Here is a 210235-nt window from a genome sequence, read left to right on the forward strand (position 1 = left end):
GAAAGGATGAGCGAGCTTTTCTTTACATGTTTGTAGTTTGTCTGTTTCATCCATCATGAACAGTCTAAAAATAAAAGTTTTAACTATCATATCTACTGTTACTATATCTTGAAGAACATATTGTTACAGTGTGCTGATCAGTAAGCTTTAACAGTGTTGGTAGGTGGGCTGTCAGGTCTTGGTGCTAATCTAAGCCAACAGCCTTCTCCCTCCATCTTCATATTTATTGTACAGCCATGAGGAGATTGTCAAACTATTCTTTTACAAGTACAAAAACAAAATAATTACAATCGAACGCATCCCAAGGTCTTTACAGACTGAGCATGTAATATTCAGGACATCTTTTTTGTTTACCATGGCTCGAGGCAGCGGGAGAATCTCACAAACAGACCTGTTCTTGTGCGAATAAGAAGCACAAATACACTCCAGACAGCCTCCATAGCACAGTGAACCAGCAGGGAAGTGATACGCCGTTCTTATGAGCGATTTCATACAAACACCCTGAAGCTTACAAACAGTATGCCATAGAAAACATTAGAAGAAGAATCAGGTAAAACATAAAATAACCTTTTTTTAAACAGCTGACCAAATACTGATTTCTCCTTAGGTCTTAGAAGTCGAGATTAAAATCCAGAAGCAGCATAAATGGGCTAAAAATGCACCAAATACTGTTTGTACACACCATGGAAGATCTCCTGATATGGTTTTAACAGCAGTAACTGTTATTTATCAGACCTACACGGCGATAACACTGTGTTCAATAGCATGTCGAATGTCCAGGCTGGGGTTAAAGATTCCTTTTGAGGATTAACTGTCACACTTCTTTGACTAAAGGTTTACTGGTCAGGGTCACATGTATTCTTACCTTTGGTTCAAGGGGTTTGATAAAGCATGGGGGAGTGGCCAAACATCTGTTAAACACCAATGCAACCAACATGACTGTAAAGGGAAAGCTTCAACGCCTAAATTGGTATTACTGACATCAGTAGCGTCACCACATGTTTTGCACTGATAAGGCTTGTATTGATGGGGAACTCCAGAAAATGTTCCTAAAAGTAGCTGAAAACTGACTAGTTAGCTGAATTTGCTGGCCAAATCAGCAAACACTGAAGATGTGAGCCATGTGATCGGCCATATTCCACTGCAGTAACTCCTCTCCTGAGCCTGATGTATCTCTGCATATAAAGGTGCCAACATTGGCTGTCAATACAGCTACAGTCACACATCAAGACTTCTTTTAGCTTTTGTCTGATCCTCCAAAAATCCAAAAACACCACTGCTATCAAACCGGACAAACGCTCTACGAAACGCTGTAAAATATGAATCCTAGTTATTTCAACATGAGAATGTGAGTGAGCAATGCCTTCAAGTTTTAGATGAACTGAACTGGTACTTGTAAAATGTGTTTATTAGTATAAAGTGAAACACAGAGACACAACTGAACTACAACAAAACTTAAAGCTGAACTAAGCTGAGCAGAGCTGCTGTAAGCATGGTTTCCAGTTCCGCTCATTTTTAAAAAGCTGTTTAGCACAGGACACCTTCTGTTATGAACAAAACTGACTCTGGTAGCTCACCATTGTGCCATAAATGTAAACTTACAAATGGAACATATATACACTGCTTTTGGAGCTGTCCAAGAATATCAAATTTCCGGTCTTGTGTATCTAAGGAGATGAGCGCAATATTCAAACGCAGGATATGTAAAGATCCGGGCCAGTTTCTTTTGGGGCTGCCGCCTACAAACCAGGTTATGGACGTTAAGAGATCCAGGCTGCTGAACAAACTCTTATTTCTGGCTAGAAAATGTATATTATTTAATTGGATTAATGAGAAACTCCCAATGTAACTCAGTGGTATAAGGAAATTTTTAGTTCTCCTTATGGAGAGAATAAGTGCTGAGTTAAAGGGAAATGATGACATTTTTCTGGAAATACAGCAGCCTCTGATGGATTACTTGCCTAAAGATCTATGTGAAACTATCCAGAGGGGTAAGGGCACGCTGGGATTAGATGACCCCAGGTTAAGTCAAAAAGCACCAAGATATATTATTTAACGTGCAAAGGTGTATATAATTTGATTTGATACTATTGTTGTCTTTTCTCTGTTTGTTTATGGATTTTGGTTTATGCCCCCCCCCCCCCTTTTTTTTTCATTGATCCTATTTTTATGTATTTTATCTCCCCCCAGCTCAGACCAACATTCTTCAATGTATATTTTCATGTATTATTGAATTGTACATTTTGGAAATGAAATTAAATCTGATTATCAAAAAAAGCTTTGAAGTCTGTTCACTCACGGACAATGTTGCCTAATAATTACAGCCGATGCTGAAATGTTTGTCACATCGGGATCTGATCCTGGTATTAATGCGACCAGCCAGAGCTGAGTTCAGACCAAACCCAGGAGAGATGTACACAAACTGTACAACGTTCCACCCAGACAGAAACTCATCACTGGACCTTCTGCACAACCGCAACTTTGTGTTCAATGCTTTGATTTATACTTGCAACTGGACATTAAATGCCCCGGTTCTGTTTTGAAAAAGGAGTATTTGTTGTGATTTTGGCCTCTGTGCTATTGTACTGTGCTATGTATCACTGACAGACCAGAGAAACTTTTTGACTTTTCAAAGACCTGAGACTTGACTTTGCTCCAAAAACAATTCTGCTCTGTGTGACTGTCTTTGCAGTAGGGTCTAAGTATCTAACTGTGTTGTAAGTGTCTGTAAATTTGAATATTTCTTTATTCCTACATCTTCCCCTCCTGCCTTGATCTAGAACAGTAAGTCCAAGTCTAGAGCTTCGACTGCTGGGACTAAATAGGAGCTTATTAGTGAGAATATGAGTCAGGCCTCATTCTGCCCCTCTTACAACACAGACTACAGTACCTTGGCTTGAATAATACTCGCCATATGTTTGCTTGCATGGAGATAGGCTTTAATTGGTTCTTGGGAGCCCTGAAATCAAACCCTTAATCCTTACGGTATTAACCCCACACACACTGCAGCCGTTTGTGGCTGGATTAGGCCGACGACTTGCTAGCAGTTGTGACATTATATCCCATAACGTATGACCACATTACAGCAACTGAAAGACACATTTACAGTAAGTTTGAGATACAGCAGCTCTGCTGGATCTCAGCTTTGAATGTTTAGATTGTCATGAACAATTCAGCTAAAACAGGACGCATGTCTTAACAGTCCAGCTCTCACAGGTGGTTGTGCTGCAGCGCTGCGATGCCTGTCTAGACTGGTTTAGATTAAATTTAAGTCCCCATCTCATGGGGTGGGATTTGGACCCATGTGTCCTCAAGAACTGTGTGATTTTGTAGTAATAAGCATTGGACCCTTGGACAACTGGTGCACTGTACAGCATGTTAGCCTGGACAAACTGGCCACAAGGGTCTCAATGTTTCCTGCAAGTGCGACTCTGACAAGCAGACCCTACACCCTTCAACTTCAAAAGCATTTGAACATGAATTATTCCTGTAATTCTAACTGTGAAATAAAACATTTGAATGAAAAATCATTTTTGTTGTTGTTGCATTGTGTATAAATTAGAGCTGTAAGTCGATTAAAATATTTAATCACAATTAATCTCATGAATGTCATAGTTAACTCGCAATTAATCGCAAATTAATCGCACATTTTTATCTATTCTAAATGTCCCTTGAATTTACCATGGCTTAAACTTTCCTTTCTTAAGTTTCCTTTGAACATAACAGCATCCATACGCCTCTGTCGAAAGCATCCATTGTCGCCTGGTTTTGACAAGGAGGCGGCAGAGAATTCGCATTCGCCGTGTGTTTGGCCATCAAGTGGTATTTCAGACTGGATGGGCTACAGTGATAACTCAGTTCACACCGACAATACACACAGATAACTTTGGTCTTGTCAGTCGACCCATCTGGCAACTTTTTGAAACTAAACTTTCCATTCAGAATCTTGTTCGCATCCATTTCGGCGTTTCGCGCTTCACATCCACACAAACCGCTAGCCTATTTTTTACAGCTAGCGAGCAGGCAAGACCAAACATGTGCGTGGGGCGTGTCTATTATTTTGCTTCCGGTTTACAACCCGGATCCTGTAGTTTTTCTTACGTTACTAGCAGTGGCCACAGCTTATAAAAAAACTACAAGGTCACTAGGTCACAAAGAGCGTTAATCTTGCGATAAAAAAAAAATGACGGCGTTAAAATTGATTTGCGTTAATAACGGGATATTTTTGACAGCACCAGTATAAATTACAGTTGTTACTCTCATGTCCATCATTCTGCACTTGGAAAGCATCAAGATGGCCAAGATCTACAAAAAATGAACGGAATGTGCCTTTAAATTTGCATGAACACACAGGTGCCATGATATCGCCACATAATGAAGCTGCTCGCTTAGGTTACACGTCTAGCACGCAGGCATCATCAGCATTCATTTAGTGTGGTGTTTCTGGTCACCTGGCAAACACCAGCCCTATAATCACTCACAATTTGGGTTCTGTTTTGGTCTCCACCAGCTCCAGAGAAACATTTCAGACTCTTTAGCTACTATCTGTCAGCCAGCCGCTAACTGTGAACACTGTGTGGAGTAGCTGTGAAACCACAGCTGAATCAAAAGAGGCTAAAAGGCTGTATAGAGCTGCACAGCGGGGTGATAATCTTTGTGTGTGTGTGCAGAAGTGATACATATTCCATATGACCATAGTCTTTTACTTATCTTAAATACGATCTATGATCACAGATAAAATAATAAACAGCTTTATAGAGTGTAGTTCTGTAGATCTGTACAGTGCTTTCCCAAACCTGCTGAAGGCTTGACTTGAATCATCCTACAGCTCACATTTTGGTTTTTTCAGGCCAACCTTTAGCTAATCCTTGGACATACTGGAGCTCAACTTCTCATCTGACAGCAGCCCATCTGGTCAGCCAGTGGCCCTCGACTCCCTGGTGTATTTTTGTCTTGCTGCTTCTCCCCCCTGGGCTGATATGTGCAGTGACACCCCCATATAAGTCAACCACTCATTCCAGGAAGTGACAGCTTGTGCAATGCCTTGTTTTTTTTCCCCCCCATGGACATCATGGTACAGATGAGTAGGAAACAGCAACATGAAACAGTCTAAGATTAACATCTTGATGATTGGCTGCACAGCAGAAGGAAGTGAGGATCAAGGCATAGACGGAAAAAAACAGAAGATATTCCACAAACAATTGTTCCAATATTCAGTTCAGTTGTGATATGCAAACACAAAGGAAGCGTCCACTGAGGCCTCAAACATTACAACGAAGATGATGACTGACAAACTGAGGCACCACTCAAACACCAACAAGGGGCAAAGTTGGTGAAAAGGCAGTCATTACTATATAAAATAAAATAAAATAAAATAAAATAAAATAAAATAAAATAAAATAAAATAAAATAAAATAAAATAAAATAAAAGACAAACTAGGACTCTAATTAACTTAGTGCCATCTGTGAACAGTCAGTATTGTTTTTTTTTTTACCTGTGATTCTGCAGCAGGTTGCATTTTCAAAGGTTATTCATCTCATAGGTGTCTGCTTCCTGCCAGGAATGATACGACACCAGCCCAGAGATGAATCCAGTGCTTAAATCCTTAGATTTCCACAGACTGTGCTGAGTTTTGACCATTAGTAGCACTACAGAGCAATGTTTGAGTGGATCCCTGTTTTCTTTGCAGCATGATACACAACCTGCCATTGGTTTCATGCTATTTCAGGGACAGACGGTGGAGGTGGTGGTAACCCTCAGCTCAATGATTTCATGTTGGAGGTTGTCAGGCACATCAACTGGTTCCACATTAAGCAGCAGAGCAAATATGTTCACTTCCTTCTATTTACTTTTCATGTCCTGAAACCTCTCACCAGATGCCTGAAGGAGTTTACCACCATTTTTTCACAATCCTCCTTCTGAATTAAGTTCTGAGCACCACAAAACCTGCCTGTATAACACTGTCTCTGTCAGAATGTGGTCTGTGAAAGCTGCTTGTTGGACATCCAGACTCCACTGAGGGGTGTTAACTTTATCCAGTCGCATTTGTCTTTGCAGCTCTTCCAGTTTAGCGTGTTTCAAGCTGGAATTACTCTTAAGATTGGTCTTTTTCATCACTGCGAGCTCATTCCCATGAACTAGCTATATAAAAACATATTTTACTTGTGTAGTTCTTGGCAGTAGGAGAGTGTTAAAGTGCAAATGATTTAATCAGCAGTGATGGTGTAAAAACAGCATCAACAAGGGAACACAAGCCTTTATTTTCAGCAATTAACCCCATTTAAAACCACCATTTAACAAGGATTTGTCCAAGTCCTGGACCTCTGACCCCTTAGCCCTTTATGCTGACCAAGCTGCTTCTCACCAACACTCATGTTCACCAACTTTAAGCTACTTGCAACAACAACTGCAATCCATAATCCATAAAAACACATTCACTGAGTGCCTGAGCAGCGGATGCCCGGTTCTGTGTCCGTCAGACAAACAGCAGTCACCAGCCTTTAGTTCTGACTTCTGCACTGCTCTGCAGGGTCATGAACATCCAGTTCAGCTGCAGATTTAGTTCTAATGAAGAATAATCCATTATATTACTCAAGTGGAAATTGAGTGAAAGTTTATCTGACTACTGAAACATCAGCCCACAGCATCCGCGGGCTCTAAGGTGAGACGCAGCCGTCTTGCCTGACTGGATTTCAGGTCTCGGAGGACGTGAAACCACCTGCTGCACGCAGGAATTAACTGGAAGATGAGAGGATGGACACACTCGTATCGCAATATGAAACAAGATTGGACCATGAGGCATTAAACTCTGAAAATGAGGCTTTCTATATCATCAGCTCCTCTTTGATGTCCTTCTTTCTGCCTTTGCAGCCTGATAACTGGCTTTAAATAAGCAACTAGTGTCCACTGTGGGATGAAATCAAGATAAGATGACAAAAGACTTTATTGATTATAAATCATAATCAATCTTTTTACGCTCTTCCATGGTAATAAAGTGCAGGCAAAATCAAGGGAACCTTATTTCATGCTTCCCTGTTATCTGTGGATTGGAGTGTGAACATCATCTGACAATCAAGTATTTATAGTAAAGTCCACAGCACACCCAGTAACTACTCTCTACATTGATGGCAGTAAGTTACAGCAGGTTCAGATCTGATTGCCTCATTTTCATCAATAGAAAACTGCTTTTGTGAACAATTGATCACTGAACCTTTGTTTGGGGCCTTCCCACGTCACCTGTTGCACCTCTGCCATCTCAAAAGTCACAGCAAAGGAAAAACAAGACAACAGCAGCAAAGTCCCATAACAGCGAGCCCCAAACAAGCATTACACACGGAAAAAAAATAAATGAAATAAAAAAAAAATATCCTCAGCAGTGTGAGTTTAATGTCACATATGAACGATTTCAAAATAAAATTCCTGATTATCGCTAAATCGCGCACTCGCGCTCACAGAGTAAAACGCGGCTGTCAGCTACTTACAGCGGAGAGTCCATGAGAGACAAAGCGTCCCGCTGCAGTCCTCCGGGTTAAATTCACAGAGTGTCCGAAACTGTCCTCACAGCTCGGCTTACACCTTCATGTCGGAGCTGCGGTTCCCTCCGGCGACCTGATTCTCACATGATAGCAGCCGTGTGTTTGCCGACCCCCGTGTTGTAGACTGACGTCAAGTCAGACTTCTGGACAGAGAGGAAACTTCCGGTTATTAACTTTAAAGAATAAAACACTTCCTAACGACCAACTTATTGCTATTTTTAATTCTGCTCACAGTCACCAGATAGCTAATTAGCTTTTTGCCATCCAGACCTTTTGAAGAACACATATATTACTAAACCAATTCTGATATTTCTAGAATACAGTAAGACATTAATATGTCATGAATGCTGAAGTTTACAACACTTTGTAGCCTCATTGTAACTACAAGCTTAAAGCTCAAATCATCAAACATTTATCTGATTTGCAAGACACAATTTAATACAATTCTTCCAAATAACCAACCACAACTATAATGTAATAAAATACGCTGCTTGATGGCAGCAGTCACAACTGTACATTGAGCCGGTTTTATTCAGGTTTAAGGCTTTATTTTGAAAGTACATTTGCCCCTTGTCCGGTACTGTTTTGTCTATCTGTGGCTAGCTTGACACCAATGGTGCAGAACTAGAAGGAGCTGCGCTCACCAGCCTGCCTAACACACATCCAGCAGGAACCTCAGCGATTAACTTGGGTTGGTGTAAATTACAGCTATTAAGAGGACTGAGTCACAGACGACACCAACAGCAAAGCAAACACAGACCGTGTCATTATATTTGTAAGAGGACTTACGTGTCTCATATTACATGTCTAAAATTGCTGGTGACAAAGTCCACTGTAAGCAAAACGGTTAAACCTATAAGAAAGTTAAAAGCTGTCTGTATGTCACCAGGACTTCACAAATAAATATGTATGCCTGCTTGACACAAGTGGACTTTTATGTATTTTAGCAATTCAGTAGTTCAACATTTCCAAACATTTACAACAGCATCCTCTTGAACTCAATAACAGACACGTCTGTGCTTCTGTTGATGCTGATTGTTCTCAGTTGCATCTCTCCAGATGGGCCATAGCAGGTGGCAGAACTTAGTGAAGTGAGTCCAGAGACCATTCTTCACCTGAAGGGCTCGAGGTCACATCTCAGTATCGGATCTGAGCAGTGCACCCTGGGCTTAGCAGCTCAGAGTATGCTCCTCCTGGGCCGACCTCTGACCTTTCTACGGTGGAGAAACTGAGAAAAGAGCTTTCCAACACACGCTGAGCTGTGCTGTATGTTGTTTGGTTCAGTTTTGTAAGGGTGCGGTGATGTCAAGGAGAGAAGCATGGGTTGAACATGTAATACAAAAAGAGCGACAAGCACTTTCTAAATATTTTAAATGCCACCCTCCCTGCCCCCCAACGCCCCGCCCCACCAGCTGAGCTGCAGGGAGGTAGAACTTTTTATTGCTAGGTGACAGCTGAACTCTGAAGGCAGAGGAAAAGCACATTTATCCTGAATGATGCTGCAGAGCCACATCACTTCTGCAACAGTTACTCATTTTTTAAATTCAGAATAGCGCTGCCGCATGTGGCCTTTGTGCTTTTGGAAAGACGAGGTGAATCATTTTATCAGTAGATATCTCAGAACCTGGCACAACAAAGCCAGAATTAACTGTATGGTCAGCGAACACAAGATAAGTGAGGAAATATGGGATTTACTGGAACCAAGCCTTTAACATTACGACTGCATGGACCCCATGAGCTTTTAGAAATGACTTCCTAGCATTACTAACTGCCACGTAGTTTACAGTTTATACTAAAAAGTGTGCCTTTTGGTAAAGAACTACTATGACTGTACATCTGAATGTGCAGAATGGGGTGCCTTCAGATAATGAGAAATATGCAGGCAGCACACATGCAAGTGTGTATGTATGCATACTAAAAAGACATGAACTTATACTGAATTTGTCATTTTCAACTTGCCAGTTCTGACTGTGTCCTTGACATGTTTTATCCTGCACTGCCATCAGGTGGTGGAGGACTGCTACGACATCACACAGGAGTACAGTGTTTTTTTTATCCAGAGAGAGGTCTGGATTACACAAAATAACAGCCAAGGATTGTCTGGGAACAAAATAACATGTAAGTGAATTGACTAATTAATCAGTTAATTATTTATTTGTATTATATGTATTTATCTGGATGCTTCAAGTACGACGCTTATTTTGACCTAGGGATGGGGTTCTTGTTCAAAGCTGGATGACCCACTGCTCAGGGGCACCAAGCAATCAGCATCCTCATATGTCACACCTGTCAGGTGGATGGATTGTCTTGGCAAACCAGAATTGCTCACTATCATGGATTTTAACAGATTTGTGCTCAAAATTTGAATGAAATTAGCTTTTTGTGCACAGAAAACATCTTAGATGTTTTACTTTAACTCGTGAAAAATGGGAGTGTAAACAAAAGTGCTGCATTTGTATTTTTGTGAACTGCAAAATGTTGGTTTCCTGACTGTAAAACTATGAAGACAAAATAGGGATGAGGACTGTAGCTGTGCATCAGCGTGTCTGAATATGTGAAAGCATTTCGTATGAATACATTCCAAAGTGTGAGTGTGTAAAAAGGTTTTGATCAAATGAATTCAAATGTTTGAATGTGTTAAAAGCATCTGTACAAACCTCTAACTTTAAAGTCCATTTGGAGATCTGATGCAAATGATGGTTCCAGGTTTATGACAGAGCAGACACAAGCAGCATGTCAGTGTGAAAGGCATCTTCACACCAACAGAAAATAAAACTTGTGCTTTATGTACTGAAATGACGCTGTAGTCCTTGATTTGTTTGGGAAACCAATATGGATTTAAGATCTGTGGGCAGCTTGCACCAGCTATAGGCAAGTTCTTCCTTAAGTCAGGCACAAACTCCAGACTAATTAAAAAAATAGCTGTCTCGACATTTGGATGCAAAGCAGAGGCCGAACATCATCTCAACTACTCAGAAAGTCCAAACTAACCAAAACATTGTCACAGAAAGTGATTGTCACTTTCTGTGGCCAATCAGTGAAAAGCACTATTCTAAAAGGAGTGTTTATCTTGTCTGTCTGCCCAATCGTCTTTGAGCACATTGCGATGCACTAGCAAACAGGCAAACGGCTAAAAAAAAAAAGGGCTAAATACAAATTATATTCAATGATTATTAGCATTATTATTCTGATTATTATTAGGAGTCATTGGCAGAGCTGTATTGTGCTTGTACTTGTTTCTTGCAATTGCTTTTTTTTTTTTTTTTTTTTTGACAAAATGGTGAAAATTTTACTGTGAGCTACAAACATGGATGTCAGCCCCACAACTGGAAATTAACCATGTTTCATACAGTCTATGTTCTCTACCAGAGGTGGAGGGTCATTTACAGAGACTACACATGGTGCATTGTGTGTGTGTGTGTGTGTGTGTGTGTGTGTGTGTGTGTGTGTGTGTGTGTGTGTGTGTGTGTGTGTGTGTGAATGTAAATTCTTAATACTTACATACACAGTAGTAACAGTAACACAGCTTTTTAATGGTGGTTGCTTATCAAACGTATTTTGTCATATTCTTCTAAGGAGGACTCCAGCATTACAAACCGCACCGCTGCCGGAGGACTGTGAACTAAGAGAACACTACACTGCATGTTTTCACTTCACCAGCAACCTTTTCTATCTTCCATCCTTCATAACTGTTATTTCATAAAGTATGGCTTTTGCAGTACATCACCAGAGTTTTAAGCTACAATTTGAGTCAGGGGCGAGTTATCTTCTACCTGTCAGTTACAAATACAACAAACCAGCTCTTTACGAAATCTTCCCTGCTGTTGCAACTGTTATAAACATTTGTCTCTCATAAAAGTCTTCAAATACAAACATTCATAATACTTCATTACTACAACCACTTGACATAAAAATAGCACCTTTTTCTTCTCTGTAGAACCTGTGGTACTCTGCATAAGTCTGACAGTTTCACAAAAATAAAACGAGTGTAGTCTAATTGAGGCTCAAATCCAAACTGAAGAGTTACTAAAACCAATCTTGTCAGCATTCGTAGTTATGTATTCACACTAGCTTAAGAAGAAATCAAGCTGAAAAACAATAGCAAAAACAGCACAACTGGTCTAGTTAAGACCTGCTGGGGAGGAGTACACTACATTTTGGAAAGGCAAGGTCCCCTGTTAGGCAGAGTGTGTGCAAAGGATAAAACCCATCTTTATCTGAACAACATGTTGTTGGTTGTGTCACGGATGAAGCAGCAGATGAGTCTTCACAGAGCTTTCTGGATCAATCTGACCACTGACCAACTCCAAGTGTTATTATATGTGAACTCTCATCCATGACCTTGCAAATACTATAGAAAAGTCTGAGTGTAGTAAAAAAAAAAAAAATGCATGTGACTCAACACCTACTCCTGCGTTCTCAACAATCTATGTGCCTTGAAAAGAACATTTGTCCAACTTGATGAACAGTAATGTGTGTTGTTTGAAAAAAAATAGTGCAGCAGTCTGTGACATGTTACTCTGCATGATAAAATTGGTGTAACTTTCCTATGTTTAGTGTAAAACTTCTGTTTGCTTGGCACTTAAATCTCTGACTAGAGAGCTACAGTAACTGCTACAGCAGCTTCTTTACAAAAAAAGACAAAAGATGCCCCCATGAAGCTTCTTCTACTACCAGTTAAGGGCTATTCAAGCTGCTGTGAGATGAAGTGACGCGATCCGCTCGTCCTACTCTAGAGGCCAGCCTTCCTGCTGGAACACCAGCTCCACCGCCTCCTTTACATCCTGCACCACGAAGGACGGCTGCGTGAGGCTGGGGTCAAAGCGGAAGTCCCTGTGACCGTGGAAGATGTGCTGCTCCGTGACCGTGTGCGTTGGGTCTGAGGGCAGGTCCTGCTGGTCCCTGCTGTACACTCCTGTGCACACCAGGATAGAGCTGCACCCCTTGGGGAGGTCCTGCTCTGCCCCGTACACACTTGATGTGCCACTTTGTTCTGTTGATGTCATTTTAGAGGCATCAACAGTTTCTGCCAAGGGGTCTGCACCTCCTCTGCCACTCTTGGCCTGCATCTGGGCCTTGGTACGCCGAGAAGCCTGGAGGTAGCGGTTGTAGAGGTTGGCGCCATATATGTCAGCCATGGGGTTATCACTGTAACAAGAGAGCGTGACAACCCATTCAAAGGCTTTAACCTCCCAATAAAGACTTTGTGCTTGAGAAAATACTAAACATTACGATTCTTAAGTGTTAAATGTGGGCGTAAAGTCGAGATGACGAGTCACTCACCCTATAGCATACAGCGTCTTCACAGGTGTGGTCCAGCCCAGTCTCTCAGCCTGCTGTCTAACCAGCAGCTCAGCATAGTTATAAGTCACCACGCTGGGTTTACCAATCAGAGCCTCGTATTTCAGGTCGTACCCTGTGACCTTCTTGTAAAGGCTCTCTAAGCACACAAGGAACATACCGTGTCCAAACCTATGAGACAGGGACATTCAGTGTAATAACACCGTAGTGACATTCGCATCTTTTAATAATACATTTCCTGACACACACCTGGGATTCTTGGCCTCGGCCATCCACAGCAGGTCCATGTTACAGGCCATGACCGGGATGTGAGGGTACTGCATTGAACTCCAGGCATTGCCCGGGTTCCCATTTGTCAGGAGCACATCGACGATCAGCTGGAGGTTGGTCTCCCATCTGATTGGCTCACCAAATAAGATGACAGCTGTTGGAACAAAAAGGCGAAGAAGGAAATTACACATGCGGCAGGCACATTTCTGTTCATGTTCATGTTCCAACTACAAGGCTGACTGTGTGTGGAAACGTACCATCTATTGGCTGCAAGCCTTTGGAGGGTGGAATCTGTAAGACATTATGCATGTTAGTAATATGTCTGAGTCATCCTTAACTGGACATAAACCAGCTTCAGCATGAATACTCACACTGTCTTTGGGCCTTCTGTTGTGATCTACGACATCCAGAAGAGGATACGCCTCTCTGAGCATATCTATAGTAACAACATCCTGAAAGCCCAAGCTGAAGTTTGGTGGTTAAAGTTAAACACAAGTGAGCCACAAAACACACATGAAGGAAATACTTTGAACAAAAGATCACAGATATCACCTGCAATGTCTCTGCTCATCTGTAATGTGTTTCCTGAGGTATAGCTTACTATACATAAGGAAGGTATTAAGGCATTAAGACTTGTTGACAAAAGAAAGTGAGATTCAAATCCACACCCTCACACGACAAACCCCACATAAAAAAAGCAAGAAATCCATGAAAGGGCTTCACTGAGACAGTCAGGCTGCAAAGGGAACAAAGGGTTCAAAGACTAAACCCTGATAACAAAGTGGAACATGACCAAAAATGCCCTGAATAAACAGAACATGCACACTTTCGAGGTCAACTTCCAGCAGAAGCGCACAAAGCAGAGTCCCTGATTTAATGCAGGATACTTGTGGGCGACCTCCTCCACAGGACCCTGTCCCGACACCAGCACGCGCATTTTGTGGAACTGGGTAAACATTCGCAGAGGACTGTGGGACAGCATTACCTGGTCTGGAGAGACCTGAGAGAACAGAGAAAACACTGATGTCAGAGACGAAGAAAAAACACACGAGCAAACAAACTGAAAACACTTAAAATGATCTAAATGTTCAGTTTACCTCCACCTCAAGCAGATGTGACAGATGCTCAGCTTTGGTCTGCCTCATGCAGTTCCCAGCGTTGGTGACAAACACCACGGGCACCTTGTATTTCCCATTGCGGTCCACCAGGTTCCTGAAGCACTGCTTGGCTGCAGGGATGGGCGTCCTGCCCCGCACCAGCACCCCATCGATGTCAAAGAGGAGCCCAAAGGACCCGGGGCCCTGAGGAGGGAGCTGTGTGAAAACACGAGGTTAGCCATTAACTCGCTGAAAATCATCATGCTCTTCGTCACTTCAAACACAGAGAACTGCAGGAAACTTTATATAACACTGTATATAAATGACACACCACAGTTTTACAGGGGAAGATAACTCACTGATGAGTGAACTGGATAACTGAGATAGTAATAACAGGATATAAATGTGTGGTGTGTCATGCACCTTATTAATCTCTCATGTGTGTGTGATTAGCTGTTCAGTGTGTTTCTTTACCTCTTTGCCCTTCAGCACAATCATGAGGGATACACAAAGTACAACAGGCAGTGGTTATAAGGCGAAAAGTAGATCTTAATTTAACACCAATTAAGTTTGAATAAAGCATCCACTTACACGGCTGTAATTTCGTGAGGTCGAAGACGAGGCGTTAACTTGTTTTGATGCTCCCTCGCAACTTGCTTTCAGCAGCTGCCAGCCAGTTTTCAGAGTCCGTATTCTCTGCATTTCTCCAGGCACTTGTGTGTAAACACCGGCGAATAAACAAGAGTCAACAACAGACCGAGCTGAGCTAGCTTTAGCTGAGCTTTCACTAACTGCCTACTTAGCAGACCTGACGACTCAAGAACTGGGTCATGGTAAGTCAGCCTGTGAGGGTCAATACTGTGCGCTATCTCCTCCTGCACTTCATGTTGCTGCCATCATTCAACACACGCAGCAGAGCCGCACTCTAATAACAGCGAGTGCGCATGCGCAGAAACAATATTTCTAGACACAATACACGTCACGGCAAGATGCGTTGGACTCTGCCTCTGATAGGTTGTCTTGATTGATTGTTTCGGCGCGTTGTTAGGTTCAGGCATAAGAAAATCAACGTAAGCCAATCAGAGGCACAGTAGGGCGGGGCTACCAGTATAAGCAGCGGGAATGTCGTTTTACCGGAAGCACTGACCAGCAAGTTGCACTTCTGGAGAAATGAAACTGAAACACTCAATTGTCTCCTTTACAGCAAAGTGATCGTAAAATTTAACTTTCAATTGTAATGATTTCAACATTTTAGAAACATTCTTAGACTTTCTGTTGTGACGCTATAATACAGTAAAACTTGAATCTGATGTAGTAGTAGTTGTTATAATTTGCATCCCTGACTTTCTTCCAGCAGCAGATCATCACAGTGTTCTTGAAGATCTTGATGATGAAAACCCAAATACCCAAATTGCATTATTACACTTTCATTTTATTTTTTTAATTTACATAAATGGAAAATGATCCTCTTGTGGGATTAGATTTTCAAAAAGTTTACATTATCATTTTAATCAAGTCCCCCATGGCGGGAAAGTAACTTCTTCTGAAAATAAGAGTAGGAGTAACTCTTCAGAGCCATTTCTATGTGATCACATGCTCAGAGTAGCCACTTCGAGCATTACTGTTCATTGTTTGAAAAAAAAAAAAAAAAAAAAAAATCTGCAAAACGTATATAATTTAAGAAGTATTAGAGTATTTTTACGGTGTAATTTTTGATAAACAGCTTTTATTCTGAAATTTACAAGTAGTAAAATTTAAGGATTTTTACTTCTATCATTAACTTAAGTCCAGCATTTAACAGTTTAATATTGTATATATATTTTTTTCCTCTCTCACTTAACAACATGATCTCTCTGCAGGTCTCATGTCTTCTGCAGTGCCAACTGCCAAACACATCAGTCCTTCTTGAGTAGGGTTGGACCAGGCTACTGTGCTATCAGAGAGGAGGAGAGTCCCTTCATTTTGGGGAGGCCAAGTAGAAGGACTGGGTCTTGGGTTTTAGGTGAGCTCTCATGGTGGCCAGCGACAGGCTGCAGTCGACACACACCTCCATGGTGACCCAGTCCTTACATAAGATCAGGGGTAGAGTCAAATCTGTTGAAAAACAGGCTCAGTTCATTTGCCCATTCCCGGTCTCCAGATTCTGGGCCCGTCCCGCTATCACTGTTGTGGTCTGAGATGGTTTTCAGGCCCCTCCAAACCTCTCTGGCGTTGTCCTCCAGCTTCCTCCTGTCTGTCTTTGCCTCTCCCCTGTTTCTGCACCCTCTTCAGCTCATCTTTGTCCACTGATCTAAAGACCCTCTTCTTCTCATTCAGTAGGGCTTTCAGTTCCAGGGACACCCAAGGTTTGTTGTTTGGAAAACACCGTGCCTTTTTAGTTGGCACTGTAGTGTAGTCTGTGATGCAGGTTGTCAAACTGTCAATGTCCTCCCCGTGTGGACTGCACAACACTTCCCAGTCAGTGGGTCCAAAGCAGTCTCTCAGTACCATACTGGACTCTCCTGACCATCTTCTCACATACCTGATGGTTGGTTATTCATCACAGGTATGTAGAGTGGTGTCGCTAGGGTCTCTTGGGGTTCCAAGCAAGAAATCCCTGGGGCCTCTCACTGCAAAAATTTGTTTTTTGCACACATAAATGCACAATTTCTGGGACATTTGAGATAAATACAGAAAAAATAGATTAGTGGTTGTCAAAGTGAGGTCCAGGGACCAACAGAGCTCCCTGAAAGCCCAGGCCTAACAATAATCGTTGTAAATAAGTGGCCGGGCCCCCCCTAGTGGCCGGGGGCTCCAAGCAACTGCCTGGCTTGCCTGTCCCCAAGCCCGCCCCTGCCATTTACAAAGTTTGTTCCTGACCACCTATTTATACCATGCACAGTTTGAACAATTAATCAATTAAAACAAACTCTAATTACAAAATCAACACCAATAATAGTGAAGTTCCTCTATGGACTTCCATACTCCTGTTACCTGTTTAAGCTGCATCTGTGTCAGCGTAGCTAACACCATCTTAATGTCACACTAGGAAAATCACAGGTGTAAATACATTTAATAATGACTGAATTCCATTTAGCTGCTTTAATTTCAGGGCTCTGGTATTGTGCACACTGGCTGTCTGTCACACTGTGATGTCACACACAGCTTTTGTGACACCTGTACTCTGTAAAAAATGTGGATGCTCATAAATTTAAAATCATTGTAGCAAATCATCTTTATTAGTCCAAAATACAAAATTGAAATAACATTCACTCTAAGTTTCAGAGATAAACACAGTAGCACAAACATACTTGACTGGAATAAACCTCACACAGATCGTCTCTGCAGGCAAACACCAGGCATCACAGTCCAGTCCTCAGCTGAATCTCAGCTCATTTTCCAGTCCATAGATCTTCGCCTTTAGCGCCATCAGCTCACCCTGAACCTTCTTGGTCCTGGTGTTGGTCTGACGTACCTCATGCAGAATGGCTAAGTCCTGGTTGGGCCCAATATTCAGAGTAACCTGTAGCAGTGGATACACGTAAAGCAGGTTAAACAGTTCAAAGTTAACTACGATATCAGCAGCGTGGACGACTGGAAGGGACAACTGAGAAATGATCTCAACAAGGTAATAATTCATTTATGATCGAGGGACGTCAATTTTTTGTATTCATGACAAAAGAAGAGCTCAAAACACACTTACGTTTAAATAATGAAAATAAATGATTTTTCTTTTATGCCTTTATTCGTCCCGCAAGGGGAGATTCCAAATAATTAATAAATAAATAAATAAATAAATAAATAAATAAATAAGACAATGATTAAAGTACAGAGCCCCTAAAGTGCCACAAAGAAAAAAAACTGCGCTCGTTTTAGCATCTCGTACACACGTTTTAGTATCATGCACTATATAGTTTTTTTATTTTTTCTTTGTGGCACTTCAGGGGCTCCGTATTAAAGACACTAGTTGGTTATTCAGAAAGTATTTTCACCTTCAGGAGTTGTTTTTCTACATCTTTGAATTTCTGTCTCAGGTGCTTCAGGTCCGTCTTGAAGCCCTCCACCTCCATGGCCCTCCTCTTCTCCAGCGCCTCATAACGCTGAGTCATCAGCTGAAGACGCCTGGCCATTTTGTCTGAACGCTCCTGCACAGGTAAAGACTTAGTAAGTCAACCTACAGAATGCTAGAAAACACATAACAATCAACCAGAGACGTGTGCGAGGGCTTCACAGACACTAGTCCAACAGTCCAACCATTGTACCTTAAACATTTCCCTGCCCACATCCCCCTGCTCTCTGATCTGGGCCAGTTCTGTCTCCAGAGTAATACACTGCTCCCTGTACATGTCTGCCAGACGGTGGGCTTGCTTCAGATCCTCCTGCATTGCCTGATGAAATACATTCATTTAAATATGGTCAATAAAAAACTGCATGCAACATCCAAAGGCAAAAAGAGCTCTGATATTCTACATTAAGGGAAAAGGTTATTTAGATTTTACGAAGTTGATATAACAGCAGGAGAGATTACTTTAGGCCTACAGTCAACTTTTAGAATGGAAAAAGAAAAGTTTGACCTTTATCTCCTCCTTGTGTGTCTGCTCAGATACAGGCTCAGGCTTGGAGAGGACCTGGGCGGTGCTGCTGCTGCTGCTGCTGGGATGCCACGTTCGACCCGGCTCTGCACCGGCAGACCCAGCCCTCCTCAGACGGTTGTGGCAAGAGTCCAGGTCCCTCAGCAGCCGGTCCTTCTCCACCATCCAGCTCTTCTCATGAGCCCGTGTGTCAAACTTCATCTGTAAGAAGTCTTTAGTGCTCTGGTACAACAGGTTCTGGGTTTGCTGGAGCCTGTGGTGTCAAACGGGAGAGGAGCTGAGAGTTATATATTGAAGTCAGGCAGAAGAATGCATTCATCATCATCATTCAAAGTGAACTCTAAAGAGAAGAAAAACAAAAACAGATCTGTCGTTCACATGTGACAAATGTGGAAAAAGTAGTAGTGACCAATGAAAATGCAGACCCACTTGTCAGTCAGAGCTGTGATTCGCTCCTGATCCCTGTGACACTGTGCCTGCGCCTCCTCTGTTTTAATCCGCCGATCCTCCAGCAGAGATTCTACCTGCTCTTTGGCCAGACGGGTTTGTTCCTCCATTTGAGCATGCAGAGCCTCCACCTGGTAACACAAAAATAAACGCTCGGTCCACTCATCACCAAAGTCATGGAGACAGGAGCGAGAGACATGAGAGCACAGAAGTCCATTTATCTGCATTCAGAAAGCGGACACCTCGACATACCTGCAGTAACAACGTCTGGTTATCGTTCTTGTATTGCTCCAGGCTTTGTTCATTCACCCCCTCTGCAGATTTTGTTCTCCGGCTACTCTCTGCTTAATCAGGCATGAAATTCAAATTATTCATCATTTTGCTTAACAGCAAAGAGCTCACAGCAAAGCTTCTGTGTTTGAGTTTCACTACACAGAAAATATTACCAGATCACACGCTTCTTTCAACACAGTAACTGATGTCTTAATAAATACATAAAGTTTTCAGACCTTTCCTGGTCACAGTTGGTCTTAACTTTGTTGGCCTGAGGTTGAGATTTTCCTCTGATCTGCACTCAGCGTTCCTCTGTGTTACAGTGACCTGAAATATATGTCATATAAATTCAAAGCTTATTCAACCCCATTCATTTTCGTTTTTCATTGTTTGCCAGACCAAATTACGTCATTTGTGTTTGTTGTATCTTCTGTGAGAAAGTCTCTAACAAACCTTGTGAGGAGGCTCGCGGTGGAAATACGTGATCTCTCCTGCATCAGGACCCACCAGGGCAAGAAGGTGCTGGATTTTCTTCCTGTCCTCCAACTCTCTGCAGTGAACAGATGGTTGGATGGTTTCATGTGAACATTTGCTTGGGAAGAATAACAGCAATACACACTAACAGTAGCAACAACGCTGAAGACAGATTTTAAAGGCCCTGCACATCCACACGTGTTTTTTAACCTTACTCAGTCAATCAAGAACAGTCTGCACATGATCTTACGGTCTCACTGATGGAGCACTGACCTGATCTTCAGTCTGTCATTTTCTGCATAAAGTCGCAGAGACTGCTCTCTCTCTTGGAAAAGGTAGACTTGCATGTCGCTCAGAGCATTCTGCAGTTCCACAATCTCTCCCTCCCGCTGCCGTACCTCCCTCTGTAGCTTATGCTGGGAGGATATCGGGAACAGAGAGGAGATCAGTTAAAACAGGCGCACCGGAGGAGCAATCTGACATGCAAAGCAATCACATACGAGCTGGCTCTCACCTGGTCTCCTGTGATGCTTCTGTACTTCTCCAGCATCTGCAGCAGCTCCTCGTGCTCACCGTCAAACTGGGCAATCTTCTGTCTGTAGAACTCCAGCAGCTCCCTGGAGGGACGCAGGTAAGCCAGCCGCTCATGGATGGGGGGCAGTGGGGAGTCAGGTTCTCGACCAGGCGTACGAACGTTGGTTCTGAAGGGGGAAAAACCCTTTATAAGCCAGTATGGAAGAGGATACTTCTGCATACCAATCCACACAGACATTACACACATGGGTAATAAATGTCCAGTACTGACCATGTCTGTCAAAGCAATGTAAAGAGAAACTTTCTGATTTTCAACCAGCTTTGGATCATGATTTAGGTAGTGTATCAAATGAGCAATCGCATTTGCAATTGCACTGCTTTGTTACTAACACAGCAACGTTACAGTGTGAAATCAGGCAATAAAATGTTTCTATGAGGCCAGTTCACATAAGACTGGAGTGCTGTAGTCAGAAATTTGAATTTTTTTACTTTGGAAAGAGTTTGATGACAGACCCTGGAGATGCTGAGTTCCTGTTTTTCACACCTCTCACACACTCTCTCGCAAGATATCAAATGTTTGTTTTATGCCAGTGTTATCATCGCAGTAATTAACAAATGTGTCATCCTAATGCAGGAGGTGTCATCCAAAAAGTACTTCATTTTGTAATCGATGTCACCTCTATTTGCAAAAGCTTTGCTGTGTCTCTTCATCTGTTGCAAAACTGTTCAAAAATCAGGCTGGAAATGTGCCAGTGAGGATACTGTAATCTGAATCAGTGAAATCAATAAGAATTATTGCACATTACTGCAGAGTCCACCCTCGCACACACAACCTAAATGACTGAAAACAAATCTGCATAGACACCCTTTAGCTATACGGCTTGAAGCACCTTCTAGCATGCTAAGATACAACATCACATCTGCACTGCACAAAGAGTACATGTCTGCAGCACATTTTATGAACAGCATAATGAACCATTACACAGGCAATTAAATCCACTTAAAGAGCAAGACTAAATCCATGAGGGATGAGACTTAAACAGTGGGGGGCAAGCCTGGCAAAATAAACCCAGGGACCACTCAGGGAGATTGCAGTTAAAAGCAGGGGCATTCAGTGACAATTCAAAGAGGTTCAGCTGGAGAAAATTTCCTCAAGCAAAAGTTTGGAAAATCCAAATGTCTAACTTGCCTTGTGATTCAGAGCCATCTACACTGAAGTGGCCTGGTAGCTGTAACTCAAAGTACTCCAACATTAAAAATCTTTCAGGTTTTTCATGTTTTAAGGCCACCGTAGGTCCTCCTACATGCTTGTTAAGCGAGGCTGAGAGAGTCAGTTGGTTGCAATCGGCAACCTCACTGCTAGATGCCACTAAATCTCACATAGTGGTCCTTTCCTTAGCATGCTGTTGGCCAGTGAATGAATGTGTTCCTGTGGCTCGATCATACAGGGTTCTCAGATTGTTCGCCTTCACTTAAGATTTGTTCGCCTTCACTTAAGATTTGAGTGGATTTTCTCACACAATGCTAAAAGAGAAACACTCCAGACTGCTGTCCGCAGATTAACAACCTCTGGTGAAAAGCATAACATCCTCTCACAATGGACACTCTCAGCGCTACAGAGGGTTGTCTCTATCAGAGACCACAAACACGTCTGTCCTCCTATGTCTTACCTGTGTGCTGATGCATCTTTCGTTGGAGATCCCATCCCAGCACAAAACACTGAAAACAAAGGTAAGAAATTGGAGGCTGTCATCAACACTGCAAAAAACATTGGTTCATTGTTGCAGGTGCAACATTCACATACTGTCTGCAGTCAATTCAGTAACAAAAGGCAACACAGAGCTTCACAAATCAGGTCAGGGGGTCAGCAGTGAGGAGTCATCATGAGCTGAATGTCAAGACGTTTACAACGAAAGCTCCGTTCAAGACCATCTTTCAATACACTTTATGGTTATTATCTGCTTTTATCTCAGGAATTTTCTTTGTTTCTCACTGAAAGAGTCTATTTCACCTTACTCAAATACAAACAAGTCGATAATGTGTAGTCTTCATTGGCTTGAACAGAGGCAGTAACAGGTAGTTTCATGTAAACGTGTGATGCGTTAACTCCACCGTGTATCTCCGTTAGCACGGTCTGGGCGCCAGGGGGAGCGGGACATATGAAAACAGTCTGCTGTCGCCAGAAGTGACATTAACACTCATTTTCAACACTTTGAACGTATATTTAGCTGATAGATAACTCAAATCAGTGGAGCAGGCTGAAATTATAACGTCACCTTATCAAACTAAATGAGCATGTCCTTCCCCGCTGCGAAGCATATAACGTTTGTGTTTCCTAAAAGCTCCGTTAACGTTAACAGTGCGACTACAGACTTAGCGAAAATAAAACCAGCACATAAAATAAAAGCATATTAAAATCTATATCTGACGTTAATGGCTGACATACATTTTACACACAGTCAGCCTCTGAAGACTCACAGCTCCCCGGTCTGCACACCAGTGTTGTTCGTTGATACCAAGCGTTTAAATCCCGGAAGTTTACGCCACACCGTCTTCTTCGTGGGAAACTGAGAGAAGCTTGATATTATTTCGCCTACTAGCGGCATACGGTGGTACTGAACTGAAAAACACACAACTGTCCCCACAGGGCTATGTACACTTGGAATGACATTTGCAGACTACATAACGGGCAATTGACAACTATATGATAGCATGAAATACAGCAAATTACAGCTGAATGCAAGAGAATGTTTTTGTTGATGTTGGTCAGAGTTATCAAACGGGCGTTTTGTGAGTCGTTTGCGTGTTCCAGCTGTGTGTCACGCCTGTCATACGTCACGTGAAGGATCTAGGAGCCTGTGCACGCTCTCTCACCGGTAAGCCTCCCCTCTCCTCACTCCTATGTCCCGCCCTCAAGCAGTGAAATTCGGTGTTGGTTAAATATGGGTTAAATATCCATTAACGCGCCATTTTTTGTGTGCAACCGTCAGGCATTGCGGTCCTGGTCATGTGTGCTCACGAGGAGTCACAGATAAGCAGAGCGTCCCTGTCATCATCGTAACATTGTAACGATAGGCCCAATAAACATTGATGAGGATTACGTAAAGCAGGTACGTCTGTCAGTAACATCTGTGTGGTCATGAAAGCGGGTGTTTCCTCGTGCACAGCTGCTCATGTTTCGATGAAATGGACTGTAGATGACACTTAACGTTAGCCTCTGACTTATGATGCTTTCTGATGCAATCAGGTGTGCTGCACGCGGGTGTCTGTAGATCAGATGACTGTCACAGTATGCAGTGTATGGACCATATTCAGTCCTCTGTCTTCAGTTTTAATGTGTATGTCAGTGTCTGAGGTGATTTTTGTAAACTGGTTTGTGAAGCAAACACAAATATATTCCAGCTGTTTAACTGCCTGTATTTTCCTGATGTCTTATTCTAAATTAAGCAGCGTATTGTTACAGTTTCGTGTCATGTCTCCTTAAATTCTGTTGGATCCACAGTATGTGTCATCGACTTGATGATGTCATGAAGCTGTGCTGTGAGTTATCTGCCAATACACAAATCCAGACCACGGTGAAAGGCTCAGGCAAGGGAGCAGCGGCGGCTGGGGGACTGGCCTTCGCCGGAGGGTTGGTCGGCGGTCCTCTTGGAATAGCAGTCGGTGAGTAGAAAAATCACACACCTGGACTGTTTTGTACGGTATGGAGGCCAAAAATGGCTGTGATAATGTCTCATAAGAAAACACTGCTTCCAGAACACCATCTGTGTGTGCTGGCATGGCACACCTGATCTGTGATGACCTTTGCTTTCTGTCTTTAACAGGTCGATTGTCTCGTTATCTCAACATGAACCTTGTTTCAACATAACAAAATAATTAACTTGTGTTTTCCTGATGAGCAACATTTAGAAAGACTGACTTGGCCGATCTCAGCTTCCATACGTTAGTCACTACTGGCACGCTTCATGCGTGTATAATGTGCAGTATTTACAGAAGCAAATGCTTCACTGCAAACAGTTATGGTTTTTCAGACCAGTGTTGCTAAATTTCACACGTTCGAACCCCTCCTCCCCTGCAGGCGGTGCTGTCGGAGGCCTTCTGGGCTGCTGGCTGACCAGTGGACAGTTCAAACCACTGCCGCAGATCATAATGGAGCTCAGTCCTCAGCAGCAGCAGAAGCTTTATCATGACCTTATGGCCATCCTGGGAGACATTCAGTGGACAGATTTGGCTCAGCTGACCGCTCTAGTGATGGGCAACGCCAGCCTGAAGCAACAGCTAACAGGCGCCCTCCTCGGGTATATCACCAAGGAGCTCCAGGCAGAGGTGCACTATGTGGATTAGCTTCTGTGGAAAAGCTGGGATGACCTGACTTAGGGGCCCACATGCTCAGGAGTCTTTGATAAGAATATGAACTGTGAAGCTGGAGAGATGTGAAATCACATATTGTATAATGGCTCAGACACCGTCACACTCCTGGTAACAGAACCACTGGTTAATAAGAGCTGAGCACATTACTGTGAATTACAACAGCTGTGTAACAGAGTTAATTTATTATTGGAAGGGCACTGGAAAGAATTATTTATTCATTAAGCCTTGCCTGCCACTGATAATCATGTTTTCCTTAAGTTACTCTGAATTAAGCTCTGACTGAGTGCTTCAGCTACGATGAAGTAGCAGTTCTTAAATAGAAACCACGATGCATTGAGTGAGTGCCAACTGTACAGTGGGAAACATTTTGATTTGATGTAACTTCACCAGGTTTAACAGGAATCTACCAGCATCTGTGCACAGTGTGTTGTTTTGCCGACGCTGAGTCAGTTGAATCTCTATTGCTTTAAATGATTTCATCAATTAAAAATAAATGTGTCTGAAATTGTCAGTGGCTTTTCTTGCTCATCCCATCCAGATCATTGTGCTCCTCAGGGTTCCCATGCCTCATGTGATTCATAGGTGTCTGCTGAGCACTCAGAAGTCTAATAACCTTATATAAGCATGAAACAGGCTCCTTTGGAAAAGCTACTGTCCCCTCCAGCCAATCTTAAAAAACACCTTCCATGCATTTATTCTGTTTGCATGTATTACCCACATGCTAGCTTGTTTTGAGGCTCTGACCCCACTACATCTTTAGTAGCCTCTTAATGTAGCTCTATAACCTCCAGGATTGTGCTTCTGGTTGGCTTTGCTGTCAAAAGCAGTAGAGGTCCTCCGTACAGAGCAGAACTCAGGCTGGTGACTTCTTTTTGAAGTGAAGCCTTTTTAAAATGTCGTTCCATTCCCCTTTTGCAGTTGTGGATCCATGCTGCATTTTTGGCTCTGCCTTTCACATAGTTTTCATTTTAGCATCTTCTGCCTTCAGCTCTTGGCTGACATTAGTTCTGTTTTGCTTCATTTTCATGTTCAACACTCTGTAACTGACCCTTTTTGTGTCATGTTATTTACAAAATACTAAAAGTAGTGCAGATTGAGAGAAACCCATTGAGATACAGTGCTTTGCAATCAATCAATGACATCAAGCTCAAAAGTTAATGCTTTGCAGAACCACCTTTGCTGCAAGCTGTCTCTACCAGCTTTGTACATATAAACTGCAATTTTGGCACATTCTTCTCAGCAAAATAGATTAAACTCGCTCACATTGGAAGACAAACACCTGAACAGCACTTTCCAGTCAGACTGGGCTTTGACTGGGCCATTGTAACACATTGACATCCTTTGCCTTCCTGTATATCTCTGGCTGTAAGCTTTGTCCTGCTGGAAGGTAAACCTCCACCCCAGTCTCAAGTAGACTGAAACAGGTTTTCTTAAACAGTTTCATTTAATTCTTGTACTTGGCTCCATCCATCTCACCCTCAGTCCTGACCAGTTTCCCAGTACCTGCTGATGAAAAGCATCCCAGCTTCATGCTGCCACCACTGTTTCACCTCAGGGATGCTGTGCTCAGGGATGCTGTGCTCAGGGATGCTGTGCTCAGGGATGCTGTGCTCAGGGATGCTGTGCTCGGGGTGATGTGCAGCGTAGCATCACATTTTGCAACAGAGCCACAAAGTCCAATTTTGGTTTCATCTGATCAGAGTACCTTCTGCAACGTGTCTCCACATGACAAACTGCAAACAGGATTTCTTCATGGCTTTCTTCGCGCCACTCTTCCACAGAGCTCAGATTTGTGGAGTGCATGATTGGCAGTTGTTCTGTGGACAGATTCTTCAACCTGAGCTGTGGATCTTTCCAGCTCGAGAGCAGTGTTTCCCAACCAATGTGTGTGTCTTTCTTCAATTCCTGCAAGAATATCAGCTTTGTGTTCAACTGAACAGGCCCAGGTTACACTAAGTAAATTGACGCCAGATTTTCAGTGTATTTCAATAAATATACTTTTTGTGACATTTATGTTTGGTGGTGCGCCTTCTGATTTTTCTAAAACCTCTAAAAGGTTGGAAAATGCTGCTCTAGAGTTACCATTGGCCTCTTGGTTGCTTCTCTGATTAACGCTCTCCTTGTCCATCAGTTTAGGTCGACAGCCTTCTCTTAGTAGATCTGCTGTTGTGCCACAGTCTTTCCATTTTGTAATGACGGATTTAATGGTGCTCTGTGAGATAGTCAAAGCTTGGGATACTGTTTTTATAACCTAATTCTGCTTTGTACTTCTCCACAACTTTAACTCCAACCTGTTTGATGAGCTCCTTGGTCTCTGTGATGCTATTTGTTTGGTAATGTTCTCGAAGAAGGTCTGAAACCTTTACAGAACAGGTGTATTTACAGTAAGATTAAAATGCACACAGGTGGACTAATTATGTGACTAAAATATAAATAAAATCCATAATTTGTAGTTGAAACATGACAAAATGTAGAAAGGTCCAAGAGGGAATACTTATACACATCAGTGTAACTCAGTCATGGAGGTGGAGATATTTATTTATTAGTGAATAAATAAACTTTTTGCCACTTCAAACTCTAAAGCCATCTAAAAATACATATTACAGAGAGGAACAGAGACGGACCTCCAGGGTTTATCCCACCACGACCGTTTCGTCATCAGGGAACTCATAGTAGGGAACCTCCAGGTTCAGAGGAGCAGGTCCCTTTCTTATTCTTCCTGAAGCGTCATAGTGGGAGCCATGGCAGGGACAGTAGTAGCCTCCGAAGTCTCCGGCGTTAGCGATGGGCACACATCCCAGATGGGTGCACACACCAAGGACGATGACCCAGCTGGGGTTAATCACTCTGTCCTTGTCATGTTGGGGGTCACGCAGCTCCCCGATATTCACGGACGCCTCTGTGGCGATTTCTTTCTCTGTGCGGTGACGGACAAACAAGGGCTTTCCTCTCCACTTGAAGGTCATGTTTTTGCCTTCAGGGATGTCAGCCAGCTTGATCTCAATCTTGGATAAAGCCAGGACATCTGCTGATGCACTCATTGAGGAGACAAACTGGGAGACCACTGTCTTCGCTGCATAGATGCCAACCACAGTGGTGGCTCCAGTGACAAGGTAAGAGAACAACCTTCTCCCCTCACTGCTGCCCTGGGAGGACTTGTTCGGGTCGATGACCTCTGGCCAACGGTAATCCGTGAAGTCAGGAATCTTAATATCTGTGTGGGCAAGGCGGATTCCTCCAGGAGCTGGAAATGAGACATATGATGCAGATTTTAAAGTCCAAAGCAGCTGATGAACAAACTGATTGTAAATTACAGAGTATCCTAGAAAAACATTTCAAAGAATGCTGTTCATGCCTCATAGTCCGTGTCATAAATGGATGGTTTCATATATGAAGTAATGTTGACTATTACCACAGTTAACAATGTTTTACGGCAGTGAGGCTGTACGGTAAAAAACACGTATGTTTTGGCGGTGTGAAGAGACCCTACGGCTTGCTGTATGTTGAGATGTGTTGGTGAGAGTTGAGAATAAAGCTGATAAAACGGAGAAAGCCTTCCCTCGATCATTCTACATGGTGTCAGAAGTGTTTCGACGCACGGAGAAGCAAGAATAAAAGACGTGCAAGGGTATGGCGAAGTTTAATCCCCCAGCAAACTTTCCCTTTGATAAGCCGACGGAGTGGTTGGACTGGAAGCAGCGCTTCGAGTGGTACAGACTCGCTACTAAGCTGAATAAAGATGAAGGTGAAGTGCAGGTGAGCTGTCTGATCTACGCGATGGGCAGTGAGGCAGAGAATATTTACAAGTCGTTCGCATTCACTGAAGATGAGGACTGTAATGACTTTGCCGTAGTGATGGGGAAGTTTGACGACTACTTTTTCCCGCGGAGGAATATTATCCATGAGCGGGCATGTTTTCATCAGCGAGTCCAGCGGCCAGGGGAAAAGGCAGAGTGTTTTATCCGGGCCCTGTATGATTTATCAGAGTACTGTGAGTTTGGTGCCACCAGAGAGGAGAATATCCGCGACCCCATTGTTGTCGGGATACTAGACAGAGAGCTCTCCCGCAAGCTGCAGCTGATGGAGAACTTGACGCTGGCGCTGACAGTACAGACGGTCAGGCAATCGGAGGAGGTCGCAGCGCAAGTGAGTCTGCAGGGGGACACTGTCGGGGCGGTACAGGAGGTACAATTTAAGCGGAAAAACACACACTGGAAAGCACAACACCAACAAAAAGGCAAGTCTAAAGATAGAAAATGGGGAGGAAAAGATAAGAAATGTGGATGGTGTGGCAAAGCACAACATAACAAAGATGAAAAGTGTCCTGCAGAGAGAGCTACATGCCATAACTGTCATAAAGTTGGACACTGGGCTAGAGCATGCCGCAGCAGTAGATCAGTGAATGAGGTGTCAGAGACTGTGGGGGCCGGGCAGACATCTTACTTTCTGGGCTCAGTGAGTAATGCTGATGAGACTAATGAACAGTGGACTGTGCAGCTACAGGTGGATTCCATTCCCGTGCAGTTTAAAATTGACACAGCAGCGGATGTCACTGTCATAAGTGAAGACACATTCCACACATTCTCTCCTGAGAGGACGCTAGCGCCACCCAACATCCCTCTGGACAGCCCTGGAGGAGAACTGGTGTGTCTGGGCCGTTTTGAATCTACAATCAGGCACAAAGAAAAAGATTACCCCTTCACAGCCTATGTGGTACGTGGACGCAGAGTCAACAACCTACTCAGCCGGAGCCTATCAGTAAGGATGAATCTGGTGAGGCGAGTGGATGAAGTGAGGCCCGACACCAGTCACCTACAAGCCTACGGTGAGCATGGCACATTAAAAACTGAACCAGTCAAAATTGAGTTAAGAGACGATGCTGTACTGTATGCTGTGCATGCTGCACGCCGTGTGCCCTTTCCCATGCTTCATAAAGTAAAAGACGAACTGAAAAGGATGGAGGACAACGGGATCATCGAGCGGGTGACCCAACCCACTGAATGGTGTGCACCCATGGTCCCGGTTTTGAAAAAGAACACAGGCAAAGCCAGGATATGTGTGGATCTGACAAAACTGAATAAGTCAGTTAAAAGGGAGCACTACATCCTGCCAGTCCCAGATGAGATAACAGCCAAGTTGAGCGGTGCAACAGTGTTTTCTTCCCTGGACGCTGCCAGTGGATTTTGGCAGATTCCACTGCATCCAGACAGCTGCAAACTGACAACATTTATTACGCCGTTTGGCAGGTACTGTTTTAAAAGACTGCCTTTCGGCATAACCAGTGCACCAGAGATCTTCCAGCGGAAGATGCTCGAGACTCTTGAAGGACTGGAAGGTGTGGAAGTCTTCATGGACGACATCTTAGTGTATGGGACTTCAATGGAGCAACATGATGCGCGGCTCGAGAAGGTGCTCCAGCGCGTCGAGTCAGCGGGTTTGAAACTCAACAGAGAGAAATGCTCCCTCAGACAGAGCCAACTACGCTTCCTGGGTCATCTTATTGACCAATCAGGGGTCAGGCCCGACCCCGACAAAGTTGAGGCCATACGCCAGCTACCCCCACCTGAAAATGTGCAGGACCTCAAAAGAGTCCTGGGTATGGTGAACTACCTTGGGAGGTTCGTCCCAGCTCTTGCGACAGTAGGCCGACCACTGTACGAGCTCCTGAAGAGCAAGAACGTCTGGTCCTGGGGCCACTCACAGCAATCAGCTTTTGAGGACATTAAAATGATGCTGACACAGGCTCCAGTTCTCGCCTTTTATGATGTCACGCGGCCCACAGCTGTGTCTGCCGACGCCAGCAGTTTCGGACTGGGAGCTGTACTGCTCCAACTCCATGGAGAAGAGTGGAAGCCGATAGCTTACTGCTCCAGGCGTTTATCTGAGGCTGAGACATGCTATGCCCAGATAGAGAAGGAGTGCCTAGCTGGCGTGTGGGCGTGTGAAAAGTTCGACAAGTATCTATGTGGCCTGGATGAGTTCAAACTCGAGACTGATCACAAGCCGTTAGTGCCACTTATCAATAACCGGGGTCTTGACAATGTCCCTTTAAGATGTCAACGCCTTTTAATGCGGCTCATGAGGTACAAACCAAAGGCTGAATACGTGCCAGGAAAAACCCTCCTCATAGCAGATACTCTTTCCCGAAGCCCACAGACATACACAAAAGAAGTGACAGATACACACAGTGACGTGGAGTGTCATGTGGCCACAGTGATACAGGGCACACCAGCATCGCCGAGCAGAATGGAGAGCATCAAAATGGCCACTGCAGCTGATCGTGAACTACAGTCAGTCATCGAACATGTTAGAAGAGGATGGCCGGAATACAGCGGAAATGTGCCACAGGAGGTCAGAGCATACATGACAGTCAAAAGTGAACTCTCAGAGGCTGATGGGTTGCTCATACGTGGGAACAGGATCATCATTCCACAGTCGCTGAGAACGGACATCTTAAAGAGAATACATGATGGACATCAGGGGCTAATAAAGTGTAGAGACAGGGCAAATTCATCAGTCTGGTGGCCAGGACTTTCTGCAGAACTGAAAAACACAGTGATGTCGTGTCACACATGCCAATGACAAAAGCGAACGCAGGAGAAAGAGCCACTCATCTCAACACCTCTGCCTGATCGTCCATGGAGACGAATAGCCCTCGACCTCTGTGAACACAAAAAAAACAATTACCTTGTCGTATCAGACTACTACTCACAGTTCCTGGAGGTGCTGCACCTGCCATCCACTACCAGCACTCAGGTTATTCAGAGACTTAAAGCAACCTTTGCTAGGTTTGGAATCCCGGACGAAGTTGTGAGCGACAATGGTCCCCAATTCTCCAGTGCAGAATTCCAAGAGCTGGCAAGAGAGCTGGACTTCAGACACATCACGTCGAGTCCTCACCATCCTCAAGGGAACGGCCATGCGGAGAGAGCAGTACAGACTGCCAAGAGAATCCTCAGCCAGTAGGACACGCTACTAGCCCTAATGTGCTATAGATCTACTCCCTGTACCACCACAGGAGTCAGCCCAGCAGAACTCTTAATGGGGAGAAAGATCCGAACGACACTCCCCACACTTGAGAAGAATCTTCGGCCTAAATGGCCTAGCAAAAAGACTGTTGAACAGAAAGACGCTGGTGAGAAAGCGAGACAGGCTTTCTATTTCAACCGCCGCCACGGTGCCAGACCTCTCCCACCACTTCAACTGGGAGATGCGGTTTTCACTAAGCTGGATCAGGAAAAGGCCTGGGTGACACCAGCGGTCGTTTCTAAGGAAAGTTTTACTCCAAGGTCTTACCTCATCAAAACACCACAAGGGGCAGTGTTTCGGCGGAATCGTCGCCATCTTCGGGCAGCTATATACTCACCACCTGCGCAGGACACCCCGCCTACACCAGCCGTGAGTGCAGGAGAGACCTCTGACTCAGTTGTCACCCCAGAGACCTTTTCTCCTACCTCGAGTGAAGTCATGACCCTTGCACACACCCCTACACGGGCACCAGGACAGTTTTGCACCAGGGCTGGACGAGTGTGCAAACCTGTCGACAGACTGGATCTGTAGACAGACCTTTTTTTTCTTATTGAACCTTTGGGGGTGAATTGGGACAGAGAAAAAAAAGGGGGGGGGGGGAGTGTTGTCCTGAGTTGACTGTGAAAAAAAAAGAGGAAAGAAATGAAAGTGACATCACAAATATTGCAGTGTCCTTGTTGAATTTAAGTGTGACACTAATGCTCATGTTACATTGTTTGATGAAGTAGGAGCCAGGAAATTGCATTTTGAGTTTGGGAAGATGTTATTGCAGCCAATTACACTTTTAAGTTGTTTACAGACCTATTACGGTTATGGGAGAAATGTTTAAAAGGTGAATATGTTTGCTAGAGAGGTAACGTTACTAAGCTAAGATGCACTTTATGTTTATGAAAGAGAGGCTAATTTTCTGACTGAGAAATTGTTGTCGAGGTTTGTCGACTGCCATTGCACATGTTGTGTTATTAGAAATAACATAAAAAAAAGGGGGAGATGTCATAAATGGATGGTTTCATATATGAAGTAATGTTGACTATTACCACAGTTAACAATGTTTTACGGCAGTGAGGCTGTATGGTAAAAAACACGTATGTTTTGGCGGTGTGAAGAGACCCTACGGCTTGCTGTATGTTGAGATGTGTTGGTGAGAGTTGAGAATAAAGCTGATAAAACGGAGAAAGCCTTCCCTCGATCATTCTACAGTCCGCATTTAGAACATTCAGTTTCTCCTTCAAAATGCTGGAATCCATTTGTGGATTTTCAGCATAGTCTTTGCAGATGATGCTGCTGTTGCAGGACTCTCAGATTGAATTATTTTGCAACTCCTGGAATCTATTGGACTTAATGAAATATCGTGTAATTTGTTTAAAATGATCTCAGTGGTAGTACACAGGCTGGTATGGCTGATGGCTTTCAGTCCAGTTTGTTGGCAGACTCCTTGAGTACCTGTCATGTCTTCTGAACTATAAATGAAGTTCACACTGCACTGGGTCCAGGGCTATGTCCTTGGACTGTCTGTTTTAACCCCTGTTGATTTCATGTCATCCATTGTTTATTTGGCAGGAACAGTGCACAATACATGCACTATATTTCAGAATTTCTCGATTTCTGGGACAATGATATCCTACTAGCCACACCAAATTGTTAGCAGTTGTGCTAATGTACACTAAATTAAGTGTAAGTGAAGAACACTAGATTATAACCACACACCAAATTTACACGTTGTCTAACAAGGAAGCATTAAATAGTCAGAAAGATGTCAATACGTTATGTTTTATGTTACATCATTAGGGCTGCGACGATTAGTCGACGTTGTCGACAAAAATCGATAACAGAAATAGTCGACAATGAATTCCATTATCGACTATTGTCGCTAGACGCATTTTTCCAACAGAGTGAGGCATCTTACTTGATTATAATTTCTGCCGAGAGTCGCAATAGCGTCTCTGTCTCTGAGCGGTAATATACATGTACGGAAATGGCGGTGTCAACAGGTACGCGTACCAAAACTTCTAAAGTTAGGGAGCAGTTTAGCCTGGATACGGCGAATAAAAAGACTACTCGCAAGGATTGCAAACCAGACCTTGCGTATCATGGCAATACCTCGGTGATGCCCGAACATTTAAAGAGAAAGCACGTCGGGCAGTTGAACGAAACGGACTCTGACTCGCCTCGGTAAGATTCAAGTAACATTCAAGCCAATACGGTTTTTATCCGCTCCCAGAAGAGAGCAAGTCTCACACGAGACCATGTTGATATGCTGACTTTTCTTAGTATGAATAAACTGAACGACATAGCCTAAGCCTAATGTTGATTTTAAACCTGGTCTGTCCACCATGACAGGTTTGTGTCCAGGTTATATCACACAGTCCATGTTTACAACTTGAATATGGACAACTCTGAATGCTTATTTTCAGCCGTGTATCTACAAACGTCAGTTGTTAAAACCGTTAGATTTCAGACTGTTGAGAAAGAAATGTAAAGTTCTTTTGCAACAGACTGTGCAGTTGACCACTGAATGTACTTCACAAAATGCACATAATATTTGTTTTATTTACTGTTCTACTGCTGCTAATGAGCCTGTTCTTGGTTTACAGGAAAAAAAAAAAAAAAAGTTTACTTGATTTTAATTTATTATTTATTTATTTGCCTGTCCCTAAAAACAGACAAAAAAAAGACAGAGGTTTATTTATTTATGGATTTATGTCTACTGACTGAGCACTGTGCCTAATTGGTTTTAGACAGGACATTTTTATTTAATTTTTGTACGAATCCGCAGTATGTTCAATAAAAGATGTATTTTTCATTGTACCCATCTTTCTTGTGTTTATTATCATTTGCCACATAATTAAATCAACTTCATGCTAAATTTAAGAAAAAATTAATAATTATCCGATTAGTCGACTAATCGTTTCAATAGTCGGTGACTAGTCGACTATTAAAATAGTCGTTAGTTGCAGCCCTAGATGACACTTAACGTTGGCCTCTGACTTATGATGCTTTCTGATGCAATCAGGTGTGCTGCACGCGGGTGTCTGTAGATCAGATGACTGTTTGTCACAGTATGCAGTGTATGGACCATATTCAGTCCTCTGTCTTCAGTTTTAATGTGTATGTCAGTGTCTGAGGTGATTTTTGTAAACTGGTTTGTGAAGCAAACACAAATATATTCCAGCTGTTTAACTGCCTGTATTTTCCTGATGTCTTATTCTAAATTAAGCAGCGTATTGTTACAGTTTTGTGTCATGCCTCCTTAAATTCTGTTGGATCCACAGTATGTGTCATCGACTTGATGATGTCATGAAGCTGTGCTGTGAGTTATTTGCCAATACACAAATCCAGACCACGGTGAAAGGCTCAGGCAAGGGAGCAGCGGCGGCTGGGGGACTGGCCTTCGCCGGAGGGTTGGTCGGCGGTCCTCTTGGAATAGCAGTCGGTGAGTAGAAAAATCAAACACCTGGACTGTTTTGTACGGTATGGAGGCCAAAAATGGCTGTGATAATGTCTCATAAGAAAACACTGCTTCCAGAACACCATCTGTGTGTGCTGGCATGGCACACCTGATCTGTGATGACCTTTGCTTTCTGTCTTTAACAGGTCGATTGTCTCGTTATCTCAACATGAACCTTGTTTCAACATAACAAAATAATTAACTTGTGTTCTCCAGATGAGCAACATTTAGAAAGACTGACTTGGCCGATCTCAGCTTCCATACGTTAGTCACTACTGGCACGCTTCATGCGTGTATAATGTGCAGTATTTACAGAAGCAAATGCTTCACTGCAAACAGTTATGGTTTTTCAGACCAGTGTTGCTAAATTTCACACGTTCGAACCCCTCCTCCCCTGCAGGCGGTGCTGTCGGAGGCCTTCTGGGCTACTGGCTGACCCGTGGACAGTTCAAACCACTGCCGCAGATCATAATGGAGCTCAGTCCTCAGCAGCGGCTGAAGCTTTATCATGACCTTATGGCCATCCTGGGAGACATTCAGTGGACAGATTTGGCTCAGCTGACCGCTCTAGTGATGGGCAACGCCAGCCTGAAGCAGCAGCTAACAGGCGCCCTCCTCGGGTATATCACCAAGGAGCTCCAGGCAGAGGTGCACTATGTGGATTAGCTTCTGTGGAAAAGCTGGGATGACCTGACTTAGGGACCCACATGCTCAGGAGTCTTTGATAAGAATATGAACTGTGAAGCTGGAGAGATGTGAAATCACATATTGTATAATGGCTCAGACACCGTCACACTCCTGGTAACAGAACCACTGGTTAATAAGAGCTGAGCACATTACTGTGAATTACAACAGCTGTGTAACAGAGTTAATTTATTATTGGAAGGGCACTGGAAAGAATTATTTATTCATTAAGCCTCGCCTGCCACTGATAATCATGTTTTCCTTAAGTTACTCTGAATTAAGCTCTGACTGAGTGCTTCAGCTACGATGAAGTAGCAGTTCTTAAATAAAAACCATGATGCATTGAGTGAGTGCCAACTGTACAGTGGGAAACATTTTGATTTGATGTAACTTCACCAGGTTTATCAGGAATCTACCAGCATCTGTGCACAGTGTGTTGTTTTGCCGACGCTGAGTCAGTTGAATCTCTATTGCTTTAAATGATTTCATCAATTAAAAATAAATGTGTCTGAAATTGTCAGTGGCTTTTCTTGCTCATCCCATCCAGATCATTGTGCTCCTCAGGGTTCCCATGCCTCATGTGATTCATAGGTGTCTGCTGAGCACTCAGAAGTCTAATAACCTTATATAAGCATGAAACAGGCTCCTTTGGAAAAGCTACTGTCCCCTCCAGCCAATCTTAAAAAACACCTTCCATGCATTTATTCTGTTTGCATGTATTACCCACATGCTAGCTTGTTTTGAGGCTCTGACCCCACTACATCTTTAGTAGCCTCTTAATGTAGCTCTATAACCTCCAGGATTGTGCTTCTGGTTGGCTTTGCTGTCAAAAGCAGTAGAGGTCCTCCGTACAGAGCAGAACTCAGGCTGGTGACTTCTTTTTGAAGTGAAGCCTTTTTAAAATGTCGTTCCATTCCCCTTTTGCAGTTGTGGATCCATGCTGCATTTTTGGCTCTGCCTTTCACATAGTTTTCATTTTAGCATCTTCTGCCTTCAGCTCTTGGCTGACATTAGTTCTGTTTTGCTTCATTTTCATGTCCAGCACTCTGTAACTGACCCTTTTTGTGTCATGTTATTTACAAAATACTAAAAGTAGTGCAGATTGAGAGAAACCCATTGAGATACAGTGCTTTGCAATGAATCAGTGACATCAAGCTCAAAACTCAAAAGTTAATGCTTTGCAGAACCACCTTTGCTGCAAGCTGTCTCTACCAGCTTTGTACATATAAACTGCAATTTTGGCACATTCTTCTCAGCAAAATAGATTAAACTCGCTCACATTGGAAGACAAACACCTGAACAGCACTTTCCAGTCAGACTGGGCTTTGACTGGGCCATTGTAACACATTGACATCCTTTGCCTTCCTGTATATCTCTGGCTGTAAGCTTTGTCCTGCTGGAAGGTAAACCTCCACCCCAGTCTCAAGTAGACTGAAACAGGTTTTCTTAAACAGTTTCATTTAATTCTTGTACTTGGCTCCATCCATCTCACCCTCAGTCCTGACCAGTTTCCCAGTACCTGCTGATGAAAAGCATCCCTGCTTCATGCTGCCACCACTGTTTCACCTCAGGGATGCTGTGCTCAGGGATGCTGTGCTTGGGGTGATGTGCAGCGTAGCATCACATTTTGCAACAGAGCCACAAAGTCCAATTTTGGTTTCATCTGATCAGAGTACCTTCTGCAACGTGTCTCCACATGACAAACTGCAAACAGGATTTCTTCATGGCTTTCTTCGCGCCACTCTTCCACAGAGCTCAGATTTGTGGAGTGCATGATTGGCAGTTGTTCTGTGGACAGATTCTTCAACCTGAGCTGTGGATCTTTCCAGCTCGAGAGCAGTGTTTCCCAACCACTGTGTGTGTCTTTCTTCAATTCCTGCAAGAATATCAGCTTTGTGTTCAACTGAACAGGCCCAGGTTACACTAAGTAAATTGACGCCAGATTTTCAGTGTATTTCAATAAATATACTTTTTGTGACATTTATGTTTGGTGGTGCACCTTCTGATTTTTCTAAAACCTCTAAAAGGTTGGAAAACGCTGCTCTAGAGTTACCATTGGCCTCTTGGTTGCTTCTCTGATTAACGCTCTCCTTGTCCATCAGTTTAGGTCGACAGCCTTCTCTTAGTAGATCTGCTGTTGTGCCACAGTCTTTCCATTTTGTAATGACGGATTTAATGGTGCTCTGTGAGACAGTCAAAGCTTGGGATACTGTTTTTATAACCTAATTCTGCTTTGTACTTCTCCACAACTTTAACTCCAACCTGTTTGATGAGCTCCTTGGTCTCTGTGATGCTATTTGTTTGGTAATGTTCTCGAAGAAGGTCTGAAACCTTTACAGAACAGGTGTATTTATAGTGAAATTAAACTGCACACAGGTGGACTAATTATGTGACTAAAATAAAAAGAAAATCCATAATTTGTAGTTGAAACATGACAAAATGTAGAAAGGTCCAAGAGGGAATACTTATACACATCAGTTTAACTCGGTCATGGAGGTGGAGATATTTATTTATTAGTGAATAAATAAACTTTTTGCCACTTCAAACTCTAAAGCCGTCTAAAAATACATATTACAGAGAGGAACAGAGACGGACCTCCAGGGTTTATCCCACCACGACCGTTTCGTCATCAGGGAACTCATAGTAGGGAACCTCCAGGTTCAGAGGAGCAGGTCCCTTTCTTATTCTTCCTGAAGCGTCATAGTGGGAGCCATGGCAGGGACAGTAGTAGCCTCCGAAGTCTCCGGCGTTAGCGATGGGCACACATCCCAGATGGGTGCACACACCAAGGACGATGACCCAGCTGGGGTTAATCACTCTGTCCTTGTCATGTTGGGGGTCACGCAGCTCCCCGATATTCACGGACGCCTCTGTGGCGATTTCTTTCTCTGTGCGGTGACGGACAAACAAGGGCTTTCCTCTCCACTTGAAGGTCATGTTTTTGCCTTCAGGGATGTCAGCCAGCTTGATCTCAATCTTGGATAAAGCCAGGACATCTGCTGATGCACTCATTGAGGAGACAAACTGGGAGACCACTGTCTTCGCTGCATAGACGCCAACCACAGTGGTGGCTCCAGTGACAAGGTAAGAGAACAACCTTCTCCCCTCACTGCTGCCCTGGGAGGACTTGTTCGGGTCGATGACCTCTTGCCGACGGTAATCCGTGAAGTCAGGAATCTTAATATCTGTGTGGGCAAGGCGGATTCCTCCAGGAGCTGGAAATGAGACATATGATGCAGATTTTAAAGTCCAAAGCAGCTGATGAACAAACTGATTGTAAATTACAGAGTATCCTAGAAAAACATTTCAAAGGATGCTGTTCATGCTTCATAGTCCGCATTTAGAACATTTAGTTTCTCCTTCAAAATGCTGGAATCCATTTGTGGATTTTCAGCATAGTCTTTGCAGATGATGCTGCTGTTGCAGGACTCTCAGATTGAATTATTTTGCAACTCCTGGAATCTATTGGACTTAATGAAATATCGCGTAATTTGTTTAAAATGATCTCAGTGGTAGTACACAGGCTGGTATGGCTGATGGCTTTCAGTCCAGTTTGTTGGCAGACTCCTTGAGTACCTGTCATGTCTTTTGAACTATAAATGAAGTTCACACTGCACTGGGTCCAGGGCTATGTCCTTGGACTGTCTGTTTTAACCCCTGTTGATTTTATGTCATCCGTTGTTTATTTGGCAGGAACAGTGCACAATACATGCACTATATTTCAGAATTTCTCGATTTCCGGGACAATGATATCCTACTAGCCACAACAAGTTGTTAGCAGTTGTGCTAATTTACACTAAATTAAGTGTAAATGAAGAATACTAAATTAAAACCACACACCAAATTTACACGTTGTCTAACAAGGAAGTGTTAAATAGTCAGAAAGATGTCAATACGTTATGTTTTATGTTACATCATGCAGCTCAACCGCTTCGTTACCGACTCCGGCCACGTCAGTCCTCGGCCTTACCAGCAGCGGACAACAGCTCCTTCGCTTCAACGAACACCAGCTTTTTAGCTGTGTGTCTTGTCGCCTGTAGGTACGGGGAAAAAGCCCCGGTTCGAGTGACTATGGACATCATTTTTGCCCAAAATAGTACACCTCCACCCGCCGCTGCGGACACGACCTTCGGCACGGTAACAAAGCTGCCGTTCGTCCCTGTAAGCGGCTTCACCAGAAACCGGCTCCTGCTCTACAACGTTCCGCATTACGTGAGTCTGACCACCGCAGTGTCCCTTTCGTTTTTTCTAATATGTTGCCTTATTGTTGTGTTTTACAGATAGTAATCAATATCACAATTACACTTACTGTATTTCGTGTTGAAATTTGATGAGACTTTGATCCAAAGTGGTAGAAACCACATATAAATTTAAAATGACGGCTGATTTGGTACAGGCATTTGTCTTAGCCAACTGTATTCCGGGGTCCTCGCGTGTAAACAAGGGTCCTATGAGCTACACAATGGTAACCTGAGAGAAAGAAAGAAAAAAAAAGAAAAAAAAAAGAAAAATGAAAATACCAAAAAGAAAACTTTTCCCTCTAATTATCTTTGTGTATGTGGCATTTTCACTCTACGCTGCGTACAATGTCTTCTTCAGTCCAGTCTTTTTGTCTTTAGCCCAGGTGGGACGCTTCTGACGCCGTCTCTTGTTCAAGAGTGGCTTGACACAAGGAATGCGACAGCTGAAACCCATGTCTTGCATACGTCTGTGAGTGGTGGTTCTTGAAGCACTGACTCCAGCTGCAGTCCACTCTTTGTGAATCTCCCCCGCAGTTTTGAATGGATTTTGTCTCACTATCCTCTCCAGGGTGCGGTTATCCCTATTGCTTGTACACCTTTTTCTACATCTTTTCCTTCCCTTTGCCTTTCTACTAATGTGCTTGGACACAGAGCTCTGTGAACATCCAGCCTCTTTAGCAATGACCTTTTGGGACTTGCCCTCCTTGTGCAAGGTGTCAATGATCGTCTTTTGGACAACTGTCAGGTCAGCAGTCTTCCCCATGATTGTGTAGCTTACAGAACTAGACTGAGAGACCATTTAAAGGCCTTTGCAGGTGTTTTGAGTTAATTAGCTGATTAGAGTGTGGCATCATTTTTGCCCAAAATAGTACACCTCCACCCGCCGCTGCGGACACGACCTTCGGCACGGTAACAAAGCTGCCGTTCGTCCCTGAAAGCGGCTTCACCAGAAACCGGCTCGTCTTCTTCTTCTCTCGGATTTTTGGCGAATCGTAAACAGCTGAAAGGTGCATACCGCCACCTACTGTACAAGCAGAAACCGGCTCCTGCCCTACAACGTTCCGCATTACCGAAGTGTCCCTTTCGTTTTTTCTAATATGTTGCCTTATTGATGTGTTTTACGGATAGTAATCAATATCACAATTACACTTACTGTATTTCGTGTTGAAATTTGATGAGACTTTGATCCAAAGTGGTAGAAACCACATATAAATTTAAAATGACGGCTGATTTGGTACAGGCATTTGTCTTAGCCAGCTGTATTCCGGGGTCCTCGCGTGTAAACAAGGGTCCTCTTACAAAATATGGAGACTAGCTACACAATGGTAACCTGAGAGAAAGAAAAAAAAAAAGATAAGAAAAATGAAAATACCAAAAAGAAAACTTTTCCTTCTAATTATCTTTGCGTATGTGGCATTTTCACTCTACGCTGCGTACAATGTCTTCTTCAGCACCAAAGTAATCTCTCGCGTTCACAGGGTGGTGAAGAAAGAGACAGGAGCACCCTCGGGTAATTTCACTTAAACACCGCCGTTATCGAGGTTCTTTTACATACAAGCTGCTGCTTAAATTCTGTAAAATTGGCAGTTTTTCCTTTTTATGGTACTTAAAGAAAATCCATGCCCGTAAGACGAATGCAAATTCTGTGTGATCTTTGCAGGCGGTGTCAGAGATGGCGGTGCTGCTCCATTTCTCGCAGATGATTGGAATCCGTGGGAGGATGAGCAGGTGGAGTACAACTCTGCTCTCAATAAGAGGAGAGAGGCCTTCAAACAGCACCTGGGTCGAATTGACAAGAACAACCCCAAAAGATACAGGGTCCAAATATGGGGGAAGGCTGCCATAGGTAAGGCATGGTAGTATGAGATGTCATTAAGCTTTCACGGGTCTGTGTTGTGGTTTGAGCATTAAATGTCAATACTGTGACTCTGCAGTGACAAGTTTTCATCTGCACATGCGCATTCACGTGTATGTAAAAAATATTCTCTCATAAGGGGATACTGAAATAGATCAAATTAGAAGCTGTTATTACATTTTTCTAAGCTTTTGAGTTCATGTGGTTGTCATGTGTACATATAGAACTCTACAAGTGAACACAATATTATTCATCTGATATACTGTAAAAGCTTTATAACTAACAGCCTGAGGAAAAACACTATGTTAGTAGCCCCTGCAGTGGGGACATGCAATATTAAACCTTACGGAACTCAGATGATGGGAAAAAAACCCCAAATACTTTTCAAATTCTGATATGTGTGTGGTGAGGATGTGGAGAAGTTGAATATACATTAAAAAGTAATGTATGAATAATTAGATTTGTTAAATGAATGTGTCAAATATAGCTAGCTGTGTAATTACAGATGGCAGGAAGATACTGCACTTTGGTGATGAAGGTGAACAATGATTACACTGGCAAAACTGTATTTTACAAGAGCTTTCAACAATAGAATAGATCTTAAAAAAACATAATAAAAATGATATAGTCAGTGTTAATAAGAAAGTGTTTGAGTGTCAACCAATTTTAAAGAAGTCGAAGATTGGTCATATTGATGTAAAATAATAAAGTCAACCAGATTATAAGTGCAAATAACAGAAGAATAAACATCAAGTGGAACTGTATTTCAAACAAGTTTTGATGGGTTTAAGTAATCTTAACTCATGATTCCTCCTTTATTTGAAGCAAAATCACCAAGTATTCAACCTTAACAGGCCCTGTGAGAAAATAATCTAATTATATTTATCAGTAGTATTTAGCAGTGTAAACATTTCTTAGTCCAAAACAATTATGCTTAGCTTTAGATTGATTTTTTTTTTTTTTTTTTTCCACCTCCACTTTGCTGCCTATTTAGTTTATACATTAGATTACAAAGTGAGGCCCAGCTGGACGTATACTGTATATACACTTTAAATACCAGCAGGAGTTCCCACATACATAGATGTAGATACAAACTACATAAGACTGATTTGTGCTCTGCTGTGGAAGTCTGGCAATAGTGCAACATAATGGCACTGCACATGTTGACATTTTAACTCCGGTAGCAAACTGCATTGAACCCCTGTTTTCTCCTCAGGGCTTTACCTTTGGGAACATATTTTAGAAGGACCCCTCAATCCCACTGACAAGGTAGCACAATGGAGAGAGGGGGAGCTGCAGTCAGGAAAGATTGATTTCAGGTAACAATTCAGTGACAGAAGAGGTAAACACTGCCAAAGCCATACATGTATTCTGCTCCTGGGAGTCACCACCTCATTTAATAACCACTTAACAAGACAGAACCATTAAACTGAGCTGTTGTCTCCCCTTCCTCCCTCTCCATCTTTAGTTTCTACACAGGTCCTGCTGTGGTCCAGGGTCACGTCCCTCTGGATATGAACAGCCTGGTTCTGGTCCTGAACGGCCGTGAGCAGCAGAAGGTCTCTTACTCCACACGGTGGCTGGAGCATGTCCAAGCTATGGTGCAGTCCCACACAGTGTCACATGTGGCTGTGGTCCTGCTGGGCAATGAGCACTGCAACAACGACTGGATCGGCCCCTACTTAAAGAGAAACGGTGGCTTTGTGGAGCTGCTGTTTGTGGTGTACGACAGCCCCTGGGTCAACGACAAGGATGTCTTCCAGTGGCCTCTTGGTGTCGCCACGTATGTCTTTCCTTAGTAGTCCTACATGTGTACATCATGAGCACTCAATATCAGCACATTTAACTGTTTTTTAAATGAATAACATTGTCTAACACGTTGCTCTGTTTTCCCTGTCTGTGTACAGATACAGGCAGTTTCCTATGATCAGACCCAATGCCCAGCTGATCACCTCCAACAGACCATACCTCTGCAATTTCCTCGGAACTGTTTACAAAAATTCATCCAGAGAAACTCTGATGCAGGTGCTGAAACATTCTGGCCTGGATAAGGAATGCATCACCACTGCCAGGGAGAAGTGAGTCATTATTCAGTTGCTGAGCCTTTATTTTCTTTTAGTGACTGCCTTGTTTTATAAAGAAAGAGTGATATTGGGAATATTATATGTCAAGAGTCTCTTACTGAGACATTGGAAAAGAAGAAGAGTTGAGCCCTTTTGTTATTAAGAAGGCTAATAAATAAACAGCTGTTCTATCTACATAAACATTCATCACTTGGTTTTTATGTTTGTGATGTTCTTGGAGGCCTTGAAACAGCTGAGGCATGGGAATGATTTTAGGTGCTCCATATGAACATGGAAAAAAGTAAAGTTAAGGCTATACAATCCATTTAAGACCTTATTACGTAAACTGTCTAATATCTCCAAGGCCCGTGAGAAGCTGGACATTTTTTTAATGTCTATAAAATGTCTTTAAGCATGTAAGCAGTTTGCGAAATTTACCTGCACATCATTGCATTCAAGGGCTGCTTCTCACACAGAAGGCTTCTTTGACCAGGTTTCACCTCCTGCATGTGGTGTGTACTGTAGTGCAGCCTGTGAGTGTTTCCTGTATCTATGTCATGGTGTACCACAGTGTTTCTCAATTCCGGTCCTCGGGCCCACTGCCCTGCATGTTTTAGATGTTTCCCTCCTCCTCCACACCTGATTCAAATGAGCAGCTCATCATCGAGCTCTGCAGTGGCCTGATAACGAGCCACTCATTTGAATCAGGTGTGTAGGAGCAGGAAACATCTAACCCTGCGTTTACACGTAGCAGGGTATTTTGGAAAACGGATATTTTAGCCCCTCCGTTTTTAAAAATGACATCGTGCACAAAACATCGTTTTCAAAAATGTTGTCGTTTACATGAACCCGGCTAAATACGCTGTCGGGCGCATCATAACTATGCCAAACCTATGGATGCGAGTGTAAACATAGGTCGCTCACATGACGTTAAGTTTTCATTCGCATGTTGTGACGTTCTGGAACCTAAAACGCTCTTTAACCCAGTTTACACGCCAACAAATAACCGGCATTTTCAGAAATCTCCACTATGGCCGGCGTTATTAAAAATTATCATTTTCTGTGAAAAAAACTCTGTTTGCGTGTAAACGAGAGGCCAAACCGCATGAAAACATATGTTTTTTCCCGAAGTTTAAATAGGGTCTGATACTCCATGTACTCTGGGTGCACTGTGTCTTCTTGGTCTGGGGAACATTATCTCAACACACACAGACCGTAAAATCTGGGGTTTATCCAAAGACGTTGACTCGGGCTCTGACTTCACTGAGGCCATAAATTGTTCCTGTGAGCTTTTGCACCCAATTGACGCATATACTCTCGTGTAGCTAGGGGATGCAACTATGTTATCATGGCAGGTGCATTGCGCAGGACACAAGAGCTCCTGAGCTGTGTCCAGTGTGAAGTAGTTTAGATGAATGGTTCTCCAGAAAGCTGCAATCAGAACAGGCCCATTTTAGATGGGCACTGCAGTAGTTAAACTCTAAACAGAGTTGAGGTGAGATATTTACAACATGAACTGCCTCATTGGAACAGTAGTGGAATATATCTTGTGTATTTATTACAGCAGCTTAAACTGTTGGCCTCAGCATCCTTTCCTCCCTCCTTGCCTCAGGTGGCTCCCTCAGGAGACAGCAGACAGTCTGGGACGCTATCAGACAGCTTTGGCCCAGAGTGAGCTCACTCTCTGCCCAGTCGGAATCAACACGGAGTGCTACCGCATCTACGAGGCCTGCTCTTACGGCTCCGTGCCGGTGGTGGAAGACGCACTGACACCTGGGAGCTGTGCGGCCGGGCCCAGCTCCCCCCTGCGTCTCCTCAAAGCTGCAGGTGCACCCTTCATCTTCATCAGCGACTGGAAAGAACTGCCGGCCATCTTGGAGAGGGAGAGAGGCATGAGCCAGGAGCAGAGGGTGGACAGGAGGAGGAGGCTGCTGGAGTGGTACGCCAGCTTCCGTCAGCAGATGAAGGAGAGGTTCACCGAGGTCATCGAGGAAACCTTCTTCAGAAGCGGCTGACCGTGGCGCTTAATGAACAAACCTTTAAAAGACGAACAGGGGCCCATGTTCCATATTGATTTAATTTATTTTGTGGAGAAATGTGACATGCTACTGGTGTAGTGATCCTGATTATGTTCAGTGTAATATTCCTGTGCAGTTTATTCTAAAATTATTTATATGTGTAGTAAAGTATTAAAGCTGCCATAACTAGTCAGTAAAGGGCCCCATGACATTGCTGTATATTAATCATTTTAATGTTTACAATGGTGGAATGTCCAGGTGTTTTAGGAATACTACATGATACAGGTAACTGCCTTTCCATATATTATATTATTTCAACTGTGTTTTATATCTCTGTTGTTTGCACTTAATGTGATTTTTAGGAAACACTAACAGTAGGTGTAGAACGAGACTGTGATTTTAGGGCTTGTTTGAAAATGGTACGTCGAGCTGGTTTGTACTGAAAGTGGATGTTGTTGCTGTGGCATGTGTTGCTTTTCTGATCAAAACATTTTTCTTCTTCTTCTCTTCTTTTTCCTCTGCTTCAGTGATGTGCTGCATGGATTTTTAAAGAAAGTGCAATAAAGTAAATTGCAGTGTTGCCCTGAAGAGAAATCAGTGGATATACGTGTCCTGTGCTATTATTGGCCCAGCAGATGGCGCTGTGGGCCAGTTGTCTCTGATGAGGAAAAAATAAAGCGGAAAAACTTTTGACTTTCCCAAACCAACACAGATGATGTATTATAATTGAGCAAAAGCATGGTGCTAACTTTTTTTTTCTTTAAACTTTTAATTGTGTACATGGAATATTCAACTAACTTCATAACAATAAAATCTATGTATGATCTTATATCTTATTCCCTATTCCCTTTCAGGACAGACACTATTCATTATCACAGATATGAGTGCATGGGTGCAGCTAATAAATATGGGGCCCCTGGGGGTCTTTGAACTGGACACTTTCTACATGCCTTGTGCCACACTGTGTTTCTGTATGTTTGAGGGCAAAAAGTAAAAGTAAAGCAAATCCAAATGTCTTAATGTTGTGTGAATTTATTTGGAATACCACAGTTAAGACAGAGTATGATGAAAACACCGGACGTTATATTCTCTTCTAACAGCTGACTACTACGGACAAATTAAAAAAACAAAAAAACAAAAAACCTTCAGATTTGGGAGTGTCAGTCCTCTGGTGTCCACTAGCTCTATCTGTGTGTATCTGCGCGCGCGCGCGTCTGTGCGTGTGTGTGTGTGCGTGCGCGCTGATCCCTCCCTCGCCTCTCCCTGCTTGCCTCCAGCTGCTGTGTGCTGCAGTCAGCCTGCCCTGTCTGCTTCTGAGCCTGCTGGGAGTTGGAGGGAGAAACCGTCGAGGGGGGAAGTGTGTGAGTGTGTGTGAGAGTGTGTGTGTGTGTGCGCGCGCGCGGCTCCCAAACTGAAAACCACTACCGAAAAAGCACACACTCTCGCGATTCAGGCGGACTTCAAAAGGCCTCCGGACGGGTTGTTGGCACTACTTTCCAGGGAGCGGTTAAAAGCCGCCGCGGAGACCCCGAAACTTGCGTGATTGTTTTTTTTTTTTTTCCTTCTTCTTCTTCTTCTTCTGTGGTGGCAGCAGCGCTGTTGCGCCGCGCGGACTGCTGAGCTACTTGAGTGGATTCATTGGTCGGAGCAGGATTACGCATCGGCTCTGCTGCTGCTGTGCTGTGTATCCACCGCTCATCCAGAGGGGAGAAACCATGAAGAACTAAACCTTTCGTCTTCTTGAGTTAAATCTAACTGTCATTTTGTCTCTTCTTCGCCGCTTCTCCTTCGCGTTCATTTTCTCGCGCCGTGTGGGATGCGTCGGCTGCTCTAGGATCCCGCTGACAAACAGTTTTTCCAAGAAGTTTACAACAAGCTTCGGACACAAGAAGACGCAATGTCGACGCCGAGGTTCAAAAAGGATAAAGAAATCATCGCGGAGTACGAGAGTCAAGTCAAAGGTAAGGGAGAGCGAGTGTTTGGCTCGGAAATGTGCTCGTCGGAGCCGCTGGAGGAGTAATTGAGACCAGGCTAACGTTAGTTCATCACAACCTGCACATGAGTCATGGCCGGTGATGTGGTGTGTTCAATGAAAGAAAAAAAAGTTACTCAGATATGACCTCCTGTTGGTGTTTACTGCTCAGCAAACAATCACGTGTTAAACCAGAACATACAATCTTCATCTAAGTCGGATTTCTGTAAAATGACTCCCAGGCCTGGTGCAGTTTAATGGTGTTTATGTCAGAATTACGAGGGGTTGAACTTAATTAGCGAGAGAAAAAGATTGGACGGCCTTGCAGCCTTTTGTTTTGCAGTTCTGCATGTGAAAGCCGAGGAAAGTGCTCAGCAGCTTCACCACTGAAGAGACCACTATCTGCCCATCCCGTGATTTCTTCAGGTTGTGAGCTATTTGCTGGAACACATTTAGCTTTTACTTCTTGGTCTGCTGTTTATTTTATCGTGATGCGTTCAACAACCTGTTACTGTTGCGGGTGAGTGACTGAGGTCTTGTTGCTGTGCAGAGTTGCTGTGACACTTGATAGTCACTGCATTGTCCCCACAGCACTACAGCATGATAATGGACCTGAAGGTGGGAGTGCACAGGTTTGGGCTGCACACCTGTATTACAATTCAATGTGTTGCTCAGAGGCACTTCAGAAGAGCTGCTCTTGGGTCCTTTTAATGCCACAAGCCCACACACTCACCTCAAAGCGTAGATCTGCCTTTCCCCTGATTTAGGAGAGTGATTTAAAGGGGTGCAAGACACCAGAATGATGCCACCCTAACTTACCGTGTCTCCTCTGTCTCCTTCAAGCCCCCCCATGCATGCAGAGCAGAAGTAGTTTATTCCCAGACAGACCAGCATAGGAAAGAGGCAGTTGCTGCTCCAGGGTAACCATGGGGATTTGGCCCCCAGCCAACCAGCTCTGTACTTCAGCGCCAAGCATGCTGAAATACCACCTATTCACATCCTTGTATCCAACCTTAAATCCAGAGAAAGTGGGGGGGGAGGTTAGCGGGGGTGGGGGTGCAGAGTAGAGAAGGGACCAGTGCTGCTTGAGGAATTACAACATTGCATGAGGTTGGGCACAAGCCCTCATTTGCAAGGAATGCTCAGCACCCTTTCTTCTCCCTGCGAGGATGACTAAGGGCTTTCAGCCTATAATAGAGGATGATGCACGGTCATAGGGGACGCAGAACAAGAGATGAGGAAGCCTCCCATTTGTCATGCAGAACCCAGTGGGGTAATAACAACAACCTGATGCTACCGCTGAGAATAGCTGTTGCTGGATAGGACCACCGGAGCCTCGGTGGATTGATGTTAAGGTGTATGGTTTTGTTGAAGATGCAGAATTCAGTTCTGAGGGTAATGCTCTGAGGCTCGTCATGCATTGTAAATATTCTTGTGAGGATATTTTTTTTATCCTTATAAGAACATCTCAGGTAGTGCATAGCTATTTGCATAAAGTACTGTACTTGATCCGGTTGCATAGCAAACAGCCTGCAGCTTCAGTCTGAGAGTTTATTTCTTATTATTCAAATGTCTTTTTTGGACAAATTGAACGCATATTGACAGTATACCTCACTCTTTCTGTTTTTATGCAAATTCCACTCCACTGCAGTTAACCCTGGAGAGACTTCATGTTACTTATTTTCCTGCCCAACATATTCAGACATGCTGTATCATCTCTGCAAAATGTATATGTTTATGCTTTTCGTCAAGCATAGCATTGAGAGTGTTCTGTAGGTCAGATGACTCCTGCAAATGCAGCCCTCTGTTTGTATTGGAATAATAGCTGCCAGGCTCGTAGTTAGTAGTGGAAGAAAATGCATTCAGGCAACACGAAGTATTATGTTTGAGAGCAGCTCCTGATTTTGCATCTGTAAAGCGTTTTATGAGTTAAGAGTTTGCGGTGATTATGAGTGGGATCACATCTGCAGTGTGGCTGTGATGGCCGGAGGCAGATTCTGGTGAACAGACATTGATTACTCAAGAAGTAGAACAACAAGCAGCTCAGAAAACAGCCGGAGCCGATGTTTGATCTTTCGGTCTGCATCCTCTCTGTCTCGCACTCAAAAAATTGTTGCAATTCTCACAATATTTTGACAAGTATCTGGCGGCCGGTTTTGCCTCATCTTATGTAACCACATTGATCCGTCGCCTGAAGCTCTCTATGCCGATTTTGACAAGTGACGTGCGTGTGGTCGTCTGCCATCATCCAATTACCCAGCAGTTATGCAGATTTACATCAGCAGTTACCTCTTTTTTTCTCAGAGAAGCATCATTTTTATGTCCTTACATTTTTAGTATTTTTCAACAGTGTGCTGAAGAGTGGCGTTGTGATTCAAGGTCGCAGATGTTTGGTATTCAATGTAGTTTTCTGTGCTGACTGTCTGTCTGAAAGGCCAAATATGAAGGCTGACACTACTGTTCTCAGGTCTGCCTTGTCATTCAGCTGACATTCACTTCTTAAGTACTCAGCAGCAGCCTTTTTTTTTTACCATCTGACGGATGAAAAAGAAATGGAAGTCATTTTGGCAATTCAAGGAAATTGGCCTTTTATTGAAAAAGCTCTTTAGCGCGGGGATTTAATTCTTGCTAATTGCTGAAACCAGCATCTACATCAAGACTCGGCTCGAAAAACAAAAACATTAGTTGGGTTAGGACGGCAGAGCCTGTTTGTGCTTTCGAGCGAACATCAGTCGCAGCCGATTTAAGGTTGTGGGTACGTTGGCATTCTCTGTGGGCCTCTGTTTCTGTCGGCGAGTGGATCAGGACAAAGCAACACAGCTGTGTTTTCTCTTGGGCAAAGTGTGGGTTTGATGTCAGACTGTGGCTTGGTGTTTGTGGCCTGGGGGTCGTGACTCTGATTGCAGGACCCCTTGAGCCTCTGTCAGGGTCCTCTCCCAGATCATCATAAAGGCTGCCCTCTGACCCGCCTCCACTGCTGTTAGAAATCAGAGCCGTGCCCCTCTGCACGCTCAAAGAGAGAGGTGTGCCCATGTTTGTATGCAGAGAGATTAAAGGCAGGAAGCTGCTCTGAGGTGGCACGGTCTTGGTTATCTTTCAAATAATAGGATTTGTCTTGTGGTTAAAAGTCAACAGTCTATTTACATTAGTAATAGGGAGCTATTGTTGTCCAATAGCGTGGCAGAGGATGAGCGTGTACGTGTTGATTGCTGTCTGTTGCACAATCCAGATGTCACACATATGTCACATCTGGATCGTGCAGAGTTAAAACTGTAATTTTTCTTTAAATCGGTCCCTCGTGGTTTTTACTGAAATAAATCCACCGTGTCACCAGACTTGAGCTTGTGATGATGTGGAGAGTGCGGTGTGCCTTCTCTTATTTAGAAAGGTTCATCTTGCTTAAAAAAAGAAACTATGCCAAATCATAAAACAGTGGGAATGCTTGAGAGTACTTAAGCAAATAGTCTCTTCAGGGTGCGTTCACAGACAGCAGAACCCGAAACACGGCCTTGATTCTTTTATTCACAGCAACATTACAGTCAATATTTTATATAACAGCCAAATACAACAGCCTGTAGTCACTTCAGTAACGATATCTTGATGTTCACCACAAATACCTCTTTGTAATTTTTTTAATCTTTTGTTTTTAGTATTGATCATTTTGCCAATTATTGCTTGGATTAACTCATTTAAAATTAGAGCAGCTGTCAGGCTCCCGTGCCGTCACGCCACCTTTGCCCTTACGTGATTAGGGATATATTGTCGGTGGTGAGTTTGGGAGCGTGAGTGGATCTGAAGCCAGCTGTCACTATAACCTGACCTTTTTGTCCCATTAACACCACGCTGGGGCCTGTGAAGCAGCGACGGAGCCTCTCTCTGCATGTGAAGTCATCCAGAAATCTGTTAGGAAAACAAGAGACCTGAGGGTGAAAGGCAGCCTGCTATTGAAACGTGCGTCTTAAGAAACAGAAAAGTCTTTAATGTACCTTGTCTTTCCTGCACTTCTCTCGCTGTCTTCTCTTTCTGGCCTTTAATGAATCTAAGTAGCTTTAATATGGGATTTCAGCGAGCAGATGTTGCCACTTTCAACACTGAAACAAACTATTGTGCTCTTCAGCAGCAGTTTAGTTTTAGCTAATGCGGCACCGGTGGGCCCGTGCTGCTCCGTCTTAACGGCTTCTCAGAGGTGTTGATGGAGGGTAGACTTTGAAAGACTAACGGAATCACTCCCTGGAGCACCTCACCACAATATCACACACCCATCCACACATACCATCTGTTTTTACTACCCCCCCACCCCCACCCTCCCCTTCTGTAGCTGTGTGTCTACCCAGTGGTATGGCATTGGGTGTGGCATTGGTGTGTGTTTTGTGCATGGGCTTGCGTTTGCATGGGTGGGTGAATGGTTATTGACAGCACCATCTGTGGCCACTCACCCTTTTTGCAGTTTTAATAAACTCTGCTGAGCGCAAGCAAGGCTTTACTCTCCCTGCTGTGCTTTTCATTGTGGCCATAAAGGCCACCGGGACATCAGTGAACCCCCCCCCCGACCCCTCACCCCTGTTAAAATACAACCCAACCCCTATCCATGCCCCTGTATCCTAAGCCAAACAGAGAGGATGCAATTCAGGTGGTGCTGTTGCAAATGAAGACAAAACAAGAAGCCTGCTATACCGTCTCTAACTGTAACCGACTCGGGTTAATTCCAGGACAGGATCCCGTCAAACCGTGTCATGTTCTGCTGCTCGTTGCCCCCTCTCTGTTGACGGTGTTTGGGCACAGAGGAGAATCTCTGTGTGGGACTGGAGTGCCGGGTAATGAGCTGGATGACATTCACTGCATTGCCGTGCTGCATTAGCTAATAGGAAGCACAGGGTGTTAATGGAATTGGACCACGCTTAGAGAAAGTGAAACAGGAATTAAAACTCAGGGGGGAAAAGTGAAATAAAAGGGAGAGTTGAAGGGGGGGGATTTGCAAAGATTTTGGCAACTTTCTGGATAACTTTAATTCCTTTGAACCACTGCTGGGGTCCAGCAGATGGACAGACAGGAAGGCAGACAGACACAGTTTGACCATCAGGCCCGGCTGCTGTCTGCCACCCAGTAGGGCTGGATTAAAGGGGAAGGAGACTGGGGGATGGGACGGAACGGTACGAGGTCAGTGCAGGAATAAGTGAAGTCATAAGCTCTGCCTTGGTTGACTTCTTTTAATCTGCGTATGTGTGTGTTCAGCCGATTCATCTTCTGAGCATAAGCCGTTTATGTGTTTAGTGGTGGCGAAAGCTTTTTAAGACGTGTGCAAACATGTGACAAGTGAAGTGTCTTGTTCCTGCGTTCACTTAAACAATGTGACATCTGCCACTTTGGCGTCTTCGTTTTTGTGTCAAAGCTTTGACTGGCCATGACAATCTGTTCACAAGCTGTGGCTCGCTGCTTGGCTCAGGCACCTCGGTCTCAGCAACCCTCTGGGAACTGAAGCTGAGCTATACAGTCCTCCATCCACTCCCAATGACCAAGCCTCGCTGTGCCCTAAGTGGTACCTCAGCTGGCTGCTCCTGATTATATTTACTTTGGAGTTTTGAAGTTTTTCCTGGAACTCTCAACAAGCTGCCGCGCTGATTCGTAAAGGGCTTCATTTCTTTGTGATGTAAACGAGTGAGTCATTAAGTCATCAGATAAAGTACTCATGCTCAGAGAGGAGTGTCATCAGTGGATGTCACACTGCCTCTGCAGCCGCTCCACGAGTTTGATTATAAGGCAAATCTCTGGTGATTGCAACAGGCATGACAACACTTTAATCAGGTTATCCCACTCACATTACTAACTAGAATAATAAAATGAACGAGTGCCTTACTTATCAGTCCTTTGAATTACTGGCATGAGCACAGTGTAATCTGGTGTGCAGGAGTAGGCGTATCAAAGCAGATGTAATTTCATGTTAATGGTACATATCACAATACAGTAATTGTTTGTAAATTCAGTTAAGAAATTGCCCTATGATACTGATTACATTATTTGCTGATTCAGGACATGGTGTGACTCCGTCAGTACCACCCGTTTGTCTAAAATGAGACACGGTCCTGTGTAATATTTTGACTGCATTAAAGCAGGACATACAAACAATTCAAAACCCAATGTGTGAGAAATTCCTGATTTAAATCTAAAAGATGTTTCGCCTCTTATTATCTGATCCCAGGAGTTCACTTGTGCCTGTATATCTCTCTGCATTTGACTGCCTTCAGCTGGCGGGCTTCCCAGCTTTCTGGAATAATGCAATTCAAAACAATCAAATGTTTGGCAGAAGTGACAGCCAAGCGGCTTTTATTGTGCTGACATGTCAAGCCTCGTCTGCGTTCATCAAACGGTTCATCATATTTCCTGCACCTGACAAAGACCAGCCAAGTTACATTAATGACTTGCAGCGTTGTAGGAAAAAATATGCGTTCCTCCCTCTGTAGGCTTAAGTCAGTATATAGTAAATCTACGTCATGCAGTGTCAGATTTTGCTCACCAGTGTTTGTACAACAAGAGTTCACATCGGAGGAACACTCCTTAAAATGAATTGTTCAGTCAGTGCTGTTTTCTGCACAGATAATCCAACTCTGAGCCAAAGTTATGAGCACCTGATGTTTTTTTAGGTGGCACGGTGGAACAGTGGTAACACTGGCGCCTCACAGCTAGAAGGTCCCGGTTTTGATTCCTGCCTGGGGCGCTACGGACGCTGGGGGGGGGGGGGGGGGGCGTGTCCTCCATCATGCCCTCGGTGCCTGCTGCCCTTGAGGAAAATGGGGCCTTTCTGTGTGGAGTTTGCATGTTCTCCCCGTGTTCACCTGGGGTATCCTCCATTAAAAAAAACCCCACTAAAAACATGCAAGAAGATCATCACCTGACCAATGGTGACAAAAGGAACTGGGTCCCCGGGCAAGGCTGTCGGCTGGCAGCCCACCACTTCTGGTCAAATGCGAAGGAAGAATTTCACCAAAGAAGCATGGCATGTGCATGTAGTGTGTTGCTTCACCGAAGCATGTGCATGTTGTGTGGTGATAAAATAAAGTCTTATGTCAGCAATCCAACTCCTTTACAGACATGTTTTGTCCGGCAGGACTTTATCTCCCCATGTGTTGTCTTCTTGGCCACACTTAATGTCCAGGCAGTGCGTGACCCCCAACAAGTTCCCTTTACTCTTAACAAATTTATAAGATGATCTGTAAAGTCACCTTTTTTTTTACCTTAATAATCACAAACAGTAAGAAAAAAAACCCCTCAAAGATTCTTTTGGACCGTTTAAGCAGAGACACACATGCAGTGTCCATGAAGCGTAAAGTTACGCACAGTGTCTCCCTCCACCCTCTGTCTTTCCCATCCACCCATAACACTGACGAACAGAAGTTTAATTTACTGAGCACACGACTCCTCCTGGCCCCCTTCCCCCCTTTTCTTTTCTTCTTCCTCAACCTCGTGACCTGAGGGAAGGAGGCTTCAAGCTGGCCGCCCTCCTTATCAATAGCTAGAGACCACCCTCGAGGCACTGCCGCCATGTTGGCCAAGTTTCAGAGGGAAATAATGTTAGAAAAAGAAGTGGTCAATGAAATGTCAACTGAAGGTTTCATCCCCTTTGTCTCTGCGAGCCTGATTGATTATAGCTCAAAGCAAAGAAGCCAGCCCTGTCTTTTATTTGAAAGTATAATGCCGTCTCGCTGCTGTGGACACCCCAGAATGTCTCCACTGCTTTATGTGGTCGCTTCTCCCTCTGTCTCTGCTTCCCTCAATGCACTCAGTCTGTTTTTAGCAGTGCAGAGAGGAGCTGGAAAGAGTTTCCCATGGTCTCAGCGCTTAGCTTATCAGCCGCACAATAAAGGCTCGTTGTGGGTTGCAGCAGGAGGAGGCCCGAGCTGAGTGTGCACCCGCGGCTGGTGCCTGAGCAGCCCCCGGGCAGGTCTGGTGTGCTTTGGCCTGAACTCTTTCTCCGCCCTCCCCCGAGATGGAAACCGGAGCCATAGCTGCGGTTCCAGCCACAGATGTGTGGGGTAAAAAAAGAGCCATTTACGGATAAAGATCTGTCCACTGCCAGTGGTCACACATAGAGAAAGTCACAGTCCTCCTTTGGCTGTGCTCTGTCCCTTCAGACTCGCTCAGTTTCCAAGAGTTTCTCCACGGCTGACAGCTAATGTTCAGGAGCAAAGTAAACTGAAGTTGACTTAGTGTATTTATAGTTCTTTTATAATGCTGGTCATCCGTTTCCATAAATAACACAATTATTTTATTGTCATGAGACCTCGTGTCATGCGGTTATTATGCAATAGATGCAGCAGCTGATAGTTCTTTGTGTCTTCCTCTTGCCTGTGGTTTACAGTCAGATGAAAGAAAATAATCCGAGTCATCAACTATTTGTAGCCCGCTTTTACACACACAGCAGACTAATTAATCTGTCGAGAGGTAACGTCTGATTTCCATTGCCTGTTTATCCTGCCCTTTGTCCCCGTCCTCTCGCTGACCCCCTGCTGGCAGCCCTCCGTCCAGGACACCTTGACCCTCCGGTCACCAGACCTCTGACCTCTGCTCCTGGACCTGAATCACATTGCAGCTCTGCCAGCTCCGTTCTGGATGCCTGTCGTAGTGACGGCAGGGATCATGGACGCTTGTTGGCCTTTCAAATGAAAAAATAGCTCAGTTGAGTTTAGAGATTTATACTGTTTTGTGCAATTTAACCTCAAAGTAACGAGTAACTGCAAGCCTGTTCCTGGAAGTTTTTAACCAAATTTTTCCAGGAAGTGTGCAGCCCCCCGGAACTAAACAAGAAACTGAATTCCCCTTTGCACATTCCAGTTTGTTTCCACCACATCTTAAGAACCGTGGAAGTCTGACAAATTAGCCTGAAAACACTGACAGTCGTGTAGCTCTTAGTATTTACTGCGGCACAGCTCTGTTTGGATGAACGTAATGAAGAGAAACAAATTCAGTTCTGTTTCTTCTGTTTACTGGTTCGCTCTCTAGATCGCTGCTCCCTCTCTCCACTTCGTGCGTGCTCTCATCTCATTTGCAAATGCACTTTTTTTCTTCAGAAAGCTTACAACATGATTGTTTTTAACATCAATAATTAGAAGTCTGTTCCCCGTCCTAGTATTGATACCAGTGCCACCCAAAACTAATTGCAGTCCCTGGTCTCACCGCTCAAAATGAAGACAATGTTCCCGACTTTCTAATGATCCCTGGGCGACTGCAGAAGTTCCTAAAGTGGCTGTCATTGTTTTTCCACAGCAGAGTGAGAGATTGACCTTAACAAAGTCATTTAAAGATTCTTCTACCGCATTTCCAATTGTTTTAATGATGTCCATGTGAGGAAATCCTGCGCAGCCGGCCTGGCAGAGTTAGGTAGCACCACAAATAGCTGCAACTCAATTCTTGGAAATCTTTGTCGTGTCATTGCTTTTTTTTCTGCTGGATTTTTTTTAGGTTAGGATTAAGTGGAGCACACTGCTCTCTGCAAGAAGTCCCTGCAGACTACTGACATCCCATTTTATTATAGTTTAATAGGAGTGGCATGAGCTGTAAAGCAAAGTTAGTTTTTTAGATCACACTGGTCTGGAAATGGAACAAGTGTGGTACTGTCCCGGTTTGCCCCCTTTCTCGTAAGCCCCAGTCTGCCTGACACCAGTGGTCATGAAGAAAATAGTATGGAGGACACTTTTTATCTCCTCCTTGATTATAGACAGTCATCTGCTCGTGGAGCAGGGTGAGAGAAATTGCTGAAGCACTTTTATAGCAGGGGGAATAAAATTGTTTATAACAATTCAAAAGTGTCAGCACGGTCTGAGGGTTTGTGCCTGTGTGTGTCTGCTGCCCAGGCACCGCGGCCTCATATATCTTCCTTTTTAATCAGGCGGGATGGAGGAAGCTACCATCTCCCCTGGGGTCCTGTGATTTGTCCTGGTTAATGGCGTGTCACAGGGGTGTGATACATGGCAACCTGGCTGTGTGTGTGACACATACATGACTAGGCTGTGGTCGCTCTCTCTCTCAAACACACTGACCCACGAAAGGCTCAGCGGGAGACAGAAAAGAGAAAGCTCCAGTCTTGCTCGCTGCAGTGTGGAGAAACAAAGAGCAGTGAAAGCTGATCTGTCTGTTCTTTTCTTCTTCCTCCCTCTTTGTCCCTCGCTCTCGCACTCCGAGCAGCCGCCCTAAGGTCAATCACATTCACTGGCCGCGCTCGGCTCAGATCTCATGTGGTAATCCGAAAGCGTTGGGCGGATCTGTGTGGTGTTGCCCCCTGCAGGCAAAACTGGCGTCGAATTTCACCTGTCCGGCCTTGTCAAGTTTGTGTTCTCGCTGGGAAGATGACAAAAGCTTTTAATGAGATATTCTGATGGACATTTTTTCAGTGGAAGACATGTCATCTCAGCGCCTGAGAGCCAGACTGAGAGCTTGCTCTCAGAGTCAGCCACTGGTACTTAGAAAAGTGGGAGAGGATTGTCAGTTAAAGCCTCCCTGAGGGTAGGTCGGAGGAGATAACAGCACGTAACTCTCTGTCACTTCCTCCATATTGGCTTCCACTATAATTATCTGGAAATGAGGTCCTTGTGAAGCCTCCTCATTCTCTCTCTCTCTCTCTCTCTCTCTCTCTCTCTCGTGTGGGGGGTGGGGGGGTGGGGTCACATATTGTGGACTTCCTCATTCTCCTTGGCTTGGCTTTCACTGCAGTTGCTATGTGAGAAATCAATCCCCGCTGGCTGTTACTGAGACTGTGACAAGGGGACTGATTGGGCCTCAGGCTGCTGTGTGGGACGGGGTGAGGGCGCTCAGTCTGAAACCTGAGCGAGGGGAAAGATTAGGATGTGATTTGAAGTATGATCTGAACTACAGCTACGTCTTTTCCAGGAATGCTGTAGACAGGAAAGCCATAAAAGTGAGCACAGATTAAAGAAAATACAGGATGTTTAGATGTAGGGATGTAATGATATCAAGAGCTCTCGGTAGGATAATACCTCGATATTAAGGACATGATGCAATATCTATTGCAATATTAAAAAAAAATGAATACTTGAAAAAAATATGCCATCAAGGGATTGCCAAATCCAGCCTTTGGGGAACATGAATGCTGGCCCAGCCAACATTGCCATTCCTGGAACCATGGTGCTCACATGGCTAGAAATGTGTAGTATTTGAACAGGCACCCAGTCACTCCTGTTGCAAGGTGTGATCATAAGTTTTGGGGAAAAAACTAAACCCCCATTTCATCAAATATTGGTGCAGCCGAGAGTTTATCTTAAGAAATTTGCTCCGTTGTTTGTGTGTTTCAGCGTTCCGTCCCCATTCCAACATAAGCATGTAATAATGGTTAGGTGGAACGGTGGTAACACTGTCACCTCACAGCCAGAAGGTCCCGGGTCAATTCCCGCTATGAGTGCCGGAGGGTGTCTCCTACACCATGCCTTTGGTGCCTGCTGCTCGAGGAAAGGGGCCTTTCTGTGTGGAGTTTGCATGTTCTACCCGTGTTCACCTGGGCTATCCTCCATAAAAATACCCCCACTAAAAACATGCGAGAAGATCACCACCTGACCAATGGTGACAAAAGGAACTGGATCCCCGGGCGCCGCTGTCACCTGGTCCGTTCCTGGTCTGCCGCGGAGGAAGGACTTACCAGGATGGGTTAAAAGCAGAGAAAATAATTTCACTTAAACATGGCGTGTGCAGTTTCCCCTGTAACTCTGCATGTTGTGGTGTGATTAATAAAGGGAAGGGAACCCCCCCCCCCCCCCCCCCCCAGGTGAGGATCTCTGTCGTAAGGTTTGAGAAACGGAATGTGGAGCAAATATTTATCCGTGCCTCAGTTCAAACCACCAAACTCGACTGCACTGCAGCAAGCAGCCTCATTATTATGCCCTCGCAGTGCCGCTTTGGCCTTACAGATGTTGTTGCATCAGACTGAGAGCAAAAAAAAAAAAAAAAAATCAGATCCTCCCGTACAGCATTAAATTCCCCCTCTTTTAAAGTTTGCTTTGAGCTGTCAGTTTGGTTAGTCGCAGCTCAAGAAACACGGGATTCTGCTTAATATTTTTGTTGGATTCTTGGAACCTTTGAACTCTGCATGATAATGAAATTGTGATGATTGTAGACTTAAGATGGTCCCTCTTTCTTGGGCACTGATGATTCATTCATTCCCTTAAACAGCCATTAAAAATGCATGTGTGCATATTTGGTTGAAGCTCTGAAGTGTATCATATCAGCATAATTATATCTCTTTGATTTTAGATTATGCTGTTGCTTTGAAGTTTGGCTCTTGGCAAAATTTCAGTGGTTTCCTGTGGCGGTAGGAGAAGGCCCCCTCCACAGATGTCTGTGTGCTGGTGGAAATCAGCTTAAATACACATTTTTACTACTTTCCTCACTTTTCACTTAATGTCCACATGGACTCGACTAATTAGAGTGTTTTAAAATGAACAAAATATCTGTGCATTGTCTTGTGAAGCAGTGTTTGTCTGTAATATCACTAGATATTATCAGTTAATCAGATTTGGCCTTCTGCACAGGTGGATTCATGTCAGGGTAGTTATTTCCTCTTGTGTATGTGAAATGATTCTTCCTCCAGCTTGTAAGCAAAGTCCCCCCGCTGTCCTCCACCTGCCCTTAATTCCCTACCCTCAATCTTCAATTCCAGCTTTATCCACCCATCCATGCACCTCATTACTCGAACCCCCCAACTCGTCCCTCTTACAGCCGCAGCCCCTGTGCCCTCAATCCCCAACTTGTGACCAGCCAGAGTGAAGGTCAAAGTCATATTGATGCTCTAATTTGACATTCAGGCTGCTGCTCTCCAAACAGTAAGCAGTAGATTGTTACAACAGCCTGAAAATTCATGATAAGCAGTTGACTACCAGCAACCGGCCAATAGGAAGCAATGCCAAAGAGGCAAAGAGTCAAACCAAGTCAAAGTAAGCCAGCACGTGTATGGAAATGAGCTACAGCTCTCCCATTGTCCTCACGGGACAGCAGCTGTCCAGATACGTCAGGTCTCTCATCTGCATGTGGTCCTCGTGTGGTGAACTCGTCTGCTGTCCGCAGAGATGACCATGTAACTCATGACTTAAGTAACCTCACTGGGACCTGATGTAACAACACTTTTTTAGTTTAGTTAGTGCTTCAGCTTGTTGAGCTGGCTTCTGATGGCCAGCATTCTCTGTTATATTCAGCAGGTGTTGTTAGCCATGACATTTACCTAACAGCCTAATAAACCGAGGCTTCTGAAGCTGACTGGACATCAGCATGCAGGCCGACTCGAACCTTGAGATAACGTGAAATCCATTTTGATACATCTCTTGTTTTTTTTCAGTGAATTAATGCTGATTTGTGGCAATTTACTTCCTTATAACCACAATGAGAAAATCCATTCAGATGAAAACACAGGAGTTTAATGGAGAGTTTATTTTGGTACAGTTGAAAGATGGCTCTTTTATCACTCTAGCCTTCCTGCCAAAGATCAGACTCCACATTCCCCGATGTGAATATGTTTACAGGAGGCTGAAGCTGTCTCGAAGAGTGGATTATTTCAGCTGTCACAGCTCAGAGCACCAGGTGGGGAAAGATGAACTGTTTCCCTCGGAGGAGTTTGAGGGAAGTTTTTGCTTCTTGTACAATGTTTTCAGCCAGTCAAGGCTACAGAAAAGTTTGAAGTAGGAGGATGACTACCTCTTGGCTGTGAATGCTTCAGTGTTTTTTCCCCCTCTCCCAGAGCTGCTAGCTTGCTACAGTTTCATCTTTATACCATCTCTTTGGAATATCTTTGAGGTCAGCTACCCATAAAATATGACTGCAAAGCCAACTGTTTGCTTAATTTTGGCTGCTGTCCATGTCGTAATTTCATGAAATGTGTTTTCCCAGAGTGAATTGATGCCATTATGCTGTATTTTTCTCTAGTAGTTTGCTACTAATTTATGATTGTACATTTAATTTTATGGGAAGCAAATTGATGGAATACAACCCATTATGTGATAAATGAATACATGTATCTTTCAGTCAAAAGGGACTACACAGATGGAGAAGACTGACAAATGGCACACAGACAGAGCACATCATTAAACAAACATTAATGCATCTTATTAACACTCATGAGGCCATACAAGGACGCTGTGTTTAATTTAAAGGCATTGCCGTTGTGATCAATACTCCCTGTGTGTCGCCACAGTGGTGTTTGTAAAAGTAGTTTTAGAGACGGCTCAATGGACATGTGTATCCGTGCGGGGGGTGTACATATAGCGATTGTGACAGCACAAACTTAGCTGTACTTTGTCTCAGCCAGCTGCTCCTTTACAGATAAGACGTCTTATCCATCTTTGTTGACCTTGAAAGTAGCCTCCTCTCTTCAAACTTGTCCCAAGGCACTCTGAATAGGGAACTCGAGCAGATTACGAGTTTTGAAAGTCGTCTTCGTGGGATCCATCTTTGTGTTTAATTTGAAAATGTATAGCTTGAATTGAATTTGGGGAGATTTTTCCAAAAGAGAGAAACAGATGGAAGCGTTTGTGTACAACGGAGTAAAGACTCCACTGTTTGCTGTCTGCATCGACATGTGCAGCCCTTCTAACTTTCTATTGAACCTTTTCCCACCAGTGAAACTTTGTGTCCATTGAAAACCTCTCTGCATGATGTTTCATTTTATTTGCATTGTCCTTATTGTTGGTGTACAGACTGCAAGGGTCATTTATTTTAGTCAGTTTAATTAAAATAGGTATGGAAGAAGTCACTTTAAGTGTTAGTCTTACTGTAAGGTTTCTCTTATTCGGCCTGCAGCTTCCACAACAAACAAAGAGCCTTCCCTCATCATCCGTCTTCTCCAACACATTTTCAGCCACTAACTGGCCCCCTACCGTTACCGCCCTTTCTCTATTTCTATTGCTTCTTCCTTCTCCCCATTGGGCTCCCAGCACATGTCTTTGCCTCTGGAATTACAGGCCTGGTCTTGAATAGTAGGGTTGTTCCTCCTCTGACCCTCCAGCAGCTCTGCTGCCTTAACCCTATCAAAGGCCAAGAAACCACACATCCTGCGACGTGCTGTTTTTTGTGGTGGGATGAGGGGAGGGGCACAGCGAGTAAAGAGGAAAAAAAACACATGAGAGGAGGATGATGTTTTTCTTTGCTGTTTGGTGGATACAGTACAAATCGTGGAGGAATGGCTGCTGTTTCCCTCGTGGGGTTTTGCTCTGAACTTGGGGTTTTTGTGCACCCTTCTAATGTTGGCTCTAATTTACGTTGCTGTGAAAGTTTGAGGTTGACTGTTGTTCTTTCTGTCTCTGGCACACGTGGTGGATGGCCATTTGCTCTCCTGAAGGTATTATCAATCACTGATCCAACCACAGGAAGAAATGAGGACGAATCAAATAACATGAGTGATGAATCTTTTCCCTTCATGCTGTTGGAAAATAAGCTCATATACTTTGTATCTGTCAGCGATTTACTTTTCATTCACTATACATTAGCTGTTTGGGACAGATGACCTTTAGAAAAAAAAGCTCCATATGTTAACTGTCCTGCATTATTATCTGAAGCAGCAGATGCAAAATTGTAGTGTTGACTAATTCGGAGGTATCCATTTTCATAAGCCATGGCAGCGTGGCTCTGGGGATGGTAGTGTTGGTCCGTCTCTCAGCCTGTCCTTCCACCGCTTTGGTTCAGAGGAACATAACATTTATCAGATGGATTGCCATGAAATTTGGCACATGGCGCCCAGAGGGTGGATTTTACTGACTTTGGTGGTCTCCAGACCTTTAATCTGTTGCCACCAGCAGATCAAAAGTTTCACTTATCTAAAGAAATCTGTGAACCTCTGTGTTGGGTTAGCACAGCATTTGGCACAGTCCATTTGTGGAAATAGGACAGTGTATCCTCATGATAATGGAGATCCCCTGGCTTTTCCTTCAGTGCCACCATCACATTAACATTTGTGAAATGTCTCAACTACTATTGGATGGATTACCATGAAGTTTGATACGTACCGTCTTGTTACTCTTACAATGAACTGTAGTAACTTCAGTGGTCCTCTCATGTTTCATACAGTGTCATCTTAAGGCAAAATTTTCAATTCTTCCAATACATTGGTAAAAAAACTAATGACTCTCCCCTCAGCCTCAGCGGCCCTTTGATTCGAGTTGTAAGTTGCTGTTGACTTTTCTTTCCATTGACTAATTGTTTTGCCTTGTAACATTATACCTGCTAAAATTCAGAATGCTAGCATTGTCATTACGAACCACTTAGCCTGGGGACATTAGTATGTAGCAGAGCTGTGCTGTAGACTTTTATTCCTCTTCTTACATTTTTATTTATTCAGACCTGAAAGAGAGTTTCACCACTTGCCTGCAACATTTGGAAATACTGTTTTCATCCAGATGAATCCAGCCTTTTGGTAACAGTGCAGTCTGTGACTGCAGGACAAACCTTGATTAAAGCTCAGACCAGTGGAAGCTTGTTCATTTTTTTATTGCTATCTTGTGTTGTTTGTGTTTGTGTTCTTAAAGCCCAGGTTTGAACTCGCTCCTACATTAACATATTTTTGAAGTTCCCAGCCTCCCCTCATCTACTGATCTTTTCTTGGAGTCATTAAAAGATGGATTAAGCTAATCACAGGCCAGGGTTTTTGCTGGTATTTGTTTTCATTAAGTTGAAAGATGAAATATTGGAGCATGAGAAGGAGAATGAAAAATAGCCTCTAGGTGTGTTTCCCCTTCCTCTGCGGCAGTAATACATAGAATTCATTTCAGAGAGCCATCCGCTACGATTGCATTTTGAACCTCAGTGTTTCTGAAGAGTCTGAAGACACACACACACACACACACACACACACACACACACACACACACACACACACACACACACACACACACACAGACAGACAGGTGTTTATGGAGATGGAGTGTGTAATAAGGGGGACTGGGAGGCTTTAGCAGAGATCTCTGTGAGACTGGGACTAGTTCTCCGAGCTTTACTGTTTTTTGTGCTTTGCTTTAAGCAAAATTAGATGGCTCAGACTAAACATGGAACTTGTAACTGAGGGTGCTCCTTGGCTTGAATGATGGGATGCATTTCAATGCATCAAAATTCATAGGAAGTTGAATGCACACATACCCAACATGCTGCAAAAAATGTGTTATCATGCATGGCAACGTAATTTAAAGCTTGCTACGTCAAATTAAGAAATTCCTCATGGCTCCTTGATTGGCCTTTTTTTTGGGTTGTAAGTTGGCCCGGTGGTTCGGCTTTGTCAGCAACACCTCAGCTGTAGCCGTGTACAGTCATCTCCTCTTTCCCCACTATACTTTGCTCTGGCCCAACGGTGCCACAGTGTCCCGACTGTGGGAACACGTTGTCAACTCAACCTGGCAGCGGCTCCAGCTGGCTCCAGGCCAGGGATCCTGGTGTCCCTGCCCAGCTCTGGTGTCTCCTGGCTGCTGTGTGGGAAGACAGACAAAAGAAAAGGCCTTTAAAATAGAGATGTAGATACTGTGAAGGAAGGCAGATGTACAAATACTTTGGAACAGACAGCTGAACAGAGACACAGACAGGTGGCATAGGAAAGCAACTATGCAGACTGTTTGGATAGAGACAAACGGATGGACAACAGGAAGGCTTACAGGGTGAAGACTAACGGTCATGCAATCAGGGAGCATCAACATGTCGGCATTTGGTTTATTTGCATAAGTAAGTTCTGCATTAAAGTACATAAATCTATGTTCTAAAAGGTTTTTTTTGCATGTGGTTTGTAATGTTTCAACACTGACTGCAATAGCAAGGCTACATTTTAGTCATAAAAAGGAGATTATGAATTGATTGGTCATTGAACAGCATTTTTTTCTTAACAGAGTGGCAGTTGATTTATTATTTAAGTCATTTTGCAAGAAAAAATGGCAGCAAAGAGATTCACTGCTTTCAGCTTAAAGCTCTCTTTTGTATCAGTAAGTGAATATTTTTGTGTTTTAGTGGTTTTTAAGTGAACGTAGATGCTTAACACACAAAATTGTTAACTTAATTTTAAAGAGAAGTTTAGATAATTTAGTTATTTCTAATGGTCCGATCTGAAGAGGAAAAGAAACCGAATGTGTGATATTTCTCTACCAGAGAGAAGCTGAAGAGAATCTTTTAGTGAAAGCCTCATCTCATCTGAATCCAGTGGAGGTACATGCAGTGTAACGCGGACACCAGCAAACACACTAACCACCTTACGCACAGAAATGAGCAGAGTTGGAGGGCACGCCTTGGCAGCTCTGAGCGTCATCAGAGGCCGTCGACAAACCTGACCTGAGACCAGGCTGTTCGGTGTGCAGTGGAGGGGGACGGGTGGAGGACAGAGGTCAGCATGGGAGGGTTGGGAGCTGAAGGCAGGGAGCTTGTTGGTGACAGGGCTGTCAGATGGATTCACCTCCCCCACTGGAAACGTCTCAGCCGTCTGGTCTGCATACCTGCACTGTAATGTACTCAGGCCCCACACAGGTGCACATGCTCCCCCTCTACCTGTTGTGTGTGTGCTGATAGTGTATGCAGGTGCGTGGATGAGGAGCCACATTGTGGCTGTTCATTTATATGCTCTTTCTCTCCTTTCTGCCACCTTGGGGCCCATGAGGAGGGTATATACCCATTCAACCCTCCTTCAAACGCTTATCACTGCATACCATAGAACTGCTCTGCCATTCTTTAGGTTCACCTTTCAGAGTCTGTGTCATTCAAGTCTCTGCCAGCATGCTTCATTTTCCACTTGTTTACTGCGAGGGGAAGTAAATATTCTTGTAGATGAAAGCTTGTGGGCCTCCGCTCCAGATGTTTCTTGTGTGACACCGTATTTAAAGGCATTTATCTCTTCAGCTGTCCGGCCGCAGAATTTTCATAGTATTGTTACCCAAACAAACATCCCAACGCTATGAGCTGTAGGCCTGCCCAGCCAAGTCTTTTGCCTGAGGTTAGCTTTGTTGACAATGAGAGGCTTACTAGCTGCCTTGACATATGAGCTTTAGCTCCTTTATCTCTCCCATCACAGAGATCCTCAAACAAAAGGACAAAGGAAGGCCAGATGCAAGGCAAGGTGTCATTTTTCATTTGGAAAAATAGACAAATTCAGTACATCTGAGGTGCAGATAATGTTTGTCCACTGTTGTCTGACTGCCCTTTAAATTAGAGCAGGCTGGGGGCCTTTGCCTGGGCTGGGCTTCAGTATACAGATAATCTACATTTGTTGTCTTTTCTTTCTTTGACACACAAGCAGCCACAGAGCTTCCTTTAGGGCAGAGCAGCTGGGAATGGTCGAGAAATGAATGCAGGCTTGAAAGGTGTCTCTGCAAAGTTTGCAGCTTGCTTCTTTGCGGAGGCCTGCAGCTGGTGTTGGCTTTGATTCTCAGAAATTACAAAAGGATTCCACTGGTGACCCAGAGTTACAGTGCAAAAAAAAAAAAAAACAGGTCCACAAAAACCTTTCAAACAGCCTCTGTGGTATAAAGGCCTTGCCACACCATTCGCTCATGCAGTACATATTTCATGTTAAATTCAACTTATGTGACGTTTGAACTGTGACCCTAAAGTCGTAACTGCAAGCTCATGAGCCCAGAGAACCCTTTTCCCCCCTCAGCACCTCTTGATTGAAAGAAATGGTGTCGAGTTGTGAGAGCAGATGGCCAGGCAGGAGTAGCTTGTCAGCATTGCTAAAAGTCAGCTCACTACAGTAGTACAGCTAGTTGCCCTGAGAGTTGTTCCTATGTCACCAAGCTTTCAGGACCACATATTTTGGAAAGATGTGTGGTTGAGTTTCACTCTGCCTCTTTCTGGTTTGAACAGGCTCTGATCCATTGCTCTGTCTTTGATCCACTGGCTCAGTGTGTTCCCAACAATCTTACTTAATACTTAACATATGGATCAAAAGCAGAGAAGTAGATTATCCGGCAGCAGTGATGTGACAAGTCCGTGTGGATGTTTTGAGATACTTTCATACTTCTTTTTGGCATGACTCTGGGTCTCTGTTGCAGTCCATTGTCGCTCCTGTGTTCATGTGTAGACCTGTAGTGTAGACACATAAGCATGCATGCATATATCACTGCCCGGACTCATGGATGCGAACCTTCACATGCTCAGACACACAAGCACACATCCAGCAACACAAATCCTGGCCGGTCCATCTGACGGACCAAACACACATCAGACTGGTGTCCAGATCAAACACAATGTGTGGATGTTAAGCAGCAGCTGAACAAACAGCTCTGCCTCTCAAGCGTCCTTACTTCTCCCAGCAATCGGCTCCTCGCTCTTATTTTGTTTGGATGAAAAGATGGTCCTTACAGGCCACCATCATGTCAGCAGTGATTGATCTCCCTCCTGCTTGCTGCAGGCCTCACTCTGTGGGGGCGTTGCCTTAGCAACCATAGCTTTTTGGCTCATATACCATTTGGCAGAGCTGAACCTAATTGGCAGAGTTTATTACATTTCACTTATCGAAATCACACTTTTAAATATTACCTTGTTGAGTGGAGTTGACACAGATTTAAGTGTTTATTCCGCTCAGCAGAATCGTCTCGTCTGACATCTGTTTTTTGACTGCTGGAGTGTATTGAACAGTAAGCGCACTTAGCTGTCACTGCTGAGCTGTTTCTGAATCAGACTATAAAAACCAGAGCGCAGGAAGGAACCTGTGCTCTTTGGGTCAGCCGCCCACAATGCGCCTGGGCCCAAGAGAGAAGACAACAACTCATATCACAGCCACTGCTGCATTTCCTGTGTGTGTGTGTGCTGGAATTGTTGAGAGACGTGGTGTTTATGTGCGTGTCTGTGTCAGAGGAAATCATAATTTACGTGAGCTAATAGCAGCATATGCTTCTTCTCTCCAGCAATATGGAAACAGTAACCAACAAAGAAAGCTGCTGGTGCAGGTGAGCTGTTCAAGCGCACCTCTTGTAAGTCACTTCACATGAGCAGCACCGTACTCCTGTTGGATCAGAAAATATCCCAAAGGACATTGGTTCAGCTCACAGTGTTTGAAAGAAGCGGAGGATTGTTGGCCAGGCTCTTTTCCACTCTGATTTAACAGCCATTCTCTGGATCACAGTAGCCTACAGTGCCTCCATTGGAACTCTCTGTGGTTTTGGAAGCTGCAAACATCTCAGTCAGATGTTGTAATGGGGCCCACACTGCCAGCTCTGGAATATTTAGAGATAATATGCTTAAGTAAAGCTGCAGCACGCTGCGTGTAGCTTGGCCGTGCTTTATGTGATGTGATGTTCAGCCTTGTTGGCAAGTCTGTTTCACTTCAGACACGTCGGACGTTTCCTCGAGTTGTAACAGCGTCCTTGACAGCTTTATTTTCAACCCAGAGTGGGATTTGATCAACGGATATGACTAAATATTACTAAACTAATATTACTAAATAGAAGGATATTTGGATGTCTGTAATTTAATCTCAGCAGTGATGTAATCTCAGATAGAAACCACACATGAATCAGTGACACATTCCCGCAGTCATGCCCAGATGTAAGGCAGAGGGGGTGGTAGGGTCCAACAATGTCTGGCATACCAAGCACATGATGAATTTCTTACTGATCCCACCAACAAAATGAAGTCATTACATAAGTCCCCCTTCACAGGGGCATCGTGGGATCTCTAGCTTTAGTCACTGCACAGTGTTTTTTACAAGTGTTTTGAGTGTGAGTCTGTGGGCTGTGACTTATCGGCCTGAATGCTCAGGATGTCAAATGTAGAAACTTCTCCCCTCTGAAAGACTCTTGAGGAAGCTACAGCAAGCCTGATACAGTAAAGTGACCAGTGGGGTGATGAGGGTCTGTACTCAGTGTTTCCTTTGAGTTCTGTAAAAAGTGATCGTAATGTTTAAAATCTGTTTAAAATAAATGTAGAAAACTTACGTTTGTTGTCTTTGTACTGCAGTATCAGTGTGCTTGGTCTACACCTCCTTTATTATTGTCGCTAATGGGGATGTAATGATATCAAAAACTCACAGCAGGGTAATACCTCGATATTAGGGCCACGATACGAGATGTATTGTGATCTTTTTAAAAAAAGAAAGACTACTTGAGTTAATAAATTAGTGCACACAGCTTTTCTTATTCATTTGACATTTGTCGTTCATTTGAAGTGTTTCTGCTTTCCTTCTTGCTTAATATACAATAAAAGTAGCCAGCCATGACCTAAGCATGTGCTAAAAATGGTCCTGAATTGTCTTTGGCAATGAATGATTGAACCATGTACAGTTTCAAAACAGAAAAATGCAGCAGTCAGCAGTAATCTTTTTATAAAATGATTCAAAGAGCTGTTCCGTCAGGCGAGCTCATCCAGGATCAGGTTATGTACTGGCAGGTTTAACAGTCTCTGTTTGGTGGTAGGCTCGGCTGTGGCAGTTGAACTACACGCCTCACTCGACTAAGCAGACAGCCGGCGCGGCCGATGTTCAAACCTGCTGGTTCAGGTTTAAAGTGTGTGAAGAGCACTTTATGTGTGGGGACAGTCTGGCCTCTCTCACAGCTGCATCTGTATTTCTCGCATCGTCTGTAACGACAGCAACGCCGTGATGATTGCTGTTGTTATTCTTCATGTGGAGCTCCCTCTCCTGAAACAGCAGATTTCAAAACCTCCGCTACGTTCAGTCCAGCGTGTGGTTGGAAAAGAGGCATCTGTAGGACAAAACTTATCATTTCCCATTCGCTGGTCATAACATGAGCGGTGACTGTAATCTAGCTCTGAGGAGCTCATGAAGATCACTCATCTGTGCTTATTGAGATGCTCTCTGATTCTTTGAGGCTCTGTGTCACTTTAGCCTTTGTCTCTTGGTACAGAGCTCCTATCACTGTATGACTAAAAAATGGCCTTGATGTTACTTTGGCTCCAGTGTGTCTATTAACTAATAACGCACTTCTGAAGGCACCAAATACAACCATTTGTGGACACGGCACTGTGAGCCTCATGTAACATGTAGCCTACCTAAAAGCCATCTCCTACGTCTATTGGTCACAAGATGGTCTTGTCGGTGCTCGTTGTACCAGTCCCTCAAGCGTCTCCCCGTCTGGCCCAGGGCCTAGCATGCCATGTGCTGGTGATAAAACACAGCATGGTAGCCCAGTGGAATGATGCCGGTAAAGAGTCAGTCACCCTGTGGGCCACATCCATCTGCTGTTCGTTAATGGGATGGAGAGGAAGGACCTAGAGAGCTTCAGGTGGAGAGAGAAGTCAAGAGAGGGATGGACAGTCGTGTATTTTACATCTGGTTTAAACATCCAACCTAAAGAGAACGAGCCTCATCAGCTTTTAGTCAGTGAGAATGTCTTAAATGCAGGGACTACGTGGATTGTGCTGGTAGCTTCATTGGCACAGGTGTGTGCCATATGTCCAAACCCACATTCCTATCTATAATCATTCCTGCATGATCCTTGTGTTTAATATCGGATCTAAAAATGGCCTTGTCACATGGTTTGCATTTATTATTCAAAGCTGAGATCTTGTGTAACGGCCCGCAAATGTATTAACAGGAAGGCATCCTTCACAGGTATGAATGCAAATGAGTGTATAGTCCAGTGTTTGGAAAAAAAAAAAAGCTCTGAATAAAATGTGTAAACCGGATCAAACAACAGACCCCTGGTTACCACAAGACACATCATAAAAAGTAACTGGATGTTGAGTCATGCTCAGTGGAAATGAACAGCATGGTAGGGACATCTTTTACCAGTCCAACCGCTTTTTGTATTGCCACATGGTATGCATTTATCAAAGCGGCAAGAACATAAATGATAGCCCCACTGTAATTAAGTATGGCAGTAGAGCCTTGTTGGATCACCAGAATATTCAAAGATGTCAGAAGAAGAAGTACTGTAGATACTCAGCTCTTTCTGGCATGTGATCCCTCTCCAGCTGTAATTGAAAGCTTGTGCTCCGTTAAAAACTGATCAGCCATTTCGCAATTACCTTTGATGGTATTTATCCTGTTTTGTATCCAGCCTCCAACTCCCCCAGCCCCGAACCCCAGATCTGAAGCAGATGGTGGGGCTGAGTACCCTCCTGTACCATCCCTCCGTAGGCCTCTGCTGCTATTTCAGGTGTGGCTGATGAGCCACTTTGCATGTGGAAATGCAGCTCTGGGACTGATGTGGTACAGCATGTCCCAGATAGCTGCTGGTGGAGACTGTAATCAACTAAGAGAAACTGTAGAAGCTCTGAGAGTTTGTAGTCTTTTATGTTGCTGCATTCAGCAAAAGTAGCAGATGCTTTTTAGACAGATTGATTCATAGCAAGGTTAATTGGGAGCATCAGGGGAAAGGATATTGTATGGTTCACGGGAGAAAGAAAAAACTTATCTCTGTGGCCCTTTGACAGTGGGTGAGTTGTTTTTACTGATGCCCAGTTTCTCTCTGCGGAGGTCAGCTGTGTGGGTCAGTACCCATCCTGCTTACAAGGCAGTTTCTTTGACAATAGAACAGGCCTATCTGGCAAATCAGAAGCCATTCTGAACTGCAACTTTGGACATATTTGTCGCCATGAATGGGGTTATGGGAAGTATGTGATGTGGCCTCCAAAGGAGCACTTGGATAACGTCCAGTTCAGAAACAAAAGGGCTTTGGTCCAAACTGATCACCACAAAGACCAAACAGCGCTCTATCATTGTCCATATGGACATCATGTGCATTCTGGGCCACATTGACTGGATGTCCATCAGTCAGCTGGAATTGTTGCTGACAAATTTATAGGTCCTGCTTTAATTCTGCAAGCCGCCATCCACTCATGTCAACATGTACGTGAATATGGTTAGAAAAGCCTGTGGAGCATTGGCAGGTTGTTTGCTCGCTCGATAGATTGGGAGAGAGAAACAGAGTGACAGTTATTATCTCTCTGCAGCATTACACTGTTGGTTCTTTCTGTTTCCTGGATTGTCATTTCTGAACACAGTCCACAGGTGCTCTTGTCTCCCCTCAGCTCCCCAGTTTGAAAGGGATCACAGAGAGCTTTGATGCACTCTCTCCACACCCAAATCCCTCAGCACAGAGGCCTCTGCACGTGTTTACCATACAGATGACCTCAGAACGACAGGAATGCACCATGTAATAGTAGAGGAACACTCGCGGTGACAGTAAGATGAATTTACCGAGTGGTGAGTGCGAGATCCCACGCACCAGTCCGCTGGTCATATTGGTTTTGTAAGAAACCTTTCAGAGAGCTGATGTCGCCTGCAGCAGCAGATTGATATGAAGCACCATTACGATCAAAGGGAGCTGCTTGGCTGTCCTCAAACACTCTGGCGACGTTCACACGAATATCAACTTGTTCGATGCACATTTCCACACAACATATTGTTGATATGTGCACATCAGCTCCTATGTGACCTCTCTGCAGGTTAAACTTCTACTGATACTTCATTTGTTTTATTAGAGTCAGGCAGTTCATTCACACAATTTAGCTGTCGCACATGATGTGGACCGCATTGTTTTCAAAATAGAGCGAGTGAAAGGATCGGCTCTCTGGAACTTTTTCAAACTGTCTCAGCCTACAAACTCGATGGCTACTTGCAATACCTGCGCAGTAAATGTTTCGCGGGGCGGTGGTAAAACGGCAAGTTATAACACGACCAACTTAATCAAGCACCTACAGAGATTTCACACCAGGGAGCACGCTGAGTTCATTGAACTGATAAAACAAAAAGGAGGTGGTATAACGCAGCTAACTTTACAGGAGATGAAGGAAAGAGGTGAAAAATTTAAACAAAAATCACGGAGAGGGCTGGATGAGAGTTAAGTGCCACACAGTGCAATGCTCAATGCTACTAACCTCCTTGGGTCACAAACCAGTGACGCGATCGCAGCTACCCTGAAAGAAATGTTTGGCGTACGCTGAGTTAGTCCACGTGATTCTGAGGGACAACGCCAGCAACATGCAAAAGGCAATGGACAACATGAGAGTGCATAGTTTAGGCTGCATTGCACATACAATGCAGCTGGTTGTCAACGAGGGACAGTGCGATGTGAGTGATGCCGTTGCAAGTGGGAAACAGATTGTTGCACACTTTATATTCCTTTTATATTCCTAATTGCGCTACCTGAACCAGTTACACTTTTACATGTTGTTTAACCAAGCTGGAGAAGCTATTGGCTTAAGGTTATTATGCTGGTGCATAGTTATTAAATAAATAACTCCGTACATTGATATGTTTGTTTTTATAAAAAAAAAAAAAACAGCAAAGAAATGTTTAAGTCAAGTCTGATGCACAAAAGAATGATCCCAGTCTTTTCCACACAATGAAACATATCATTTGTTAGCTAATTCAGCGCTGTTTTTCTGGATCGGTATCGGCTGATTACAAAACCTTAGATATCGGTATTGGAGGTGGAAAAAGCAGATCAGTGCATCCCTATTTTCCACTATCTGTAATTCAACAAGTAGAAATTTGATCACGGTTCATGAATGCTGCTCAAATCCCTCTTTGATGTTTGCAGATTCCTCTGAAAACAGTAACAGAAAACAGACAAATGACAGCAGCTGTGTTGTGTGCTATACTGGAAGTTAAAATCAGCAATCGCAGGGAGAGTTGTAGGCGGCACATTGTTGCCTTCCTAACATGTGGGTTCAGGCATATGGAAAGCAGTTATAAAAAGCATTGATATGGGGCTGAAAAACACCAGTTTACTGTGGATGGTAGGCCACAGTGGAGAGGAAAGATGCTTTTTCAAATATATCTGCATTGCTGTGGTTATGGACCTGGTTTGACTCTGTTGTCACAGCTGATTTTTAAAAAAGTATTTTTTCGGGCCTTTTTAGCCCTTATTAGACATGACAGGGTGGAAAAGCGGGAGAAAGAGAGGGGATGACATGCAGCACAGGGCCACAGGTTGGTACTGAGCCTGGGCTCAGCCTTAGTGCATGGTGCACACACTCTACCAGGTGAGCTACCTGGGCACCCCGGCAGCTGAATTCTTTTAAAGTAGAAAGTGACTAGTTTCAGGACATGCCATACATGTAATTTCCTCTGACAGGTGGTTGCTTTTTAACATTAACTCCTCTACACTCAGCTTGGTACTACAGCTTCAGTGGCCAACGTTTGATTTGGAAAATGAATGATTTAATGAGTTTCCCTGTGCAGTCATGAATGTAATTGTGTTAAATGATCCAGTGCGCTCCTTTGTGTCAGTGCCATGGCAGCTTTGTTTTAATCCCCACATCCTCAGGAGATGGAAGCAATTGCAAGCTTTACCTATTCATCAAAAAGGCCGGGCGGACTTTAATGCAGTCACATTTAAAAGCAGCCTCCCTCTCAGTGCTTATTGGTGGTCTCCTGGTTTTGTCAGTGGCCTGGTGCTCTTGAGGTTGAAGTTTTGAGTTCTTGATTGCAGTCAAGCCTCTGCTTTGCTGTTGAAAACCCTTTGTCCATGTTAATGATGTTTGTGGTTGAGTAACTGCTGAGATAAGCATTCAGATTTAGTATTGTTGAAAGCCTCTCTTGTGTCCATCTGTCTCCCTCTAAGTGGTTTATTTCCTTGTGAGTGCCTTAAGAAAGGTGCTGCTAGTTAAGTCAATCCACTGGGTCTTCATTTCCTGGTGCGGAGTGTGGGGACGGTGGGAGTAGATGAAGGCTTCTGTGTCGGTTCTTGACACCAAAAACAGATAAATTGGTGTGCATTGCTTGTAATGTTACCTTCCACATCTTGTTTCTGGAGTCATCGTCACAGTGAGAAAGATGGTAGTTGGTGGACGAAACTCTAGCTCTATGAGTATGTGCACAGAGCTGTACCTGCATGTTATAGTAGCCACAGTAAAAGCACATTATTTTTAATGTGGTAAAACATTTAGCACGATAATGGAAGTATTGCTGTATCGATGTCCTGGCAGAACGACGGTGGGTATATCACACACCCCCAGTGAAAATACAAAAACATATTCAACAGTTTCGGATAGACCCAATGTAAGCTGTAAATTTATCAAGATTGTGAGGAGATTACTGCAATGAGGACACACACCCACACACACCAATGCTGCTCTCACCCCTCTTTAACTGGAAGCTTTTTAATTGACTCAGCACTTGTTGAGTAGCCATTAAGGAGCTCGATGAACTGAACTATTGATGGTGTACCATAAAGACTCTTAGTTATCCTTTGGCTTTTTTGCAGAGGCATTTGTTGCTGTCTCATTGTCTTGTCTGATTGCCCAGATTCAAACTCTGATTTAGTTTAGTCTCCAGTTCAAGCGATGTTGACTGCAACAGCTGAGCTTCTCATGGAAATAAACAAAGGGAATTTTTCCTTTTATCTTTACGGCTCATTAGGCGAGCGAGTGCCGTTGCTACAAACAGGGAGGCAGACAATTACAAGAGCAACAACACAAACTGAATTTTTAGCTAAGTAAATCACTGCCACACAAGCAGCTTACATGCAGAAAGTTGGAGAGCGTTTGCTGGAAGCAGCATGTGTCAGCAGCAGTGACACAGATCTTACAAAGTCATCAAGGGATGCAAAATAGTCAGTGCCCAAATTGTGTACTGGCTACTGAAACAACCAAATGATTTTCTGTGGCAAAGTCGCCAGTCGAACCTCCTGCCAGAGACCGATGGACACTCAACAGGACAGGTTTTTAACTATGACTCACAAAAAGCAAAGCAGATCCATTCTAACGTGCAGAAAACTGGTCATTAAGGCAGAGCTGCTATTCAGGACTGGCCTACATATGAAACTGTGCAGAACTACATAACTGACTCAGTGTTTCCTCTAGAATTTTTTTCAGCAGCGGGGGCAGGCTCTCCGGGGAGCCGTGGCAGCATAAACAAATGACACTTGACTGTAGATTTTACTTTTACAACCTATTTTTTGAATGGCCATTTGAAAATTACTTTTTAAAGGCTGATTGTGTGTGTGTGTGTGTGTGTGTGTGTGTGTGTGTGTGTGTGTGTGTGTGTGTGTGTGTGTGTGTGTGTGTGTGTGTGTGTGTGTGTGTGTGTGTGTGTGTGTGTGTGTGTGTGTGTGTGTGTGTGTGTGTGTGTGTGTGTGTGCGTGCGCTGTGTCTGTAACCCCCGCTCCTCCCCCTCCTGCTCAGTGCGTACACACTGAAGCCATCACACATCATGTAGTTGACCAATCACGTGCGGCTTGAACGGAAAAGAAGTTGAGAAAAAACAAAAAAAAAAACAAAGCGGCTCTCGGTCCGGCTAGCAGACAGGAGCCGGCTCCGATCATTCACTTCAAAGAGCAGCTCTAAGAGCTGTTTCGTTTGCAACCGACACATCACTACTGACTAGCATCATCTTCATCAGCTCATGAACAAGCTCATCTGAAAATGCAGTCAGCAGTTACATCATGGCGTGCAGATATTAGCTTAATGCTATCAATTAGTTCACTCACGTTAGCGACACTGAGTCGGCACCGGGCCCAATTAACTTAAGCTACTGATATGTTACGTAACGTTAGCTGGCCATCAGTATTTTGCAAATGTCTATTTAACTTGTAAAATCTATTATGAGCTCTAAGTCTACCTTTTCTTTCTAATAAATCTACCTTTTCTCTGGTAAGTCGCTGCCCTATTTTCCAAAACGACACTCCTCTGACTCTCTGACCTGGTGCCTGGGTGCTTGATGTGATGTCACTTTCGAGTAATTAACATTGGACTCTGCTGTGAAGGTGGAGACATGCAGCGGTGGTGTATTTGCGACAATAAAAAAAAAAAGAAAGAAATTTGAAGGAGCAGCGGCTAGGATTTAGGAATGGCGGCCCGCCACTCCTAAATGAACGTAGAGGAAACACTGTCTACTGTAAGGAAGAAAAAAAAACTTTGCAATATAAAAAGACGATTTAATGAGTAGAACTTGTTCACATGGACCAAATTCATATTAGCATAGAATTTGAAGCACAGACAACATTCTGATGAATTAGTACTTTATTGTTTGGATTTTCAAAATACTTTTGAAAGCATGAGAAAGACATGGTGATACCACCTTTGAATACAGTGTTGCAATCATGTCTCTAAAGCCCTACCATTAATTTTATTAAATAATCCTTTAACAGATAAAACACTGTAATATTCCTGCTGTATTTAATTACTTGTACTGGCATGTTACAATCTGTGTATGTATTTTACGCATGGCCAAACATGTAGCGCTCCAGTCACAGTTTATATTCCCGCCTTTGTGCAGAAAATAGCAAAACAAACAAATGGAAAATTGCTGATATTAACTAGGAAGTAAAGATGGCCAAGAATACTGCGTATCATCGTGACATCATGGTGGCTAATGAACTTGTGATCCAGGCCGCTGGGATCAGAATAACACAGATTTATAATTCATTAGCTCTGCAGTGTACAGTCTCTCTGTGTCTCCGAGTGCAGATATAAATGTGCTTACTTCAACCCATACTAGACGCTACAATTATCCCCGCCAGGCGTAAGCCTGGAGGGGGTCGTGCATTCAGTTGTGTGTGTGCGTACATGTCTGTGTGTGTATCCGTCCACAGCTAATCTTGCATACTGTTTAACCCATCAGTTTAACACTTTTTGTGCATGTTAATGACTGAACGCTCAAGCACCTCTCTTGGTTGCAGTGGTTCAGAAGTTTTGAAAAGCCTGTTATACTTTTACTCTGCCTTTGACTGCTCACTCCTCTCAAACGGCTGGTTGGGGCTGCAAGTGATCAGCTGCTTCAGTTTGGAATCTTATTCCTGCAAAGGACAGCATGCGCGGTGGTCATGTTAGTTTTGCGTTCTTTTGTTGGTGCTTTCACACAGGACACACAGCCTGCCCTCCAGACTCACCTCTGCTGACTGCACTCTTGTGTATTCACATAAAGTTGATTCATCTAGTCTCTTTATGTTTTGCGACACTTTTATTGGCAGCTCCTTCTCCCAGTGTTTTGTATAACAGACAGGAAACGGGTACATATATGTGATGGTGCAGCCGCTGGTCTGTTCCCTTATTACAGGACGACAGCACTACACCAAGACCAAGAGCGGCCTCATAAACAGTGGATCAAACACTTCATGGCCTAAGAATCACCACATTTTTGGCTTTGCTTCTTGAATGATGTGAACGTGACTCCACTCCACTCAACATATTTTAGAACGCATTGAGGTTTAAAGCTTTGCTCAAAGGGTGGCAGTACCCTCTGTTGAGTACTTGATCTTCATATAATAGTGTTTGCATCATCACTACCATGTCAACTGTAAGCGCAGACAGTGTGATGCATATTAAACTTTGCTTTAAAACAGTTATCTTGGCCCTGTTTAGCTGGTCTTATTACTGTATTTTCCATATTTTGTTGTGCTAACAGACAGCTGCTGTGACCATGCAAGCTGGCACCTTTTATAATGACACCCAGTCCAGTGAGCTGTGCAGATAATTTGTAAAGGCATGTTGCAGCCTTAGTGTTTTTTCGCCTTTTAATATGAGGGATCACTCCGTGCTCTTCTCTACTTGTGTCTGCATGGCTCTAAATCACCTCATTAATCTGTTTCCTCTGCTGAAGATGTCTGGCCCAGGCTACCTTCCATTAGGAGAAATCCATTATACTCAGCCCTGGCCAGAGAGGACACAGAGGAAACAATTTGTGTGTGGCAGTGTGGATGTGTGCGTGAATTTGTGTGTGTGCGTGTGTTAGATCCCAGTTGTCCTGTTGAGGATGTAAAATTTAAATGAGGAGCACTCTGACAGGCATGAATCCTTAGAAAGGGCCTCAGAGGGTAATTTACCTGCACATACAAGTTGTTTAAGTGAGGCCTGCTGTCGCGCTTCTGCTTTCTGAAGTGGCTTGGGTTTTCAGGCACTGATGAGGGCGTGTGTGTGTGTGTGCGCGCGTGTGTGTGGCCTACACTGTGCCGTAACTCTGGGTGTAATAGGAGTCAGGTTCCATTCATCCTGGAGTTACTTTCTGCCTTAATGAAACACCTGAGACCCGTTTTGCCAGCCTCACATCTCTACAAGCATCAAGGAGGTCCATAACTAAAGGATGCATTGGGCTGCTCTGTAGCGCTGATGTGCACATGTGCTGTTCTGTGACTACACAGTTGCTGATTCTTTGTCATTGTCAAACCAATCGATGGATTTTAAATGTATAATGTTTACATGCTGATGTGTAATTGTGAGCTGTGCGCCTTAATGGTTGATGCTCTTTAAAGGTCTTAAGATTAATGTCACGACTTAGCCATATTAAAACACGAAAGTCATGTTTGTATTTGTGTGCCAGTGTCTTTACTACAGTGCTTGTGTATAAACCTCAGCCTTCAGGCTCTGGCTCCATCCTAATCTATTTGTTCTCCTTCTGGCTCTCCTCAGAGATTCGGGCCCAGCTGGTGGAGCAGCAGAAATGTCTGGACCAGCAGACGGAGATGAGGGTCCAGCTCCTGCAGGATCTGCAGGACTTCTTCAGGAAGAAGGCAGAGATTGAGATGGAATACTCCAGAAACCTGGAGAAGCTGGCCGAGCGCTTCATGGCGAAGACTCGTAGCACCAAGGATCACCAGCAGTACAAGTGAGGAGACGCCGTCTTAGTGTTTGTCTGGCTTCTGTTTGTTTACAGCGTCATCAGTCTTCATTTATGGACTGATAAAACTCTTTAAGAATGAGGGTTGTCATTCATAGGTTGCTGCTCTAATTTATTTCTATAAAAGCTGGTTTATGTGGCAGCCAGATGGAAGTCTTACTGGATCTCAGTGGAATGTTGAAAGGATCAGTCTTCATTTCACATTCAAATGAAGAGTGAAAAGCGTCACAGTAGTGGTGGTTTTAGCTTCATTTCTGTCATTTATCCCTCAATCCTTCTCGAATTTCTTTCCTGCAAATATTATGCCCTCTCATACTGTAGAGCTAGACTGTCTTAATCCCTCCAGCATAAGAAAGTCATCTAGACAAAGCTATTGCTTGATGTTTTAAAAAAGTTTTTCTCATTTACAACAAACTAAGATTGACCATTTGCGCTGTATACAGTGTCTTTGTTTTAAATTCAGACTTGGATATTTATTCTAATGCTTGTTTTTTGTCCCACCACACTGGATAGCTTTATGAATAATCCATTTTGACTTTCCGTTTTATAGTATGTGCTTGTTTTTATATTGTACGGTGTTACAGTGCAGTAGGTTTTTCGTGGAGATTGTAGGCTTTCTGTGACTTTTTGACGCACACTAAGGTATGCAATCGACAGGTATGAATGATAAGGTGTTAAATATGTCAAAGACCAACATGAGGAGCTGTATTGAAGGTCACAAAATTTCAGTACCAACACTGAAACAACACCTTTCTCACTCTGATTTGAATTCACAACATATTTATTTTACCAACCAAAGCCGGCTGGCCGGCCATCGGTCCCATTCTCTGTCAGTTGTCTGTCGTTAACGCTAACCTACCGCAGCCGCATCTTCTAAATAACGCTGCGAGCGGGCCGTGACGTTGCCTGTGACTGCGCAGTGCGACCTGATGCAGCCCCTGAATTGAGACACAGGAAACAGAAATACTGCAAAATGAACAACGTGACTGAACGAGACGAAATGAAGAGACATTTTAGCAGAGCTTTTATTTTGTAAACCACATTTGGTCTCGTTTTTATTCGTCAACAATATCGCATGCATATATGATGCAATATTGTTGACGAATTAAAACGATTTAATTGTAGTTATTGTCACATGACCAGCATTTACGTTGCATCTCGTCTCGTTGTCGTCACGTGATAAAGCTTCGTTGACGATGATATTTATAACGAATTTTTGTTGACGAAAGCAACACAAGGCGTCAGTGTGTAGCACAAGCAGCTATAACAGAACTAAAGAAAAATACAGTCTAAAATGAACAAAGTTTGGATTCAAGTCATTAAAGATATGATAAGTAAAACTAAGAATATGAACAAGAATTTGATGCAAGCTTTTGAAACTTGACAGTTTCGGTACTTTAATATCCGTGCATTACGTATAGTGTGGGATGGTGCTGGATGAGTATGTAGGGTTGATACTTGGTCCTACTTGTGGCACCTTGACTGTCATGAAAAAGTGTAGAAGAAGAAACGACACCTTTCCTGTGTCTTAACCTTGCTGTGGAGGTACCTACATATGAAAAAAGATCTAATGAAATGAGGCTCTTTATCAGACTGTTTAGAAGACGTCTGCGTGTCTCTTTTTCATCCCTCCGCCCGCCGCCCCCCCTCACTTCTCTCGTTTGACTCGGAGACTTTTTGACGATCCTGACACAGTTAAGCGTGCTGTCGTATTTGGCCTCATTACACTGCAGCAGTCTGCTCATGGAAAAAGCAGACATTAGCATATTGTTTGAACTTGCGGTGGGAGCAAAAATAAAACGTATGTTTGTCCTCGCTGTCCGCAAATATCCCGCGCTCTCTGTCTGAAGTTCCAATGGCTCTAGCAGCTGTGTGTGCCCATGTGTGGAGCTGGTGAAGGAGCTGTGGAATGACTCTCTGCGGTTTTCATCGCGTGATTTTCAGTCTGGTCACTTCATTCACAGGTTAAACAGTTGGCAAGTGCCTAGGAGCATATTTCTTAAGTAAATACGGGACGCCTGAATAACATTAAAAACCTTTCGGAGGATTTTAAATCATGTGGCCTGTATTTTTGTATTCGCACAAATAACACACATACAGTAAGGCTTCTGTGTTCTCCATATTCTCCATGTTGTTTTCATTGGAGAGACTTGTCTGTGGTGTGAAAAAGTGCGTTTTTATCCTGCCTGTAGCCTGAAGCCACTATTCAGGTCAGCTTGGCAGAGCCACAAAACCCTAAAGTTGCAATAAAAGGAGCAGCTAAATATGTGGGTGATTAGTCTAGACGAGCTGCATTCAAAAGGAGGCCAGTGCTGCAGCTGTCAGCGGAGTTTTGAACCTGGTTTACTTAACTGGTGTTGAGACAAATTGATAAGATGTCATTCTGACAGTCAAGAGTGCATTAATATATGCTGTGTGTGACATGTTTGATGTGAAGGACACTTTCCCCCTTGTTTCCCCTTTTCTCATATTCCAGACATCAGCTCCAGACATTGTCCAGAGTCGCCCTTTCACACTTGTAGCATGCATCAGGAGATTGACTGTGTCAGGCGAGTTTTCACCTACTGGAAATACATTTGGTTTAAGCAAGCGGTGGCCTCTGGGTGGAGTGTGCAGGAGGAGGAGGACTCATCTGTAATAATGGTTGATTTTGCATTTATTAATTAGGGATGTTTCCCTGAGCCAGCTAGTCTAAAAATAAGAAAGCACTCAGCAAACAGTCAAAATTGAGAACACTTTAATCTATAAAGTTAAACATTTAATATTGGATATGAGGGTGGCATGGTGGTGCAGCAGGTAGTGCGCGTGCATCACAGCGAGAAGGTCGCCGGTTCAATCCCCAGGTCGGGCAGGGCCCTTCTGTGTGAAGCTTGCATGTTCTTCCCGTGCATGCGTGGGTTCTCTCCAGGCACTCCGGCTTCCTCCCACAGACCAAAAAACATGCTCATTAGGTTAATTGGTGACTCTAAAATTGTCCTTAGGTGTGAGTGTGAGCGTGAATGGTTGTATGTTTGTATATGTTGCCCTGCGGGTGACTGGTTCACCCATTGACAGCTGGGATAGGCTCCAGCCCATTTGTGTGTTGGTATTCATTACCAAGCTGCAGGTATCGCAGTCACCAGCGTGTTCTGTCTTACGCAGGCCGAAATCTGTTGCTCTCATGTTCCTCTTGGCTAGGAAAAAAGTTTTGCACAGTTCGAGTCTAGTCCAGAATCCTCTACTGGAGTGAGATAAAGTTAGTGTTTGTCAGAAAGCACAGACTTCATGATACCTGAGGGAGTATTGCAGCAGCTCAGAGCTGGAGAGGAAGCCACCTTGCTTCAGGGGAAATGCCCTGTGTCGAGCTCTGCTGCTGTGTCTCAGTCTGACAGAGGACAGCAGAGGAAGATGAATGGTAAAATGGATGTTTTAAAAACACAGACATCGTGTCTGACTTAAAGATTTGGGGGAATGGAACTACAACACAAAATGACATGCAATTATCAAGAAATCACATTTACATTCATATTCTTATTTTATTTTATTACACCGCTTTAAGGGGACAAATCAAGAGCAGATTAACACCTGAGTTCAGTATGTCATGCAGAATGTTTTTTTCTTTTCTTATTGCCATTGTTGCCTATGATCGTGTACCCAGTCGAAACATACGAGTGTCTTTGCCCCATTCAGCAGCCGCAGCTACTTGTTAACTATTTAAACAGCTGCAAAAACACTCTGCTTCCTGGACAAACACGCTCCTTCCTTAACATGTGTTAACCTGTGCAACACTATAGACTACAATCGCACTTAAATCAAACACCAAAAGTTCTTTGCTCCTGAATATAAAGAGACTTTTGTTCTTCCTCTTCCTCACCACCAGAGGTAAATGCAGTGTGCAGTAATGGAAAAAAAAAACTGCAAAGAGTCCCAGTTAAACGTGATAATTAAGTGTTGTCAATTTGAGTTAGGAAACTTTACAGAGCCCATGCTGTTCAACACGATGTATTGTGATCTGTTGACAGTCGCATCTTGAAAGCATTTGGAGCTCAGAGCTTCCAGGATGTCAGGCTCCGCTGCCTGCAGCAGAAAAGGCAGTGACCGCTAGTGATTGTATCAGATGCATCCGCGGGTTTAGACATTAAATGGTCATTAATGACCACAAGGCAGAAGTTCAGTACCGCTAGTGTCTTCCTTTTCTTCCCTGTGAGAAAGCAAAGCTACAGACCCACATCCTAGCAACAGTCTACGGGAGAGCCGTTGAGTCCCGTCTGCCCAGTCGGTTTGTGTCTCAGTGGCTGTTTGCAGAACACACAAACACACACAAATGAACAAATATGGGCAAACACTCTCCTCTGTCTCTCCCTCTCTGTCTTAAACACACACATGCACAAACCAGATACTGTATTATGCACGGTTTGCTCAGGGAGGGACCTGGAAATGGCGAGCAGAGGAATCATTGAATTATTTATAATGCCAAAGCCACAGCTGGGATCATCTTAAATAGGCTGCTTTTATCCAGAATTAAGTTTCTGGTTAAGGGACTTCCTCTCTTTGTCTGTGTGGATAAAAAGAAGGTGTAGAACACGCTGCGGCTGCATACCACTGCCAGGCATTACATTACTTATTCACAGGAGGAGTTCAAAGTCGAATTATTCGTTCAGCTTTTGCATCCTGTTGCATGCTTTTAAATTTCAAACTTTAACCTTTGGCCTGTGATAGGTTTGGTCCGAATCTGACTTGCAGTGATCACTTCCCCTTGGTAGCAGCTCTACACCTACATAGCCGGTGAACACCAGTCATTGTGCTGCAGCTATAACGTCTGCGGCTCATGAATGAAAGATGTTATCGATATGACACCAAAGGACTTTGCCATTATGTCCCTGACGCTGATAAGGGCTGTTTCAACACCCTTTATTTGTCAACAACCTGCCACTGTATAAGAGTGCAAGCATGTTGACATTGACTCAGTGAATCCTGGACAGAACATGCACATATCAATGGGAGGCAGCAGTTTGCTAATGAGTTCTCTTTTCCCTCGCTTCCTTTCCTGCCTCTCCTGGACATCAGTTTCCCCTTTCATACCTGTGTTTTCGCCCCTCGGGGGCCCGTCTCGCTGCCTGTGAGTCTGTCTGACCCAGTTCCTGCCACGGCTGAGGGGGAAATGATGACATTGAGAGATTTTCCTGCCATTATGTGTGGTAAGCAACTCCCAGAGGTTATTTTGTCATCGCGGTCTGTGTCAGTACCCCCCCTTGTTTTCTCACTGCAGGCCTCCAATTTGATTTAGTAGGTCAGCCCATTAATAAACATGCGAGGTACTTTCAGAACTGTTGTGTTTGTGGGAACTCCTGGCCATGTCAGTGCTGTGAGTTCTGTTATTTTCCCTCTACTCTGACACAGTTTAGCTTTTATTCTCTGACTGATTTGTGATGAGTTCTGGGTCATACCCTTGTTGGATGTAGCCTTCGATTTGAAGAAAATGGTCTTCATGTGAAAGAATAGTGCTGCTTTTGTTGGCCGTCTATTGTGCAACCTGCTCAATTTTTCTAAAGCCTGTGCATGTACTGATGCTGAATCAGGTCAGACTTTTCACAGTGAAGAGCAGTCAGGTGGGATAAAGCAAAGAACAGAGCAGGTCGGGCTATTGAAGTCCTGACTGAAAATCCTCTGGATAATTGTGCTAATAGACTGCTTTCACTTGAGCCGCCTTGCATCTTCAATCAAATTGCCCTCATTTTTTTCACAACTTGGACAGAGCGATCCTGGATGGACAGAGAGTCGGCGAGCAACAGGAAATGACTGCTTAAACAAATCTAGGACTTTCTATACTTCTGCAGAAGCCCATGATGCACCACGTCCAGTTTCATGTCAGTGGCCACCTGTACATTATGCATCCGCACATGCCAAAGTCAGCATGAATTAATAAACACACGCACACGCCACACACACACACGTGCCGTCCTCGCATATCTATATTCAGTCCCGTGGAGTGGAAGTATTGCGCTCTGCTGATGCATAATTCAGAAAAGATTTATGGTAATTGCTCTCTGACAGTGTTTCTGTGTGTGACGCTGTCCAGCAGTCCTGCTGCTGTAGCTCTGGGACTGTTTAACTTATTTTTCTCTTTTTCTAGCGCTCCCCTTCCTTTGCATGTGGCCTGTAGCCTGGGCATATGGCACCAGCGCCAGTACGTCACGCAGCTTTTTAGCGAAAGCAGTTTTCCCGGCATCTTTGAAAAGCGACCGCGCTCTTGATGCTTCATGCTCAGATCTTTTTCATGTCAACACGTTTGCCTCTGCTTTTATCAAATATTGTTTGCTTCTTGTTTTTGAAATGCTTCGTTTTTGCTCTTGCAGCAGATGTTGTGCTGGCTCAAGGCTAGTTCAGGGTTGGGTCACTCGTTGAGTGCAGAGTTTCACCTGTTGTGTTGACAAGGGTTGCCTGTCTATGCAAACTAGCTTTGTGAGGGAAGAGCAGAGGCGAGTCTCCATATGGTTCCTGCAAGACTTGACCCAGACCAACCATAACACCTCTCCTAAACACACACACTCGTATTCTGTGCTGCTGTTAGCAGGCAGGAGGAATGTTAGAGATTAACCCAGAGGAAGTCAGCCTGCAAGCTAGTGCTTACACAGGGCCTCAGCTTGCTCTGGCCTGGACAATGTCCTACAGTTAGCTTGGAAGCAGCCAGCACACGGCACAGGAAACAGCTCGCAGGCTCCGCTACTTTACGCCTTAGCTTTTTTTGCACTCTGCTCTCGATCTTTTCCTCTTTGTCTGTCTTCTGCTGTCACAGTTCATAAGTAATTCTACTTTTCAACTTTGCTTAAAATACATCCATGGCTTCTCCAACTTCATTCCACTAAGTGTATTTAAAGCCTGTGGCTGACTCTTCCCTGGTTGTAGGAAGTCAGCTTGGCTTGCAGCATTGCAAGAGCTCTGCCCCAGAAATGTCACTGATACAAAGTATTTCCAACCTAACTCTGCAGTCCATGTTAGATACAGAGCTTTTCAGGTCCACAGCCAGAAGTATATAGGACATTTAACACCAAGGGAGGTCGATGACGCATCAGTCTTCCACTTCTATAACGGGCCCTGGTGCACTTGAGGTGTTTGTAGACAGCCTGCTAATCGAGGAAGTGCCACAATCTCACTGTGAAAATGACACATACTGTCTAAAGAAATTAGGGCTGAGACATTGACATGGACTCAGACACGCAAGCGAATGTTGAAATGTTCTGATGCAAACCACTGACACATACAGGTAACACTGCCTAACTGTGGAGTGGGTGTTTAAGTCTGTGACCACGTGTGTTGTGTTTATTAATGAGTAACACGTGACTTAACAGACAGGTTCTCTCAGAAAATGCTGAGTCATTAAACCATCCTACACAACCACTTCTGATGCATCTGCTAATTCTTATGAGTAAAGTAGTAAATGAGACGGGAGGGAGTTTTCCACATGGATCTTTGGCAGCTGATCTGACATCTGCCTGTTTCCCTGCTTTGCTTAGGAAAGACCAGAACCTGCTGTCCCCCGTCAACTGTTGGTACCTGCTGCTGAACCAGGTGAGGAGGGAGAGCAAGGACCACGCCACACTGAGCGACATCTACCTCAACAACGTCATCATGAGGTTCATGCAGATCAGCGAGGACTCCACACGACTCCTCAAGAAGGTGAGGGCGGAAAGCGCACGTAGACTTTGATCACACTAAAGCTAAATATGATGTCTGGGTGCTTCTAAACAGACTGCTTGTACACACCTGACCCACATTTTGGTCATAAAGTAGAGCGACAACGGCATTGCACAACTGAAGCGACTGCTGGTTTTAATGGTGATTCTTCCTTATGGCCACCAGAGCTACAATTTGTCTGTCACAGCAGGTTTGGTGTATTGTTCGAGTCCTTTCCCAGTATGGTTGAAAACATAAGTTTACCATGCTGAAAAGAAATCAAATGATATTTGAAATAAGCAACAACAGACTTCCACAGAAAGCCATGAAAGATTTAAGATGTAAAATAGAGATTAGAAGAAGGTAAACGCGTCCTTTGGGCTAAATTACATGTGGCTCGTACATCTTTGAACCGTATATACCTATTGAAACACTTAGCTCCAATGCGTAGTGTGTTAAACACAACTTCACACTCATTACTGAAAACACTTTCCAGGTCCAAGCACAGCCTGTGAACGTAGCCTGCTGCCATTATTATTCCTCAATCTCTCTGTTTCCTTGTCTCTTTTACAGCCTTGAAAACCTTTTCTGACTCCTCCACTGTACCGATGTTTGACCCCGACTAGAAGAGGTCACACGTGATTTTCTTTAATCAACAAAAACAGAAGTTTGACCTCACCGCTAACACAATCCAGATTTCTCATAGCAGTCAGATTGGGCTGCAGAGGCTCCACTCACTCATGTTACACAAACAGTCTCTCACTTTCGCTTAAACTTCGTTTGACAACGACGTGTTTAGTTGCATGATGTGCGTGATGTATACAGTACGTGCTCAGATCTGCGTTCGGTAGGAGCAAACTCAGCTGGGCTCCGGAGGTTTAGTTTTGTGAATTAGAGCAGAGGAACTTTGGTCACCACGGTTTCAAATCAGTATGCCTTTACTCTCCCGTCTGAAGACTGCGGCTTCATGGCTGAAACCGGGCCTCTGCTGCCTTTTCCACCACAAACACGACAACTCCCTAGAAGATTATGAGCTCCTATGCTGCAGGAGACACATGAACTCACCACAGGACTAAATTACAAAGTGGCTTTTCTTCAGAGGAGCGCCTTTGTGTCAGTTCAGCTTGTGACTTTTTCTCAGATTCTCTGCTTTCTTTTTTTTGCTCTGCGTTACTGCAACCCTAACCCCACTCAAAAAGTAAAAGTAAGGCCCTTTTATTCATTCTCACAGTACTTAACATCTCTTAATGGTTGTGGGTTATCTGATTGTGTGGGGGCGTGGTCTTTAAATACTCACCCGAACCCCCGTCACACAAACAGGAAGCTGCAGCAGTCATTTCCTTCTGATAGTGTTTAAAAGCTCATGGTTGTACTAATGAGGCCAGATGTGAAACAGACAGTCATGTTTCACATGTTACTGTCCCTGCCGCCACACTTTGATGCTCGTAATGATAGACTCCCTTAAATGCTGATTTAAACATTTTGTCGTGTAACTCTGAGGACACAAATCCTGAAAATCTGCAGCGTCGGATCAGGTGTGCAGACAAACGGCAGACTAGTGGGAGGTCCCGGTTCATAGGCGACCTGAAGCACCGCTCGCCCTCTAATTAAAGCTCCCCCGACCCTTTGATCTCAGCAGAGCATCAGCAACGAGGCTCAAACACCAGAGAAGTCCCCCACGTTACGTGGGCTCCCTCGCAGCTCTGAAGAGACAGCTGTGCCGTTGTCATCCCTCCAGCACATCAAAGACCTGTGTTTTTATTTCCTTGTATGTTCAGGTTGCATGCTGTGAGGTGGAACGGCAGAGGAGGGCCCCAGAGTAGCCCTGTTGTCTCTGTCAACATCCTCTGACCTGTTTGCTGTTTGGCATGTGCGTTTATTTCTTCAGTGCTGCAACAATACTGCCACAACTTTTCTTTTTTTAGCAAACACCCCATTCTGACATTTTTTGTTCGCATACAAGAGTCAAGTAGTGGCCCTCTCTTTCTTTCTTTATGCTTGGACAGATCTTATCACATGTATTCACTTTTCATTATTCATACAACTGGCTCTTTGTTTTACTCTGCCCTGTTTTATTCATGGGAGTCACGTTCTGTGGCTGCGGCTACGAGGTGGGTTTCTCAGAGGTTGAGGCAGTTTTGAACCTTTCAGAAATCAGAAAAAGCTTCATTGCCAAGTACGATTTTACACATACGAGGAATTTGCTTCGGTTAGGTTGGTCCATGACACATCTACTAAAAATAAGCTATTAAAAAGTAAAAAATATAACAATATAAATATAGATACACAAGTCTGTTTTTTCAGAAAGAAGTTCAAGCTGAGCGTTAATGTAACGCACAGAGTTAGAGTCAGTGTGACAAGTAGGCACCAACACACCGAGGCAGCCGCCTGTGGCGCCATCTTGGAACAACCCATGGTTTCCACAGACAAAGCATGATCCGGGTTGTGTTTACTTTATAAGCATTCTTACAAAAATCATCGTCACGTTTCATAGTAGGAAAAGAACAGATGTAAATAAGGACATGAATGGTGGCTGAATTCCATTTAGCTGCTTCAGCTTTAGGGTCCTGGTATTGTACCTGCTGTCACGCTGTCATCACATAACCAGGTGTGAGGATGAGACGTGATGGTCCAGCGTATCTTTAAGGAACAGTTCAACATTTTAAGTGTGATTTTGTGCCGACCTCAGGCCAGGATCAGTGAAGCCCAGCTTAGCATTAGAACTGGAAGTGGGAGAAATGGCTCTAATGCTTTTTAAGTCAATTTAACCTGCATATGAACAGATGGATAATGTCAGTCTGTGGTTTCACAGGGAGTTTGTGGTGGAATTGCTTCTTTGCAGTCAGCAGCGCAGCAATAAAGTGCACAACCTTCAAAGTGTTTTTGTCACAGTGAGGTTGCCAAGTTTGGCACCATTATACCTGATGTTGTAACCTGTGCTCATATCTGGCAACCTGTACCACAGCCAGGTTTGAACATTTCTGTCCATGTGCATTTTAAAGCCGCAAGATGCACTGTAAAGAAGACAGTTCTATGCTCAGTGAGCTGACTCCAGCTCTGCACAAATATGCAGACTGATAACACTCTTCTCATCGCACTCTTGTAAATTAAACAAATAATAGTATTTCCCAAAATGTTAAACTATTCTTTTGACATTCAGTAAAAGACTTACATATCTGTGTCACTCTGTCAAAATTTGTTTTTGCAAAATACATCAGCTAAGACCTCATCAGGCTTTCTACTGTGTGTGTGCTTTAGTGACAAGGCACTCACATCTATGCTGAGCGCCACACACACACACACACACACACACACACACACACGCCCCTGGAGGGTACACAACTGCCATCTCTGTACCATGATTAATGTCAGTGGCAATATGAAACCCACCACTCCCCAAAGGCTGACTTGGTTTCTCCTCTCTGAGGTTGTTTCATCTTTCTAATGTGGTCGGAATACAGATGGTATGATCTTAAAAGGGGAAACCCATTTGTAGGATCTTTTTAATGAATTTAGACCAAATTGGGAACCCCCCCCCCCCCTTTCCAGCTGAGATGCCTTTCAAATGACAGGGGGTAACTGCACAAATTAAATCAGCAACACCAGTTGCACAACGCCGCATTTAGACGCAACCCTTATGGGTTGTAATTTGAGGTATGCAGCGTCTGTGTTGGATTGAGTTTGAAAGCAGGGATTATTTCAAAGAGTTCTTAAAGGCATTGTGTTAGGTGTAGCTTTTCTGATGAAAGCGCCCTCATCATGTCTTGAATGCAATGCCCCTTTACTTTCATCTCTGCCTTTGCTCCGCTCACACGCACACACTCGCACCGCTCATGCTCGCCCTGAGAAGGCTTTTCATTGAGCTCTGGATCGCTTCCCAGCCTTCTCAATGGAGAAGAGCTAACGAGTGTTAGATCTGACAGATAGTCAAAGGTTCTGTCCTCTGAACTGACAGCTGCTAATGGGTTTTCCCACAGGAGAAGGCTCACGTCTTTATGATCTTTCTAATATGTAAGAATTTGTAGGCAGTTTACCTCAAATGTGGCGCTGTCATCTTTTCTAAGATACAATTACAGATCTGCTATGAGCTGAAGGACCAGATCATCCTGTAATTTTCCTCAATTATAAATCTAATTTAGCTCTAGACCTTTCGTTGCTCCCTTATCTGCGCTTCATTCTCAAACATGCCTGAGTTTGACTCTCGCCAAGTATTGTGCGTCTAAAGCTCTGGTTATCCAGGCTTACAGGCCCTCCTATTAGGTAAGAGCTTCAAATCAGGGAACTGGCGGACAAAGCGTTGGTTGAGAAGGTGTTGCCAATCAGCCAGGTGACACAGCACGACACTCTTCTTTCACCAGCATGGCAGCCAGTAACTGTGCGTAATCCTCTTTGCCGTCTGTGCACATGCTTGGACATTGTGCGTCTTTACCTGTGAGCGCCTCCTGAAGAACAAGAGTGAGAGAGGATGTGTGTGCAGTTTTCACGAGATGGCTCCCGTATGGGTCTGCAGAGTCCATGTTTGTAAACTCACCAGGATCAGCGAGGTGTGTGAACTCAATGGAGCCTCTCATCAGTCGCCAACACCCACACGAGTCCACACGTGTGCAAAGCGTATGTGACTCATCGAATCTCAAGTCAGGAAATCCCAGCCGCTGTTCAGCGTTGGGATATCAGCGCCACGGCCTCTGTTTCAGGATGTCCAATGTTACAAAGAAATGTGTTGAAGTGGTGATTATTCAGTCCTGCTGCTGTCTTCAGCTTGCCCGTGCGTGCTCTGGACCCGGCAGCTGATCGCAGCAGATCAACTGATCCCAGATTGTGGTTGTTATCAATTCAAGTAGACAAAGCTTTAAAACATGGCTCAGATAATCCTCACAAGTCCTGTTGGATGCATGTTTTGCAGAGCCCTGTTGGGTTTTTTTTGTAAACAAACAAACAAAAGTAATGTTTACATGCAGTGAAGAAGAAGAAGAAGACATCCTTTTATTAATCACAACACGACATGCAGAGCTAGAGGGGAAACTGCACACGTCATGCTTAAGTGAAATTATTTTCTCCGCTCTTAACCCATCCCGGCAAGCCCTTCCTCCGCGGCAGACCAGGAGCGGTGGGCTGCCAGCCGACAGCGGCGCCCAGGGACCCAGTTCCTTTTGTCACCATTGGTCAGGTGGTGATCTTCTTGCATGTTTTTTATGGAGGATACCTCAGGTGAACACGGGAAGAACATGCAAACTCCACACAGAAAAGCCCCTTTCCTCCAGCAGCAGGCACCGGAGGCATGGTGTAGGACACGCCCCCCTGGTGCCCAGAGCGTACCAGGTGGGAATCGAACCCAGGACCTTTTGGCTGTGAGGTGACAGTGTTTCCACCGTGCCACCTTTTTAGTATTTGCATTTATTATATCCCACAAAAAATGCATTGTATAACAAATGTGCTGTATGCATTTCCTTCCTCCTAAAACGTTTACAAAGCCAACTTTTTCATATTTTTTGTCGTTTTTTTTCCTCTTTGCTAGCTTACAGTTCCACCTCTTCCTTCTCGCCTTTGCTTGGGTTGTGCTTCGTCTCTTAGTGTGTTCTCACCACCAGCTGGCCATAAGCTCAATACCTTGAAACCAGCGCCTTTTTGCACACGTGCGTGATAACATGAGGAGGATAAAGACATCACTCTGTACAGCGATGTGCCTTCAATAATGACTCACTGCAGTCGTAGCTTTTATTTTTTTAACGCCGTTGCCCTTTGAAAAATCTTTAGTGTGCTCTGCTCTTGACCAGAAGTAGCTCAGCACTCCATGCCTCTGCACGCGGTGCTTCAGTGCCCTTTAAGAAGCCTCTTACAGCCTTTTGCTGGGAGTGGCTCCCAGAATGAGATTTGTCTGAGAATAATTGGGTTAAAGAAAGACCTGGAGTGCAATCGAAGGCTGTAACTTCACCCAGGTAGCAGCGCGTGGTATCAGCGTGAGGAGAGAGACCAGGAATATACTGTCATGACTCATAATCTCATAAACATGTGATACAGTATATGAGTGAGTGTGAAAAAATATGGGAGCTCCACAGTTAAATTAATAGTGAAAGCGCCTCTAAATCCATCATGGCGTCACTCTTAAACTGTAACCCACGTCCATGAGATGCATTAATGTGTGTGTGTGTGTGTGTGTGTGTGTGTGTGATAGTATTACTGAGTCAGCCTTGTGGCATGGCTGATTGAGTTAACATATTTGGGAAAAATCTTTCACATTGAGTTGGAGAAGCCAGATAATGTGTTGAGCATGTGGACGCTGAAACTCGAGCTGCGTTGGACGATTTGAGTGGAAAAGCCATTGTGACACTGATACGGCTTTCGCACAGAAACCCTGTGTTTGACGCTGCGTTTGATAAATCCGAGGCTCCATTTTGTGTGTTTGTACCGTTCAGACCTTCAGTCGGTGTCTGATGAGCATTTGATAAACAGACTTGTCAAGTTTCAGTTCAGTAAAAGTAACTGCTGCTGTGTTTCTAATTGAAATTCAGCTTGAGAGACAGCATGAAAATGGTGCCACTGTGTCAATTTGTATTACCTGTGATTTCTGTTTGGGAAAACTAATTTTGTGTAATTCATCGTGTCAAATGTCTGATTTGTTGTAATGATCTCATTGTGGTTTTCCTCTGTGCTTCTTTTCCAGAGCAAGGAAATAGCCTTTCAGCTCCAGGAAGACTTAATGAAGGTCCTAAATGAGCTATACACAGTAAGTAGTAATGACTACCCTCTTTTTAACAAATGCACTTAAGTACATTGGCTTTGCTGTGGTTGAGTGTGGTTATAGCACTAAGCTAACTAGCTTCTAACTGTTTATAACAGCTTGAAGTCTTTAGCCCTGCAGCTCAAAGATGTCTAAGGGATCAAATATTAAACAGTCAAGCAAACAGACGACTACCAAAAAATTGCTCAAGCATCTCTTGCACGGCCTGAACTGGCTATTCAAACTGTGAAGTATCAACTTAATGTTTGCGTGACTCATTAGACTTAACGTTCTCTGTTTTAATCGCTCTTATCAGCTGTCTTTTCTCACTCTTCAAAACAATTTCATGCAAAGCCACACCGGGGGGGTTAGAGCCAAATAGCAACTCACTCGCCTTTTCTTTCATTTTGTTTTTTAAGATGGTTTATTTTCGGCATGTTGAGTTTATTCGGCGGTTGACAGCAGAGACAGAATGGAAGTCTGGGAAGAGAGCGAGAGGGGTTACATGCAACTGAGATTCCCAGTTGGAAATGAATCACAGATGTTGCGATTACCTGCTTTGCACCTTTGACAAGTAGCGTGCGAGGACACCCGCCATATATACATACAGAGAGACAGAGAGAGAGTGGGACAGGGCCCCGGGACATTTCACTATATCTACAGTATGGTTTCTCTAAAAAGGCCATTTCATCTCATCTCTTCAATGACATTGCTGTAAGTAGTTTGTCTGCGTGTTGCTCCGACCTTGGTCGAGAAGGGTACTTAAATCATGAATCAATAGCTAATTCCACTGCCTTAATTGCCCCAGTCAGCCCTGCTGGCCTGCTTGCTTAGTTGAATGCCTTCTGTTGTTGGACAATTAGATGCTGGTGTATTCTTAGACAGGATGTCTGGATGGCTCCGTGGCTAGATTTTATTGCACATTGTGTAACTCATAAGCCGTATTTATAGTTTTATGTATGTATCTGTTGATCATCACTGTAACTTGGGATGTACAGAGATGGAGATGCAAGTCGAGGTGGTTGTTGTTCCCAAAATGGCTTGGCGTGAAAAGCATTTCACTTTGCTTGAATGGTCTCCAGTTATAGAGGATGACGGTGGTTACACGTCCGATGGCAGCGCTGCTCCAAACAAAACAACGTGTTACTCCAAACTCAATGTGTTTCACTCTCACCACGGTCCACACTCCAGATCTGACCTGGTTTAGTCCCCGTGGGATGACGCACACACACACACACACACACACACACACACACACACACACACACACACTGGGCAGCTATTGCATCAGACAGACACAGTCCCGATGTCGGCCTCCGCCAATGAAATAACAGGTCTGCTCCGTCTCTAAATATGTCCCTCGAAGAGAAACACCAAAGTAAACACAGCAGAGGCAGATTCCAGACCAGTAAGTGAGGAGTGCAGGGCCCAAGGTCAGTCACCCATCTCTAAACTGGTTCCAGTTGGGCCAAACCCCACCAAAGGCAGAGAGCTCCAGACAAACCAGGCTTTGCTCTGTTGTTCCACTCACACCGAAATAACTCAGTTTGGGAGAAAGATGTTTAGATTTTGAGGTGGGTGAGTCTTCGTGTGTACTGAAGTTGAGGTTTTGTGCAGACAAGTGTATTGCATACGCAGGTTGTGGAGCTGTAATTTGCTGGAGTTGGTTCTGGTGCTCTGTGTCGCCGCCTTCTCGTGGGAGTTTGAATATATTTTCTGCGTTTGTTCCCAGTTCAGTACATTCGGCCTGCTGCCAGGAACCCCGGCTTAGCTTGACAGCAGAGAGATTTAATGTTAGAAAAAGTTTGAGAGACTCACACCAGGTCATGTGTTTGCAGTTTTGAACAAATGAAATTCCAAAAAAAAAAAGCAAAGATTACTAAACAAGCATCGAAAGAAGAAATGAGGAATAACACTGTAAATTGTTAATTACCATGAATCTGTGAGGGTGAGTGAGTTCACTCATTGATGACTCCACGTTAGCGTCTGGACTTCGGCCTTGATGTTTCTCCCACAGCCACTGATTCATCTGCGCTGCCCTGAGATCAGCCGTGATTTCAGTGTTAATATGACTTTTATAATCTCTGCGCTCTCTTGACATACTCATTGTTTGTGCTTGGCGGTCTACCTGCTGCTTCACCATTGAGTCACTGCTAAATGGATCCATGTAGTATATATGAGTAACGCTCACACTCCAACCTCTTCTGATGATGGTGACTCAGACTTCAGGAAGCAGTGCTAATCAGCTGTTCCCCATCAATGCCATCCATTTCCCTTGCACCGAATTGCTCCAGCGTGATGACACAATGGGCGTAAGGGTTCAACTTATTCGTCATTAAAGCCTTCACAAAAGTAAAAATTTCTGTTTAGACACAAGAAGCATATGCTACATGTTAGCCTTCAATTCCCAGAAGTCCTTGTGGTTTTGACCCATGTGGCTCTATTTGCTCTCCAAAAACGAAGCCGAGCTTTAATGCCATCTGAATACAACCTTTAACCAATTAACCAACCTCCCTCTTAACCTCATGTCAAAATCAGGACAAACCCAAATCTTCTTTCTCACTGTATTTTTTGGTTTTTCTTTCAAACTGCACAACGAAGGCCGCATGTTAGATTTAGCTGCAGTGATTGGTGGTAGCTGTGGTCGTATGAGAGCCTCGTATAAAAAGCCTGGAGAGAATCTGTCTTCGGTTTGTGGTCCAGGGAGAGACCGACTGCCTGCTGTGAGATGAGTTGAATCGATTTGTAATGAATGAGCGGGTCAAAGGATGGAAACCTTAGTTGTGGGTTCTAAAAGGTCAGATGCGATTATGAAGATGGATTATTCTGACCTCTGACCTCACAGAAACTGACCTGAAACACAACATTTTTAACCACCACTGCACGCTTTCAGGATCTTGCTCTTTGCCAATCATTAAAAAAAAAAGGAAATAATGACAACGAGGCCTTTAAGATGCTTTCCCTTTCAGCTTATTGGTACTGTTTGTCTCCAGGTGATGAAGACCTACCACATGTACCACTCGGAGAGCATCAGCGCCGAGAGCAAGCTGAAGGAGGCTGAGAAGCAGGAGGAGAAGCAGATTGGCAGGGGAGATCCAGTCTTCAGTATCCGAATGGAGGACAAATACCAGAGACGCAGCTCAGTGAAGAAGATCGAGAAGATGAAAGAGAAGGTAGAGAGCCAGGGTTTCACGACGCTTAACAAATTTAATCCAATTTGTGACATTGGCATTTCAACTAGTAGTCACGCCACCGCCTTTAGTAGTTGCCTAAAAAGTAGGGATGTCCCGATCATGTTTTTTTGCCCCCGAGTCCGAGTCATTTGATTTGGAGTATCTGCCGATACCAGGTCCCAATGTGATACTTCTATAAAACATTATGAAACAAACTAAGAGCAAAGAATAACATCCAGGATGTCCCTTATTTTTATTTTTTATTTTTTTTTACCAATGGCTCTTATATTAACATGTAACACTTATGCACAATTGTGCATGCATGCAGTGCAGCGTATTGTAAACTTCTATGAGGTAGCTTGAATTACAGTCTCAAGTCAGAACAGAACACAGAAATAAAATAACATTTTTCTTCACATTAGGAATAGTGCAACATTAAGTAAGGGATAATGCCCGACGAGGTGTCCATTATCAGAAATTAATGGACGACGCGGAGACGTGAACCGTTCGACACGAAGCGTTCGACGCGAATGAATGGACTTCGCTTTCATTTCTGATAATGGACACCTCGAAGGGCATTATCCTGCTTATACCATGGTCACTTACGAAAGAAACAAATATTAAATCAATTATTAATACATTAATGTTGTTTTTTTCCATTAAAACCTGCAGCTCAGTCGGCCGCAGCTGTTATATTAGGCCTAATCAGTGGAGGGAAGTGAGATGATTGCTTAACGTTATGTTACGTGATACAAAGTATCATTTCAGAGGGCAAGTGCACCTCTTACCGCTTGTGTGTGTCCTCTGCTGTCTTGCCGTTGTGATAAATAAACTGTGAAACAACGTATGTTTTGAGTTTCTGTTGCCACGGTTACCAACCAGCGTTTGAGCCAGCACAATTGTGATCGATCACGTGATCGGCCCCGATTTCCGATCACGTGATTGGATCGGGACAGCCCTGCTAAAAAGGCAGGAAAAGTTCTTGATTTAGGCCCCAGCATGGCTTCTTCTCAGAGGTCCCGCTGACGTGAGCACAGGAACACACAGTGTGTCAAAGAACAGGCTTTGTGCTCTCAGAACAGGCCTGTTTTCTGTTACAACTCTGTGACAAATGATTAAACGGCCCTTTAACGTGACTCTTCCTGGAACGCGTTCGGGAAGTGTTAAAATATGGATGATTTGGAAGTGTGTGAGTCAGAGCCCGTGGGTCAGTGTGTGGTGACTAACTAGCAGATTGTATTTGTCTGGTAGAGAGGAAGTGTAGGACAAAGACAGATGGCTCAGACTGAGACACTCTGGTTGAAGCGAAGGACACGGGCCGTTTTTAGTTTAGCTTTTCTTCTCTCCGTCTTGTTCCCTTTTTCTATTTTAAACAGAATTTAGCTCATTTCTTCTCTAATGTTTATCGAAGCCGTTGTTTTGCCAGTAATCCAGTCTCAGTTCCAGGACGCGCGGTGCGTACAGAGACATAAAAGCACAATCACTTGTCAGAAAGGCAATTCTCAGCTCATTAAATTCATCCTCCCTCCTTTGCTCTGTTATTGTCTATTTCTCATTCTCGCTTGTAATTCTCTCATCAGCGTCAAGCCAAGTACTCCGAGAACAAGCTGAAGTCGATCAAAGCGCGGAACGAGTACCTGCTGACACTGGAGGCGTCAAACTCCTCCGTTTTCAAATACTACATCCATGACTTGTCGGACTTAATTGATGTAAGTATATGAAACCGCATGCTTCTGTCAGTGCTCTTCTGAGACAGCTTCATCTTTAGCACAAGCATGTTTGTCTCCAGTGAGACTGCTGGGGAAAGTTTTTTGCTGAGGACACTGTTCCATAAACAGAAGACACACTCTGAGGTCCTTTCCTCATGCAGAAGACCCATTACTGTTCAGGGGTGATTTCACAGAAGAGATTTAAAACCATGCTCAGATGGCTTCAGCAGCTGGGCCTGATATAAAAGAGATGTTAGGGCACCAGACCATGGGATGGAAATTACAGGGCAGGACAGAATTAAAGCAGCTTATTAGCTTTTGTGCTAAAAACTGTTCTTCTTCTCTTCAGGTTATTATTGAAAACCCTCAGTTCTGCTGTGTGTTCCTCACATTTTGTCGCAGTGTTGAAGTGTTTCAACGTCTTTCTGACTGTCTGGATAGAGAGTGGGAGTAGCCGTGCACCTGAAGCCTTGTTGCTGTCGCTGTTGTTGTTGTTTCCGTCATTTCCAGCTGTGGGTCATCGCTCTGTTCACTGCAGCGCCCACGTCTCTCTACTCTGCCTTGAAAGCACATTGTTTGACCTTTTTGCTTCCATACTGATAAATGACTTATTTATGGTACGCCTCCCCTTGGTTGTTATGATTTAGGTAGAGAAATAAACGTACTGCGCCATTTTCTGTGGCGTTTCTGAGGAAGAGGGAGAAGGCTGGGTTTTCTGAGGCTCTGAGGTTTTATATTCCAGATAAGACTGGAAGAGAAGAGAAATGCAACCTCTATTCAGCGGCATGCTGTGCGCTGAAATTACCCCTCTCCCCGCTTTGCTCACAAGCCTTCACATCTCACCAGGGTGTGTGTGTGTCTGAGTGTGTCTGCGTGTGTGTGTGTGGGATGCACTCTGTGTGAGTTGTATGTGCAGTCTGACACATTTGTTTATTGATGAAGGAGACTTTTTATAGTAGAAAACAAAGTATACAAGCTGGCCGAAGTGGTGTCCTGTTTGACTGTCATCATTGTTTTACCTTATACCAGTCAACTCCAGATCTGTTTGCACAAATAATTTAAGACTTTAAGAAATAAGTTTTCTGATTGATCACATGAAATTATTGGCTTGTTTTTCTACTGTTTACTAAAATCACTGCTCTAAACGAACCTTAAACAGCTTAAAAAAACATTGATAACTTTGATTCAGCTGTTGACTGGTGCAGAGAAATGGTAACGTTATTTGCAGAATATTATTTGGTTACAATTTTAGTCACTTTTTAAGCAAAAATGTGAAGTTTTGCTGTTTTCATGCTGTCTTATGAGATATACAGAACATCAGTCTTTGGGGTTTTGGCGCAGTTGTCCAGACAAAGCAAGCTGCTTGAAGACCTCAGCTTGGGCTTTAGGGAATTGTAGCAGGCATTTTTTACCATTTTCATCAAATCATTAAGAAAATAATCAGCAGGTTGTTCGTGAAAATAGAGAAAAGAGTCATCAGTCGCTGCCTGGTGTTAGTTCATGTATTATGAGATGGGTAGTGTTGCTGTCGTGGTGGGTTTCTGCCAGTGTTCAGTGCTCAGATCCTTTTGTTTTTATGGGTTCTGCCTTTTCCACTTTTAATCTTTTACCTTTCAAGTTTATAAAAGCAACTTGTCCTCCTGATTTTCCACCTGACGTCGATCCTCTTCTTTCCTCTCTTCCAGTGCTGCGATTTGGGGTATCACGCCAGCCTGAACCGGGCCCTGCGGACCTACCTGTCAGCAGAATACAACCTGGAGACGTCACGCCACGAGGGTCTGGACATCATAGAGAATGCCGTGGACAGTCTGGACCCACGGAGTGACAGACAGAGGTTCATGGAGATGTACCCCACAGCCTTCTGCCCACCAGCCAAATTTGAGTTCCAGCCTCATATGGGAGACGAGGCACGTAGTTCAGTCAACAGCAGAATCTGTGATAATAGAAATAGCTCTGTGTTTGTCATCTGATAGAAGTGGAAATGGAGAAAACAACTGCGAAAAGAAACCATACTTGTATCATGAGTTTTATGAGGCTTTGTTTCCAGGACACCGAACAACATGGAAGTGAATTTGGAGTTGATTAAAAAGTCTCAGACTTAATGAGGTCTGATTTTCAGGGGCTTAAGCGCTGCGTTTTACTGCATCTGGGCTGCCGCATCAGGTTTTATGGGGCACTGAATTTGACAAATCATGTGTTAATTCTACCCCTGCAGTCATGTAGCTCAACATGCGTTGTGAGTTTTACTGCTTGGCTGGCACCGCCGACGCTGATATCACGTCCGTTTACTCGCTGCTGTTGTGTGGCCGTCTGCGTTCAGTTGGCAGAAATCACTGTGGGTTTCTCTGCAGTTGAAGAATTTGGATGCCTGCATCCTGTTTAATCCAGAGGTTATGTGGCCTTCTTTTTCCTGCAGTAGGTTGTAATTTCAAGTTCTTGATCACTGACAAAGCATTTCCTCTTTTCTCTTCCCAGGTGTGTCAGATCTCAGTGCAGCCGCCGGTGAACGGAGAGCTCATCCTGAGGTTCCAGCAGCTCCAGTCTCGCCTGGCTACTCTGAAGATCGAGAACGAAGAGGTAAACTGGCGCAAATAAATTCAACTCTTTGTGCAGGTATCCGTAGTGTGTGGGGGTTTAGATATGTCAAACATGTCAAAACTGTTCTCTGCCGCTGCGGTTTTGTCGTCTGCAAGTTCAGTTACGCTGCTATTTGTTGGTTGCAAGATGCTGACAGTTGCAGAGCGTTAAAGCTACAGAGGAAAGTTAACTTTTGCCAGAAGTCATCCAAGGTGAGAAACAGAATAGTTTCTGATGATCTCTGAAGAATCAAAGATTTTGTTGCAAATACACACCACACGCAGACACACACATGCGCACGCTCTCTCATGCCCTGCAGGTAGCCATCAAACCCTCTCTGTGAAGCCTCCATTTTTGCTCCCACAGGTAGAATTCACTGTCTCTGTCTTTTATTTGCACAAACCTGTCCTGCTCTGCTCTGCTTTGACATTGGAGGTGCATCTCTGCTGCTCAGGCTGTGCTGTTTTAATCTCTCTGCAGCACGTCGGTAACTCTGCATTTTCGAAAGCCAATGGGAGCAAAATACGATGACTTCCACAGATTCAGAGAGCTCAATCACGTCCATCAGGCTGGATTGTGGATCACGTCTGACCTGCTTCCTCTCTAAGAGCTCTCGCTGCCTCCTGTCTTTTCCCTCTCCCTCCCTCCACACCGGTGCACTTTCTTTCTTTTATCCCAGAATCACACAAGCTTGTCGCTCAGCTTCCTCTGTATCCGCTGGGACAGATTCCTTTTCATCATACCGTCGACACTTACATAAAATTGCTGAGCATGCATCTCTCTGATGATAGGATAGCTGCGGTTTTATTTGAGTGTGCAAATTATCTGTTTAGTTATGTAATCAAGCAAAAATGGCAAATATTCGATAGTTCTGTGCTTTATATCAATCTAAATTGAATCTGTATGCTATTTTTGACATTTTATAGACTTAATGATTAATCCGTTATTAGAAAAAAATAATTATTTATTTCCTTACTTAGCCCTGGTTGCAGCCCTCTATGCAGTATCGTTCATGCCCAGTGCCTTGTTGTGTGCTGTGCATCAGGGCTGGTCAGAGCCCTGCTGGGGTCATCACATTGCCTGCAGTATGTACAATATTTTGGCAACTTGGCACATACACATGCACCCGTGTGTGTCTGTGTGTGCGTGTGTGTGCGAGGTATGATGACAAGCCCTGGTTGCTCCATGTCCCTTTCCGCCTGCCTCGACGAAGCGGATGTCCTGGTGGGTCAGAATTGGAGGGTGCTGCTGCTTTGTGTTAGGATCACCAGATGGCCTCTCCACCCGGGCACAGTGTGCCAGATACATCCTTGAAAAATGAACTTTCAAAGCGCAGTGAACGCCCTACAAGCACGGCTGTCAAATGTACAAGAGAGAAAAGAGAGTCTGTCTTTATCCGTCCAGGAAGGGCTGCAGGGCAGTGCTTAGGAGAAGTGCAGCTGTTTCCTCAAACCTCTTTGACTCCCGTGAAACGGCGAAAGAAAACATTGCTGAATAATTTACTCTGCGTCAGAGGCGGGTGGGATGCGACGTGAGGAGAAAACTCTGGATCTGACTCTTACTGAGGGGTAGGGGTTAACACAGCCCGGCTGGGTGCCTCCTGCACTGCAGAAAATACAAGAGAATTATTTTCATTAAAAAAGTCTGCCCTCCGAGGACATCGTTCATTTCAGCTCCTCCGTCGGGCAGCGTGGTTCATCTCTTTTCAGATGGAATAATCTGGCCATTTAGATCTTGTTTGCCTCCGTATGAACCGGAGCTGACACAGCCTGATTTCCCTCCTCTGCTCTCTTTCATAATCTACAGACATTTAACACTAAACTCTGGCAATCGAATAGCATCTCCTTTCACAGGGAGTGTTTGTTTTCCCTTGGATAAATCTCCGGGAGGCACTTCAAAGCCTGTGTGGGTATGTGTGTGCACGCTCACAGTGGGATGATCAGCAGATAACGCACTTACTACACAGTCTGTTGGAAGCTCCAGACAGAGTTCTGCCTCTTGAACTGCGATGATAGTTGTTGAAATAATGCTTAGTGATATTGTACTGCTGCCCTGCAGAAGAGCACTGATTTTACAGCGCGGCGAGTGGAATCATTTTGGATTTTGACGCTGCAGAACTTATTTTCAGCCCAGTGAATGTAAGTAAGTAAGCGAGGCGGATTGTTAGCTGCTCATAGTGGTGGGCCACAGCGCCATAGGAAATACCTGAGTCATAGTTCTTTATTAAAAAAAACAAACTCAATTCAGTCCAGGGACTTCTCTGCAGGTCTGTTATGCAGCTCCAGGGACTAATGGGCAAACCCAGCGAGTCTCACTCAGAGCTCTGTTGTAATTGAGCCCCGCGGTGAACACTGGTAACTATTCGTCTGCTGAATAATGGACAAAGTCAACAGCTTTTTTTTCACTTGGAGCGATTCTCTCGCATGCATGGGTCCTGTCTTCATGATGACAGCTGGGCCTCTCGCCTCCACGGGGGCCACCATGGACGAGACAGCCAGTCACACGGGGACAGAGACAGACCAAACACAGAGCGTGTAGCCAAAACGCGGTGCTATAAGTTCCCTATCTTGGTCCCCTGCTGTGGATAAAACAGCGCAGTCACTGGTGTAATTGTGGATCTGTTTGTGTTTTCTCTGGAATGGAGGTACCAGGCTCTTCATCTTTCTCGTGCAGAAAGTCACTCCTTTGATCACCAAACGACAATCCCTGACTGTTGTCACGAGACAGGATGATGTTTTTACCAAGTTTTCTGATCGCAGAGCCATTTCCTCTTCCACGCTGTCATTAGCCGTGTTCCAACTTGCAGTATGTTTTTGCTTCACGATGGGATGGATGATACTGTAACGACATCCACATTATGTGTTCTGAGCACGTGTGTCAGCACTGTAATCCGTCAGTGTAGCCCGCCTTGCTTTTCAGGGTTTTTTCTTCCTGTTTTGAAGGCCAAAGAGTTGCAGGTCAAGCTGTTTAAATAACAGTAATCCACTGTTGTCTCTGCGTGCACACCAGGAATCCACCTTGTTCTTTCATTAGCATTGAGCTCCGACCCACTTAATAACTAAGAAATGGGGTCACTACCTTTGAGTGGGGGCCCAGACCATTAAGAATAATTAGCAGGAATTCCAGCTGCGTCTTACTCAGGGCCCTGTTGACCTGTGGTGCCCCCACCTTTTAAAAACACTCAAATGAGCTCTGATGGTCCCAGCACTTCACCCTCCCCAGAGTGTCTCCGCTGAATGAAGAGGAGCGTTTTGCTGAAAGTTTCCTGAGAGGTGGTTGTTGATGTTTCTGCATCAGCATGGCCTCTTTCCCTCTGCAGCTTTTCCACATCAGTGAGTCATGCTCACACTTTACAGCCTCTAGACTCTTCCTCCTTGTCTGTTTGTCTCTTTTATCTTTCTTCTCTCTCTTCCTCTTCATCGCTGATCTGCAAATGCCCTTAGCCTATATGGCTCAATATTGATTATTTTAGGAAGCTGGGTGGTTAATTAATGATTTGGAAGATTAAACATCAGGCAGAATTGTCAGTGTCACTTGTGACTGACCCCTAATTTGAATACATCTATTACATCATAGATCAGAGGTACAATCACCAATGAAAGAATTGGGCTTGTTTATGTAGATCGTTATCATATCAGAGCAGGTACCAGGGCCACTGTTAGGTCAGAAACGAAGCAGAGACTTTGAGAATGAAGTTGCATATAATGACTCTGTAGCCATGCTAGCACGCGGCTCTGGGGATGGCAGTGTCAGATGATTGGATATCTGACTGATATTAGAAATATCTATAATAACACATATAGGATGGATTGCCATGACATTTGGTACAGACAAATTTTGTCTTCCCCTCTGGGTTAATTAATAACTTTGGTGATCTCCTGAGTTAAGGTCATTATTGGGTCACAGTTTGAATTTGCTCAAAATACCTCCAAATACCAGCCTCAGCTGTACTTTAGTGCGAATAACCAAACGTTAGCATGCTAACATGCTATACTATGATGGTATACCTGCTAAACATCAGCATGTTAGTATTTTCAGTGTCACTGTGAGCTTGATAGCATGATTTAACATTTAGCTCAAAGCATGTCTGTGCTTAAACTGGCAAGTTTTTTTTGCTTTGGCTTATCTTTGTGAAGTAAATGATGACACAACATAATGGCTAATAATGACAGAGATTAGATTGGCTCCCTGTAAGCATTGCTTTCACAATGCCAAATTGAAGGCTGACTGATGATCCAGTGTAACTGATTTGGTTGCTTAAATGTTTATGGAACTGTTACAAACTTATTTACCCACCCACTCGTTTGTCACATCCTCTGTCATCATATACCAGACACGATCACAGCCTGCAGCACTTGCATTTGCTGAACATCTTTCGTAGTAAGTGGCGGGAATTCAGACCTCTGGCAGGTCGTCTCCTGATGACAGGCAACGGAAAGTTATTGAAATGAGTCTTAAAAGCCTGTGAGTGAATGTACCATGTCCAGCAGGCGCTGCTTGACCCTGGCCCCTCTGAGTGCCTGCAAATTGATTGCTTTGACTGGGAGTGAAGTTCAAGGGCGGATTTTTATGAACATGCTCAGAAAACACCTGAATTTTTCAGTGTCACAGGATAGCGAGATGCTTTTAGGGAGTGTGATAATAGAAGCCACCGAGTATGCTGTGATGGTAACACCATTAAGAGATGACATCAAGCTTTTAAGCCGCTCCCACAACTCTTCCTCTACAGATCAAAAAAACCTCGGAGGCCACCCTGACCACCATCCAGGACATGGTGACCATTGAAGACTACGACGTGTCCGAGTGTTTCCACCACAGCCGATCCACCGAGTCGGTCAAGTCCACCGTGTCAGAGACGTACCTCAGCAAGCCCAGCATTGCCAAGAGGAGGGCCAACCAGCAGGAGACGGAGCAGTTCTACTTCATGGTGAGGGGAGATGTGGGAGGATGCTGGCGTATACGAGCGAGCAAGCAGAAACCGCTTCAGAGCCGTCTTTTATGTCTATTAAGTGAAGATGCCAGATTTTTCTTGTCTGATTGTCTCTGTACTTTTTATGAGCTGCTGCAAAAATCTCTAAAATGAATCTGAAAATGTGAATTCAGAGCTTCTAGCCTGACGTTAAAATGCTTTAATCCGTGCATGTAAATGTTAAATCTCCATGCACTTATGCACCGAGCCACTTTGAAATCTCTGATCAGTTGGCAGAGGGGCTTCTCTCCCAAAATATTTCCATTCTGTAAGGCTAGCTGCTATCCTGTTCCAGTCTGAAGATGGACATGCTCTGATAACGGCTTTAAAAAGGCTCTCAGCGTGTCCTTTGCCCTTGGCTTTCTTATCGTAGATTGCTGTCTTAAGAGCGGGCGCTCCGGCTGGCACTCGGGGCCGCCGTGTAATTACTCTCAATTCTCCACAGAAATTCCGGGAGTTTCTGGAGGGCAGTAATCTCATCTCCAAACTGCAGGCCAAACATGACTTGCTGAAGAGGACACTTGGTGAAGGTACAGTCATGATCCCTTTATTTTTATATTCTGCCTTTATAGCTCCCACTGTTCCTCTTACTCTGTGATGAGCGTGTGCTCTTGATTGTCTCTCAATGTCAAATCCACTTTCTCCGGTTTGTGTGTAGCATCCAAAATGAGGATGTATTTTAAGGATAATCAGACTCCAAACATCCAACATAACTAATAACTGGCTGCTGGATTTTGTCTTTTCATTTTCTGCAGTCCCTCAGCTTTTTCCATGGCGTACTTCCCATTGTTTGCCTGCCTTTTCCACTAGTCAGAGCTCCTGGATGGTAATCTGGGTTTTATCCAGGCGAGCCAGAGCTGAGGGGGATTGCGAATTTGTATTATCCGTCTTAGTGATTGATTTGCACCCAACTTAATGGACTGCCGTGCATTAGAGGGGCGGCGGTCATTATCGGCACTCTCTCTTTGTTCTGCATTGGTGGGATCTCCTCGAGGCCTCGAGCTAATCTACTGTCAACCCAGAGAGCGTCTGTCAATCATGGTTCTAACCGGCAGTCCTGGTGGTCTCAGTCAAACTGTCCGCTTAATGACTCATGAAACCGTGCACTAATGAGAGAGAGAAAAGCGCTCTGCTTCTCCCACGTGCTCCTTAATCATATTGTTGTCAATGAGCTGGAGTACAGTACGGGCCTCTCAGGCACACAGACAGGTCAGATCCTGTAACAGGAACAGATGGCTGCACACTTCAACCTCCTCCTGTTCTCCAAAACCGTTCGGAAGCTATTTTGTGCTTAACCTGAACTTCGCCTGTGCAGACTTGCAGCCCTGTGTATTACTGTAATGATTAGTGTGTCTGTTTGTCTGCGTCAGTTATAAACTTACAACTGTGAGCCTGGCAGATGTTTGTACTGTAATTGTAATGCCGCTAAAGTGTTGCATGAAGTGCAAGCTCTGTGTGTGTGTGTGTGTGTGTGTGTGGGTTTTGTTTGTGCTGCTCAAGAGGCCAGCGGTTGCGGACAGATGGCAGGTTTCAAGTGCTTCACCAGGCGTATGCAAAATGCACCGCAGGGACCTCAGAAACAGGTCCTGACATGTCCACACATCTAACTTCCCCTCACGTCTCTTCTCTTTTCTGTCTTCGCCTGCAGGCCACAGAGCTGACTACATGACCACAAGGTAAAGCACACGCTCACACTTAAGGACCTGTGCATATTCAAGATGCACATCCAGTCCTGTTTCCTTTCAGCAGCGACAGAAACGATCGTGACATGTTGCAGCTCACCAAGGCGAGGACAGTTTGCCTTAGGAAATTCTCAGGAAGTGCGCTGTGACCATGAAAGCAGGAGTCAGTAGGTAGACTCAGGAACAAAAAAAAAGCCTCTGCTGAACACTGAGCAGATGTGTCGGCCTCCATATTTTCAAAGCTCAACCTGGTATCCTGTTTGCAGGTGACGGTACTTCTGTATGTCAGGACTTTAACAATATGTGATGGGATCTGGGAAAACCAATCACATGTCCAAATTTTACCTTTTGGAGATTTTAATATCACCTAGAAGCTTATTCCAAGCTCTTTTCAAATCTGTTCTCATTATTTTTATGTCTGGTTTGTATCAAGTGTTATGATCACTCAAAGTCAGCTGATCAGTAGGATTTTTTTGGAGCAGAATTTTGAAAAAAAAAAAAGAAAAAGAAAAAAAAAGCAGGTTTAAAGACGAGGAAGGACAGGAAGTCAGAACACGACCAGCTTCCTCAAACTCTCTGCGTCTCTGAAGCTTTGACGTCTCTCTGTATCTCGTAGCGTCTGACTGAGGTGTCAAAATAATGTTTTGATGCGCAGCTCACATAAGAATGCGCATTAATATGACTTCATCCTCATGTTATGTGGTTTACTATGATTAGGGTGACCAGGGACAGTCACGCATTTCCATTACTTTTCACACATCCTGCAAATCGTGACGTTGCAAATTGTTAGCGACACTGTCAATAACAATTAGTGACAACGTCACCGTCTTTGTAGGCTATGTAAACTAACAAGTTAGGGGTGGATTTCATGCGTTGTTCGTTTTTCATTCGTAGGAGATAACGACAAACAGAGTGCCTGATTTAAATAACGTATTTAACATATTAAACAAGCGAAATATAATGCGATATTTTCAGGAATGATAGTCAAGATGTTGTAAAATAATAATTTAATGAAAAGCCAATTTCATCAATATTTTTGACACGTTTTCCTGGAAAAGTGGCAGCGCGACATCCGACGGGTTTTCTTAGATTCCATCGCATTTTATAAAACTTTCTAAAATCAGATTTTCAGTTCGACCTGACTGTAAACTAAACCGTAGTCAGTCAGCGAAGAAGGTAACATTAATTATACTTTGTTTAGTTTTACATTGCTTCATATTTTGTGTTATTTTTATAATCAAAACAGTCAAGGTTGAGGTTTATTTTGCCCTGATAGAACTGCAGAGGAAAGGTCACATTGTCTGAATTTTCCTTCTCCACTTTAAAAAATTCCCTACTTCAAATCCTCAGTTGTGACGATTTGCTGCTTTTCTCTGTTTTATATCCTTATAAGCTGAATATAGTTTGGCTTTGGACTTTTGATCAGACAAAACAAGAAATCTGAAGACATTAAGTTGAGTTCTGTGAACACTATTTTCAGACGTTTTGTACACTGAAAAAAAATCACGGGCAGATTAATCGATGATGAAAATAAGTGTTAGTTAGAGTAGAAAATAACACCAGTATTTGTCATCAAGTAAAATGCAGCAAAGTAACTGTGCTTTTACATCAGTAGGACATTTGCTGACTCCCTCTGGACTCTGAAAAACTGTCTCTAAGTAAAGACAGCATGTTTCTCAATGGACATTATTCACTAGAATCACACATGTTCATATCATGATAACCAAAAAATACACTTAATACCTTAAATTCCTCGAAGTCTTCTCTACAAATGTGATGTAAGTCTGGACACACACAGATGTAAATGCTACTACTAGGTGGTAATTGCATGATCAGATATTTAAAACATCTTTGGGTCTTTCAAGCAGAATCATTCTGTTACTGTGATTGAGCCGCAAAAGAAACTCTGTTAATCTCAGTCCTACAGGTGTCACACACACACACACACACACACACACACACACACACACACACACACACACACACACACACACACACACACACATCCACACAAACCAAGAGAGGCAAATCCCCCGCAGGGCCTGTCAGGAGGTAGATGCTGACACATACAATGCTCCCAGCGGGTCTGATGTTTCCCTGGCCTGCGGTATCTGGTGGAGAGAGAAGAGGCAGGATTATAAAGAAAAAGTTCATTCACGAGTTTCTGCAGTGTCCGAAAATGCCTGTCCGTCATCTCCAGGCGGGTTTTTAAAGATTAGTCTGCTTCATCTTGGGTTTAGGAGTTTGTGAAGGACATAAAGGTTATTGAGAATAGATAAACCGCTCTGAAAGAAAAGCTGCATTGTTTACTTATTCTGATGCATTCTTTGTATTCTAGACATCCCAATGGGCCACTCAAAACCCACACTGGCACCCGGCGGACTAGACCCCGCTCTGTTTTTAATGTTAGGTTATTTAATGGCAATTTGGAGTCATTCATCAAGGTACTGATCACCAGTCTGCCCGCTCGACGTTGCTCCTCCTCCTGTCTATCTTCTGTCTTGCTCTGGCTTTCTGGCCATTTTGGTGGGTTCCCCCAAAGCATCTTAGCTTTGATTCATCTTCTATGCCCAAAGAAAAAAACACAAGTGTGCTAAGATGGATTCTGGAAACCTTCCTCATGAGTCAGTGAGCGCTGGCGATCTGCGTCTTGACATGTAAACGGTGGCACTGATAGAGCTGGAGGGCTGCAGGAGGAGCAGTCGGAGGGATAAATGTTTGCCTCCATCAGCTCCCCTGACTCACTGCTGACCTGGCATCACTGAGCTGCTCTGGCAGAGATACCCTCTCCTCCTCCTCCTCCTCCTCCTCCCCCTCCCTCAGCGCGAGAGCAGAGGCCAGTGAAAAACAGCAGTGTAAATGGCGGTCAGGGAGTGGATGCCAGACTGATAAGGTGTTGCTGCCTCCCTGCTCCGGGCCTCTTCGCTGCCTCTCACCGGTGGCTGTGTCCACTTCTTCCTGTGGTTTACGTTTCGGGTGTGATGTCAGCACAGAGTGGAATGACGGTGCGCTCTTGGTGAAAGCTTTGGTGGGCAGCTCCTGTGGTCCTAATCTGGGTCTTGCCTTTTCTCTCTCTTTCTGTCTCTCTGTGCTCATCTCTGGCACTTGCGACATTTGTCTGTAGCCGTGGACGACGGAACTCACACGCTCGACATCAGGTAGACACCTTGAAGCATCTTGGGGGGGCCCATGCTGCTTGCCTGTGCTCATTTCCTTTACCTGTCCTGCCTTAACAGCATTTTCACCCCGTGTTGTGTTTGTCTGAATCTCATATTTGTTACCTGACTTCACTGAGTCGCCTGAGACAGACTGAGTCGAATGTTCTCTACTTAAACAGAGCAAATTATCTTTAGTTTCACTTGTGAAATTCTCAGTGTAAACCATTCCCTACCTCAGAATTGGTATTGAATTTACATGATATAAAGCAGTCATCCCCAGTCTCACATATCCAAAGGGATAATATTACATAATCCTGCTGCACCAGACCTGTGCCTCAATCCTCACGGCTCCGCTCCAACGATAGATTGTCGATTTTGGCACAGTCGCTGTGTTTGGGCCGTGTGTATACCCCTGAGGGCTGTAAACAGATCCAGTGTATCATTAAAAGCATGCACTGAGTCCCTGTCCAGCACTGAGCCGCAGGAGCAGCTGGCACCGTGGTGCAACAAGAGTGCAGTCCACGTCTAAGTGCGTGAGAGGAATGTGTTTTCACTCCTGCCCTCAGCTCCACATCCAGAGTGCGCCTCTTCAGATAAGTTCTCAGTCATTTAAACATAGGGTGCACTTGATTGCAGGCATAACAAGACATAAAGTATATTTAGCACCACTGGAGGCCAATCAAAGCGTGTTGGACAGCAGGTTTGCACATGCTTGCTGCCGTCATATTTCATAATCAGTGAGTGATTACGGGACACTGGGCATGAAATCAAACAGCTGCTGAAGTGAACTCGGTCTGTCTCAGGAAGATCTCCCTCACATTGTGTCTAAACCTACGACCTTCACTTACGCTGGGTGTGCATGTTTGTGTACGTTTAACATCACCAGTTTCTGTTAGAGCCCGACCGATATACCAGCAGGCCGACCTCACCGGTCTGCATCAGGACGTCACAGCTGTGCTTCCATCGAGCAACGTGTTTCCAGATGTGCAGAAAGAAATGGCAAAGAAGTAAACTGTCATAATAAATGTAGAATTTATAATGCACATTTCTTTTTGTAGTTACTTCAAATCATCATTAGTTTGAAGTTTCATTACATTTACTCAGCATTTACTGTCATATTTACTCTAATATACGTCTTTATTGCAAATATATTTCATAAATTTTGATGAAAAAAGAGACTATAAGCAAATATTAGAGTTTTATGAGTCTTAATTATTAATATTGACAGCATTATCAAAATTCCAGTATCTGTCGGGCTCTAGCTCTTGTTGATGTGATTAAAAACTGCACATTATACCTGATTTGACACCTGGATGTTTTGATTATGTTGCCTTCAAAGGACTCTGGACAGGCGATCCCCCGTGTGGTTGAGAGCTGCATTCGCTACATCAATTTGTATGGTGAGTTGGTTGTTGTACAGCGTGGAGACATTTTGTCACTTCAGTGAAGCGATCATAAGTCGATGACACCATTTAGATGTTCTTTCATGAATTCTTTTCACATAACGACTACAGCGTGCTTCCTCTTCCAAGCCTGTCTGACTTTGGTGAAAAGTGACACTTGAGCGATTCCCAGGCGCTAATCGTTTGGGTGTGCACGCAGTTTTTCATGTCGGGGTTTCAGCTGCAGTCATGGGAAAATACAGATTCCATCCTGTTTACAGCAGCTCAGCCTTTTCCACCCAGCTTCACAAACACACCGTGAGTGCCTGGCCTGGCACGGTGAGGACTTACGAATCTGGTTTGAAAGCAGATTGACGAAGACGCTCTGAATGAATGTTTAAGACGTGGCAGCAGTGAGATGGTCTGCAGGCTCGTCTCTGATGATGCGCGAAGAGAAATCTAAAAGACAAACAGCGGACTAATCATGCTTCCCCCTGACCCTTGACCGCTCCTCTTATTAAGTCCTAATCCCAGCTGGAAGACACTTTAGTGAAGCTTAGTTGCGACCTCCCTGACTCATTAATTATCCTTAATAGGAAAAGTGAAGGGGCTTAATGAACAGGATGTGCCTGTCTGGTCCAACTTTTGCTGAGTGTCTATGAGTAGATTTCTGAGCATGTTGAGTGTGCCTGCTCGTCCTTTACGTCGTGTTCCTCCTGCCTTACGTTGCCTCTTTGTCTTTCTCTGTGCAGGCCTCCAACATCAAGGAATATTTCGTGTGTCTGGATCCCAGCTGGAAGTCAATGACATCAAGAACTCATTTGAAAGAGGTACACGATGCCTGTAAAGATAGATTTACTACAGATCATCTACACAATTCTGAACTATTCATCCCACATTACACGGACCTTATTTAGCCAGTGGGTTTTTTGAGTTTTTAATTAGTCATATTTTCCATAAAATCACGTGCTTTTGTAATGATTAAGGAGCAGGTCCAGCTAACCTGCTCGCTTGTCTGTGTCTCAGGAAACGACCCCCTGACAGATGATGAGAATAATCATGACATCAACTCGGTGGCTGGCGTTCTCAAACTTTACTTCCGTGGTCTGGAGAATCCTCTTTTCCCCAAAGAGAGGTTCAACGATCTGCTGGCCTGCATCAGTAAGAACACACACACATATCAGGTGGAGTGCATCTCTCTGTGGTTCATCGTGGCTCAACAGCTCAGTGTTTTTCTGTTGAGTCTTTCTGCTGGGCAAGTTAACCTCACCCAAATTGTGTCCTCGTACCTTAAAGTTACACACAGTCAGTGCTCACAGCCCCTGTGTGCACGCTGTGGGACTGCAGCTGGCTGTGGTCGGGAACAGTGTGAGGCTGTTTCTATTGAAAATGTGTAGGTGAACGCGGACATTTTCATGCCTCAATGCTTCAGTTATGTGTGTCTTTTCTTATGTCTCAAGTCTTTTCACCAGATCTGTAGTATCTATAGTAGTCGCGCACAGTGTGTATTTCTCACCAGACGCATCCCTCAGATGAAAAGGTACCATGAAACGTCTGTAGTGTTTCATCAGCTGAATGGCTCTGCCTTCTGCTTTCTCTTTGTGGTATCCAGTTGAGCACAGACAAGGATTGTTATGTGTCCTAAGCGGCACAAAGCTGAACCGTGCTCACAGCACTGTGATGGAATGTGAAACGTCCGCAGCATTTCAATCCAGAGCCGAATCTACGCTGAAGTCCTCATAAGAATAGTCACATTGTCAGTTTGCTGCGAGACACTTCACAGATCAGCCTGTGTGGCTTCTTCTGATCTTTAAAGGCATTACACGGAGGGCTTTTAAGCTCTGTTAAAAAACAGTTGAACATGCACAGACTAGTCACATGCACACAACTTGTGCTGTAATGCCTTGTGCTGCTTTGTGCGTCTTTGAATGTTCATGCAGGCTTTTGTGTAGTCGCCAGTGTGTGAAGTGTGTCTGGTGTGTTTCCTTGGTGTACTTTTACACATTTGTGCAGGATGAGTGATGGGGATTCCCTGTTTACATTCCCCAGCTCAACATGCCAGTGATTGCAGTGTGGGCTGAACGCCCAGCAGGCTCCATATTAAAAACCCTCTGCTTATTCCATATGGGGCAGCTCAGACCAGCTCCAAGATCCCTTTTCCATTTAACTGCTCCCTGTTTTTTTCTCTCCACTGCAGCGACTGCTATCTTTCATTTTGGCGGCAGGGTGTTTTGTGTGGGTGTGCTCACGTGTGTGTTTGCAGGTGATGTATAAGCGTACATTGAAGCAGATCTTTAAATAGTAGCGTCTGAAGCTTCTGAAGGAGTCTTGCAGAATTCTAGTTTGGTATTCATGAAAAATGAAATACATCACAACCATCCCAGAAGCCCCAATCCCAGATGGCACAAAGTGGCTGGAGGGTGACAAGGCTATTTTTAGCAGGCAGCAGAGCCCCAGCTTAGCCAAATAAAGTAGGCTGCTTCAAGTGTCACAGCAGAACAAACGAGATAGTAACGAAAGACAAAAAGGTTGCCGTTCTCCAGCATGTTGATGTCGCACAGAGAAAGATTCTAAAGTTATCATTATGTTCCTTCAATAGATGTGTTTAAGGGAAAGTTGCTCCTTTGTTGGTGAAAAAAGTAAATAATTGAGAACTTGACAAATGGTTTTAGAGCGGTGCTGTTTTCATTTAGAGGAGAAAAATGACTCGGCGTGTTCGTTGTCGGGTACCATCGAAGAGTGCTGTCCAAAGTCTTTATTAATTTAACAGTATTTTCTCTTCTTGTAGTTCAACATTTTACCATATTAACATCATACCCTCTCTGTCCTTTTGTTGTCTAGGAATAGAGAACCTGTATGAGCGAGCGCTGTACATCCGTAAGATCCTCCTGACCATTCCCAGATCAGTCCTCATCGTCATGCGCTACCTCTTCGCCTTCCTCAACCAGTACGTTTATACACATTAACCACTTTGTGAGGACTGTCCCTACACTTCTTAAAGTGTTAAAAGTCTGAATTACTGTCCATATCTCTCTTTTCCTACCCTCCTCTCCAGCCTGTCCCAGTACAGCGATGAGAACATGATGGACCCGTACAACCTGGCTATATGCTTCGGCCCCACACTCATGCCCACACCGGACAGCCAGGACCAGGTCTCCTGCCAGGCTCATGTCAACGAGATCATCAAGACCATCATCATCCACCACGAGACCATCTTTCCCGATGCCAAAGAACTGGATGGGCCCATCTATGAGAAGTGTATGGCTGGAGGAGACTACTGGTGAGGAATGACGCATGAAGTTGGCGTCGCAGTTTTTAATTATCCAGACATTAAGTCAGGCTTCAGAGGCTTTTTGCAAATGCTGTTTCAGCTTCTGATCTTTGGGTTACAAGACACACACAGTCTCGCTCCAAGGCCACCCCGTCACTGTGACTGAAGGTCAAGTTGTTTTAGATGATGATGGAAAGCCTCCCGGTGAGGTCACTTCATGCTGTTGCACAGATTAACACAAGGAAATGTCAGTTTGAGAGTCTGATAGACGTTCTCTTATTTGTTTTTTTTAAATCTTGTTTTATATATATTTATTTTTTTTTACTGGGGATGGAGCAAAGGCATGCAGCCAAATCACCAAACCTCCTTCCTTAGGGACTCACTCAGCACGCAGGAATGCGTGCACGCTCAGCTCTGCAGCTGTGTCAGTAGTATGTCAGTGGAGTTGATATGAGCAATTACACACTCCAATTAGGTGTCTGTGGTTAAGAAACATGGCAAGGTAGAAGCATGCTTCAGTGCTGACTTTACACACAGTGGACTCTTTTCTAGGTGAGACAGGCTGAAACAATCACGTTAATTACCACGATCACAGCAGGAGGAAAGAGAAAGGTCACCTGGCAGGGAAAGGATGATTAGATGAATTGCAGCACATAGTCAGACAGATCAAACCTGAGGCTCTCTGCCAGCTCCACATCTGTAAGCACTGCGTATCACTTCTTTCTCCCTCTCTGTATCTGTCTCTATGTCTCCCTCTCTATGCCCCCACATCACCACAGGCTGACAGGGATTTATCCCTGGCTCGAGCTAATCAGCTGTCTCAGCACGACCATGTCCCCCCGACAGGGCACATGAAGCCCCGGGGAGATTTGTTGTCTTGGCTGCCTCCAGAAGAGGAGGCGGCTGGTGACATGTTAGCATGGGAGGAGACAGTTCAGTTCCTGGCAGGGGTACTCTGTGAAGTGTGTGTGTGCGTGTACTGCCAGCTCTCTCAGCACGATGCCAGAAGAAGACCATTTAGAAAAAAGAGGCCCCAACCACAGATAGAGGATCTAAGCCTCTCATAGAATGACCGCTGTTTGAACTTCCTCTAGGTCTTGTTAATAGTAGAAGAAAAACCTCCCTCTCCTTGTCATCTTCGCTGAAATGAGATTTAACTGTTGAGATTTAAGCAGAAGTCTGAATTAGAAGATAAAGTGTCTTCAAACTTCTTGCACTTCCTGAAAGAAAAAGCAGTGAAGGAAAAAAAACTACACAAGAGGAAGTAATTTGGACTTTTTTGTCAGTTTTGAACCTGTTCGTCGACCCCTGACCTCTGACCCTGCCTTGGCTGAGACCCTGACGGTTTGCATGTTTTGCCCCACAGTGAGAGCCCCTACAGTGAGCATGGAGCACTGGAGGAAGTCGAGAACGAGGGAGGGACGGAGACACACACCAGCGAGGATGGTGAGTGCCAGTGATCACACTTGTTAGATGATTTGATCTTTTGTTTCTTTATGTTTTTTCACCAAACTGCATTTCAAACAGCAGTAATTAATTTTAATGGTCACACCACAGCATCTACCCTCACTTGGACAATTCTGCACTGTCCCATCCCTTTACTGCGTGTGTCCGAATTGAAGCTTTCCTTCGTGTCCTTGGCGCTGCGGGGGTTAAACTCAGCTCTCTGCAGCAAATCCTGCCTTTCAGCCTGTTAACGCAGTAACCTTGAAGGGCCAGGGAACTAGGCTCACACTGAGGGGTGGCCATTCATATTCTAATGGTTGTGCTTCTCCCTAGGGGCCTCGGAACACTTCCACATCCCCCTTTTACAAATTCCATGGTGGTCTGCACCCACCGGACCCCTTGGGAGAGGGGTCTGTTTCCCATGGGTCATGGCCTTGGCTTAAATCATTTCAATTCAATTCCCTTGATTTTTTTTTTTTATTACCTTGTGAAAATAGTGATTTGTAAAAGCAAAGCAAATGTTTGGAGTGTGCGTCGACAGTGTCAGGTTTTAATAGCTTTTCAGAAACGAGGGCCTCTATGTTTAACATTGTTCATTTCCATGTGTCCAAGAGAAATATGAAGAAATTAAAAAAAAACACCAGGCTCATACAGACACTTGAGGATACAAGACTTCTCGCAGACACGGCGGGATGTGGTGGATTTGTGTGCTCGTGGATGTGGTCCTTTGTTTGAGTGAAATGGAAACCAGTCGGTCTGGTTCAAATCAAACGGCGAGCGAGCGAGCGAGCTGACAGCAAAATATCAGCATGTCCAGCAAAAAGCAGGAAAAGACAATAAAACCTCCAGCTCATTAAAAAGTGATGAATATCTGGGACGGAGAGCTGACCAGATGGAGACAATGTGAACAAAAAGGAGTTTCCTGCACTCCATGTAAGTCTTCATGTCTTACCTTAGTAACAGACTTCCCTAAACCTGTTTCCATGGTGACGACAGCAGCCCCGATCCTCAGCTCTTCACACCCAGAGACGATTTTTAGGGGCTCCTTGTCCCCATTCATCATCCGTCTCCATAGGCGGAGTTTGGAAATATATATGAATTTCCCTCATTACTCCAGCTGTTAATCACTCCGCTTCCAAATTAAAGTCATCATCTGGATGTCCTTACAAACTGAAAAGGACATCTGATGAGACGGGGAAACTTCAGTGTGTGTGGATTCCCACTGTTCAACACAGATGGCAGCTATCAACTCTTTGAGTAATTAATGGAAGATTATGTTTTCAGAAATCCCTCGCTGCCTTGGTTTTGTTCCAAAAGCTTCTCCGAGCGGACTGGGAGGATGTCCTCACTGACTCCAGTCCCTCCCTGTGGAAGCTTGACCTGTGGTCAAGTTATTGTCATCGGTTATTTTTAAGTCCCCATGACCTCATTTGGATTTGAGGCACAAGAGCAAACCTCTTTTCCTGTTTGGTTTACTAGCATTTGACTGAAAACGTTTTAAAATGTTCATTTCTTTCTTTTTGCCCTCAAAGTCAGTGAACACTGGACAGACAGACAGACAGACAGACAGACAGACAGACAGACAGACAGACAGACAGACAGACAGACAGACAGACAGACAGACAGACAGACAGAGGCTTCCATCAGGTGTTAGTGGAAAAAAGGTGGTGGTGTCACGTGAGGTGTTTTCTAAAGCCTTTCCGCGGCACAATAAAAACACATTTAACTCTTATCTGCAAAACTAATGACATTCCCAAATGTGAGCATGCTGATATACTAAACTAAGATGGTGAACATGCTAAACATTACAGCTGCAAAACATCACCATATTAGCTTTAGCATTGTGAGCATGTTAGCATGCTGATGTTAGCATTTAGCTCAACACAAGTGCAGCCTTACGGAGGAGCTAGCATGGCTGTGGACTCTCAATACTGTTAAAGGATCACCACATATACTGGATATATTTCAGAAAACTGGATGCTTAAAAACTGAGAAGCATAAACCATCAGCCAGCCTTCATCATCATTATCTTTATTTTGAAAATCAGTTCATCCTCACAGTTGTGTGGGCTGTTTTTAAACAGTTTCCAGACTGGTTTTAGAGCACTTCATAGCACCGAGACAGTTCTCGTTAAGGTTACTAATGACCTGCTGCTAACTGCAGACAGCTGACTGTTCAATTTTAGTTCTTTTAGGCTTAAGTGCTGCCTTTGACAGTTGATCACAGTATGCTTGTGCATCGTTTGGAGACGTGGGTAGGCGTCAGGGGCTCAGCTGTTAGCTAATTGCGCACATTTCTCTCCACCTTGGAAAGATTATTCAAAATAATGATGTGTTTTACCAGTTTTATACTGATGACACTCCGTTATACTGCCTCTCTAATATCAAATCCTGGATGTCCCAAAACTTCCTTAAATTTCCTGATGATAAGTCCCTCAATGTCCATCAGATTTTTTGGTGGTCTCTCATCTAATACTGCGCACACTGTCTGGAATTTAGGGGTAACATTTGATGCTAAGCTCTGTTTTAACGATCAAGTCAAAACTGTTGCTCAGTCGTGTTTCTTCCAGCTCAAGTTAATCTCTAAAATTAGCTAATTTCTATCAATTGCTGATCTGCAGAAAGTTCTTCATGCTTTCATCAGTTCTCAGTTTGATTACTGCAGTGCACTTTACTCTGGTATCAGTCTGGGCTCCCTGCTGCTCGACCCGCGGCCGGAACAAAGAGGCATGATCGCGTCACCCCTGTGCCTGCCTCCCGTTCATCTGCTCCCTGTTACAGTTCAAATTGATTTTAAAATTTTATCGCTTACTTTTAAGGGCTTAAATGGCTTCACTCCTAAATACTTTTTTGATCCATTGACCTGGTTTGTGCCCTCTCAGCCATTAAAATCCACGGATGGAGCCCTGCTGGTTTTTTCCAGGTCTTGCTTTATGACTAAAGGTGATCAGGCTTTTGCTATCAAAGCCCCCACGCTATGGAGCCCTCTGCCTGCTGAGCACAGACACACAAAGTCCCTTTTCTTTTGTGAAAGCTTTGGGAAATGTTTGATATACATGTTTTATTCCTATTTATTCGATCTCATTCAGTTCATCTTATTGTCGTCACTTCCTCCTCCTTCTCATTTCATCTGGCTTATTTGTGTTTCTGTATATCTGCTCATGGCTGTCATACCTGGAGATTAATTGTCTGTTTTTAGAGTGACACATCTCACGCACACTCACATACATTGATGTGATCTGCTGGTAAATTCACTACAAGGTCAAAGGTGAACTAACTGGCATTGATTATATATCACTTTGCAGCAGTAGAGTAGGGTGTCCTTGTTGTCAAGTGCCCCAGAAGGCATACTGTATATTGGATTGCACATGTTAGCGGGCAGTGTGTTTGACTGTACTACAAGGCTCGTCCTTTCTCCCATCACAAAGGGCTGTGTGTACGTCCAGCATGAAGTCTCGTGCTCTGAGATTAATCATTTTCTTCCGAGAAAAGGGTGGAGAGAAGAGAAAACTAGTTTTATCTCCTCCTTCCTTCTATCGTATTGATCCGAACCGGATTCCTGCTCCCATATTTCTATGTATGAACATGGATGTAGGGCAGCATCCCCACTGACTCCGCTCCACTGGCTTGTGTAAGACATCTGACAGTTTGTATCTCTAACACCGCGGGCCTCCAGCTCTCACGGTTCAACATCTCTTTAACTTCAGTTGCAGCGTGAGCGAGCGTCTGTGTGTGTGTAACCTCGGGGGGTGGTTGGGTCTGAAGCCATTCTCAGTTATAATTGCACGACGTGACAGAGGGGATCCTTTACCGCACTGAGATTTGAGTTTACAGCCTGCTGCTTTCAGCCGCAGCCACGTCACTGCGCTGTTGGTGTGCATGTGTACCTTGGATAAACATTTGCAGATGGCCTGATAGGTGGGTGGACGGGATGAAATGAGAAAAAGAGATGGAGGAGAAATCCCCTGCACCAGTCAACTTTCTTAACAACCTCGTCCGCTGCAGTGCTGCTCAATTAATTCAGGCAGTAAATTCCTGCTTGTCACTTCTCATCGGAGCCACGTCACATCCACCCTGTCAGTGTGAAGTGAGGCGAGGAAGGGAAAGGTGGAGAATAAATATAATAGAAATAAATGAGGTTGAATAGAGCGCAGAGAGGAGTAGGAATCCTCCGCTCTGCTCAGAAACCTCTCTCTCGAGGCCTCTGTGCTCATCTGGGAATTACATCCCAGCTCCTGTGAAAGACATACCATGATGGCTTTTCACGGCCAATACAAGCTTCAGCCATTTATATGGAGAGCCTGTGGAAAGGTGAGGCTTCGCCTGTCCAGGGACCCCCTGTCTGACTTGAAGTGAGAAAGTGAGATGGGAGCGGGGCAGAGGTAGGAATGAGGGAGGAATAAAGAAGCTATTTTTAGACCTGTGTTGCTGGAGTGCATATATTGGCTTGGAGATGTGTGTGTTTTGAATGGGAGAGGGAGCAGAACGTAGCTGTTGTTGAAATCCAGATGCTTTCCTCAGGATACACATCAATTCAAGACAAATTCTTAGTGATTTAGAAAATACTGCACTAGGAGAGAGCAATCAGCACAAATGAATTAAAGCGTCATCTACTACTAGTTGATACTGTCTGTCATGACTTTTGCTGGTCTTTCCCATGCTCATTTCCTGTGTTACTGGCTCTACTTGTACAATTATTGAGTAGATATCAACCCAGTCTAATGATCCCTGCAGTGAGTGACATGCCCTGGAGTCATATAGATCTCCTCTCACCAGCTTCTATAATTATCCTGCTAAAGTTCCTCAGGCGCTGTTGTGGCCCCAGCCTGCCATTGTCGAGCCCAGTTACTATTGACTACAACTGAAATAACCAACTGGCTCAGCACACTTGAACCGCATGTGCACAAACAGGCCAGCATTAGACCTGATGCAAAACTGTCCTGCATCAGAGCCAGCAGTGCATGTGTTGCCTGTCTGGATTAAGATTTGTGTTTCAGACTGCACCACTTGCATCACTCACTTCTGCACTTGTGATAATAGCCACCTGTATGTGATGTCATCGCCCTGTCTGACATACCTAACCTGTGTAATCCTCTCTCCATTGACAGAGGGTGAACCCATTGAAGCCATTGCCAAGTTTGACTATGTTGGGCGCTCGTCCCGAGAGCTGTCCTTCAAGAAGGGCGCCTCGCTGCTGCTGTATCAGCGGGCGTCTGAGGACTGGTGGGAGGGACGACACAACGGCATCGATGGCCTGGTGCCACACCAGTATATTGTGGTCCAAGACATGTAAGTGTTGTTGTTTTCTGTGAGGATAATGTTGGATATGACTGAGTAAAGGCATGCAAAGATCAGATGTAGTCAGATGACAAAGTCTCTTGACGTTATAGATCAGTACATGACTTTTGACATAAACTGTGAGAGTGCTGTAGCCTCAGCCCTTCATGCATGGCGTCCACTACACTGGACAGTCATTTGGAAGCCATTTTGAACCATTTAGGTTGTAGTACCATGTCCCAGCCACCCAGTGGTGCACCCAAAAGTGTTCTCTACAATTCCATTTGATATTATCATTGTATGTCTTTGTTGTTTTGAGATGTGGCATCATAAATTAAAAATGACGGACAGAAAAGGAGATGCACTAAGTACCTCAAGAATAACTGTTAAATCCTTTTAATCTCAGAAAACCAGGCGGATAAAAAGAAGATGTATATTTTTCAACTGAATAAGATGTGAGAAATGCAGATTTCAATATTTTTAATGTGCAATTTACACTTGAATAGTTCTGTATTATAGTATATTTATAGTAGTAAATAGTCTCCAGATTTAACGGATTTATTTGTTAGAATTTATTTCAGTGCTTACGGTCTATCTGTGTTGGTTCATATGACAGTGTAAGTGTCAGGTGTGTGTGTTCATGACTACAATGGAGTGTGTTATAGGAGGGTGTGAGTTTGTGCTCACCTGTGCATGAAGAATAGCACCTTCAAAGCCCCTGATTTACCTATAGTGCCCCCAGCAGGTTGCTGTTGGTGTGGTTTAAAGTGAAATGTCGCACTAAAATCAGGTCAAACTTTGAATTTGTCTGATACTTTTATGACCGTTACTTGCAAAATATTCTCATCAGTCTCAGCTGGTAAACGTTAAACATGGTAAACATTATACCGCTAAACATCAGCAGACTAATATTGTCACTGTGAGTGTGCTAACATGCTGATTTTAGCGTTTAGCTCAAAGCACCGCTGTGCCTGAGTGTAGCCTCACAGAGCATGGCTGTCTTAGTCTTGTTGTCACATAATTTTTGAAATTCCTCCATAGACATGTTCCTTTCTGTTTAAAGTATGACCAGCTCCACTGAGAGCCTTAGAGCCGTGGTTTAAAGTATAATCTTCCAGCTCTCCCTGATGACATCCCTGTGGGTAAAACAACACACTTGTCCTCGTTGACTTCGCTCTAAAGAGGCCGTCAGTTGACTGTAGGGTCGAGCATACTGGACCTACAGCCTCGTTTGTTCTGCTGTCGTCCCTGCTCAGCCGCAGAACATTCTCCATCTCCAGGGTCCTCAACCAGCCCTTCTGTCACTGTCTCCCGCTCTCACACTAACAAGCACACACTCTGCCATAGCCGCTGTTGGTGCCTAATGGACTGGATTCACTGTCTTGTTAGGACGGGAACAGAGTCACTCCAATCACTTAGTAGCTGGCTGACAGAATGGCCATTTAGAATGCCTTCCCCTCTTTCCTCTTCTCTTTCCTGCTGCTGCCCTGCCAGTGTGGCTCTATCAATAATTCACCAGGAGTGGCACTGCTGATGGGGTGTCTTAGTTAATGAAAGAGCAGGGGAATTTACAGCTGGACGGGCTGTCCCCGAGCTCAGTAACATCCTAGCCTCTACTTAAACAGAGCAGGCCGAGGAGGGTAGAGCACACAGGGTTGCGATCTTCACTTGTCTCATAAAAGAGCCCAGAATAAAGCACGCCGAGAGACGTCTGACAGACAGCTTTAGCACAGGATGTCTCTCTCAAGACTCGACAGCGAGGGGGGGCTCGAACTCTCTCTTGTCTGTAAAGTTTGTTTACTGCCTCCCCTGCTTTGGAGAAATCCTCGTCCTTGCTCTGTCTCTGTCTGTGCACCCGTGTGGATACGCTGAATAAGTGGCTGTGTTTTATATCGGCTAATACACATCATCAGAGGCAGCAGTGCAGCCCAGCAGCTCAGATTACTGCCACCTGACAGGCACCAACTGTACCCACTATCCAGTCACACACCTCACTGAAACCCATACAACTGGCTTGTGTGTGTGGGTGTGTGTCACCACCACAATGCTCCACCAGAATACTGAGCGGCCCAGGAATATGACTCATCTGACTCTCTGGACCTTGGGGGGAGAGAGGGAGACGTGCTGACTCGCATGAAAGCTGATATCAAATACTGTCATTGAAGAGTGACGCAAATACGAAAGATCGACTGATTTGCTGATTTCTCCTTTTTCTTCTGTCGGTTTTTCTATCGTTTCCTCTCTTTCCTCTGTCTGTGTTTCAATGTCATTCTGTCTCTGTGTCCCAGAGATGACAACTTCTCAGACACCCTGAGTCAGAAGGCTGACAGCGAGGCCAGCAGTGGCCATGCTGGAGAGGATAAATGCTCAGGAAAAGACATCGGCTCACCCACGGACAGCAGGATCTCTGAGGCCTACGTTAGCAGGTTGGTTTGCTTGGTCGCAGTATTGAAGCCTCTGGTCTATTGAACAGTATGGCACAGCTGCAGCAGTGATGCATTTGAAAAGGGATTGTTACCATGAGAAGTGATAAACACCCTCTTCAGGATGTCACTTAATAACCTGAAAAACCTAAAAGGAAAGGTGTCACATGACCAGAAACAGCCAAGATTTGACCGAAGGATCTTGCAGTATTTTGAAATAAAGAATAAGAAGGTTATACTTATTCCACTCAACAATGAAATAGACATAAAGACACATTTCTTTCAAAGTTAACAAGCATCACACGGTGGTGTTTAGTGTCAGTGTGACTAACGTATGAGCACAACACGTCTTGGACTTCACATCGGCTTTATCTAATGAGAGATGGCCAATCCAATAACGACTTACAGTCTCACAGCAGCGTGTCTGCAGCACGCTCGCTGTTGCATCATCCAAGAGGCTTAAACAGCTTCAGGTGTGAATACCAACACACACACACACACACGCACACACAAATGCAAGACGCTTGAGAAACTTGCTCAGGGTGATTAAGACGTAAATAATCCTTCTTTTCAACCTCTTTCTTCAACGCAAGCTTGCATCGACAGCGGTGTAACAGCATGTATCTGATTTGCTTGTTCCATGAGCAACACTAAAGGAGAGACCAGTGCACCCAGTCAAACTCATTCCTGCTAACCAGACAGTTCCAGTTGTAAATGCTGAGTTTTAAATACCCAGTTCACAGTGGTGGTTAGTCATCAGCTGGTCTCGCTGGAGCATGCACATGCAGAGGGAGTGATGGCACACAGAGAGCACCCTCACAGTCTCACCTCAGCTTCCCTGGCAGCGTCTGCTGGTCGCATGCCAGTCTCTCGCCTCCTGCTTCTCTCTCCATTGCTGCGTTTCTGGTTGTTTTGGACTGAGCGACCTTGAAACGTCTGCTGCCGGCTCTTGCCAAACACATGAACAAACGCTATTTTATTCACAGCCACACTCGCTCCCTCGACTTTACTGTTGAAATGTTGATGATTCATCCCAGAGGCAATATTTACACCAGCTGCAGGTATTTGTATGCGAGTGGAGAATACATCTGAATGAGTCGTCAGCCTTAATCAGCCTTGATGAAGCTCCTCTCGCTCTCCATGGCCGCGTCTACAACACTGTTTCTGTCACCAGCTCCCAGGTGACCCCCACCTCTCTCTCCTCATCTCCTGCCCGCTCACTTTTCTGCTCCTCCATTCAGACAGCCCTCATGAGCGTTGAATCATTTATATCCAGAGCTTTATTTAGAGATTTTCCTCTCCCGGTGTTCTTAGTCAACAGCATGTTCACCATACGGGTTCTCTGGTAGAGTTTGGCATCACAGCTAGAGCAAAACAGTTACGCGTCTTTTAGTGGCGAAGATGCACGTCGATGGGATCGCATCCCGTATTCCAGTCGCTCTGCTTTCTGTTTTGAGGTAAAGAAAGTCACGGCATGCCTTGTGATGTGCATTATTATTAGCCAAGACCACAATAAACAAAGGGTGAGCTGTCAGTGTGGTGACAGCTTGCAGAGTGAGTTTCAGTGCTTGTTGTTGTACTCTGTCCCAGAGGGGGACTGCTGTTATGAATGTAGACTGCTCCCCCTGCAGGTTGTCAGTGGTTCCTGCAGTTGTTTACTATTCCAGATTTCTCACTGCAGTCAGAAAAATATATATATATATTTTTTTTTTTTTTTCTCTCACTCACCAGCCACACCAGCCAGCACTGTTCCACCAATGACTGTTTATTTTTCCATGTCTAAACTATCAGAAGCTGTTAGTTTAGTTGAAGCTTTTGTGCACGTTAATTCCTGTTTTTGCATTTTGCTCACACTCCAGTGGCAGTTCTTCCGCGAGGACGCACAGTTGTTGGATTGGCCTGAGACTTCCTAGTTCTCATAAACCAGCCGTTTTCTGTGATGAAATGACTCAACTGGGGAGATGCCAGGCTGCAGTCGCATTCTCCGAGGGCCTCGCGGTCCCTCATATCCGCGCTCATTATTGCTTTTTGTTTAGCGCGGTGATGAAGCTGCCTGTTAAACTTAATGAGAATGATGAGACAGCATTGATGAGGCAGACATAAACTCTCAAATGAAGCCATTTGCCTCAGAGAAGTGATTAAAGGATGAGTAATTCACTGCTTCTTCATCATCACGAAGAACCAATAATGCAGACAGGAGACTAATTAAAATATTTAATCTGTCATTTTCCACATATTTAATATTTCATGTTGACACCATTGTGGAAAAAGTGACTGAGTATTAATAAAATAATACTGTTAGCTTCTTTCTGACCTCAAGACGTCATGTTCAGAAAAATCTGGTAACTGTATATTCTGGTTCCAGTCATCCAGCTGCGAGACAGAAAGTGATGATAGCTGCTTTGATTAAACATTACAGCTCTTGACTCAGGCTGTCTGTAGCTACTGTAGTGCTGGTAGTCATAAATATGCAGGAGGATGTGCTGCTCTAATAGAACTGCTTCGAGGGAGTAGATGTTAATGTGGAGAAACATCACGCGGAAGTGAGCAAGCATGCGTCTGCGCGAGCATGAAGGAGCGCGTGTCCAACCAGACAAACGCATTCACGTCGAGCTCGGCCACTCTGTGATGTCAGAGGTGATGAGGTGTACGTGGTGCTGTGCTGGTCCGGGTTCAGACAGAGAACAGGCACCCTGCTGAAGCTGTTAGAAGAGGAGGAAGAAGAAACAGTAGTTGCACACTACACGCCATGCTTCTGTGAAGTTACTTTTCTCCATGTTTAACCCATCCTTGGTCCATCCCTCCTCCGCGGCAGACCAGGAGTGGTGGGTTGCCAGCCGACAGTGGCGCCCGGGGACCCAACTCTCTGTCGTCACAAGCAACACTAGATCAGGTGGTGATCTTCTTGCATGTTTTTAGTGGGGGTTATTTAAGGAGGAAACCCCAGGTGAACACGGGGAGAACATCCAAACTCCACACAGAAAGGCCCCCTTTTTCCTCGAGCAGCAGGCACTGAAGGCATGGTGGAGGACACGCCACCAGTGCCCACAGCGGGATTCGAACCAGGACCTTCTAGCTGTGAGGCGACAGCGTTACCACTTGTTCCACCGTGCCACCCAGACTTTCTGTTTTGGTGCTTTGATGATCCACAGGCTCCCCTCTTCTGGCTGATAGCCCACTCTACCTGCTCTCCCAATAAGCTTGTCAGAGCTATTAGGCATTTACAACTCTGATGATTGACACTTCAGCATGCCCACCTTACTATGTATATATAACCTTGTGGATCCTGAGATCCAAAGGAAGCCCTTTAATAAATTCAAGATTTAAGGCAAAGCTGTTAATCCAATAACAAGTTGGAGAGTTTACATTTGGGAGGTGGCACAATAGCTGTAATTAAAAAAATAAAAGTTTAACTCAAAGTGCAATGTCTGGGCATGGGGTATGTGGTAAAATGCTAAAAGATAAAAGCTTTAACGCAGTAAATAAATATTTCACTTTGTTGTCCCCCCCCCCCCCCTGATCTCAGCAGGCACAAGAAAAGATCAGAACCGCCATCTCGGCGACCCCCTGCTCGCCCCAGCGATGTTCACTGCATGGTGCATCCCTCCCAGCACGGCCATGGAGGACATGGAGGTACCCCAGAGATGGGCTCTCCAGTTCTAGGCCACTTCAGCCCCCGGGACATGCTGCGGAGTCGCAACCACTTGGCCATGGACAGCCCCGAACGTCGGCGCCGAACCGGCCACGGCAGCCTAACCAACATCAGCCGCCACGAGTCGCTGAAGAAGATGGAGAGCCCCCCGATCCGCCGCTCCACCTCTTCCGGCCAGTACACAGGCTTTACTGACGCCCACCACCACCACGGCGGCAAGCCATTGGACCCGGAGACCATCGCACAGGTCAGCGCGGGACGAGCGGCGACCCGACCGCAGCTCCCTCCACCATCAAAGCCCTGCCCCGCCCTGTAAAAACATAGTCAGTCCCTGTCTTCTGCTTCCTGTGTCCGTGTGCTAAATACACGTAAAAGACTAGCTTCACAGGCAGCAGACAGCAGGGAGCGTAGCTCAACACTGGAGCTCATCACAGGAGGTTCACTGTAGTGTTGCTTGTGAGCGTACTCAGCGACCAGCTGGCTCTAATTTCTATTCAAGCAGATGTCCATGTTTGCATCAGTGCTGATCCAAAGGTGGTGGCTCTAATTTGACTGTTGTCTTATACTTGTGAGTAGTAAAGCCATAAAGGACGTTTGTGGAGAGCCTCAGTTAGAAAGCACAGGCCACAGAGAGCACTTTACCTGTGCTGGGCTGTCTGTCTGCCTGCTGGGAGCATGCTCACATGAACAGATCTTCATGTCTGCATCTCCGTTGCTATCCAAAGTCATTAGCATGCAGAGGGAGGGTTGTTGAAGTAATACTCTCTACTAACTCTCTGCATGTATAATGCATGCTTGGTGTTTTCTTGAAAACTGTCATTGTGGTCGTCTGTTAACATCCTTCTTTTCTGTTTCCTACCACACCGTGCTCCACCTTCAACGTCTCCGCTGTTCATATCACCACTCATTTCTTCACTCTTCTGCCTTCTCTTTTAGTTTCTCTCACAGCCCTCCTGTCTCTCACTCGTCTCTCTCACCAGTGTCATTATCATCCTTCCATAGCCTCGCTCCTCTCTCACACACACACACTCTGTCTGTCTCCTGCAGGACATAGAAGAAACGATGAACACTGCTCTGAATGAGCTGCGCGAGCTGGAGCGCCAGAGCTCAGCCAAGCACGCCCCCGACGTGGTGCTGGACACCCTGGAGCAGCGGCAGACCTCTGGCAGCAGCGGCGGCGGGGGTCCCACGCCAGCCAGCTCCAGCGAGTCCCTCAGCCCCATCCACGGTGTCATGCTGAGGTCCACTGCCAACACTGAGCCACCCATCCGCCGCAGCACCAGCTCCTCCAGCGATACCATGAGCACCTTCAAGCCCGTGGTAGCGCCCCGCATGGGCGTGCAGCTCAAACCCCCTGCCTTGAGACCCAAGCCCATGGTCCTGCCCAAGTCCAGCCAGGCCTCACAGCCTCCAGCTCCTCAGGACCCTCTGGACAAGTCCTGCACTATGTGAGCTCCGGGACAAGAACCACAGATGTAAAACAAACACTCACAATCATCTTCCAGGGGGCTGCAAAATGCTCCCAGCGTCTAGACTTCAAAGACAACAACAAATAATCTCTACGAGCGTGTAAAATACATGGACCTGGGCAGGAAAGGATGCGTCCTCGTGGTGAAAAGAAAGGACTCTGTCAGGGAGAGCGATGGAGGAGTTACAGTGTAGATCTGTCAGTCGGACTAATCTTTTGTCTCAATAACACGTGCACAGTTATGTGTTGATGTGCTTCGGTTAATATTATCTAACAAATGTCTTTTTGTTTTTCGAAGAATAAACTCAAACAACAAATCACAAAGGCTTCCTACGAGGTTGTAGAACATGTACACTAGTTAGTTTAGTTTACAGACATTCATGAACAAACCGTGCTGCATGTACAGTAGCTCCTCTGTTTACCACTGAACCTGATCCTGGACCTGGAGCTTGATGAGGACTGCAGTGACCAGAGTGGCAATTTCACACGTAGAACAAGACAATGTCACTTTTTTTTTTTTTTTGCTCTTACAACAAGGGACAGGGGGTGGGTGGGGGGGCCTTGAAGGTGTTGTGAACTGGTTCAAAGGCCTTACTGACGTTCATATGTTAAATCTTCTAAAGGTGCTGTGACTGCCTGAAGAGACATGGTTTGAAGGTTGGACTGATTCCGGGCCTGAAGAGCCCTTCACTAACGGTACTCTGTTCATAGATATAGTACTAATAGCAGTATGCTTTTTTCACTAGCGTGTAAACTCTGCACCTTTGTTTGGAAAGGCGTGCCATCTGTTGTGTGTCAGAATTGTACAAAGATCACCTCTGTGCTGGATTCGCTCAAATTGATTCGAACATATTTCCACATTGCCTGGAACGACATATGACTATTGGATAAAACCACTACTTCATTGCGAACTTTGAGCATTTTCACACATTCTTGAACTCCTGCATCAAACGCTCGTGATGCAGGGGGGTGAGATATGCCTGGCAGTGTATGCCTTTGCGTCTGTGTCATCTACGGGGAGCAGTGTGACAAATTGTGTGGATAAATCATCTCCTAACAGTACATATAACACATATGCTATTATACAATGTGGAACACACGCCATAGCTCCTTTTATGCCTTGCTTGGCTCTATCTACCCAAAGACACGACTGTGCAAGTTAAAGCATGGATGTTGACCCTCCATATATGATGTAGGTATTCATACTGACTGGTGTGTATAGACTCATGGCAGCGCCCTGTGGGAGTGCTGCCGGTAGCCATGGACCTAATGACTGTTAGTGTAAAAGCCTCCTAATATGTTCACCCTGCTTCAACGTCTCTGAAAACAGCAGCTTGATTTGTCTCCCTCTAATCTGTTTTATGTTCACGAAATAATATTTTTTATTCTCTGACACTAGCGTTCTCTGCGAACTGTGCATTTGTCGACGCCTTCAGATGCCCGACGTGTGGCAGAGAACAGCACGCGTGGAGTCTCACGATCGCTGATGAAGAGCTCGTGTCAGTCAGCCCATGTGTGTCCAGGTCGAGCCCCAGCTGCGTGACCGCACCCCCGTGTGTCTCTTTCAGAATAACCGCTGTACTGTAGAAATAACAGGAGTGGATGCATGTCCAGGATTACTTGGCGAGCATAATAACACAAAGACTTGGTTTGCAATGAATAAACAGTGCTCTCTAACAGCAGGTTTACACTCTTTGACTTGACGGATATTGTGTGTATAATCAAAATTTTCTGACTTACTAACTTTCATGATTTTTGTAATCGGTTTTGTTATGTTTCTGGGTAGAAATGACGTAGAACAAACTGTGTAGACTAAATATCCAGAGATACAAGTGTCCCACCCACAGTGTGAAGCCAGTTGTAAAAAGTGTGCTTTTGTCACCATGTTAACATCATCAGTAGGACTCAGTTGTGCCGTCTGTAGGCTTTAAGCTACTCTGTGGTGTTCTGTACATCTGCAGTATGAACTTGTGAAAGTGCCTTTGAAAATGTTTTAGATGAACTTCAGACATTCTGTACTTTTGCATTTTCTTGTCAGATATTTTTGAGAAAATGCAGTGCAGGAAGGAAACAAGTGAATAAGTAACAATGCCATTTTCCAAACAGTTATATGACAGAATGAATAATAAATAAATAGCTTACCCATTGTGACATTGCACTTTTCTGTATATAATTGTATATATGGCATGTAACATCATAACATTTAGAGTTCTTTGAGGGTTTATACCTCCAAGGATTTCTTTCTAATAAAGGAAATAGTTTGCCGAGCGTGAGGTGGATTTTTTCCCCTGCTTTTTATACCAAGTAACTTCACTGAGTAACATCGACAGTGCAAAAACACTACAAGTAAAATCCCTTATATGTTGGGTGATTCAGTCTACAACAATCTATAATGTTTTATTACACTGTCTGTAGAATGTAAAGCTGCACCTGCAGTAAAATGTGAAGTATTTGTCTTTGAAATCTGGTGGAGCAGAAGTACACAGCAGCATAAAATGGTAATATTTAAATACAGGAGTACATGTATGCTACACCGTCATCAATAGTTCGACACCACCCGAGGAGTCCCTGCACACTCTGCAGTTTAACAAACGCACACAGTCCACAAAGGCAGAATCCCAATCAGTTAAAAACATCATGAGAAAAGATGAAACGACAATGCCAGAAAAGAGATGATTAATCATTATAAGACATCTGAGAGTTTGTCTGTCAGTGAAACCATGAGGAACCAGAGCAGAGAAAAAGAAGAGTTTTAAGCCTGCGTGTAAAAACAGTGACAGAGCTCACCTCCTGAAGTTACAGTGAGAGTTCAGCCAGCATCAGGAGGCTGGAAATGACCCAGTAAGATGGTATAGTAATCAATAAAGTGTAGGGAATGCAACTATTTTTTATTATTCAATATAATTCAGTATGCAAAGATTTCATGGTGAATAAGGCTTGATGGAGCAAAGCAAGGTTTTACATTTACAGAATATCTACTGAACATTTCATTCTTCATATTGGTGCACAGTAAAAATCTTCCAAGGACACATAATGAGTGACAAAAGGCAGGGATTAAAGCTTCATTGTTTTCTCTGCTTTTCCCCAAAAAGTTTTCTATTTATTCTATTTTATTTTTCAATGAATTGAGTTGGTTTTCCTGTTTCTCTATGTGTTGTGCTCTGCTATGTACGGGAGCTTCACTGCGATTTGGTGTTCCCCAGCCTCGGCACTGTATGCATGAGCAAAAGTGGTTCTCCGTGTCTTCCAGGCCTGAGTCTTCAAGGCCATCTGATGAAAACAGGAAAGAAAGAGGCCATTGTTAAGGACGCTATCACACAACAGCTCCTCCAGCTGGAAGCACATCTCCCATTTTCACAGAGGTGACCCACAATTCAGCAGAGAGCCGGCTGTATTTGGGGAGAGAAAATAAAACATGGGTTACCTGAGCAATCCTGACCTTCCTCTCCCAGGTGTGAATGCGCTGCTGCAGCTTCCTGTGTCTGTCCTTAACATGCATGTATTCACTGATATCAGGAGCCTGATAGTCTGTAATCTGGCGGTGCAGGTGTTGGTTGAGAGCCTCGGCCTTCAAACGCTCCTGAAGACAGAGGAAAGCATGTAGATGGGATGGGAATTAGTTTAAAGAGCAGGAGGGTAAAATTAAAGATTAAGGAAGTAGTAAGTAGGTAGTAGTAGTTAAGTAGTAACCAATTCATGTGTTTCTTGAATGAATGAATGAATGAATGAATGAATGACTACGTTTGACTTCCGTGGGCTTAAATCTGGCTCCTTAAAGTTTCACTCAGTTGTGGACTCATGACAAACCTCCTCAGCATGCTGTATCTCCTCCTCAATTTTTGCCAGCATCTGTTTCCGGTTGCTGATGTCATTGCTCAGTTCGGTGGACTCCCATGTTGCACTCTGCAGCCTCTCCTGTTGACACACACACACACACACACACACACACACACACACACACACACACACACACACACACACACACTCTGGAGCAAAGGTTTCATGCATCTAAAGAAATTACAAATCCTCTCTCTCTCTCTCCCACACATGTCTGATTAGTGACCTTGTGTGAACTGAGGACACGCTGCACTTTCAAATTGTTGACTTGAAGTTCTTCCAGGTTTTTCTCCATTATCTGCTCGCTGTGCTCCGGGAAAATTTCCTGGAAACAACACACAGCAGCATGCCTTATTACATTAACTACATTCATTTACCAGCAAAAAAAACAGTATGCAGGCTATGATTCACTGCTCTCTTGCATCAAAGTCCAACTCATAAACCACACAATCCACTGACACAATGAAACTCTCTCCCCCGCTGTCTCAGCCTCTCTGGACATACCCTCACACTGTCATTCTCTACCTCATACTCAGTCTTTGCCATCTCTCTTCTCTGCTGAAGCTGCTGCTGGAGCTTCCTCTCATGGAGCTTCAGTGCCTGGTTCTTCAGATTAAACTTCTCCAACTGGGTGACCTGTTTGAGTTTGTGAGCAGAAGATGAGGAGAAAGGAAGGACGATGATGAATACCAGTAGGGGTCGTGACAGTAGCTGAGAAAGCAGATGACACCTGTCAAAAAATGCATAATTATCATGTGATATTTGTCCACACCGAACATCTTCTGGTGAGTTTTTACCTTCGACTTGTCTTCAATGTACTGGAGCACCTTCTCAGGCTCCTTCCCTTCCAACCTGTTGTCCTTCAGAGGTCTGAGCAGCCTCCGTTCAAACTCGCTCTTTGCCTTCCTGATTTCTGCAAGTCGCATTTCTGCTTCTTTCAGAGACGCCTGGAAAGATAAAATGTGCTGTAAAGGTGCATTTTTTGTTTCATTGCTTCTGACTTGTTTTTCTGTGCGAGGGTGTGTTGTAACCTTGTAGTTGTCCTGAAGTCTCTCATATCTTTGTTTGAGTTTCTCCTGATCTTGTCTTGTCTCTGTTACTTCTCTCTGTGCCACATGAAGTTTTTGTTCCAAGGTCAGCTGATGAAGACGATTTGATATGTTGGACCGGGACCTCCCCCTCTTTCCATGACCCTGGCAAGGTACACAGACACAAAAGGATGTGTCAGGATTGTCTCTCAGATTGTGGCAGACCATATAAATGTTTCTGAGACCTGGAGCGAATATAATCCTCTAATCCTGAGAGAGTGTTGCTCTCAATCTGCAGACTGTATGTCTGTGTGCAGTGTTCATTTTCAATGGGAAACTACAATCACAACAGATACTGCACAGGGCTTACCCCACCCTCCAGCTGGGGGGCTCCTGCTGTCCCCACATCGTCTCCCCCAGACTGGGACACCAGGTCCTGAAGATCCACGCGGCCGATGAAGCGCTCCAACGTGTCATTCTCTGCCAGGAGGGCTGCATTAGAACATCTTGGGTGGAGGTGAAAAAGGATTCAAAGTGTTAACAACTTAACTAGCTGTCAGTTGTTATGTATTCACTCACCTCTAATACTCTCTCAAGGAAAATATTTCATGTGGTGAGCCATAATGTAAGTTTAATTATATGGTACCAATGCTAACCATCTATACTGGCGAGTTAGTTTTTGGAGTACCAATAACTGCTATAGCAACACGGCTAAAAAAAAAACACTAGCTTAGCATTAGCGGTCAACGTTAGCAGGCTGCACGCAGTAGAAAAGCTAATAAATTCATCTTTACGTTAACAAACTCCGCGTTGAGGGTGTTCTTGGATATTCATTTGAATTACTTTATGTCTTTTACTCGGTTGTAGAGGAGTTCTTTCTGTTCTTCTGTGACCTCTTTGCCTTTTCCTTCCACCACCGAAAGCTCATCCTCCATGGTTGCTATGGTACGCTGAACCCCCTGCAGTGGTTGCTAGGGCTCGTGCTGCCTTCAAGTGCTTGCGTAAAAAAACACGAATTAATTAATCCGTAAACTTTGCAGCGAGCAAAGATAGAAAAGAAAGCGTGGTTTAAATTGTCGACTGTTATTCAACCGAGGACTACATTTCCGTTGTTTTAGAAGAGAATTTGATTTTAATAATCCACTGGAGACCTTGTCGTCCTGTCCGTATTAGCTAATTTGTAAAGTTAGAAAAATGGGCTCGTCAGTTTGCTTTCTTCTGATTTCCTCCTCACCTCATTCACACCCTCATAACTCATCACGCCACTTCGTTTAGAGGTTGGTCTACCACTGATTTGTTTTTTTCCTTTCTTTCCTTTGGTAAGTTTCGGTTTCCTTTCCGTGTAACCGGACGTCGCTGAAACTGTGGGAAGCTACCTAACATTAGCTCAGCTCTAACAACAGTGTAGCAGTGACTTGGCTTTAGACGTTTCAAGATGACCACAGTCGTCTCCAAGTTCATCCTCAAGACCCTGTGCGACCATCAGGGCTGCCTGGACTTCAAGCGCCTGGATGAGAGGATCACGCAGACTTTCACTGTTGCTGAACCGGTGCTGCGAGGTGTCTTGTTCGACGACGGTAAAATAGCCATCCAAAGAGGCACGAAGAAGGCTGTCGGCAGACAAATCATCAGCCCGGATAGTCTCATAGTCGCTAAAACCAGTCTGCGGCTCTGTCGGAGAAAACCCGGAGAGTGTCCTCAGTGCGAGGGGTTGCACCTGTGCAGGTATCTTGTTTGCGGGGATTGCACGTTCGGGTAAGTTCCTCTGCCTGCTGCTGTGTTTCACATGAGTTTGAAACCTGTTTTTTGTCAAGCAGTAGTCACAATTACAGCTGTATGGTGTTATTATGGTCTTTATGAAAAAAAGGGGAAATGATCAAGTTTGACGGCAGTAACTTGCTGACACACCCATGAATCCAGGATGACTTATGAACTGAACATCAGTAACACAGCTGCAGTAACAGTGCAGGTAAAGAAAGGATTATTTTACCTGATGCATGTCGGTCCACAGCTTTATTTAACTTTGCTGAAAGCAGAAAAACAATTGAAGAAAGCGTCAGTCGGTTTTCCAGCTGGACCTCTGTGAAAAGCAAACCTAAGACCTCAGTCCAACAAAGCATGCTCACTGTGGGTCCTCTGTTTAACCAGAGGATGGCAGCAAGAACTGTGCACTGTACACACTGTAAGACATGACAAAGCATGATGTCCACACTCACAGCAAGCCTGTCCTCACTGGTCCGATCAGTCAAGATGACAGCCTTCCCTGAAATGATTCACTTTATCTTTCAGACTCAAGTGTAAAAATCCCCACAGTCTGACTTCTGCACACAACGAAGAGCTTTTGAAGAAGAACAATCTCCAGGATTTGTCAGAGAAGCAGCTGTTCCAGCTGTTGCTGCAGAACGATCCGTATCTGCTTCCTGAGGTAGGTTTACGTGGGAAGTGAGAGTCCGTGTTGTGTAGAGAAGAATGTACATTTCTGAATGAACGGTCGTGTGTCATCTCCCCCTCCTCTGTACGCCCCTCTAGATTTGCCCACATTACAACAAGGGCAATGGTTTGCACGGCTCCTGCAGGTTCACCACCTCCTGCACCAAGCTTCACATCTGCATGCACTACCTCCAGGGCGACTGCAAGTTCGGCTCTTCGTGTAAGAGAACCCATGATGTCGATGCGCAGGGAGTGAAGCTCTTCAAAGGGTTCAGTCAGGAGAATATTAGAAACATTCAAGTGATCTACAGGAACAAATTAATCATCATGGGACAACAGGAGCATGGAGCTGCTGCTGTTCCTGGTAAAGGATAACAACTTTCATAGAAAACTTTCTCAACTTTTGAACTGGAGAATAGATTTTTCTACAGTATGTGTGTGTCTCCTGCAGCGCTGCCTCAGGTGAGAATCCCCACTCAGCAGCCTTCCCACACCAACCCTGCATCCCTGACTAGCTCTGCGTGTCCATCTAAAGCCTTGAGTGATGCTGACAGGAATGAAATCTGCCTCTTCTTCATTCGCAGACATTGCAGCTTCAAAGGTAACACTGAAAGCAGTCACACCCACGGTCAGTCCTTAATGCGTGTGTGTGGGAAGAGAGGATGTCTGTATGTGTCCACCGTCCAATGAGTGTCTTGTGACACTGGTCTTTGACAGAGAAGTGTGCTCGTGTCCACTGGCACCTCCCGTACAGATGGCAGGTTTTAGACGGTGATGGTGTGTCCTGGAAGGACCTGCCCAATATGGAGGACATCGAGAAGGCTTACTGTGATCCACAACATGACACAAGCTGCGTGGATCCACCATCGCCCACCGGAGGGATTTTCCGATTTCTGTCTTTTCAAAGGTGCGTGAACGGAGTAGTCAAGTCAATTTTATTTCTGTAGCACATTTACAGACGGCTGAGCCGCACCAAAGTGCTTCACGTGAAAGTGCTTAAAGTGCAATAATCACAGGAAAGAACTAGGGCAAAAGGAAAAGGGTTCAAAGACGTTGACTACAAGAGTTAAAATAAAGCAAAAACGACAACAAAAAAAAGATCATTTACAGGTAACTGAGAGATTACTAGGGAACATAATCACTAGCATTTGAAAAAGCAGACAGTAATCAAAGTGAAAAGAGGGGGGTCTTCAAATGGGAAATATTCAGAGTCTGAGCTGCATAGATGTGGAGGGGGAGGCAGTTCCAGAGTCTGGGGGCTGCTACTGCAAAGGCTCTGTCCCACCTGGTTTTTAACCTGGACCTGGGCACCTCCAACAGCAGCTGGTCAGCTGACCGTAGTGCTCTGGAGGGGGCGTGGTGGCGTAAAAGATCAGACAGGTAAGTGGGGGCCAGACCATGGAGAGATTTGGAAACAGTCAGTAGATGATTAAAATCAATGCTTTAGCAGATGGGGAGCCAGTGGAGCGATGGGAGGACCGGGGTGACGTGCTCGCACTTTTTTGTGCAGGTGAGGAGTCTGGCGGCTGAGTTCTGAACCAACTGCAAGTGGCGAAGCTGTGACTGATCGATGCCGGTGTGTAGAGCGTTGCAATGGTCCAGTTGTGATGTTATGAAGGCCTGAGTGACTCTCTCTGGGTCACTCTGAGGCGGGTAGGCCTTGGTCTTAGCTAGGGCTCTCAGATGGGAAAAGCTTTTCCGAACTACTGCGCTAAGCCGCTGCTCAAACTCGAGGGCACTGTCAGAAATCACGCCAAGGTTTCTGACAGAAGGCCAGACGTTGGAGGCGAGAGGGCGTAGGGCGTCGGTGGAGAAGGCCGGAGAGGTTCTGCCAAAAAATGATAATCTGTGTCTTGCTCTCATTAAGGTTGAGGAGTACACGCATGTAACAGATGTCTTCACAAACGTCGCCTGTCAAGTCATTGTTGGTTTACGCTCACTGCTTGCTTTCAGCTCTGCATCCCTCCCTGTGCAGTCAGTTGACTTCATGACGATGACATATGGAGGGTCTCCAGTTCGTCGCCTGTCCACTGCCTCCTCTGTGTCAAAGCCCCCCCACTTCGTTCTTACTACAGAGTGGCTTTGGTACTGGAAGGATGACGACAGGAAGTGGCTGGAGTTTGGACAGGTCAGTGTGTCTTTTTCCTTATCCTTCACAGCAGTGCTTCCCAACCACTGTGCCGCGGCACATAAGTGTGCTGTGAGGAATCATCAGGTGTGCAGGGGAAGATTATCAGATTTCACCTGATTGGCCCACGGACCAGTACCAGTCAGTGGGCCATTTGGTGCCGGGCCACACAGAGACTGAACAAAAAATATTTATTGATCATCAGAGTCTGAAAGAAGTTTTATTTTGAAAACCAGGTGCATCCGGTCACGTGATACGGTAGTAAAAAATTAAGCCCACAAGCAAAATAAGTAAAAAACAAACGTCTTTGGAGAGCTTCTTCGGAAGGGGAAAAGGCCAAATGATGAGACAGAAGAAGAGCCGACAACTGCCAAGAGAAAGAAAGCTGCATTTAAGAGACAATATCAGCAGTCCTACTTAAAATACGGGTTTATCGCTTTATCGCCAGGTGATCTTCACACACCAAGCCTCGCAAGTGAGGCAGTGAAGCCTTCTCGTTGAAGAGAAACAAGCGCAGGGCTCCCACTGATTACAGCTGCATTCAGGGTAATACTGAGTTGTATTTTTGATCATTTGTTTTTATTTGTTTCTGTGCCGGTCCGGCAAATTATTGCTTTACGTGAAACCGGTCTGTGGCGCAAAAAAGGTTGAGGGCCGCTGGCTCAGAGCACCAATCAGGAGAAATCTTCCTGTGTGTCTTTCTTCAGTTCCTGCAAGAATATCAGCTTTGTGTTCAACTAAACAGGCCCAGGTTTGACACTGAGTAAACTGAGACTAGATTTTCATTATATTCCAATAAATATACTTTTTGTGACATTACTGCTGCTGTGAAATTCGGAATTTCCCCTCGAGGGACGAATAAAGGAATATTGAATATTGAATTGAATTTTTGTCCTTGTGATTTTTCTAATGTAAAATATGTGCCATGGCTCAAAAAGGTTGGGAAACACGGCATCCCCCTCCCCGTTTCTCTCATTTCATCGCTGACAAACGCTGATGGATTGCTGCCTGTCTTTCTCCGCTCAGGGTGATAGCGACACACCAGCCTCTGTCACCTCTCAGACTCTGGAGAATGTGTACCTGGCAGATAGAGAAACAGAGATTTCTTTCGGTGCAGGAAAGCAGCAGTATATCCTGCACTTCAAAAGTGCGCCGGGAAGCCAGCAAATGTATCAGCAGAATGTAAAATACAAAACCAAGAGGGAGGTCAGGAGGAGGCCTCGCTTTGTGTCTGCTCACGACGTGGAGGTGAAGCTCAAGAGGTATTTTTATTTCCAGTTATTAATCGTGTTATCTGTGTAATTCTAACATTGCTGCTTTGAATCAAGTGTCTTCATTAGTCAGATTTCTCCTCTGTAGTGCATCACCAGTCAGCTCCAGCTCCTCCACAGCTGAAAGTTTCCCACCCCACTGGGACAAGAACGCCCTCCCAGACATTGGATACAAGGTATCTCTCTGGCATGTATTACTGTCCTAATATCTCTGTTTTCACTGTGTTGTTCCTTCTTGAACATCAAAGGTGTATTTGTACCCTTCATTACTCTGCACTGTACTCTTACCTTTCAGCTTGCACCCCTCTCCAAATCTGCGAAAGAGTATAGTATGATTGAGAAGCTGTTTAAGCGCACACTGCCCCAGAGTAGCATTCAGAGCATCCAGAGGATCCAGAACCCCTATCTGTGGAAAGTCTTTCAATGGTAAGTCACAGACCTGACTTTTTAGGCTGGAAGCATCTGTAGTTGATTATTTTGATGACAACAGTGTGTGTGACAACGTGAGAAGAGTCACTTGCCACGTAGTGATGAACCTACAGGGAATGATCAGCTGTGGTTTGGGCTTTATGGAGCTTTATATTAGTTTCAGCTCACTGCTCTCATAGCTTCATTTCTGTCAGAGAAAAAGCTCTAAAACAGCAGAAGTTGCAGTTGAACGCAGTGGAGAACTTAGCATCTAAAGAACCAGATTTCCAGTTTTCTCAGGAGTTGGCAGAGACCAGAAACAGCTGATAAAAGCAGTGAATCAACTACTGAGCGTGTGTGTTTTCTATATTGTGTGCTCAGGCAGAAAGAGCAGATGAAGAAGAGGAACGGAGGGAAAGCTGTGAACGAGCAGTACTTGTTCCACGGGACGGACGAATCCCTGATTGAGGCCATCTGCGAGCAAAACTTTGACTGGAGGATGTGCGGTGTCCACGGCACGGCGTACGGCAAAGGTGCGGTGAGGCGGCTCCAGCAGCCGCTCCACTATTATGAATATACAGCATAAGAGTGACGAAGAGCATAAGAGCACAAAGCAAACGTCTTTTCTTTAGGCAAGGCAAATTAGCACAATTCATACACCAGGCAGTTCAGTGCTTTACAGAAGCATAAAAATACATTAAAATCATACATTTCAAAGAAAGAAAGAAATTAGAAGAGAATAGAAAAATAAAAAAATATATTTAAAGGAAAATTAAAAAGGGCTGCACGGTGGTGCAGCAGGTAGTGCGCGTGCCTCACAGCAAGAAGGTTGCCGGTTCGATCCCCGGGTCAGGCGGGGCCTTTCTGTGTGAAGTTTGCATGTTCTTCCCGTGCATGCGTGGGTTCTCTCCGGGTACTCCGGCTTCCTCCCACAGACCAAAAACATGCTCATTAGGTTAATTGATGACTCGAAATTGTCCGTAGGTGTGAGTGTGAATGTTTGTTTGTCCTTTCATGTGGCCCTGCAATCGGCTGGCGACCGGTTCAGGGTGTACCCCGCCTCTCGCCCATTGTAGCTGGGATAGGCTCCAGCCCCCCGCAACCCCGAAAGGGATAGGCGGTATAGATAATGGATGGATGGATGGAAAATTAAAAACAGAAGCCAGTAAAAGACATTAATTCAGCATTTAGAATGATTGAAATCATTCAGCAGATATATTTACTTAAAGTAAAAGCTGTAGCAAATAATAATGTTTTCAAGCCTGATTTAAATGAGCTGACGGTTGGTGCAGACCTCAGGTGTGCAGGGAGGATGCTCGGCAGGTGAGGAGCATAATAACTGAAAGCTGCTTCACACAATAGACCTGTCCCTGATGACCTGAGGGGTCTGGATGCTTCATATGGGGTTAATAAATCTAGAATATATTTTGATCCTGTTGCAGCACGGTGGCACAGCAGGTAGTGTGGTTGCCTCACAGCAAGAATGTCGCTGGTTCGATCCCCGGGTCGGGCAGGGCCTTCCCGTGCATGCGTGGGTTCTCTCCGGCTTCCTCCCACAGACCAAAAACATGCTCATTAGGTTAATTGCTGACTCTAAATTGTCCTTAGGTGTGAGTGTGAGCGTGAATGGTTTGTATATGTTATATTTTAAAGTCTATTCTTGGACTCACAGGAAGCCAGTGTAGCGATCTGAGGACTGGTGTGATCTGGTCCATTTTTCTGGCGTTTGTAAGGACTCGTGCAGCAGCATTTTGGATCAGCTGTAGTTGCCTAATTGTTTTTTTGTTTAGGCCAGTAAAGACTCCATTGCAATAGTCCAACCTACTGAAAATGAATGCATGAACAAGTGTTTCCATGTCTTCTTTGGACAGACATCCCTTAATTCTGGTTTTATTTTTCAGGTGGTAGTAGGCTGATTGTTAAAATTCAGGTCAGAATCAATAATTACACCAGTATTTCTGGCTTTATCTGTTGTTGTCAGTGAGGTGGAGTTAAGGTGAGACTTTAGACTTACTGTGCTGCAGCAGACGTCGCCGTGGCAGCAGAGCAGCACCGTCACCCCTCTGGACTGTCAGCAGTAACGCTTCCTTTTTTTTTTTAGGGAGCTACTTTGCCAGAGATGCGTCTTACTCACACAGATACGCCAGCGCCAAACAAAGCCACAACAAGACCATGTTTGTCACTCTGGTCCTGGTGGGGGAGTACACCAGGGGAAGCAGCAGCTATGTCCGGCCCCCGGCAAAAGGAAGCAGCAGCACCCTCTACGACAGCTGTGTGGACAATGAGCTCGCCCCCAGCATCTACGTTATCTTTGACAAACAGCAGATTTACCCAGAGTATCTTATCAGGTACTCGTAAGTCTTTTTCTGAGGGTATAAACTATATTATGGGATGCTCTTTGCTTTGACTAGAAGCAGCAAATGGCTTTGTTAAAGGTTTGTGGAGAATTACAGTAGCAGAGGGTTAATTTAGGTCCTTTGCTTAAATAAAAGTAGTAATACTAGTTAATAGTACTGCGTTCAAAATCTTGAGTAAAAGTCCAGAAGTCCAAAGTGTACTTACTGGATCAGTACTACTCATGCATTAAATGGTTGAAGCAGACTGAGGTGGAGCTAATTTGAATTTCTTTCTATGCATTGCATCCTTTTTTTTTAACAGTTAAAAATATGTGGCGTCGTATTTTACAAACTGACGTTACGGTATTTTCCTCTGAGGTGAAGTGCAGATGTAACGGAGGAGACGGTGGAAATCCTTGGTGGAACTTTTGTCTGATCATTACAGAGCGTCCCGGTGGGTTTCTAATATGTCAAAAAGTACTTAATTCCCTGGCCAGTGTCTGCTTTTGTGATGTCTGTGTATTTTGGTGTGACAGGATCGTCTGAATCTCGGCACCAAGGGAACACGTTCTCTGGTGTTCAGTTTTGGAATGACGTGCACTCATTCTGTAATAAAGCCATGTCATGTCATGCTATGTCAGTGTGATTATATAACAAAAGAACAACCCAACAAAGAGAAGCTTCATTATGTAAAGATTTAGTTCCACACAAGTGAATTTGATCCATTTTGAACGTGTCACTGGCATGTTCAGCGCCCAACCTTCAATCCCAGCTGCTGAAACACACATCGTTCATCACAGACCTGTGAATGCATCATCAGTAAATCACTCTTAATCTATACATTCAAAATGAAAATGGATTCAGGACTGCAATTCTCAAAAATCAATTATTTCCAAACAGATTTCCTTTCCTACATGAGATCATTTTTTCATTTCAGTGAGGTATAAATGTTCTCCTTAGACAGCAATAAATGACATCATCAAGAGTAAAGTGACACAATGCCCGAAAGTCAGGTCCAGTTTCCTAATCTGGCGCATCTGATCAGGTCATTAGGAAAAGAAAGAGCTGAGGATCACAAACCACTCCGTCACTCAAACACAGAAATGACAGGCATCGTGTCACAAAGTCTTCAGTGTAGTCAAATATGATCAGTATCATCGAACCAAAGTGGCAGCTCCGTCCCTTCTTCATCATTTGCTGTGAAAATCTGAGACTGTGTGATGGTTAATTAACCACCATTCATGGTACAAGCAGCAGAGCTCTCCTGTCAGTAGAGCACACTTTGTTCAGTCTTTGTTCGTACGTCCTCCAGCTCCTTCTCTCTCTCTCTCCTGGTATTATTTATCACCACAGTACCCGGTGAAGCCATCAGCAGGGCGTTGAGAGGGACCTAAAACGGCGTCCTCCACAGCGCCTGACCTCACACTTTTGCGCCAAGTATGACAGCAACACTGTTTCTCAGCTGCACTTTCCACTAGATAAGCACTATAATCAAGCTGGACGCTGCACTGTCCTTTTATTAAAATGACTCAGTTGTGTTTTGGTTTCCAGTGGAAATATTTAAATGCAAAGGGACAGATCCAGAAAACTCACACACCACTGACACTTTCTAATCGTCTGCTGGAGGATTACCACGGCTTTCTCCCAGCTCTCTTCTTTGAATCCTCACAAATATGCCGTTCTTGGGTCCTAGAGTGCTCGACGACTGCAACTCAAGAGGGACCTGCATGAAGAAGAGGACAGCATGTGTGACTGGAACATCCTCCATGCACTTTTTAAATGTAGGAATACGTTCATAACCACATTTGTAAACAGATGACTATTAAATTCTGACTGATTCAACAGATGTTTTCAAACACACAGGTGTGTAAGTGTGTCCTCTGTGCGTATGAATCATGTCACAGACTCAAACTGTTTTGAGCACGCTGCTGTCTGTCGTGTTTGAAGCCCACCTTGGTCTCAGAGCAGGCCACGACGGTGAACCTGCGGAACAGATGCACGAGAGCCATTTTCATTTCCAGCTGGGCGAGCCTCATGCCCACGCAGTTCCGGGGACCGGCCCCAAACGGCAGGTACACAAACGGATGCCGGCTGGCCTTGGCCTCTGGCGTGAACCTGGAGATTCAAGTCATTTCAGGTTTAGATGCAACACACAGCGCAGTTTTTCCTCTCACTGTAAGAACAGGCTCGTACCGCTCGGGGATGAAGCGCTCAGGCTCTGGCCAGTGCTCCGGGTCATAGTGGAGGAAGCCTGCTGGGATCTCCAGTGTGGCTCCTTTAGGGAGGAACTGGCCGTTCAGCACACAGTCATGGTCGATGTCTCTCGCAAACCTTTGTGGGGAAAAATTCCATGTTTTATACACCGAATTTTACCTTTGCTACCATCTTCCTGTATGCTATGATGAGACACAGCTAAGAATCTGCTGTATGTATGTACATAAATAAGTGAACTTGTTCCTTGAGGGATCACTAAATCCAGTAAAAATGGATCTTTTATCCTCATGTAATATTCTTAATGTACCTGAATCCAGGGGGGTACAGGCGCAATGCTTCACTTATAACCATGTCTAAATACTTCAGCTCCTGGACGTTTGTGTAATCTGGTGACTCCTACAACAAAGAGGAAAACACAAGATAAATTCATCATTCAATAAAAGTTTCAAGCAGAAAAATTAAAAAGTGAAATTGTCTTGCTATGACATAAATCCACAGCAGCTCACAGCTACAACCTTCTGTCCAAAGTAGAAGCTCAGCGACACACTCACATGTGTGGTGAAGAAGTCATCCACCTCTTGTTGCACTTTGCTCTGACATTCGGGGTGGATGGCCAGGAGGTAGCAGGTGAAGCCCAACGTGTTCCTGCTGGTCTCAAAGCCTGCCAGAAGAAAGACGAACGCCTGCCCCACGATCTCATCCTCAGTTATCTTCTTCTGCGGGCGCCTGGCGGAGGGCTCCTGCGGGTGAAGACGGTCGTCCTGGTCGGAGGCTGACGGCTGTGCCTGCTGGTTCCTGTGGTCCAGCTCGCCGGCAGGGTTCGCTGTGTCGAACTGTTCCAGAGACACGCACTCCTTGCTGGTTCGTGCGTCCAGCATCAGCTGAAGGAAGTCTCGGCGTCTCTATGTACAAAAAAGAATGATCAATAAATTCATTTAACGTAGGATTCACTGGAAATCGTACCTGTCCATGAGATTCACCTGTTCAGGAGGCTGCTCCTCTCTCTGCGCGATGATCTTCTGAATGCTGTTGATGAAGAACTGATTCATCTGGTCTCGTCTTTTGTTGGGGATGAATCGCACCAGAGGAGCCGCGATGAACGGAAAAGCAACTGCACACACAAGCCAGATGTGTCGGTGTGACTGAAATGGCAACTTAGCTGCAAGTTAGCTGCAGCAGATGATGGTAAACGGTCCAGTTTCAGGTCTATGCTTTAGACCTGATTGCATTCCTTTAGAAGTGTCTCAAATGTAATGATTCATACACTGAAATAACGATACAAACAGATTAGACTGACTGAAGAGCAGCATGATGGGCCTGAAGAAAGAAAAGGAGAAGAACATCTGCGCGTGGCGGACAAACGGGTCATCTGGGTTGTTCTGAGAGTCCACCTGAGTTGCGAACGCCACGCTCGCAATGACATCCATGGTGAAGCAGCCAAAACACCTGCAGAACGTGAGCACAGACCAAAAGTCTGAGAGAGGGCAGAAAAAAGACGCCGTAATGCTAACAGACGCTGTTCGTCGCCTGTGTGATTACCTGTGAATGTCAAAGGCCTCTCCAGACTCAGCGTAAACATTCAGGTTGTTCATCAGGGCATCGGTGGCTGTGTTGATGAGCGGGACCATCTGCAGGAAAACATAAGAGACAGAGACGCACAGCTGCTGAGACCTGGGTCCCACGTCAATGCACGTCCTGTAAATACTGCTTCGTGAAAAATTAACCCACAAATGCAGTTAGTCACACCTGTCTGCCCCCCAGCTCCACTCTTCTTACTCTCTATGGCGAATGGGCTGATTGTATTTGGCGCCCAGTCACAGTCAATGGACACAGTCTTATCTCACCTCCTTCATCTTGGCTGCACTGAACGATGGGGTCAGGATGCTCCGCACTCTCTTCCAGCGTTCATTCCTCAACATGAGCAGACAGTCAGTCATGGGCTTGGTGGCAAAGCGGACAGTCTGCATAGACAGACAGACAGACAGACAGACAGACAGACAGACAGACAGACAGACAGACAGACAGACAGACAGACAGGCAGGCAGGCAGGCAGACAGACAGACAGACAGACAGACAGACAGACAGGAGAGTACGTCACATCATGGAAGCTTGTATTGGAATCACGAGTACGTTCACAGTGTACACGTGCTTTCATTAACGTCCTCACCATTCTGTTGGGGAACCTGCTGAAGTCTTTGACCATCACTTGTCTCAGCATGTCAGGGTCCGCTATCACAATCACCGGTCTGCGGCCCAAATAGTACCTCAAATATGCCAATCAGAGTCAAATCAACAACAATCTTAATGCTGTCATGTTTTTTTTAATCAAGCCAGTGTTTTACATTTTGCAGTGTGGAAGAATTCAAATCAATATTGTTCAGACCATCATTCTATCGGACGCTCAGAAAGAAACATTTCTTCTACTTACCCACAAACTCTGCCATGTGTCTTTATGAGCTCATTGATGGCGGTGAAAAAACCCTGAGAGGAAAGTTAAAGAACTGCATCAGAACAGACAGAAAAACAACATCCCACTCTTCAGGAAGGAAGGGCCAGAGTTGTCTCTATTTTTTGAGCCGACAGAGGTCCTTCAGCATCTGCTGGACTATGCTCAGGATCTTCTATGAGTCTGTGGTGCTATTCTCTACGGTGTTGCATGCTGGTGCAGCAGGCTGAGGACTCAACAAACTGATCCCCAAGGCCAGTGACGTTGTGGGGATGGAGTGTGACTCTCTGATGGTGGTGTCAGAGAGGAGGATGCTGACTGAGCTACGGACTATCTTGGACAACGTCTCACACCCACTTCATGATGTGCTGGTCAGGCACAGGAGTACGTTCAGTGAGAGACTCATCCCACCAAAACTCAGGACTGAACGCCACAGGAAATCATTCCTGCCTGTGGCCATCAACCTGTACAACTCCTCCCTCTGAATGGCCCTCAGACTTATTTTATTTTTTCTCATCTAATTAATCTCTTCTATCTCTTCTATTCTTATAAGGAGCACCTGTAACAAAAACAGTTTCCCCTCTGGGATCAATAAAGTATCTCTGAGAGGCTCTTCTTGTTGGACACAGATTGATATTTGAGCTGTTTCCTTCATGTAAATTGTAGTGGAGAGTGTGCAGTGGCTGACATAATGACAGCTTATCAACCACATGACTCTGTGGAAGCTGCATGTAGTCGACTAAGCGCCCAATGAAAGGCCCAGCATTGAACCTCACCTATAATCCCTGACCAAAACTAAAAGCCATGAGAGGAATGAAGGCAAATCAATTTCCTGCTCTTACATGAAGCACATTGGTGAAAACTTGTGAAGTGTGAAAAGGCAAATGTGAAAAACTGAAAAAGCAGGAAAATATATTCTTGACAAAACCTGTGTTGACTCGTGTCTCTCCTGACACAAATGTGCTGAGTTGCTTTAGCGAAATGCTCCACACACAGAGTCTTAGACACTTTGCTCTGGCTCGCTTCTTTATTGAATGGAGCACCTTCAAATCCAGCCCTCAGAAGGACTGTACCAATGAATCTGCATAGGCTTTAAACATACTCACCTGGGCTGTCATGTAAAAGGCCAAAGAGACTGTGGATTCACCACAATCAGCACTCAATTTACAGTGTTGGTTAATACCCTGCTAAGCCAGTAGAGGTCACTGGTTAGTCAAGCCAGAGCTGGTAGAAGAGGGAATAATGCCTCTGTGAGATGATCACCATGATGATCAATAACGCAGCCCCTCACAGCTTCATCTTTGCATGTTGGCACTTTGTTTTCTACAAAACCTTTTTTGTTACGTGAGCCCAGCTTCACAAATTCTGCCAAAATTCAAAATATCATAAACTACTACCCCAAAATTGTGCAACTGTGCAGTGTCCTACATATTCCAAGTATGTTAAGAACATTTTATGACTCTGTGGTGGCATCTGCAATTTAAAAATATAGATTTTTCTTAACTAAGTCATGTTTCTTTTTCAGCTCTCTGGCATTAAACTATTTGTGGGTCACATGGTTGCTGTTTTTGAGTGTTACTCAATGTGGAAATCTGATAAGGTGCTCTAATATGGTGGAAGGAAGGCATTTCTCACATTAGTGGGTAAAATGTGTCGCACTCCCAGCAGATTCTCACAGAAATGAAAGACAAAGAAGAAAGCTGGATGGAAACTGCAGTAAAATCTCACCTGGCGAAACCTGAAAATGTTGCCAAGGAAAGGCAGCGGCTTTGGATGTTTAATGCCACATCGAGAAAGGACGGAAAAAGGGTAAACTGAATACCTGCAAGACACACAGACACAGAGCACAGTCTTGTGCGGATGAGTGCTGCAAACATCAGATCTGAGTTTCCAAAAAGTGTCTGCTTCATCTCACCAGTAGATTACATGACTGACAGCAGCTGCAGCATCACAGACAGACGAGGATTAAAGGCATTTACTCACCAGTAGAGAAGACCCAGAAAGATGAGGAAGAGGCTGAGTGTGACGGACCATCCGCTGAGGTGGAATATGTTTAGGAAGTCAACTAGAGCCTCCATGATGAAGACCTCCTCTCACCTCTTCACTGATCCATGAAGGCTCCTGGAACAGAAAAAGATGGCTTATATTATGGCTTTTATTTTATTATTTTTTTCTGTGTCCTAATAATAAATCATGATTCTACATCTTATTTTTTATCAAAAGAAATCACATGACAGTGGCAGAACATCTTTTTGTGGACTTCACTCTGTCTTATCTCCTAAAGATTACTTGGTTAGTTGCCAGAGCAGCTTGTTAAATATTTGCTTTTCGGAGCTTTGCCTTGAGAGAGCTCGCCCTTGACTGCGTTTTAAATAGTGGGGATGGGGACATTTATCCATCCTGTCGGCATGCACAAATGCTGCATTTGAGACCTGTTAACGTGCCACAGTTAATCCTACACATATCATTGTTATAGCTAAAGCACACAGTCTTAAACAGCTAAACGCACGGTGTATCTTTATTTAGGTTAAAAAAAACAGCATTTAAAACTCTGACGTCACATTGTAGCTTATCATTGTAGGCAGCTACGACAAAACTTCGCGGGCTGTCTGAATGACTTTACAGCACGTCGTATCATATTTTCAAGAACCACGTCTGCGTTATTCTATCTCTGGAGAAAGTCCGCATCTTTCTGAGTAAATGCTGCCAAAAGCGGAATTGTGTAACGAGTATCTGTGTACACTTACCTCACACTGCCCTCGCTTGTCAATTTTGTCATTGGGTAAGTCCTCTTCGTCGTGGCCGTAGGATAAAACCAATACCGAGCTGAGGTACATACTGCCACCTACTGTACGGGAGCATATAGCAGCCAACAGCAGCAGCAGAGAAATTAAATACAATGCAATGATTGCATAAATAAATAGCATTAACAAATATCATACAAGATATAAATTAAATTCCAAATTACAATATTAATATTATAGACAAGTGTAAGTATGGACACCCATATCCCTTTCGCTTCTGCATACCTCATTGCGTAGTATACTGTACAATAAGCAGACATCTCCCTCGGTTTACAGAGTCAGGGACAGTGTGTGGAGTTTGAAAAACTAAGTAATATGGTGTACAGAAACAGGACAGTTTTTCAGCAACAAGCTTTTCTAAGAAGTGAATATATAGATTCGGCCTCCCTTCAGGCTTCCCTAAACTGCTCACCAAATATAATACAGCCTATACATCATCCGAAAGTCATTTATCGCACAATCCCCTCGCAGTTCTCATCATGCAGTTTGTTTGTGGACTTGTTACTGAGATAATTAGTTAACATTTGATTGAAAATTCAGCACAAGGAGTTTACTAATAGATCCGGAGAGGTTCCACTAAGTAAACATCTATCAAAAATAAGACTTGGAAAGGAGCCTAGCTGAAAAATAAAAAAACAAAACATCCATCTATACCAGGAGAGGTTTCATCTGAAGGAGATATCAACATCAACATCTCCTCAGTTTTGTCCTGGATAACCTTATCAAGTGCAAAACTACATATTTATCCCTTATAATGCTGTTGCAACATCTTTTACCTGCTCTACCTGCTCATCCGATGCTTGCTATGAAGTTGAAATTATCCATCACACTCACAAATTCAATAACCAGGTTCTTTTTAAATCAAAACTTTATTACAACTAACTACACAGACAATAAGTACTTACTGAACACAACTACTAACAAGACACAGTATAACGACAGACATGCACACACAATCAGTAACTACTACACACACAAATAAATGAAGAAATAAGTGTGAACATTAACACAAAGAATACAGCGATGAACAATCAATGAATAAATGATCAAATGACTGAAATGACAAGTGCGACAACATACCAAAACCATCAGACCAGATCAAACATGATGTCTTAATCACATGCATTGATTAGTGGCAACACAAGAGAGCAAGTGCAACCACAAGAACCTTTTGCTTCTCCTTGCTTTAGTCTTCTCTAGAGAGGGGACAGTGTCAAATGTACGGTGTTGGAGTTTCAAAACTTCACCACAATCATCATCATCTATTTTGTTGTAATTCTTTACTTTTATTCCCATTTCTTTCCAAAAGAATTGATAAAGTTTTCTAAAACTTTACTGCTTCCATGTTTAAAGGCTTAGCCATCACAGGTGCTGAAGAACACCAACACACCTTCTGAATAACAAAAAAATCCTCAATGATAAATGAGTAGTACACTGTATTAACCCAGGTTTACATGTGATGATGACAATCATGCTATAACCTCTGTTATAATAAAGATGGTAATAATATCAAGTAGCCTTAGGGCATATGCTAGAGGTTAAAAAAAAGGCTTTAATTTAAACCCAGTTTAAAGTATTATTTGAAATATGTCATTAGAGTTGAAGCAAGGACCCACAGTAATGAAACTGTGGCTCCCAAGTGATCAGCCATGTCACTGAAAAATAGGTTGGTGTCAACTACAACAAAACGGTGATCCATGCTTTCTAAAAATATCATGCACTTCCCTTTGTCACATAAGGAAACCGTTCCTATTAACATAATCAAACATAATCAATTGATGTACATTTAGCTCTGCATCGCAAAGTCAGTTCCTTTGCCCTTTGTTCCCTGTGAGTCCTTGATGAAGTCTGGATGGTGGAACATTGGCTCTTAAAAGGGTCAGCTGCAGGTCAGCGCCAGGACCGATCTGTGAGAGCAGGTCATAAATTAATAAACTGGCTTAAGTCCAATGCACTCAGCATTCATGTGCTCATCCTTCATGAATCTTGCAGGCCTGCTCCTCGGCCCAGAGGCCACGTGGACGACAACTTCAAGGAATGTTTATTCTCTTAATAAAATATACCAAATGTTCATCAGCATCCGTGTTCATTCATGCTACCCTGTTAACACTGCTGCAGGTTAAATTGACTTCATCCAGCATACGAGCTGTCAAACTGCCCACCTTGTTGATGAAAAAGTTCTTAAAATAAGCAACAATGCATGACCTGGTGATAAACTGACCTGCACAGTCCACATATTTTTAGAGATTATCTGACTTCTTACTCATTATTTCATTCAAAGTTTTCCATCATTTGCAGCTGTCATTTACAGAGCTGCACACTTTTGTCTGAAAAGCTCTTTCTGTTCAACGTTATTAACTTGGTGACCTTGTTTCTCAACTTGCAGTAACAGCCTCTCCCTAAAAGGAGCCTTGATATCCTTTGCATTGTCCACCTGAAGTACCACAGATCCCAGTTCATCCCTTATGTTGCACTTCTGCCCTTTAAAGACCTTTTCCTTCAATTTTTTGAAACCCTGTTAACAAAATTTTCTTAACATCATAAGAACCACTGCAAATCTTTAACATCATTCAAAATGAGTCTGCAGTAAATGTTTTGTACAACCTGCTCTAATCCAGACTTGAGCATTATAGTTTTTCATGTTAAACCAATCAAACTGTGACCACTGCATCCTACTGCTGCTAATCCTGCCTGTGAACTCATGAACTCATCTATGTTAGAGAAAATGTTTTCATTGGTTGCGGTTTTAACATGAGCTCTGTATTTAGTTATCGTGCCACAAATAAACAAAAACATGGAGGTGAAAATGAGCCATTTCATTGCAAATGCATCCCACCACAAGCAAGCCAATGATTTGTTCAACGCGAGAGGAGACCGAAATGAATTTTAGCTGCAGTGTTCAAATGTCATCTAAAGCAGTGAAGTCTCACAAAAAATAAACAATGAGATTTTTGCCCTTTACAGAATAACAACACTTGTCTTCACACTGTCCTTCAAGCCTTGAACGTTCAATGAACACAACAAAATTTTAACATTTTCTATTAACACTGTGACAAAAAGTGAACTGCAAGTGTAACAGCTGTTTAAACCACAACTCAATCACTGAATGAAGAGTAGCTTTTAGAAGTATTTTCCACTGTGTGGCCACAGCCTCCCATGGTAACACTTCAGCAAACGAAGGCCTTCATCGTTGCAGACCTGAGAGTCTTTGGTCCGATGCCAGATCTCCTCCTTCATCCCACCTTTTGGTGAACAGTATGACGCCTGGCCTTATTGTGCATATTTTTTCTAACTCCATAGATGAAGTCAACTGCTTCTTCCAACTTCGATTCCATATCTGGGACAGTCTTAGGATATGGGTGACTCAGATGTCTTCATCTTTTTTTCTCTTCCAAACCTTTGATTCGGAGACACCACCTCTCACCTTAAGATCGTTGTTCTCTTTGCAAAGTTGGTTGCTTCATTTCTCTTCTTCCTCCGTGTTGAACTGGACTGGCTTCGTTAAGCCAGCAATCATGATGCTGCTTTGTTTTATCTGCTCACTTAAGTTGGACAGCTCTCTTGCCCATTCTCTTTTCAAGGCTTTGTATTGCTTCCAAAATGGTCTCATCCAAAACTTCAGCACTTTTACCATTGTCTGTTGACTTCTTACTTGGCTTTGGTGGTGCCGAGTCATCTCTGTGCTCCCTCTTATTTAGAGTTACGTCCTTCATGCTCCACTTCTCCACCGCTTTATTTTCTTTCAACATTTGGCGAAGTTTTCTGTCCTTTGAGATTCAGTTTTAGTTTGGCAAGCTTAACTAACTTTTGTGCCTCCATTTTAACTTTCAAGAGTGGATGATCAACAACTTTGGACTAAAATTTGGGACCAGTGTCCTTTGTCTTTGGCTGCAGGCTGGCATCTTCCTTTGTCTCTGGTTGAGCTCCATGCACACCGAATCTCTCACTGTTCTGTCACGGCATCCATAAGCTCTGTTTCTCTCCAGGTCAACTCATTTCCAAACTCTGAGCAGGAATGTACTCTTTTCAACATCCACAAGGGATGTTAGCAGGAGCAGTCTTCTTTACCGCCTGAACAAACATGGTGTACTTGTCTGGTGTGGGTTCAGCATCTAATAGTGCTTTTTCTATCCGTTCTTTATACTCAGCCCTTCTCAAGGTTGAAGCGGCGTAGAAAAGGGACTCCCGGCTTTGTTTTGGCAGGCTTGATCATAACTGAGATTGGTTGAAGTGGTGACCTGGGAAGCGGGTTCAGCGCCACTTTCTCTCACGCTAGTCTCCAGATGACAAAACAAAGGTCAGGGTTGCAGCCTCTTCTCCAGCAGCAACTATTGAAAGACTTTAGCGTTGTGAATCAACTCCAGCTGCATGCATGTTTTCCATCCAGCTTTCGACTAGTTCACCGTTCTCCGCTGCTCCACGAGGTCGCCTCCTATGCAGGAAACGGAGACTCAACAGCTTTGCAGCAGAGGTGCTCAACATCGTCACAAATGTTGCAGCAGCAGAGATCTGTGCTTTGTTTGAAGCTCCTGTCCACGGTGGCCTGGGGGAAACAGACAACGAGCCAGAACACAGTCCAGAACCAGCCTCTACTGTGGCTCATGTCCATGAATAGCCAGCACTCAGCCCAGAGGAAAACTCTGCTGTGGTTCCAGCTCCACCTCCTCCTGTGACCCCCAGTCATCTCTGCTGTTCAGGAGGGGCAGAGTGTCAGTACAGAGCAGGATGAGCTGACCATCAGGCAGGATGAGGCCCAAATGCAGCCTGAGGGTGGAAACCAAGGACTCGCTTCATTGCTTGAGAGAAACACAACCTGAATGCACAGACTGTTGTTAATTGTTGTTAATTTTGTCATATTACTACTCAAAAAAAAAAAAAAAAAAAGATGTTGTTGCACTGCAGTCAGTTTGCATCAGTTTCACTTATTGTGAATCAATGCAACATTTGTTTACAACATTTATTTAACCCATTCTCTTACACTCTCTTACACAGACATTGTTTTTGATTTAACAGGCAGAACTCTTCCCTTGTCGTTGGCCTTCCTGGGACGTGGACGTGGATGTAGATGTGGATGTGGACCAGCCAATTGTCCCAGGACTCTTTAGTACCACAGCAGTCCAGTGAACACACTGAACCACTTCCAGACCCTGAACATTACATGAGTCAGAGAGTCAACAGTAGTTAGCAGAAGCTGACTGACTGCTTTCAGCCTACTGTTCGCTGTTTTTACAACTTGACTGGTCTGATGTTGAATGCAATTAAAGACAACATCAGACATCTAAAATGATTATGTGACTTCCTTGACTTGCTGTGATGTCAGGTTACCATAACATATCAACGAGCCATTCGTTTGCGGGTGTCATGATATAGGCATTAACATTTTAACATTTTAACAAGCAGGCACACTGAAACCGACATCTTTAGTTTCTTGTCCACTTTGGAAACAGTAAACAGAGAAATCACTGGTAAAAAAAAAAGTCTACATACTGATCATGTACTGAAATGGCCTCAAGGCAATGAAGCCTGAAAGTTGGGAGAGTAATATATCAAATATATCTGTTTGAAAATCCTCTCACATCAATCTCAATCAAACTTCAATAAATATGCCTACATTTGATACATGTATATATTAATCAAACGGTTAAAACTGACTAAGTTTCAAGCATAAAGAGGCAAGCGACAAAAGAAATGTAGGAAGCTGAAATATGAAGTGTGATGAGTAGGAGGTGTAGCTCTTCCATCTGTTTGATCAAAACTTTGATAACTAGGTTTTGAAGCATGTTGTTGGTTATTGGACTGTATCAGATAGGATAAAGTATAGATAGCAATCCAAAGACAAGGGCTGCAGGTCAAGCTATGGATTGTTCCTGCAGTGCTAAGACTGCCTGTTGCAGTTCCTCCAATTGCCTGCAGAGTGCATTCACACACCATGTTATCATAGTATCTGATGAAAGCCCAGCCTACAAAAGAGGGCAACAACATCAGCTTCAAAAACAGCGTTTACAAGGAGCCCTTCATGCCACTGAAGATCAGAACCAAATCAGAGGAGAAGACGCCCACATATAAACACATCAATCAGTCTCTCGCCATCTATTTAACTCATGACGCTTAGTATAGTTTTGGACAGATTTGGTCCATGCCATGATTCATAGCAGGGACCACAGGTGTCTTAGTTTCCCCTTGTCTACAGAACCAATGAAACATCTCAATTTATTCTCATCATTGATTGAAGACCCGTGCTGCACACACTCACTGAGAAAAAAGGTGAACTATTGCATAATAATAATAATAATAATAATAATAATAATAATAATAATAATAATAATAATAATAGTCTGTGCATTTCATCCATCTTCAGCTGAGTTTTTTCACTTAAGAAGAAAAAGTGACACATCACCAGGTCAGCTCAGTATCCTAATTATAAACACTCAATGACTTACTTATCCAAATCCTTTGAGGTGTTAGCATCAGTCAGCATCCTTCTTCTGCTTAAAAAGACATGTCACTGTGTAGAGGATGTGCAAAGATCTGTGTGCTGAATTGTGCATGAATACACATTTTATTTATCCAGAGCTAAATCACAACAGATGTTGTCTCAGGGCACTTTCCACATAGAGCAGGTCTGGACCATACTATTTAAAGTACAGCTCACTCTATCAATTGTCCCAAAAGGTTCCAACCGAGATACAAACTTCACATGTAAGTAGATCAGTACACTGTTTATCTTCGGCCTCAGGGGTCGAGCTTTTGAAGAGCCATCATCATAGGGGCACAGAGAAAAGGTCAAAGAAATCGACAAAGATAAGGTAATTTATAGAATACAAGAAGAGGGCATCTGGATTCAGAGGAGGCTTTTTCTCAAAGTTCATTCTAGAGTAGAGATGCACAATATTTCTGGTCTGATAAACATGTGACATCCTCTGCGCAGCATGCAGTCAGACAAGAATAACAATGGGAGCTGGAGCGGCAATAAGCTATTAATAGTGAGACTAGCTGAGGAAGGAATAAGGAGTTGGATAGTACCAGCTCTGAGGACCACCAGAGGGCACTGGGAGTCTGAAATGAAACATGACGAAGACCCCTCTCCCCCTCTTCTGCTAGTCTACTACCACTCAGACTGCCTAAAGCCACTAGATGTCAAAGTTTGATAGATGGCACTGTGAAAGCAATATTACAGGGATGATGCCCAGTTAGAGGTGCAAATAGGCACACAGGAAAATACTGTATGTACAATTCAGCCATTTCTTTTCCAGCAAGTGTTAGCTTGTGTATCTTTATGACCCCCATCTCCTTTTTCAAGACTCAGTGAAAATGTGGATCTTTCCAGAGACCGTCAGACTCTTTTAAACCATTCAAAATCTTTGCAGAATCCATCAGGACACAGTCTGTAGGACGAACTTTAAAAGGGAAAAACACCTGCAGGAAGGCTTCCATCATACACAGAATCACAGCCTGCTGTTATATCACTCTGCACTCTTACTGAAAAAAGCAACTAAAACTCAAAGAGAAATGTAGTTTGTTTGCCCAAAGTTACCGAATAATCCCTTAAGTCAAGACATTTCATGGGACTAGACAAAACATGAGTGAAAATATTTGTGCACCTCAGCACTTCAGTGAATTTTATAAAATTTGCATGTCCATGCTCATATAAAACACAAGTGCTCAAATTTATAATTCATGAGAAAGAGGTTTTTGTGTGGTTTGAGCATACTCACGCAGCTCTCCGTGTTCATAAATACTAACTGGTTCAAGACCACAAATAGTGTATCTGAATTCTATTTTAAGGTGGAATTTCCCAGCAGGCAGGCCCAAAAGAAATTCTTAATAAGTTTGAGTTTAAGCTCCTGAAAGATAAATACATTTTCAACCTCTGACTTCACTGCACAGTCCTGCACAAAGCAGGAGAAAGCACTTTTGTGTTTCTTTCTTTTTTCACCTGGACTAAATAGTCAGTTTAAGACAAATGTGCACCACCAAAAGGAGAGGAATTTTTTAGGGCACGAGAAAAAAGAAGCTCTCAGCTTTGGCAGGTTATTCATTGAGGGCAGACCTTGGCGGAGTAACAGCATGAACATTGGCAGAACAGTCTCTCTGATGTGTCATGTCTGATGCTTAATGAGTCCAGGTAAAATGTTTGCTGTGAGACAGGGGCAAGGGAACTAATGAAACCCCTACCACCCTGCCTTCAGAAGCAATTACCTCAAAATAAATATTAACCACCAGACGATGTGTCAAATAATGTCGAACAGCTCAAACTGCAAATGCAACGCTGCATTAACATTCACAGAAATTCCTTGAATTTTTCTGTTGTCAAAGGAGTCGCCCCAAAACGTCAAGGGACTGAACGGCATCACCAGGCCGGAGCGCTGAAACAGCCTGTGTATGCTTATGTTAGCCTCTCCTCTGTGAAAAGTAATGAAAGCATAAAAAAACAACTTAGGAATATCTTATCAGTGGCCTCCTAAAGAGCCAAGGCGTCTTTATTTCTATTTTATTTCCAATCCATTCATTAAGAGGCCCCATTTGACGGAGACAAAAACAACCAATTACTGTGCAAATAATGTCAGCTGTGGTGGCCCTCGCTTTCATGCCTGATTTGTCTTTGTGTTTGGGCTCCCATGTTCCTTTGTGTTGCCTCCCATTCCAGTCTGTGCCTGCCTGGCTTCCTGGCCTGGGCTGCTCCCACTGTAGTTTCATCCTGGCTTATTTACATTATATTACATCCTATTTGAATGAGACCTGCTGACAGACGAGTGGAGACAGAGACGCACTGGACACACACCGTGCGGAGTAAAGCAGAGCAGGATATCGCAGCATCGCTCTTTAGCTTCCTCACCCTCGCATTCATGTATGGTCACCATAGAAACCATTACCTGTGTTTACTGATAACGATGTGTACATGTTGAAGTCATGAAGAGGCTGTGGGGAATTACTGGAGTGTAAATGTATTGATTGGCAGAACGTGTTGTGTTTCTATGGTCAGAAGGTACAAACAAGAAAAAACCCTTTCACTGCAAATAACGGGATGTAGGATCCTACACAATGAGGAGGGGACTGTGAAAACAAGCCTGAATGTTAGAGGGCTTGTCATGGTGTAGAAAAAATGCAAAATTTTTAGAATAGCATTCGATCAAATGACATTTGTCATTTGAAAGTTGTCACTCGTAGTGACAAACCCACTGAGCATCTCCCGTGTTTTTAGCTCATTGTTTTGGTTTTGCACCTTTAATGTCGTCAACCTCGTTTCCATCTGCAATATGTTTGGAGTGAAAAAGCTCTTAAAACCCACTTTATACCAACTGCCCAGCACAAAATGACTCTAACAGACAACATGAGTAGCTGGTGAGCACAGTGGAGCATTTAGAGTCAGATATGTCCCTCAGGAGTTGGTAGAGACCATAAACACAGCTAAGAGGAGGATTAATATTGGATTTATACTCACCAGGACTCCAGACAAATAACTAGTAAATGAATGCTAATGTTGCTGTGCATCTGCTGGATGTTCAGATATGCAATTATTTGCTAAAGAAGTTCCCCATATCAACGTAAAAGGCGATAATATGTCAGTAATGTGTTCACAAGTTGTTTCTGCCCCCAGATATCTGTCATTCCAGGTTTCTAAGTGGTCCTGCAGTGTTGAGGCAGACGATGCATCTACATTTATCTGATGATCAAACACTGAAGAAAAATAGCAGCCAGTCACAATTACAGGAGCGAGAATGAGGTTAGAACTAAACACTCAAGTGTGCTTCTCTGCTTTACTAGTGGTAATTATTCCAGTTGCCAAATTGTTAATTAGTTTGAGCAATTTCTAAAAGTGTGTGTGCGCGTGGGTGGGTGGGTGCTGGGAGCTGGGGGGGTTGATTGTATTATTGTCTGGCAAGAGACCAGACAGAGACAGAAGCAGTGAAAAAAGAGCCGGTCACTGTGAGTTGGTTGTTCAGGTTCACTAGCGAGCCACCCTTAAGCCATCAAAGCAATGCAAAGCAATTAAGATAATGATTTGAATGACAAAAACACAAAGCTACCTGTCTGGCATACAGTACAAATAACACTACATTTGCTTATCAGGCCATATGCCAAACAGAAGCAGAGGGAAGATGAGGGTTCCTCTGGGAAAATAAATGAATTTTAAAAATAAAAAAGGGATAGACAAGGCTCACGCTGAAACTCATTTATGCGAACACTTATTCATAGACAGACGCTGCTACACATGTACACCCACACTTTGTCCTCATGAAGGCAAAATACTGACGAGCTGTTGAGGGCATACACGCTGAAGTAAGGGCAGAATCTTTACAATCTATTAGCATAGCGGATCCAAGTCTTTCCTGAATGAAAAAGAAAAGAAATGGAGAGAAGAGGAGAGGAGGAAGATGCAGAACCAAATTCATACTGACCGAAGAACGTACACACCTCACACAGTCTGTGCGTATACACCGCACGAACAGACTGAATTGTGAGTTTTGATGGGACAATTTTCTCGCTGTTCATTATCCAATAAAGCCTGGGATTTCTGGCTGAACACAGGTCCTCGTCCTGTATCAGAAAATTACCATTTCAATTATCGTGTTAGCAGCTGCGGTTTACATCCATCAGCTGCCATTCTTCTCACCCCCACATTTATATACAGTAAGTCCAGGATCATGGGACAGGATGGGGACAGAAATTACATAGATAATGAATAACTATTACCTGAAGGCAAAGAAGAGGATACCTTTTGTTCTGTTCAAGACATGGGCAAAAATTGCACTATAAGGGCCAGAAATCAGAAATGTATTTATACATCAAATCTGACAGCCGTATGGTGTAATGGATATTAATTGGAGATCAGGATCTGGGAAGCTTTGTTTTCATTATATCAATAGAAACACAACTGAAATAATTGGTGTTAATAAAAACCAGAACCATTACCAGCAATCAAAAACTCCTGCTGTTAGTTACATGACGAGTTAAAGGAACCCTGAAGCCATGGGGTTTCCCTGCCAGACTAGCAGGGGGTCTTGTACTGAGCAGTGCACATGCAGGTAGCTGGACAGTCATCAAACACCTAAACAAGACTGTGGTTTAAAACATACATGGAGAAAAATTACAGAGAGTTCTGTAGAGCCACAGGCTTATTATACAGATAGAGATGAGAGATAAGAAGCCCGAAAAAGACGATGCACACAGCCCAGCTCATAACCGGCAGACTGGTGACCATAGTGTGGCAGCCCTCTGGCTCTGGAACGGCCGGTGGGATGTGCTTTGCCCTGGGCTGCTGGCTGTGTTTTGTGTCTCCCTTCAGGTCGTGGTCACCTTGCTTCGTATTAGTGCAACTGGGTGCACTGGGATCCAGAATGCCTGCCGTCCCATTCCTTCTCTCTCTCACTGTATGGCTGGCTCTCGCCCTTGCACCACATGCTTCCTTTTGTTTGGTTTGTTTAAGTTGTACTTCTCTTTCTTTTGCACCATTCAACGCTATGCATTCATACACCACTGATATACTGATTTACCCTTACATTCACTTAGTTAAGTGTTACAACTCTCTGCGTTTTCCTCCTACTGTCAAGAAGTGTGTCGTGACAATAGTGAGGCATTTAGCAGCTAAAAAGCCAGATATTTCCCCCAGGAGTTTGTGGAGAAAATAGACAGAGCTAAAAGGAGTGAATATTGGACTTACATTCATTGCCATGCGACTCCAAATGAATGCCAGTGCTGCTCCATTTCTGCCAGGACTGGGACAAACAATCAGCACTGGCATTTTTGGCACAGATGGGCTCGAACACCACCACAAGTACACCATCCTTGTGGTCCCCTTAAGTACGCGTATAGTACTATTTCCCCAACTGAGTAGTCAGTGGTGTGGACAACTGTACCAGTGCAAGTCGTCCTGTGCACTCACTTTCTCACTGATTTAAAGTCAGATGTGTAAAATTGAGTCATGATTTCAAATTATCTAATGAAATTATTAGTATATGATCTTAAATTCACTCACTCAGGCCTTTTGCCAGAGGAGCTCGGTTAGAGAAAAACACAAGTAAGTGTTACTTGCAACTCGAAAGACCATGTGACAAAATGTTAACCGAATTATGTGCACCCAAGTAAGTATGCCATGTGTGAACGATTATGTGTGGTCTCATTATTTGAGAAAATGTCTTAGTGTTAAATGTGACCAAATACAAAGAAATACTACCACCGGTGGGCAGCAGCGAATGCGGCCACCACACACTCCACCTCCAGTGGACACTCGCGGGGACAGCGCTGGTCAGCAGTGGAGTTCTGTTTGCCGTGGATGTGATATATATACCTTTCATATTAAAAATTACGAATTTTGAAATTAAAATTGTATAAGCCCCAAGGTGTGTTGCCCCGCTGGGGAAATGCCAGATATGTCAGACAAGCAGTCTGGCACTGGTTTCTGCTCCACATGTGTAAATAAGCAATAAAGAGTGACATGCTATACATGTCAGTGCTCAATAAATACTGATTTAATATGTTGACTGAGATCATCTTCATTGTAATTCAAGGAGTAACAATAAAGAATCTTGCTTCCTTTGGCAATGGTGAGAGTTCAGGCTGCTGCTGGTTTCTGACAGAATCCCATCCTGTCCACTCTATAGCCTGTCACTTCTGATGATGCTACAGTGAGAAGACAGTGTGCGGGTCATGAGATGCATCTGGCCTGCCATGCTTTTGAAGAAGTGCACAGACAACAGCCACTGGGAGAGGCTGCCAAAACACTAACTTTTTGCCTTGTACTGCTTGGACTGTTGTCTGCAAACATGTTTTGTCTGTCTGTATTCCATCTGCTCTTTCCACAGAGAGAAATCTGTTGATGATGCTTTTCTGGTCTTGTCAGATTAATCGGATCCTCTCATTGCTGGATCAGTTTTGTCTCTCTTACATCTTCCACAGACACCACACAGGTGGAACCTGAGTCTTCCTTGGCGGAAAAATTTCAGGTGAGATCAGCCAATTTTATTTAACTTTTACACTGAGCTCTCCCTCTCTGAGAGGATCACAGAGGACCTCTAAGGGTAATCTCTGCTGTGTTTGGGAAGGAAGAGCAACATTTACTCTTAATAGCCTGATCTGACAGAAAGAGAGAGAGAGAGGAGAGCAGTCTCTGCTTTCTCCCCATCTCAGGATCCAGCAGGAATGCAAATCATGTCTACATCCACACCAGACAGTATAAATATAAATCGAAGATATCTTCAATCATGAATCCAGATTCCAAAATAAAAGCATTTATTTTGTTGTGTGGAAACCTGCAAAATGTAATTGTATTCTCTAAATGTCACTTTTTATCTCAGCAATCAGGGGATTTTTCATCATGGGTTCACTTCTATTCTGCATTCCTGTACTTTGTGCACCATATCAGTGCACAAGATAAGCCTTTTATACAAGCTGTTAGATAGCTGTGGTGAAGAGAACATGTACCCTTACGGTGGAGGATGGCAGCTCGCTATCATCGCCATCAGGGGCAGCGAAAGTGGATAAAACTTCAGCACAATTAACCATGCATGAGGAAAAGCACACACAAAATGAGAGATTAGGGATTCTCTTTTATTATCCTGTCTCAGTATTGTATTTAATGACTCTGTGTGTGCGTGTGTTTGTGTATGTGTGTGTGTCTGTAGTTCAACTTCCCGTGGGTTCAGTGCAGAAAAGACAGCTTATCTAACGATGTGTGCCGCATGACAGCTGTTGACATTCAAAACATCAGTCAGAAATCCACCACTGAATAACTCGACATTATGTTCAGGACCATTCAAGACCAGCATTTTAAAGAGCCTGTGTGTTCTGAGAGAGAAGCATTGTTATATCTTCATCTCTATTGTCTGTTAAATCCAAGATATACCAGAAACACGTGAAGTAAATACTTGGCCACGTAGAGAAATTACATTATAAAATAATAACACCAGGACAACCAAGTCACCTTACAACTCAAATCAGCAGCATTAATCAAAAAAGATGAAGCTCCGGCTATTGTACGCTTTTCGTGTTTGTTCAGCTACTGAGCCAGGGGTGATAGTCGCTTTGCCCTGTCGAGATAAGATCTGTCTAGGTTGATGCTGCTTGTGTGAATAATGCATTAGAGATGATGACCCCTCCCTGACCAAGAGATGGACAGAAATAACACTGACGTCAGCCCGCAGCCTCGTGGTACCAGCCGGCATGAACAGAGGCTATAGAGGGGATATTAAGCCTGCAGTGCTTCTCAGGGATCAGCTACACCTCTCAATCCGCCTGTCTCTCCGTCGGGGGGGTGAATCTGTGTCAGGCTCTCCCTCTCTCTTGTCTTTTCATGGTGACGTGACAGGCATCTGTGAACACCAGGGAGCAGAGAGGAGAGGCCACTCACTGGGATGAAATGGGACTGCGGAAAGATATTTTTGCCATGTCTGCATGTGCACGCACGCACACCAAAGTACATTTTCAGTCAGCGCTCTTGCGCTCACAAACGTGCCCTCTTTCACTGTGATGTGAAAGATTTCAGCCAATTATAAAACATGTCTGAGGGATTAGAGTTTTATTATCAATCATTTATGAAGATTATCATTTTTTGTCCACCTCCATCTGGCTCATCAGTTGTTTGTTTCATGCTTTCCACCTTTCTGCCTGTCTTCTGTCTTTTCCCTCTCTCAGGGTGAGGCCATTGTGTGCTCTGAGGTCATGGGGTGTCAGTGCTGAAGGTCTACAAGTAGTAGCTCACTGCACTGTTCTTATCCAGCCTTCAGTCCAAATTATCACGAGAGTCTCAGCTTCTCAGGATTATCTGCAAGAAACCCCTCAGGGAGCTCTCTGCTCCTCTACACTCTATATTACTGGTTCCAAACCTGGGGGTCCTGATCCCCACCAGGGGTCGCTGAAGCATCGCAGGGGGGGTCATGAGGCCTTCCTGATTTTGAGGGGTGTAAGAAAACCATTTAAAAAATATATATAGTGTATACATATATATATACAGTAGTGCAGTAGGCCTGTATCTCAGTGTTTCATTAATTAACTTAAAATACTTCGTTCTGTGCTTAAAAGTCTTGTCCTGCAATAGAAAAGTACACAATTTAAACATTCATAGAGCTAATAGAACAATGCAAAGCATCAGGGAGAATAAACACTAAGTATGCATGATTGTTAAAAATGAAAAAGCACATAATTCAGAGAGAGAAATGTATACAAATACCTAAAATGAAAAAGAAAAAGTCATTTGTTTTGCACAAACATCCTGCCATTATATTCACTTTCTGAGTTAATTGTACAGTTAATCAGTTGTTCTTTACTAGTAAAATATTAGTCAGGGGTCGTCAGTGCACTCACTCATAGAAAGCCTTCGCACTCCTTCATAAGCACTGCAGGCCCACAGTCACATTTCAAAGTCACTCCGCTAACTACACATTAGACAATAGCAGCAAACTAACCAGCTGGTGAGCCAACAAATCAGTCATCTTGTGAGTGGCCAGCCTCCAAACCAGTGTGACCAGTCAGCCAGCTGGCTTAAATCTCATTCAAACACGGGCACAACAAATCAAGTATTTATTCATGAATTGTCCAACGGTAGAAGAAAATTCCCATTGTAGAAGGATTATTAGTAAACCTGCAGCCTGGCCATGGTCACAACTCTTTCCAGTACACTTTGATTTTCAGATATTCTCAGATTTCATCCAAAAGATAAGCGCATTGCGGATGCACAGTGACATCAAACACACAACAAAACATGGGGACATGTAGTTTCCAGTCAATCTTTTCACGATGGCAAGTTAATGTCAGAGATAAATACTGAACAAAATCTGTGTTTAAACTCAGAGTTAAATGTCAGAGTTTGAAGATTGCTGCCGAGAGGTGCTTAACATCCTGCCATACATCCATATTCACTGGTGGCTTATTAAATTTCATTCAGGAAATGGAGTTGTATATATTTGTGTTGAAGAGATATCAGTGAGAGTCTCCAGTCTCTCCTCTGCTGTAGCCTGTCAAGATATGAATACATAATTTAAAGAGAACAGGTAAGATGTAGCTGTGCGACTATGGAAGCCACTCACAGTCAGAAATATGCTCTCCCTCTCTCTCTCTCCCTCTCTCTCTCTCTCCACTATTATCATTTATTCCGTCATTTCCCTTTCCAAGTTTCCCTTGCTCAAAGAGGCAAAGAAGCTATTCCTTTGTTAATGAGAATATTCAAATTTTACACATCTTCTTCTCGACTGCTAATTCAGCATAATTAAATTCTGCATGTCTGCAAATCTCAAATAGTGGGCTCCGAATACATTTACTCAAGGCTATGGGATATCAAGGACTTTCCTTGCCTCGTTAGTTCGATACAAATCATGTGATGCAAATGAATGGAAACGCATCACAGCATGCGGCATCACTGACCTGGGTGTTCAGACGCTCTGGAAAATTAGTTCATTAATCCAGGGGTCTATACACTCTGTTGATCTTAATCTTTCTGTCTTCAGTTTCTCTTCCCTAAATTTGCAGAAATAGTGAGACGCTGTTTATCTATCTGCTGACATTCTGAGCGAATAGAAAGTGAACACATCTTTTTCTCATTCTGAGGTCTGTGAAATAGAGAGGAGTGGGCAGCAAACACCAATGGAGCAGGTAACAAAGAAGCTAACCTTTACACACAAAGAAACCAGATCTCATTCAGCTGACCTTGAAAGCGGTTGTTATCCACAGAAGCTGTGGGTTGATAATTAACTCCCATCCATTTCTAATTGATATCATCCTGTTTTAGTTGACCTAAGACCCCCATAAATGCTGCTGCTGAAGCATACATTACAAATACTGCTCTTAAAGAGACAAAGAAATGTCAACTAACCTCATTTCCACATGGAGGAAATAGACAAATCTATTCATTGCCATGATATCTTTTGAGAGGAAAAGGCAGAAATAAACCTATTTACTCTTTCTCACATCAGGGAGAAGGGATGCATCTAAAATTGAAGTGCATAACTAAGTTTATCTTGATCTGTATTTCTATCAGGGACGAATCAGTTAAAGCAGAATTGAAAAAGCGAGACAGACACAGAGAGAGTGCACTCAGAAAGCTCCCTTTGTGGAGACTCCCTCCCCTGTGCGAGGGGAAAATGAAGCATTAGAGTGTGTGCTGGCATGGCAGAGGAGAGATGAAAGAGCGTCTGACTCCAGTCACTGAGATCTCCTCCTCCTGCGTTTGATCCTGTCTTCCGGTCGGCTGGCTGCCCGAGAACAGCATAAAGAGCCAAGGCCAGGGCATTAGCATGGAGGAGAGGACAGAGTGGCTTTCATAAGCTACAAACATATCCCAAAAGGTGCAGACACATGCAGAAACACGCAATCACTCAGATATATAAGGGCAGTGCATGTGTCCGGCCCGAACCGCTTGCTACTGGCCGTTCAGTTCAGCACATCCTATGAACCTTTACAATCCTTGACTCGAATACAGTCACATGTTGCTGTCTCACTCAGAGCTTTTGAAGGCCGTGTTCAATATCACCCCTTATTTAATAAAGCCTATCCGCCATTTTATTTCCATGCATCAATTTAGTGCCCTCCAAAGCTCCACAGTGAAGCAAAACAAAAAAAGCAGCGTCAATGTCATGTGGGCTGCACTGCTCTCTGCTAAAAATCCCACAATGCAGTGCATTTTACAGGCTTGATGCAAAAATGATGATTGTGTGACTCTCACTGTTGAGTAGACTGTTTATCTATGTGTGTAACGTACAGGAAGTGAACGAGTGAAGGAGGGAGGAATTTCAGACACAGTGTGATGCATGTTGTCTGTAGGCTAAACCCCTTTTTAGCCTTCCATGCACCAGAAGCCACAGCTCAAATTCTCCCCTAGTTTGAAGTATTATGATTTCCAAATAAAATCTGAAATCTAGATTTACAGTTAGTACTGGGGGGGGGCAGAAGCTGGAGCTCACCTCCAGCTTCTGCACTGCTGCCACGTTTGCTGAATCTTGTCTGCGTCACCACAAAATTTATGGGGCATAAATTCAGCTTTAGATGTATTTTCAAACACAATGCAGGAAGAAAGCAGGAAGGAAGCAGCATGACTACAGATGAGACTGTGCTGTCATCACACGGCAGCGTCTGCTCCAAGAGTTACTATTATCATCATCATCATCATCATCATCATCATCATCATCATCATCATCATCATTTTGTTGTGACAATCATCATTAGGTCATTCACTTATTTTTACCTGCTTCACTCAGATCAGCAACTTCGACTCTCTGATCACCATCATCATTGTCACTGTCGTTGTCATCCCTTGATTAGTCTGAAATGATCAATTAAATCTGTGTACGTGCATTTCCATGAATGAAAAATAGCCTGTCAGTATAAATCTCACCTAAGGCAACCTGTCTCTTGCTCCATCAGCCTCCTGACTGAGGACAGGTCCTTTTATTGACAGCGGCTTTCTTTTGTTTTTTTAAAGAATGCAGAGATTTTCCTCTGCACCTTACCTGGAGATATAAAATTGAATTCAGTGTTTTCCCATTTACAATCTAAGACAGTGGCTTGGCTCATTGCCATAAAATTCACACCGCTCTCCTTCACCCACATTAAATAGGATGCTACGCTGCCTCAGGTCTCTACTAGCTAGCGAGCCAGAAGGCTCAACATCTGGATCGAGGGGTGGTTACTCACTTAAACTGGTACTATTCAACTATCTAGCAAAGTAAACTATGCCTTTATTTCTCTACTGCAATCAAGTGTGAGTCATTGCATTTCATTTCCACATATTTGGGATTAATGCTATTCTAACCACTTGAGCTACACACTGTTAAGCTGTGGCCTACATCTCCTCCAGCACTGACGCGCACCAGACTGGGTGCTGTGTGCATGCATGTGTACAGGCTTCCTGATTTTTTTCCTGCAACGTCTCAAACAAACCAATACCCTAAGGAAAGGGGTGTGTGTCTTTTTGAGCTATGATGTATAACATAATTAGACAACATCTGGCTCATAACATGAAATGGTAAAAAAAAAGAAAAAAAAAGTAATAAAATAAAACATAAAAGCAAAATGAAAATGCCAAAATTTGACTCTATTATATTGGGGAGGAGGCTCTAAGAGACAGTTCTCTCAAAACCTGAACAAATAAAAGCCAAACTATACGCTTGACTGGATACCAGTAATTTGGATGAACTAACCTTGAATTATCTCAAGCACATTAGCATCATGAAATGACATAAAACCACATGAGGTTTTTCAGTGAAGTCTAGAGTTACTATAAGCTGTGAACCATTTCGAGATAAATATTATGGTGCTTCAAGACGCAAATACGACATTTAATTACCATTTAGTTAGTCATCTCAACATCAAATTAAGGGACAGCAAGAGACCGGTTGAATTCTAGTTGATATTACTGCCAAGAAATAGAGTAATGTTCCATTTTTAACTTTCTACTTGCACAAATAAATACTAAAATGGGGATGCAGGCGTACACACAGACACGTAACTCTGTAACCCACTTCACCTCCATGGTCAACAGGGTGATGAGAGCACAGCAGAGAGGAGGTTATTACAGTGCAGCTGCAGTGGTGATGTACTTTATTTATGACAGGCGCTGGAACATTACTAGCTATCTGCACTCAGAAGCTTATCAGTGGAGGCGCCTGGACTAATGACACAAGGAAAACAACCACAAAGCTGTCACAGGCTATTATAAAGGACAGAGTGAGGGTTTTTAATTCTATTGTCTTCTAGGTTTTAGCTCCAGTGCTTCCTCATGGGGGGCCTCCACACTGGGAGGGGTGTCTGGTCTGCCCGCCGGGGCGTCATCCTGGGGACCCCTCGGGCCCAGAGGACTGGGGGGCTCCGCACTGCGTGTGGAGTCCACCCCGGTTTGTCTGGGTTGGGGGTCTCTGTTGCGGCGGCGCTCCCTTCGCAGTGCGGATGAGCTCCCCGTAGGTGGTTTTCTTTTCCTTTTTCCTCTCATGATGCCTCAGTGCCCTGCCATTTTCGTTGGGGTGGGTGTGTGTGGGTATGTGTATGTGTGTGGTTGTGTGCGGGTTGGTGTGTGCATGACGTATGTCTGCGGGTGTGTTGGGATGGGTAGTTGCTTCTATATTGCTATGTTATGTTTTTATCTTTTGTCAAGCACCTTGTGCTGCATTTTTATGTATGAAAGGTGCTATAGAAATAAAGTTTGATTGATTGATTGATATAACAAGGAGTTTTCTGTTCAAGGTGAATCTGGGTGCTGATCCACGCTTATAGCGTATTGTAGAGCTACATGTCATCAACAGAAATGACCACAGTTCAGTATTTAGCAATGAATGTTTCCTCAAATAGTCTCAAAAAAATTAGTGTTGCTCATGGTGGAAAAATGTAGTAACTGGTGCTTTTCCAAAAGTTTCCAGCCCACTCCAACTAAAATCAGAGGTGTGTTACATTTTTTTATTACTCAAGTTTAGTGCAAAAAGTTGTTGGCTCAGTGTGCGAATAACAAATTCATTTAAATTTTAATACATTTTCTGTTTGCACTAACCTCTTTCAAACCTCCCCATGAGAAATTGTAGAGACATTTCCTCATGATCTATTTTCAGTTGTTGGATGGAAACAAAAAAAGGGATGATACATACAGTGTGTGAGCAATCACAGCTCAGCCAAGAATGATGTGATTCTCATCTTTTTTTCATTCACTCAAAGTTTATTTAAAATCTTAAAAAAATCATTGAGGCCATGCCTTCATTGCTAAGAGGTCGAGAGCACTGTTGAAAAAGAGAATAAATATAAAAATAATTAACAAAAACAAATGACCAAAGATCGTAGTTCAAAACAGCTGCATTCATACTGACCTATAGGTACAGGTGTATTAGCCTTAATTTGTGTTGTAAAATGTTGCAAACGTGTGCAGCACAAACACTAAAAGCAGTTTTCCCAAATTAAGTGTTTGCATGCTTTGCTTCAAACATGAGCCAGTCAGTTAGCAGTCAGCTGAACAGGGACCTATGGGACCAGTCTAATAAGGAAGTGATGTACAGTATGAGCAGTAAGGACTTTACAAATGAAGAAAAACTGATGCCTGTCATGTCTTACTGTCAGAGATGCCCACTCAACCTTTTCCTACAAGATGTAATGTTGAGTAGAATAACTGTCACCATTGATGAATCTTAAGGCAGAATGATAAACTAAATCTCGGGGTTTACGAGACAGAGGTGTGTTTATAGATAACATTACTGTAATCCAAGACAGACAAGAAAATGACCTCAGTTATCTGCGTCTTACAGAGTAAAGGAGAATTAACTCTATTTTTGTACATTAATTTTTTGTCTTACTTAATTAAGAAAATACACTTAAGAGTGTCAATGTGAAACGTGAACATAAGTTTGGATACTCTGAGACCCCTCAAAACTACGTATGGCCATTCAGAATATGCAGACCATTGTACACTATATCTCTGACTGAATGGTATATATTTAGTCTTGTTTGCATTCAGGACTAATTTCCCAATAAAAAGTGCATTTTGCAATTTATCAAAGGCTTTCAGTGGCAGAGTGTGCAGTATTAGTAAAGCAATACAAAAGTGTATCATCTGCATAAAGATGGATATTGCAAAATGTTATAGAGGATGTAATATTGTTAATAAAAAACTGTGATGGTGTGATGTGAGTGATAAAATCACACATTGCTGCTGTGAGACAGACGGTCCTGAAACCATTTACAGGACTTAGCATCAAAACCAATATTGCAAAGCCTTTGTAGGAGCAGAGTGTGATCAACATCAGAGGCTTTTGTTAAATCCACAAAAAGGGCAGCATTTCCCTTTGTCAACAGCAGATACAAAATCATTTGGAAACAAAGTAATGGCACTGACAGTACCATCTTCAGCTCAGACACCAGACTGATGTGAACTTTATGCAGATTTTCTTGAGTGGAGTGATTTGAGGTGATTATAAATTAATGACTCCAGGACCCCAGCAAGATATGACAGCTTGGAAACTGGCTGATAGCTGTTATCTGATAGATCATTTCTGATAGATCATTTTTGTCAGTAAAGTTATGCATCAAGACCGCATGCGCAGAATTCCACACCTGAGGGGAAACTGCATTGGATATGGAGAAATTAAATACACATGTAATGTGTTCAGCAATGAATGTGGAAGAGAGCTTTAATAAATAAGGGTCTAGTTCATCCTCACCAGTTGCTTTCCTGCATTTGATAGTTCAAAGTGCTCTCCTATAAACACAGGAAGTGAAGGCCCGTTGGCTGAACTGAGAGGGTACATGGCACACAGGCCAACGGCTGACTATTAAGAGCAGATCCTGGGTACATCATATCAAACTGATTCCCAGCAGCAGAAAAATGTGTGTTGAAAGTATTGCAAACCTCCGATGACTGATGTCATTAAATGTAACATAAGAAAGAATAGATATAGAGGAATTTTTTAAAAGTACATTTATAGCTTTGCAATGACAGTTTTGTAAAAGAGACAGAGATGAATTCAACCTGATAACTGGTCTTGGCTTTGCTAAAGCAGGATACGCATTTATTTCTGAGTTGTCTAAAAGTCAGCCAGTGGGCTGCCTCAAAACTGCACCCCACTAGAGCCCAGGCTTTGTCTCTTGCCTTGAGCGTCATTGATAACACTGCGGAGAACCAGGGCCCTGATCTATCTTCGAGCTTTATAGAAGGTACATGTCTATCAATGATAGCAAGTAATGAATTCGTAGAATGTTCCAGTGCCAATTCTACATCTGTTATTTCAGAAGTGTGACGTATATCACTGTCAGCAAGGTCACTGAGAAAGGCCTGTTCATTAAAACCTTTTTTTGTTGCTGTACTCAGGAAGTAAGCCTGCTAATTTATTAATTGCACTGGAGGCAGATGAGGTGGTCTGTATACACCCACAACTCTAATTAAATTAGGACTAGGTACGTTAACTTTCAGAGCAATAAAATAAAAAAAATAAGACACACAGACAGCGTTTTCAAACAGTAACAGATAAACATGACTTCACATATCTGGGATGCATTCCATGATAGTATGTCGTGTTTGTTTCTTAGGACTTGAAGTGTCTAATAGATTGTCTGTTCTTCCCACAGTAACAGAGTGAGGCGAAGGAAATCATAAGTGAACAAACATAATAAATGCACATTTTATGATAGCCTTTAAGATCCTGCTCTTGGTTTGCAAATCACTCAGTGGATTAATGCCTGAATAAATGTCTGATGATCCCTCCATTCCTGCTGCACCGGCCTGTAATAAGACCTACAGAGAGGCAGGTGTAGCGTCTTCTGTCTTCACCTCCGGAGCAGCCAGCGAGAGCACCCGAGGGCATCACAATGTGTGAACAATTTCAAATATATAATATCTTTTCAGCCTATCATTTATAGAATTACTCTATAATGCGATTTTGCCTGAATGGTTCTGTATGTTCTGTATGTCGTGGCTGGTTTGATTCTATTTCGTGTTCAACAGTTTAGAACCGTGTTGGGAAAAAGAGGACATGACAGAAAATGTTTTGAGCAGTTCAGGATCAGCTCCTCCGCTCACCTCTGTCTGAGGAGCGCAGGATACACACACAGCAGAAAACTAAAGCAGCTAAATCAATTAAAATCCCATTAAAGTCAGCACCATTATTGAGGTCATTACCAAGGGGGAGAGATGCCTGATGATGATGGTGGATCAAACAAGATCTAATTAATTCATTTATTCATTAAAGCGCAGCTCTCATGCAAACATGGTTAGAGCAATGTAATGAAAATTGAAGAGAGTCAGACGCAGAGTGCTGCATCTCTGCAGGAACATCAAAACTTGACATAAGATGTAAAATATGAATGTGAAACATGAACAATATCAAAGGCAACTTATTGCCAGTGTAGGTTATTGGCTGCTTCTCAAAGGACACTAAAACACATGGTCAATTTCTGGTGCCACAGAGGACAGCTGCTTCCAGCTAGGTTTCTCTCTCTCTCACACACACACACACACACACACACACACACACACACACACACACACACACACACACACACACACACACACACACACACACACACACACACTAGATGTCAGACTGGTTGCAGAGAAAGACGAGTGAGAAAAAGAGCTCAAGGTAAGACGGAGGAAAGGAGGCAAACAGAGGGGGGGCTTCACAGTCTGTTTCTCTGCTCCATCTCCCACGAGTGGAGCTGTGATTAGGGAGCCGCAGACATTAATGTTTGGTATTGATCCCTTCTCAAATAGCTCAGGGACCAGAGTCCAAGGAAATGACAGAAACATGCTATGTTCCTTCCTCAGCCTGGAGACGTGACTGTGTGTGTGTATAAGTAGGGTGCTGAAGAGCAGAAGGGAGACAAAAAGAAAAAGAAGGCAAAAACATAGAAGACATGTCGACCCTCACATCTCTTGCTATTATCTCCTTCTTCTCCACGCAGTACACATATGTCAAATGACGTTAGTGATCAAGATAGGATGCTGTGTTTAGTTCATCAGTCCATACACAGGCCACACTCATGTCCTCAACAGGATGACTTTCATGGCTGGGATCTAAACACAATACCACTCCTTGATATCACGTAGGATTTGACACAAAGTTAAGCTGAGATGTAGGTCACATGTGGGTTTGGGTGCAGCTGGGTGGCGGGTGGATGCCAGGTCATGGGCTGAGGCAGACAGAGAGAGGGGTTAGATGAAGAAGAACAGGCGAGCTGATTGGACGTGACAGGAGCGGTGTCCTCCTCCTCTGCAGCGCCGAATGTCCCAAATGAAAATCTATATGGCATGACGCTGGCAGCAGACCTTCACAGGCTAGAGGAGGCCACAGTCAAACGTCAGCAGACACAGACACACACTCATGCATGGGCATGCATATGCACACGCAGATAAATGAGTTTAATATTCTAGAAGAAAGAGGGCTGTTTGAAAGAAGGAAATGCAAATTACAGACAAAAGTCCTGCTTTTCCCAAATTAGAGAATTGGTCTGATGTATTACCTGAAACACTGAACATGTGCACATTAATATGGACATAAACACAGATATCCATAGCTAAATACAATCACACATACTATATAAAAAAAAAGAAAGAAATGATCTGATGATCCTCACAGTCTCCTCTCTTCTCTCACCTTCATCGCAGTCATAGACAGAGAAAGTCTATGACTGACCCAAAGAAGTCCAAAGGTCTTAATACAAAGATTTCATTCAGCCTGCAGCTGAAACTCTCAAAGCTTATGCTTAAGTTCAGCCGGTGCTTTCCTTTTTTTGTTAGAGAAGCAATCTAGGTATATCTCCTCTGTACGCGGCTGTCACTTTAGTCACCATAGTTACACTTGGTCAGTATCTGCTCCCTCAGTAAAGCTCATTCTGTGTCAAATTGTATCTGTTTAAAGGGATTGAGCCAAGGCAGCAGTCGATTCAGCCTTTAGTGACTCTCTTATTTGCTGAGGGGGATCCTTATCTTGTCTGGCGTCGTCAATGAAACACAATCTTTGGCTACTCAGATCTTTGACCAGCTCTCCAGCACAGCTATTTTGTCCATCTTCAGGGTTATACTAAACCTCAGCACTTGAAACTGTAATGGGTTGAGCACTGTTTTGATGAGGTCCCCGGTCCATTTCATGTGCCTAAAAATACCATCCAATCTGTTGTCCTGCTAATCTACAAATGTTCAGCTAGATTTTCCTCCATTCTTCTAAATTCGCTAGTTGTGACTTAAATTTCATCTGCCATGTTGGAACCTGCAGCCGGCTTGTCAGGCGTTTAGTATTCCCTCATGGTTTCTCTCTTCTTGTCCGGGTACACCCATGTCTGTCTGCTACTGTTTGCACTGCTTCCATTTGCTGCTTTTCCAGTCTACCCAGCTGCTTTCCTTTTCCCAGATGGAAGTCCAGGTCTGTCCCAGCTCTGTCCTGTTATTCACATCTTACTTTCATGGCCTGCTGATCACTGGGGTTACTCAGGGGTTGGGGCCATCTTGGGTTTGATGCGAATGAGCCTCAGAAAATTCAAGAAGTCATTAAAAGATTTGATTTACTGATTTATTCCTTCGAGTCTTTCCCTGTCTTGTGTTTTCCAGCTGGCATCTTGAAAGTCAAAAGACTTCATTCTCCCTGACTATTTTCTTCCCTGATGCTCACCAGCAGACTAAACAGCTCATCAGATCAAAGAAGCAGGTCAGAGCTCAAGCTGACAGGTCAGATGCTTTTCCAGCTTTTCCCATTCATCCTCATCAGTGGACTTCCTTCATAAAACGTGGATCGTGTTCAGATTTACTGTACTTCTGTGTCTTGAATGCTCTGTGTGTTCAGTTCCTCACAGGAGATTCTGTGGTGGATCGTTGCATTAGAAATTCAGATGAAATGACTTTCAAACTGGGATTCGTACGTTGTTGGAGGCAATGCTACCTGGGAGACTCAGTTCAGGGCAAAAAGTGCTGTGTCTAAGGCTGGTATGTACTATCCAGTGTTATAGGCAACTGGCAAACAGAAATGGAGTCTGAAACATAGATGCAGACCTAAAAGAGAAAACAAAAGCGGATATGAAAATAGAAGAAAATGTGGGAGAACATTGGTGCGGCCTTTGTTGGGCTGGACAGCTCTGAAGATCTATTAATCATGATGCAGACAGGTGTCGGTACAGTCAAAGAGCCCTTTGTTCTCTGTTCTCTGTTGAAGGATTTGTTCTTTTAAGGTAGTTTTCCTTTGAGACTTTAAATGTGGATTATCTGGTATGGCATCTTGACCTCAGCATCAGTATCGCATGGATTCATTTTCTCGCTTCACAAAATGCAGTATGAGCACGAATAAGCCATTTTATTATGTTAAATTAGAACACTGTTATATTACAAAATGCAGTATATTGTTGCCACTTAAAGGTCACTGACCTCTTTCAAATTTACTAGTACTCTGTCAATTTGAATGTGCCTGCAGGTGCACTGATATCATGTTTTATTCTGATCTCTACACCGCCTCACTTTTCTTTCTCTGCTTGCTCTGTGGTTGCTGTTTGCATTCAATCTCAGTCCTGCCCCTCCATTTTCCAAGCTTCAATATCTTTAGGTCAGACCTCGTATTAGCCATCCGTCTGCTCTTTTCCTACTCTTATCCTACAATTACGTATCAGAAAGGTCCTTGAAAATCTCAACAGTGTCTCAAAAGTGAGGAATATTCATGACATTCAGTTGGGGTTGACACAACAACAACAACAACAACAACTGCAAGGAGTTTCTTTCATCTGGTTCCAAGAGGGGAGGCACTGGTCCTCTTCTCTGATTCTGCAGGTTGCTCATGGTGTTGATTGTAAAACTGCTACTAGTTTTCATTTAATATCATAGAAGTTAACCTTCATCTTCTAACTACTGCTTTTATCTAAAAGCACTAACTATCAGCGAGCTGGCCTCTCTTCTGGTCCTGTGTGTTTACTTAATTATTTTCCAACTTGATACACATGATTAACTCACCAATCACTTGTGGCTTGAGGGATAAAATAAACAAAACTAGAACCTTATATCAGGGTCTGCTGCCCTTCCTCTAATGGCTGGCCTGATAGCTGTTTGTTAGCTGGCCTGCATTTACCAGCACACACTTAGATGACAGTATGCCCTCATTTACCAGGTCTGTGAGGAAGGCTTTCATCTCCAAGACCAAGGGTCAACTCAATTTATCTACCTGCTTTACTACAGGAGTGAATGGGAGCTGAGTGTGGGGTTTTTTTCTCAAAAAAGTTTTGAATTTGAGCTCCCGGTTTAGCTTCTTCTCTTTAAACATTAGAGCGTTACCACCTTTGTTGTGCACATTATGGAAAGTAATACCAAAATGGATAACTGTAAACTGACTGGGTGTTACACTTGCTTAATATCAAAATAATCCAAATATGCTTGCAAACAACACAGAATATTTAGCTACAGGCAAGAGGCAGGACTCAAAGTACTAATACGTGTCACTGAAAACCTTAATGACCAGACTATCTAGTGTCCACTAGCTGGCCACTCCGCTGCAAACACAGCAAGCAGGCATGAAGCAGTAAACAGAAAAAGTACTGGGCAGATAACATTGGTGAGAGTCAAATATGTTTATTCTGGAGGGTTTGTAAGGTCCATTTAAGATGATTTTTATAATCACACCAGATTATTGCCAATGGAATCAGTCTCCCATGTTAAAACTTGGATCAGTGTTTCGTGTGTGTATGAGAAAGAAAGATAGGGGCAGACATGAGTGAGTGTCGATCCAGGCTCAAAGTCTAATGATGTCATAGACCAAGATGTAATTGGTGGTCTCATTAATCCGCTGGACAAGAGTGTTAAGTGAACAAAAGATAATGCAATCCTGCTTACAGCAGCGCATTAGCACAGCACAGAACACTCGCACACACTCACCACTGACCGCTAATATCAGCCCCAGAAAAACATGTTTATGCAAAGAAGAAATGCAATATCCCAAATGCAAACCAAACTCAGTAAATAGTCATTAACTCTTGTTGAATTGACCACAGTCCTGGTGTTGTGCAAAGCTCCCAGCTCGCCTTGTTTCCTTTACAAGCTATTTTTGCATGGAATGAATCACAGGTACAGTTCTCAACCAAAGCCCTCCTCCCCAGGAGCTAAAACACACACGCACAGACACAGACACACACACACACACACACACACACACACACACACACACACACACACACACACACACACACACACACACACACTCTGCACTCCCTTGCCTCTTACCCTAACCTTAACCATCACAACTGAGTGCCTAACCCTTATCCTAACGTAAACCTAAACCTAATCCGGTTCTAATCACTCAAACTAAGCCTTAACCCTCAAACATCTCTTTGAAGTTGTTGTTGTCCTCAAATTCCAAAAATGTCTCACTCTGTATATTAAAACTTTGTTCCAGTCCTCACTACATAGCAACTACAAGTACACATACGCGCATACACTCACATGCAAACACACACAGCTACGTGCTCAATGTGGAAAATAGAAGAGCCTTTGGTTGATATGTCGTAAACAGAAACCAAGTGAGTACACTCTGTCCATGAACTACTTGTGTATGATTAACGACTGACATGAGAGGAGGAAGCAGCTGAGCAGAAAGCAAAACACTGGGACAGTGTGGATGAGGGAGCGACAACGGCGGGAAAAAGCAAGAAATGGCTGGGAGGAAGACGTGAAGGAGCGACATGAGTGAAAGAGAAGTAGGAATGTGCAGCAGTGAGAGGGAAAGAGAAGAAGCTCGATCTTGAAAATGGACTCTGAGTGGCACTACTGTTAGTTTGTGGACATCTGAGTCTCCTTCTCACACACAACACACACACACGCAGTCTTCATGGTCCGGTCGAGACTAAAGGTGGCTAAGGTTGCTATGGCGACATCCCACCAGAACGGTAATTACAATTAACATCCCATCTAAATGACCACCTCTCTCCTCTCCCCCTGCGTCTCTTGGGTAATTATAGCCGTCAGCTCAGCTCACCCAAGCACTGTGGCTAGCCTCTTTATATTTTACAGCTAAATAATCCTGTCTGGAAACAATGGAGGCAAAAATAATTATTTTCTTCAAGGATAAAAGGCGTTTGCTGTTTCATTACATTAGTGTAGTGTTATCATCAGCATTAAAATCAATATGCAGTGCACATTTGTGCAGTGAACTGGCTGTGAAAACAACTTCCCTATTCATGCAAGCAGTGGGAGCCTGCTGAAAGAATATTGCACTATGTTTATACACTATATTTTATTAACATGAGCCCCCACTGCATAAATATTAACTGAAAGATGCAGTGTGATGTACCTGCAAACTAAAAGAGCAGGTAGAAGTGAAGAGGGGAGAATATGAGTGCTACAAAAGCACTAAAAGCAGCAGACCCTCGCTGGCATGTTCCAGGCAGCCTCGTCAAATGGCACTCTGTCATGGTGTCACGGCCCATGCAGTGGTCAAGGAGAGTGATACAGTGGCAATGAGGAGGGAAGGTGAAACACAGCAGAGAGCCAAAAGGAGCCATTTCTCTTTGGTTCACATGTGCTGCAGCAAGGAAACGACAAGGTGTCACTTTTGGCACATTCACAACCTGCAAATCTATTGTGCAGCTCCGGTCCACAGACTGACACGCGGGTCACACTGGGAATAAGTTTGCAAGATTGTTCCACTTTCATTCAAAATTCTAACTCAAGAAGCATTACATCAAGTAGGATGCAATCAAACCATGAAGGGTGAAGAGAAACAACTGCTGTAGATGTAAATGGACATGAAAGATGAGCATATGATGAGCATGTGAGCATGGACATGCATACAAGAATCCCATTATTAAAATAAATATTGGACGGATGAATATTTATGGGCGTCGGAGCCGAGGCAGATGAAAGAAGTGAATACAGAGGATTTAGAGTGGCTGTCGTGAGAGTGAAGGATGTAAGAAGAAGAGAGAGCAGGTAAAAATAAGAGGCTTGAGTGAGAGCAAGGACGCAAGAAGAAAGAACAGAAGTGGAAAAGGACAGAGGAGAAAAGGTGAAGGTTAGCCGTAAAGAAAAAGGAATATTGCTGGCTCCTTCTCGTCTCCTTCATCCTGGAGGATACAGCTGCTCTGGGACACTCTTCCTCTTTCTAACTGTGTCCACATTACATGAGGGAATCAGATGCCTGAGAAATAGAAAAACGGCCATCCTGTCCACACCTCCACCCACTCATCACACCTCTGCTGCCCCCTCCGTCACCCCAACCCTCTATCAGCAATTCTCTGGGTCATTATTTCATTCCATGGCCTCAGCACCCCAGATGGTCAAATCATCTCGACAATAGATGGAGGAGTCGGAGCACCAGTCCTGTTGTGTTATTCCTGTCCAGTCCAGTGAGTCTGATCATTGCTAAGTCCTCAATCCCTCCACCCTGGGCCTCAAAGACAGAAATACAGAAGGAGAGCAGAACTCTGGAGGAATATAAACTAAACTGCTGCCTGACAGGCCTCAGCAGCCGCTGCTGCATTCTGAAGAGAGATGGCTTTAATATGGAGTCGTAGAATATTGTAGCAATGAGTGTGTTTACATGTGCAGAGGTATCCTAATGATAAGTGCGCCAAAGTTTGGCCGTGTCCCATTCTGCTTATTGACCTGTCATTTATTATGATTTTGTAAATAATTCACATTGAAGGTGCTGACCATAGACCCGATGACGTCAGAAAGACTAAGCTCTTGCTATAGGACCATAGGAGCTTCTGTGACTTTTAGGAGCAGCGATTAAATACGCAGGAGAGGCGATCATCAGCACAATATCAAGTAAAGCTGTTTGTCAGATATATTCTCTGGCTGTGTAACTCAACTTGACTTTGACAGCTGCACAAGTGAAGCACGGACAAGGCACGTTTTATTTCTACGCTGCAGAGAATTCACTCACTCGACTTAACTAAATCAATGTTATTCGGCTCAGAGTTCCTATGTACACAACAGCCAGCGGGGAATTGAATATTTCTAGTAATTCCACAGGCTCTTTGCTTTCTTTATGGCTCTCTTAATGCTGCTGTCAGATTCTGTCACAGAGAGGACAAACTGCAACACAACATACTGCGGCAACACTGGCTCAAAAACATCAAATGTTCAATACACAGCATCCAACATGAAGCTGACTGATGAGCAAATCTGTACTTTCACACTGAAAGACAGGCTCAAATTTTCTGTACTATACAAGAAAATTCACCCTTTCAGCTCCTGGAGTGTCTCAGTGAAGGAGAGTCATATAGCAAATTAAAGCAGATGCCTTCCACAATACCAGCTGAAAGCACAGTTCAGACCAATTTATTTCAGGTAAAATGTCAAAACAGGTCTGCGTCATGCTTTTGTGTGTGTGTGTGTGTGTGTGTGTGTGTGTGTGTGTGTGTGTGTGTGTGTGTGTGTGTGTGTGTGTGTGCGCTGAAAACAAAGTGCAGGAGCCAAACAGTGTTTCCAAAGTGCATTGATTTTTCCTCCACCCAGCTTCATCCCCCTTTGACATTGCACAGACACTGTACAGCCCAGAGCCAATATACAGGATGATGAAAGCCAGGGTGGCCTTGTGACCTCTGAACCCTGTCTGATGCGTGTCTCAGCCATCATTAGCTGTGAATGCAGGATGCTAGGATGCTGCTATGTGTTGATTTACCTCTCCTCTGCTTTGCCTTGATATCGTCTGTCTTGCATTTCACCTCAGCTGTATTTGTTACTGTCCAGCTAAAGTGTCATTTACTCTTCTCTGTTGCAGATAGATGATTCTCTTTCAGTTTTCCTCTATTCATCTTGTTTCCATCTGACTTTGTCTGTTCTGCTCTGTCTACTCAAACCCTCCTTTTCATCTGCTCTGCTTTCCTCCACCCTGCACTGCCCTGCTTTGCTCCTTCACGCTCTGTTCCCTGCCCTCCTCCCTTCATACACCACTCCCCTGTATTAGGTTCAGCTGTGGGATCTGAGGATGAGGACACCAAAGCCCCAAAGACTGTTCTGAAATCACAGAGCGTGAACTTGTACAGAAAACACACATCATCCTTTCACAATACAGGATCTCTTTCACACACACACACACACACACACACACACACACACACACACACACACACACACACACACACACACACACACACACACACACACACACACACACACACACACTGACCCTCCCTTTGATAGAAAAAGTTGGAGAGGGTTTCATTTGGGATTGTATGAGAAAATAATGCAATGATACTTGTTTGCTTTAGGGCTTTTGAATAAAACTCATTTCTGAGAGAAATACACCATTGCAGCTTTTGAAAGTGAAAACAGACAACTTTTCAAGCCCGCCCAGCATTTCCAAAAGGTGTTATTGTTGGCGCCGCTGCTGCAAACACAGCCGGAATACTTCCTGCAGCAGCTACCAAAAACACAGGACACGCTGCACTTGTTTCCAGATTTCAGTGAAGAAATGATCACACCGCTTTGGAAAGAAGAGAGAAGAAAGAAGCGTGTCCTTTGAAGAGGTGAAGCCAAAGTGTCATAACTACATGGAGCAATAACATAGTTTGAGTATTGCTTCTTACTACAGCAGGGGCTAGAGATGGAGCAGAAGAAAACAGTGGGGAAAAAGAGTTCATTCATTCACTCATTCAGTCTGTAATGGAGACATGAAAGCAGATAGAAACACTGCCAGACTGGGTCGTCAGTCGGCCTTTACTGCAGTGAAACCAACGCTTAAAGGAATCTAAACGCAGATGGCGTCATTATTCTACAGCCGTGCCATTGTGTGATCAGCATTTACTTCATAATGATACCTTAAACTGGTGGCACGGTGGCACAGTGGCAACACTGTCACCTCACAGCTAAGAGGTCCCAGTTCGATTCGCGCTGTGGGCGCTGGGGGCGTGTCCTTTGGTGCCTGCTGCTCGAGGTTTGCATGTTGTCCTGGCATTCGCCTGGGGTTTCCTCCTTAAAAAAAAACAGGTATTCTCGTTGTTAGGTGACTATACACTAATGGAAAAATAACTGTGAATTTTTTATTACATTTCTGCTGATAGACCCCCCTAAATTCTTTACACTGGACCTTTAAAGCAAAAAACTTGTCTATTCCAGTTTAAAGGCTATCGCTAAAAATCTACCTGGAAACTGCGAGAGTGAAACTGTTGTTGTGGAGGTCCTGTGCAGTGATACCATTTCATTTAATCACTTTTAGTGTTTTACTTGCCTCTTTTTATACTGGCGCTCAGGTTGATTTGTAAAAACTTTGGTGATCCTTTACCTTGTTACTGTCACCAGGTGAACATTATACTTGTCTAATCATCAGCATTATACATGCTAATCATTAGCATTGTCACTGTGAGTATATTAGCGTTTAGCCTTGTTTAGTCAAGGATCCCACTTCCATTAAAAGCGTATATTGCTGTGCTTGATCAGCACTTGCCTGAGCATGCATCACTTAAGACTGTTTGCCTGAAACTGTGAAATAAAAGCAGTCTGAAGACATTTAAAACCGATACTCCTTTGACCTACGTGGTGCCTGAAAATCTGTCTTTCTATAGTGAAACTGCTGAGACCAGATACTTTGTGGTGATATTCGGTTTCTCTAACTCTTGACAGTTTTGTGAGTGTGAAATTTCAAGGCCTCTCTGCTTCTGGTCAGGGTGACAAGTTTCTGAAACAGCGTTTTGACCTTTTGACTTTCAGCGAAAGACGAGAATCCGAAATGATCTTAAGGCAAAACACACGTTGTAGCAGGACCAATAAATAAATAAATAAATAAATAAATGTTTTCACCCTCATAATATAAGAGGTGAATGACTAACCGGTATCTACTATCACAAGGCCAAATCCGAGTCACTGGTGTATTGATCTCACCCTCACGGACACACAGAAACACATGAATGCGCATGTGTGCTATGTATGTATGTGCTCACTCACACTTAAGGCCAATCATGAATGAATCACAAACTGTCATTCAGCCAGAGACACTTATGTCAAGGAACTGACCATTCATAGTGAAAGGGTGCAGCAAACGCCTTTGGCATAAGCGTGATCATCAGAACATTGGTGATTAGGGTAAGGTCATAATATAAGCGATGTCTGTACACCTGCATGAGTGTGATGGGATGTAGCTACACAGCTTTGACTTAGCCAATCATTGTAAAGCATCCAGCACCAGTCGGCCAAAACAAGTGTGACTTCAGTGCCATGTCTGAACCAACTGTGCTTCATTTAGCAGAGCCAGTCTGATAAAGACACATCTTCAGCTCCAACATGAGGGACCCTGGGATTCCTGATGGACAGGAGCCGGATAAAGTTTGACCATTTCTGACGAAATTACACACATAACGAGTCTGAAAATTCCTCTGAAAGTACTGTAAGCACCTTGGAACAGTACTTATTGTAAGAGACAGGCAATGAGCAAATATAATTTAGTAATAAAGTCCAAATTAAAGTTAAATGTCTCAGCTTTTGTACCATTTGTTCCAGCTAAAATGAATATTATAGCATTTTAGTATGGGGTATTGAATGCGCTAACTATAAAAATGGAGGTTAAAAGGTAACACAAGACTGTCTTTAGTCTCAGGAGGCTTTTTAATGAGAGTCAATTTCAGATGGAAGATTGAGCTGAGAGGAAGAAAAAAAAGTGAAATGTGTAAGTAATTTCAACCATTTATTGCTGAAGTGATATGTGGATGTAAAACTACTAGTGACTTCTCTGGAGATTTTAGGAAATGTTTTTGACGAGACGCTCGGAAATGGATGCATTTAACGGGCCCTCACAGGCTGGGCTGATCTTCAGCTGTCCGTGCACGGTTTGTATTCACACTCTGAGAAGAGCAGCGAGGCTGTCAGTACTGATTTAGACAACCATGTTCATCCACAGACCCCCTGCAGACACTGCCCTCCAACTGCTGATGGGCCACACTCACTGACACCCACACAAATTATGAATCAAAAGCTCTACTTCTGCAAAGAACCGACAGTTCTCAAAAGTGTTGCGTTCACATACAGTTATTGGTTTTTTCAGGTCTTATGGACACAAAGTTGCCTCCAGTTTAATGTGAGTCAGGAGTTATTGAACAGAGCCATTCCAGGGGGAAATGGGCCTTTATTAAATGCCACGTGAGGTCATTAACATTGTGTGCCTCGATTCATTAGGATCATACTCCTCCTCCTTTTTGCTTATGTTGGAAAAACTAATGGTGGTGGGATACTCTACTGTATAATGTAATTGACAAACCTCAAGCAGAGTTTTTCTATCCTGAACTGCCTGGATTTTCTCAGTCAGTACTTACTTTCCTGCTTGAGAAGTCGTAACAGTTGGGACTGCCAGCGCCGACTGATGGTGTTTAATTCAATGCAAATTTCACCCCGGCACTTAAAAATGATAAATCCCTCAGAGAGAAACATAAACTTTTTTGAAAGAGTTGTTAAAAAACATCACTGAATGCCTCGTGCTTTGACAGCTGATACTGTAGACAGCAGGAGTTCAATAAAGATGCCATGAGCTTCTCTTGCTGTGAAAAGAAAAGGAAATACACACTGAAGTGGTGGATTACACTCACTGAAAGCTGTAGTAATTTCTTTTGGCGTATATCCCTGAATTCTGACTTAGTTCGTCCGGTCCTGGCATCACATCCAGCCATGGCAAACCCAATTTGCTGCGCTTATTCCTCCCAACCTTGCTTTCTTTCTTGTTTTCTTTCTTCAGCCTCGGCAGAGTGCGGCAAGAGGGAAGTGAGCAGGCCCGGTTGCTTTGATGTGTTCTTAAGAAAGAAATCTGCCTTTTATAAGCACCCCGTCTTTTCTACCCAGACTGATCAGGCGAAGCATCGGAGAGTGTGGCACTTTAATACCGGTGTCCCCACTGGGAGGCTGTCATGGTGGGGTGCTACTCACGATACACTCTGATACCTGACAAATATTCTGAGAGCAAACACAAGACTGCGTATATGCAATTTAGTCACGTCTTATTTGTGAGTTAGGTAATATTGTCAAGCGGAGTAAAAATCAATCTATTTGTTCTGCTGAAAGTGTTTATTGCATGAATCTATACACTAACAACATGCAGTATCTCCCCTTGCACATATTCAGCTCACCACAGACTGTGACACAAATGGAATTAGTGCAACGTTTCCAAAACTGTGTTTGGCAGAATGCAGACAGATTGATGTTGTAGAGAGATCTCAATTACTTACACACACTACCATGTGTCTGCATGAGATCAGTGATAGAGCTCAAAAAAACCTGAAAATACAGTTGATGAGCAACAGCAGCAAGACCCTGAAAAAGAAAAAGCCATGAAAAAAAAAAAGCAAGATAAAACAGAAACCTGAGAATAGGATGTGTGAGACAGACTTATTTTTAAAGAATGAGATTATTTCCTGTAAGAGGTAGAGTCATCATTAGGCACTGTTGCATTCATGGAAAATACAGGGCATGAAACAAGGCAGTAGCCGAGCTGATCAGCTTTAATGTCAGTAAATGTTTGTAAGTCCAGGTTGTTTTACTCGTCTCTGTGAGGGCTGCACGTAACAGGCAGCTGAGAGCATTGTAATAGAAGCAGCACTGGAACTCAACTGTGAGCCCCGACTGAACCTGGAACCACAGAAGGGAAAGAAACAAATGAAGGGGAGTGTTTGTATATTTGTTCTGAGCACGTTTGAAGGCACCGTGCGCATTTATGTCTGCGTGTGTGGTTTCTGGTAACATGATTCATTGTAAATGTGCTTGGGAGTGTGCACCACTAAAACACAAGAGAGGAATTCTGCGTCAGAATCGAGTTTTAAGCCTTAAATTCACACAGCTGACGGTGCATATTCCAAAATCATTTTGTTTAGGCGCACGTCTCTACGTGTGTCTTTTGAGCTTTGGCCGTATAAAAATGTGAGAGCAGCGTGTGTCCACAAATGCATGCTTTTCATCTGCCCGTCTAACTGCATCAAATGAACGTGTCATTTAATTTTCTTCCATCCTACCTGTTCACCGCGGCCTCAAACGACTTTACAGAATAAATCAAATAAGAAAGATCAAATAAACACGATGCTGATGATGAGGAAAGGTTTTGATCTCAGGTGCTGATTTCAATGCTGCTCAGATGAGTTTCAGCTTGATAAAACAAACTACAAATCTATTCCTTTTGCACACATTCATTAAATACTAAATCATTTTTTATCTCTCAGGTCACATTTCTCTAATTGATGCATTAGGCCTAATTAATTTAGTTAAATATTTCCTTCGTTTGATAGGAAAAGATCAACTGCGCATTTCCAAACTGGATACACAATGAACATGTTCATTTTTACCATCAGATTGTTGATATTATTCAGCGGAAGTGAACCACTGAGCCTAGAGGATCTATGAGAGAAGTCTTTGATAAAATAATAAGATAGAACTGAACAAAAGACTGCTTTGTCTTTACATCCTCGACACATGCAAAGGTGTGCTCAAGGTCTTGGCGACGGCAGATGTGTGTGAACTAAGAGTTGGCTGCACGACAGTAGAGCTGCCAGGGAATTGATGGCCTAATGAAATATACAGCAGGAAGACATCTAAGCAGGCAGACAAGCGGCCAGCAAGCTAGTCAGTCAGCCAACTACCAAGAAATCAGCAGCTTATCAGTCAGCCAGCCAGTGAAAAAGAAGCAAAACAGGCAGCCTGCCTGCCTGCAGACATGCATATAGTCAATAAGTCTGCTGAGTGGTCAACCACCCCAAACCCATTCCGTCATCATGATAGCCGGCAGCCAGCAACTCAAGGTCAGCCAGCCAACCAGCCTGAAGGAGCCAGCAGGTCCAAATTTAATAATCCCACTTGCTCTCATCACAGATCATGGTGAGCTCTCAGCAGAATATATCAGTCCTGACCTCTGCACTGCTCCTCTATGAGGTGTGTGTGTGTGTGTGTGTGTGTGTGTGTGTGTGTGTGTGTGTGTGTGTGTGTGTGTGTGTGTGTGTAAGGGAACGACTGCTATGTGTTGTTTTTGTGAGTCATCTGTGTGTGTGTGTGTGTGTGTGTGTGTGTGTGTGTGTGTGTGTATGTGTGTGTGCGCGTGCACATAATCTTTCATCACTGAACGTGCAGCATCCCTGAGATATGCAGGTAACAAAAGGAGAAGAGACCAAACCACTGACTGCACTTATAGCCAAGTGTTTCAGGGAAAGACTGATAACAGAAAATGATGCTCGGTGTACATTTATCAGTGTAGAGTTACATTGACCATGGATGTTAAATGGTAAACTTGAGTCCTCCTGACTATCACCTTCATTTCCATCCTAATTAGAAAAGACTTAATGGTAAATGATTCGTTCCACCCTCGGCCACTAGAGGTCAGTGGCTAGTCGAGTTGATGCCAGTGGTGAATTAAACAGGACTGCTGCGCTTCAGCACAGAGAGCTTTGTCTGAGGAGGCACTGCTGTGACCTTCTCAAAGATAAGAAGAGATCACCGAACAACTGATCATTCACTGTGGCTGCAAACACTCGAATCTGATGCAGTCCTGACTCCATTCAGAAATCTAATAACCAGCCCAACCTCTGAAGCAAAATTGCTTTATTATACACACATAAGGCAAAAGATTACGATAACGTCTTTAAGTCTCGAAACAAACACCTACGTATGATTCCCTCGATCAGGCCTCAGCTCTCACCAGACTGCAGCTCCGTTCAGATGTTTAGTGAGTGAGACCAGTACATGCCCATCACAGGGAGGAGAGACAAGAGAGGAGCTCCTTGGGCTCCACGGGCCCCGGCTGAATAGACTCCTCCAGCTCACAAAGGCAGGCTTGTCTGCTAAGGTGCTTAGAAAGCGCTCAGGTCGTTGATATGCAAGGCGACGGGGCAGCCCCGCAGCTCGCCTGCTTTAGAGTTAATTAAGCTGCAGACCCAGTTGGCAGGATGCCCCCCCACCCCACCCTCCCTCACCCCGTGTCCTCCCTCTTTGCACTGCTGAGCTCTGACACTGGCATTCCTACAGGCTGAACCCCTCCAACCATCTCACCCACAATCCATAGGGGCGTTACACATAGCTTCCTCATGTTCCTGCACATCATCTAAAATCATCTCTATCTGTGCTTCTCCTCTGCTCTTGGCAGCCCTCCTGTCCATGGTCACTTTCCAAAGAGGTGTGCACCCGCCCCCCCACCTCCCCTCATTCTGCAGCACTACATCAGCCACAAGGAATGTCTCCTTGTCCTTCTTTGTTGTTCAACCCTTTCCTTCTCTGTAATGTCAGTGAGCATCATGGCAATCTATCGCCTCTGTCTTCATTTCTTCTCCTTTCCGTCTTTGCTGCTGTCACGCGAGAAGTAGCTCCTGTCTGCTATAGCTGTCTCACACACACACACACACACACACACACACACACACACACACACACACACACACACACACGTTCAGCTCTCTCCATGCTGCTTAATGTTTCATCCACATACTGTAGCTGCGAAGGCAAAGAGGGCAGGCTCAATCAAACAGAGGACAGACTCCCCAGCGGCCTGCCATGCCTCTAATTGTGGATTCATCACAGACAGAGCAGATCAATACGGCACTCTTGACTCCGCACAACGCAGAATGATCTGAAGTTTGTCCTATTGGAATTTCTTTTACCGAGGGGGATTAGACACTTCCATTCGTGTTTGAGGATGGCGAGACCCCGCTCTCAGCCAAATTTAGGGTGAGAGAAAGCGGAGCTACGGGGAGAAAGCCTCAGCCCCTTTTTTCTCTGTTTCCCTGCTAATGACTCTCCTCTGCCTTTGTAGTCAGGGGCACACACACATGCACAAATGCACACTCACACACACACGTGGAGGCTGCCGTGTCCTCCATTTTAATGTGACCTTGGTGCTCCTGGAGAGAGCTGGCTATGAACTGGCGAGGTGGTGAGAGAAGTCCGCGCCATTAAACCTGTGGGGGCTCAGCTCAGCTCTCCATAGCTGCTCTCTGGAACTGGGACTGTAATAGTAGCTCTCTGGCTAATGTACTGCTGGGTATTCAGGGAACAGAGGGGGTGGCAGTGGGTTAGAGGCTGAATGAACCCACACTACCAAAAAAGTCCATCTTAACAAGTCATTTAGCTCTGTAATGAGTGAACATCTGATTCTTCTGCTAAATGGGGTGACATGTTGTAAATTCACTTGTTTTTGACTCAGATTTGCCTGAAATTACATGAAACATTATCTTGCTGTGGTGTAAAGGCGATGTCACTTGATTTGCATTGGAAACAAGTTCAGTCAAATGAGAACATTTTGTTTTGTTTGATGCACGTGACAAATGACAGGAAGGCAGTCTGAGATGATGCGTTTTTACATGCTGGCCCTTCGTTCCTCCCACAAAATGACTTGTGTCTTTAAGCAACATTTGAACTGTGTTTTTCAACGGATTGGTCAAATTGAATCATCTTCCATAGAGGCCAGATGGATGGGTTATGTTTTTGTTTTTTTTTCTCTGAGTGATAGACTCAGAAATTGTAGAGCAGCAGCAGTAACACCTTCTCAGTCTGTCACAGCCTCAGCTTTCCCTGCCATCACACAGCAAGAGGGTTCCACTGCTGCGCTTTGCCAAACCCACTGCCAACACAACTCCTCCATTCAGCGCCTTTTCTTCGGTTGGTTCTGGCCGACAGGTCATGGCTTCTTATTTAGATTTTCTATTTGCATGCACCTGTGTAGGGGCATGTTGCAGAGGCCGAAACAAACAGCTCCCCTGTGGATGCAGACAGAGGTTGTAACACTCGTGGAACCTGAACACACATTAAGAAAAACATGATTTATGTAAGTTGTGCTTGGATGAAAACTCATTATCAGGGAAAGTATCGCAAGGACAGAGAGTTTGTTTTTTTGACCACATGTTTGACTTTCATCTGCACCTTTCCAGTGAGGGAGAGCAGGAAAGACAGCCTTCATCCTCTATCACAGACACACACTCAGGTCTTAACCTAAAATTTCATGAGTTCAGTTATGGGGACCTGCATTTTGTCCCTGTGAGGACGATTCCCCACCCCACAATGTGACTGTGTAAACAGATTTATGTTCAGCAAAGTGAATAATATACATGCGCATACAGACACACACAGTTGCAAAGCCTCTCAAAATTAAAAAAAAGAAATCTTTGGAAACTAAAACAAAGTCACTTTGAAGATGAATTGTTGAAGATGGAAAAGGTTAAAGCGGTCCTTGAGGTGAAGGCACTGACCATGTGCTGAAACTTGACGAGGTCATTGATCATTGTTGCATGTCGTTCTCCATCTCTCTACTATCAGCTTTCGAAGAGGGGCTTGAAAATCCTCAAAAAAAAAAAAAAAAGAAAAAGCAAAGAAAAGCAATATAATATTTGAGGTGGAAAGGGATGCAGTGACTTGAGGATGAACCTTGTTTAAATTTAATGTGTAACTTTTGAGGTTAAACCTACTTGGATTTTTTAAATGTCTGTTAAATAATTACTGTAATTTGGGGCGATTTCACTGAATCTGAATGAAAATGACCAACATTTTCTTGATACTAGAGGAGTAATCTGCTGTGTATTACTTTATTTAGAGTAAACATGTGGCTATGCACTCAAAATAAAAAAAAAGATGCCAAACTTGTCACTGAAGAAATATCATTAGGAGAAGAAATGGCCCCTATATATACGACCACTTCTGGCTCCAAGATCCATCCATCCATTGTCTATACCCAACTATCCCTTTTGGGATTGTGGTGGGCTGGAGCCTATCCCAGCTGTGATTGGACGAAAGGTGGGGTACACCCTGAACCTGTCGCCAGTCATTGCAGGGCAACATATTTAGACAGACAACCAACCACACCTAAGGACAATTTAGAGTCACCAATTAACCTTTTGAGCATGTTTTTGGTCTGTGGGAGGAAGCCGGAGCGCCCGGAGAGAACCCACGCATGCACGGGAAGAACATGCAAACTTCACACAGAAAGGCCCCGCCCGACCCGGGGACTGAACTGGCGACCTTCTTGCTGTGAGGCACACTAACTGCTGCCCCACCGTGCCGCCCTGGCTCCAAGATGACATCTTTAAGTGAACCTTGAATTTATCATGAAGAAAGACTGAGTGAGAGACTGACAGAGGTTGCTATCTGGAATCATGGAAACCAGCTGAGGAACATATTTGTAACCACTGTCACCTGGACATTAAAACAGATTTATTTATGTGATATTGCCAATGTTTTTTAGGCTTTATGACCCTACCAGCTCTGTTTTCTCTGCTGCTTTAAGACAAGCCAGACAGATAACAAACAGCCTGTAAACATACATTTGTTTTTGATATAATACATGTGCATCAGGAGCTCCTGTTGTGACTGAATTTGTACAATAAGTCTGGATGTACATGTTACAAGGATGACACATAAAGAAAGGTGCACATGATATATATAATGACATTCTTTAATTTTGACTTAATAATCCTTTTCTAATATCAAACTATAATCACTGTGCTGACTGTTTTCTGTATGTTTCAAATTGAAACTGAAACTGGACACATTTATAGAAAGTGACTGAGGCACAGAGAGGTGAAGGGAAACATCGCTGTGTCGTGACAACGCAGGATAAAATGTCTGCAGTGGCTTCAATAGGAAAAAAAAAGCATATAGCCTATATGAGAGCGCAAATCTCTTTAGCATTCTCTGTTATTGCATTCTTTCATTGATCACAGCATGAATATTATTCATCCAGTAGAGTCATATTTTCTCTATCTGAGCTGATAATCCCTGCAGTAAAAAAAAAAAAGTCTCTTTTTTAGTCACCATGGAGGAATTGAGGCTGAGACGAAATAAAACGTTATTAATTCTGTGATATTAAACACGCCCACTCTCCTTTTCCACTTTTTACATATTCATCATAAAACTAATGCAATTATCAATATTGTAATCTATTTAGCGGTCACATGGTGCAAAAAAGTCATTACTTGTGAGCCTTCTTTAATGAACAAATCTAATGAAGTGCAGTAATATGTTAGAAGCAAGATTTCTCTCACCTTAGGGGAGTGATGTGCATGCGCGCATGTGTGTGAATGTGTGTGCGTGTGAGGGAGGGGTGTGACTCAAGGACTTAAGTAGCTCTGACATGGGTGAAATGCTTTGCTAAAGACAAAAGAATAGACAGCCAGAGGAAAAAGTTGGATGAAAATGAGCAGCAGATGTGAGAGATTATATCAAACCTTCCTCAGTCTAATCCTACCTGCTGAAACATGGATGTGTTGCCAAGGAAAGGCTATGATGGCTTGGGATTTGGAAAAGAGGAAGACTGAATACCTAGAAGAAAGAGTGCAGAGGTGCCCTGACGAGTGATGCATAAAAGCAAATAAAGGGAGAAATTCCAACTAACATTGCCACATCTAATCCCGGATAGACAACATAAGCATCTGCTCACATAAACACATAACATCGTGACACTTGACGGATTTATTTGCTCTGGGGAATGTATCCCCCCACCCTTACACCAAGACTCCTAAAACCTCTTCCATGCATTATTCACATACATCAGCACTGCTTTTTGCTGATGTGCAAGTCCTTGGACATGCTCAGAGGACTTCTGCACAGGACTTTGTCTGAGGGGCATTGTGGAAAGTGGCAGGACGTTATTCAGTCATGTAATGCACTTTGTCTGCAGAGAGAAAGAAAGAAAGAAAGAAAGAAAGAAAGAAAGAAAGAAAGAAAGAAAGAAAGAAAGAAAGAAAGAAAGAAAGAAAGAAAGAAAGAAAGAAAGGGTTTGGTGGTGGAGCACACTGGCAGCAGTGGGTGCCTTGACCGATGAAAGGCCAATTACTGGATGGGTTTCCTCACTGTGTGCTGGGGGGGGAGAGCGGGGCTGGCATTTACAGACAGCAAATAAAGCTGTTAGACTGCAGACACCAGCTTTTACACAAGAGCACATGAAAAAATGTTCTACCAGATTATATTTATATACAAGTCACATTCAAGTGTGCTTTCACGCATCGCAGCTTACTAAAAAACACACAAAAACGCACAGTAGCTGTGAAAAAAACCCACACTGCATTCAACGACGGCACTCGTCTACAGCAGCAGACCCCCACCCCCCCCGATTCTAAAATCTAAAATAGCTTTTACTGTCACCACCAACCACTCCATCCCGTAATCTCTTCAAGGAGATCCATTACCATATTAATAATGAGATGTGAACCGGTCATAGATTAAACCCAGCAATAAAGCAGCCTGCCAGGCACTCACACTGAGTCATTTTAATGACAGTGTGATAATTATAACTGCATGTGTCAGAATTGACAGACAGGGCTCCTGCGTACATCACACACACACACACACACACACACACACACACACACACACACACACACACACACACACACACACAGTTATGTTTCCCTCACTTTTGGGGATATTACATAGACTTCATTTCACTTCAAATTCATTTTCTGCAGACTTACCACAGGAATAAACACTGCCTCCCTAACACAAACCCTTACGCCAGCCTTTACCTAACCATACCATTACCTAACCTTAAGAAACTGTACTTTATTAATTACTTTATTAATCACACACATTACATGCACACGCCATGCTATTGTGAAATTATTTCTCCGCGTTTAACCCATCTTGGTCCATCGTTCCTCCGCCACAGACCAGGAACAGTGGGCTGCCAGCTGACAGCGGCGCCCAGGGACCCATCCTTTTTTCGTCACCATTGGTCAGGTGGTGATCTTAGGGGTAGGGCTTATTTAAGGAGGATACCCCAGGTGAACAAGGGGAGAACATGCAAGCTCCCCTTTTTCCTCGAGCAGCAGGCACCAAAGGCATGGTGGAGGACATGCCACCAGCGCCCACAGTCCCAAGTCCCTAACCCAAGTCCTCATTCTAGAATCGAATGATTTGTTTATGGGGGATTTTGTTATGTCCCCAAAATGAAGGCAAATCCCACAGTGTGCCTGTATATGCAGATTTATCCATCCATCCATTATCTATACCGCCTATCCCTTTCGGGGTTGCGGGGGGCTGGAGCCTGTCCCAGCTACAATGGGCGAGAGGCGGGGTACACCCTGAACCGGTCGCCAGCCGATTGCAGGGCCACATGCAAGGACAAACAACCATTCACACTCACACTCACACCTACGGACAATTTAGAGTCATCAATTAACCTAATGAGCATGTTTTTGGTCTGTGGGAGGAAGCCGGAGTACCCGGAGAGAACCCACGCATGCACGGGAAGAACATGCAAACTTCACACAGAAAGGCCCCGCCTGACCCGGGGATCGAACCGGCAACCTTCGTGCTGTGAGGCACGCGCACTACCTGCTGCGCCACCGTGCAGCTATGCAGATTTATGCCTCTCCAAATAGTATCACACATTCTCTCACTCCTCTCCCTCTCTCACACACACACTAATAGCCTAACATACAAATTGATTAATATGATTATGATACAGCCCAAATCAATTTAGCTGCTTTATAAATAGGCGTGAATATAACTAACTGTCTTATTCACCTGCGAACTGACACCAAAACAAGGGCCAGTGTGTCAGAGCAAGCGGAGAGATGGGTGCTGTGGATGCTATTGGTGGCAGATTACATCAGAACACTGCTGGATTCTGAATTCTAACAGCAGCAGCGTTTCCTGCTCCTGCTCCTGACTTGGTAGGAAAAAGATTTTTCAAAATCACATACACGTACCCAAGGCACCCAGTGCTACAAATAACCCCAGAACCCGGGAGAGACAGTAAACAAAATGGCCTGAATAATGTAAAAACGGCAAAACATCTGTAGAATGTTGTGTTGATATAAACAGTATTTGGTGTGGGATAATCTCAGCAGGAGAGCTCATTATTAAGCTGTAGAACCCCAGATATAATACACCGAACACTGTTTACTGTTGCTCTGCGTCTGACACTAAGCTGCTATTGTGTTCGTTAGATTGTATTCTGTGGCTTTGAGTGACACAGCGTTTGGCGTCTAATGTGAGTGTAAGCACTGCAGACAGGGTGAGAAACGATGTTTGTTTCCCTTGTTGCCGTGGTGAAGTCCGTGCGTGCGTGCGTGCGTGCGTGCACGTGCGTGTGTGAGAGATGCTTTGTTTTCTTGACTTCAGCGCGACTACACATGTGCCATGCTTGACTCGGATTTGAGAAAATCAACAAATGTGAGGCCAGACAAAGAGCTACAGTTAAAAAAAACAAAACAAAACTCGGATGCGTGTGTGTGACATGAAAATATCAGCCGTAGAGGTGGAGAAACAAGCAGCGCCCGTAAGCTGGAACGCATTACTTAATGCTTAATAACATAGCAAGTTTAAATCAGATTAGGTCAAAACACGCATTATGCTTCCCTCTGTGACAAACACACACACGCAGCTCACACACACAGCAGACATGAGGTAATGAAAAGTCCTATAGAGCCTGTGCAGGGATGTTTGTATGTGCTTGACTGCGTCCCAGGCTGATCAGAGCAGATGGTGGTATTGTAGTAAAGCCTGTCTGAGTGGAGACCTCTGCCTGCAGCATGTGGTTGAGACCAGCACTGCAAGATATTGAATGACAAGATGCAAGACTAATCCACACCGCTGATGACTTAACAACTGTAAAGACACTTATTCAACACTGCTCTTAGATGTACATACAGAGTGAGATATGGAAGTTTTCGCCTTTGCACAGAGTTACATTTGCCAAATCATAAATGCAGCATTGCAACACTATGAATAATTGTCACTATTATCTGCAGAGGAGCTGAGAGAAATTTCAAACGTAAAGGAAAAGAATAGAGAAAAAACGGAGACTCCATAGGATGATGAATATGGAAAAGATGCCCACTGAGTTTGTATTTAAAATGCATAAATGATAATTTTCATGCTGATGTTGGGAATTTGAAAATACAGCAAATGTTTAAGGCGCTCGCAGCTAAATAGCTTAAAATCTAATGCGTGCATGAATCCTTCATTTCTTTTCAAAAGTGACTGTGCATGTGGTTTAGGAGCACGTCTGACATGCAGGACTTCTCAACTGAGCTGGATTCAGGAGCTGCCTTCAGCATGAAGTATTCTGTGGGTTAGGGTTCATGCCATGACTTTTAATTTAAAAGTCTGACATGTTCAGTTTCCTCAACTCAAAATCAATTTCAACTTCAACTCATGTTGAAGTCGAGCCGTCTGAGATTCAATCACGGCGCACTCTGATACGCCGTTTTTTTCCATTTCAATTCCGAATGAATTTATTCAATAATTAAAGTTTGGAAATCCAATGATTCAGTGTGAGCATTGCTAATTCAAATTCATGCCAGATAAATGCAATCTCTGCTGATCTGTTCTCTATAGAATATCAGCTGAATTTTGCAATTTAAAAAAGAACATTAACTCAATAACGGAGCAAAAAATAGATTTCAAGGCTGCATGTGGCATTAAGGGGTCCAGTGAGGACTGCATGCCATGTTATCAACACCATTTTATCATCAGCACTGCAAAAGCGTCTTCCCTGTATACTTCCTGAAATATCACGCACAGACAAAGCACTGCTACTGTCCTGTTATAACCTGTGGAAATTACATTAGCTGTGGTGCTGCCCCTGTATTAACCTCTGTGTATGTGTGTGTGTGTGTGTGTGTGTGTGTGTGTGTGTGTATGTGTGTGTGTGTGCACATCTTTATTTAAATGGAGTGGTGTTTATTTTAAAGCCTTTATTTGTGTTTTTGATGTACTGGGTGTGAGTCATTGTCAGACTCTGAGCTGTTTTCCACTGAACAGAAGCAGGAAGGCAGGCAGGTAAGCCAATCTGCGCTGTGTTCTCATTAACCGCCTGTGGATGCACGGTGAAAGAGGGAGAAAAGACGAAGGGAAAGCTGCTGTAAGGGAGGGAGAGAAGGCGATGGGGGAAAAAAAACAGTACAGAAGATTTTAGCTCCTGTAAATAAGGAAAACGGTTTGCCTTCCTCTCACTTTGTGAGCCCGTGAGAGGAGGAAGGGCACCGAGCAACCTGTGAAGTTGCACTGCAATTGTGTGTAAATTGGCATGGATAGGTGCACAGGCCTGCTTAAGTGTGTTTGTGTGAAAGTCTTATGTGACTGTGTGTGTGTGTGTGTGTGTGTGTGTGTGTATATGTGTGTGTGTGTGCGTGCACATATGCATCCCAGCCCATCTGTACGTCTTTATGGAGGGGAGTAATTGAGTGGTGGAGGACAGGGCTCAGCACCGCAGGGAGCCAGCTGGAGTTATTGAGGGATGAGCAGTCTGCCTCTGGGAGCCAGCGTCTCTCTCTCTCTCTCTCCTTGTCTCTCCCTGTCTCTCTCTCTCCCTTAAAACAAGGCAACAAGGGTGGGGGTGGAGAGAGTGAGGAATATTAGGGGGGATGAAGAGACAGACAGACAGAGAGAGAGAGAGAGAGAGAGAGAGAGAGAGAGAGACTCCTTTCCTACTGGAGAGGGAGAGATGAGCAACAAACCTCTCTGGGAGATGCATCTCCTGAACTCGCATAAAGCAAGAGGAGAGGAGTGGGGGTGGAAGGACGAAGGGAGGGATGAGGAAGAAGCCTCTGGGAGCTGCATCGACTCCTTCAGCACAATACACTTGGAGTAGGATGGGTGTGTTGGGGGGGTGGGGAAATATGGGATATAAGCCTATAAACTCAGGTTAACCACTCCTTTAGAGTAAACAGTTGTATGTTTATATGAATGTGGGGAAAAACTGTAACGACCTCTTTGAGTTCCCAACTTACAGTGTGGATCACAACAGACACCTTGAAGCAGCTTGTTTTCATCCACCTTGACCCATTGCATTCCCCACTGACCTATCAGTAAACTAAGCTAGTAAATAAAAATGGAGTATTTGGGTTCTACACCGCAGAAATTACAAAGACCGCACTGCTTGGTGATTTTGTATGAAACAGCTGCATTACTCTATAAGCACAACTCCACAACTAATCTGAGGACTCGCCTGCTGGCTGCAACCCATGTGAGGCAGCGGAGACCAGAAACAAGTGGCACAACGTTCACTGTAACCTCGTCTGAACGCCTAATCAAGACTCAGTCAAACAAATTCAAACTCATTTGTTTGAATGAGTGTTGGCCTTTTTAGCTGCAATGTGGAAGGTAAGAGTTGTGTTTTAAGACTTTGAGAAAATATATAACATCGTCAACGTAACGTGAAGAGGTTATCTATGTATTGTGTTGCACAGATATCTACTGTACTGAAGTTAGCATGCTAACCAGATAGCTGCAGCTTGTCCTGTGTCGTTATACCACTTTGTATCTCTAGAGGTTATAATCCAATAGTATAGCCCCCCGTAGTTTCAGTAGGGAGATGAATGCGAGTTTGCTATATTACACAAGTACTCTTAGCTTTTTAAGTCTAATAAAAAAAGAAAATAAACTCTCAAAATGTCAAGGCAAGAAATATTCTTGCACCTGTTGTCCATTAAACAGAGAAAAATAACTGCTCATCGTCTGAATCCAAGATTCTCTCTTTTAGATGAGCTTAATTGCCATGTTAACACATCATAAAACACACCTGCGCAAGACGCTGGTTCCAGATGTAATGATATTCCCTCCAGGTGTTCCTGAGATATCATGTTCCTGAGAATGGGACAGACTTGAAGTCACCGTGAAGAAAGTCATGCAAAGTGTTGCAGTGATATCACATTGACGAGAAAGAAAGGGACAGGGTACACAGTGACCCTGACCTTGACAGCAAAAAATTAACCACTTCATCCTTGAGCTCAAGTGAACAATTTGTCTTAAATTCGGTTCCTGAGATATTGCGTTCAAGAGAATGTGATGGACAGATGCTCGTGAAGGCATAAAAATCATTTATTTTATTGGAATGGGTCTTTAAAAATCAGATAATCACATTTCATTCAGCACTTAAAATCATGTAGATGAATATACTCACTGCTCCTTCGAGATGGTGCACCTTTGGTTTGAACTCGGGTCAGGTGTTTGGACCCCAGTACACCTGTTTGCACATCTAGTTAGAAAAGAGTTTAGACAAAGCTGTAGGTCCACACAAGTCCTGGTTCCTATGACCAAACTGCATAGAACATAAAGGTTGCATGATGAATTCTGTGCTTTAATCAGACTGCAACTTCCTTTATTTTGAAGTATTGCATTAAGTGAAGGGCATTGTAGGTATAAGGTCTCACATGGGAGGGTGTGGGAGGTGTGTGAAGTGATCAAAAGATCAGAGAAGCTGTGTTATGGGCATGCAGCCTAAAGGAGAGAGCGAATGTGCAGAGAGAAGGGCACAAGTCCAGCATGATGAGACAGAGAGTAGACAGTGTCAGCGGAGGAGGGAGGGAGGGAAGGAAAGATGAGATATGGTTTCATGCTGCGTGTGACGTCAGTGGTTCATCCACAGACGTCACACCTGCACACATACACATTAAGACACACACGTCACAGCTACTTAGGCTCCTGATACATGGCAACACGAGCACAACGTGTGAACCACTGAAACTAAAAATGGGCTGAAGATGCAGAGACAGATACTGTATGTGTGAGAAGTGATTGCAGGTAATTAACTGATCTTGGGTTTGGATGATGAAGCCATAGCTAGATCAGTGTTTCTTTTCTATCAGACAGCAGCTAAGGTCTGGTCAGCCTGTGACGGGGATGCAGGAGCTATATAAAGCATACATAGTGCAGATATGCCAGCTGTTGGCAATAATGGAGTCTGATGGGAAGAGGACTCTCAATATATTTTTGCTTGAGTGGACGTAACACTTGATCTAAAATGAAATAAAGCAAATTTAGGGGACAATGGAGAGTATTCACGCACTGGACCAAAGCTCCCCAAACTTTGCACTGCCAAATGATGCCTTTTAAATGAAAGCATTTTCACATTTCAGTACTTTGATAATGCAGCGATTATATCTTCAGCCTAATGTAACTTGGAGATGTTTTCAGTTGGAAAGCTTATCACAGGAACCATCAAAACAGTAAATTGAATGAAATCAAGAGCTTGCATTAAAGAGCTTGCATATATGATAATATGCATATACATAGCAGCAGTCAGACAGTGTCCCCTTGATGACAGAGCTCAGACTGTGTGAAGGGCTCTTTAGATTATGACAGATCGGTTGCTCTTGAATTCAAAGATAACAGCAGCACAGAAACTTCAGGTCTAACAGATCAAATCTGTCTTTGCAGTTTTAGAGTCTTAAACGAACCATGGTGAGTGGCTATGGTAGCGTACACAGACAGTACATTAAGTTTATTAGGCTCTGAGAGACACTCTGTCTCACCAAAGCGAGCAACAGACCCACTAGACGATAGCATGGGTCAAACAGTACTTTCATACAGGTGAATGAGGCTCATTTCTTGTGTGAAACCAATGGTTAATGTTGATTGTTTTAAAGGTACACTATTCAGGACTTTATGAATTATGTAGGTATGTGATGCTGCAGGTGGTACACTGGCCTGCGTGTGTTCGGCAAATCAGTGTTTGAATGTTGTGCTTACAAACAGTAACCAACAACTCGTAACCCAAACTGAGATCTTTTCCTGAGCTTAACCAAAAAGTGTTGATGCCTAAACCTAACCAAACTGTGACTGCGACATTAAATGTTTCTCAGCAAGCTTTATTTTGAAAGTCTAACCAGATGTTGCATTTTTACTGCTGTGAAGCTGACAGACAGTGCGTGTACTTGTACTTGACATGGTGGACAGGTGGGACTATTACATGTTTTGGTGTGATGCCAGATTGTTGTCTTTTCTACAACATTTCTTAAGGAAAATTACTAAAATATTTCACACATGATCAAAACTTCCTCTAACCTTTTTCCTAGTGTGACCAAAACCACTGACACACCACTTTACTGCATGCATGTCCAGAAGAATATCCCTCTTATACACACACACACACAGTGCTGCACACGTGCGAGAGCACCTGTGGGAGAAATCATCATCTTTGCAGGCCTGAGTGACAAAGTGCTCGGGGATGGGGCTGAATTGTCCTCCTAAAAGCCAGCCAGTAATTTAGGATCACATTCTGATCACTCACGTCAATTAAACAGGTCCCGAGTACACAGTTTCATCATCGTCATCATCATCATAAATCACACTTCCTCCCAGGATACATGATTGAGCTGCTGCCAGAGTTCATGCAGTGGATTTGAACACATGCAGAAAGAGACTAAATCTCAATAAAAGAACGATGGTATTAACAGCCAGTTATGTCTGTGTGTCTGTGTGTTTAACCTCAAAGCCGCTGCTGGTGTACCAGATGCTGTGTTGCTCAGTATTTAGTGTGTTGTAGAAGTAGAATTGTTTTTAAGAACTGACAACTTGAGCCTCCTTTAAATAGTGTGCTTGAAAGCCCCATAAACTTCTCTTACAGTATCACAACAAATTATGATCTGTCTCTTTCAAGCAGAATGAATCTGCATGGATGAAACTGATGCGAAAGCGATGGCAGTAACTAAAGTGCACCTCATTTTAGTGAAACCAGCTTCTGTTGTGCAAATTGTGACTCTCACAACACACTGCCAAGATATAGATTTATATAACGGTTCGCATTAAGTAAAATCAGTTTGTTTGTTTCTCATAAAAATAGAATAAACTGCACATTTAAGAAAAACACACCTACACGCAAAAACAATATATATGAGCCAATAAATAAAACATTGTTAAGATTGACAGCGTGCTGTGATCGAAACGGACGGCCTGGCAAACATTCTGCAAACAAAGAGTTTGAATCAAATGGAGTTTTGCGGCTGTCATGTGAGTTTTGTCTCTGATTCTCCCACATAAGGCCAATTTGAGGTGCTGTATAATTGCACTCACAGTAATTCTCTGCAGTTTCACTTCATGAATAATCCGGCATTATGATCGGCGGTTAGGCAAGCTGTGGGCAAATCCACAAACAATATTATCAACCCACACGCAATCATGCAACCACCGGGTTTTAGAATATTAGTGGTGAACATACAGTATCTGCCGTGATGGATTGTGAAGAGTGATATGTGACAATTTAAAAACACCTACACACACGTCGGCAGAGTGTAATGCACTTCAGGCTCCAGGGAGAAGCAAAGTCACTCCATTTATTAATGATATCACTTCAGCTCAATATCAGTTAAAACCCTGAAAATGGATACGAGGTGGCGCGGGATGAGCAAGGCAAACAGTTCTATAAATCCTCCTTTCACTTCCTGGAAATGTTGGTATCAAAGAGCTTTTTAAGACTGCAGGCGTGTCTGTAAATCATGCAGAGAGGAGCAGAGCTGTTATAATTGCTTTGCAATTCCTGTGATGCCCCACCGCATTATCCATGTCATAGCTTATTGCTTTTTTATTGTTAAGTGCCTCATAAAAACGGCATCGATAAATGACCATTGATTTGTGCACGGCCGAGTAAGCCCCCCCAGATGGTGAGCATACATGATACACAAGTGTGCACACACAGAGAGGGAAAACAGTGTACAGGGGCAGTCACATGGACCAGAGGATGCCAGCATCAGATCTGCCTGCCTGAGACCCCCACACCGGCCTACTGAGGCTCAAGGTTGAATAAATGGATGTATCCAGATGGGCAAGAGAGAAGGATGAAGGAGAGATGGGAGAAGGAGGTTGGGGGGGTGCTGGAAGGAGAAAGGGACGGGCCCGTGCTGCTGGATGCAGCATGGTGCTGAGTGTGAAACGTAGCTTCTTGTCACAAGTGAACAAATGTGTGAGTGTGCATGTGTCAGTGTTTGCACTGTGAACCATTGTCTGTATTAGCTCAGTCCCTGATCCCACATCCTGGCTGGTGGTCACACAGTTGCACCGCCACACGCGCACACACACACACACACACACACACACACACACACACACACACACACACACACACACACACACACACACACACACACACACACACACACACACACACACACACACACACACACAGATGCAATACGCAGGCTTATCACAGAGAGCAGAACACTCCTCTGATTAATAAGCCATTGCACACAAGCCAAAAGAATCTAGTCTAACCAAATCTGGTTAGCCCTAGGCTGCAACCCTTCCTAAAAATGAACGGAAACTAAACAGAACATTGATCTTGCTCCTCATGACTTTAGTCCTGATAAGCCTTTAGGAAACCATGACCAGATCAGACCAGCCTAGCTTGCTCTATCCAGTCTGTTAAAGTTGTTTTCCAAATCAGCTCAGCCAGAAAGCCCTAAACTGCTCCCACTACTTCATCATCAAACCTACTGGGCTCAGCGAGAATCTCAGCTATTATTCAATTTCCAGCCAAGCATTAATATTAATTGTTTCGTCTGAGCAAGGACCACTCTTGTCACCATAAAGGACTGGACGTTGTTCATTATTCTCACAGAGCTGTCTTCATTACAGCAACATGTTCTTACAGTATGCTTATGTGCGCAGCTGTGTGTGTGAAGTGAACGTGGGCACTCCATGGTGGCTTATCTCCATCTATAGCTCATAGTTATACATGCCTGCCATTCCTCTGTGTCACATCATTGGTCGTCTCGTGCAATCAATCAAGAGAGCCCATTGTGCCTCACAAAAAGCCAATGAGCTGCATCAATAACTGAGCCCGCACTCCCCACCCATGAATATTCCCCTAATGAAACAATCTCTTACCACAACACAGGCCTGGAAGAGGCTGCACAGCAACAGGAACGCTACATTGTCTCTTTATGTCTTGAAAATATGTACAATTACACTGAGGAGCACACAGCGGAGAGAGAAAAAGGACGTTTTAAAAAAAAAAAAAAGAAAGGAACACATGCGCCCTTTGGTCAATGTGCTCCTTTTGGCCATTTGCATGTATGCTACCGCCGTTAGCAAAGGGCACTAGCCGACTGTAACCCATTACCCTAATACCCATCCCCCAAAGATGCAACCAGAGAAAGCAATGGGAGGAAATAATGGCCACATTCACTTCTTCAAAACCTCACACATGGAGGAATCACAGTAATGTCCTCCCTCAAGCAGCCTTCATTTCCATTAAGACAACATATCACTCCTCAGTCCCTATTAACCCAGGGACCCAGGCCATCCTGAGCTTGCACTAGCTGGAACACTTTGCATCGAAAACAGTGTGTTCATCACTTGGCCTCCCACTACCGCCATTAACTCTGTGCTAAGACCATTATTTAAACACTGAAAGCAGAGCGAGTAATTTGGAGCAACGCCGTGCCAGCTCTAACGTCTATTCTATAGCCGCAGCTGCACTGTGTAGTCTGGAATCTGTCGAGGGGCCAGTAAGTGACGCTCCATTGAGCCTCCACAAACAACACAAGATAGAAATGAACCACTGAGGCAGGAAAACAGAGGGAATGTTTTTCCTCTGAAAGAAAGAAGATGGATGACAAAGCACAGAAGAGAGGGAGGAGCGGACAGAGGAAGAGACAATAGAGAAGAGAATGGAAGAAATGAGAGAAAAAGAGAGAGGCTGTGCTTATGATTTATTAAGTCAGATGTTAGACATAAGCAACGAGGAGGCAAATGCGTCATCAGCCGGGCGTGCTCTGAGAAAACAGAAAGACATGTCATACCTGCCTTCCTCCCTTCCTTTAGCAGCACAAAAGATGCATGTGACCCTCAATCCACTGGCTGTGAGTCACATGGTTCCCCCCTACCTTTGCCATCTCTTACGCTCTTGCCCACAAGCACACACACACATACACGGCACTGTGCATCCCCTCCCCGCAGAGCACATCATCCACCTCAACAACAACAGCGATATTTACAGCCAGGCCCCCCCGAGAGGCCAGGTTTCTTGTCACGAAGCCGGCCCTCTCAGCACACGCAGTGCTGTAGGTGACTTCAACGATCGCTGCCAGTCTCAGTGAGAGGACGGCTATTCTGGACCCCGACAGGAAGCGCGACGCTGGTGTGAATTCCGCATCTCGAGCACTTCGAGAAACAATAATAGTGGCCTGGCCTTTGACGTCAGCGTGGTCATAAAGACAGAGATGAGGGGGGCAGAACGTCTTCCTGTTGCTAGGAGGCGCTGAGTGTCTCCTCCTTGGATGGCTGAATATGTTTTAAAAAAGGCAAATATTTAGAGATAGATGTAGACACAAAAATAGATATAGGGTTCTTCTGCTGGGTCCGATTGTTCTCGACAGGTTCGCTTCAGCAGGATCTGTGGTTCAGTCCTCCATATCAGGTGTGACTGTTGACACAAGCAACAGTCTATTTAAAGAGGCATTCTTTAGATTACAGCCTGCGATGCACATCTTAATTCTTCCAAATTTAGAGGTAAACTCTAAATTATTATTGAGAATAAGCAGCTGGGAGTTTCAAATACTTACAGAGGAAGTTCTCTTTAATTTCCTCCCAAATGACAGATGCTTTGCGGGTTATGCTGTACTCTGTAATAATAGGCACCCATTGAAAAAATACCTATGGTCTAAATCATCTCTGAGTTCCTATGTTGCCTTGTGCCCTCACTGCACATCTTGTTCCCTTGTACATACATGTACGTGCGTAATGTGTGTAATGTACTGGTGCAGTATTAATTACACTGTAAATTGGGAATAATTACACTGTATTTTAGGGGGCTGTAATCTGGAGCGCTATCAAAAACAAACAAACAAACAAACAAATAAACATCCCTTTAGTTGCATAGGTCCAGTGATTTATAAGGCAGTTGAAGAACATTGGAGATCTTATGAATTCACTTCTTCCACGTCATTTATTTAGGGTTAGGGTTCTTATTGTCCTCACAATGGTGGAATTGTTCAGTTCCCATTTCAATTGGCTGTTCACTTAACCATTCAATGGTTGCTTTGAGTGACCGAAACCACCCAGCTTGCACCCCTGAAACTCCAGCCTCCCACCTCTCCTGAATGGTCACATCGAACATGCGATGTAGGAAATTAGCAGAGCTCATCTTTTGAATCTATGGGGTGAAGGTCAGACCTTCAGAGGCTGTTACATGCCTAAAATGTGATAATATCTTTGTACAGAATGTGTTTTTAGATTTTTAAATTATTGGTATTTCAATTAAATACATTTTCCCATAGGAGCATTTTATATTTTGATACATTTGACGAGAAAGCATTTGTAATTTGTAACACGATACTCTTTGATGTATTTCTGCTCATCTTTGTGCCAACACAAGTCAAACTGCATGTAGAGAGAAGGTCAATGGGGCTGCCTCGTCAGCACACCTGTCTAATGTCCACAATCACAGCGATCTTTGTCTGTGTGTCTGTAAAGGGTGAAAGCAGTGGGTTGCTCTGCGGTGCACACAGGATCTTGACACCTGAGCAGAAGCTGCTGACACTCTTGTCAGGGCTTCATCCTGATTATTATAGAGGCTGTGAAAGCGGCTCGTCCTCTTTAGCACACTTACTAAACAATGACGTACAGATGGACTTGTATGTGTATGGAGGGGCGAAGGTAGCGTTGTAGACATGAAATGGACTTTTTCTTTTTAAAAACCTTTAAAAGATGGTCTTGTTTAATTTGATTTTCAAATATGTCTTGAAGCAAGATAAAAATAGATGCTATTACGCCACAATCTTAGAATAAGTAACATGTAAGCCTCTGTTGGCCTCTTCCTGCTCCTCATAACCGCACTGGAAAGCAATACTGAAAATGCAAAGTAAAGGGTATAATTAGAGGAAGCACTCAAGGTTTCCTAATATTCTAACAAGATTCTTTGATTATCAGCCCGCTCGCTGAATGAAGCCTGACTGTGGCTCTCTGCATAAGCTTATGTTGAATGGCAACTTTCAGTGGCAACGCAGGAACTACTGTAAAGGCTGCTCGCCTCGTTTTTATTATTTACTCAATCCTGAATTTTATCTGAACCTTAGACAAGCGGTGCAGCCTAC

At 43.9% G+C, this 210235-nt stretch overlaps 12 protein-coding genes across 24 annotated transcripts in view; 5 read left to right on the forward strand and 7 right to left on the reverse strand.

Annotated features, from left to right (window-relative positions):
• mical2b (microtubule associated monooxygenase, calponin and LIM domain containing 2b) overlaps window positions 1-7628 on the reverse strand; it is a 54445-nt gene extending 46817 nt beyond the window's left edge. For 5 of the 6 annotated variants that reach the window (XM_070971621.1, XM_070971620.1, XM_070971622.1 and 2 more), the window contains exon 1: window positions 7483-7620. The gene's annotated coding sequence lies outside the window, so the exon portion shown is untranslated. Of the gene's footprint in view, window positions 1-7482 lie in introns of all 6 variants that reach the window. The other variant, XM_070971619.1, reaches the window with a different exon arrangement.
• Window positions 1-25384, forward strand: part of LOC139337292 (protein C19orf12 homolog) — a 344772-nt gene extending 319388 nt beyond the window's left edge. The window contains exons 1-4 of one of the 3 annotated variants that reach the window (XM_070971820.1): window positions 23056-23379; window positions 23494-23613; window positions 24006-24166; window positions 24582-25384. In XM_070971820.1, the coding sequence (XP_070827921.1) occupies window positions 24007-24166; window positions 24582-24847 (426 nt within the window). In that variant the 5' untranslated portion in view covers window positions 23056-23379; window positions 23494-23613; window position 24006 and the 3' untranslated portion in view covers window positions 24848-25384. Of the gene's footprint in view, window positions 1-23055; window positions 23380-23482; window positions 23614-24005; window positions 24167-24581 lie in introns of those variants that run through there. The other 2 variants (XM_070971819.1, XM_070971818.1) reach the window with 2 other exon arrangements.
• On the reverse strand, window positions 10809-15140 carry hdhd5 (haloacid dehalogenase like hydrolase domain containing 5). Its single transcript, XM_070971814.1, has 8 exons — window positions 14796-15140; window positions 14205-14420; window positions 13995-14107; window positions 13479-13572; window positions 13365-13398; window positions 13087-13261; window positions 12820-13008; window positions 10809-12684 (listed from the first exon to the last, which is right to left on the reverse strand). The coding sequence occupies exons 1-8, from the start codon at window positions 14904-14906 to the stop codon at window positions 12264-12266; spliced, it is 1353 nt and encodes a 450-aa protein (XP_070827915.1). The 5' UTR covers window positions 14907-15140; the 3' UTR covers window positions 10809-12263.
• On the reverse strand, window positions 17394-23035 carry ccdc77 (coiled-coil domain containing 77). Of its 4 annotated transcripts, none has more exons than XM_070971813.1 (12): window positions 22950-23035; window positions 22174-22222; window positions 20484-20670; window positions 20243-20385; window positions 19949-20045; window positions 19732-19822; window positions 19475-19563; window positions 19205-19353; window positions 18758-19028; window positions 18446-18571; window positions 18176-18328; window positions 17394-17706 (listed from the first exon to the last, which is right to left on the reverse strand). In XM_070971813.1, exons 2-12 carry the CDS (start codon window positions 22206-22208, stop codon window positions 17560-17562), a joined length of 1488 nt encoding a protein of 495 aa, XP_070827914.1. In that variant the 5' UTR covers window positions 22209-22222; window positions 22950-23035; the 3' UTR covers window positions 17394-17559. The 4 variants fall into 4 exon arrangements, with proteins under 4 accessions (XP_070827914.1, XP_070827913.1, XP_070827912.1 ...); XM_070971812.1 differs by having other exon boundaries at window positions 19475-19566; XM_070971811.1 differs by lacking the exon at window positions 22950-23035 and having other exon boundaries at window positions 22174-22301.
• Window positions 25385-27399: 2015 nt separating the features above from the next.
• Window positions 27400-28227, reverse strand: LOC139337421 (cytochrome b-c1 complex subunit Rieske, mitochondrial-like). Its single transcript, XM_070971972.1, has 2 exons — window positions 28221-28227; window positions 27400-28118 (listed from the first exon to the last, which is right to left on the reverse strand). Exons 1-2 carry the CDS (start codon window positions 28225-28227, stop codon window positions 27508-27510), a joined length of 618 nt encoding a protein of 205 aa, XP_070828073.1. The 3' UTR covers window positions 27400-27507.
• Window positions 28228-33811: 5584 nt separating this feature from the next.
• Window positions 33812-36552, forward strand: LOC139337807 (protein C19orf12 homolog). Its single transcript, XM_070972577.1, has 3 exons — window positions 33812-34075; window positions 35176-35336; window positions 35752-36552. The coding sequence occupies exons 1-3, from the start codon at window positions 33879-33881 to the stop codon at window positions 36015-36017; spliced, it is 624 nt and encodes a 207-aa protein (XP_070828678.1). The 5' UTR covers window positions 33812-33878; the 3' UTR covers window positions 36018-36552.
• Window positions 36553-37193: 641 nt separating this feature from the next.
• Window positions 37194-40205, reverse strand: LOC139337517 (cytochrome b-c1 complex subunit Rieske, mitochondrial-like). The gene is made up of 2 exons (XM_070972128.1): window positions 40006-40205; window positions 37194-39250 (listed from the first exon to the last, which is right to left on the reverse strand). The coding sequence occupies exons 1-2, from the start codon at window positions 40115-40117 to the stop codon at window positions 38640-38642; spliced, it is 723 nt and encodes a 240-aa protein (XP_070828229.1). The 5' UTR covers window positions 40118-40205; the 3' UTR covers window positions 37194-38639.
• Window positions 40206-41535: 1330 nt separating this feature from the next.
• Window positions 41536-46814, forward strand: rxylt1 (ribitol xylosyltransferase 1). The gene is made up of 6 exons (XM_070972130.1): window positions 41536-41786; window positions 41937-42122; window positions 43348-43450; window positions 43600-43914; window positions 44039-44209; window positions 45807-46814. The coding sequence occupies exons 1-6, from the start codon at window positions 41639-41641 to the stop codon at window positions 46207-46209; spliced, it is 1326 nt and encodes a 441-aa protein (XP_070828231.1). The 5' UTR covers window positions 41536-41638; the 3' UTR covers window positions 46210-46814.
• A 653-nt stretch (window positions 46815-47467) lies between these two features.
• On the forward strand, window positions 47468-133476 carry srgap1a (SLIT-ROBO Rho GTPase activating protein 1a). 3 transcript variants are annotated; one of them, XM_070971807.1, is made up of 22 exons: window positions 47468-48173; window positions 80444-80639; window positions 88145-88307; window positions 94966-95028; window positions 98016-98195; window positions 99776-99904; window positions 101590-101811; window positions 102380-102481; window positions 107211-107408; window positions 107896-107980; window positions 109099-109126; window positions 112257-112290; window positions 113630-113690; window positions 114425-114502; window positions 114699-114833; window positions 116514-116619; window positions 116728-116952; window positions 118310-118389; window positions 123497-123677; window positions 125954-126091; window positions 129615-130063; window positions 130788-133476. In XM_070971807.1, exons 1-21 carry the CDS (start codon window positions 48110-48112, stop codon window positions 130054-130056), a joined length of 2910 nt encoding a protein of 969 aa, XP_070827908.1. In that variant the 5' UTR covers window positions 47468-48109; the 3' UTR covers window positions 130057-130063; window positions 130788-133476. The 3 variants fall into 3 exon arrangements, with proteins under 3 accessions (XP_070827908.1, XP_070827907.1, XP_070827909.1); XM_070971806.1 differs by having other exon boundaries at window positions 129615-129987; XM_070971808.1 differs by lacking the exon at window positions 112257-112290 and adding an exon at window positions 111471-111576 and having other exon boundaries at window positions 129615-129987; window positions 130788-133366.
• Window positions 133477-133869: 393 nt separating this feature from the next.
• cfap263 (cilia and flagella associated protein 263) lies at window positions 133870-137030 on the reverse strand. Its single transcript, XM_070972940.1, has 9 exons — window positions 136917-137030; window positions 136444-136579; window positions 136077-136238; window positions 135843-135992; window positions 135571-135681; window positions 135272-135370; window positions 135016-135123; window positions 134633-134788; window positions 133870-134478 (listed from the first exon to the last, which is right to left on the reverse strand). The coding sequence occupies exons 1-9, from the start codon at window positions 137006-137008 to the stop codon at window positions 134356-134358; spliced, it is 1137 nt and encodes a 378-aa protein (XP_070829041.1). The 5' UTR covers window positions 137009-137030; the 3' UTR covers window positions 133870-134355.
• A 436-nt stretch (window positions 137031-137466) lies between these two features.
• On the forward strand, window positions 137467-144668 carry parp12a (poly (ADP-ribose) polymerase family, member 12a). Its single transcript, XM_070971821.1, has 11 exons — window positions 137467-137828; window positions 138363-138498; window positions 138603-138867; window positions 138955-139104; window positions 139221-139410; window positions 140457-140631; window positions 141658-141893; window positions 141991-142078; window positions 142198-142328; window positions 142692-142843; window positions 144412-144668. The coding sequence occupies exons 1-11, from the start codon at window positions 137509-137511 to the stop codon at window positions 144666-144668; spliced, it is 2100 nt and encodes a 699-aa protein (XP_070827922.1). The 5' UTR covers window positions 137467-137508.
• Window positions 144669-145324: 656 nt separating this feature from the next.
• On the reverse strand, window positions 145325-152098 carry tbxas1 (thromboxane A synthase 1 (platelet)). Its single transcript, XM_070971472.1, has 14 exons — window positions 152054-152098; window positions 151290-151427; window positions 151035-151128; window positions 149289-149341; window positions 149028-149124; window positions 148705-148821; window positions 148400-148488; window positions 148158-148306; window positions 147841-147971; window positions 147412-147762; window positions 147168-147256; window positions 146840-146977; window positions 146599-146761; window positions 145325-146369 (listed from the first exon to the last, which is right to left on the reverse strand). Exons 2-14 carry the CDS (start codon window positions 151382-151384, stop codon window positions 146256-146258), a joined length of 1680 nt encoding a protein of 559 aa, XP_070827573.1. The 5' UTR covers window positions 151385-151427; window positions 152054-152098; the 3' UTR covers window positions 145325-146255.
• Between the last annotated feature and the right edge of the window lie 58137 nt (window positions 152099-210235).

This window comes from Chaetodon trifascialis, chromosome 10, assembly GCF_039877785.1.
Source record: "Chaetodon trifascialis isolate fChaTrf1 chromosome 10, fChaTrf1.hap1, whole genome shotgun sequence".
Taxonomy (NCBI): domain Eukaryota; kingdom Metazoa; phylum Chordata; class Actinopteri; order Chaetodontiformes; family Chaetodontidae; genus Chaetodon; species Chaetodon trifascialis.

What these genes read in the sequence shown, in the direction of transcription:
- hdhd5 (XM_070971814.1), bottom strand. Translation starts at nt 14,906, where the DNA reads ATGCAGAGAATACGGACTCTGAAAACTGGCTGGCAGCTGCTGAAAGCA. An exon ending in CCTCACGAAATTACAGCCGT is followed by an intron (nt 14,421 to 14,795) that starts GTAAGTGGATGC and finishes GTTTTCACACAG; the next exon opens with CTCCCTCCTCAGGGCCCCGG. An exon ending in AAGACGCTGTATGCTATAGG is followed by an intron (nt 12,685 to 12,819) that starts GTGAGTGACTCG and finishes CTCTTGTTACAG; the next exon opens with TGATAACCCCATGGCTGACA.
- ccdc77 (XM_070971810.1), bottom strand. Translation starts at nt 22,274, where the DNA reads ATGTTTTTTGCAGTGTTGATGACAGCCTCCAATTTCTTACCTTTGTTT. An exon ending in ATCACAGCTCTGACTGACAA is followed by an intron (nt 19,029 to 19,204) that starts GTGGGTCTGCAT and finishes TTGACACCACAG; the next exon opens with GCTCCAGCAAACCCAGAACC. An exon ending in TGGGCAGGGAAATGTTTAAG is followed by an intron (nt 18,329 to 18,445) that starts GTACAATGGTTG and finishes TTACCTGTGCAG; the next exon opens with GAGCGTTCAGACAAAATGGC.
- LOC139337807 (XM_070972577.1), top strand. Translation starts at nt 33,879, where the DNA reads ATGGCGGTGTCAACAGGTACGCGTACCAAAACTTCTAAAGTTAGGGAG. An exon ending in ACGGACTCTGACTCGCCTCG is followed by an intron (nt 34,076 to 35,175) that starts GTAAGATTCAAG and finishes TTGGATCCACAG; the next exon opens with TATGTGTCATCGACTTGATG. An exon ending in TCCTCTTGGAATAGCAGTCG is followed by an intron (nt 35,337 to 35,751) that starts GTGAGTAGAAAA and finishes CCTCCCCTGCAG; the next exon opens with GCGGTGCTGTCGGAGGCCTT.
- LOC139337517 (XM_070972128.1), bottom strand. Translation starts at nt 40,117, where the DNA reads ATGATGTCCATAGTCACTCGAACCGGGGCTTTTTCCCCGTACCTACAG. An exon ending in GGAGCTGTTGTCCGCTGCTG is followed by an intron (nt 39,251 to 40,005) that starts GTAAGGCCGAGG and finishes TCTCATTTCCAG; the next exon opens with CTCCTGGAGGAATCCGCCTT.
- rxylt1 (XM_070972130.1), top strand. Translation starts at nt 41,639, where the DNA reads ATGAAAATACCAAAAAGAAAACTTTTCCTTCTAATTATCTTTGCGTAT. An exon ending in AGAGACAGGAGCACCCTCGG is followed by an intron (nt 41,787 to 41,936) that starts GTAATTTCACTT and finishes TGATCTTTGCAG; the next exon opens with GCGGTGTCAGAGATGGCGGT. An exon ending in ATGGGGGAAGGCTGCCATAG is followed by an intron (nt 42,123 to 43,347) that starts GTAAGGCATGGT and finishes TTTTCTCCTCAG; the next exon opens with GGCTTTACCTTTGGGAACAT.
- srgap1a (XM_070971808.1), top strand. Translation starts at nt 48,110, where the DNA reads ATGTCGACGCCGAGGTTCAAAAAGGATAAAGAAATCATCGCGGAGTAC. An exon ending in CCACACGACTCCTCAAGAAG is followed by an intron (nt 88,308 to 94,965) that starts GTGAGGGCGGAA and finishes CTTCTTTTCCAG; the next exon opens with AGCAAGGAAATAGCCTTTCA. An exon ending in TATATTGTGGTCCAAGACAT is followed by an intron (nt 123,678 to 125,953) that starts GTAAGTGTTGTT and finishes TCTGTGTCCCAG; the next exon opens with AGATGACAACTTCTCAGACA.
- cfap263 (XM_070972940.1), bottom strand. Translation starts at nt 137,008, where the DNA reads ATGGAGGATGAGCTTTCGGTGGTGGAAGGAAAAGGCAAAGAGGTCACA. An exon ending in TGGCAAAGACTGAGTATGAG is followed by an intron (nt 135,371 to 135,570) that starts GTAGAGAATGAC and finishes TGTTGTTTCCAG; the next exon opens with GAAATTTTCCCGGAGCACAG. An exon ending in GTGTCCTCAGTTCACACAAG is followed by an intron (nt 135,124 to 135,271) that starts GTCACTAATCAG and finishes GTGTGTCAACAG; the next exon opens with GAGAGGCTGCAGAGTGCAAC.
- parp12a (XM_070971821.1), top strand. Translation starts at nt 137,509, where the DNA reads ATGACCACAGTCGTCTCCAAGTTCATCCTCAAGACCCTGTGCGACCAT. An exon ending in CAGACATTGCAGCTTCAAAG is followed by an intron (nt 139,105 to 139,220) that starts GTAACACTGAAA and finishes GGTCTTTGACAG; the next exon opens with AGAAGTGTGCTCGTGTCCAC. An exon ending in GTGGAGGTGAAGCTCAAGAG is followed by an intron (nt 141,894 to 141,990) that starts GTATTTTTATTT and finishes TCTCCTCTGTAG; the next exon opens with TGCATCACCAGTCAGCTCCA.
- tbxas1 (XM_070971472.1), bottom strand. Translation starts at nt 151,384, where the DNA reads ATGGAGGCTCTAGTTGACTTCCTAAACATATTCCACCTCAGCGGATGG. An exon ending in ACATTTTCAGGTTTCGCCAG is followed by an intron (nt 149,342 to 151,034) that starts GTGAGATTTTAC and finishes CTTTCCTCTCAG; the next exon opens with GGTTTTTTCACCGCCATCAA. An exon ending in ATGACTTCTTCACCACACAT is followed by an intron (nt 147,257 to 147,411) that starts GTGAGTGTGTCG and finishes TCTTTGTTGTAG; the next exon opens with GAGTCACCAGATTACACAAA.